Source organism: Cydia pomonella, chromosome 2, assembly GCF_033807575.1.
Source record: "Cydia pomonella isolate Wapato2018A chromosome 2, ilCydPomo1, whole genome shotgun sequence".
Taxonomy (NCBI): Eukaryota; Metazoa; Arthropoda; class Insecta; order Lepidoptera; family Tortricidae; genus Cydia; species Cydia pomonella.
Genome location: NC_084704.1, coordinates 11,572,128 through 11,815,920, shown reverse-complemented (window position 1 = coordinate 11,815,920; position 243,793 = coordinate 11,572,128). Strand labels below are relative to the sequence as shown.

General features: G+C 36.9%; 5 protein-coding genes, 1 long non-coding RNA gene, 1 other non-coding gene and 1 pseudogene across 16 annotated transcripts; 4 read left to right on the top strand and 4 right to left on the bottom strand.

The window, feature by feature from the left end:
- The first annotated feature begins 22,778 nt into the window (after window positions 1-22,778).
- LOC133534352 (3-oxoacyl-[acyl-carrier-protein] reductase FabG-like) lies at window positions 22,779-23,858 on the top strand (annotated as a pseudogene).
- A 1,076-nt stretch (window positions 23,859-24,934) lies between these two features.
- On the top strand, window positions 24,935-25,438 carry LOC133515598 (uncharacterized). Its single transcript, XR_009799047.1, has 2 exons — window positions 24,935-25,181; window positions 25,402-25,438. It is a non-coding gene; the product is annotated as an uncharacterized LOC133515598 (long non-coding RNA).
- Window positions 25,439-27,788: 2,350 nt separating this feature from the next.
- On the top strand, window positions 27,789-27,860 carry Trnaa-ugc (transfer RNA alanine (anticodon UGC)). Its single transcript has one exon. It is a non-coding gene; the product is annotated as a tRNA-Ala (tRNA).
- An 866-nt stretch (window positions 27,861-28,726) lies between these two features.
- LOC133534312 (tubulin monoglutamylase TTLL4-like) lies at window positions 28,727-59,467 on the bottom strand. Of its 7 annotated transcripts, none has more exons than XM_061873438.1 (18): window positions 58,426-59,463; window positions 57,998-58,206; window positions 57,323-57,470; window positions 54,483-54,696; window positions 46,186-46,373; window positions 45,027-45,214; window positions 44,230-44,319; window positions 42,737-42,985; window positions 42,197-42,471; window positions 41,786-41,993; window positions 41,263-41,389; window positions 40,368-40,587; window positions 39,592-39,741; window positions 39,224-39,322; window positions 38,163-38,370; window positions 37,401-37,468; window positions 34,665-34,685; window positions 29,910-30,196 (listed from the first exon to the last, which is right to left on the bottom strand). In XM_061873438.1, exons 1-18 carry the CDS (start codon window positions 58,797-58,799, stop codon window positions 30,038-30,040), a joined length of 3,195 nt encoding a protein of 1,064 aa, XP_061729422.1. In that variant the 5' UTR covers window positions 58,800-59,463; the 3' UTR covers window positions 29,910-30,037. The 7 variants fall into 7 exon arrangements, with proteins under 7 accessions (XP_061729407.1, XP_061729414.1, XP_061729446.1 ...); XM_061873460.1 differs by lacking the exon at window positions 34,665-34,685 and adding an exon at window positions 33,345-33,402 and having other exon boundaries at window positions 30,074-30,196; window positions 58,426-59,461; XM_061873423.1 differs by lacking the exon at window positions 34,665-34,685 and having other exon boundaries at window positions 28,727-30,234; window positions 58,426-59,467.
- A 7,424-nt stretch (window positions 59,468-66,891) lies between these two features.
- On the bottom strand, window positions 66,892-96,686 carry LOC133534288 (zinc finger MYM-type protein 4). Of its 4 annotated transcripts, XM_061873412.1 has the most exons (21): window positions 96,467-96,681; window positions 95,610-95,932; window positions 94,423-94,706; window positions 92,514-92,664; window positions 92,081-92,242; window positions 91,033-91,167; window positions 89,045-90,331; window positions 88,651-88,927; window positions 88,358-88,466; window positions 88,128-88,245; window positions 87,335-88,000; window positions 86,073-86,240; window positions 72,263-72,372; window positions 71,781-71,924; window positions 70,237-70,447; window positions 69,904-70,029; window positions 69,662-69,783; window positions 69,314-69,452; window positions 69,103-69,202; window positions 68,204-68,379; window positions 66,892-67,566 (listed from the first exon to the last, which is right to left on the bottom strand). In XM_061873412.1, exons 2-20 carry the CDS (start codon window positions 95,881-95,883, stop codon window positions 68,205-68,207), a joined length of 4,758 nt encoding a protein of 1,585 aa, XP_061729396.1. In that variant the 5' UTR covers window positions 95,884-95,932; window positions 96,467-96,681; the 3' UTR covers window positions 66,892-67,566; window position 68,204. The 4 variants fall into 4 exon arrangements, with proteins under 4 accessions (XP_061729396.1, XP_061729383.1, XP_061729377.1 ...); XM_061873399.1 differs by lacking the exons at window positions 66,892-67,566; window positions 68,204-68,379; window positions 69,103-69,202; ... (2 more) ...; window positions 69,904-70,029; window positions 70,237-70,447 and having other exon boundaries at window positions 71,919-72,372; window positions 88,122-88,245; window positions 96,467-96,686; XM_061873393.1 differs by lacking the exons at window positions 66,892-67,566; window positions 68,204-68,379; window positions 69,103-69,202; ... (2 more) ...; window positions 69,904-70,029; window positions 70,237-70,447 and having other exon boundaries at window positions 71,919-72,372; window positions 86,073-86,243; window positions 88,122-88,245; window positions 96,467-96,685.
- A 4,204-nt stretch (window positions 96,687-100,890) lies between these two features.
- Window positions 100,891-122,028, top strand: LOC133534278 (chromatin-remodeling ATPase INO80). The gene is made up of 29 exons (XM_061873381.1): window positions 100,891-101,127; window positions 101,320-101,568; window positions 102,487-102,692; window positions 104,358-104,549; window positions 105,298-105,386; window positions 105,683-105,878; window positions 106,362-106,499; window positions 108,163-108,359; window positions 108,746-108,968; window positions 109,407-109,586; window positions 111,368-111,623; window positions 112,031-112,177; window positions 112,346-112,486; window positions 112,665-112,786; window positions 112,971-113,254; window positions 113,739-113,995; window positions 114,348-114,451; window positions 114,580-114,735; window positions 115,433-115,592; window positions 116,379-116,506; window positions 116,821-116,910; window positions 117,202-117,279; window positions 117,577-117,735; window positions 118,363-118,465; window positions 118,676-118,746; window positions 118,886-118,997; window positions 119,199-119,351; window positions 119,573-119,769; window positions 121,642-122,028. Exons 2-28 carry the CDS (start codon window positions 101,331-101,333, stop codon window positions 119,755-119,757), a joined length of 4,365 nt encoding a protein of 1,454 aa, XP_061729365.1. The 5' UTR covers window positions 100,891-101,127; window positions 101,320-101,330; the 3' UTR covers window positions 119,758-119,769; window positions 121,642-122,028.
- Window positions 122,029-139,135: 17,107 nt separating this feature from the next.
- On the bottom strand, window positions 139,136-149,371 carry LOC133534231 (uncharacterized). The gene is made up of 5 exons (XM_061873329.1): window positions 149,126-149,371; window positions 144,987-145,212; window positions 142,048-142,178; window positions 140,353-140,511; window positions 139,136-140,056 (listed from the first exon to the last, which is right to left on the bottom strand). Exons 1-5 carry the CDS (start codon window positions 149,199-149,201, stop codon window positions 139,869-139,871), a joined length of 780 nt encoding a protein of 259 aa, XP_061729313.1. The 5' UTR covers window positions 149,202-149,371; the 3' UTR covers window positions 139,136-139,868.
- Window positions 149,372-156,336: 6,965 nt separating this feature from the next.
- On the bottom strand, window positions 156,337-158,493 carry LOC133530250 (uncharacterized). Its single transcript, XM_061868132.1, has 2 exons — window positions 157,631-158,493; window positions 156,337-157,233 (listed from the first exon to the last, which is right to left on the bottom strand). The coding sequence occupies exons 1-2, from the start codon at window positions 157,705-157,707 to the stop codon at window positions 157,110-157,112; spliced, it is 201 nt and encodes a 66-aa protein (XP_061724116.1). The 5' UTR covers window positions 157,708-158,493; the 3' UTR covers window positions 156,337-157,109.
- Window positions 158,494-243,793: the final 85,300 nt, after the last annotated feature.

The window sequence follows — 243,793 nt, the reverse complement described above, 5'->3', positions numbered from 1 at the left end:
TTTCACACGATATATATAAGAGTTTCTTACATATATAAATTACGTGTAAATCAGAATAAACCCAACACGGCCTAGTATCTCAAATTTTAAATAAAGCACAGACCACAGTTTTAATGGTCAATCCAAAATTTTAAAAAACAAAATGGAAATCTCCCTGAAGGAGCTTTTAGGATGCAACTGGGACAGAGCTTTGATAATAAAATCAAGTCAGTATTAACCGTCATAAGTACTCATACGTAGCTATATGTATATATCTTGCTTTTTATAGTCGGCTGTATTAAGAAAAGAAGCTAACCCTCAGCGCGACGCGACCCGCCGACGTGACCGGCATCCCGCCATCATTAGTAATGGAAAAGTTACGCATTAGGAAGTTCAAGTTTGCCATTTTATCCAGGCTACATAAACCTAATTAGTTATTTTGGGTAGAATAGAAATTGTGCAAATCGTATGTGGGTGAATTAGGTTCTACTAACATACTTAGTAGATGACCCATCATGGAAATGTATTTTATAGTTATAAGACAAAAATGCATGTTTGGTAAATTAAAATTCCATAAAATCAGGATGTTTAAGAGTTGTTTTTCTGGTGGACATCTAACCGTAACCATGGCGACGGGTGGCACTAAATGTTCGATTTAAACAAGATTCATACAAGGGTATGTGTAAGTAGCGTAGCCTTACCACGAGTTTGACACTGACATATTCAGTAACGTCTGCGTAAGTTACTTTCTATACATATTACTCGCACTAATATGCCAGTACCAGAGAGATGCATAGAAAGTAAGTTACGCACGCACTAATGAATAAATATGTCAGTATCAAGTCTGTGTCAAGCTCGTGGTAAGGCTACTTATAGTAACATTTTATACAGTTAGTACAGACTATCTAATTTTACTGTCTAATTCATATCCCTTGTCACAGATATTAAATAAATAAATATTATAAGACAATTTTATACTGATCGACTTATACTACTAATTACAACTAATTTTATACTGATAGTCCCACAGTAAGCTCAGTAAGGCTTGTGTAGTGCGGACCAGACGACGAAGAATATAAGTATATATAAATACTTATATACATATGAAACAATCAATCAATGAAGCCAATCGCCGATCAGTTTTTTTTTTTTTATATATAAAAAAGCCTAAACTCGGGAACAAATAATTGTGATAAACATACAAACACATGCCCCTGCCAGGATTCGTATCCGGGACTTCTCTCCTGCTTCGTAGGCAATGTCACTACCGACTGAGCTGGGAGGCCGTCATTATAATGCATGATTACAAAGATCCAAATTGTACAAAAAGTCGGTTGTGGTGTCCACATCTATAATATACTTCTAATTTTGCTACCGGAACGCACAATGCCCAAGGCCGCGGCTACAAAGATCGCGCGGCACGCTCCCGCATCGATCCGGCGACGTGACGTGTCGTGGACACGTCCGTTTATCTACTCACTAACATTTTCTGTGTCCATTGATTTTACCTAGTACAACATGAATCAGAGATACGGAAAAAACTGTCTAAATGGACGCCAACTCTATACTGATTCAGCTCTACTAGAGTGTGTCGTCATCAAGTGCACGTCAACCATGCTGGTGCACCACCACGTGACAGTTAATTTCAAAGGTTAAGTTTTGAGTATATATTATTACGCTTGTTCTGTTAACTTGTGATTTTCAACCTCTGAAAAGCTATCACTATAAAGGTAGGCTATTTGGATCACTTTTATTTCAGATTATTATTTCTCATCATCATCAGAAACACAAGGCAATGTTGATAATTAAATGAGATTTAAACTTAAATACTTGCATTTTAAACTCGAACAATTTCTAATAAGTCTGCCCCCGTTGAAGGCGTGCAAGTATTTTTATGGGCGCGCCCGGATGCCGGCACGGCGCCCCTGACAATATCATGATTTAAGACCTCATTTGATGGTTTACTCTATTATTTATGGGTTTAAAAGTACGCTAAAGCAGCGATAATTATTGAATTAAAAAGATCAACGATTTTTTAATATGGATATAAACAACACATGAAGATGTGATAAAATAAATAAATAAATAAAATAAATAAATAAAAATAGTTTATTTACCAAAAAATTTTACAAGATTTCCTTAACCTATGATTGCCACACTAGGCTAAGCCTGTGTTGTGGAGTCAGATTGGAAACAATACTAATTTGAATTACATCCTACGCTGAAGTTTTGGTTTCATAATAGGTTACTAATAGTAAAACATTTTTGATACTAACAACAGGCTTAAACTAAATAGGAACGATCACAATTTAGGTAGAGTAAAATTATTACACGACGATTTTTTGTATAAATATACTATTAACCGTTGTAGACAGCAATTGTGTGTGTGGTGTGTTTGTGGTGTGTGTGTGTGTGTTTAAGTGTGTAATATTACTAAGCGAAATTGAAGGCAAACTTTACCGCTAACAAAGCCTACCGAGAAGTTAAACCATTGATTTTACCAATCATTAACCTTCATTAGTTGTTCTGTTTCATTATAACTAAGATGTTTTAACCAAGACATAACTGTTGTTTTAGCTTCACCTGCATTATAGTTCTTAATATCGCAGTATTTATTTACTTTATTATATATATGAGGCAAAAGGAAATTTTGAAATCTTTTTGCAAAAGCAGTGTTTGTCCTCGGAACAGGCAACTTAAAAACGCGCTTACTATGAGAAGTTCCATTTACTGACTTTACTAATTCACGGTGCATTATCATTGTCAACCTAATGATAGCAAGTTTACGGACACTAAGCACGTTCATATCTTTATATACGTCTATTGTAGGGTAAATCCTGGGTTTTTTAAGGATTACCTTAAGTAAAAACTTCTGTGCTCTTTCTAAGGTAATCATTGCCGAGCTAGTTGCCCCTCCCCATACGGTGATGCAGTAAGTTAAAATCGGCTGACAAAGTACAGTATATATCATTTGAAGTAGTTGTTTTTCAGTTGCATCTCTTAGTCTCTTCATCACATAAATTAACTTTCTTACTCTAGCAGATACCGATTCAATATGGTTAGAAAAATTAAGTTTTTCATCTAGTGTCACGCCTAAGTATTTAATAGATGGGACCCGTTCAATTGAACAACAGTTGCAAGAGGATGTCCCTTGATTGCAGACTATTTCATGTATCTTTATTTCAGGGTGGATTGTCGGCTTTGAGGCCGCAGTTTTGTGAAAACAAAGAAATTTAGTTTTTGCGGTGTTGAAAGTTAGTAGATTACTTTTTAGCCAACTGTAAACTGATTTCATACCGCTCTGAGCTATCTCCAGGCATTGCGGCCATGATTTACCGTGAAATAATATTACAGTGTCATCTGCGTAGCAAATAATATCAGCGTTATTTATGGGAATATGTTTTAAATCATTTAAATATACTATAAAAAGGGTTGGGCCAAGGATACTCCCTTGTGGGACCCCAAACGCGACTGGTTTTTCCTCGCTTAACGTGTTACCAAGCTTTGTACATTGACGTCTGCCATTCAGGTAACTACTGAACCAGGTTAAGGCCACTCCTCTGATTCCAAGGTGTTCAAGTTTCTGTAGTAGTATAGGAACCGAAACTGTGTCGAATGCCTTAGACAGGTCTAGGAATACTCCAGTACATGGATTACCCTTATCCAAGTATGTACTGACCAGTTTGGTAAAAAGACAGACCGCGTCTTCTGTAGATTTTCCTTGTCGGAAACCAAATTGCCTTTCCGACAACAAGCATTCTGAATTTAGGAAATTAATAAGTCGTTTGTTGACTAGCTTTTCCAGTACCTTTGAGCAGCTTGATAATAATGATATCGGCCTGTAGTTACTTGCATTATCCTTGGCGCGTACTTGGTAATGACCGTAAAATTATGGCAATAATGTTTATGGGAATTAACTTTAGAATAGGTACTCGCTATTATTCGACATATTCCACAAATATCAAATTGGAAAGTTTCTGTCAGCACATTAGTATTTCCACTTCCACACACAGAACACAAAAGTACAACTTTGAATAGACATTTCCCACCTGCCCACTTCCTTCCCACAAATAAAGATACGAGTAGATATAACTCTGCAGTATCCGGTATGGCAGATAGGTATTTCAAAATTATCTGCCACACTGATTATTATAGTTCGTGTCATCCACGATGACGCGCAGATTTGTCTAATCTAACCTTTAATAACGTGATATTACAAGTCAACGCACGCGTCTTCGTGAATGACACGATCTAGGTATATACATAAGAGTCATATGATTTGCGTAATACTATTAGATAATGGATCATATTTTTGAAGCGTAATCACATGCAGTAGGTACTATTGGTGCTAACTGTACATATACCTAAAAGAAATTAAACGCGGCATAAACAAATTCGTTCCGAATTAATGTAAATGTCGTGTAGTAATTAAAAGCGCGCGAATTTTTCTCAATTTCACCGGATCCAATAAAGAAATGCAAATGAGAGGGCGAGAATTATGGCCGGGCGCTAGAGACGCGACGGGTCATGTTTACTTTTGTCGATATCGATCAATGCTCTTAGTTAGACACTAGTGAGTCTTCGATGTTTGAAATGGTACCACACGTACAGCGAATTATCACTTTAATATAAATGCTACTCTAACAACCCGTTTAAAGTGAAAAAGAGTTTCGTCTAGTGAAACCGTGTTTTCACTGAGACGATACGGAAAACTAGTTATAACTAGAGGAAACGCGTTTTCACTTATAACACTTTAAATTAATGTTGTCAATGACGAAAAACAACTTAAATAAATATACAAAATGTACTTGTAATGATTGTTGCCTACATTATTTTAGAAATGCCTGCTTAAGTAAATACCTAGTAGCGAGTTAAAACCAAATGATCGAATTTTGAAATTGTAAAATCACACACACAATTCTCAACTCTAACCTTACTCTAGTAGTCTATCAAAACATTTTTATTTTTATAAAAGACACAAATCAATTTTCATCATGCCTATCGATAAAAGCCTTCCCCTATTTTTGTCGACTGTAAAAAAGTTTTTATTGCTAATTCCCGACTGGCCATTTCCCGCGCTTCTTGCCTTTACAGCTATTGTCAATCTGCCTGTAAATGAACTTGAGTTTGTTTTATCTGTGCTGTTTACGTTCTCTGTGGTTACTTTTTGATTACAAATTGGGGTAGGTGCTGTTAACGGAGGACGTGTCCGGAGTGGTTGTTTTATATGCAATTGCTTTTATATTAACGGTGGATAGTAGGTACTACAATGAAACAAATTGAAGATTAGACTTTTTTTACAAAACTACTGTTAAAAAAATTAGGGTGGGGCTGTGGGGAGTAGAGCACCTAGGTTATACCTATCACATACAATGTCTCCCGTTCCCAAAAGTTGAGAAAACTAGTATCTCATTTCTAGATTTTCAAATTTATTAGTTTCATTGCTTTACTCAGCAGAAGAACTAGCATTACGTTCTACTTGTAGAGATTTTTACATTTTTAACAGAATTTCAAATTTTATGATTTAGACTAGTGCTGTTTTTATTTTCATATTGTTTACATTAACGACTTAAAAAAAATTATGACTCTATATTTAATTATATTTGAATGTTTATAGTATATAGTATATAGTGTATAGTATGATTTATTGTGATGTTAATGATTTCTTTTTATTTGTCACCTATTAGGGAAGCGACTTGGATATAATATAATCTATAATGCGTATGTATATTTGATAAATAAATAAATGATATGAAATCTTGATCTCATTAGGTAACTATTTATCCATAAATCTTTAGTCTAATCCAAAGCAATGGTTATTAACCAGCCATCCATTTACTTACCAATCGCAATATGGCCGATAGATCAGGCCCCGCTTGCCATACATTCGCGTAATAGCACCATGCTTCGCCTGGCAACATTATGCTGAATGTTTAATGCCAACACTGCGGCAGAAAAATGGCGTTTCACCAAAAATCTACCGCCGGAATGGCGAGAATAGTTGTTCGAATTTAAATAAACAATATTGGTCCTCAGCCAGGGTAAAGCCAGCAAATTAGAAGGAAACCAAATATTGTATATATCGCGTACTTTTTTGTAGACCAATGAAAGAGAGACATACATTGTGTTGTTATATCTCAAACGGATTAGGCAGAGATTGAGATGAAAGCTGCTAGACAGAATAATTTTTTTCAACATCATTAAAAAACGTCGTCATATTTTAACCAATTTACAAAAAACCTGAATAAATTATACACTTGAACTTTCCTCAAGAATCACTCCATTGATAGGTGAAATCCGCATCAGAATCCGTTCACTAGTTTTTGAGTTTATCGGGAACATAGTAACTGAGAAGTATGGCAATAGGCAGAAACACCGCATAGGTTTCCGCCATTTTTGGCCACATCAAGCGCTGCGATCGTTTTCGTTTGCCCGTCTAGTCCTCTGCACCTGGCCAATACATAAGTAAGTAAAATGCAAAATAATGCATAGGTGTCTAAGACTTTCTTGTCGCATCTATAAGGTTTCGTTATCCCAGTGTGTGTTATATGTAAAAGAACAAAGTTTCCATTTCTAGTAGCCAAACGATATATTGAAACGGAAAAGCCGCCGCAAGAACAGAAAAATAAAATGGTTACATTTTTCAAACTGACAAAATGTATGGTTCCGCAATTGAATTTCACACTTGATTTAAGCGGCCGCGCCGCTTGAAAAACTCTTCCGGTTTTCGAGTTCCAAACGCATCTGTCAAATAACGGCGGGAAAGCGCGGACCACGGCGCTGCCCGCTTTAGCTCGGGTCGCCATGTGTCAAACGGGAAATTGTTATTTATGGCCACTCACAAATTGCATTCGTGGCCGAATTGATATATCGGCATGTTTTATATGTAAATCTGGCCCTAAGACGTATGGCTTGGCCCAGAAATGGATAAGGAATGATTTAGATGAAGTGCTTCCTATTTATTACCATTTTCTTTCGCATTACGTATGTATTAGATCTCTACCAGTCTGGCCGTCGTTGTTGTTACAAGAAAAGGCGGTACGAAGGAATAGTAAATAAAAATAAATAAATAATAAACATAAGTAAAGCAATTTATGTTTAATTATATAATTGTTTCATTTACTAGCAACGGCGCGCGGCGGCATATGACCTAACTTAACTAATTTCGTCACGAACGTATGTGTCACTTTATCGAAAAACAAAACCTACGAGTATTCTACCGATATCGTATTCAATACTATCACAAATAAAGACCGCAAGTACCTAGTTTTACAGTCTACATTCACTCAGAATGGTCAGTATCTCAACGCAAGATCTCAATCAGTTTTTACTGAAGTCATGCAATATGTAACAAGTTTAAGATCAAGAACCAGCATGATTCCCTGTGATGTGTTGTTGTTGTACTCGTATGTACTAGATGACCCGCTGTGCCGACATCTGTAGTTTATTCAGAACAAGAGATGAGCGCCGACCCCTAAAATCGCGGCGGCGGCGTGCCGGCGAATAGAGGCCGGCGGCGTACTTTGATCACCGGGGATGGTTCCTTAAAATCTTATTGTATTTCTTTTTATGATAAAAGTGTCGAAGAACAATGTCTGTACATCCCTTTACTAATATGCTTTTTTAATAGTCTATGGTTAACTCTAGCTGTTGATCTATGGCCGTTGCGATGGTTCATGTAAGAACATAGTTTTTGTTTCTCGGAGATAAAAAAATGTAAAACTATTGATGTGTAAGAAGATTAAATAAAACAAAGTTAAAGATAATGGTGTATATTTCAATTAAATAATTAACAGTGGTAGCAGAGGTCCGTGGTTTTAACGTGGGTTCGACGTAGTCCGAAAACGATTTGGGTCGTCGAGAAAATGGCGTCGTCAGAAGCGAGTTTTAATTCGATTAAAATAAAACAATTTGCCGGAGAAGATTTTGCAATATGGAAGTTTAGAATATGCAGCATTTTACGAGCATATGACTGCATAAAAGCAATTGAGACAGCGGGTTTCGCGAGCGTGACGGAAAACAAGAGTGCAGAGGCGAAAGCACAAAGTATCATTATAAATGGCGTGGCTGACAGTCACATTGATTATATACAGGAGGAAGAGACGGCGTACAATATGATGCAGAAACTAGAGCAACAATTTATGAAGAAAAGTACACGTAGTAAACTGTTTTTAAGGCGGCAACTTAACGACATAAAATACAAAGAAGGTACACCATTGTCAGAACATTTTGTGACATTGTCGAAAATATTTGGACAATTAAAGGATGCCGGGAGTGCGCTATCAGATGAGGAGAAGATAAACTTTATTTTGTTATCTATGCCAGAAACCTATGAAATGATAGTAACAGCAATTGAGTCACTACCTAACCTTACAGTTGAGATTGTTAAAGATAGATTGCTGGGTGAAGAAGAGAAAAGAAACAAGTGTGTGCCACGCGCGCCTGAGTACAATAAATCGGCTTTTTTATGTTATAACTGTGGCAAAGAAGGACACAAAAAATACGAATGCACAAAAAGACAAAATTACCATAGTGCCCGACCTGCACACCAGATGCAGCACAGATCATCAAATGGACGAGGTATCCCATCTCGAGGACGGGGCTTTTCAAACCGAGGACGAGGATCTCATAGGACCTTTGAATATGGACGTGGACATTCATATGTAGCATCAAATGTTAATGAACTTGATCATGCTTTTCTTGCAGAGAATGAAACCCATGGATATGACAAAGAAGATAAGTGCGACTTAATGTGGTATATAGACTCAGGGTGTTCGGACCATTATGTTAATGATAAAAGTTATTATTCAGAATATATTGAACTCAGCCAACCAAAGTCTATCTCAGTAGCGAAGAAGGAAGTGAATTTAATGGCCATTGGTGTTGGCAACATTCGGGCAAAGGCATTCATAGGTAAGAGGCCAGTTATATTAACTATTAAAAATGTATTCTATGTGCCTGATTTAAAGAAAAATTTAATGTCAGTTTCAAAGATTGAAGATAATGGTTACAAAATTGAATTTAATTCAGGAAAAGTCAGAATTTACAAACACAATTGTTTGAGCATGATAGGCAATCGAGTAGGTTCTTTGTATACAATTAGAATGGAAACAATAATGGAAAATGAATGTAATTACAGTAATAACAGTGACAAAAATGTGAGACAGCTGTGGCACCGTCGGTATGCTCATCTAGGTATAAAAAATTTAACCTTATTGTCATCACAACAAATGGTTAATGGTATGGATGACTTGACTAAATTTAAAAATATTTTTTCTGTTTGTGAGCCATGCTTGTTAGGTAAGATGACAAGACAACCTTTTAACAGACTTGGACGTAGAGCAACTAGACCACTTGAATTAGTACACACTGACGTCTGCGGACCAATTACCCCACTGACTGAAGAAGGATATAAGTATTTTGTGACATTTATTGATGACTATACTCATTTTGTATGGGTATACCTACTTTCTAATAAGAGTGAAGTTTTTGACAAATTTAAACAGTACTATTTCTATGCGACAAACCATTTTAATGCAAATATATTGAAGTTAAGATCAGATAACGGGGGAGAGTATATTTCTAAAGAATTTCAAAACTTTTGTTATAGTAAAGGGATACAGATGCAGTATACAGTGCCATATAATCCGGAAATGAATGGAGTTTCAGAACGTATGAATCGCACCTTAATAGAAAAGGCTAAAACAGTTTTAATTGATTCACAGCTTAAGAAAGAGTTTTGGGGACATGCAGTGTTATTTTCAGCGTATGTGACTAATAGAAGCCCAACTGAAGGAAAAAGTCAGACACCATCAGAGCTATGGGAAGGTAGGAAACCTAACGTCTCAAATATGCGAGTGTTTGGATGCACGGCATATAACCATGTACCCAAAGAGTTAAGACAAAAACTGGACAACTCTGGTAAAAAACTGATTTTCATTGGATATTATACAACAGGATATAAACTTTATGATCCCGACACAAAGAAAATTATAGTGGCACGGAATGTGATTTTTGATGAGACAAAACCAGAAAAACCAGATTGTGACAAATATACAAAATATGTACTGGACAAGACAGATAAGACAGAAAAGGAAATGAGTAAAGATGAACAAGAAATTGAAAAGGAAATTGAAGAAGAAAATGTATCAATGTATGAGGAAGAAAAAATAGAGAAGATACAGAACAAAGAAAACGAAGAAAGTAAAAATAAAGATGGCAAACACCAGATAAAAACTGTAACAGAGAAGATGGAAAGCTTGGAAAGAGGGAGAGCAAAGAGAGAAGTAAGAAAACCAGTATGGCAACGGGACTATGAAATGGACCTTGACAAGGATGATTCAGCATTATATGCCTTACTAACAGGTTATCAGGATGTTCCTACAAATTATGATGACATTAAAGGAAGAAGAGATGAAAACGGGTGGAAGAAGGCAATCAATGAAGAACTAAAAACTTTAAAAGAAAATGAAACATGGAAACTTGTACCTGTACCAAAGAATGAAAAATTACTGGATAGCAGATGGGTCTTTACAAAGAAGAATGTAGGAGAAGAAGCAATATGTAAAGCAAGATTAGTTGTGAAGGGTTACCAACAAAAAGAAAACTTAGAAAATACATACTCACCGGTTTTGAAGTTACAAACATTAAGAGTTCTTTTATAAGTTGCAGCTCAGAAAGATTATGAAATACACCAAATGGATGTCAAAGGTACTTTCTTATATGGAAGAATTGATGAAGCAGTATACTTAAAATCCCCACAAGGTCTAACGGTTCCCGAAGGTCATGTTTTAAAACTACAAAAATCTTTATATGGTTTAAAAAAGAGTCCTAAGTATTGGTATGAGAAATTCACAGAAGTTATCACTGAATATGGATTTACCCGTTCGCAAAATGACTACTGTCTTTATAGTAAAGGGGAATTATACTTGATTTTGTATGTTGATGACATGTTGATTGTAGGGCCTAGTGTGACTGAAATAGAGAGTGTTAAGGAATTTCTAAATTCAAAATTTCATATGAAAGACTTAGGAGATGAAAAACTAATGTATTTAGGCATTGATATTCAAAGAAAACATGACGGTATTTATCTTAACCATACAAAGTATTTGCAGAAGGTAGTTCAATCTTATAATATGGAAAATTGTAGAGGTGCCAATTCACCTATGGATCCAAATTTTAAACTGGACTTTGACTTGAGTGAAATTGACTTGACATTGGAACACAAGTGTAGATCACTTATTGGCTCTTTAATGTATGCTATGGTAAGCACAAGACCAGACTTAGCAACAGCTGTGTCATATTTGAGTAGATTTCAAACACAACCAACTTTAAAGTTATGGCAAGCCTTAAAGCGTGTATTGAGATATGTAAAACAAACTGTTGATTATAGTCTAATATATTGTAAATGTAAAAATGAAAGCCTAATAGGTTTTGCAGATGCAGATTTTGCACGTGATAGTGACAGAAAATCCACAAGTGGATATTTGTTTCAATTGTTTGGTAATACTGTGACATGGAAGTCAAAGAAGCAGAGTACAGTCGCTTTGAGTACTACGGAGGCTGAACTTGTTGCCTTATGTGAAGCATCTGTAGAAGCTTGTTGGCTAATTAAGTTAATGTCAGATTTTAACATTAAAATTAATAATGTTGTTATTTTTGAAGATAATCAGAGTACTATAAAAGTTGTTCAAAATCCTGATCAAAAACGCTTGAAACATGTAGATGTAAAATGTAATTTTATAAGAGAAAAGGTTGAGGAAGGCTTAATTACCGTTGAATATGTAACTACAACAGACCAGATAGCTGATATACTAACTAAGCCTTTATCAGGTGAAAAATTTGTAACAATGTGTAACTTACTTAATTTGTTCAAATGTTAAAATAATGTACAAACATTGAGGGAGAGTGTCGAAGAACAATGTCTGTACATCCCTTTACTAATATGCTTTTTTAATAGTCTATGGTTAACTCTAGCTGTTGATCTATGGCCGTTGCGATGGTTCATGTAAGAACATAGTTTTTGTTTCTCGGAGATAAAAAAATTTAAAACTATTGATGTGTAAGAAGATTAAATAAAACAAAGTTAAAGGTAATGGTGTATATTTCAATTAAATAATTAACAAAAAGGAGGCAAACGGGCAAACGTTTCACCTAATGGTAAGCGATTACCGTCGCGCGTAAGTGCGTTGCCTTTCTTGAAGGCACTAATGTTATAGCTCAAGAAAATGAATAAAATCAGGAGTTGGTACCCTTTTTTTTTCAGATTTTTCTGATATCTCGAATATCTTTAAGAATAGCAGTAAATGAAGAATGAAGACCCGTATTCGTTTTAAAAGACCTATCCAACGACACCCCACACTATAGGGTTGAACCGAAAAAAAATCAGTCAAATCATCCATTAGCATAAGCCAAAACCGCCGCCACTCTCCATCGTGCACCCGACTTTGTCCACTTTCCCATCTCCTACATTAAGCACCTCTGTAAAACTGAAACACAAAAAGCGCACTGCAATGACTACCTCACCTCTACCACCGGAATGCACCTAAAGAACTGGCTACCAACTCTTAACCATATCAAAGAGCTCCGGAACATGATCACCATTTCCTTCCATCTAACCCAAATTCTCACCGGACACAGCTACCACAAGAAATACCTAAAAAGAATGAAAATTATCACCGACGATCTCTGCCCCTGTGACAGAAACACCCCACAAACAATAGACCACCTTCTACGATCATGCCCAAAATTCAGCATAGCAAGATTCAACCATGAAATCATCTGTCATAATCTCCAAATTCAACCTTTCAGCCTCCCAGACCTCATTAGCAGAGAAAGTACATTGACCTCATTTTGCAAACTATCCAGGACCATAATAAACAGTCTAAAAAAGTTCAACAACACATAACAACTCATCTACACCATCCATCTTCATATCTTAACATTCATTACCACCATCACCTTTCATAACAACACAACATCACCCCAGTGTCACATAATTAATTCATTAGAGATATAAAACATCCCACAGACCTTACGGATCCAGCCGCCCGTACACTTCGCGGGGACTGGACCCAAAATTTTAAACGCATAATAAAAAAATAAAATAAAAACCGTTAGCATACACACCCACCCTCGAGGACTTTTAATATCTGGACACCACAAAGTATAATTTTTTTTTTATCAATTTACAAAACTACACGAATTATTTCCCCTGATTGCCCATATTTAGGTTAATTACGCTAAACTGAAAATTCCAGTCGCTCTTCATTGGATGCGGTCCAAAGGGAGAAGCTCGTACCTACTGGTATAAATGAGAACAGGATTGTGTGGGTGAACCTGCGCCTTATGAAGCTGGAGGCGGTGGTGGTGTGAAATACTGTCTAGATCTGTTGAGCACACCGAGTTTTGTTCAGGCTAATTGGGCCTTACCCTCTAAATGGCCGCAAAACTGGACTTCACTCGACATGTCGACGCCAAGAATTCTGGTCATTTCTGGCTATGGCAGTCCGGGGAATGCTCTCAAAACGATGTGACACTACAAAAAAGACGCTTTAAGACCAACTCCGGAGCACACATCTTCAGGACAATCGCAGGGATTCTATTGGGCTCACTCGACTTATGAGTGTCGAAGTAAAGAAGTGCTTTACGCACTTAGCTTTGGTTGAACCGGATATCCGCCATACAGTTTTCGCACTGCGGTGTGGTCAGCGGCGCGTATCCAAAGTAGAGTTGGACGCAAAGAGCTTACCCAGAATATCGGCTTTGTCTTTTCGTTATGGGCCAATGAATCATTTCTCATGTGCAATTACCCTTTTAATACATGGAAATCGTACCCAAAAAGAGGTGTTGCCTTACATCAAATGAGGTAGTTCTGTTTTTTATATATGTTGGTAGTGATGAAATGGTAATGACAAATCCAAGTTTTCGATTTCAGCAATTTCGTTAAAAACAAAGTTATTATATCTATAGATATGGCATATATATTCTAACATAACAAGCCAAAAAAAATGCTTCCAACGTCACGGCATCGGCTGGGCTGCACACACTCACAATAACATGTTTATTGTTTACCTACATACGCTAAACGCATAAAAAGGACGGCATAATTAAAATTATACCCATGTTTTGGTGGTGGTAGTAGTTATAATATCATTGGCGTCCACAAGTACTAAATTTTATAGTGGGATCGGTGAGCCAATGCATTTTTTAAGATACGTTGGCAAGAAAAGGGATAGGTACCGTAACATGTGACTACTTTGCTCCAAAATTCGAAATTTAAAATACATTCGATTATATTCTGTTAGGTATATTGATATTTGATAGATGCCGATTTAAAGTGACGTTCTACGCAGTTCCGCCAATGCGTCATAGAGTGCGCTGTTAAAACAATTGAAATCGAGAACAATTTAAGTCATGCTGTCTATCATTCTACAGACGAGAACGGGAAAAGATGACGCCGGTGGCGGTTCCTGGGTCAAACCCACTGGCTTGCTTAAGATAAGAAATGTAACGTGTGCTATGATTATGATTGTAATCAGTCTTGTCCAGTAAAGACAGTGAGTTGAACACCGTACTTAATTGACAGCGCTCGTCATCCACTATTGAAGGTTCTGATATGTTGTCTCTAGTATGATACGACCTCGATTCCCGACATCTATATAACAACTGCCCAGAGAGGAGCATTGAGAGAGGAGCAAGTAGGGACATTGTACGGTACCTACGTAAGTGTGTGATCTCCAAACAGAAGAACACGTTCACAGTAATTGTTTTAAGTGTTATGTTTTAAGTGAATTAAGTTATAAGTATTAAGTTATCAGTTAGTGAATGGTAATCCTGATTCATCAACACTCCCAAAAAGGCGTGTGGTCATTGCAAGTCAACACAATATAATAATTATGTTGTTATATTAAGTATTGTGTGTTAATCCGACACTAAAGGTGCACTCAAATACTATCTTGATCTTAAAAGCAGCACCTTTGTATAGTAATCAAGGTTTTTATAATGCACATAATTTGGATCAACAGACAGACTAACGATTCACCTTGAGGAGACGGTTGTCTATTATGTTTCATCAACAGATATTTTAAGCATATTAAACTTTGCCTCCTTATTTGTATTTTACAATGGATAATTGTTTGACAAGATGCCTACGGTCGCTTTCTGCCGTCGGCAGGGCGTTCACTCTCACACCCTGGAGCCTAAAATGGTCGCATACTGTGCGATTTAAGAAGGGTTATGAGGTTCTTCAAAAAGGAGTATACCTACAGGTTTTTAATGGGTCGCAACGCGCATGTTGCACGTGTCCATAGCCGACGGTGATCGATTGCCATCAGGAGAGCCTATGTAGGCGAGCGTATGCTTGATTGCCACCGACGTGGTATTAAGAAATACGAATATCAATTAGACGGTTAGGTAATGAAAATGGATATTACAGCTTAAAATTTTAAATGGCCTCCTCTTCAGAGACGAGGCTGAAGGCAGAGCTGTAGCCTGCAAAGCAGAACTAGGGCACATTTGTCCACAGTTAAATGTGTTAAAGGTAAATATTAGTAATTAATTAGAGGCGATAATATCCCAATTATTTAGATTTACACATTAACAATAATGTTATGAACTTTCATTAAAACACTAGATGTAGATGTACTCCTCAATTTAGCTCTTCTGATGAAGAATGAAGAAACTCCAGGATAATACTATCTTATTTTTATTAACTTAATAACTAGATACAGTAATACACGTTTAGGCATTTGGAAAATCTATACAAACTATGTGTAGCCGCTTCGGCTGTATGGTGCAGTGCAGTCTATATAAGTACGCGGAGCAGGGAGCCATGGCCATGACGGACCTATGTGTGTGACGTCATTTGTCGTCAACCGGTCTTTGTATGAGTAGGTTAATTAAATATTATTTTGAAAATATTTTTATTTGCGTTGTTTTAAGTAGAAACACTACTATATAATATAGGGTTACTGTGCTAGTTACCGTCCAGCTCTAGGTTCCGTCCACGTGACGGAGTTACTATTACTACAAAGAATTACGTTATCTTAGAGAAATTTAGGGGACAAGAACTAACATACCAATTTTGTGAAATATTAAATTTCCGTCCACGAACGGACGGAAACCCAAATAACTAGGCGAATATTTAGTATGGTGATTTTATTTAAATATATCACTAAAGACAAATGTTTTTCCTCTCAATATAATCTGTATCGCCCTATTAAAGCATAAAAGCGGGTATTTAGTTTACGTCCACTTTTTGTCATTGGTGTATGTGAATAAAATGGTATTTTTTACAATTGGTCCTGGATCGAATAAAATTAAGGATTGTTTAATTTGGTATGAAAATTGCTTGAGTCCCAAAAAAGGACATAGGTTAGGTTAGTTATGAAAATAATCATAATACGCGGTCGAAGTCGCGGGCAGAAGTTATATACCATTTAAAAATATAGAACATAAGAACTAAAAACGAAATATATAATCGATTTTCAACTTAATGATGCAGTGGTCGAAAACTAGGTCATACGCCGTGGACGAAAACTAGTTTATAGGCGGACGGAAACTAAAATATCACTACTTAAAAAAACCTGAAATATTATTTACAGTACATATGGGGCTACTTTATAGCACTAGTGCGAGAAGTAGCATATTACGTTACTGTGTCGAACATTTAAAGGGCCATATGTACTGTAAAACGTTGTACGATACATGTGCGAATAGGTAATTCGCAACTCGTGTCGATTTAAAACACTCCCTTCGGTCGTGTTTTAATTTATCGCCACTCGTTTCGAATTTCCTATTTTTCGCACTTGTATCGTAATGTACTATTATAGTCAAGTAATATTAACGATACGATACATTGACGTAAGTGTACTTAAGAGTTTTTTTAAGCATCTCAAAGTTGGCTACTCCTATAATTGAACGATATCTAACGCACCAGTGCTTAGAGCTGGAATCGAACCCGTCCTCTAACTAAGCTGGTATCGCGGCAGGTGCGTAACCCCTCGGACACCAAGGCCATTTTTCCAAGTACATTCAATTCCTGGAGCCCTGCTTGCCGGGCACTGGAGACTCAGCCTCCAGGCCTTGGTCACTTTTTCTTCATATATGACATTTATTTCGGTTTATATTTTTCATTATAGATGAAGATGCTAGCTTGAGACCGCACTTGACTCGTTGGGCATTAGGTTCGATCATCACGAACATTCAAGTAGAATCAATAAAGGCTACATATAAATTGATACTCTAATACATTTCCCGTGACAGTTCAGTCACGTTGGACCGATAAATCGGCTGGTTTCGGTAAATCGTGTCACTCCTAGCCACGACTCCTTTCCTATACAATAAATAATAGTCTCGTAGGTAAGTAATACTACGGTTAACTAATATTGCGATATATAGAAAATGGTTGTAGTATTTGTATGTCACGACAATTGACTATAACGTATAAACCTGGGTTTTAGTTTTTCAAGGCTTCGTCCTACGTACCACTGCAGCACTGGGTTCTGAGTCCCGACTAGGGTTCCCAACCGTACTATATTATATAGTATTGTACTATATTTTGGCTCTCTGTACTATATACTGTTGAAAAAATATATAGTACGCTAAAATACTATATTTCCGACATCCTTCTAATTTGTTCAAGATCGATTTAATATATAATAAAAATAATAATATCAATTTAATTCTAATCAAATAAAACTATTTCAAGTATGAAGACAAAATGGCGTGAGGAATGCAACAGGGCTGACATAAATTTAATAAAAAGTGAGCTATTAAATTTCATAAATATTCAGTATGAATGTAGGTACTGAATCGTTGTCTCATTTTATTAAAAATTTGACATTACTAAAAAGTGCACAAAGCTCAATAAAAAATATAAATTTAAATAAATATTGTTATTAAAAAGATTTTTTTATTACTCTTTATTATTACTAGGCGTATGAGATGACGAGTGAGCAGTTTTACTTATATATGACTAACTGATGGCATGATAGCTGGAGTCTAGGAATAGGATGATTTTGACAACGGAGAGTGGTCTACACAAAAGGAATAGTTAAGAGGCCGTTATCGATTTTAGTCGCAACAAAATTCATAGATTTAATTGATGAAATTGTACAACTTCTGTTAACTATTAGAAATAACAAGTACTGGTTTCTATTAGCGCGTCTTGTTATCTTTCTTTTTTTTAACAGACTCATTTAATTAGTAATGATTGTTTTTCTGATGGACGTTTAGGTAAACGCGCGTAAAGCACTGATTTTGTTGTCCTTATTTGTAAATTTCATAAAGTTTGGACTGCTAAAAATGGTAATTTTGTATTACACATATCCTGTACTTCAACTTTAATAAACTACATTTTTGTTATTAATTATTATAAATTTGAATTTAGTTATTTGAATGAAAGTTAGACGTAATCAATTTTCTCCAGAACTAACTTCAAAACAAGTGACAATTTCTCTGAAAATCGACTTAATTTCAACGTAATTTTGATACTTAAACAATCTACAACATTTGCTAAAACCGTTCTTATACATCATTTTGTATAATTCACTACCATAGTTTTTTGATGAATTTTTAAAAACTTCTCGTCACATATTACCGGGGACGCAAGCTTGCGACCTCATTATTAAAATGCAAGATGAGAAGACGTGCTAATAGAAACCAATACTTGTTATTTAGATATTACGTAACAAAACGAGTATGTAACTAAATATATCAATTTTACATTTTTGCTCTAAAATCGTTACCATAACTAATCTTAACACAGTGCTAGTAAGTATGATTAAACGTATATTACACTGATGTTAAGCATTTTATCTTAAAGTACTATATTTTTTGAAATGTACTATATTTTTAATGCCTTATTCTGGAAAATACTATATTCCACCAAAAAATAGTTGGCAACCCTAGTCCCGACGCAGGTCGTTTCAAGATAGGACGGCTGAAAGGAGGAAATTATGTCTTGAGTAATTTGAAAATATAAGTAACGTATAATAAGCACTCCTATTAATTGACGTGGCACCAGACGTTAACCACAATTTTTGTTAAATAAGTTTTTAAAGATTGGAAAGAGTCATAGAGCTGCATACGTTTGACGTTTAATTACTTTCGGCCTGTTTTAAAAGAAATAGCGCCATACTGTCAAATAATTACAATTTGCACCGATTGGTCATAAAACTCGACACGTAAATCATATTTACTGTGAAATTGACGTTTCCTTACATAAATCTTCCCTCTCTCTCTCTCTCTCTCTCTTATATCCAGATTGTATAAAATACTATTACAGTACATATGGCTTATGGTGCTACTTTTCCGCACTAGTGCGTAAATTAGCACATTATGTAACTATGTCAAAAATTTAAAGGGTCATACATATAATACTGTAAAACGTTGTACGATAAATGCGCGAATAGGTACCTAATTTGCAAATCGTGTCGTTTTAAAACACTCCCTTCGGTCGTGTTTTAATTTATCACCACTCGTTACGAATTTCCTATTTTTCGCACTTGTATCGTAAATAACTATTACAGTACATATGGTACTACTTTCCCGCACATGTGCGGGAATGAGCACTTTCCGTGCATATGTCGAAACTTTAAAGAGCCATATGTACTGTAAAACGTTGTACAATCCACGTGCGAATTTTCTATTTTCTGCACTTATATCGTAAATAACGATTAGGTACATAATTTTCAATCGTGGCTGAATACCGAATAGGCCTTCGATGTCTAACCTATCAAAAAATGACAATATAGTGTATGAGTTATACACTTCGATTTTCCCGGTAGGAGCCCAGGTCACGTGTGGTTTAACGATGTTGCCAGTGGAAGCATACAATTTGACTTTTTTTAATAATTATAATATTTTTTTGGAAGGTATTTTTGGTATGATTTAAATGTTAATGAATCGTTCACCGTCATATTTAAGTAAAACAATCACGCTTTTTTCTGTTATCTAACTTTTTTTAAGGACAAATTTGATTATCTACAATCATGGACACTTAATTAACAAAGATAAAAACTTATGTAGGTACGTTATGACAGCAGTTTGATTATGAAGAAAATAAAATGCCACACTTGAGTGAGATACGATTTATCAAAAGTAACCAGACTCCGATGACATTCAATTTGTCACTTGTTATGGATGAAACAAAGAGGGTGACCATAAAAGTCGTAAATAAAATAAAAATAAAAACTTTTTGAACATAAAAACAATATTTTACGTTAATCTCACAAATACTGGTACGAAACAATTACTGATAACTTACTCAATACGCAGGCTTGATCCTGCTCACGTCTCCTGATTCATTCTGTATATATTATTAGGGAGGATAATTAGCTTTAGGTGCCTATGTCGAAATTTAAAGGGCCATAATGTACTGTAAAACGTTATAAGTACGATACTCGCGCGAATAGGTATGTAGGTATTCATTTGTCTCGTAGTTCTTCTACTATTTGTAATTTATCGCCACTCGTTGCGAATTTCCTACTTTTCGCACTTATATCGTAATGTACAAAGTACAAACAATACAATATAATTTAGAATTCTAATCAAAGAGAAGAGTAATTCATGGCTAAATTTATATTAAATGCCTGGCAACATTATTTCCAGTTCAGTAAGTTGCAGTGTTGCCAGATCGTCCTAAAAGGGACGGTTTTCCGTCCCTTTTAATGCCACACCGTCCCTTTCCCGCCCCTTCCAAGCTACCGTCCCTTTTGGGCATCAAGTGCCTAGAATAATTATTAATTTCAAAGTGACGAATGACAATGTACTTTGCTACATGGTCGATAAATATCGTCCATCCACGGCGAATATCGAATGTGTAGCATTCGCTTATATATAGTTTTATAAAGCTTCATATCTCACTTTGTAGTAACCTATAGTGTTTGACAGGTGTACCAATATCAGAAATGTAACTTAAGTCTCCGCATTTGTATCTAATCTACATCTCGCCTTAGTTTAGTTTTAGTTTGTTTTGTTGTAGCCATTATCTGTGGTAACGTCGAGGACTGAAAACTAGAAAAGCGAGAGTCAAAGAGAAACACTGTGATCAAGGTAAAGTTTAAAGTTTCCAAAATTATTTTGTTTTAAAGCGTTCATTCAGTTGAAAGTATAGAAACACTCCTACAACTATTTGATCGGACAAAGAAACGGCAAATTTCGGTAACGGCTTTTGGTGAATCCTATTGTATTTGTGTAAGTATTCTATTAAATAATTGTCTATTTCTTCGTAATTATTTGGGTACAACTGCTATAATTTCATTATGTAGTTTGCATAGGGAATATAAACTTTTGAGAGATGATAATCTCTGACATTATCTCAGAGGAACATATCTAGATTATTTTGCGAGAGAAAACAAAGTTAACTAATAGTATCTGAATCAAATACATAGCCCAAATAGTGCCGCCGAACCTAGGTACGTTTATAAAATGAATAAGTAAATGTGCCAGTTTTTATTTTTTTCTCAGATTTCGATTGATATGAAAATTGGTAGGTTTAGGCTTCCCATTCTGATCAGAATAAACACGAAATCTCAATTAAGGACAAAAAATATGTATGTATTTTCCCTTTATTTACAGAAATTCTATACGTTTTCGTAACTCGCTAGAATATTTTTGAGGACACGGTGGCGCTCGAGTTGTACAAATAACGGAACTATATACAAGGTGCCCGTGAGCATTGCGAGACATTTTAACTAAGTATTCCTGGTAATATTTAGAAACTAAAATGTCATATAAAATTTTCTGGATTAGGCCTAGTTTCAGAGATAATTAAATGTTTTTCGAAATCATTCTTTCACCATTAGTCGGTACAAAACCAATTTTGACTGCGGTATTGCCACTTTGAGGTCTAGTCTGGACATACCTATTGATTGACATCGAAAAATTAAAAAAATGTATTCGAGAGGCTACCCTCAAATAAAAATAAAACTTTTTAGTTAATTTTAGGTTATATGTTTATCAATAAAAATTACGTTTTATGTACAGGAGTGTTCAAAAAAGGGGAAAAAAAAAACAAAAACTTTTTTTGTCGAATTTCACAAAAAGTCATATAACATTTTTTGCTTCTGTTGCCATCAGGAAAGCACCATTAAAATCTCTCGCAATGCTCACGGGCACCTTGTATAAGTATCCAAAAACTTAAATCAAAATCTGAGAAAAATCAGAAAAAAAAAACGAAAACAACATTAAATATTTAATGCCATATTTAATGTAGTTTTCGTTTTTTATTTGTATGAAGAAATAGATAGGTAATATGAAATAGTTTGTTTTGCTCTGTCCATAAATCTAGTATTAAGTATGGATTGGGCATGAGTGGTGGGAAGAACTGACAGAACGTCTTATGTATCTGTCAGTAGGATTAGCGAAAAAGCGATATTATTGTTTGTCCTTGTCACAGTCTCACTTTTTTTTTTAATTCCCCAGTTAAATTGAGCAAGATGATTGGTCGGATTATTTGTTGCCCACCATATCCGAATAATCATCTTACTGTGTTGCGTATGTTCTGTCCGTCACGGACGCACGCGTATAGCACATCTATAGGATCCTACCATCTATGCCTCTGCACATCTACAAATGCATAACATCATAACTATCATAAATATCACACGTATCACACATTAACACACATACACATACATATTCAGTAATACACATTTGTTTTAAACATATATTGAGATACACTAACTATGATAAAATATTCAAAGTTCGTTTTCGTCCCATTGTCATAAAAACCGTCCCTTTTCAGATTACACACCGTCCGAAATTGGAGATATGCGCTGGCAACACTGGTAAGTTGTCGACTCGACGCGCCAGCGCGCTCGTATCGGGCAGTCAGCTGTTCGACCTTGTGTGCAATAACAAAATAACCTAACCCAACTCTCAACATGGATTTCAACGACAAAGTTGTGTTAATAACCGGTGGCAGTTCAGGAATTGGAGCGGCTACCGCTATTTACTTTGCCAACCTGTCAGCAAAGCTGGTATTAGTTGGCCGTAAAGAAAATAACTTGCGAAGAATCGCCGCATATTGTGAGAAAGTAAAAGGAGTAAAACCTCTCACTATAACCGCGGATGTAACTGAGGACGCAAACGTAGAGAGGATCATCGACGAAGCCGTGGGACATTTCGGGAAGCTGGACGTGTTGGTCAACAATGCGGGCGTTTTTAAAGCCGGGTGGAATGAAAAATTCCAATATGGATAACTATGACACGATAATGTCTACGAATATGCGCGCCGTTTACCACCTAACAATGCGGGCTACGCCTCATCTCATTGAAAGCAAAGGCTGTGTCGTCAACGTGTCGAGCATATCAAGTACGAAGCCCAACGCTTTAACCATAGCTTACAATGTTTCGAAGGCCGCATTAGACCAGTTTACAAATGTGTAGCTCTGGAATTGGCGGCAGATGGTGTTCGCGTTAACTCGGTGAACCCTGGATTTGTAAAAACGAATATCCTGAGTGATACGGGATTATCGGAAGACCAATTGGAGCTGGTTGTGCAGAACATTGTCAACAACATGCCGCTGAAGAAGCCACTGCAGGCCGATGAGGTCGCTGGCGTCATTGCGTTTTTTAGCGAGCAACAAAGCTAAAAGCATTACTGGATCTTGTTTCGTAATAGATGGGGGCAGCTTATTAAAGTGAAAGAATTTTAAGAAATAATATGAAATCTCATAATACATACCTTCTTACCCTTCTTAGGTTCCTATCTTAATTAGATTTCATTCGTACGATTCGGAACCTAAAAGTAGGTACTTGAAAAGTCTACTTCATACAGTAATTTATTATTATCTAAGTATAATGTATTATTAATTATTAGTGCCATTGATTAATCATGTATTCCTTTATAAATAAAGAATTCTACGTTATAAGTACTGTTTTGATTTTCACAGTTATAGCCGTTTTGGCTAAAGTAATGTGGTCCTTGAAGGTAAATTCTATATTATACTTACTTATAGTTTGGTCATAAGTTCTGTCACAAAGGTTTTGACTGATAAAATGTAATACATACAAAACTTTTAATGAAAGTTTGCCATGATTTGAAAGCTTGTTTTATACTGATCAAAACGTAATATAATTAGTTTAAAATTTAGATCGCGTCTTGATTTACTAGGTACTTGTTTACTTTGGGATTATCGTTAGACGCGAATACGCGGCTGGATTGTGAAAAATTATACTTTACAGAAGGGAGTAAATATCAGTGTCACATTCATAAAATAGGTACAATTGTTTATTTGTATAAACCTACTTTATCAAAACGTTATTTTAGCACCAGGATTTAGTTCTCCAACTAGTCTGTACTTCAGCTACCTATTACCCTTCAAACTTAGAATAGGTTTGACTGCCATCCAACGAGTAGGTTTGGTAAAACACGTACAGTTGCAATTTGAGCAATCCAATACATATGAATTAGATATTTTAAGAAAGATAAAAGATCCAGCTTTTCTTTTATGTTCAACCATGTAAAAAAAAAAAAAAAAAAAAATAGTATGGAAGGTAGAGGCAAGGAACAGAATCTCCTTAGGCAGAACTGTTGCAAATGTGTCCAGCTGTCAGCTATAAATAATAGTTCCAAGTCTCTCCAGAGTAGCGCTAGAGTAGCTAAGAACCTAGGCGTTATTGACGGAGTGAAGTGCGCTGTCTATGATTAGATTTTTTTCTCAAATATTCTAGGTATTGTAGCGCCACCTATTTATGGTTTTTTGTCGGACACTTTTTAGTATATGAAGATTCTGTTCCTTGCCTCTACCTTCCATAATAAATAGGGATCAAAATCACCTCGAATAGGTCGCGTATTTTTTGCATTTCTTATTATAACATTTTTCCGAATATTATATAGAATTATGCAAAACTGAGACAGTAAATTGCGTTACTTTGTAAGTAATTCAGCATTAAATAAGCTTTTAACCTATATATATATTATATATATATATATAAAGGGATCTGTAGGGGGAGTCCGGGAGATATGACCAGGTGGGAGAGTTGAACCACGACAAATATTTCAATTCAAATTTCGCGCCACCGACGCCGTTGACAGCTCATGTCGTACTTTAACAGAAGGCGCAACTTTTGGCGACGCCATATTGGCCGCTATTAGTCTGGTTTGGAAATGACTGGAGTAAACGTGGTTTCGCTGTCGCGAAGTGAAAAAAATTACAATTTTATATTTTTACACTATTTTGAAAATTAAACAGGTGAGTAGTATTATTTTATCTTATTGTACTTGTTGGTTAATGTAGTTTTACTAACAGTGATCATTTGTAATGTTTATTGTAAGAGTATAAAGAAAACATAATCTATATAAAGTAAAGCGGGGTGCGGGAGAGTTGAGCCGCATGGTGGTAGGGAGACATGATCAGTGGTTCAATTCTCCCACACTGTGCTTAAATAAGGGTTTCCTTTATTTTTATGCAGGCCAAACGTCAAAGGAGGTAAGAGGAAGGTGTTGCAAGATAGCGACAAGAGAAAAAAATCCAAAAATAAAATAAAAAAACAAGTGTTGTGTTCCTACCGGTGAGTAAGGTCGCCAGAGCTCAACGAGGGTACGGAGTGCGGAGTGTTGTACGGAGAGGGTCGGCAACGCGCTTAAAACACCTCTAGAGTTGCAGGCGTCCATAGGCTACGGTCACTGCTTACTATCAGACGGGCCGTATGCTTGTTTGCCACCGACGTAAGTTGCATAAAAAATGTTCGACTGTGTGGTTCCTGCAAAGGATAGGTATATTCACGAAGTTTGCGATGGGTTAACTGGCAAAGATGTGGACAAATTTATTTGACATGAAGAATTAGGTATGTTATGTAAAATGAAAAGGACCTTGCATGTGCCTTTGATAATTTGTTGACTGAATTGATCTCATAGAAATAATTAATAATAATAATAATTTAAAGATAATTGATCTCTTGAATTTCATTTAATGTTGCCGATTTAAAATTTTATAAAGTTTATTAAATTTTTATATTTTGTTTTATGGGTAAAAATACTTTATTACAACTACTTTCCTTTTTTAATAAATATATTGGATTAAACAGCAGTTTTTTCACTGTTTTTCCTACCTAACATATGTATAGTCATATCTCCCACACCCCCTGGTCAACTCTCCCATAGGTTGGGGAGACTTGAGCCAATACCCCGTTTATGAAAAATAGTTTTGCAGAACTTAAATTTTGTACTTTATCAGCACTTTGCTATGCTCTAAAGATACCTATTTAGATATGTCATCTATACACGAAATATCGAGTTGCTAACACTTACGGATAAACCTCTAGTGGCTTCTGAGTAAAAAGAGGTTCAAGTCTCCCGGACTCCCCCTACTTATAGCTTTTTTATCAGTCAAAACCTTTGTGACAGAACTTATGACCTGGGCAATGACAATGTAAGTACTAATTATCATTATCACACATTGCCAGCATTGCCTAAAGCGCACGTCAGGGTCGAGCCGCACCACGCCGAAGTTGCATACCTATTGGCTATAAGGTCGTAGGTATTTCTGCGCATTTTTGTAGGAAAACCATACATACTTACCTTGTCGAGAAAAGGGGATTGCCAGCAAAGAGTAAAGTATGTTTTTTTTTGAACCCCTAATGCAGATGTTTCATTAAGAAGACTGTAGAGAAGAGGTACAGACGCTGCATTTGACTAGGTATCGGTTTCCCTTCTTAGCGACCTACGTAGACCTATATTATGATTTGAAAATTATACCACCAATAATTTTATTTCAAAGTATTAAACATTAAAGTAAATTATTAACATTCCTGACAACATACCAAAAACAACCTACGTAATTTGGTCGGGTTATTTATTGCCTACCATAAACCATACTATATAAAAAAAAAATGGGACTCTGTGACAAGGACAAACAATAATAGCGCTTTCTCTGCTACTCCTATTGAAAGATACATACGACATGCCTGAGACACCGCTCATGCCCAATCCAGTTATGCAGGCTGAGCAAATACATTTTGTTTTTTAATTTTATTAAGTGCAAAATTTATTCAATATTTTGTCATAAATATATTATTCAGGGTTGGCAATTGTATACGAAAGATAATTTCTGCCAAATGTCTACCTCTAGCAGCAAACAATTTTTTCTCAAATGTTTGTGTTATTTAAAACACGTTGTTTGCTCGATTAATTTCGAGTAAAATGAGTGATTGGCACCCAAATTCCCAAAATTTTTACCTTATTTCTGTGGGGCTATCTAAAATAACGTGTCTATGCTAACTAGCTGATGAAATTTAAACAGTTAAAACCGACTATTCAACACGAATTGACTAAGGTAACGCCGAAAATGTGCGAAAATATGCTGAAAATTGCGAAGATAAGGACTTACATTTGCCTGCTGTTCTCTTTGAACTTAATATAGTTAAAATTTAAAAACAAAATGTTTACTTGTTATTCGCCCACCCTGCACTACATGGGTGTTTTCAGAAATAGTGTACGGAATTAGCGTAAGTTGTTAAGAAAAGTTAATCGCTGTCAGTTTTGAACGACAAGCATGAAATCTTTATTGGATCAACTTTTTGCCTTTTTTACACTGGAATACCCCTTATAGTTTATGAAATGAACACCAAAACCAATTTTTTATCGAACATTAATGCTTAATTGTCATTACAAAACTAACAGTGATTAACTTTTCTTGACAACTCTCGCTAATTGGGTACACTATTTTCTGAAAACTCCCAGATTCATGGTTGAAGTTGAAACAGACTTACTTATAGCAAATTAAAACAAATGCGTAACAACGAATAAGAGTATGTATAGGTACGGTAGGTGATACGGTATTACGTGTTACCTACGGACAGGGGATGTAGCTCAGTGGTAGAGCGTTCGCTTTGCATGTGAAAGGCCCCGGGTTCGATCCCCGGCATCTCCAATTGACAACATTACAATTTTCTGACCCTATAATTTTATTGGTTCTCTACATTTTAATTGAAACGAGGAATACACTAATAGTTTATTTTTTTCACTAGGAGTTGTATTGTATTAAATTTATAATCATTTTTTTTTTTAAATGGAAGGTAGTATCTACACCTTCCGTACGTCGTATTTAATTGACATCGTCAAATCCAATTTATCCAATATTATGACAGCTAATTTTTTTTCGTATTGAATGGCAATGGCATTTCACCTGTTGTGCCATAGAATTGGTAAAATCACAACATTTTTTAAATTCTTTTGTATTTTTTTAATAAACCATATAAAATTTTAATATATTGCAGTGTTCAGTAAGCAAACTACTTCTAAATCATATGTAAAATTTCAGGTTTTATAAAAATGAAATGTTGTCAATTTTTGCAGTCTGGAAATCGTGACATTCATATATATAATATACCACAATTTTGGAGCCTTAGGACATGTTAGCTCTATGATATGACCGCTAAAGACGGCAACTGTCGCGCGCGGCTACAACTCAATACTTCATACATAGTCTGTCAAGCCATTTCCGTCAGTAAATAAACGCGGCACATTTAAAAAATGTAGGCTTGAAGGGTTATCATCCCATAGAACATTGGAATTTTGCGCCTTATTCTACTGACAAACTTGTTTGACCGGCTATTTTCATTTCATTTAATTTTTAAAATATTCACATATACTTATATCCACCTTCCTGCATTCCAACATGCTACACGATGACACGCCATACACGATAGGCGTTCAGAGGGTTAAATATTCAGTAACAACACATTAAACGTGTTAAAATACCGAACCCATTTTTTTTTTGTAAATAAAAACCATAGGTGACAATTTCATCTTCAATTCAATTTATTGGGTCAGGACTTATTTTGCCGTAAGGCCATTAGGGTATCTGGAGGCTAAAAATAGGCGACTTAATGGATTATATTGTAACTGGGAATAAAACGTTAATGCAAATGTAGATTTCGACGATTCTTTGGTCATCTGTTTTAAAACATCTTAAATTACAAACCGAACATTTATTACAAAAAATAAATTACATCGCTCGTAATAAGATTAAGCATAAAAAAATTGTCAAAACAACATCAAAAATGTCGTAAATGAATGAAAACAAACTGGGAATTACAATCATCGAGAATAATTTAAATTTCATTAACAGTTATATCATTGGATCATATTACATACGAACTACATACCTTATGCTCATTTCGTTATTTGATTTACATTTTTTTTAATAAATTAACAGCAACCAATCAAGTAAAAGGAATGAAGATTATAATTAATTTGTATCCGTAATTTTTTCTCTTTTTACTCTACGTTTCCGATCTATCGCATATTTTGAACACGATTCGATTAAGTCCGGGCTCATCCCGACAAGCTAGAGCTAGCAACACTAGGTATACAGTGAACACATCGTAATTTAGAAAATACCTACTATAATTTTCTCATTATTCTTCACATTAAAATCACGAAGTTCTTCTAAATTCACATCCACTATAGACATTTTGTAATAGAAAATAACTTCAGTACAAGGCTACGGGTATCAATTTCATAGAAATTTATTTAGACGTAGGGTTCGTATGGGTACTTTACTGAGCTCGGACCTCGCTCTACTAAAAATGAGCAAGCCAGTACGAGCATACGCGCCCTCATACTTACACCTATATTTTCTTCTCAATTACATTCTAAACAGACAACCTATTATGCTATGTCTTTTCATACAGGATACAGGCATTAAGGTACTTTACGATTTTTTTATTCTTAACTTTATAATTTTTACACCATAAATAGAGGGATGAGAGATTTCAAGACAGGAATGTAAACCGGAGCTCTATCGATAATACGACACATCGAAAAGGAAATCTTACACGGCTAATTTAAGTCTAACGACGAATTTAAGCTCTCTCATCGAAGACTCAGAGTCCACACTCCGTTGGCGCCCTACGCGCGGGCGAAATTGAAGAAGATGAGTATGAGGTCGGCGCCGGGGCGCCGGACGCCTTCGGACTTGGCGACGGCGCTCCGGTAGAGCGCACATTCCTGTTCAGATCGACAGCCGGGCTCGCAGGCGGGCTGGCGGCAGGCGGCGAGGCGGCGGTAGCGGCCGCGCGGGCACTGCGCGAACACGGCGGGGCGCTAGGCCCGCGGCTCCGGCACCGCGCGCTCGCTGCGGACCAGCAGCGCGTCCCCGCAGCGGGGCACCGAGCCCGCGGAGCCGCTCTCGGCCGCGGGGCTCGCGACGGACGGCACGGACGGCCGCTCGGAGGGCGGCGGCGACGGAGCGTCGACATCATTCTGCAACGATCCAACGCGCTCAGCACCGCGGCCGCTCGCTACAACACAGGCGGGGCGCGGGCGGGACCGGACGGGCGGGAGGGGAGGGGACGGGACGCACCGTTACTCACTCGCTCACAACGCCGCTTTACGCCTCGAGACCACTGTCCCCGACGTTCTACGTTCGCTTTCCGAATCAGGTACGAGATCAATTTTCAAAATGATACGTTCGAGAGACAGTAATCTGAAGTTCGTAAAGCTACGCGTCGTATCTAAATATTTGTGCTGATGACAATACTCATGGGCGTGGCCTAATTCTATGAAAACAAACATTGGAGAACAAAACAATATATTTGGACTAGAAAGAACAACTGACACTACATTTACTACAACTAATCTTAATTATCGGATTAGTAGCTTTAGCTGAAACTACGAAGTTGTTAATGATGGCTTACAAATGGATCCCGATATCAGTTATGATTTTTTTTTATTAAGTAGTGCCAAATACTAAATAAGTACTACTAAATACGTATGAGGCCTAGAACACATTAAATGCATGTTCAAAACTTTAACCATTGATGTTACTTCGTAACAGAAAAAAGGAAATGTGTCACATATTGAAATACTTATTGCGCAGATAAGCTTTGGTGAAATAACAAGGATTTGAACATGAATTTAATGTCTATTCAAAGAGCGTTGGACGATCAGCACATACCGCGAGCGAATGGTGCCAGGTTAGTTGTCCCTTTCCTACACGCCTTGATAGACAAGGCATACAGCAATTCGCCACGACTTTCTTTTAGGTAGTAGTCAACGGTAACTGTCAGTGTGTTAGTTTAGAAAGAGACGAGTGGCTTAAAAAAGGATCAAAAGAAGGCCGCAGCCATCCACGGCCAAGAATCGGACACACACACGACAGTTATAGGTTGAGTATAAAGCACTCAAATACGTAAGTATTTTTAAGTAGAAGCACTTCTTTCTAGTAAGGCATATAAGGTCAAAGATGGTTATGGTCAAAATTCTTTACAAATGTCATCATGCAAACGAACCATATTTATATTGATAGATATTGTATCTATGGCTCAATTTATAGCTAGACATCAGAATTTTACTACCATGATGTACCATGACGATAGTGTATCAAATTCTTGGATGTGGCATTAAACACACCCTTTAACACATAAGTAAGATAAACTGAAATGATAGCGGTATGGACGTGCCATATTATATTCCAAACAAATAAATTCAATTGTTATTTTGACGTTAAAGATTGTGTTCAATTTCTTCAAGTTTACAAACTAGAAAACATATCCAAACCCATGCAAAAACGTAAATGAATGTTAGTGCTTAAAAATGAGTCAATAGCAAAAGCATATTAGAATATAGCGTAAATAAATGCTAAATACATACATATCTTAATTATAAATGATAATAAAATAATAATGTACTAAACAATAGTTATCTAAGTATTATGACCTATAATTATTTCCAATGTTTATAATGAGAGAACAACAATAAAGTACAATAAGTACATACATTATTGATACAATCTGTTTTCCTATTTTCTAGCGACTAGAAAAAATGATATGTAAATCTATTCATAATAATCAATTTATTTTACCTGGTAAAAGTGACACGTTGAGTCTTATCTTAAATTCTATTTCCGAAATAGTAGCTTACTAAAACCAACATACAGTTTTACATAAATATCTACACGTACTAGATAATAATTTCACCTACCTAAATACTGTAACATGGGTAAAGTTTTATAAAAGGATAAGGCACCAATTATTGTACAATTATCTATATATAAAATTCTGTATAACATTCATTCGGTCCATGCGTAACCAAGTACGGTATAATATATTTGTTGGTAACGATACTTTTGACAGCTATTTCTTTTTCTATTTTCGAGTAACAACTACCAATATAAAATTTTGAAACTTTGATGAAGTACTGACACAGGTTTCTAAATTTAAGCAAATACATTTGTAAACGAACAACGTATAGCTGTCCTGGTATACATTTCAGTGTCAAAACACTGGGCTATTTAATCGCAACTCGCAAGTATACGGTTGGTCTAAGTTGATGCAGGAAAACGAACTTCATCGAGTACGCGAATCATATTGAACCACCAAAAATTTAAAGACTGATGGTCCATACAAACAGCTGTATTTTTTTGGGCCAACAAGTACAATCGCGCTTTTCGCGTCGATAGCGGCAAGTTAAATAATGCGTCACTTCACGACATGTGTCATTATTAACGCAATAAATACGACCGTAGTACGCCTGCTGCTCAAACCTGTTCTTACTATGCGGTGTGAAGCCAATTTGATTTACGTACTGCAATATTTCGAAATATTGGAACGTTCCAATGAACTAAAACATTTACAAAATGTACCTACAATGGACAAGGTTTTGATCGAAAATACTATTTAGCTCTAAACCGAACACAACCTCGTTACAACGTTCTAGCATAGTAAAATAAACAGAGAAAAACAACGTCGCCACTTCGAAAAGATCTTGCATCTCATACTTCACCTCAAAGTTGCAGTGCAGAAACTCCGTATGCAATTCATACACAGTTACCGCAATTATCTTTGACAGTACAAGATAGGATTTTTTCAAATTAGTAACGTCAATCAACTTCATAAAAGAACAATAGCGAACACACACATTTTCACAAAGTTTAATACCACGTTGCATTGGTTTTGCTTTTAACAAATGGCAACTAGAACCGGAATTGTATCTCTGTAGTGTTAAAATAACTACTCATTTTACAAGCATTATCTTATTTTTAATATGTAACAAGAAAAATAATTCAAGTGTGTAGGTGTCTAATAATTTAACACATTGTTCGATTTACTGCGATAATTAGTTAGAGATTCTTTTTTGAAAATATACGTAGACTCTTGTTTGAAAATTTATTAACAATAATTGTTACTTGTGAACTTGTGTGCGGGGGCCCACGTCGCATTTTACTCAGTCTATACACTTTCCCCTTTCAACTATGCGTCTAGCTTACCAACATTTCCACTGCTATCGTCAGTCTTACGTCTATTTTTCTATAGCATCCCTATTGGGTACACCGACACGTTTACGTTTAAAAAAACATCTATTTCGGATTCACTCTTGGCGTTCCACTGTACTCGTTTCTCTACGCACTTACTGTGGGCGATGTGCTTACAACCCAAGTAGGCGCGCCTAAGCGCACTTGTCACTTTGCCCTGATGACCAGTCAATAAACAGTTTAAACAAAACAATCAATAAATGAATATTGATGTGAAATTAGTGTAAAAATATACTTCAAAATGCTTTCGCTATTTTTAATTGACGCAATGCTGATTGAAAAATCTTGTAAGAAAGGTAATTTGAGAGTTTTGGTGACAAAGTAATTTGAGAGAGAGAAATAACAACTGACCATTCAACAACCAGCGGATCCTATTTTTTTAATAGATGAGTTTTTCTACTTAAAGTTGACTTGCATTTTAGATTTTGGAACTTTTATATTATTTCCAATCAGAATCTCGTGATTCTCCTTCGATTCTAATAGGAGAAAAGACGAGTTCCAAAATTTTATACATTTTTCATTTTCCGTCTTGTTACGGGCATAGAAGGTTGTATTAAAACGTAACCAAATAGACCAAAAATATTGGGGGTATCAGGAAAAATAAAAAAAGCCTGGTGATTCTGAGTAGAATTAATATAAAAATTCCCAATTCTAATACAATAATTGGAGGTACAACTTTAAATAGAAATCCCCAGCTACCAGCTGTCAAAGAACCCTCCAAACAACATTGAAGTGAAACTGAAAATGTATTGTGCAGTTTAACTTCTAATCCTAATTTTAATGAAAAGAATTTCCAAGCTTATCCAAAGCTTTGTTCTCGCAAGGAGCTCCCTCTTCAGCTTCGCATGGAAAATCTTTTCGAGATTTGACTATCCTTAAAAACCTATATTATTTCGCACGCAAAATCTTTCAAACTTGAAAAAATGTCTATCGAATTGTGTTGTTTTCAAGGCTTTCGATATATTTTTCCCATTGTACTAGTTTTTATTTCATGCCACACTTACCAAAGTCATCAAATTCTGATCTTGACTTATTATAATTTTTTTTTTAAACTTTGTAACTAGCCTAATTCATATTCTCCCTTAGAAATATAATATTTTTATGTTTTTGAACAACACTTGTCTATTTTTTTTTGTAAACGAGCCAAAATATACGTGATTCTGATTATTAAAAATTAAGCGTGTAACATAAAACAAGAATTCGTCAGTAAAACCAATTTCAATAGACATTTTTATTAAAAACACGTTATCTAAAACCTAAATCACACTTTCAGACGCCAAATGAAAAACCAATGAAAAACAATGCCGCTTTGCGCCGTGACTCGTGATTCAGTTACAACTGACTTAGTATATCAAAGCATATGATCGATATAAGAAATATAATAAAAACATGCTCGATTATCGTAAAAACTTTTCTCACCACACTAACTCCGGATTTGCCCTGTAATGCACAGCATTTTAGTTCTGAAATATCTAAAACTTCTACTCTATCCTCAAAAACACTTTACTCTTCAGATAAGAGTCAGTCTATACAGCTAATCATCCGCTTGGATGGTGTAAATCTACAGTAGACATCAACAGTATAATAATGTCTTTAGCCAGTAAACTACTGCCATCGTCCTTAGGCTTGTTTCGTAAAAAAATATTCTTCAGGGGCATTGTCCAAGTGTCAGAAAGGCTAGGTGTCATAATGTCCATTGTCAACAGGGGGTAATACTGCAATGTTCTGCCGCCAGAGTGTAGCACTATAGTTCGTTTTATTAGCATTAGAAAAATGGTAAATAATCTTGACATCTCCTTTTAATGGAAAAACGCTTTTACAAAAATAGTTAATATTACTTATTAAAGCAAAATAATGTAAATAATCGTATATGATTTATATGTGTAACAATTTTCTGTAACTTATTTTTCAAACATGTTTTCTATTAAAAATACACGTCAAGATAGCTTACCTTCTTTCTAATGCTAAAAAACGAACTATAGTGCTACACTCTGGCGGCAGAACATTGCAGTATTACCCCCTGTTATATTTTTGACAAGTTTTCACAGATAATTTGTTACGAATAAATATGACATTGATTCATCAAGGCCGTTTATTTCCAGAGGGCTTACCACGAAACACGAAAATCTATCTCTCTATCGTTCGTATTATACGCAAGAGTGATAGAGGCAAATAACGAACTTTCTATTTTCGTGTTTCGCGGTTTCCTGTGTTTGTACTAGTGGCGCCCCCTACGCAGAGTTTTGCGCAATATTTCCTATTACTCTGAATATAATAATGCCTAGATCTCGGGAAGTCCAGATGTAACAATAGCCAATGTTCACAAATCCGCATGTTAAGATGTCCTAATGTCAGAATAAATAGGTGTCACAACGTCCAAAATGTGAATTATTACAGTGGGCATTATAACAGTTTGACTTAATGAATGACCAAAGGACATAACAATACCAGACATTCTCGTATTAGGACAATATTACATTTGGACTTATCGCCAGTAGAACATTGTGACTCTGGACGTTTTAACACTTCGACGTATATGCCCCTAAAGGAAAAATATAACTTGTATTACAAGCAGATAACTCTATTTTAAAAGTATTTAAAGGAGAGGTCTCTGCTGCGTATTACAAGTTTTTAAGGACCTGAAGTTAATACTTATTTCATTAACATTTATTGTCTAACATTTGGCTACTTCTTGTTGTACACAAACTGGTATACTTCTACAATTAGGGTCAAGGCGGAAACAGCGGCTCAGCTCGAACAGCTCAGTCGCCCCAATATCGCTTCTCTCGTGTTGAAATTAGGTTGAATGAGCCACTGTACTCGGCTTTTTTCTATAGAGCCACTATTCCCTCCTTGGTCCTACCTATAATCCTGACCTACCATATTTTTAACATTATAAATGCAGACTCCGCGGTATGCAACGGAGTTGAAGCTATCTCTTTCATTTCCTAAATTTCTTGCCTAATAAAATTAAATAATCACCCTTAGCGGGTATCTCTCATTATAAATGTGATACATATATTAAATACACTCTTAAATATAAATATATAATATTATCGTAACAAATGTAAATAATAAGAAGGTAACGCAATGAAGAAACCCAAACCAACATATAAATAATGAATATTTGCAATCTTTACACAGCATGACATTGACATAACATGAAGATTGGATGACAAAATATCTGTTGGCCTCGTAAAGATTGCAAAAGAAAATACTAAGTGACGCCACCTTAAGTACCATTCCAATCGGATCCAGACATAATGCCGTCAAATAGTAATAAGTACAGAGAATGAATTAACCTTGGAATTGACTAGATGTCAGATATTTTCAATATCTCTTGGTAAGCCGTATAGTTCTGTAACCTTACGAGTCACACATTGACATATACGCTAACATCTACGTAACTTACTCTCTATGCATGTCGCTCGTACTCACATATTAGTAGTGCTAGCAAGATGTATAGAAAGTAAGTTACGTAGACGATAGCTTATTATGTCAGTGTGGACTGAGGACACCGTCAGTGACTCGTGGTACGGGTACAGATTGAATTTTAGTAAACAGTTAATTGCAAAACAGGAGACACTGTCGACTTATAATCTCATTTTTTTAAACTTAATATACTCGTTATATTTCTATTAACTTAATATATAATTCATTCTCCATTCCGTAGTTATCAAACATAAATATATAAAACGATTTCCCAAGTCATTACTACCACGAGGGAGTTGAGGGATTGCAACACAACTGGAATCTGATTCACGACAAATTGCAAAACATAAACCGAATAAACGCGTAATAAGCACTTCCTTCGAAATAAGGAGTTCAAATCGCGGTTAGGTGAATGGGTCAAGAAGTGCTGGCACTTACCTATGCCTAATTAACTTTGCGCAGTATTCCAGTAATATAACAGATCCCTATAGACACAATTCCGTGTGCCATAGAATTCCTTTTCTAGCAAAGTCTTACTGGATAACATGAACTAATATTTATATAATTCACATATAACAAACGTCCATGGAAATGAGTTTAATTGAACTCTACGGCAAAAAGAATGGCGTCCAAAGGTCACCACGCCACAAACGAGCAGAGATAGAGCAGCAGTCTGTGTGCGTGGTGCTGCAAGGTGCGCGCGGCGTGCGCCAGCATAGTTACCTTCAGCGGCACGGGCGGCACCTCCAGGTGGTAGCCGATGTCGCACAGGTTGCGGAGCAGCAGCAGCCCTGCAACCGGAAGTGTGCCATGTCCAGTTAACGTTGACGATTGACTCGATTGTCACACAGAAGCCTCTCAATGGCCAAAGAAGTTCGCCGAGGTTATGTCGCATTTTAGTGAGGAATATCCGCCTCACGTTTATTAATGGATGGGCTCGCTCACAGTCAATCACAATTCTTATTGCTATGTAGCTTACATGTTTCAAAATTTATGCCAAATCGTCTCTCAATCGCCAAAGGAACTTCATTGCATGGCCCGCTAAAATGGTTAAAAAAGTTTTGCATGCGATTTGTAAGGGATACGCAGTTCATTTCTTAAGAGTAAATTAACTCATCCACAGACAATCTCGAAGCTTGTCTTGTCCCCATACAAACAAGACTTAAATCTCCCACGCGCTGAGGCAGTTGAGGTAATATTGAGTGTTATTCGTGGGGATATCAACTCCATGTCAGACTTTGTGAGCTCGTCCTCTGCCCGGATGACTCGTCACCAAACTCATAAAAGAGAAAAATCTTATCCGCTTCCCTGTTGATGCCGTACCGCCCGCCTCTCCCGCGCCTCAAAGAGCCGGTTGTAGTAGCGCGGCCCGCTGAGGTAGTGATGAATGTTATTCGTGGGGATATCCGCTCCATGTCAGACTCCGTGAGCTCGTCCTCTGCCTGAATGACTCGTCGTCAAACTCATAGAAGAGAAAAATCTTACCTGCTTCCCTGTTGGTGCCGTACCGCGTCTCCCACGCGTCAAAGAGCCGGTTGTAGTAGCGCGGGCCGCTGAGGTAGTTGAGGTAGTGGTGAGTGGTCTTCGTGGGGAATATCCGCTCCATGTCCTCGGACTGCGTGAGCTCGTCCTCCGCCTGGATGAGGTGTCGCACGTCGTCGGGCGTCAGCGTCGACAGGATGTCGCGTAAGTACTGAAATATCATCGTTAACGCAGTTGAGGGACCGTTCGCAATCTTTATTGCAACGAAATAAGATCTGAAATAAATGTCATATACTAAGAAAAAGTGACCAAAGCCTCTAGTGCCCCAGGCTGTAATCGAAACAGCGTCCTCTGCTATCGCGGCAGGTGCCTAAACCACTCGGCCACCGGGGTCACGGCAGCATTGGTCGAATTTTTCCAAGTATATGCATTTCTTAATGAAGGCTTACGGCGCCCCCTAGCCATCTGTAAGGTAGAACAGTATGGTTCATACCTTCTAACTGGATCAACTCAGGTGATACCGAGCTAGCGAGAGAGATGGCGCTGCCAATCAATACTATTAAAAGTATTAGAACAAATTATGTATGTATGTATGTCACTTTATTGCACATAAACAGGTCACTTTATTGCAATTAAATTATTTTTAGAAAATACTTTAATTTGTTTTTATTTCAAGTAGAAACACTACTATATAAATTATAAACTGAAATAAATGTCATATACTAAGAAAAAATGACCAAGGCCTCCAGTGCCCCAGGCTGGAATCAAACCAGCGTCCTCTGCTATCGCGGCAGGTGCAGGTGGTGAAATAAGATCTATTCAAAGTCAGGTAACCCTTTGACTCTACGTCTATCGTGCGCGTCGCGTCATCGAGAACATTATCCGAATACACGAAGGTTAATAGCCGCGCGCGTCAGTCGACGTCTCTGGTGGTCAAAGGGTTAAGCGGGTTGCTGTTAGCATGATATTTAATAACGGAAAACTCAACATGAAGACCCATTTTATCATATAAATCGTTTCTTTATAACAAATGTGTGTTTAAGTAAAATGAAATAAAATCTTACCAAATCTCTTTCTTCCATATTAGTGTAAATAATATGCTTGTCTCTCTCTTCTTTAGACAAATACACTGTATATAATCTGCTGTCGTAAGGTAATCCACCCTAAAGAAAAAAACATTATTAGTAAATACCGTACCTAAAAATAATTAACTAATCACGCATCAAGGCAAGCCTTTCCGTAAACCTTTCCGTTCCGGACATTCCGTTGCCGTCATATAAAGTCAATAAAATTAGCCCGGAATCGATATTAGAGTCGAAAGAGCTCGCATTTCGAAGTAGAAATAACAACAATTTTCCAATGAAAGTAAAGTGGTGTGTAGAACGTTAAATAAAAAGAGGCAGGGCCGTAGCGAGTAGGGTCGAATACTGACCAGCTTGTGCGGGCGCTCCTTGACGAGCATGTCGAGGTTGACCTTGAGCGGCACCTGGAACTGCGCGATGTTGAGCACGGCGCGCACCAGCGGGCCCTTCACGTGCGTGTCCAGCGGCGACGCGCTGTGCAGGCTCGGCGAGATGTTCACCTGCACACACACGTGCACGCGTTACCCTCTCGCGGCCAGCTTTAACGAACACCTACACGTACGATGCTGATGAATGCTGCTTACCGCTCCCCTCGTACGAGCATTATTCAATATTACCTCCATGACATAATGAAGGACGACATCTGCCAACAAGCTGGAGGCGTTGGGAGATAAAAATGCCCGTGTGAAAAAGCGGACACTATAAAGGCTACCAAAGCAGTCAGATTAAGAATTGCGAATATCGCCGCTGCAAGTTAATAGAGTAATTCCTAAAATATCTAATTACATTGGCAAAAAACTGCAACATTACGATCTTTTTGAATCGAGAGTGACTAGACATCTTGTAGGTAAGCATGCTCCATCGTAGACTGCATCGGCAGTTACCATCAGGTGAGATTGTGGTCAAATGCTTACCTTACCAACAATTAAAAAAAGCAAGGAATTTATAAAGTCACTTTATTTTATATAACAGATTATATATTATTCTCTCGTTACGTTATGGCTTACTCCCTTGTCAATAATTAAAATTATTTTAACTTCAAGGTAATTTTTATTCCTGGTATGTTTAGACCCCTCAGAATCAAGGTTGTATTTCAAACGGTCGGGCAGTCTATCACTGAACTTACCTCCAACAACCACGGTTTCAGATCCTCGTCCAGCAGTACATCGATGCCGAAGAGCTCGTAGCAGTTGTACCGCGAAGTGATGTTAGCTTTCGTCAGCGAACTGATGCTAGCTTCGCCAGAGATCACAGTCTTGATAACGAGGTCCTTCATTGAGTTCCATAGTGCGTCCGTATCCACGTTCTTCTCTGATTTTAAGTATTGGAACAAGCTTTGAAGCGTCCTGAAATGTTATTACTTGAATCAATCACCTTCATCTTTTTCGTGATAAGTACAATAAGGTGAAAGAAAAATAACACCTGTAATGACTTTTGAACACTTTGTTATAAGCGTAATTCACGGTGCCCTATTGATTCCCCGAGAAAAAAAACGCCGATTTTCGTTTCGCAGATAACGTGTCGCCGATCATCATTTCACAGAGTAATTAATTCGTAGATGTAACTTTTGGTAGATTCTTAATTCGCCTACGCTTCAGTTCGCTTCTGTGTAATTAGGTAGAATATTTATTGGGCGAATTTCATTTGGCAGAGTAAGTGGTCGTTTCGTTTATGCAATCTTTAGTAGAGTATATCTGCTAAAAATTGTCCGGGGAATCATTAGGTACCCGTAATTCACACATGATACGCTCATGTATCTGTCATAATCATCATTATCAGCCAAAGCAGCATAATAACACATGCCATAGTGACAAAAAGTGAGTAAGAGTACATTTCATTTGGAAACGCCTAAAATAATAATCCTATGCTATACCATATACAATTTGTCAATTTGTTGATGGCTGTGGATTATGTGGATTAATATTTTCTTTAACAGAACAGTATTTTGACTTTATTTTACACATTCCTAACGTATGTTTATTTTAATCAAACCTTATTCTTAGTTATAACTATATTCTCACCATTTGTGGCCCTCGCAGGCCGCGAAATCTTCGTTGGGCGTGTAGTTCTTGGACAGTCTGTTGATGGAGTAGTTGGTTAGGTGCATGTACCTATCGTTGAGTGACGTCAGCTCATCGTTGTATTTCACTGAAATTGTGATTTTCTTTATATCAAATGTAATAATGGATCTCAGCAGGTCTTAAAAATTCGGTTTTAAATCTCTTGTTTCAAAAGTAATCCTCTTTTGCTTTATGTTTTTACCCCCAGGACCACATGTTTCTCAGAGATGCTAAAAGTGCGTTTTTCATAAATCGAACAAGAGAAATGCCTAATTTTTTTTTTATGATAGAGGAGGCAAGCGATCAGACGGATCACTTGATGGTAAGCGATTACCGCTCATAGACACCTGCAACACCAGAGGGGTTGTAAGTGCGTTGGCGGCATTTAAGTTAGGAGGACGCTCTTTTCTTGAAGCTTTGAAGGTCGTATAATAACATGTTACTTAATGAGGTATATTTTGGACACAGATCTGCACATGTTTACCTGATGCAAATCTGGCGAGTCCGTCCTTGAACAAGTATATCCTGAGCGGGTGCACGGACGTGACGAGCACGTAGAGGCGCATGTCGAACTTGTTGCCGTTGATGAGGTACGGTTTGGACACGTAGCGCTGCACGACCACGGGCCGTTTCTTAGGGATCTGCGTCCAGCGGGAGACCACCTTGATGCCGGTGCCGCGGGCGGATGCCGGCTGGCGAAGGACGAAAGGAACTATTCAAGCTGTGCACACTTGATATCTAACTTCATTTTATAACCTTTTAAATCATACAAGAAACAAACCGAATAGGTTCACCATACAATTTTATTTTGCAGAAATCTTCGAAAGAATAGCGAGTGAAGTTCTTACGATCAAGTAAGTAAAAAAATGACAAAATGAAATTATTTTATTCTTACCGGTTTGATGATCCACCTCTCATTATTAGCTGCATACTTTTCCCAGTCATACTTCAATAACTTCAAGTCGTGCGGCAGGACATACGATTTGGGCATGATACCAAACTCTTTGTCCCCAAACTTGGCCACCAGCTTCTGCAGGTTTCTCCATAAGCGGTCTTTGCGGCCGATTTGGAAGGTGCCCGGGAAGTGGTTCATTTTCTGGCCGTCTTTGATCGCCCTAAACATTAGGGACTTCATGTGTTTGCCCCATATACCGATCCATTCTACCGTTTCTGTAAAAATAAAAGGCAAAATAAGCATAACACTTTATTGCATGTACTCATTATTCTAAATGACATGACCAGATGCAGTTATTTGCATCAATTTGTCGGACGAACCGAAAGCGAGGACGAAGAACACGCAATCTTAGTCGCCCGTTGTCTATACTTACAACAATATGTAACTATATATTCAACTTTTTCTTTCTTACGCTCATAATGCACTTAACCCCTTTCGCAATGAGAAATTGTATAGGTATATCACATAATTAAATAATACCTTCTTGAGGACATTCGGCAGTGTCACACTCGCTCTTAACAAGCCGGAAGCCCGAATTGGTGAGTGTTTTTTTGACGACTATAGGTGTAATGCTGGTGAGCTTCCACTTGAGGTGCTTCTGTATGGGCGCGGGGATCTTCTGCGCCGTCGCCTCGTCGTAGCTCACGAACTTCAGGTACGGCGGCACGCGCGGGAACAGGGACTGGCGCAGGCAGTTGGTTGCGGTGTCGGGTATGCACAGAGGTGATTCTGGAATTCAGAAAGGTTAACATCCTTACTTAGTTTTCATGTTGATAATTGCCAAAAATAGAATAGTCTTATTGCTGGGCTGTATAAAAATAACAATTTCGGTAGACTACACGGTTCAGGAAGGATATCTATCCTGATTTATTTCTACCTTAATAATCATTCCTAATCACTTTTAAGTAACAAGACGCAATTAATTATACAGTCAGCTGCAAAGAAATTCCCTGAAAAAAATAGAAAGTAAATAGAATTTCGTCTAGATATAAAAATAAACTTCGCATTTACTGTGAATGTTCATTACTTCTCAATAAATATTCGCAGTATATTCAAAGTTTCGGTAGGAATGTTGTATTAGGTCAGTTCCGACCTAATTTATAACTTTGTTGACAACTGCTTGGCTCTCAACACCTCCCACTTCGCCGAACGACTTTACGTGATTTGACAAGTTTATGGGATCTTTTACTACTATTACCAACATTACCAGAAATTAAAATACTAAATGAACGAATAACGAAGATTTAAAAATCTAGCATTATACTACCTATAATAAGGATACACACAACTAAATCTAAAATAGTGAAGCACATAACTTTTCAATAGGCGGGTCCACACAGAGCGAGCATACGCGCGAGGCAATGTTCACGCGCACAAATGTTAGTGTAGACGTGCCTCGGCCGAGGCAGCGCGCTCAGGCGAGGAAAACGCGCGCGCCGCCTCGGCCGAGGCACGTCTATACTGGCAGTTTTGTGTGCGAGGAAATTGCCTCGCACATACGTACTCACTCGCTCGCTCTGTGTGGACCCGCCTATTCATTTTCCTTTTGTTATCTGGGCATTTCTATTTAAAGTTGTACCAATTTTTTCGTTTTAGCGTTGGGATTTTTTATATTATTTCTACTCAGAATCAAGAGCTTTTGGTCCGTTACGGTTACGGTTTCCAATAGAACCTTTTATGCTATGACCGTAAAAAACGAAGAAATATTGTTTTTTGAATGTCGGGGTCACTTTTTTTTTCTCGTATTAGGATCGAAATAGCTCATGACTCTGAATAGAAATAATATAAAAAATCTAAAAGCTAGTTGGGGGTAAAACTTTTAATAGATGGGCTATTCAATTTTTTATACATTATATGACAAAATCTATTACACATTAAAACAGTAATAATAAATAGCAGTATATGAACTAGACTTGATGAAAGAACTTGCGTAAATGTATAAAAATTTGATACTGAAGAAAAGTGACGCGAACCTTTACGAGTTGGAGTGTATTTGAAAGGATTTGTCGTATGCAAAGCTGTGAAGAACATTTCTTCTTTGATGTGAGATTTTTTTTCTGGAACTGAAAATTGGTCAATGTAATATTTTATTCGTTTATTATAGTATAGAGAGAGACACAACGGTTTACTAAAATCCTACTGTATTAAGCTTGAGCTTTTAGAAGGAATACAGATTGAAGTACTACGTATCAACCTGCCTACCTTGCCTAACTCTGACTTATGAAGAATAACCAGAGAACAGGAACACCTATACATAAAGAAAGGGGTATCTCGCCCTCGCCTTTTTCTAATTGTATTAATTAAAGAGGGACGGGTAGTCTATCTCGCGGGCGAGATACTGTCGCGCCACTCCTGTGCTAGCCACGCAGACGCGGAAAAAGCATTGGATTGGGTATACCCTGGGAAGGAAACCTGACACCCACCTATCCAAAGTGGCCCTGACCTGGAAGATGCCCGGCAAACGGAAACAATCGTCTTTAATGACTACTCGCCGTTCCGAGCAAGAGTTGGGTGCATTGGGGTTGGGGTGGGAGGAGGTTATCCTAACTGCCCAGGACCAAAGTCAGTGGAAGAATATATTTGAAGCCCTACAAGCAAAGAAGAAAGAAAGATTCTACCAACCAACCAACTCGCCGATGATGAAGTTGATGCTATCCAGACTAACTACTAGTCATTTTCTTTGTCGTTGTCTGACCTAACCTGACGAATCCGACCAATAAAGGTAGTGCGAATATCTACAGTACAAAGTAAATATTCATGTAATCTTTACCTTTCGCTTCTAGAACTTTCTTCGGCGCGCTAACCCCGTTGGTCTTCGGAGTAAGTTTCGCGGAGGGCGGGCTTTCGACGGAGTCGAGCTTGGGTGGAGGTTTCTCTTTCAGCACGTCGATAATGTCCGTCTCCATCTGCCAGGCTCCGTCGGTGTGGCCGTCGGGGGAGGGGGAGCGGCTGAGCGCGCTGCGAAAATTGGGATCAATTAGTAGACGCAAGTTTCCTTAAAACTATAAAGTTTTTGCAGACGGTATGTGACGTTAAGCTAAGGCTTATGTTATGATAACGAGTAAAGTAAGACGGCCGAGTAGTTAAACATGGTCTAAGTATTTAGCTACATAAATTCGCGCCTGATAATTTTATTCTGTTTATAACAGGTGTTCCCACCTGGTTTGTTAATAGCCGGGTCCACACAGAGCGAGCATACCCGCGAGGCAACTTCCTCACGCACAAAACTGCTAGTGTAGACGTGCTTCGGCCGAGGAAAACGCACGCGCCGCCTCGGCTGAGGGACATCTAAACTGGCCGGTGTGTGCGTTAGGAAATTGCCTCGCGCGTATGCTCTCTCTGTGTGGACCCGGCTAATAACGTAACTTCGGCCTTGTTTACTGTAAGCATATTCGGTTTATGCTTCCTCTTAATAATTTTTTTCATCACTACTTTTCTATAGCTCCCTTGGGGAGCTTAACTAATTTTCGTTCCGCTACTTAGACAGCGGGCACAACGAAGGGCTCTATGTATAATTACATACAATTATGTAAGGAAACCTTAGGAACTTTGTTCTTCTTCAACTTGACCTTTTTGCCGATACTGACGATCTTCAAAAAAAAGTATCAAAAGTGTATGAAGAGCTTTTTATGGAAAAGTATTATTTTATTCTATTTTACACAATCAACACCGTGTTCCTAACTTTGGTTTCTTTTAATCAACCCTTATTTTATTCCTCTTTTGGAACTTTATTCTCACCATTTGTGGCTCTGGCAGGCCGCGAAACCTTCGTAGACGTTTTTGCCGGTATTGGCGACCTTCTCAGGTAACGAGTAACGGATAAGGAATGCTTCCGCTACTAATTTTGTAAGGCGAGGCACCGACTTTATAAGGACACGAGTAAGTATAGGCTCATGTTCGGGACGGAGCTCACGGTAATAAGTACTCACTCTTCCGCCTCATCTTCCCCATGGTTGCACACGGTATGAGAGACTTTGGGGACTTTGATCTTCTTTGACTTGACCTTCTTCTTGCCGGTCTTGACGACCTTCTTCGGCACCGGCATTGAGGTCACTGAGCTCACCGGCAGGGCTGGGCTGATGGCCGGGCAAGTGGGGGTCGGCGATTGCTGTAGGTTCTGAAAAAAATCGGCGTATAAATTAAACTCATTTGTAATACGAGTGCTGGTTCAACAGATTTTGTAAAACAAAAACAATAAATTACATTAAATAAAACTCATTATTTGACCTTTTATTATAGTACCTTTTGCCCGTTAATAACATTAAATATGTGTACAAAACGCAAGAGTTAAAAGTGTTATACATTAAATAAGTCAAGTAAGAGTGACCATAATTCGGACTTTAAATATATCCAGACTAACTAGTTACTGTTGCTAGTAGGGTAGGTCAAAAAGTGATTCATAGAATACCTTAATAATATCAACTTGCTATCATAATTTGATTTAGTTAGACTTCAGTAATCTAGTGCAGACAATAAAGTTCTTATGTTTTCTGGGCGACTTCCCATCCATGTTCACAATTAATTATCTATAACAAATCAATTAGTTACGGTAAGCCCTGGCTTGAAGAATCATTACTTAGACTATGCTTAAATGCTAAATTCCAGTTTGATTCTGATTAATTAATTGTGAAAAGTAAGTATATGCTTTATAAATTCGAATGTTTAGTAATAAATAATACTAATAATTGATATAAAGGGAATATTTTACCTATATAAATAAGATGCTTATATTATTATTATTTTTTATCTTTCATTCAAAATATAACCACGCACACGGTAAAGTACAATCACATATTTCTCATTACGAGTTTAAATTCAGCTTTCAAAGATCACGCAAACATATAATAAAACGAACAAATTTACATATGCAATTTTATTACAATTTACACACACAAAGTTCTGGGTTCAAGTAGCTATAAAAAGCAGCCGACAGGCTATGTCTGTCAATTTACAACTTATATGGCGTTTTGCTGTAGTCAATAACCTCAAATAACACGCGATTGTAACTACTTAACGATAGAAGATATACATGTATCTATCTATGCACGAAATGATGAGATCGCACGGTGTGAAATGTAACTAATAACTTTGTTAATTCAACAGTGACCACGATATTCCGGTTATTCTATGTTTATATGTTATACAAACATTTAAAATATTGTTAAGCGATCCTACCTTAAACAGAAACGAGCATTAACAGACTGACCTTGATTTTATCGCGGAGTTTATCGTAGTAAAATCAACGAATCGCGTAAAATAAACGCACGTGTTCCCACTCACAAACAGCTGAAAACCACGAGGTTTTGGCAACAACATAATAAAAAAAACTCACTTTTTCAACTATCAACGAAATGACCGCCATGTCACTCAGGTGTTTAGGGCTATAATTGCGAAACGAAAACTGTTTAACGGCGTTAACAGTGTTGCAAGAGTTTGTTATTCCGAACGTGAGTTTTATAAGCCGCTCTAGGACTCAGCTCCTCGGTACCTGAGGTAAGTGTGGACTTACGCCTGGATGGAAGCATCGGCGTTCAGAAATAAACCAGGTGTTGTGACTCAAGAGCACCACGCTGGAAGATTTCACTAACGAATTTGGCAAGCATTGCCGGTAAATTTAAAAGAAAAACTCATTGTATTACACCTTGCACACTGGATGCCGCTTCAAATATAACAGCACAAACATGTCAAGGTTGATGAACGGGTTAACATTTCGAACGCGAGTGACAAAACCCACTTTTCAGCACTTCTTTGATTTTTATAGTTTAATGGACCGTTAACATGAGTTTTTACAAGGATTTTTTCTTATTCAAAGGCACGTCAACTTGGATGGTTTATAGGCCGGTAAGAGACAGTTATCGCCATCACGCAAGTAACAGTGATAATGCATCGTATTGACATTTTGCTTATTTGGCACAGCGCCCAAACGAATTGATGCCACAATAATCTAAGGGGGACCGAATTAACTAAGACAATAGGAGGGGGTTAAACCACACTACACCAACTAATTCGGGACTATGATTCGCGGATAGTTTATAATAGGAAGTAGTTTCACGTAAACAGCATGAGTTGGAATGGGTGGGTGTTCAGAAGAATCGAACAAATGTTAGCTTGGCAAGTGTTGCTAGGAATGAGGTCAGAGGCCGTTGACCAAGATTGTGGGTTATGTATTTATAAAGGCATATTTTTAAAGCAGGTCACACGCTTTTTTCACAGGTAGGAAATTAGCCGTTCAACTGAAAACTGTACGTGTCATTGCTCATGCATTATCTTTAACTATTTGTTTATTTACGTTATTATGAGAAGCGTAATGCGTAAGTATATAATTTAGGAAAACAGCTAAACAAGTACCTTACGAGTATGGCTAGACGATTCATATACAATACTTATTTATTATTTTACAATAGTACGAATCATTTTAAGTATAATTCCACCGTATTTAACATGCTATTAAGTATGCCAAAATGTAAGCTAAATTAAACTATAGAAAAGTAAGATTTTTACAAAAGATTAGAATGAATACAACGATAAAATAAATGTAGATTACAGATAACTATACACCACAGTCCCGGCGGAAATGAATCGAAACTAATGCTCCGTACATTCAAAAATATACGCAATGCGCTATTGCGCTACTTCGCAATATTCTACATTCGATCCTTATCTTCCAGCAAGTTGTTGACCCGACTAATATGGTTCCGAAAATGTTAAACAACGTGAATTTACATATCACTGTTTATCGACAAAGAAAAACACACAATGCACTTACTTTGCGACAATTCGAAACTGAAAGTTTTTTAAACATCTTTTTGATCGAGCACATCTTTGATACCCACGACCGCTTAAATCAAAAGTTCAGTCAAGTGGTTTTAATCACCTGAACTATTAATCTAATAATAAACAGAGACTATCCACTTTACGTCGGTGAAGTTTGGTCACCTGCTATTAGGGCATGGTCACCTCTTGCACAAGTCAATCGGGCACGTCACGCGCTATAAAAACATTAGAACGTCGTCACCGAAAATAAACACAAATTCCTAAACTTCCGCGATTTATGTAAACAATTTACTTTGAGTAATTTAGCACCAATAAATCTCTGTAAGGACTCGCTTCGATAAACGTTGGATAGAACACTGTCGGAGAGATTATGAACGATGATACGTGTTTTATATGATAATATGAGACAGTTAATGCGTGCTTAGCTAGCTGATAACGTTAAATTAACTAGACTATACCGTGTTTGTATAAGGACGTTTTAATTATGCCATGGGGCGCGGTAAATGTCACGGACAGATCACACCCTGGTGTAGAGGCAATCTGATATACACGGTAACACTTCATTTTTGCAATTTAATTACGGTGCTAATTGCCATTATTTCTCTCCCTTTCTAGTTTATTGGCACATTCTTTGAGAGTGATACGTCAATTCTATTATTTATTCGGAGAGTCCACACCAACCACCAACAGACTTGGCTCGGTTGCCGTGTGAGTCATGGTATTGGTGAGATAGGACCCGTCTAATCAACGAGTGGTGACCGCTTACCAGATCTGATACGTATTAAGATACGTCTACTCTATAAAAGTGCGCTGTAAATTAAAAAAAAATGAAGCTATTAATCAAGACATATTTCCTGAAGACAATAATCACCCCAAGACGACCTAATTTTCGTCAGATATGTAGGTAGGTAGGTCATACCCACTTTTGCTATGGGGCGATGCACGAAATCGCAAAAAAAATACTTTTCCATACAAAACATCCGACGTCTTAAGAAGTCGAAAGAAGCCTTATTTGCGCCATTGCGTTATATAATACTTCTTAAAGACGGGGCTTTGGCTTTGCTTTGCGGGGCCAGCACACTGGTGAGCAGTGTTGGTCGAACGTTAATTAGAATTGACCATTAGCCATTACAAATTGAACCATAAATTGTAACCGTCCGTTACGCTTTGCGGTTCAATTTGTAATGGTTAATGGTCAATTCTAATTAACGTTCGGCCAACACTGCTGGTGAACACACGAATGCAAGCCAAACGTGCAGTCCAACGCAACTAGTTGCGACACTTGCGACCAATCGCGCGCGTGATGCGAACTCATCAACCAATCGCGTTGTGTCATTCCACTGGTGCGCACCAAACGAGAATGTTCGGTCGGAATTACATATATGAACAGGCCTATCTTTACTTTTGAAATCGTTGATTTGCGCCGACTTTGCGTCGGATTATGTCACACCAGATTAAAGGTTATTGGTTATATTACGTTTATACGGCACCCTACAGACTACAGTGCCGGTTCAAGTAGCGTATTTACAGGCCCCCATCATGGGTAAACATTGAAGCCTCATGTAACCTCTGTACACACAACCCAGTTATCTTTATAAGATAGGCTCACTAAAACAACACGATAACAGAGATGTAGTCAGTAGTCACAAAACGTTTGGCACTTTTTGAAGTTTTCCCCTAGTTAAATTCTCCCTGAAATTTGTAACAACTGTGGATGGACTAGCTAGGTTAGACCTATTATTAAGCTTAGTTAATTGCCACTTTAGGGAGAAATCTACATGGGTTTCCTCATTACATCGCAAATCTTGTATACATCGCTGCAATCTGAAGATATTTGCCATATTTATAGTTTGAAATTCTAATATTTATCAATTATGAATAAATGTTATACAAAGTGTTTGTCCACGTATAGTGGAGCCGTTAACCACGTATAGTAGGTACGATGAATTTTATCGACAAATCACCCCCCATGTCTATGTTTTTTCGCTGCTGACTTAGCTTGGCCCGACTCTAATTTCGTTTTATTTGTAGTTTAAATAGTTAGGGTCTCTAATGAATTATTGCCATATTCCTTGACAGGTTGGAACAGTTTGTATGGGAAAAGAATATCGTTGTTTTACTATTTCCCTCGCAATATATCCATATTTTCTCATCGTCTAAACCTTCTCTGGACTTCCACGAATATATCAATACCAAAATTAGCCAAATCAGTCTAGTCTTTCGGAATATTATTTATATATATATAATATAGTTTGCAGGGGTCACTATACGTGGTTAACGGCTCCACTATACGTGCATAAACACATTGTATATGTAACATTTGACCATTCATGCTGAATAGGTACCTAGCCAAATTCGCGATATATTACCTATACCTATACGCGTGATAACCATTTTGTTACCAATATACAGTGAATAATGTATATTAAAAAGTATTGAAGAGATAAATATGTGAAGTAGTATTTACCCAAGCTAGTAAAAGAATATACTTTCATATTTATCAATGTTTTATGTAGTAGGTAATAATCGAGTCGTCTACATGCTCGGTTTTATGACGTACTAAATTCCTCAAATGCAATTCCAGAGTCCAGTGTTCAAAGTGAGCCATTTCTTGTTTCATTTTTTTTTTAATTTAAAACTCCTTTGTTAAGAATTTTCAGAATAAGGCAATATATATATATAAATACGAAATAATTAACAAGGACCAAAATGGTTTTCAGAAAGGGAAAAGTACTGTACTCGCTGCATTTACTTTACTCAAAAAAATAACTGAAGAAGTCGATAAAAGACAACCAGTTTGTGCCATTTTCTTTGACATGAGCAAGGCTTTTGACTTTGTCTCACACCAGCGTCTTCTTGATAAATGTTATAAATATGGCATTCGGGGTAAGGCACTGGACTGGATCAGAAGTTACCTACATAACCGAAAACAATGTGTACAAATTGAAAATATTAATGATAATAATACCATAGGCTACGTTAGATCAGATATTGCAGTGAATAGAGTTGGTGTTCCACAAGGAAGTGTGTTAGGCCCTTTATTGTTTTTACTATATATTAATGATTTACCAAACATTACAGATTATCAATGTACTTTATTTGCTGATGATATTTCCCTAGTAATTACATCTAATAATACAGCTACCTATAACGACGACATCAATAGCGAAGTTACCAAAGTAATTAAATGGCTAGAAGCAAATAATTTGAATGTGAACCTTAATAAAACTAATGTCATGCAATTCTGTAATAGAAAAGAAGGAACTGAATTGAATGTCATATATAATGACCAAACTATACAGGAAACTGATGTAGTGACGTTTCTGGGTATAATTATGGATAAACATTGTTCATGGAAACCACAAATTGAAAAGAAATGCAAAAGTTTAAACAGTTTTGCTTATCCACTCCGAAGACTTTCAACTCGTGTCAACAAGGAAACTGCTCTACTTGCGTACCATGGCTATGTGGCGTCCTTGCTAAGATATGGAGTGGTACTCTGGGGAAACTGTTGCGAAATAAAACGACTTTTTATCAGTCAAAAAAAATGCATTAAAGCCATTTGTAAGAAACCTACAAGAACATCTTGCAAGGATCTTTTCTATGAGCTGAAGTTACTTACATTACCATCTTTATACATTTTGGAAGTTACTAAATTTGTAAAGTCTAATCCATCATTGTTTATAAAATTAAAAGATATATGTAATTTTAATACAAGATATCCATTAAGACTCGTAAAACCTAAGACGACCACGAAACTGTGTGACAAGAACAGTTACTGCATGGCTATCAAAATTTACAATCATGTCCCAGAAGATATAAAATCCTTGCCATATAAAGCCTGTATATCAAAATTGCATAATTGGCTACTAGAAAAAAGATTTTACAGTATTAATGAGTTCCTATCACAATAATGGACAGAGTAAAATGTATTATTTACACTATTTACTAGGTAATTCGGTTGATTCAATGTTTAATGTTCTTTATATGACATTTTAATTAATTGTGGTTCCTGTTCGTTATTGTGTAGTACTTTTATTATAATGTCTGTGTCGTAGTATTTTAATTCATCATGATGACTTATACCATAGTTAAGTTAATATTATGTAATAATTTGTGTAATTAAAATATTTGTTAATGAATGAATTAATGTACTATATGTATAATATTTAAATAGCTATTAATATTTGCACGCCTTCTTAAGGCAAAATAGTTGAACCAAATTGTACCTGCCTATTGACCATCTTACTGTACACTATTTTATGCAAATAAATTACTTACTTACTTACTTACTTTATATTAGTTAACATTGACGTATTCTAGTTAATAAACATTTAAGTAATTCATTTTATTGACAACTATTGCTTCGTGCTTTGAAGTTGCGTTGTATAACTGGTTTGTGATATTAAGCTATAGCTAAACGCACACACTAATCGTAGTTTTCCTAATTTAAACTAGATAGCTCAAAAGGAGATGACGACCGATCTGGCCTAGTGGGTAGTTACCCTACCAATGAAGCCGATGGTCCCAGGTTCAAATCCTGTTAAGCGCATTTATTCGTGTGATGAGCATGGATATTTATTTGTTCCGGAGTCATGGGTGTTTTCTATGTATTTAAGTATTTACATATTATATATATCGTTGTCTAAGTACCCTCAACACAAGCCTTATTGAGCTTACTGTGGAACTTAGTCAATTTGTGTCTTCTTCTTTTCGTGTCGAGGTTCCCTTTTTTTTTTTTTTTTTATACGATGGAAGCCCAATAGGCAGCGGTGTTGACAGCCCTGGCTGTCGCGTCCCTCAGATCCAGCTCCGAGCAGTGATGCGGGCATGTGGGGCACGCCAGTAGATGTGCCATGGTTTGCAAGACGCACTCGAAGCCTCTACGATTGTAACACAGCGTCTGGCGTACCCCGGGCAACGTTCGGTATTCATTTATCGAGCGGCTAATCCTTTCGCCACGATGGTTCCACCAAATTATACATGCGATTTGTGTAATAATGTCCTATAATACTTATTTTATTTATTAGATATCTACTTTCACGGCAGCATAATCGACGCAAGTTGCCCTCGCTACTCGCTTACCTATCTTTCGTTCTATCTGTTAAAATACTTCCCGTGCAGGTTGATAACAACAGTAATCCTAAGCACGTAAATGGTCTCCTCCTTTGGCAGTGCGGCCGGTGCGTCTTTGCAGGCACATCTCCTGGGTAGGTGAGGCTATTGTAAGAAATTTAGAGTTTGAGTGAAGCAGAGAGACTCACCACATCATCATGCTCGTTGTTGATGGCAATGGTCCTAAGCAAGTGCATGGTCTCTTCCTTGGGCGGTCTTTGCAAACGCTTTTTTGGGGGAAAGGGGTTCTTAGTACGAGAAGTTGCGCTGAGCGACCTGAGCAGCCCTTGCTGTCTACCTATTGCGAGGTTAGTTAGAATGAAACAGGAATACTCACCACATCATCATGCTCGTTGTTGATGGCAGTGGTCCTGAGCACGTGCATGGTCTCCTCCTTGGGTGGTGCGTCTTTGCAGGCGCATCTCCTGGGGAAGGTGGGGCTTTTATTACGAGGGGTCGCGCTGAGCGACGCCAGGGCCGTGCCGTACGAGTAGCCACAGCCCGAGTTGTCCTTAAGACGTTTGTTGTTGCTCGAGAGGTAGGATAGGCGGCTGGAACAAACACGCTGAATTACCAACTAGATATAACCGGGTGACGATTTTTTAAATTAACAATAGCATCTGAACTATCATTTGACAAAGTATCAAACGGGAGGCGATGACAATATTTATTTTTTTGTCTTACGTGGGTCGGTGGCTGGCTCAACCCACCAACGGAGCGGCAGCTGACGTCTACGAGGGTTCATCATACCTAGCCGTTAACCACTACACGAGTTTTCCGCCGGGAGGCGATTGGTCATGGGAATCTGTTCCTGGCTCGCGGTTTATTAAGGAGATGATTATAGAGGTTGTTAGATAATAGACAAGGTTTAATTAATTGCTGATTAGAAAATTGTATGGAAGTTAAGCTGATGTATTTAATATCTATATAGAATATTTGTAGCTATAGATAATATTTGCAAGCAAAAAAATTACGAGGGTTTTTTTTTAATAAAAACATTAATGAAAGGGTTCTTTCTTATATCACCTGACAAAGCGAAGCCAACACATGTAAAAAAATGATTTCATAATTTTGATGTAATTCACTGTATAAATTTCCAAAACTCTAAGACACTATTAATATGATTACTTATCACGAATATTATATATATATATACATATATTAATACTTGTCACGAATAGTTTTTTTAATGAGTCTTTGAAAACCCTTACACACAATTACTTAAACATTACAAGAATGTGAAAGTTTATACCTTCAATAGATTGTTATAGTAGATTCTCATATCTAATCTTGTCTAATGTTTGATAGAATGATACAAATACTATTACTAGATATATGTACATCAACAATTTATCATACAAGATTTATTCTTAAATTAAATAACACACCTATATCGACGTAGTGACTTTACCTACCTTGCTTTTAAGTAATATTTTTTCAGGTAAGGTTCCATATTGGTGCTTAAATGTCATAGCCTTTATCATAGTGCAACTCTTCAACTCACTCGACTATCATAAATGTTTATATCTGGTCAATGTCATCCAAATTTCGAAAGTCTACTCATTTTATTAATAAAAGGCGCGCCGGCATAATGCACCGCGAATTACAATTGATCTGAAATTAGTGCACTTGGCTGTTGAAATATCAAATATTGTAAGTGTAGAGCTCTTCTACTTCTGTAGTTCTGGGCGGAATGGGAAACACCACTGTAGATGAGACTATAATCTATTTGATACTATTACGTTTCAATTGCCACGCTGCAAATGTAAATCGCGTTGCTTCGCTCAGTTTTAACTAATTTGATAAACTATTAACCCAAATTATTAAAAGAAATTCCGTCATTGTTCTTCTGATTGTTAGTTATTAAAGTTTCGATGTCAATGAGGCCAACTGGATTATGGCATTAATGGCATTGTAGGTGTACTAAGTAGGTTTATTCTGTTAACTATAACAGTCTTAAATATTGTGTTTTTGCTTTGGTTACTTTCAATATATGAAACACCAATACTCACATAATATATGATGTAAAAAACTTAATTGTGACATTATCTATGAAAAGGGACCTTATTGTCGATGGCGCTTACGCCGCACTGCGTAGCGCGGCGTTGTTTATAATATGGGAGCATCGTTGATAATGGCGTAAGCGCCACTGACAATAAGGTCCCTTTTAATAGATAATAATATTAATAATTCAGCCTATATACGTCCCACTGCTGGGCACAGGCCTCCTCTCATGCGCGAGAGGGCTCGGGCTATAGTCCCCACGCTAGTCCAATGCGGATTGGGAACTTCACATACACCTTTGAATTTCTTTGCAGATGTATGCAGGTTTCCTCACAATGTTTTCCTTCACCGAAAAGCTAGTGGTAAATATCAAATGATATTTCATACATAAATTCCGAAAAACTCATTGGTACGAGCCAGGATTTGAATCCGCGACCTCCGGATTGAAAGTCATATCCACTCTGCCACCACTGCTTTTTTCATAGATAATGTCACAATTACTTTTAAAAAAGTAGCATAATGCAAACAACCTTCAAACTGATTTATAAATAAATATAACAATCTTACACAGAACAAATCAACCTAGCCCCAAACTAAGCCAAGATTGCACTAAGGGTAGCCTAGTAAGGCTACGATATACATAACATATGTATATAGATAAATACATACTTATTTAAACAGAAAACATCAATGATTCAGGAAAAAAATATGATATGCTAATTCAAAATAGATTTCATAATGAGAAAATGTTCCCCATAATATACTAAAAGCAAAGAAGTTGAACCTTAATTTATATTGATATCAGTGAAATAATATTCACTGGCTTTTACTGTCTCTCAATAAAAGTTTTGACCAATTCAAATGTCAAAAGTGTGGATTTAAAACATCTTAAATTACTCTTTACAACAAATAACAGAAGAGACAAAACATATAAAACTATCTACTGATTTATTTTTAGCTCAGTTGATCCAGGGCTTGTTAAGTTGACCTTTAGTAGGTATATTTTTAAAATATTAATACCAAACAGGCCTAAACATTCTAAATTTATCAAAATGTTTCTTGCATAAAAAATAGTCCCTTGGTTTTCTTTTTTTGCAACTAGTTGGGACGGTTTAAAAATGGAATCCTAAAAATGATATTTATCATCCCATAAATATTAAAATGCTTTCTTACCTATCATACCCAGATATGGGAGAGCCAAGATTATTAAAGTTGGTAAACATATTGTCAGATTCACTGGCCGCTCTCTGTCGTCTGCGGCCCTCTACAGTACTCCTAGGCTCCTGGTATGAACGCCCCTTTGGTTTCTTGAGTATGCCAACTAAAACAAATCATGAAATACTTTTAAACAGAAACAATATACTTATTTAAAATAAATAAAGATTCCCTTGTAATATTGGGATTTACTTCCTGGATTTTATATGAGCAATCATGATTGCTTTAGTTTCCGTCCAGCTCTAGTTTTCATCCACTTGATGGAGTACACTCCACTAGTAGGGGGGATAATAATATATTTTATTTTTACTTCCATACTAGCGAAATATCATTTTTATGTACATGGATCTATCGTTTAGGCATTAAGTATTGCAATAAGTCCCAATATGTACATCCAGGTAGGTTTATATTCAAATTCATCAAATGGACGAAAACTAAAGCTGGACGGAAACTAGCACAATGACACAATTTTGACAATTAATCATAATAATAAATAATTTGGTACAGGTATTGACAACGCAAATTATGGTCTTTACCTAGGAAGAAGATTAAATTATGATAAACAAAACAGTAACAGATGTTAAATAAAGATTTACAGTTTAGTGTAATACTTTAAAATTAAGAGAACTGTACCTGGTGGCGAAGACTTTGGTAAAGGGTTATTGAGTATTGATTTCAAAGGTTGTTTTACAGTGTATTCAACCATGTCATGGTCTAATTTTTCTATGAGTTCTTCTACTTTTGGCAACCTGGTTTCTTCTAATTTAGAATTTGATAATGTTGTCACCATTAAAGGTCTGATGGGGCTTGTTCGATTGAACATTGCTCTACCTGGCTGGTAACTGGAACAAAAACCAAAAATATAATTTAACCATTCCATTATAATATTATTAGATATTATTTTGATAAACTGAAAGCATTGTCCATAAACACTGTCTATAAAACTGATTCTGTGCTATGTCATATTTAAAATAAGCTGTACATCAGAATAAACACAAAAGAAGAAATATGCTTATTGTGATTGAATCAAAACAAGCTAGGTTATGTTGTGCGTCACTCACCCATGGTGTCTATTTTGTTCGTGAGCCATGAGGTAGTCGCCGTTGTGCGCTCTTGGTAGTGTGCACTCGTGGTTGTACCTATCGGGCGAGTTGTTCAACGTGAAGAAACTCTTGTTGGGCTGCACCCGGTGCCGCGGAATCCCGTCTGCCGATCTCAGGGGCTCCCGCGACGCATCCTCGTACGGTGACCGATCCACGCCCTCGCTGCGACAACGACGGCGCAGAACTCGACCCGCCGAGCGCCCCGACCCTCCTGACCACAACACAGACCCTAACGGATCACACGAATCGAATCCTGCCTCGTAATGTGGACTCACGCGTCTCCCATCCATAGCCGACGCGCCTACTCCTGACGCATCATCCAACGTCCACATCGAACGACCCCTACAATAATTTTCACAAAGGCACTGCTAATTTAAAGATACGAGATTGCAAGACATGAACTTAGTTTCGGTGTTCAGGGCCTCAACTTGAGGCCACCGAGTCCACCGACGACAGATGACAGACCGCCATTCAACGTTACCGAAACGTGCCAGCAATCCCGCCAAAATTGAAAGAAAACCGCGTTCTATTTACAAAATAATGAATATCCACTATCTTGAGAAACCAATTCACTTATTACGCACTTCTTAACACGTTATGCCATCTTACTAACGACAATAAAGAGCGATAGTAATGGCGATTGCGACTGAGAGATTCACACATAGCACCCATTCATTAAAATCTATCTATTCACGTGTAAGTAAATTAGATTACGTTTAATATTTTATTCAAGGCCAACTTGAGGAATATCGATTTTGCACAAATGGTAAATAATCTTTAGATTTATTGATCGGGATCTTCATTGCAAACTGTATTTACTAATTTTAAAAGAAATAAAGAAATTGTATATCAAACTTCTTCATTTCCATTTAAGCCGAATAGCATAAAGAGCCGTTTGACATGATGTGCTGTTCTTCTTTAGCGCATTCTGTTTATTCGAGCGCGAGTGAGATAAAAACTACTTTGTCTTTTTTTCACATTGACATTTAAATTTTCACCTTTGCTAGCCATCACGACCAATCATAAAACGAGCCTTGAATTCTCATTTCACTACCACTATAATCACTCTGTGCTACCTAAATTAAACCTTTTAATCAAAGCTACAGAGTCGAATATCTATCGTGCAACAACACAAAAGAGTCGTTGACAAACGGTTGGAATGGTGGTATGGTGGGAAACCATGGGAAGATTTCGAACAAAAAAACAGTTTCGACGATGCGTTTCGTTCATATTATTTTTATTTTGAAAATTTCCTTTAATTTACATTTTACAGCAATTTAGACATGACATGACTATGAGCGCTCTGCGAATTGCGCATGTCACGGCGAAAGTTTATTTACAGTACTTACTTACGTACGCAACGCAACCAGTGGGTGGATGAGGGATCGCACTTGAGAGCCCATTCCATTCCTATGGGGTCACGGGAGGGAAGTGATGTACAGGGTTCACCTACGTCATCCAATTTGACCTCCTGACCTATAATCGCTCGGGTATGCCTTTTTGGGGTGTCTTACCTTAAAGCGAAAAAACGGAACCCGCATAGGTAGAATCACTTATTGTCTGTCCGTCCCAAACAGCATATAATCACTTCGTTTTAGTCCGTCCATCTAAAATAACTGAAACAAGGTCTACAACTACAATTACAGGAAAAGAAAACTTATAAGCAGTTCGATAGTGACGCGACGTGACGAAAAAATTTAAACTTTATAAACTATTGTCATCTACAAATTTGAATGATTCACCGATAATCGGAATATAGGGAGCTATATAATAAAATAGATAAATAATAAATATTATAGGACATTATAACACAAGTAGACTAAGTCCCACAGTAAGCTCAATAAGGCTTGTGTTGAGGGTACTTAGACAACGATATATATAATATATAAATATTAAAAAAAAAAAAAAATTATAAATACTTAAATACATAGATAACACCCATGACTCAGGAACAAATATCCATGCTCATCACACGAATAAATGCTCTTACCAGGATTTGAACCCGGGACCATCAGCTTCGTAGGCAGGGTCACTACCCACTAGGCCAAACCGGTCGTAGAAAATAATACAAAAGGTAATCACGATCAATACCCCGATCGATAAAAGTCTATTAATTATCATCTACAGAACCCTTGGGGTACTAAACTTAACTCTCCTGTTTTTCACAACTTATTAATGTTCCATTACCAGCATATTTAATACAGCCTACAAATTGCATAGACAGGTAGCCCTGAAGAACAAGTATCTCAATAAGCCAGTTCCCACCTACGATGGACATAAGGCTGTAGCGGCGTCACGCACCCCACAGGGCGCCAATATTTTGATAAAATGTACAATACAAAGCAAGATTTAAGAGCAATTCCTAGCTGAGCAACTTTTCAAATCTCGAATTTTTGAAGCTATGTTTCTGTCGCGCTGCGGTGTGCGGGAGCGGGAGCTATCTAAGTGTGAGTGCGCGCACACAGATGCGAGACGCGAGCGCCCGCTCATTGCGCGCCGTTCCGTTGACATTGTCGGCGAGCCGGCCGGAATTCATCCTGCGCTGCCCGACACAAGTTGTTTTTGATGTTATCACATAATATTGTTTTTAATTATTATTTTAACGACCAGTTTGGCCTAGTGGGTAGTGACCCTGCCTACTAAGCTGATGGTCCCGGGTTCAAATCCTGGTAAGGGCATATATTCGTGTGATGAGCATGGATATTTGTTCCCGAGTCATGGGTGTTTTCTGTGTATTTAAGTATTTATAAATATTTATATATTATATATATCGTTGTCTAAGTACCCTCAACACAAGCCTTATTGAGCTTACTGTGGTACTTGTCAATTTGAGTAATAATGTCCTATAATATTTATTTATATTGATTATTTATTTATTATATTAAACTGTATCTAGTAATTCATTCAGATAAAGACTACAAAAAAGAATGAGGTCCTTGCTTCGGTCGTCGTACCTATCCGTGACAATAAGTTGGTTGTGATCATGGTACGAGTATGTTGTGAAATTTTGTAAGTAGGTATGGTTAACCTACAATCTAAATAGTAGTAGTAGTACGATGGGGCTAAACTTGTGCCGTCTTATTGAAGAACGTATCGCAATGACAATCTGGGTAAGGTATGTTGGGGTTATGCCGGACAATTTTGGGACCAATTGAGAGAACTCGCGATTTTTTTTTCTAGATCGTGTCAGTTTCTTGAAGTACGGAGCAAATCGTTAAATAATAACCGTAGATTCAGCCTGAATTTTGGTAATCTTCAATATATAAAGGTTTTAGTTTTGTACACGTGTAAAGATGAAACATACTTTTTTTAGGGTAACGACCCAAGTAGCACGGAACTGCTGTATAATGTGTGTGTTTTGCCATCAAGGGATAACATCGGATGGTGAATAAAAGTTGGTTTAAATGGAAAGAGAATAAGGTATCACAAAGAAATAGGTCCGGAGTTTAGCCTTCTCCTGCGTATATAAATTGCAGCCAACAATACAAATTTAAAAGTTGTCAGCGAATGTTCTATCTTTCGTATTATTGTATCCGATCTTAACCCTGATACAAACATTTGGTAAAATTGTGGCTCTCAAACTTTGATACTTATGTCATAAGGCAATTTGATAAGTAAACAATGTACTAACAATTGCGATTTTGACGGTAAAATATTGCAATTATATATATAGTTGATATACAATCTTTTTTTGGATAAAATGTAAGGATCGTATGCAAAGAGTTAAGTAATAGAATAAAATATATAGGAAAAGAGAACCCTCTTGAACCATTTTAAGGAAACTAATTTCGAAGTGCTATCTCTATTTTGTATCCGAAACTAACTATATATGTGTGCGTTCACATCTACATATGCATCCGTATGTGTAGGTACTTTTGTACTACATAATATTAGGTCTACTTCGGCGGTATACATGTTAGTTTTTTGTTTGATTTCTTGTAAGTTTCATAGTTTTTCTATTTACAAGATATTAAACAAAATACTAACTTGTAAGCCACCCAAGTAGACCTAATGGTATGTAGAAAGGTTTTAAAAAGAATGGAATACAAAATGGAATAAAGAAAACAATACAAAAGAAAACAGAAACATAAGCACAGGTAAACAACATGCGGTCTAATCGCTAAAACGCAATCTCCAGGCAACCTTTGGGCAGCGGAAATTAAAAGAAATGACATTGTCAGTAAGTAGGTGTACATTCACATACATACAAAATAGACTACCTAAATCTTTTCCTTTTGATTTACCGTCGCGTTGGTACTGGATAATAATAAGGGTACGAAAGTGTGATCAAGAAAACAATAAATGTGATAATTAAGTAGGTAAATTGAAGAAAATTTAAAATTTGACCTACACTGCTGTTTTTTAAATGGGTAAAGATTGTATTGTTTCTTTCCGACCTTTACCTGGAAGGGTCAAAATTGGATATTGGTCTACAGCAATCCTAGGTGTGTTTTTGATTGGATTGTTTTATAAATAAACATCTAAAACGAAATTATACATTAACACAATTTCAAAAACAAACACATTTTCATCACAATACACAAAATAAATTACAGGGCCTGGACCCGGGTATGTTCTTAAACTACGTCAAAAAGAGAGGTATGGGCACTGTGAATGTCATCTCGCCTTGTGTGGTAGGGCACAGCACAGCGGATGTCATTCCAGATCTAGAGCAGAGCCCAAATGGGGAAGTACCTCCACCTTACAGAAAACCGCAGCCAAATAACACTAGACCCTACTCATAGTGTTGTGTTCCTGCCGGTGAGTAAGGTTGCCAGAGCTCAACGAGGGGCGGGGGGTTAGGGTCGGCAACGCGCATGTAACTTCTCTGGAGTTGCAGGCGTACATAGGCTACGGATACTGCTTACCATCAGGTGGGCCGTATGCTTGTTTGCCACCGACGTAGTATAAAATAAAAGGGCGAAGATCGGATACACGAAATTTACCTTGCTCTATGTGATTGCGCATAGCACAAGCCCGATATCCCTGAGTGGCGCTGGGACACTGGCAGTCGAGGCAATGAAATGGCATCTTACACAATGTTGCCAACATTGAAAAGAAAGCCAAATTAGGAAGAAATGAATTTGCTACGTTCTTCACCCACATCCGGTATTAACCCAACATACCTTAATCGTTGAACTGCCGCATTTCAAAATGGCCCTTATTTTGATATCGGCTAAATTTGCTATCTAGTGGTTTACTTGTGACGCACAAGTGTGAGCAATGCAAGACAATCAAATTGTTAATGGGTATTTATTATTTTATGTTTTAATCAAAATAAGCAGGTTGTACCTATTATCCTACTTAGCTTTGTTTACAGGCCTTTAATAGTAAACATAACTAAACATAAGCACTACATGACCTGCAATGTAAAAAAATACAAAAAAACGGTTTGAAGTGACAGGCCATTACAGGTACATTTTAGAATAGAATAGAATATAAATCTTTATTACAAAACCATGGTACATAATAGTTGTTACATTAAAGAGTGTGGAAACACATGGCACCCTTTTCTTAGAACTACGTGGTATTTTGGTTATATTACGGCGATCGACTGTTGGTTGTTGGTGTATTTTTTCTCATTTTAACCATTAACATGTTATGCCCATCACTATTCCTTCTGTGTACGTATATTTAGAAACTGTCTCCGCCTCTAATTCGTACGATAAGGACAACTGCGGCTCGGACTAAAATTCACACGCAAAAAACTCAAAAATCGAGGTTTCGCTCTCGACTGTTTCCTCCTCCAAAACGCAATCAATCTTTATGAAATTTTGGAAACTGCAAGAGGAAGAAATAATCTATGCCGCTATGTTTTGATTTTTTGGATATTTTTTGTCATATTTGTATACTGTGCCTTTTTTTACAGCCAAGTCAATTGAGCCGTTTTTGCGATTTTCGAGGCGCTGTATCTTTCTTCAAAATAAAATAATCCAAAAAAGCAAAACATAGCGGCACAGATATTGATGATATTAATCTTATTTGAAAAAATCACTGCTCTAGCTTGAAAATCCAGGGAGGAATCAGTCGAGAGCGTTTGTATGGAAAAATCGCAACTAGGAATTCCTCTTAACTTAGGCCCTCAGCACACGCGCGCGCGTAAGCGCAAGAGGCGCCTAAGCGTATCGTAATACGCACGTAGAACGAGAGCGCTACGAGCACGTACAAGTTCAAATAAGTCCGCACACGAAGCGTGGTCGTAGCGTAGCGTATGAGATTTCTCTCATCATTACGACGGGCGTCGAGTTATACAGGCGTAAAAAACAAAACTTCTGTCATAATCAAACAATAAAAATTCTTCATCTGAAAAAAAAATTCGTCGACGCCAGTGACGCCATGATTTCAACGAATAGTTCACTTATAATACGATTACGCTTACGCGACGCTGGGTACCCAGAACTCTGTGTCTCGTATTCGTAACGTTTTTACGATACCCTTACGCTTACGCTCCGTGTGCTGAGGGCCTTAGATCTGGTCTGTAAGTAGTAACATCACCTGCAGTGTCTCAGCATTCCATAGCCGTGAAAAGTCTTGATAACGCGATTCAGAATTTTAAATACACGAAATAGCGCCATTTAGCTTGATGGTAACTCAATAAAAACGATATCATCTCAGGATATTTATTGGTATGTGCGAGTTGGTGGTGGGCGAATTTACAAGCGACGCCAACGCACGACGTGGTGTAAATATGAACTTTCATGGGACTACATCTTTCTACTATTTGTAGCAGATTCCTGGGATCCTCTACAATTGGTTTACTAATAAGTAATAACGCTTATGATGAGTCCTGTCTGCGCTTCGGCCTTAAAAGTAGTGTCAAGAAAACCACTTTGTTGTTGTTGGAGACACTAGCGCCCGTTGACATCTGGCTCGGTGACGACTCTGTCCACTCTCTAAAGCTAGAAGATAGATTCAGTTTGGGGTTACTATACATGTTATTTATATACGACGGAGTGTTCTAGTATTATATTATTTGATCTGACTACTAATCAAAATTATACGAGATCGGTTATTTTCGGTCATAACTTCATACACTATTTATTTTTTAATTCTTTGGAGAGCCTTTACACCTCCAAATCTTATTAATGGTATTATTATCTTTCTCAGACCGTGGGGACCTTATAAATCTCCAAACTTATGTATTAACCGTGGAATTGTTGGATACATACTAGTTATGTATCGCGTAGCATTTGTTGTGAGACTGCTAGCTTAACAGTCTACGCGCGATTTATTTATTTAGTATAAATCGTCAGGTGACAAGCAACTCACTAATTACCACCACATGTTCATAGCCATAATGAACCATATTACTACCATAATAAGGTTGATTTTTATTTAATTATTTTTTAGTAATTAGTGAGTTTTGCCTTTCCGGCCGTTTTCACAACTGCGGTTCGCAACCAGGTGCGATTGAAGAATGTACATATATTCTTTGTATACAACCAGTAGCGAATCAAGAGAACTTGTTCTTTCACCGAAACTTACTTCTCTCTCCGCAGTTGTGAAAACGGCCGGAAGGAATTTTGCTTGTCACCTGACGAAATTTCATTTTGACAATTGGAGAGACTTTACGCCTCCAAATCTTATTAGTATTAGTACTTTGACATTGGGGACCTTTTACATCTCCAGATTTAATGTATTTTTAACCATAGTACATCCCTTTTCTATTGTAGTAATTATATATTTTAAGATTATTATAATGTAATGTTTACCCAGGTATTGGCTGTTGTATTTATAAAAGTTGTTATGTATTTTTCATGTCACTATATGATGTTACTACAAATGTATTGGCTTGTAAAAGAGCCCTTGAGGCCTAAACGCAGAATATTTTTTTGAATTTTGATCGGTTATTGCATTCCCTACAAAGAACAACGATCTGGCGTGCGATTAATAAACTAGTTTTTTTTTTGTATTAGAAAGAACTCCGTAAAAGTAAGCATAAGGACTTCTATCGAGGCATTATCGAGCATTAGAGCATCGCATAGTAATAAAATCATAGTCTGTGCGGAAAGAGAAGAGTCGTGGAATGTATGGGGCCCAATAATATATTCCAGGACTCTTCTCTTTCCGAACAGACTGTAACTAGAACTACAATTACCCAGACTACAAAATTTTACCGCATAAAGAACATGATCGTGTCTAGATACTTATTTTTGAACTACCTCGCAAAAGAACGAAGTATAAAAAATCCTGAATCTGGGCAATGCGGTCATTATAATTACTTAAAAAAACCTGCGCGATTCTGGATTTCTACTACACAGAACAGCGCCACATATCTGTGCGCGAATCTATACAAACAGACCTTGTAAAATATCTACAATGATAAAAGTAAAAAACAAGTTTTTTAGGAGAATCTGTATTCTTTTTTACACAGCTGTAACCTAAACTTAGGGTTAACGCTATTATATTTAATACGAATCTGACTTTTTCACAAGCTATATTACTATAATAAAAAATTATATCTGTGACAATATTACATATCAACCGTTAAAAAAAATAATGCTAGTCAAATAAGATTTCCTGCCACAATAATTGGAATTTCACCTTAAGTCTACAGTCTAATTTAATATTAAATATCTCATAATAATATTACACATGGGTAAGTATAAAGAAATTTATTCCTGGCACCGAAGTGTTTCGCCATTCACGAAAATGTAAATCGAAGCTCTTACATTTCTCGGGTGTCTGAAAACATGATGATTCGCTTGGCGTACTTATATACAAATTTAAAATTATTTTAAAGAGTCCATTCTGATATTCTAATTATAACTGCCAACTAAAATACCGTTCGATTTTTCGTAATTATCCTAGTACCAATAGAAACTGTACAGACCGCACAGAACTTACAGCTACATTGCAACATTGTAAAAAAAGGTTTCTATTAATAAATCTTTTTTGTTTAAAATTAATCATCCTTTCGGCAGGCTGATATACAAAGTAGAAAAAATATACATTGTGCTTAAAATTACCATCTTTACAACATTTGGGAAACTGTTTTGTAGGCTTGACTTGGTACGTAGTACATAAAAGGATCGAAACCAAACGCGAGGGAGTTGCATTGCGAATCTAGAAGCCGGCGAGAACACTGGTTTGAGAAATCTGTAACAATTAAAATATTATATAAGTCCAGATTTGGGAAATTTCATGGCTTTTATCAATAAGGTTAAAAAACTGCCACTCAGTACATACCGCGCTTTAGGAATATCTACCGAACCTATGGTGGAGGGACCAAGCTAACTCTGTGTGGAATTTTCAATGACAAAGTGTGGCCATGTCATCTTTAGATAAACATATGACGTTTATAATGGCACATTCCCACACTTCATAGTGTTTGAGTCGCTGCAAAGTTACTTAGACGGATTTTTATCTTTTCCGCTATCTGTTAACATGTTTGTAGTTTCTTTTATATTATTTTTATTAGTTAAATTCGCAAATATGACACAAAATTTGCAACCTTGTTGTTTTTGACTCCATAAATATCATTCATTCATTTTTGTATGACCGTTTGTTTCATATTTAAATAAATAAACGAGACATTAGGCGGGTCCACACACAGCGAATTGCCTCGCATAGCCGCGAGGAAATTGCCTCGCACCTATGCTCGCTCTGTGTTGCCCCGCCTATCGAATATGAAAGATAGAACCTAAACAATTGCAACGCTATCTGCGTTGAGCTTTGCGCGTGTAAGTGCTACATACATTCACATTTGACCATAATATAGTTAAGATATACCTACTTTAGCTAGTGAGCAGCGCGATGTTGATCTCCTTGACCATCTTGACGCGGTGCAGCATCTTGGCGAGCGCGGCGCGGCTGAGCGGCTGCGTGGAGTACCACACGGGCGAGTCGGGCACGCACGAGCGCTCCGGCTGCAGGTAGAACACGTCGTTGCGGGTGCGCACCGACTCCGGGCTGGGGATACGTCTTTATGTTACTTTTGACGATAAGGACCTTTAATCCAAATGGTGAGGGAAAATAACAAACTGAGCAGGAAGTGGTTCCTAAGGCCGATTGCTTAGATAAAAAAAACTACATTACAGATTCTACCTGGTTTGATTCCAGGCTACAATATTTACTACTTAGAAATATCTCTCCATATACATATATACATATTTCTAAATTCTCTAAAATAGGGCTTGTGGGATACACGCCTAAGAGAAAATAGCTACTTTTTGTATAGTTTCTGTTTTCTCTCGCTACCCTATTTGCATTAAACATTACATCATTAATAATGAGAAATACTAATCAAGAGACGCTTTCTCGCCTATTGCTATCTCTATTGCACGCGCATAATTTATTAGTGAATTGTTACTAGACTGTCCTGTGATACATATTTATTTACCTACACTACATGTGGTGCTAGTTTCCCACACGCGTGCGGGAATGAGAACTTTCCGTGCATATGTCGAAACTTTAAGGAGCCATATGTACTGTAAAACGTTGTACGATACACGTGCGAATAGATGATAAGCAACTCGTGTCGATTTAAAACACTACCTTCGGTCGTGTTTTAATGTATTGCCACTCGTTGCGAAGTTCCTATTTTCTGCACTTGTATCGTAAATAACTAATTACATCATTCAAAGTTTGAGTATCAAAGAATAAACTATAAGAAAATTTAAACTAAGAACATACCACTTGGAAATGTAAAATTCGTAAAGTTTGACAGGACAACGAAGAGGATTTTCTTCATTCTCTTGCTGCTCATATACTTTCTTTTTCCTGGAATTCGCTTCTGTAAAAAAACAATCATTACATTTATTACAGTTAATTTTAATTGTTTTTGAGATTTTTTTAAACTTATACATTGAATATAATGCCAATTTATTTTAGCTTTTATACTTACCAAGCGCCGATTGAGGAGGATAAAACCGCAGTAAAACATTCCTAGAGCCAGGTATTTTGGCCTGTCCTGGCTGGTTGGGGTTCCGTTTCCAATGCTTCATTATGTGTGAAAATGACAGCTGCATATGCTCTTCAACCGTCTGAAAAAAAAAAGTAATTTGTAAGAATGCTAAATATACAGTATCTTACAAACAGTAAACAAGGGAAATAGAATTCCATAAACCCCAAGGGTAGAATGTTATTCTAGATAATCAAAGCATGTCAGAATGTCGTAATTCGACTTGAAATGTATAATTTGAAAACAGAACAGTAAAGATTGACGCTTTACTCGTGGTTGTATGATACTCACAACTAGGTTGAAATGTTTAGTGTTAAAGAACATTAATGTGGAAAGTAAGACATGCGGAGAATGTGCTCCCAACTGCTTGCTTTCCCATAGGTGCTCCTCCTCCACTCGCGTTACTATGTACTCTGTCAAAGAAAGAGAACCGGTCAAGAGTGTCCCATTGTGCAAGGATTACTTTTTATAATACAAAAAGTATACAAGTTTGTCTAATTAAATGCAGTAAATAAAATATCGTTTAAACTTACGCGAGTCATTATATAAGACTGAGAATTTCTTGGCAACTTCGTCCAAACAGTCCGTGAACTTTTCATAGTATGGGTCCGTAAATATGTTGTCTATCCTACCATTTTCAAATAGATATTGTTGTATACCTGAAAATCAAATAAATTATTAGCATTCCATATTTAAGTAGAAAGCATTGCTGGGAAAAGGATTCCTCGCCTCTTGACTTCTTTGCCATTAGTCTCCATTCTTATAAATCTATCTACAAGATATATGTAACTGCGTCAGTTTTAACGTTACGCATCACCACTAGACCACTCAAAAAGTACACACATTACCGTTAAAATCTTACTCACCTAGAACCAAATAATAAATAGTGTCTGGGGCGTACTCGCTGCCGTTCGGTTTCCGCACCTCCTTGACGAACAGACAAAGCGAGTAGTTGAGCTCGTCGGCGGTCAGCTGGAGGATCTCCGACTTGAACGGCTTCCGTCGTATCGAGCTCTTCTCGATCTCGGCGTTCTTTGTCATGACCCATTGTTTCCACGCGTTTACGCCGAATGTGTACTGAAATAAGAAGATTGGTTTAGTAATAGTTATAAATTGATATTGCAGCCTGTATATCATCATATATGTCTATTTTTGAAGAAATATAAACAGAAATAGAGAGATAACACGAAATTTTAAGTAAATTTTAGTGTAAATTTATATCCTAAAATTAAATACAAATCTGTAAGTTCAAGTTGTATCTAATAGAGCAAAAAATATACAAAGAGGGTGTAAAATTATGTATCTGGTTGCCAAGAAAAAGGGATTATCAACCGGAGTATAATAAAATCTTCTTTTGATAGTTAGAGGATTCTTATGATAGAGGAGGAGGAGGTGCGAGCATCGATAATCTTTATCTTCATCGCTCTCCGTTATTAGAGTGATAGGGTTAATCGGAGGAACGAAAGAACGTTCGTGGTTCGCGGGCATAGGTAAACCGATCTGAGGGAGAAGAGGATCGGAGAGGTGAGAGGTACCTTGAGACACATGTTGGCGTCGGGCTTCTCGGCGGGCTCGCGCGGCGGGTCGGGCGGCGGCGGCTGCGGCTCGGCGCGGCGGCGCTTGCTGGCGCGCGTGGGCGGGCGCGCGGCGGCGGGCGCGGCGGGCGGCGCGCGCTGCTGCTCCAGCACCATCACGACTGGTGAGAGGTACCTTGAGACACATGTTGGCGTCGGGCTTCTCGGCGGGCTCGCGCGGCGGGTCGGGCGGCGGCGGCTGCGGCTCGGCGCGGCGGCGCTTGCTGGCGCGCGTGGGCGGGCGCGCGGCGGCGGGCGCGGCGGGCGGCGCGCGCTGCTGCTCCAGCACCATCACGACTGGTGAGAGGTACCTTGAGACACATGTTGGCGTCGGGCTTCTCGGCGGGCTCGCGCGGCGGGTCGGGCGGCGGCGGCTGCGGCTCGGCGCGGCGGCGCTTGCTGGCGCGCGTGGGCGGGCGCGCGGCGGCGGGCGCGGCGGGCGGCGCGCGCTGCTGCTCCAGCACCATCACGACTGGTGAGAGGTACCTTGAGACACATGTTGGCGTCGGGCTTCTCGGCGGGCTCGCGCGGCGGGTCGGGCGGCGGCGGCTGCGGCTCGGCGCGGCGGCGCTTGCTGGCGCGCGTGGGCGGGCGCGCGGCGGCGGGCGCGGCGGGCGGCGCGCGCTGCTGCTCCAGCACCATCACGACTGGTGAGAGGTACCTTGAGACACATGTTGGCGTCGGGCTTCTCGGCGGGCTCGCGCGGCGGGTCGGGCGGCGGCGGCTGCGGCTCGGCGCGGCGGCGCTTGCTGGCGCGCGTGGGCGGGCGCGCGGCGGCGGGCGCGGCGGGCGGCGCGCGCTGCTGCTCCAGCACCATCACGACTGGTGAGAGGTACCTTGAGACACATGTTGGCGTCGGGCTTCTCGGCGGGCTCGCGCGGCGGGTCGGGCGGCGGCGGCGGCGGCTGCGGCTCGGCGCGGCGGCGCTTGCTGGCGCGCGTGGGCGGGCGCGCGCCGGCGGGCGCGGCGGGCGGCGCGCGCTGCTGCTCCAGCACCATCACGACTGGTGAGAGGTACCTTGAGACACATGTTGGCGTCGGGCTTCTCGGCGGGCTCGCGCGGCGGGTCGGGCGGCGGCGGCTGCGGCTCGGCGCGGCGGCGCTTGCTGGCGCGCGTGGGCGGGCGCGCGGCGGCGGGCGCGGCGGGCGGCGCGCGCTGCTGCTCCAGCACCATCACGACTGGTGAGAGGTCCCTTGAGACACATGTTGGCGTCGGGCTTCTCGGCGGGCTCGCGCGGCGGGTCGGGCGGCGGCGGCTGCGGCTCGGCGCGGCGGCGCTTGCTGGCGCGCGTGGGCGGGCGCGCGGCGGCGGGCGCGGCGGGCGGCGCGCGCTTGCGGGGCGCCGCCGCAGACGCGCGCAGCGCCGCCACCGCGCGTTGCTGCTCCAGCACCATCATGTGGTGGTGGTGCATCGGCTCGCCCTCCAGACCTGCCACACACCACTCTATTTACTTATCCTTATTTCCTACAATAAACTTGTTCGTTCGACTGCTCTTTGAGCAAGAATGAAGTCGACTCGTCGGCGCCATGTGCCAGGAAAGGACAACTGGATTCGTGACCTTTCACTGTGAAACATCCATTTTGTTAGACAGTGAGAACTCTACCTGTTCCTACACTTCCTACTAAGCCGACGACTATAATAGTTGAAGTCATCATGGCCGACGGTCAACAAACCTTACTCACCTGACCGTCTAAGGGCCAGTTACACCAACCTAACCACAATATTAGCGGATTGATCAACGGCAGTCAGTAGTGAACTATGAAAGGACAATGGGCACTTTTGTATGGGGAGTGTCCCATGGATGTATACTGTTGAGACATATGTCGTTTTAAAGCTCTTAATCGTAGTATTATTTTATTGTATGGCACCAACCTTGGACCACTTGCAGGGACCGAGCTATATAAAAAAATAAGTTGCGCATATAAGCAGTTATATTTCCTTATACGCGGGATATAAAAAGATTTAGCGTATTTTATTCGAAAGAATATAAAAAATGCTTTATGTTTTTTGTATCAACACCAATGATAAAGTATTTAAAGGGACACAATGTACAGTTTAAAAAAATCGTCATTCTAAAAATTACTTGATACACAGCGAAATAAGAGTGTATACAAATGCCATGTATATCATGTGAAAAGTATTTTTATAAGCTACTTTTCGTATAATATAACTGGGGTCAAATCGTTGCAGGGACCAAAATAAAACCATTTAATGAATTAATTAATTGTAGTTAATTACGCCTTAACTTTTCTACTCAACGCCAGATGTCGCTCTAAAGCAAAATTCTACTTGACGTAAAACATTTATACATAGCGGTAATCTCGTCAGTCTTACTCCATCATTTTAAAAAGTATAGACTAGTTTATGGATTTCTAAAGTTATGTCAAGATGACTCTGAATGTAATATTGTCAACAATAATTGTCAAAACACGCAATTTAAAATATTCAACATTGTAATTACAAAATAGTATATTTCTAATACGCTATAATTTTCTCCAATCGAAAGGATTGAGCATTCCATTGATCTCAGAGAGTATGCTCCTTGATGATCTTCACTATTCATGGGGTAGGTAAGATAAAAGTATTATTTTTTCTCGTATAGCTGCTATATAGCGTTCGACTCCATGGAAAATAAAGGCTCCAAATTATATAAAAAATGTAGCATATATACAAAGTGCAATTTAGATAGTATTCCAGAAAAAAATGCGCCAATGTAAATGCTGAAAAGTTTCCTATCGTATTGTCGAACAAATTCATATCTACTTCTGATCTACGCGACCTTAGAAGTTTGGATTGTCCTACCTAATCATTTTACATTTTATTGTTTTCAGAACAAGAATTATTTTAATTCCCACTGTCTATGTAAGGGGACTTAGAGCGGATTCATACTTTACTATAGGTGTCGTGTGGAATGATAGTCCCTATGTCAGTTTCTCCAATTCTATTTTGCGTAGGATAAGTTAAAAAAATAATTAAAAATATGTGTTACCGTATTTTTATTCGTGAAATGTTACCTATATATCTAAGTTAATGATTGTACTATACTTACAAAAATATTTCTGACAAACATTTTACATGAAAGCCATTTTTCCACGTAAAAATGAACTGTTATAGGGACCATCTTTTGAATTTATGATAATTTATTCATATTTTAATGTACTCGGGTAATATTGCAGGCATTATATCAGCACCAAATAAATGCTGTGAACCAGATATATAAAGTGTTTTAAGTGGCGAATAACGTTTCCAAATCGCATTTTCTTTTGACATATCTTTCTTTTTTCTTTTTTTTTGCTCTTTTTTTCACGACCGGTTTGGCCTAGTAAGTCGATGATCCTGGGTTTGAATCCCGGTAAGGGCATTATTTGTGTGATGAGCACAGATATTTGTTCCTGAGTCATGGATGTTTTCTATGTATTTAAGTATTTGTATATTATATATTATTATGTCGTTGTATGATTACCCACAAAACAAGCCTTCTCGGCTTGCCGTGGGACTCAGTCAATTTGTGTAAGAATGTCCCTATAATATTTATTTATTGTTATTATTATTGTATGTCCGGTAACAGAACTCCCCAGGAGCACTCGGGTGTGTAAGGTCGCTACTCCCCAACTTATTATAATTGTTATTACTTTCAGCATTTTTAAGTTATTCATCGGACACTGAGGCCATCAAAATGGAGTACCTAGGTACTGTTTCAAATAAATGGGTGGTAAGTAAGTACATTTGGTGAAGTGGAACTGCTGATGTTGATCAGAAACGGAACTCTTCCTCGCGCGTGATTTGTCTTCTTTGTTAAGTTTGTAGCGAGTAAGTTTCAAGTACCAAGGTTTTTAGGAACCTTTGTGTCAAGGTAAAGGTCTGACGATGGGTTCCATGAGGAAGCGAGGGAACACCTCAAATCTTATAGGCATATAGTCATTTTGTATTTTCATCAATACCTTAAGCTTTTTAATTCCCACTAGTGGCATTTAATGAAGTGGAACTACTGATGTTGACCAAAACGGAACTCTTGGACATGCGAGATTTTTCTTCTTTGTTTTTTTTTTATGATATAAGAGGCAAACGAGCAGACGTCACACCTGATGGTAAGCGATTACCGCCGCCCATGGACACCTGCTAAACCATAGGGGTTGTAAGTTCGGTGCTGGCCTTTAAGATTGGAATACGCTGTTTTCTTAAAGTTTTAAATGTCGTATTGGTCCGGAAATACCGCAGGCGACAGATCATTTCATAGTTTAGTTGTATGAGGCAGGAAGTTTCTAGAGAAATGCACAGTTGAGGACTGCCAACCATCTAAGTGGTGAAAATAAAGAATCGAGAATATGAAGAATCGAGGGAATTTCTTAAATGCTATAGGCATATATGTAATACTTATTGGATTTTCATCAACATATTATCAACTTTTATTCACAAAAGTGACATTTGATGATGTGGAACTACTGATGTTGACCAGAACGGAACTCCAACGCGTGCAATTTTTCTTCGTTAAGTTTGTAGCAAGTAAGGTTCTTAAGAAACATTTTTGACAAAGTACAGTTCTGATGATGGGTTTCATGAAGAATCGAGGGAATTCCTAAAATCTTATAGGCATACATGTAATAATTTCTGGGATTTTATTTACATATCAAGCATTTTTATTAAAAAATTGTCATTTGACTAAGTGTAACAGCTGATGTTGACCAGAATGGAACTCGCCAACTCGCGCGCGATTTGTTTTATTAGTTAAGTTTGTAGCAAGTAAGTTTTAAGTACTAAGGTTTTTAGGAACATTTGTGTCAAGGTAAAGGTCTGATGATGGGTCCCATGAAGAATCGAGGGAATTTCTTAAATGTTATAGGTATATATATAGTACTTATTGGATTTTCATCAACATATTATCAAGTTTTATTCACAAAAGTGACATTTGATGATGTGGAACTACTGATGTTGACCAAAACGGAACTCCAACGCGCGCAATTTTTCTTCGTTGTTGAGTTTGTAGCGAGTAAGGTTCCCAAGAAACATTTTTGTCGAAGTACAGTTCTGATGATGTGTTTCATGAGAACATTGTGTGAACAATGTGTCACATTAGTGGCATTTGATGAAGTGGAACTAGTGATGTTGACTAAAACGGAACTCTTCAACGCGCGAGATTTTTTCTTTTTTTGTTTGTTGTGATATAGGAGGCAAACTAGCAGACGAATCAACTGATGGTAAGCAATTACCGCTGGCCATGGACATCTGTTACACCATAGGGATTGTAAGTGCGGTGCCGGCATTTAAGATAGGAATACGCTCTTTCCTTAAAGTTTTAAAGATCGTATTGGGCCGGAAATACCGCATGCAACAGATCATTTCATAGTTTAGCTGTATGAGGCAGGAAGTTTCTAGAGAAATGCACAGTTGAGGATTGCCAACCATCTAAGTGGTGAAGATGTGAGTGATGATAAATGATGTAGCGTAAAGCGGTGACGGAAAGAGGCGGCAGAGATTAATCCGAACAATTCCTCGGAACTTTTAAGTTTGTAGAAAGTAAGGTTCTTAAGAAATATCTGTGCTAGACACCAGTGTCTAGTGTCTAGGTCTGATGATGGACAGCTCAAACCTTATAGAAATACATATAGTTTTTTTTTTTCATCAATATCTCTAGGTGTTTTATTTAAAAAAAGTTATATTTGATCAAGTGGAACTGCTGATGTTGTCCAGAACGGAACTTTTCAACGCAACGCGTTTTGTATTCTTTATTAAGCTTGTAGCGAGTAACGTTCTTAAGGTGTATTTATATCAATGTTCAGTTCTGATGATGGGTTTCATAAATAATCGAGGGAATTCCTGACATCTTATAATTTCTGGATTTTTATTTACATATCAAGCATTTTTATTAAAAAGTGACATTTGACGAAATGCAACAGCTGATGCTGGCCAAAATGGAACTCGCCAATTCGCGCGCGATATGTTTTATTTGTTTATTTTGTAGCAAGTAAAGTTCTTGAAGACATTTGTATCATAAGGTCTAGTTCTGAGGATGGGTTCCATGAGAAATCGAAGAAATTTCTCAAATCTTATAGGCATACAATACATACAGTAATGTTTGGATTCTCGTCAACATATCAAGCATTTTTATTTAAACAAGTTAGTGATATTGACCAGAACGGAACTCTTCAACGCGCGCGATTCTTATTCTTTGTTAAGTTTGTAGCAAGCTAGGTTCTTAGGAAACATTTGTGTCAAGGTCCAGTTATGATGATGGATTCAATGATGAATTGAGGATTTTAAATCGATTTGAATTCTCAATTGGGAGGAATTGAGGAGTTTCGTCAACATATCAAGTTTTTTTTATTTGAAGAAGTGACATTTGATGAAGTGAAACTGCTGATATTGAGCAAAATGGAACTCTTCAACGACAAGTATGTTACCTTAGGCGTTTTTTATTTATTTCGTTTATAGCATGTAAGGCTTTTAAGGAACATTTGTGTCAAGGTCCAGTTCTGATGATAGGTTTTACGAGAAACCGAAGGAGCTTCTCATATTGTATGGGATAGGCATACATATAGTCATTTTAGGATTTTCATCAATATTACGAGCATTTTTACTCAATAAAGTGACATTTGATGAAGTAGAATTGCTGATGAAGAACGGAACACCTCAACGACTTCCAGATTCATTATTTTTATTACTCTTCTTTCTTTTTCATTATTCTTAGAACAGGTATTTCTACTAAGTGAACCGAACTGCTACTATTAAAAGTAGGTAGGTAGGTTAAATAGGTTACAACTGTAAGGATTATTATGTATAAGTAGTCTTTCTTTTAATTAAACATAGGTAAGTAATTCTATTTAAGTATAAGTATCTTTAAAAAAAACATCAATCGACTCTTATCTGTCACTAGTTCCAGTTTCAGAGTATAAAATCCAGGTACACAGCCACGGCTAGCCGGGTAGCCAGACAGTTCGAATACGGACTCAAAAAGTACGACTACTTTATATATGTAGTTTGGTAGAACAGTAAGAACTCACTATATGTGTCTCTTTTTCATGCGGTGAAATCTCCTCCACCCGGAAAGGGTAGCGACGCCCATTTTATCGACTCTCGAGCCGACTCCAATCTGATACTAATAGTAAGTAAGTACTTAGTAAAAGGACGGAAGTATTGTAAAGATACTACTTTTTAACCGACTACAAAAACTTTTTTTTTGTATATATGTTAAGTAAGATCTTCGTCATTTCTGAACCAATGTTGAAAATTAGTTATCGTTTGAAAGTGGGTATATAGTTCCAAGATGGTCCTATTTTTGACAAAACCACGAGGAATTAAGGGAACTCCCCAAATCTTATAGGCGTTTTTTAGTTTCATCAACAGACCAGGCATTGCCATTCAAAAAAGTGCTATTTGAAGAAGTGGAACTTCTGAACAGGACCAGAAAAGAACTCTTTAACGATGCGTATTTCACGCTAGACGATTTGTCTTCTTTGTTATGTTTGTAAAGAAGCTACTTGCTTAACGAGGTTTAAGGAATATTTGTGTAAAGGTCTAGCTTACATCATGGGTTCCATGAGGAATTGAGGCAACCTCTCAATTCTTGATGGAACGTAAAACTGTTTATTGACATAATTGTCGATAGGTATCCCAACTGCTCTAATTTACCCCACTTGACGGTACTTACATGAAAAAAAACTTCTCTTAAAAATAGGAAACCGACTTCAAACATAGGTATTAGAAAACAATACAAAAACTGTTATTGTATTTTCAGAAACCATACGGCAATAATGAGGATGCATCGACATAAGAAGAATCGAACATGGGCAAGATAAAGTTTAAGAAAAAAGCAAATATAATGTGTACTTGTGTGTAATCAAAGAAAGTTGAAAAATAAAGCATAATTAATGGCCATAGAATACAGAACCGATACACGAACATTAAGACTATTAAAAATAGACATATAGGTTGATCGTACTACTCGTACTAATGTATTTCTTTTGTTCAATTATATTATTGCATTAAAGTTAGATTCTCTAGGTATATATTATTCATAGGTTCTGTATTCTATACGAATTGTTTTAGTGTAATTATTGTACTAAATACCGTTGACCGCCTGTCAACAGTATTTATTTCTACATTACTATCACAGAAGATTTTAGGCCCTACAGTAGTTTTTGAATTAGTATTTACTAAGGACAAATATAGCGAAATGTGAGTTTTTACCTAAAATATCAATCTTTTGTGAACGTGGTGTAGAGTATATACCGCCTAAGACTGAAGTAGCTACGCGGGCAACGGGTTCAAAATAGAATCGTGTTCATGGTCGGCCCATGGTATTAATAATTAGGTACCCGTAGACCCGCTGGTGAACACTGTTTATGATAACACTTAAAATAAACCCCGTGGACCCACCAGGAGAACATATTGGAGAGACTAGAGATAATACACCGCTTTAAGGGCGGTCGCACTCGGCATTGACATCTGGCGTCTAGATGGCGGGTGGACCTCAGCGAATTTCAAAGAAATATTTATAAACATCCAATGACGTTCGGCTCGGACACCAGATCTTCAATCTCCTGATTCCTGTGGAGTCTCCAGGTTCCATCCTCTCCACGTGTGGGTCCTAGGATTTTTCGCGCTGCCAGACTCCGATGACTCAGACACGTAGTCCAGATGGGTGAGGATCGTGCAGCCTGGAGGGCGTACTCTGAAGTTCCAAATGGCCAAAGACCGTCTAGACTTCCTAGGTAGGTCCCGCTGGAGAGAAGAAATGCAAAAAGACCTTAATCTCGGCGCCGTCGACTAGATGGAAACGGTTTTGGACAGAGAAGCATGGCGGTCTTTGGTGTCGGAGGCCAAGATCCACTTCGGGTCGCTGCGCCACAGCAGTAAGTAAGTATTTATAAATATACTGTACCTTCTGTGTACCTAACCCAAAACGAGATATTTAAGAAAAAGTCCACCCGCCATTCTGACGTCAGGATTGCGGTTGGACCTATGAAATCTTGCATTATACCGCACTAAAAGTATGCAGTTATATGGTACAGTCGCCATCAGATATATCGGAGTGGCCGAGGTGCTCAAAGATATCTAAACACGCACTCTAACCTCTTGACAGTAGAGGCATGTTCAGATATTCGTGGGTACCTTGGCCGCTCCGATATATATGATGGTGACTGTACCTTCATTGTACCTCTGTAAATAGAAATACCTACTAAGCTCATGCACAATATAACTGCATACTCTTAGTGTGGTATAATGCAAGATTTACGACTTGATTGACTCGATTGACTGACGTCAGGTTGGCGGGTGAAACGTTTTGTAAAATATCTCGTTTTGGGGAAAGGTACACTGGTTTCTATTAAAGGTACACTGAGGTACACAGAAGGTACAATATGTTTATAAATATTTCTTTGAAATTCGCTGAGGTCCACCGCCATCCTGACGCTTACCATATATCTAAGGACCGACCTTAGGGGCAATAACCATAGAAATAGGATAGTATAGAACGACTGTCAAACTTCAAAAGTGTGACCAAAAATGAAATGCAAGTGTGTGCGTAAATTGTCTATGTGCGGACAAAAATAGTGATGTCATGTTACAACATATTAATAATCTATCGATGTTTAACTGCTTTATCGACTACTTTTTCAAATGTGTTTGTTTGTATAAAAAATGTAATAGGTATGAGTATTATTACTACTATTAGACCTTATTAGCGCCTTTAGTACCTTTAATTTTCTTTTACAGCGGACGCATAGTAAATAACAATACTGATAGTGATAACCGAGGCTACAGATACAGTCGTTACAGTCAGCATCAAAATGGTCAAATATATAGGTACACATGTGTCACAATGGTCAAATATATATTGTTACTTATTTTACAGTACATATGGAGCTACTTTACCGCACTAGTGCGATAATTAGCACATTACGTAACTATATCGAACATTTTAAGGGCCATATGTATTGTAATACATTTGCGAATAGTTAATTCGAAACTCGTGTCGACTTAAAATCGTATCGCCACTCATTGCGATTTTTTATTTTTCTCACCTGGTTTGGTGTTCTGGGACGTTTACTTACTTACTACTTACTCCGTTGGCTCAGCGACCCAAAATGAGACTTGGCCTCCGACACAAGACAGCGCCACTTTTCTCACAAGACAGCGCCAATTGTCGACTCGAAGCTCGCGCAGATCCGCCTCCACCATGTCGCTCCAGCGATACCTAGGGCGTCCGACAGGACGTCCTCCTGCTAGGCGACCCAGGTACGCTCTTTTTACGTTTTTTTCGTTTTTACTTGACTAAATTACTAACGTAGTCCGATCAAGCATTATGGAACGCGCCGCTGTCGGTAAAGCAGGTGACTCGCGTTGATAAAGCAGGTTTCTGTCGTATGCGGGTGTGAGTGGTGTAACATGTGCAATGTCGTTAACACAAACATGCTAAGTGTTAACAGTAGGCGCAAATAGTTGACTTACCAAAGAAAATTTGTATTTCGCGCCTTTTCCGCCTGACAAGTTGGGTTGGGTGTGTATACGCTGTCTTGTGTTTCCTTCTGTTGGCGGCAAAGCCGTGGAAAAGTGGTTAAAATGTAAGTAATGTGTTGGAAAGTGAAGTTTAAATTTATCACTGAACATGTGCACCTTCAAAAAAGGTATTATAACAATCGTTATTATTTTAAGTCGGTTATAAAGGTTATAATATCTTAATGATGTCTTGTGAACAACTAATTCCATACCTACTAATATACCGACAAGTTATCGATACAGTCATATGAACATTTTTTCAAGCCCTAGCGTAAAGTAACAGTTTAGGTTTTTACACAAAATATTCTAAATTATTGACTAATATCATGAAATATTAACACACAATTGAAGAAAAACTTATAATGAACTGTATAAATCACACTTACGCTTTTTACACGTTTTTATGCTGTTAATTTGATAAAATATCGTTACGAAAATTTCGCTACGATTATCATAATTACCTGTGAAATGAGTATATCCCTGGGTTTTTGGGCCCTGAAACACAACAATCCGGCACACAACATGACACCATCTTCACTAAATTACTTAATATTTATTTTTGATTTTGATTCTCGTATATTTTTAACGTTAAAAAATACGGCAATATGATTTTGGCCGCCTCGGCCGCCTTCGAATTCAAAAAATGGTTACGTTTTCTCATATGTAGTCTGCCTCTTTCACACTCGTGGCTTGTTCATATACGTGATGGCTTCCCTTTCGCACACTTCATCTGTCTGTCAAGCGAAGCGTATGACAAGTCTCTGGCAATAACGATAGTGCTAGTTCAGCTGTGTCATTCACAAATTCGAGCCAATCGTGCTGTCTTTTTTTTTTTTTTTTCTAGGGGGGAAAATGCATTCCGCATACCACCCGGGTGCGGGGGGCGACCCGAGTGGTTATGTGGGACTCCCGTCCAGGCTAATGAGGCCGACGGTATACCCACTAAAAACCCCCCATATGTCACCTCGCCGCCTTATTGGTGGGGTTACGGGAACGCTTGCGCACTCATCCGCGACCCCACCGGCGGCAGCCGCCCGCGAGCGGCTCCCTCGCAAATGCCCGAAGGCCCTTCACGCTAGGCGCGCCAGATGGTTCGACGCGCCTTCCTCCTCGGCCTCCGTCCTGCAGTGTAGCGGACCCCCCCGAGCCCGCCACAAGGAGGCCACGGGCGCCAGAAAAACTCCCAGCGCCCGGCGGCAGATGAGGTCCATGGTTCTGCCGTAAACCACAACTCGGCTGCAGAGGACAGGGAGAACGGCACACCGTAATACCGACACTCCTCTTCCTCTGCAGCCCCACCAACGCCGCTACTGCGGAACGGCCCCGCCAAGGTCGCAGGGGATAGGGAGAGTGGCGCATCGTGATACCATCACGCCTCTTCCCCTGCGATCCCACCTCGGCCGTCGAGGATAGGGAGAACGGCTCACCGCAATACCGACACTCCTCTTCCTCGACGGTCCACCTCCAGCGCGTCACAAGCGGGCTCACCAAGCCCACTTGGAGCGTCCTCCTCGGGCCAATCGTGCTGTCTAACGCAACTAGATGCGATCAATCGCGTGCATAATGCGAACTCATCAACCAATCACGTTGTGGTACTTGTGGCGTTAGACTGCACGATTGGCTCAAACTCGTGTGCGTAACACCGCTGTACTGGCCCCATTCTTATTGCCCGTAAGGCCCGTCCTCAGATATATTATGTCAATGACACAGTCGTGATTTTAAAAAATCACATCGCTTCTGCTACCAAATTGTTGAGCATAACGTTTTCCTATCCATAGGTTCCATCTGTCCAGTAGGATCCACCATCTCGATCCACAGATTGAAGAGATTGTTACTTAACTGATGGATCGAGATAATGAAACCTACTGAATAGAGCGGGTCGATTGGATATAACAAAGTACGCTTATATGAAACGCGGCTCCGGTGTGCGAGTGAGACAGTCAGGCCAATTTGAACTTGCATTTGACAGAAAACTGATTGTCTCCATCAAACGCTACCAGTTCCATTGCCGGCCTCTTCGCTGCCTTCTATAGTGGTTCAATCTTACCTTGCCTTGACTTTGACAGCGATTATAACAGCTATAATCATTAATGTGTTCATGGCCCTTAAGTCATGTCTAGTGACGGCGCCTTTAGGTGTTCTTGACGTTCAAAAGGTTAAGGGCGTTTGCTAGCTGGCGCTAGTGCACGGAGCGGGCAAGCACGCGCAGGTGCCTTTGTAAGTAAAAGCAGTCGCGCCAGTTAGCGTTGCTCATACTGTAAGCCGCACGCTCGCTCCATGCACACGCGCGACGTTGCGGACGCCCTATGCCCTAAACCTTACTTGAAAGTGTGAAGGTTACTCTGACAGCGGCTATATCAGCTATAATGTATTTATGACGCTTTGAGCATAGCTAGTTACGACGCCTTAAGGTATTCTTGGCGTTCAAAAGGTTAAGGGCGTTTGCTAGCTGGCGCGAGTGCACGGAGCGGGTGCACGCGCGCGGGTGCCTTTGTAGGTAAAATTCATCGCACGCGTCCGCGCCAGTTAGCGTCGCCAGTTACTGTTTTTCGTTAACCCGCTCCAGCTAGAAAACTAATCGCAAATGGTCCGAGATTGGCGCAATAACCATGCATTCCCTTATCTGGATCTGGATGCACCTATTCACCAATGCTTGCTTTAAAGTAACTTGTCGACTCGTCCTGATAATATTTGTGCGACCGTGAAGAAAATGTATGCCGTCAGTTATTTTTCAATTTATATGAAATAAAGGTGTTAAATGTATTCAAAAGTTTTTATTTCATATGTATATATAATGGAACGCTACTATCTTAGCTTGGCAAGCAGTTAAGAGTCGCTGATACTTGTAATGTATTCACTGCGTTAATTTTAGGTTTAAGATTCTTTATTCTCACTAAGAATTTGACAATTCACTTACATGAGAACTTAAAACTACACAATTTAATCCTGCTTCATATGGCAAACGAAGGGAACGTTGCTTTGAACCGCGACGCAATCTCAAATGTTTCACTTTTACACAATTTTCCTGCAGAGAGACAAAACAAAGTATGTACATAGTACCTTTTTACGATTTATTTTATCGTAACATATAAACTTAGATTTATTTTCTTGCTGCTAATTATGGTACTCCAACTACTCCATAAGTACATTTACTTACCTACTTATTGCTTAGGAATCTTATTTCATGTTTAATAATAAGTTTATATAACGTTTCTAGCGGGACTTAACGCGAACTTTAAAAAATATAATGCTTTTTCTACCTTTATCACTCGAATATGTAAGAGCAAGAGAGATAAATAGACGAAACTTACTAGTTCAAGGTAACCACTCGTTTTATTGTCAAAGTTCCGAATTAAACAAACTTATTCTTCGGTGACATTTTTTAGCGTTTATAAGCGACTATACGGATCCAGCATTTGCCGCTCATTCGGTTCTCCTATTGCACGCAAGATGTCAGTACTAGAGAGGATTTGAAAATTCATAATTAAGTAGTTGAGTGCCATTTATTGAGCGGTAATAATTTAAAAAAATATATAAATTACTTTTTCATTATATTTCAGGCATGCAAAGTGATGTAAATGGTTACAAAAGTAACTCTATATAAATGACATTTTTTAGTTCCAGTTTACGCCGCAGCGCATGATCAAAATTATTAATATCATCTTCCCTGGACACTTTCGGTCTTTGGTGTCATATAAGTAATTAATGCTTAATTGAATACCTTCCAAATAGGATATGACTCAAATGTATATACCAATAGTAAAAATTACCCAAACTGCTACCAAGGCTCCATCTAGTGCCAGGTAGAACAAACAAAGCGGCATTTACCACAATTAATTAACGAAAAAACTCGTTTTATTACCGCCCCTGCAAGCATTTGAGTGCAAGTATATATATATTAAAATACCTTATAAAAATGTATTTTAAATAATATATATGGCTTGAGTATACAAGCAAGTTTCAGTGTTTAATAGCAGTATTTTTACTTCAAGCATATGTTATATCAACTAATTCCAGCCCTGTACGTACTTAAACGTAAGTAGTGGTAAACAGAAATCTAGAATTTCTCATATTCTTTCATACAAAACACCTAACAACCGGCTACATAACTAGTACTTTGTAAAACAACAGTTTATATTGGCCACTCTTTTTTTTAAATTGCTCAGTCCCTGCATGTTATCCAAAGTTGGTGTCATACAATAAAATAACGCTAAGAGTAAACCCTTTCAAACGAGATATGTCTCAACAGTATACATCCATGGGACAAATTGCCCATTCTCCTTTATCAAACAATAACATTTAGCGAACGCTTTACCAGTGACAGACGGTTTGGTCCAACCGACCCTTAGCGCTCATTTAGACGGCGCGCGAACTCGCATGCGTAGTTAAATTGCTGACTATTGAAGCTTCATTCAATACAGCCCGCCGATCAAATACCGCAATGTAATGAAACTCGCTTGAGAGTTCTCGCACCGTCTAAATGAGCCCATCATGACTTACCAGACAAGCCAGATTGCCAGCTCTGCGTGACTGTATTTGGCCGTCATGGCGGACTCGAAGTCGCTGATCCTCGTACTCGTTGACCGCCATTAGCAAATCCTCGCTACGCGTTGTTACAAAACTTCGTAACTTACCAGGCATGCCAGGATGCGAGCTCGGCGTGATTGTGTTGGCCGTCATGGCAGACTCGAGGTCGACAGGCTGATCTTCATACTCGGTGGCCATTTTTAGAGCCATCTGCAGCATGTCCTCGCCGAATGCGTTGTTGCCGTCCATTCCGGCCACTGGGCTGAAGCCTTCCTCTGCTGAAAAAGACATTTGAGTTAAACATAAACTTCCACGCGATTAAGTCCCGGTTTAGTTAATTATAATGGGTAAATATTGCGCAACTTTCAATTAATATTAAGCGTAAGATGGTATATATATATAAAGGTCATTTCATGTATATAAGTTTCAATTATTCATAATATATGGAGTAGCATCAAGTGTTTGTGCTTTTTAGGGTTCCGTAGTAAACTAGGAACTCTTATAGTTTCGCCATGTCCGTCTGTCTGTCCGAGGCTTTGCTCCGTGGTCGTTAGTGCTAGAAAGCTGAAATTCGGCATGGATATATAAATCAATAAAGCCGACAAAGTCGTAGAATAAAATCTAAAATTTTTATTTTTTTAGGTTACCCCTACACGTAAAGTGGGGTTGAATTTATTTTTTTTGCTTCAACCCTACAGTGTGGGATATCTATTAATTACTTATTTATTATTTATACTTTTACTTTAGACCTCATTATGTTACTAAGTTAATTAATTTTGAACTCCCACATTATCCTTATTAAGTATCATTTGTATTCGCTTTGCTCACATATGTGGTTGCAATAGTGCGTAATCTTAGTTTAGTATTATGTTTATGTCACTACCTGTGAGTTCCTATAATTGGCTTCCTGTATCTACTATATTTTTCTCTGTTAATGTCACAGCTGTTGGATCTCCAAATAAATAAATAAATAAATTAAAATAAAACTAATAGGGGTCTTCAACAAACAGAATTCCCCTTCATAGTAAAAAACGTACAGTTCATCCCTTGGTTAATAATCTACTATACTTTAAACTCTAGTTTAGCTTATTGTGACTGAAGAGTAACTACGGAACCCTACTCTGAGCATGGCAGGACATGCTCTTGGCAGATTTTTAATTTTTGAACTAAAATTGTAGTGCTTAAAAAATAAATGCTACTTACTCTTTGAAGGCACTGAAAGGTTATCATTATACATTAACCAGTACATAGGTATATGTTAGCTTACAGTTCAAACTTTCATTTATTATGTAAACAACAATTCAAAGCTGACCAGGGTTAGGGAGATACCATCATAAATATACGCATACAGATAGGAAAACTTTCTCACCATTATCATCATCAGTATCAGAGTCGCTTTGGTCCTTCTTCTTGTCCCCCGCGACCATCTCCGCCATCATCAGCAGCTCCGCCTCGAACGGATCCGTCGGCATCTTATCATGGATCTTGTTGATCTCCTTCATGATCCCCTTCGCAGAGTTCCGGGTCGTCGGTATGAACACCGGGGTCGGGATCGGTATCGGAATCGGTACCGGGACAGGGAACGGTAGCGACCACATGGCGCAAGGAACGGGGACGTATATTGGCACCGGGACCGGTATCAGAACGCGCCGCTCCAAGCTCGGGTCGGTCTGGCATTCTTTAGTGCACGGATGCGGACGGCAAGAGACTCCCTTCGAGATCATCATGGGTTTCGACATAGTCGCCTTATTGGCTACTTCTCTGGGGGGCAAAGTTTTGACTATGACGTGATTGTATATTTTAGGGGGCGGGGGCGGCGGCGGTGTGGGGGGCTTGGGAGGGGGCGGCGGGGTCTTGGGGGCGGCCGGGGGCTCGGGCTCGGGCGGCGGCGGGGCCGGCGCCTGCACCTGCAGCCGCTTGGCCTTGGCGCGCGTCATGGAGGTCATGGCCGGCAGCAGCGGCGGCGGCGCGGCCAGCGACTGCACGTTGGAGATCACCGGCAGGCCGGACGACCGCGTCTGCGTCTTTGCTGCGGCTGGACAGAAAAATTATAATTGAACGTCAGAGCGCGTTGCGAGATTGCAGTAAGAACCCAATTAGAAATGTGAATGTGTTGAACCCAATTAGTGTAGAAATGCGGGTGAAAAATAACCTACTTTTACCGTTGTTTTTATGGCCTGTGCCGGAGTACGTCCGCCTGGGGACGCCCGTGGGCACCGCCTTTTGTTGGTCCATCGATTCTCCCGACATTAGGGGCGGCGTATGTTTTGAGTATTGACCCTAGAAAAAATAAGATAATATGACATGGGAATTAGGTTTTAGTTGCAAGATTTTTTAATTGATTAGGTATTTAAGAAGATACGCGACATCAAAATCTAATTACGTGTTTTACCTGGAATGCCATGACGCATTGATACGTGCAGAAGTTCCTAACTGTTGCATCCGACATCGTCAAGTGGTACTGTGCCAGAGACGTTCGCTTGCACATATCACATTTTATTCTGAAAAGAAAATGTCTCTTTACCGAGTCCTACTTCATAATACGAAACATATTTTAGGAATTTTCTCATATACCTTGTTGTGTTGGTACAGCCAAGGTATTGAGTATCTTTGCCCATGCCAATATTTAATACCTTGACTGTACCAGTGTGATAGGGCCAGAAAACTTAAATTTCTAGTGCTCACCTCCTTGACGACACTGCGTTTACGGAGACCTGGTAGAGATTCAAGCAGTTGAGCGAGCACATCATAACGACCTGCCCCGAGCTCTGCACTCGCCGTATCATGTCGAAGTTGTACTTCTTCACTTTGCACCAGTTGCACGGCACGATGTGTCGGGAGTTGCTGATGTACACGTTCATGCACGACTTGGAGCAGAAGCAGTCGGGGGATTGTGTTTCGTAGATGGTGAAGCAGTTTGAGGATTTGCGCTCGAAGTATTTCTTGCACCATCGGCATTGGTCTGAGGAATACATGATCAATTTTATGTAACAAATTCAACTACACTCATACACACACTTAGTTCAAATCAAAAGCTTATTTGTACAAAACTGTTTTATCAAGACTAAATGCAAATTACCTGGAAATATGTTATTGACGAATTTGAAAGCAGCAAAACATGGATCGGAGCAAAGCCTTTGTACGATATTCTCACTCACTTCGACCTCTATTGTCGTCCCTTTCTCCAGAGAGCAGACGGCGCACTTCGCCCACACGGGCTGCGGTAGCGGGCTCTTGCTCATCTGATCGAACTTCTCCATACAGATCTGAGTACAAAAGTCTTTGAACTGGCCCTTATCTCCTACTGGCGCTAGGAAGCCTTGGTGACCGACTGATATATCTCTTTGACAATAACAACATATCTTCAGGCCCTTTTTAAACTCTTCCAAGCACCCAGAGTTACAGAACTGTCGGATATCATACCCGAATCTTACACAGTATTTTCCTAAACTAGTGTGCGTGACGGTGTTTTTGCAGTTAGCGCAACGAGCCCCTATCTTGTTCTGATACCTTCCCAGACACACCTCATTGCAGAAGTCCATGGTTTCCCACGTCAGAGTTTTATCACTTTCTAAGTCTAGTTGTAGATTGCACTGAAAGCATTTCCTGATGAATGTCCTTTCTCTCTCTTCCCTGGCCGCCTGTACCATGGCCGGCGTCTTGGGCTGTAGTTTGTACGCCTCGTCCAAATATTTGTCTGTTGCATTGCTTATCACTTTTAATTTGAGGAGAGGAGGATTTGATACACTTGCCGCTTGCGCAGCCGCTTTGCGAGTGACTCGTTTCTTTTTTATGTGGAACCTGCCATTTTCTCTACTATTCAATTCCTTGATGCATGTTTGTTCGCACACAGCAACGGGCTCGCCGTATAGTTTGAATGCATACGAGCATGGTTTAGTTTCTTTACAGACTAGACACTCGGCTTCCGATGGAGTTACTTCATCAATGGCCATCCGCCGGCGTTTGAAAACATATTTTTCCTTTTCATCTGCCATCATACTGTGTAAACAGGTAAGAGAGCAGTAATTCGTGTGTTCGCCATCATAGTTGTAATAGAAGTAGCAGAGTTTACTTTCCTCGCATTCTGAGCAGGTGAGTGTTTTGGGCGTTATTTCCTCCACGGTGTATTTCTTAGAACAGACATTGTACTGGCCGGGGTGGACCTCCTGGAAGGCGGTGAGACAGGCCTCGGTGCAGATGTACTTGTAGTCGCCGTCCTTGTCGACGTACCGGTAGGTGCAGGCCTTACTTTGGGCGCACTGCACGCAAGTGCCGTCAAATTGACTAATTTCCTGAATGTTGTTGGGAACCAAGTTCTCGTCATCAGCTTCGGGCGCCTCGTCATGTTCGTTTTCAGTCTCTTTATCTGTAATATTATAATAAAAAGGAAGATGATTACCTAGTTTTCACTGGAGATTAATGCTGGGTAATGGTGAGCTAGTTTACAGGTAACCCTAACCCACTAGCTTCAAAATTACTGGATAAGACTAAAACTGTACATAGACTTAAAAGGAAGCACATTGTGCAAAATTAATGTTTGGTTAAATGAGACGATGGTCTCCAAAACCCCAATGTCAATTCCTACATACATCAAAACTGATTATAGTCGTTACCGACTGACGGCAGTTCCAAACAGAAAAAAAAAAAAGTTTACAGGTAAAAATTACATAGATATAGTGCATCCGTTTTCGTGTTAATCGACCATGATGTAGTATAAATTTATATTTATTATACACCAATATTAATAAATACACATAGTTGTCATCAGTTGGATACCTCTCCAAATTAGCAAAAATTGCTAAGTTGGAGAGGTCCAAATAAACTTAACACAACTTTATTTAAAGACATTGGAAGATCAATTGGAGAGCGGTTTACGTGCAGAGGGCCTAGTCAAGATGACAATCGTACATCGACAAACGAAAAGAAAAAAGGAATCAGTATGACAGATGCTACAAAAAGTCATGTGACTATTTCCATACATTATTTAAGTTCCGATTGGCGTTTTCTAACTCCGATTGTCATCTTGGCTAGGCCCCCAGATGTTATGAAATAACAGGGAATGTTTACCGCCGACATGGTCGTCCGTCGGAGCATCCGCACGAGTGGGTGCGTCGCCCACGGACTCCGAAGGCGCCTCTGCATCTTCGTCCGCATCGTTTTCCGCGTCATGCTCCGTCTTGGGCACTGTCTCTGCTTCAGCAGCTGTTCAGACAATATTACATTATTGCAGAGGCCGGGAAAGCGCAATTCGTGGATGAGTTTCGATTTTGTCAAAGAAGACGAATCCACGAATTGCTGTTCCTGCCGAGGCATTATATAGTGCTTTTCTCCAAATATGTCAGGAAATCAGGTAAAATAATCATAATTTAAGCTTCAACCAGCACTCAAATCGAACCTTCACATCGAAAACGTCAAAAACAAATTCCCTCTTTAATTATTTTTTAAAAGTTAAAGGCACAACTATTCAGCCATTCATTACCATTCAATATTCGCTCATTCAATATAATTGTGCAATATAAGCTGTACTTGCACGCATGAGATCCTTAAAAAAAATATTAAAGTTATAAGTCTTTGATTTTATTAAGCAGTATACGACGGTCTTACACCATTCTATCCTATAGCTTGAAATGATGCTGACCGCGTCGTGTAGACGCAGCCCGCGGCTATATTCATTGGCTTTATGCGTTTTTCTTAGTGGATACATGTTTTTAAAAAGTAAAAAACAATACAGTAATAATTTCCCGTCCGCTAAAACACGACAATAATGGTTTGAATTTTTTTAATTTGAGTTTGACCATAACGAAGAACTTCCCGTACTATTTTTGCTACAATAAGGTGAATTTCCGAGCATATTGGAGAAAAAGTTTATAATAATTGTGAGTACTCAATGAAAGCTAAGAAACATTGACATGAGGATATCAATGCTCCTTTCTGTATAATGTCATCATTCTTTGTCGTGCGCCCTATATGCAAATCTTCATGGCTTACGAGTTGCCAAAGTTGCTTGTTGTCTTTCAGTCATCAAATCTACATTAGCTATAATTTCCAACTAGTGTAACATATTTATTTAATAAAATAAATGTATGATGTAAAATTGTATAATCAAGACACAAACCTTCAGCTTGTTTTTTCTTCTCAGCCAACACTTTTTCTGCTTCTGCCTTGTCAGCTTCTGAGATCTCCCGCTCAGTGTCAGGTAACAGCATAATTTCCTCGTCAGCTCCAGGTTCCTCTGCTAATTCGGAAACACTTCCACTATCATCTAAGGGGGTTTCTTCTGTGAAATTTTAGAAAAAAGGTATGTGACAGTAGTTATCTTTAGACATACTCCTGTTTTACTTATTTAAATTAAATTTAAAGAGATAAAGTGAAATACTGTAGCAAGTGAGACCAGATACTTAACAGAAAGAAGTATTAAGGCAGTAAGTAGCCTACTCCTAATTATTGATTGTTACCAATTGACAGTTATTGCATTCCCTATAGCTATACATTTATCAAGTTGAGTTATAAATATTACATTTTTTTTTAATGATAAGTGTTCAGTTTACCAGTGTGATCATCATCATGTGCTGGAACACTGTCTGCATTGTGGTCATCGTCATCATCATCCAAGTTGACTTCCCCGCTTGGTTTAGCTGTGGATGTTTCTGTAGTGCTGTCACTTTTGTCCTTCAGTAGGGCATCAAAGGGGTCCAATGCCTGGAGAAAAAATTAGAAGTGACCAATATATTCTATAAATGATAGATTCTTTTAATGAAAATGTCCTTACAGTTCTAGTTTAATCTAGTGTCATTTTATGGCAACACAACTACAAAAAGGTTTTTTTTAATCGAGTTTACCCCAGAATGATCCAGAATCAATACTATTGAAGGACTTAAGCCCGTCAGAGATGGAGCGATAATATACATTTGTGTGCAATACATATAATAGCATGACATAAGAAAATGAAAATTAGCGAAAACTATACCTTTTTTAGGGTTCCGTAGCCAAATGGCAAAAAACGGAACCCTTATAGATTTGTCATGTTCGTCTGTCTGTCCGATTATTTTATTAAATAGTCCTAAGAGAGCTACGAGCGGTCGGGTTGAGCTGGAGCGAGGCCAGAAGGCGAGCTGAAGATAGGAAGGGGTGGCGCGAGCTTGTGAAGGCCCTTTGCACCTCTGGGGTGCTTTAGGACGACAACAACAACATACCTTTTTTTTATAATTATTCTGTATTACTTTACCTCTCCTCCTTGTTTTAAAAATAACTGTAACCTTTACTCAAATAATATTGGAAGTTAAAAAAATATACCATGAAAACCCTACGAAAAAAATACAATTGTGTACTATAATTGTATGTAGGTATGACACTTTATTGCACAAAACACTTTATTAACATAAAACGACAAAACAAAAAAAATAAATGTTCAGTTCAGTTCCAATGGGGTCACCACTCTGACTTCTTCGCTCTAGGGTTGTCAAACCAAGACTGGCAAGTCTTCTTCGCTCTAGGGTTGTCAAACCAAGACTGGCAAGCCTATGGTTGTATGGTTTGTTACATTAGTTATATAGTCCATATACCAACTTGGTTGCCCTGCGTTGCACCTTTTCAAGTAAAGTAATATCCTTCTGAAAGTATGGACTCCAAATTTGGCAAGCATATTCAAGAGGAAACCTTATGTACATCTTATATTGTTTTAGGAACAGTTCTTTATCAATTGTCTTAAAGGTCTTTCGTATAAGGTATACTAGTGAGTTGGCTCTTTTTGTTATTAATATAATATGTATACCAAATTGCTATGGCAGTGTAGCAAAACAAATTTTAACTTGTTGTTGTTAAATTTTAATTTTAAGTTGTTCTTGCAATTAACTCCTCTTACGTCTTTTTACAAACATTAAAGAGCCCGTCTTAGCTAACTCTGCATCGACTTAGCTACTTCACGTTAAGATTAACTGCCCAACCTGATGCGCGACGCGGGCCACTCCCAAAAGCTGCCCCTGCTATGTCATCCAGAAAGAAAAAACTTCTCTACATATAAGATGGTCAAGTAATGCAGATAAATTATAAAAAAAAGATTCAATACATATAATTTATTTAAAGTTATGGTTTTCCCCTAATTTTCTTATTGACTGCTATTATATTGCACACAACTGTACCAAAAGATATACAGAGTCAACACACAAAGCTATAATATATATTTTGGTATCTTACAATATCTTATAGCAAGGCATCTTAATAATACCTAGGATATATAGATCGGTATAAGACAATATATTTTGTCTCTCGCACAAAGTAGGTGCTTAGCTATACTATTAGATATCTGCCCATATATTACAGTATATTAATATATATTATAACTGTCTGTGACCAGTTTCATAATTTCCTATAAGTTTAATGCCTTTTCATTCAAGAATATTTAATCTCACCTTAGATTTCATCTTAGTATGTCTGAATTTAGATTAATTAGGTATTTACCTTTGTATGATCTTCCTGAGGCTCATCCTGAACATTAGGTGCTGTCTCAAACTCAGGTTTACCCACATCATCATCCTTTTTCTCCACATGGGTTGTCTCCTGAGTCTGGCTAGTGGCTTCTGAATCTTGGCTAGTTTCTCGTAGCTCAGAGCTGGTTTCCTGGACTGATTCATGTGCAGAGTCTTGACTAGCAGATTCTTGGCTGTTTGATTCTTCTGGAGCTTCTATTTTCTGCGGTGGATCATCTACCGTTTCTGCACCCTCTGCATCTTCTAATTTAATTGCTGGAATAGTAAGATATTCTATGAGAAACAAGTAACCTTGTTTCTGAGTGTTGAGAAAATTATTATGGCTTATGCAACTTCATAAAAGTATGGTTGAGCTAGTTGCCGCAGCAAAGAAGAATGCTGGAAATAATGTGTAAATAGACGGGTCCACACAGAGCGCGCATAAGCGCGAGGCAAAAACCTCGCGCACAAAACAGCCAGTGTAAACGTGCCTCGGCTGAGGCAGCGCGCACGTTTGGCTCGCCCGAGCTCCCTGCCTAATGAAATATTGAACACCTATGTATATATATTATATGCTTGTTTAATGGAAATAAACAATTATTCATTTATTTTAGTATTTGTCCCTGACCCTGAGTGCATCTTTCTAATTACAACCCCAATAAAATATTTATATAACAGCTGTGTGGCTGCTATTGTACCAAATAAAATTAATATTAAATAATTTAATTTCCCAGATATTAAAATGACAGTTTCTTTTTTGTATGTCAAAGAAGAAACTTCTTTGTTTCCTCATGACAGGGTCACAACCATATTAGGTAATTTTTTATGCACTAATAATAGAGTTGTGTACAAAGAATTTTAGTAATTTAGACCCTTCCTTTAACAATATCTGTGCTAAAAAATATCTGAACACACACTCTAGCATGTACAATAAAGGCGTATTCAGATATTAGTCAGCACCTTGGCCACCCCAATGTATCTGATGGCAACTGTACAATATCAACAAATCATTGTTACTTTGTTACATTGATTTTCAACTACTAGATCTTATAAGACTAACCATTACTAACAAGCATACAATAGGTAAGCATAAGCATAACAAGCAAGAATAGATTAAAGTTTTAAGAACGGGATATGATATTATAAACTACATAAATAGTGATAATTTTGATTACATACCATTTTGATCACTAACACTTTCATGTTCCACATGGTTCTGGAGCCCACTATCACCATCTTTATCACTCACAGAATCACCATTACTATCAGTTGCTTTGCCTACATCACTAACTTTTGCTTTATCACTATTATTGGTATCAGTGTTTTTGTTATCACTTTCTTGGGGTTCTCCAGACTTTTTGGGAAGTGTTTCATCTTCTGCAGAGATCTTGTCCCCAGATGCTTCACTCACAGCCTCCATAGAGTTTTCAGGAATGCTTTCTTTCTCTTCCATATTACCAACAATCTAGTTGGATTTGGGTCAATTAGAGGGTCGAATACATCTGAAAATGAACAAAATGCATCTTTTAAAATGCCTTAGTAAGACGCCGCACCCGGCGGAAAGTTTCGAGGTTAGAATGAAATTGGGCTGGCGGTAAAGATAATTAAATAAGAAGGAATACACCTTACATCAGCTTATTGCTTTGTAAATTGGCAAGTTTGCTCAATAGAACAAGATTTTTGGGCACGGTCATTTCAATTACAGCGGTAATTACAAGTCAAATGACGCCAATCCCAACCAATGCCATATTAGCCCGCGCTTATTCCCTTTTTGACTTTTTAAACTAACAGTGGAGACTGTAGGCCTAAAAATACAATAATCTTCTTATCAACTATAACTAAACGTGAATTCTGAAGTATTTGTCTAATATCTACTAGGATGTCGCGACAAGTTTCTTTGTAACAAGTGGAAAAAAACGGCAGAACAGGTAAATTCTTTTGACGAGACATTAAGCGACAGTGTCAACTATTGAGGTTTTAGAATATAACGCATATTTTTCTTCATGCAACCATTTCAATATGTGAATACAACTTGCCTGTATTGTTGTTTCACACAAAATTCCTTGAAAGCACAACAAACGACACCATTTTGGAATCGACTTGCATGCGATTTGTTGCGGATGTGTACACCGCACTAACAATTTCTTATTTCCTCAAAGATTCCTGTTAAGGTGAAACGTGATAAATGGATGAATTAAATAAATTTAAAAACTATTATTATAAATTATACATTTGCAACATTATCCTGCAAAGAGCAGATTAAATAAAAAGTAATCAATGCAGAACCTAAATATTATCTTTATGTTGGTAGTAAGTGACGCTTCATGCAACTGAATCAGTTTTAGTTAAAGGTAATAACGCCTGAATGTTTTAATGCAACAAAATATATAAAGCTGTGACACACAAGGCCCAACGTTATCTGGGCTATAACCACGAGAATCGAAGTTCGCAAATTCGGGCATTTTTCTGTCACTCTAAATCTCTAAATTCGCCTTCATTGGGGTAAAAAAGAAAGATCCCCGCAATATGCGAATTTCGGTATTCTTTCGCGCTAGGCTCCTTGTTTTCTTTGACGGCGCAGTCAACCAGTATTACTTCTCTATCCTCGGTTTAGTAAAAATGCCATTTTTCTAAATAGGACAACCATTCTGTTGACAAGATCAACTTCAAATCAAGTCTTATCCATTTTGATGGTTCATTTGCTGTGTATATGTCTGTTAAAATGCGCAAGGTGAATTTTTAGGGATATGGACTACATGTTATTGTCGATAAGCGCTACATAGCGGAACGGAATAGCGATTAATTGAAGTTTCGATAACTCTTCAAGTGGCGTATGTCGTTTTTGAGTTATTGGAACTTTGATTTAATTAAATAAATCAAGTTTGAAATTTAAATGACATAATCTGTCGGGAATCGACGGCCTACCAGCCTACCACTCCAAGGGTCAAGTGGCATATGTCGTTTTCGAGTTATTGGAATTATGATTTATTTAAATTAATCAAATTTGTAATTTAAATGGCATAATCGGTCGGAAGTCGACGGCCTACCAGGGATAATATATCTTCGCTAGTCTGTTAAAAAAAACTACTAAAATATGTTTTGCGCAAGTAGCCATTAGCATATCTATGATGTTTTTTTAGTGAAGATATCAAAGCTTCAATTAATCACTATTCCATTCCGCTGTGTAGCTCTTATCGATATATAATATGAGTAAAATCGACAAGTCCACATCCCTAAAAACCCACGCATACTTACACATTTTTACACACATATACAAAGCAGTTTAACCACCAAAATGGCTACGGATTGAATATTCAAAATTGTATTGAGAACAGTCAACGTGGAGTCCTTGATTCATTCAACCATGTATATAATATTCTTAAAGATGGAGCTTATGAAATGAAATGAAAATCTTTATTTCAAGCAAATAGTTGCTCATAAATAAATACCTTAAAACTAATATGCATATTATAACAATAAATCTTAAAACTAAACACTTATGGTTGCGATGCATTACGCAATCCCGCAACGCAATGTCAGGGAGCCGGCCGGCCTGTCGCCGTAGCCGTGTGGTTACAGTATAAAAGTGTGAGTGTGCGTGTGTACACACACGCACTTTTTATATACGATTAACAATGAGTGACTCAAAGTTGTGGCTATATCGCTAGTCATATCGATGAACTATCAGCATTTTTTACAATTTTAATTTTACTTGAAAGGATTTCAACTACCGAAAATGAACAGATAACCATTATAACCCAACTTTATATATTATTATCAATTATCAACCAGTATGATTTTGTGAGTTCGATATTACAATAATCAACGGCGGAAATCCATGGGACACCGGCCAAAACCAACTAAAATGAATGTCTTCCGCAATAATTTAGTTATTCTATTATATGATAAAGTATTCATCATCCCTTAGCATTTCTATGATGTAAATATTGATTAAAGATATCGAAGCTCGCAAATTGCGGAGATCTTTCTCTTTTACTCTCACTAAGACGTATTTAGAGTCAAAGAGTATAATGCTTGTAATTGACGAACTTCTATTTTGGCGGTAGGCCCCCAGACAACGTTGAAGTGCCAATTAATCCACACTTTATCAGGCCTGATATCAGACCCGATTTCGGGCCCGAGAAAGATTATTTTTCCGTTTCACCAAATATCAGCACATAGTTTACGTTTACGTTTGGAATGTAAAAAAACGGTTCATATGCAATAATATCAAACATTAAACATTTTTGGCAATCACCACCATTTTCTTACCATCAGTAGGGCCGTATACTTGTTTCCCACAGTATATATAAAAAAATTAGAGACAAAGTATTTTTTACATTTCAAATATTGTTAACGATGTGCTGATATTCCGTGAAACGAAAACGATTATCAGGCCCGATATCGGGAAGTGTGGATGTCATTGGCGCTTACAGCCTCGCGATGAGCGAAACGAGAAAACAAAAAGCCGTGCACAAGCCGATCGAGCACGGCTTTGGTAGGGCCATTTTTTTCGGCTAAAGCGCCAATTACATCCACCCTTCCCGATTTCAGACCCGAAGTCAGTCTCGATTTCAGGACGAATATCAGCACATCGTTAACAATATTTGAAATGTAAAAAATACTTTGACTCTAAACTTCTAATTAACATGCCAATCGTTTACGATACGACAACGAAACACTATCTGTCTCTCTATCGCACTAATATGCGCAAACGACTGGCATCGTGGCTAGGCAACATGGGTGCGTAGCCAACATGCCAATCTTATCGATACGACAACGAAACACTATCTCTCTCTCTATCGTGCTAATATGTGCAGACGATTGGCTTCTTGGCTAGGCAGCATGGGTGCGTAGCCAATATGCAAATCGTTTACGCTACGAAAACGAAACGCTATCTGTCTCTCTATAGCACTAATATGCGCAAACGATTGGCATGTTGGCTTGGCACCCTCGGTGCGTAGCCAACATGGCAATCGTTTACGCTACGACAACGAAACGCTCTCACGAAAGATACAGATCATCACATCACATACACTATCTGTCTCTCTATAGCACTAATATGCGTAAACGATTGGCATGTTGGCTATGCACCCATGCTGCCTAGCTAAGTTGTCAATCGTTTGCGCATATGAGTGCGATAAAGAGACAGACAGTGTTTCGTTGTCGTATCATAAATTATTGGCATGTTGGCTACGCACCTATGGCGCCTAGCCAAGGTGCCAATCGTTTGTGCATATTAGTGCGATAGAGAGCACGTTTCGTTATCGTAGCGTAAATGATTGGCATGTTGGCTTACGTACCCAGGATGTTAAGCCAACATGTCAATCGTTTGCGCATATTAGTGCTATAGAGAGACAGATAGCGTTTCGTTGTCGTAGAATAAAGTACCCCTAACGGAGTTATAATGAGTAGAATTGCCGTTCTGATGACCAACTCCCGACTCAATCATGAGACCCTGGACCTCATCTAGATCGATGGTGCTCGTCAGGGCAAATCTATTGAGCCAAAACACGATGTAGTTATGATGAGTAGATTAGGAGTTCTGGTGACCATCTCCTGACTTCATCATGAGAACCTGGACTTCATCCGGGTCAAAAATAATAATGCAAACCCTAACGTAATTTCAAGTAACACTGAAAATCTATCAATACGCGAGAGTCGGTTGTTAAACATAGTGTAAAAATTGTACTTGTATTAAGATTTTCTAATCGCAGTATAAGCACTTCTATAATCGCAGTATAAGGAATTCCGTAGCTGGTTACGAACGCAACGAACGCCTGACAATCGAGCACTGGATGTAGGTACGTCTTTTTACTATGAAGGGGAAACTTTTTACGATAGTTCAAAAACAGCTAAACTGATCATATCCGCTATAGTTTTCATTTAATGTCTTTCTTAAGCTCTACTTCCACGATTTTTTTCTTTTTTTTTGACCTATGGTTCAAAAGTTAGAGGGACACACATTTTTTTTTTCTTTTGGAGCGATTATCTCCGAATATATTCACTTTAATCAAAAACCTTAGCAACGATTTCCCACACAGTAGGATTGTAGCAAAAAAAAAAAAATCACCCCCACTTTACGTGTAGGGGAGACCCTAAAAAAAATTAAATTTGTAGATTTTATTGTACGACTTTTTCGGCTTTATTGATTTATATATCCATGCCAAATTACAGCTTTCTAGCACTAACGACCACGTAGCAAAGCCTCAGAGACAGACGGACATGGCGAAATTATAAGGGTTCCTAGTTGACTAAAAAACGATTTTTTCTATTTGGTGCATTTTATTTTATGAGATCCTCATATGATCCCCATAATATGATCAAGTATGTAGTGATTATATGCTCTTTGTGATGAAGGTCCGCAAGTGTAATAATCCCCTTATGTCAGGGGCAAATGTGTTCTCTTTTACGAAACGATAGCTGAAGCTTATTCTGATTTTTTATTGGCTACTTTCAACTCTAACTTGTTTCTATTGGCCAGTACAATGTCAAGATGTTTTGTTGTCGATCTCTTCAACTATGGCGGGCTTGTGTTTTTTCAAGCTCAAATACGAAATGAGTAGTTATGTGCGCCGCTCGGGCGGCGACATTGACAGCGATTTGTCGAATATTCTCGTTCGCCATTTTGTGAATGCTATGGAATTTTGTGTTAAGTAATCAACGTGAAGTCATCTTGGGGGTATCCAAAATAGGTGTAAGTTCAACTTTTCTAAAGTGGCCGGGGTCTACTTGAAATTCAAAATAATCGCGATTCATGTGTGGGAGTCGTTGTGTGTCCGCGTTTATCGTTTAGTCGTTGCTTTATTGTTTCGTTTCGCAGCGGTTTAGCGAGCGTGTGACCTTCAGATTCTCTATAAATCACAGTTTCATTGAATTGTTTTTTCAGGTTTGGTAGGTATGACTGAAAATTGCGTTGTGGGGAAGCCGTCGCTAAAGCGGCATGAAGTCGCGAGGCCTGTTCACGTACAGAGGCTGGAAGCTGCCCTGGAAATCCGCCCTTTTGTAAACCAGGTGGAACAGATCCTCAACTCCGAAGGCGGAAGTGACAGTGACGATGACTCCGACGGCAAATCTATGGGCAATGAGATGTCTAAAGGGGACAGGGTTGTACACGGTGTTGTCACTACTAAGCAAGGCTAGTATATATCAATATAATGCTGCAAAGCTCCTAAGCCAAGATAATAACCACAAATTCAACAATAACAATAAGATATAGATAGTGTATGGCCAAGGAATTAGATTTCTGTGCCTTTTCATACCTTGTCACAGTAACAATAATATGAGATCCTTAGTGACATTTATTTTGATTGTCACTGGCTTTCTAGCAAAAATGCCCTTGCTAGCAAAAGAGGGATTGTCAAAATAAAACATGCTATCAATAGTCTGCTAGCAAAGCAAGTCAATGATAAATATATAACAGTAAATTATAATGAGTTATACTTCACCAAAATGTTACAAGAACAGACATGTTTCCCCTATTTATAGTACCTGAGTATATAACGAAAACTATTGTATATGGTAGGTACTCTATAGTACTAGTACTCAAACAACAATATATCTAATACACAAATACTTATATACATAGAAAATACCAATGACTCAGGAACAAATATCTGTGTGCATCACACAAATAAATGTCCTTGCTGGGATTCAAACCCAGGACCATCTGCTTCATAGGCAGGGTCACTACCCACTATTATATATTTATCATTAGGTGGGTCCACACAGAGTGAGCATATGCACGAGGCAATTCCTCACGCCTAAAACGGCCAGTGTACACATGCCTCGGCCGAGGTGGCATGTGCGTTTTCCTCACCTGAGCTCACTCTGTGTGGACCCGCTTATAGACATACACATCTATTTAACATTATATTCTGTTCATGGATGTCCATTATAAATGATTAAAGTGAACATAAGTAATAAATTAAAATTTTACATAAGGAATTTAATAAAAAAAAAAATTACTTTTTGGAATTAGCCATATCAAAATTTTCAAACACATTAACAGTATATTTCATTAAGAAGGTAGTAATTATGGTATTATTTTATACAGAACGCCACAGTGACCGCCTGCGCCTATACAACCTTACATCTGTGGGTGAAGAGAGAGAATGGCTCCGGAATGTCTTGTTGTCGTCCGAGTCTGACACCAGTAGTGGTGAGGACACTCCTGCAGGCAAAGACCAGAGGATAAAAAGATTGCTTAAAGAGAGACTGTATCATAACAAATATGCTAAGGATTATTATAAGGATCAAGGGGTAAATATGGCTTGTTTTTACAATACGGTCATTATGGGTAAGTGTGAAATAGGGACAGGACTGGCTTTTACATTGGGACTTATTTACACATTGATAAGTCGTACTTGTCATCAAATGCAAGTAGCTAGTAACTAATGTATGAAGTTGCAATATACACTAATCAATGTATTAAATGGGCCCCAATGTGAAGGCCAGCTACACTTAACCCAGTGCCACACTTACCCATATTGACCTCATATGATTTCAGTCATCAGATGTCATTCTTAGGTCTTAGTTATAATTGAAATTGTATAACTGCAATTAATCTAGTCTAGTAAGCTGTTATTCGGTAATTCTGAATAATAATAATTCTTTCTTAAAATCACCCATACTTCTATCATAATAGTAAATTTTTCTACTTGTTGACTGCAATGGTTCAATTAAGATTACGTATACCAAACTGTAATTGGGTACTTTTCATGTATGGGATCCCAACTCAACTATAATATTCATTTCGAAACAGTTTAGTTTAGAAATGGACCAATCACAGCTCGCCGTGGTCAAGAGGACAAAACAAAACGATAGCTCAAATTAATTATTTATTTTAGGTTGTATAGTAGAAACAATTGCTTGATAAGTCATAAACGCACATGTGACACCCTTAATATAGCAACATCCATAGACTACGAAAACCGCTTAGCTTGTTAGTCTCCTTAGGCTACGGTGGCCAAAATCGAGAAAAAACTGTCTAAAAATTGAATTTAGCAAGGAGCAAGTACCAGGGCCTCGTGAGTTTCGAGAAGGTGTCGTTGACCACCCAGCCTGGTCCCGGCGGCCGGGGCGCGTACGAGTATATATACGTATCGCGGTTGCTCGCGTATATTAAATAGCTGTATACTTTTGGCTTGTTTACCTGTATGATTTTATTAGTTTAAAGTGTTATTTTTATTGACTCGTAGAAAAACTATTGTATACAACAGTGATATAATCAAGCTTTTCAATCTCGTACCTCACTTTGGCAACTCAGCAAGCTTCGTTGCCAAAACACGGTACTCGACTGAAAAGCTCTCTATATTATATTACGATTGTATAAAATACTATTTCGACATTGCATACGCCATCATAAGTGAGTTGCTGACACGTTGTTTTATTGTCTAGTGTTTAGTTTAGTTTTAATTTTATACATTATTTTAGCTTACAAGGTACTTTAATATGGGCCTTATTGCTTAAATCAAAATTAAAATATATAAATTACCCAATGACACCTTACTTCTGTCTTGCTATTCTTGAATTATCTTGGTATTTGTTGATTTCCTCTACTCTCTCTTGCCACCCTTGTCCAGAGTGGTCCCACTGGAGAGAAAGAGGAGATACTGGAAGGAGTTGGAGCAGGCCTTTGCCGACAGGCACACTGAACTAAAAGAGACTTCATATGACTATTCAAGACTTACTACTATCAAAAAAAACAACAATCATATTCAGAACAAAGGGCTATATAATAATAATAATAATCTGTTGATACCAAGATGATATCGTCAGGTGACAAGCAAAACTCACTAATTACTAAAAAATAATAAAGACAGGTTCTAGTAAAACCATTTGAAATTTCAGCTTCATTATTACAACACAGAGATTAATGATAATGTGTAAGGTGTTTTAATTACAAACATTTCTTAATTCGTTCAGAACTCCCGCTACATGTATTATGGCGCGGGTCTGCTATCAACGGTGGACCGGTACCCGGAGCGGCGCGTGAGCCGGCCGCCGCCGCCGGCCGCGCGCGGGCGCCGCGGGCGGCCCGGCGAGCGCGGCCGCGGCACCAAGCAGAAGGGCAGGCGCGGCCGCGGCAGGGAGGGCCGGGGCGAACCAAGTGATATGGTATGTCTCATATTATTTATAGTAAATTCAAGAGCGTTTTCACATTGACCGATCCGATATCGGATGTCGGATACGACCACAAAGAAGCAAAATTTAAAAAAGTGCTTTTTATATTTATTTATCCATTTCATTAATAATCATTGTTCAAAGAAAATAAATCGTCTAGACAAAAATAAATGATATGGCGACGGAGCTTTCCTAAATTGGTCGAGTAGATTTTACAACAAGGACTGTAGGGCGCCGGCGGGGGCGGGACGGGCCGCCAGCGGCAGGGTCGAGGCTGGCAAGCAGTATGACATATTCTAGACTTTTACTCTTTTAACAATTAAAATTTTAATAATAAGAAGGTTTCGTTTTTTCCTCGCAAGTGTGTTTAAAATTCGTATGAAACACGTGTGCATTGGTCATTACTGATTCGGCTCTTTCGCGTTCGGTTTCAGCTCGTGCGCACTCATTATCGCATCGTGTGTAATGACCAACGTAGCACACTTGTATCACAGTGTAGTATTACGCCATAGGGCAATCTCTAGCGGCTGTTTTTTCCTCGGGTCATCTGACATCCGATAGGGTACAATTTTAAAAACTTGTCATAATGGTCTTAAAACATTGTCATTGTCCCTCTGCTACTACTTCCTCGCAGTAGTGAAAACACTGAGAGATGATAAGTCAAAGTCTTAACTGTGTATGGGTTTATAATTGCTTTTAGTATTTGTGAGAAAAATGTGTACATAATCTTCCTTTTTTGCAGCCTGATGATGCTGATTGGGAAGATCAACTAAGAAATATTAAGGAAGAGAAAGATGACGAATTTACCATTGTAGAAAAACCAGGTGTAAGGTTGGTCATTTATTTGCTTTTATTTCTATTAATTTAAATTAGATTAATAAAAAATCTTTCTCGTTTTCTCATCATGAAGAGTTTTTGCTTTATGCACCAAGCCAACCATCACGCCAATCCACACGTTTTTTCACAAGCTATATAAATAATACAAAATCATACTGTAGTTAGGTACTAAAACTCTATGCCTGAGAAGCATGTAACATCCAAATTGGTGTGATAATTAATAAAAAGCATTGTGAAGTTTGTTAATTTAAATATAGGCAACTGAGTATTATCCAAAACAATTTTTCCAGAGGTCGGAAAAAGCTTTCCACCCTGAAAACGCCAGAAGCGCTGACCGCGCGCCGCCGCCGCCACTGGCAGCTACTGGTCAAGAAAGAACTGGGGAAAGTACAAAGGGCTAGAACGGCAACGCACAGGGAGGTCATGTTGCAACGAAAGAGGCTAGCTACTCTATGCTGTAAACATTGGAGGCATGTTGCTATGCAGGTTGGTTAAAAAATGCAGGAATTACACAAGTCTCGCCCAAAAATCTCTTTAGAGTTTGATCAACCAAATATAGCAATTGTTTAGTTTGACAGCACTGAGCGTAATTTTAGATAAGGTTTACCGTTTAATTTCAAAGGAATTTTTTTTTGAGTAAAATGAAAACCTGTTGTCTCAGTTTCTTATTAATCATGCAAGGAAATTTCCCAGCGTCTAACAGACACCTCAGGTGACCGGAGGGCTGGCAGCTATCTCGGCCAGAGGATAAGCCTGGCCATCCAAAAAGGTAACGCTGCCAGCCTTCTGGGTACCATAATGCATGAAGGTGACCTGGGGAGCATTTTTTATTTATAAGTTTATTTTAAGTTCTATTATATTTTAGTTTTAATATCTTAGTATATAATTTATTATTATTATGTTTTTTTTAAGTTGTACCTAAAATTAATAATCATGCAAAGTATCTGTAGGTTGTTTTTATATGTACAGTCCCAGAAGAACATGAAAGAGACGGTGTGGCGGTGTAAGCGACTCAGCCGAGAAATGCAGGCGTACTGGAGGAGATATGACCGCGCCGAAAGAGAAACGAGACGACGAATGGAGAGAGAGGCAGAGGAACAGAGAAAGGTGATACAGCTTTTTGGATTTATTTGAAATTAGTTTGATGCGAACAAAAGTAACATTTTATATTTATATACAAGTAAAACATTTAACTAAATCTACGGATACCACTCACGTGTTTCTTGTAGTTGTACGTTGTTTCATATACTACATTTTCGTAGAATTTTGCTTCATAGGAAATGTTTCTCATATTATCATTTCATAGAATGATCAACTTCCAGTGCTCTCACATAGTAGAAGCTGTAGATTTTTTATAGTTCAGAAAATTTAATGTTTCGAAATTCATGTCATAAAATTTCAGGTCATATATTATATTATTTCTTATAATATTAAGTTTATATAAATCTTGTTTCAAACCCTGCATATTCATAGAATTTTGTTTCTCATTTTATTAATCTTAATATTTTCGTTTCATAGAAGGCTCAGTAACTCAATACTTACTTTGTCAAAAATTAAATCATAGATCTTTGTTGCAAAGAAAGTTAACACATTACAACATTCATGTCATATAATTTCAAATTATTTATTCTTTACCCATATATTATTAAGTAAATATAACAAACGTTAACCTAACCTACTTTTCTGGCAACAGTTTGTTTCTGCGGGAGGTCGCAGTTCTAACCTAACCGACTTTTCTGGCAACAGTTTGTTTCTGCAGCGGTCGCAGTTCTAACCTAACCTACTTTTCTGGCAATAGTTTGTTTCTACGGGGGTCGCTGTTCTAATATTACAATTCTTTGCATTGAGTTTCTTTTTAATAAATTTAAATGAAATGCATAAGTTCTGAAATAATAATATTTGAAAAGAAAACACTCGAACTAAATATTATATTAAACAGTTCCTATGAAACAACCATCTATGAAAGCTGTGTCCCCGAAACAAGAATACATTGATAAGTTTCTAAATTAAAAAAGTTTGATAGTAATTATTCATTCAATTGAATTTCTGTGAAATATTTTTCAACCAAGTAAATAGTCTATGAAACAATAATATTGAAACAGAAAGTATATGATGACCAAATAATATATGAAATAATTTTTTAGAAACGTAATTCTATGAAATTTCTGTCTGTGAAATTGGGTGGCACCGTTTTTTTGTCACTCGACCAACCCAACTAGAAAAAAGGAAACCTAGGCTCTCCGAAACAAGTCGCGCGAATGACTAAAAACACGTGAGTTGAGTTCGTAGAGTTACTTAAATGTTAGTATGTCTCACGACAGTTTAAATTCAATTAAAGCAAAAACCTTGCGCACACCTTGCCTGATAAAGCCTGACAAGAGTGTAACTGGCCCTGAGATAATGTTGCTGCAAATATTGTACATATCGCAATATAGCGGGTCGTTTACCTCGCCCGAGGCCTTATACCTATATTTTATTTTATTCCAAATATTGTTTCTTGTAACGTGTGTTTTTTTTGAGGTTTGATTATATATATGCCAGAAATCATTTTTAAGCACTAATCCGCAACATGGCCAAATGTAATCTTGTCAGGCTTATGAAATTATTAACTATTATAGTTTTATTCGCTTTTACATTCAAATTATGCTATACAGTCCAAATAAAATTCGTTCTTTCTTGAATGGGTTTGTGTTGTAGATCTAATTCAAAATGATCATGTGTTAGAAAACATGTATTGAATTTTAGCTTAGAACCCTTATTACTATGACAGATGGATGTGGAACTAATGGAAGCCAAGCGGCAACGTCGCAAGCTGAACTTCCTCATAACGCAGACGGAGTTGTATGCCCATTTCATGCAAAAGAAGTTGAACGCTCCCACGGACGATGGGGACGGGGCTGACAGGATACTGAGGCAGCTTGATGAGGACAGAGACCCCAGGCTTGCGGCTATTGATAGTTATGACAGGTAACTGATGAGATGAAATGATTTTTCTAAAGACATGACTGACTGCGCACTTCATACAACGGATGAATGACCCTTGTTGCGACGGAGATGGAGGATCGGATACTAAGGCAGCTAGACGAAGACAGCTACACTGAGCTTGCTTCTATTGATGATGGTGTATTCAATCACTGGTGTAGCTTTAGTTGCTTGCCATCACCCGAAATACTTTATACTACGTCGGTGGCAAACAAGCATACGGCCCGCCTGATGATAAGCAGTCTCCGTAGCCTATGTACGCCTGCAATTCCAGAGGAGTTACACTCCAGGGCTGGTGGTGCGAAAAAAGTTTCCTAATATTAGCTCAAATGTAGCTTGTATGACATATTAACACACCCTGTTAATTCCAGCGAAGCGATGAAAGCGCGCGCGTCGCGCAACGCGCGGGAAGCGTTCCGCACGGAGCGCGCGCGCACGCGTCAGTTCGACGCGGCCGCCGCGCCCGCGCCCGCGCCCGCGCCCGCGCCCGCGCCCGAGGCCCGCGGCGACCACGCGCAGCCCGACATCTTCCAGGGCACGCTCAAGGGCTACCAGCTCAAGGGGATGAATTGGCTGGCCAATCTTTACGATCAGGTGGGGTTCTGTTTTGTTAGGTGTATTCTCCGCCCAATATTGCCCTTTATACACAGCATTTTGTACGAAGAATCGACGTCCTTTAAATGCTGCTAGTTCAAGGGCGTGGTTGGTAAATCATTCATCGATCAGTTTGTCTTGACTTCTTTATGGGGCATTTTGGCTTCGCTTACTGCAACAGTTACTTATGAAATAAAACCATTGTAACGAATTTATGTACATGGAGTATAATTAATTAAAAATGTTGAATCCACACATGTATTTTCGTTCGTTCGTTAAAATAGGTGTATCTTGATTTATAATTTGTCTAAAGAAACATCAATTTTACGTCAATTGCTGGATTAAAGTTAACTGCCTACGTTTTCCTAACCTGTGCTATTTTGTTGCGTGGGCAATTTTCGTTACACAAAGTTCGTTATTATTTTTCGATTTGTTCAGGGTATCAGCGGCATCCTGGCTGACGAGATGGGTCTTGGAAAGACCGTACAGTGCATAGCGTTCCTCTGCCACGTTGCCGAACGCCTCGGCGTGTGGGGTCCGTTCCTTGTGGTCTCCCCAGCGTCAACATTGCACAATTGGCAACAGGAGTTGCAGAGATTTGTACCTGACTTTAAAGTTGTAAGTTGAAAATTGACTACCTTGGATAAAACACCATGAATGATAAAAAGATTGAAATCATCAAACAATACAAAAATGTTTTAGACACAGCACATTGAGAAGGAAATAGTACATTGTGCAACGAGGGGGGGTAAGTGAAATTTTGGACACGAAGGTGAATTAAAGACCCGAGTTTGCAATATTCTTACCCCCGGAGTTACACATAATGTTTTTCATTACACTTGCGAAGAAAAAACTAAATTTTAAACGAAATAATTCTTAAATATGGTGACATATCAAATATTCGTCCGTCATTTTGTAATTTATTGACAAGTTAGCATCGAGGGCACAGACCTATTCGGCATTAAGCCACGATTGAAAATTATGTAAAAATATTTTAAACGACTACTTTAAACATTAACAAAAATATTAAATTATAAACGTCAGTATTTTAAAAGTAAAAGTGAATAAGTGACATAATTAAAATATATAATATATATAACTAGGGAGTTATAGCGTTTTTTTTTCACAATCCGTAACTCCCGCGGGAACAAAATAGGCTCTTGTCCTTCAGTACACCTGCATGAAATGCAAGTGTGATGAAAAGTTTAATATGTGACGAAATCTATCCAAGCAACTGTAATATAAAAAAAAAAGCGGCCAAGTGCGAGTCGGACTCGCGCATGAAGGGTTCCGTACCATTTGAGACGTATTAAAAAAAATCTACTTGCTAGATCTTGTTCAACATTTTACCACTTTGGACACACATTTTACCACTTTGGAAGTGTCTCTCGCGCAAACTATTCAGTTTAGAAAAAAATGATATTAGGAACCTAAATATCATTTTTGAAGACCTATCCATAAATACCCCATACGTATGGGTTTGATGAAAAAATTTTTTTTTTAATTTTATGACGTATTAAAAAAAAAAACTACTCACTAGATCTCGTTCAAACCAATTTTCGGTGGAAGTTTGCATGGTAATGTATATCATATATTTTTTTTAGATTTTTCATTCTGTTATTTTAGAAGTTACAGGGGGGGGGGGACACACATTTTTTCACTTTAGAAGTGTCTCTCGCGCAAACTATTCAGTTTAGAAAAAAATGATATTAGGAACCTAAATATCATTTTTGAAGACCTATCCATAGATACCACACACGTATGGGTTTGATGAAAAAAAAATTTTTTTTAAATTTTGTGACGTATTAAAAAAAAAACTACTTACTAGATCTCGTTCAAACCAATTTTCGGTGGAAGTTTGCATGACAATGTATATCATATATTTTTTTTAGCTTTTTCATTCTGTTATTTTAGAAATTACGGGGGGGGGGGGACCCACATTTTACCACTTTGGAAGTGTCTCTCGCGCAAACTATTCACTTTAGAAAAAAATGATATTAGAAACCTCAATATCATTTTTGAAGACCTATCCATAGATACCCCACACGTATAGGTTTGATGAAAAAAGATTTATTGAATTTCAGTTCTAAGTATGGGGAACCCCCAAAATTTATTGTTTTTTTTCTATTTTTGTGTGAACATCTTAATGCGGTTCATAGAATACATCCACTTACTAAGTTTGAACAGTATAGCTCTTATAGTTTCGGAAAAAAGTGGCTGTGACAGAATCGGACAGACAGACGGACATGACGAATCTATAAGGGTTCCGTTTTTTGCCATTTGGCTACGGAACCCTAAAAAACCAATGCCTTCTCTTGTCGTAATTAAAAAACGGTTAAACCCCGTTCGTTGGGTCTAACTGTATGATAGAAGAGGTAAATTCAACAGTAAATTTCCAGGTACCATATTGGGGCAGTCCAAACGAACGCAAGATTCTCCGACAATTCTGGGAGCGCAAAGACCTTCACACGCGCCAGGCCGCGTTTCACGTGGTCGTGACGTCGTACCAGATAGTTGTCAGCGACCTCAAGTACCTGAATAGAGTCTCGTGGCAGTATATGATATTGGACGAGGCTCAAGCTATAAAGAGCTCTGCTAGTATGCGGTGGAAGCTACTGCTTGGGTTTAGCTGTAGAAACAGATTGTTGCTATCAGGTTAGTATCTGTTTTGTTGGTTCAATTATGTTGTGGAACGTTATGGCATGTTCTCTTGATCAGTACCAGTCAAAATCCTGTTACAAATGACAAGTCTTATAGATTAAGAGCAAAGAGGTTACTAACCCCCCATGGACCAGTAGAAGAATGGCTTTATTTCTTCCCTCAACTTACCCGCATCGACTCGCAACTTTAACTGGATGGTCTGTCTGTGACCTTATGTGATCATTCTCAGTTGGTATGCAATAGTTGTGCTTTTAAAATGCAATATGATCACTATCCAGATGATTAATGCTGGTCACGGAAACAAAATGTATTGTATGGATGCAGTTTCTTTTCTGGATTAGCTTGTTTTTTCTTATATACCAGATGCCAGTTCGGTACTATTCAGTATTTGTGACTTGCAGGAACGCCAATCCAAAACAGTATGGCGGAGCTATGGGCGCTCTTGCACTTCATCATGCCCACGTTGTTCGACTCGCACGAAGAGTTCAACGAGTGGTTCTCGAAAGACATCGAAAGCCACGCCGAGAATAAGAGCACTATTGATGAAAGTAAGTAAATTATTTAACAGATATTAACGCAATACTTCAAGAAGTTTGCCACTACCGACCTTATGCCTCGCCAGCAACTCGGGAATTTTATTTTCATAACAGAACTAGCTAAAGAAGAACTCATTAGGTTCGAAGTGTCGTTTTCACATCGGATTTTTGTTGTTCCAGAACACTTATCTCGGCTTCACATGATCCTGAAGCCCTTCATGTTGCGGAGAATCAAGAAGGACGTGGAGAACGAGCTTTCAGACAAGATCGAGATTATGGTGCACTGTCCACTGACCATTAGACAAAAACTCTTGTACATAGGTTAGTCTGGTACGATTTCGGTGTCGGAAACACCCTGTATATAAGTAGATACTTAGATAGTCGCATTAGGCCATTACGTCGTAGCTATTTTTCTCAATTGGATACACTTGATGTATCCAAGAATTAACTGATGAGTAGCGTAAATAAAAAAGTAACGTCACAAAACCGTATTTTTTAGCACTGAAAAAGAAGATCAAGATTGAAGAGTTGCTGCATTTCACCGTCGGGGCAGAGTCGGGCCACAACGTTGACAAGAACTTTACTTCCAATCTGATGAACCTGGTCATGCAGTTCAGAAAGGTTAGCCAGCCACTTTAAATCTTTTTTTATATATTGCAAGCTTTATTGGGTGATCCAATTAGATTTTCGTAGCAGTTTTTGTCGCTGGTTGTGTTTTTTGTTAAACAGTTCCTCCTTATAGAAACTTATTTCACATAGATCATTTCTTGTTTGATATCATGAAATAATGACTTTTTTATTATAGGTATGTAACCACCCCGAGCTCTTCGAACGCCGTGACGTCCGCTCTCCCTTCGCAATGCAAGTCGACGACTACCACCTACCCAAGCTAGTCGCAGAAGAAGCTATTCTGCTTAGAAGCATACCATCCAAACGGCATTTGCTGTATAACACGCTGAATATATTGACGCCTGAGTATGTACACAGAAGTCTGAGTGAAGAGGAGAATGGAATGTTTAAGTTTATGAGGTTTATTGACCTTTCGCCGATGGAGTTGTATAAAGTGACGCTGTGTGGATGGTTTTACGCGTAAGTATATATAAGTAGTAGCAAAGAGAATTTTAAATAGAGGTGGATTGTCAAAGTAAATTTTGTAGTCACAGTAAATTTACTGCCATCTTTAGAAACATGATTAAAACTTCTAGAACGCCATTTGACTTTGATCCTTATTCTTTCACTGATATGTGTTAAAGTTAAATATCAAAAAGTGGCGCCATCTTACCGGGAATAGGCCAAAGCTTGTGGCGCCATCGTTTGAAATGATGCCGCCATACCTTTGGCCTATAATCTGTTAGATGGCGCCACTTTTACTGTACTGTGGCTGCAAAATGTTCTTTGACAATCCACCTCCATTTCAAATTCTCGTTGGTATTAGTATTAATATTAGAATTTTCTTTCAACTAAAATGAGATTTATCGCGTACACTTACTTTTAATATTTAGCCTGACATTTCGAGCGTGACACTAGTAGTTGAAATTGTATGTTTAAATATAGAAACCAAGTATTTTTTTAGCATGGAACATATAAAACAATGTCTAAAAAAATACGAAAGGCTTCGGCATCGGCACTTCTGGTGGCAACAGCACACGAATTCGGAAGTAAAAGACGAGGTTGTCGAAGAGACGGAAGAGTCAGAGCCGGATAACTATGACAACGTCAGTAGTAAGGATAGACTGCTGATATGTCCGGACGGCGATGTGATGAGGCAAAGGAAAACGGATAGTTTGATGTGGAGGGACCTGCTGTTTACTGACCCGCTGTGGACTCAAGGTAAATAAATAAAATATTCTCATGTCTTCTTAAGTTGTTTTCTTTGGCAGTTTCGCGAAATGTAGCATTCTATAAGTAAAATTGCACTTGGTGCTATTTGTAAACTTTCATAATGCGGTGACTTGTATAGACAAGTGTGACCAACATACATAGGTATGTTGGTCACAGTCTTAACGTATATATTTGAAGTTATGGCGAAAAAATAAGAGAAAACAACAGCGCATCTGGATTAACTTAAAGGCTAAACATACAGAAACTTTACCTGATTGTAATTTGAAAAGCAGCCTGTTGAATATGTCTTTGCTCAATGCACATGTGTTATTGTGTATAATTTGCGATATTTTATGTTTAGGCGGTCCATTCTACACACACGCGGAACACAGTATTCACTATATGGCGGAGACTATAGAACACAGAAACATGAGGACTAGAAATCTCAAAAGTCAAGATGATCAGGTAATTCATTTAACTTATCTTTATAAGTGACTAAGCTATTTATTTTGTCGATAATTAATGTAATTTTAAACTTAGCATTCTTATCCCAGTTTATACAATCGGGCTTTACCAATTGGTTTTTTTTTCAGTCTGATATGTTGCGAGAGATAAAGACGGAAGAGGGAGGTGTGATGTCGGTGCCAAGTTCAGAAGTCACGGAATTCGCCCACGTGGAGAAACCGCCTAAAGTGTATCAAGATGTGCCAACGAGCTTACCAGCTTTCTTATGTACTGCCCAACCCAAGGTAAAGTCCAATAGAAATTGTACTTGGTTCCTTATAAAGAAACGTCACAATGTAGTCCTTTATACATCCTACTCCTTTTGATAGTTGTATGTACTTCAGTAGGGCTAAGATGGTCGGCTCTTTATCATTCGTCATCATGCCTGTCACGTTCTAACAAGCATGTAAGTGCGAAAGTGACGGGCATAGTGAGATGTGATAAAAATGAAACCATGCTGCCACCGCAGGGATGGCCAAACAAGGCAAGACTCCCGCTACCTGTTCGTGGACCGGATCTGGGACGTAGTTTGGTGTCCACTGTTGTCAAGGTGCTAGGGGCTGGTGGGAGGAACGGCGCCACTTTACAGCCCAACAACATCGGATTATTGAATTCTGGGAATACTACACATCTCAGAAATGCGCGGTCTATTAATTTGTATACAACTCATTTTAGGACGCGGTGGTCCGATAGAACTGCAAAAGTACGAGTAATAATATTATTACCCACTAGACCCTACTCATAGTGTTGTGTTCCTGCCGGTGAGCAAGGTTGCTAGAGCTCAACGAGGGGGGGCGGGGTTAGGGTCGGCAACGCGCATGTAACTCCTCTGGAGTTGCAGGCGTACATAGGCTACGGAGACTGCTTACCATCAGGCGGGCAGTATGCTTGTTTGCCACCGACGTAGTATAAAAAAATAAAAAAAATAAAAATTGTGCGCAGGTATGCGTGTGCCCGCTGCAGCCGTTCGCGTCGTCGCGGCAGTTCGCGTACCACCTGACGCGGCACGCGCACGCGGAGAGCGGCGCCGGCGCCGCCGCCTTCGCGCGCCTCGTGGCCGCCGCGCGCCCGCCCGCCGGCTGGGCGCCGCTACAAGTGCCAGGTACACTCTCCGTCATAACTCGTACGGCATACAGTTCGCGCACCACCTGACGCGGCACGCGCACGCGGAGAGCGGCGCCGGCGCCGCCGCCCTCGCGCGCCTCGTGGCCGCCGCGCGCCCGCCCGCCGGCTGGGCGCCGCTACAAGTGCCAGGTACACTCTCCGTCATAACTCGTACGGCATACAGTTCGCGCACCACCTGACGCGGCACGCGCACGCGGAGAGCGGCGCCGGCGCCGCCGCCCTCGCGCGCCTCGTGGCCGCCGCGCGCCCGCCCGCCGGCTGGGCGCCGCTACAAGTGCCAGGTACACTCTCCGTCATAACTCGTACGGCATACAGTTCGCGCACCACCTGACGCGGCACGCGCACGCGGAGAGCGGCGCCGGCGCCGCCGCCCTCGCGCGCCTCGTGGCCGCCGCGCGCCCGCCCGCCGGCTGGGCGCCGCTACAAGTGCCAGGTACCTTTTCATCATACCGCTCTGTCAAGCCCATGGGCCATCACTGTGGTTCAAATGGATACGATGACTCGATCATAAAAGCTTAGTAGATAGTACAACTTTCTCACGTTCATTTACTTATTTCACGATACCAGCGATTTTTGAAACGCATGCGCTTTCGTGTATTGAATGTTTTAGTGCTGTCTTACCACACTGAGCAGTTATACAACTGCGCTTACAAATGTACCAGTGATGATTTGTAAATTTTTATTGTTCTGCGTGCGCGTTACGTTATGTTATGTTATATTTTTTCCAGTTATGTATTTGAAAATGTGATATGCTTTGTTTTAGATAAAAACCAGTTAGTGAGCGACGCTGGTAAGCTCACAGTATTGGACTCATTGTTAAAGCGGCTTAAAGAGAGAGGGCACCGTGTTCTCATATACAGCCAAATGACCAAAATGATTGATCTCTTAGAGGTATGTATAGTTTTCAATTTATTTTCATTTATTGTTGCGTTCCTTCATTGCAGTCACGCGTGTTCAGTCAGGATGCGTTTTTACAGACGAGCTCGTGCGCATTGTAATGTATGAATCACTACGAACAAAGTCACAGTGCATCGCACGCATATGCCAAGCAAGTTGTCCGACGTCTCTTATGAAAATTCATACATTACAATACGCACACGTTTACGCATACGTATTTGGTGTGACTCAGTTTTTATTACTATATGAACAATTCAACATAGGCGAAGTTATAGTGGAAAAATACATTTGTAATTGTTATTTGGCAGGAATACATGTGGCACAGAAAGCACAAATACATGCGGTTAGACGGTTCCAGCAAGATATCGGCGCGGCGCGACATGGTTGCTGACTTCCAGGTATGAAATCATCACAAACATGTTATAATAGCGATGATCAATTAATAGGTCAGTTAAATAACATGGTGATTTTTATGGGTTCCGTAGCCAAAATGGCAAAAACGGAACCCTTATAGTTTCATCATGGCCGCCCGTTTGTCTGAGGACCGTATTTCACAGCCATTTTACTTGGAAACTATAAGATATATTTTTATTTTGAAATACAAAATGGTGCTGGCAGTACCATAACTATACATTTCTATGAAGTGAGTCGTCTGATGGTTGTAAACTCAAAATCAATATATCTTACAGGCACGAACCGATATATTCGTGTTCCTTCTGTCCACGAGAGCCGGCGGCCTGGGTATCAACCTCACCGCTGCAGATACTGTAAGTAAATTATGATACCTGACACTTAAATATGTCGCTGCATTTGTAACGTGATTTTATCATCTGGGGTGGGAACGAGAAGATTGTGATCCAATGCGACATGAGGTCGCTTGAGCCGCCCTATGCATATTTCCTGCGTCCCGTTCAGCCTTAAACGAACTTTACATTTTGGGATCCGTTGGTTATCTGAGCAGATGGTGTTAATTCTAATAACATTATGATATTTTAACACCGTCTACTATACACAAAGCTTGAATAATATGTGACTAAAAATAATATCCTGGTTTTCTATGACAGGTGATATTCTATGATTCCGATTGGAATCCAACCGTGGACCAGCAGGCTATGGACCGCGCCCACCGACTCGGGCAGACCAAGCAAGTCACCGTCTACCGGCTTATCTGTAAGGGCACCATCGAGGAGAGGATTATGCAGAGGGCCAGGGAAAAGAGTGAGGTAAGTCCCCTGCCCACAGATGATTCAGATTGAAATATTTGAAAACCGACTGTGAACCAATGCCTGTTGTACTGATATGAAGAAGTTTACAGAATTGCTGAAGCTACCCAAAATGTGTCAAAGTTTCTCTGATTAAAAAAAACCGCCAACTCTAATATACATTACTTATTGATGAAAATGTATAATATGATGAAATATTTTCGAAACTCCAGGGACCGAGGAAAGTGCGACTTTCGCCACTCCAGGGAGTGAGGAAAGTAGCTTTTTAATTTAGTGAAGGCCATGAATACAGGAATATTTCTAGAAGCTTTCGTCATAATGATGATGCCTTTCATTCATGAATGTAAATAAATGTGGTTAACTTTACTTGATGCAGATTTTTTTTAACCTTTAATATGTTTTCACTACTGAGGTGAAAAGTTGTATGTGTCACACGAGAGCAAAGTTATTTTACATCTCGTGTTTTTGAGTCCGTCGCTACGCTCAGGCTTCTAACTTAGACTCGCTTCGCTCGTGATTCAATTATAGAATCTTTCGCTTACTCGGGACTCAAAATCAACACTCGCAAGAAAAACCAACTTTCCTCTCTTGTACAAATAACTAATTTATGAGGCATTAACTCTACAGATTCAAAGGATGGTGATAAGTGGGGGAAACTTTAAGCCCGACACACTGAAGCCAAAGGAAGTCGTCTCGTTATTGCTGGACGACGAAGAAATAGAACTAAAATGTAAGTTTGCTATTGAAGTATAATGTTTGTTTACGCTTATTTCATACTAGCGTCAAACACATTCAAACTCATTATTACCCCCTATGGGATGAATCTAAAAAAAATTGAATTGACGACTAGTGAAAAATATGTCTGTCAATTTATAAGTAACGAAACTTTATATGCTTATATGTATGTGTTCTAACATCCCTAATTTGTTTTTGTTCTTAGACCGACAAAAATCAGAAGAAAAGAAACAAGAGGAAAGGGAAAGAAAAAGAAAGTCAGCGGCGCTGCCACCCGTAAGTAACGAGTTACTTATTTAAATTTATTTGATTTTTTAGCGTCAAATTAGTATTGAGTTACTTGATTTAAAATTAAAACAAAAGTATTTCAGTACCTATTAAAGTAACAGATATAGTAACACAATATGTGTTGCAGCAACCAACGCCTGTAGATGCGAAGCGTGGACGTGATTCTTGTTCGGAGCCCGGCAGCCCGCTTTTGGTGGACGACGAACCGCGCGACGCACATCTCACCCCACCGCACACGCGTGAGTATATCCATCGATCAAATTTCAAGAGCCGTATGCAGTTTGAGGTTTTAAATTTTGAATTGAATTTTGATAGTCATTTCAGACATCAGTGGGTCTTAGGGGGTTAGACAAATCAGTGGGAATGGAGTTCAATATTGGAGTTTGTACTGTTTAGGTGTTTATATGTAATGCATTTGATAGAGTAATTTCCATTCACAGCTTTCTCCCCCGTGGGTCGAGCGTCATCGTGGTCGGCGACGCGATCGACGCGCGGCGCGAGAAGGGGCCGGCCGCGCGGCGCGAGGCACGCCTCACGCCGCGAGCGTCCCGTGCAGGCCGACACCGCGGGCACTTCGGCGGACGCTGTTGCCGGTAAAAAAAGCTACTGTGTTAACTACAGTCTGCCATACCAATTTTCATTAATATATAAATAAATTAATCAAAATTTGTATAACAAATCGAACTTGCGCGCCTACATTTTTCAAATTTGTCCCTTTTTCTAGTGACAAATTGGTTTGCCGGACTATATGTATTATGGAACAAGTCAAGATCGAGAAGTTTGGGTGTAGTAATAATGTAGACACTGGTCGCAGGCGCCGCAATGCTGGAGTCGGAGGCGCCGCTGGAGGCGGGCGGCGCGGCGGTGCGCGCGCGGCGCGGGCCGGGGCGGCCGCGGCTGCGCGGCAGCGCGCCCCGCGGCCCGCCGCGCCGCCCCCGCCGCGCCCCCGAGCCGCTGCTCGTGCCGCTCGCGCCGCCGCCGCCGCCCTACCACTCCTAGCGGGGACGAGAGGTACCACTACTTACTTCTTTGTCAGCGGATTTACACTTCGGCGGAATAGATAGATGAAGTGATTTAGTAGAAAACGTCGCTTAGTCGCTTTAACCCCTTACTGCATGCGATAAAAATATTTGTTGAAATTTGAACATTAATAGCTGTCGATAGAGTTTAATATCATATCCGCCATATATGGCTTACCAAAATACTTTTGAATGCCTAAGAACTTGTCCCTTTTCAAATGGAACTCAATTTGTAACGCAAAAATTTCTGGTACTAACTTAAGAGAAAATTACACTTATTTTCAAACTTAATGCAATAAACTAGCAATGTAAGACATAAAATTTAATAATAGTATATTATTGCAGAGGCCGGGAAAAATATTATAATAGTATATTATTGCAGAGGCCGGGTTCGCGTCGTCCGACAAAATCGAAACTCATCCACGACATCCCTTTCCCGGCCTCTGCAATAATATACTATTATTTTTCCAATTCAACTATTTTACTGTAGGTATCTCTGTTATTATTAACACTGCGTTACCATTTTGCCACTAAGATTTATTAGCATAATTAATAAACTGAAATAATTTACAGTAATATTTATTTTAAATACTTGGTCTCCAAAGATTTCTTGTTGTTTACCACTAACATTTGTTCTTCCAGCATTTGCCTTTTCTAATAAAAATAAGCTTTTTAGTAAAGTAACGCAGTTGTTGTAGGGACATCCCATATTTTTTAAATATCGGCATAAATAATACAGTTATCGTGAAAACTTCGCTCTAGCGATGATAAACTATTATAGAAAACTTTATAAATATTCTGAATGAATATAAAAAAAGTAATGAAATGTTATCTTTAACTAACGAATTTGTCTCTCGAAACAAAATTTGTACACAATTTCTATTAGGCATTACAAAACCATCTTTGCCCAAAGTTTAACAAAAATAAACTATATGATTTTACACTTACACTTTATCTCCTGAATGAAACAAAAAAAAGACTATATATTTTGGATTTCACACAAATGCGTAAATTAACCTTACCCAAGAAAGCTCCTTCAAAAAAGCGGGAGGTGCTTCATGAAGGGTTCCGTACCATTTATGACGTATTAAAAAAAACTACTTACTAGATCCGGTTCAAACCAATTTTCGTTGGAAGTTTGCATGGTTTTTCATTCAGTACCCCTAGTGTAAATATTTTCGACAGCGAAACGTTACGTACGCGTTTGCGTTAAGTGTCATTTTGTATGAGATTTTTGACTTTCCAAAACGTCCCGCTTGGCGCGCTGTTCAAAAACCCATACAAAATGAGACTAAACGCAAACGCGTATGTCACGTTTCGAAATCGAATTTATTTACACTAGAGGTACTGTTATTTTAGAAGTTACAGGGGGGGGGGGACACACATTTTTTCACTTTGGAAGTGTCTCTCGCGCAAACTATACAGTTTAGAAAAAAATGATATTAGAAACCTCAGTATCATTTTTAAAGACCTATCCATAGATACCCCACACGTATGGGTTTGATGAAAAAAGATTTTTTGAGTTTCAGTTCTAAGTATGGGGAACCCCCAAAATTTATTGTTTTTTTTTTCTATTTTTGTGTAAACATCATAATGCGGTTCATAGAATACATCTACTTACCAAGTTTGAACAGTATAGCTTTTATAGTTTCGGAAAAAAGTGGCTGTGACAGAATCGGACAGACAGACGGACATGACGAATCTATAAGGGTTCCGTTTTTTGCCATTTGGCTACGGAACCCTAAAAACGTGTTTTGTATTTATGTGACTAGTTAGAGTACTTTAACCTTTATAAATACCGCAACGTCACACAGCAGTGGACCATCAAACATGCCAGCTTTAATAGCCACTTTTATTGTTACAGATGCCATACACCCCCAATTGTGTTCGACGCTGAGCCCCACCTAGTGCAATTTAATTATATTAATGATATAACCCTAAACCCCGTCAACTGCTCATTAAATTTAAATATTATAAGTCTTTGTACAAAACGCTTTTATTTGTTCTCCGTTATTGTTGTTTTATTTAAAAGCATGTTTTACTTTAATTTTACACAGATAAAATCATTTTTATTTAAAAAAAAACATGATTGATTTAAATGTTATTTTATGAAATATGGACAATCATCTTATTTATGTGTATTAAATTGTTGTGGTTTTAAATTTAATTTAAATAGTTTGAAGTCGCGTTTGGCGTGATGCCGTTGTATTATAGAAGGAAGTGGCTGTTTTGTAATAAATGTGAAACTAAATGTTTGTTTTATTACCTTCCTAAGAGTATAGTATAGTAAAACCCTTTAAAAACTAATGAATCTACTTAAAATAGTATATTACACAGTTTACACCACGTGATTGCAATACAAAAAAATTGCCGAACCACTAAGAGTGTATCGTAAGCATCAATAGTAGCAGATGAAACAACGCCCCAAAAGTTTTAAAATATTGACAAATCTCTAAAATTCACATCCAAAAGTATCTGGGGGCACGGCAGTGCCCCCGCCAAGTCGAGCGCGAAGCAAACACTGCCGTACCATCCTTTACTGGAACCATTTCGCCGCATTTTCAGGCCTCTATTTGAGAACCTCTGGATTAGACCATTTGATTTGTCGATAAAATTAATCGTACTATACGTGATTAACGGCTCCACTATACGTGTACAAACACATTGTATACGATTTAAAAATTACACATAGTAATCATCAAAGAGTAAAGTAAGCATACATAAGAAAAATACATGACAAATATTAAAATACATAAAAAGCTAAACAAATACACTCAAACGAACTCTAGAAATTAACTAGATTACCTGCTATCAACCCCACTGACCTGGCTAAACGTGCCAAAAATACTTGCGGCATTGCTGCGCTGGATGGCAAGGGATATTTGTTGGACTAAGTAGGAGCCTGAACGGGGATCACGTAAATGCCGCCCCAAGTCCCTTACCGACTTTTTCGCTTCCAAACACCACGGCCCAGCCTTTTCCACCGCGGCCGGAACAAAGTCGGACGCTGGTTCCATGTTCCACTTAACGGATGTACTATTAGGTGGTTTGTTATTTATAAACTCATCTGTCTACATCTCTACTTTATGAGTCTGACAGTGTGACATGTAGAGACATTGTTCCCGGCAAATAAATGCACGACGTTAAAATTCGTGAAGCAAAATCATTATGGGAAAACATTGCCCAATAAAACCGCAATCAGGTAGTCGTGCGAATTCGTCACTAACGACCTCTGGCAACGTGATCCAGCATCAATTAATGCACCACCGCTGCATACAAATGCATTCGTGACAGGCATGTGTGACGAGATATACGCTATCTCTGTACGTCTGTCTGTATACCCAGCCGCAAAATTTAATGGCCACATTATGAATGAATGGATTCATGTTTTCCTTCTGCAGTTCGCTGTATATTCGGATTGATATTGATACTGTGGAAAGTAAGTATGAATAATGTACCACTGCTTACCATCAGGCAGGCCGTATGCTTGATTGCCACCGACGTAGTATAAAAAAATTTACGAAGCCCTACAGCACCATCTACCGTCAGCCGTCAAAACTACGACTACAATATTTTACACTACACTTTACCCTTAACTTTTATTAAGTTGGTGCATTCGGGCTGGTCAGAATAAGTATCTTACTGCATGCGACATTCAATTTTCCTATTAACAGTTAAAAACCAATTAAAGAGATCATGCAAACCCACAATATTCTCTTGTAATCCATTATGAGCGTAATAAAAACTCTTAACATGTTTTTTACGGATTTATGACCGAATCGAACCTTTAATCTGTACGTGAGGTGGATTTACCTCATGAGTGATTCAGTGTTCGAAATAGAGGAAAAGGTTATAATAAGAAAGAGTGCAGTGACTATAAACAACATCGTGTGTTTTCACGGTGTGTTATAGGTATTCTGATATAATTAGGGCATTGCAATGAAGTCAAAACCTAAACGTGTATCGAAATACAATTGTTAATTCGGCACTGCACCCAAAACCTCTCGGCCCTTGTTTAGTTTGCAGTTAATAGAAATGGAAAAAGGTTAGATAGGGTAAGTGTAACATTGGGACAAGAGAAACACATGTAGGGATTGCTTATACTGTTCCATTTGCACGGAGCACAATAATTAAACTATGTTCTTTTTACCCAACATGACCTTGTACAAATAAGTATTTGGTATGAAATTAAATGACAATATCGAACCTACCTATGGTCTAAATCTCTTTTATATCTAAGGATAAGTTCGCGTTTGTATTATCTCAATTCTGTAAATTTTATGTGAACCTGTGTTGTGTAGGTACCTACAACAAAGTGATTACTACTACTAATACTACACTACTATTTTTTTGTAAAAAGCTTTTATAGCGACAGTTTTTTTTCTTTTGAGATAAAAAGATATTTAACCAGAAATTCATGTGTTATTTGTACAAATTTTCAAATGAGCAAAAAAAAAATCTTAGAAAAAATTACAAAAAGAGGGTTTAAAATTATGTCTTTTGTATCTTACATTGCCAAGAAAAGGGTATACCTACCTTATTATCTAATTACCTAATATTTCAATTTCAGTAATAACATGAAATCGGCAAGGCATATTGGGCGCGTAACGTTCAGAAATAGTTTTACATAATAGATGTTAGTCAGTTCAAGACAAGACTGCAACGATTTTGATACCATCACGCGGTGCACGTGTTATTTTAAACGTTTAACTTCTTTTGAAATTATGACGTATAAATAACACTTGCTTTCAAAATGGTTGCAGACTTGTCTTGGTCTAACTCTATCCGTGCGTCGCTTTAGTTTTAAAGCGCAGTAAAATTGGTTGTTCGCTCTATCAGGTAGGGTAGGTACCGTTGTGTTTTACAATTTTTTGCTAGCAACAAGAGTAATGCAACGTGCAGCTTACAAAAAGAATGTCTGACACGCTAAATAAACTGTAAAAAGATACGCCAAGCACGAATATCTGGCGGTCTGTTTGCGGGCGGTCTCGCGGGTCACTAAACATGTCAATTAGTATTCCTCGCACTGACGAGACCCGAGAGGGTCTGATTTGATCTTGCACTAGCTCTTGTATGTGGCGTTTGACAATGACATATTTAGTTATGCTTTGTTGAAATTATACATACGTAGACTTTCGGAACTCCTACTGAATACATGACTACTTTTGTAGTAGGTACTTACAGCGTCCAATAATTGTTACGCTGGCTATAAATAGAGTGCAATCTGCATACTATGTTAGAAACCAACAATTTCACAAGTCTAAATCGTCATAATGCCTGAGGGTTACTGGTCAAGTATGTGTCAGTAACATCACATTTGCTGTTTAGACGTGTACAATTTAAATTGAGTCTTAGCATATGGGCGAGATACTGTCGCGGCACCGCGACGCCCAACCTAACAGTATTACAGATAAAGAGACATACAAAGTAAATTAACCCAAAATCGTTCTGGTATGCGCCATGCCCAGACCAATCTCCCCTTACACCGGTCAGAAAGTAGATATTATGCACAAATGAAGTCAGCGCACCATCAGCTCTAGTGTTTTACGACTCACGGCGACAGCTAAACGCAGTAGTTAGAGTCATTTAGCCCACTCTTACCATTTCTCCCGTCTCACACGACACGAGCAGCCATGAGTCACGTGGGAACCATATCTTACCTCAAACGACGGACGTGGAACAATTTTTGCAAGAAATCTTAGCACTATGTGGTGCCAAACAGAAGCGACTATCTACTTTGAAGATGCCTGGTGAGAAAGTGTCGTCATATAGGTATACACCAGGGATAAATGGGTTACTTTGAGAATATTAGTAGTGTGATTTATGTGTTAGATATATGGCACGGCTTACAGATTTTTACTTTGACTTTTCATGTTTGATCGTTTAGTATTCAAATTCAACATCATGCACTGTTTAGCGCTATGTATCATATGCTTGGTTGTCCACTAACCTAACCAAGAACCAAACCCATTTTAAGTTTGCCATCTTACTTAAATCATTTGTACAGTTCTAAGACTATAGTCATAGTAATAGTCACGAGACAAACCGTCACGGGTGCAAGCTTGTGACTCGCACCACTCCGGTCTATTTATTCACAAAAAATGCCGCGATTGCGAGCTCATCTCTTGTATAAACTGACACCAAAATTCTTCACAACCACACGTAATCGTAGGTCAGACTTACACTGGTCTTCTGAAGTTGTGTGTGAACAATTTACAACATTTAGCATGCCGCGCGCTTGCGCGGGGGCGCCTGCGCAACCGTCACACGCTTCCGCATCTAATTGTCCACATAACACCGCTGCATTAACCATGAGCTCAATGGCTTATCTATTACAACGCTCAATGGACTCAACTTCATTGAAGAGGTCTTAAGTATTCATTACATCTAGGTACTCGTAGTAGAAAGACCTGAGAATTATCCAATGCAAATTCAGAAACGAACTTGAATAGCGAGAATAATGAGCGTAAATCAGCTGATTTACAATTATTCTTCAATGGATGAATAAATTCAATTACATATTTGAGAACCCTACCTGGGGACTTTGCATAGGACTGAATGCTTTGACTTTAATACTAGTATCTAATTTGGGTATGATTGTATCGTGCATTAAATAATTAAGTAAATCATTGTAGGTTAATGAACGGGCAAAATTTTCGCTGGTAGGTACATAAGCTCTCCTTTATCGGTATAAATACCAACAGAAATAAAAGCTTACTTAACCTCAATGTCAGGTCAACGATTGATCAGTCCGTTGACCCGGCACGACATCTTGTAGACTAATATTTCAGTGAGCTGAAACACGCGCTCGGGCGGGCTAATTCGATGCTCCGGTTAACAACGGGTGTTGATTGATCTCAATGAGAATCTCAATGAAGAGATATGTTGTTGTATGTAATTAAGTAGCTACGAGTAAACTGGGGACCTAGCCAAAATTGATTGATATAATGTATGGAAATAGTCACGTGACCTTTCTTATGAATTGATTTGGAAGAATTGGAGAACGGTAGACATCAAAACTGTACTAAACGGCATAAAAGAAAATATTTAATTTCCTAAAACATAGGTAGACCTATGTATGTGCTAATGGGATATGAAATAAAACAAATATGTAAATAGTTTTTGACACTTGGAGAGACTTTACACCTCCAAATTTTATTAGTATTAGTACTCTGACATTAGGGACCTTTTACATCTCCAGATTTAATGTGTTTTTAACCATAGAGACTATACATCTCTATTGTATTGTAGTTATTTATTTTAAGATTATTATAATGTAATGTTTACCCAGGTATTGGCTGTTGTATTTATAAATGTTGTTATGATTTTTTCATGTCACTATATGATGTTACTATAAATGTTGTATTGACTTGTAAAAGAGCCCTTGAGGCCTACTTGCAGAATAAATTTTTGAATTTTGAATTTTGAGTCATATATAGTTATAATATATAATACATTCTATACTATATAAAACACATATACAAAAAACTACCTAACCGCTAGAAAATTATAGGACTACGTAGGTTTGAGAGAAACAATTACTTAACCTACGGTTAAATGTTGTCATAAAATGGTCCTGAGAAACCATTCTGCTTTAATAACCTTAAGCAAGCTCGGTTCTCCATACAAACAGTTACACTCTCATTTGAAATTGAAACGACTAGCTAGATTGCTCTGAAACTTTGTACTTACAATAGGATAACGTATAGTCCTTTAATTAGTTTATGTAGCTTCAGATACCAGAGTTAAAAAAATACAGCGAATTTATGTTTTTCATACAAAACAGGTTTTTGGTCTATTTCGTTTGTTTTATAAACTGGAGCTATATAGATTTACCTCATGTCGTTATGTGTGAAAAGTTTCATTACAACACGTAATTTTATAATGAGAACGAAACATCGTTTGTATGGGAAGGTGAAATTCGACCAAGCTTGCCGCTTACTATTAAGAATTAAATTTATATGAGTTGATTTACGTATAAGGGGTCACAAAGTTGAAACAGGTACAAACATACGAAGTATTGAAATGTCTGAACGCCAATCTATATTTATCAAGTTTACAACCCCGTGTCAATAAATCACACCCCATGATTTCCCTTGCTTCCATTCATCAAGTGAAGACAGATACAAAGTAGCGAGATGTTTTTTCTGACCATACATCATCACAAACCGCCTCGTCGGCACTTCCGATGTTTTTGCAGACGGTTGTAGCATTCCTGGTACAGCTAACTAGGCGGGAATGCATTCTTGGATCATGCTAACTGGTAATTAGGATAAGATGGTATCTTCAGTTTTTCTGAGGAACGGAAAGCATGTGGCGTTTTTCAATTAAATAGGTAATATAAAAATCGGAAAGCTAGTGAATGAGATGTTACTGCGTTTTTGCTAGCAAGGAAATACTCACAGTATATTGTAGAGACAAAAACCCTGAAACGAAAACGAACAGTAGTACAGTATGTAGATACTGTACATTCACAGATAGCTTAACAAGAAGAGATATTTTTGTATATGTATACGAAACAATTAAACTGACGCAGCTACTTTGAACGCGAACTGTCCATGTATATCTCTATTTGGAAAATTAACCGAGATGGCACTGTGGCAGGCACCTTGAACTAAGCTACCTTCTATCACCATAAATCTAGGAAAACAAAACAACGCAATTACCAACTACTACCGGGGTCGGCAAAATGCACTCGCGAGCCGCATACGGCTTTTTGGAGGTAGGTGCAATGCAACTCCTCAAGGCACTAAAATATTTTTCATATCTTATGCTCTGAAAGTGCGCAGAAAGTGATACGTATCTGCCCTAGTGCAGAAAAAAGGTCTAATCCTCTGTGTTCCTGTCCCATGAGCAACTACGTAGGTGAAAACAAATGGAAAAATATTGTCTATTTCCCCGCCTGGAACAATATTATAACAAAATTTTGCAAAATGGGTAGAAAATGACCCATCCATTATAAAAAAGGAATTAATAATAAAAAATATATTGAGATTTTATAAAAATACAAGACTCCGCAGTCGATTTTTTTATTTTATTTAATTTAATAATAGTATAACAACTATAGTATAAAATTGTTTAACAACTATATACATAAACGCAATATTTCAGGGTCAAAGTAGCAATTTTCTTGATCTTCCATACATTTAGGACAGACTAATGTAATGTGACGTCACATTAGAATATCATTTTGTTAGAGGCGTTTCAATCGTCAAGTGCAAGCGTCAGACTTTAGCTCTCATTTCTGACCTTTGATGAGTCCTATACTGTCTATATGGGACTCATGGTATTTAAGCAACACAAAAGATCAGAAATGACAGTTAAAGTCTGACGCTCGCACTCGACGATTGAAACGCCTCTAACAAAATGATAAGGTGATGTGACGTCACATCATATAAGTCTGTCGTAAAGTTCTAATTTTGCATAAAAAATAAATATAAGTGTCACTCTAAAAACAAATTAAATTACCTACTTATGAACATATTTTAATTTCTATTTATTTAGTTTAAAGAAGGATCAATAAAAATACATGCAGTACATAAGCGAAAATCTGTCGTAAATGTATGGCAGATCAAGGAAATTGCCATTTTGACCCTGAAATATTGCGTTTATGCGTATAGTTGTAGTACAATTTATTTTTCAATAAAATGTAAGGAATCGAATGGTACCATTTTCTTTTCTGTTTATGAAAGACAAAAAAAAATTCTTAGAACCTTGTATTTTTTTATAATCTCAATATAATTTTTTAAATTCCTCTTTTTTATAATGGATGGCTCATTTTCTATCCATTTAACTAAATTTTGTTATACTCGTAATATTCAACATGTGTCAAGTACCCAATTGGTAAATTGTTCTAATTTTACTGATCCCGCGTTGTATCGTTTTTATCAAAAATGATATAAGTAAAATTTTCGAATACTTATTTTTTTAATATTTACATTCTTTAAAATAGGAAGTTTTATCATGTTGGCACTATGTGTAATGTCGTTGACTATTGGTAGTTTTAGAACGAAAAGTAAAAAAATAAAAAGTAAGAGGCAATCCCACACATTTTCATACTTTTTCCTACTCCTCTACTGTTATCTGTCATTTATGCATTCATTAACACGAATATAAGAACATACATAAAAGATTTCAAGAAAAGTCTATATTGTCTATTCCTCATAAAAGCTCTTGTGCTTTTATACGCTATAACGTTACTGCGACTAATGGCTACCAACCTAACAAAACCAAAACGAACGATACGATACGGTTTTAAACTAAGTGCATTGATGCCAACTTACAAAATATTCATTTGGTTGCATAGTAAAAATAATTACTTCATAAGTCAGAAACACGCATGTGACCCCCTTAATATAGCAACACCCATAGACTACGAAGACCGTTTAGCGTTGCTTGTTAGTCTCCGTAGGCTACGGTGGCCAAAATTGAGAAAAAACTGTCCAAAAAATTAATTTAGCAAGTAGCAAGTACCAGGGCCTCATGAGTTACGAGGAGGTGTCGCCGACCGGCCGGCCGCGGCCCGGGGCGGGCCGGGCGCGTAACAAGGTATGCTCGCGCGTCTTGGCTATATACTTTTGCTGTAATTTGTTTACCTAAATTAAGATTTATTTTTGTTGACTCGTAGGAAAAATATTGTATGCAACGTTGTATAAGTAGGTCAAAAAATTCTCGTGGCGTATTCCTTTACAATGTTCGCCTACGCCTTCGGCTCCGGCTCACATTGTAACTCACGCCACTCGCCTTTTTTGACCCTTCTTATACAACTGTTGCATAAAATACTATAAGGAACAAATCATTTTAAAATTATTGCAGTTTGATAAAATATGTGTGCTGTCATAAATATTGCAATCTAGTAAATGTTTTCCGTTGGGGATTATTTAAATATCATCAGACATACGTAGTCTCCGATTGCAAGTACCTGAGTCCTAAGGATAACATGGCCTTAGGTCCCGTAGGTCTATAACTTTAATTACTTATTTTGCCAATATTCATATCGAATGCGAGGAAACCAGAGGCAAGACAAGGCAATCTTGCCTCTGGTTTCCTCGCATTCGATATGAAAAGTAGTGTTTAACTCGGGTAAAGCGCACCATTTCCGTATCGGACTATTGTGCTCTCACTGGGTTCGAGCCTTTCCGGTGCATGCGACACTAAACTCAAAATACACCAATCCTCAATTAATACCAATATTATAAAAAACTATTCTCATAGCGAATGAAACTCAAATGAGCTTGTTACCAAAATGAACCGTTCTCGATTTGCACTTTCCTCAATATGAGTCAATTCCAAATGGGCTGAAGCTCATAAAAACCGATACACAAAAGGCTCTTTTCCCAAAATACTCTAAATTTCAATCACAGAACACCCATTTCCCATAATGATTAATTCACAAAACGGCCTTTTCCCAAAATACACTAAAGCCTCCTAAGGACGCCTTTGTTTTTCACTTTAGAAGCAATTATTGCCGACGATTTTTACTTTATGAAAAAATATTTACTTTAACAGATCCCTATTCATTTTGAAAGACCTTTCCAACGATATCCTACACGATTGGATTGAAGCGAAAAAAAAATGTAATTCCCACTTAACGTGTATGGGAGGCCGAAGATATTAATTTGTATATCTATGTCAACTTTTAGCTTACTAGCACTAACCATCACGGAGCAAAGCTGCGGACGGACAGACAGAAAGACAGACAGACGGAAAAGGCGAAATTATGAGGGTTCCTAGTTGACTACGGAACCCTAAAAATAATAAGGATAGGGAGGATACAAATAAAGTTTTTTGATTCAGTGTATATGTTTGGAGGAAATCGCCTTCCTCGAAAATTTTTGAGCTGTACTTAGTAGTATGTTTATAAGTCGTCTGAATTGCCCTATATAGTTCTATAAGGCAATTCTGAAATCTTAGAAAAATATTACTATACCGAGCTTACCAAAAATATAAAAAATCAAGGGAATAGTGCATTACAAGTACTTTAAACAAAAATAGTTTTCGCTGAAAAACTCACTTTCCTAAACATAAGTGCTGTGAGTTTTATACGAATTAAAGGGCCCGGTAACGTTTTTTTAGATTTAACTCAATTTATCGATACTATTGTGCAGCAAATTGTAATAAATATATTAGTATGATAGTATGTATACATATTTCATATGGAGCCTTAAAAAACACCGTACCCGTATAAAGTATGACAATCGTGAATTTGGTGTATTTTGGGAACATGACGTTTTGTGAATCATTATGAAAATCGGGTGTTCTGATAATTTTAGGGTATTTTGGGAAATTTTACGGATTCCACTCACGTGTATTTAGTCACTCGCGCGACATGTTTTGGAGAGCCTAGGTCTCCTTTCTGAAGCACTAACAGTGCGAGCAACGTTCCTATTATTTCTGTAACTAGCTTAATCAAATTTCAAACTGCATCACCGCGCTTGCCGTGGCCGGGAACAAACTTCTCGATTTCATTCTATTTCCGTAAAAAAAATAAAAAAACAAAATTCATAAATAATTTCAGTCATAACAAAATCGTCACGTAAATGAGTTACACGTTGTCGTGTTATTTCGGATACCGCCAAAGCGCCCGCACGTGGGGGTATCGGATACGCGTTTTTTTACAGCGTTTTTATATAGTTTTTTGACAGTAACGTTTTAATTCGAGGTGTAAGAACCGGGGGTGAAATAGACACTTATCTTTTAGCGAACGATATGTTATCGAGTGCACTTAGTGATTCTCAAAGTTTACATATTTATTTAGTTACGTTCTCGTTATATGTTTGGTTTTCTGTAGAAATACCTATTTAGGTACCTATACCTATAGTATCTCTATACATGTCTAAATACATGTTGTTCCTAAATCGTCCTCAAACTTCAAGAGGGAATTCGAAACATGTCTGTTTACTCAGTAGTCTTTAGGTTGATTAATAATAATGATGGATAAGTTCAAAATGTGCATCTCGAAAATTTGTATTTGAATTGAAATTATGAGATTATTTTTACTCCAGTTGAGGCCACAAATGAATAGGTACGTGTACTAGGATTTAATTAATGTCAATTTAGCTGTGCTATAGAAAGGTATGGAAAATTAGAGCGCTTAGTGACTGTCATGACTTTCGCAAAACAATTTTGAATAGCGTCAAGCACCTAATGTAAAACTGTCATTTGTTTAACAACAACCAATATGTTACTTGTATTCTTTAGATTTTCCCGCTCTTAAATCCTATTTAGTAGTAGTAATTACAGGTCATTTATTTTGGTACTTAATGTTTAATCGAACCCTCGTATCAGATTTAGGTTATCTAGTTTCACTAGTTTGAACATCTCAGACCACCATAAGTTCCGCTGACATCTCTACCTTGTAAAGACATCCGTCATTCCTCGCTGGAAGACGATTTATCCACCCTCATGTCTCTATCCTATACTTAACTCACCAAGATAACTTGACCTGTGCCTTTCAATTTCTTCCACGATACCACACTGCAGAATAAGCCCTCGTATAGAAGTCAGAGGTCATTTGTAAATGGTTTGCTAATGTAGAGGGCGTAAAACGTGTAATGTGCCATTTCCGATGAACTTTTTCAGTCTCAGTTTTTATATTGAATTGTTTATATTGAAAATTCTTGTTCGTTGTCTACTTTAATAAGTAGCTCATGAAGACATGATAATCTTTTTTTTCAAGTACTAAAAGTACTGAGAATATCTACCTAGTAATTAGCTACTTGACTGTTTTTTGTGTGTAAAATCTACGCCGACTCACTGGTTACCAGTGCTTAGCCACATAGCTCCGCCTCAGTTACGCAGGAAACACGCGCTCTTGAGAGAAGTAAAAATATATATATATATATATATATATCCGAGCCGATCTACCTGTCCACAAAGAGTTCACTAACCCACCACCGCATCGACTCAAATCGCGCCGACCTACGAGCGAGGCAGGGAGAAAACTGAGGAGTGGCGGTTTTCAGGTGGAGCAGGCGTGGAAGGAAGAATGGGCGAAGGCTGCGACTGGTCACCACAAAAGTACCCAAAACCCTACTCGGAAGCCGAAGGGCTTCTCGCTGCAGAGGAAATACTGGTGCCGCCTCAACATAATCCGCACAGGTGCAGGTGCAATTATATGCGTCACAAATGGGGATGGAACGAGAGTCCGTTGTGTGATTGTGGTTATAATAATAATAATAAGTTTGAGTTTTTTAGAATTGTCTTAATGTCCTCAGTAGTATTAGTTGCCTGTTGAAACATTAGTACAGTCAGTAATGAAAGCTTGTATCAAAAATGTTTTTTTTTTCAAAAAAACATATTCACCATAAATTTTCAACTATTCAATCATGATATGTTTTTAAAGGGTTGCATGATGGCCAAGGAAACTCCTGAAATGAAAAATAAAACCCGTGAGTAAGTAAAACTTTCAACTTGTAGCCTAGTTACAAGCAGATGGAGATTCATATGACTTCAGTAATTCATCAAGCAAGTCTCCATCACTGACCTACGAGTACATTACAATCAGAGAGCTTGCAGTATGGCTTCCATGTAAATTACACTATCAGGAACTTTCTTTTTAACACATACTGTATGTACCTAGGATTTCATAATAATAAAAAAACTTAAAATTGCATTTAAAATAGACTTCTAATTTCGAAGAAATCAAGCTTTGTATAAGGTGTAAAAGGTTAGGTATAGGTGTCTAATAAATAGTATAAATATTACAGTGCTATGAATAGGGTCAAGACACGTAGGGTGTGATCATTAGGGCCGACTATTTTATCTTTAGAATATTATTTTAGGAGTCACAAAAACTTTGAAAAATGTAACCTTTTCTCCTTTATTCGTCTTCGCTTGAGTTTCGCACCTCGTTCCGACGTTAAAAACTGGTCGCTAAAAATGTCTGATGAGGGTTGTCATGGGGCGAGACTGTGTAGTAAACGGATGTTTACTTTACCTAATACATTCTATACCACTTAGCTTAAAAAAATCGAAAATTATATCGGTTTGGAAAATCTTAAGTAAAGATTCATGTGCCTGCACGTGCACAGAGGCGGTTCCGTAATAATTAATTAACTTACTGAATTTTGAACTATATTCGCATAGTAGTTAATTAAATTAGCATTGATTAAGGCTCGTCGTCCAGCCAGTTGGCGAGTCCATTATGGCGTTAAATATAGCGCGATCAATAGCAGGAGTCTGCAGCCGTAATGCTAGTACGGTCGGCAATAGGTAAGGCATGTCTATGGGATATTTTAAAGTGGGTAATAAATAAGCGTTTCAACATAGTTACTTTCGTGCACATATTTTTTACGAATTAGCTGTGGAATTTGATGAGATTTTCGTGTATCACGTAGAAGTGTACCTACTTAATTAGAAACACCATTAACTTCTACTGCCACATGTACAAAATTGTGCGCACGGAATACGAAATTGTAAACTAAAAAATAATGTTTGAAATGTATTGAAAATTGTATCAGTGCGTACCACGGGGCTTACTGATTGATTACATTTAATTTGAGTTTGTAAAAATCCATTTCACATTAACTAAGTTTATTTTTAGGAAATACTATAAAAAATAAAATTACAAAATGATTGTGTCTGGCGTAAAAGTTTTATTAATATTAGTATTCTGGATAGTTTTTGGGTTCATTATTAGCCTTTGACGCTGAGTATACTTTGAAGTTAGTTATAACTTATAAGTAATGAGGAAAATGGAAGCCTAGGTAGTTTAAATACTTATTCTTTAAAAAGGTTACAATGCTTACCTATTTTTATGATCAGGCTGAAATACCAATTACGAAATTGATGAGTTTACTGACAATACATTGCTTAAATAAAATCTTTTCGTTTTTTATTTGCTACCTAAATCGAGTTATATGTTTGCTTTATTGCTTATAGTACGTTCAAATCTTCCCAACGACTTCAATCAACAAGGCTGATCGGCAAGCGGGGCTATACAATACAACATTAAGGCATATGTATATATTAGTACTCTTTTCTTTGGTATTGGTATGGAAATAACGATAAACATACGACTTCAGGTAAAATCTTAAGACCAACGGCTCCGTTAATGCAGTTACAGAAGCGTTCCCAATTCCGGTGGATATTTCAATAATTATGATTCATTGTTTCTACACATGAAAACGTCTATAGTACTTCTATTTTTCTAAGAATTTAAAAGCTTAATTTATTATTTAACTTACAAAACTAATCTTATTTGACTGGAGTTAGCTACTTCGCGTGACTTCACGATGACAGGCAAACGAATTGCTTTTCAAATCCTTTTCTGTTTGTTAATATTCGGAAAATAACGATGAGAAAAACGACTGGAAAATACTATGAATAAAATAAAAAATACAAAATTGTTTTTTTGTGTCTGGTGTAGAAGTTGTATTAAACTGGATGGGTTATGTTTTACTATTGCTGACATTTTGGGGGCTAATTACTCACAGGTACCTAAATTGTCTGGCTATCTTTTAATTAAATACTTCACTATCATGAGCCGACAAAAACAGGCCAAAATAAACAAGACTCAAATCTGTTTTATATAAATTGATACTGGTCTCGCCTAATATATTTAACATATTTTTAAATAGCGTTTTTATGCGAATTTGTACACAACAAAGCAATATTACAAAACAAAAGCATCCCATAAACAATCACATTGCGAATAGCCAATTACCAGAACAACGAGCGGATCGGTCCGAATTCGACGCTGCGCGGGCGTCGCCGATTAGGCGCGATTAGGCTTTCATAATCCTAGGCGCACCATGCCACCTCGCGGATAAATAAACAGAAGTGGAAAGTGGAAACTTATAACGTTGTTATATTTGTACAGTCACGGATATGTCTACGTAAAATAGTAGGATTAATTACAGGACATAACACACTAAACAAACACCTACATATAGGTAAAATAGACAGTCCTATGTGCAGAGCGCACATGAAAGAAGAAGAAACAACAAAACACATTCTTCTAAACTGCAAACAGGTAGAAGTATACAGGAGCAAATACATAGGGTCTCCGTGCACACTAAAAGAGGCAGTTAGCAACCTGAAAACATTGCTAGGCTTCGTGGAGGAGCTGGGGTGGTTAGAGTAGCGCTACCTCGTTTCACGCAAAATAGGCATTATGGTTTACTACTTTGCGGAAAATGCCCAGAAGCACTAACAGTCACGGACTTTAATTGTTGATCCATTTAGGGTTCGCTTTTACATGTCAAAGGCCGGCAACGCACTTACAACACCTCTGGTGATGCCGCTGTCCATGGGCATCTTAATCGCTTACCATCAGGCCATTTGTCTACTCGTTTCCCTAACTAACACGTAAAACTTAACAGCAGGTACATTACAACCATCTGATGATGAAAAGGCTCCCTTAGCAGCTGCTTGATGGCTACAATAGTGCAGCAGTGAAGTGCAGTGAAAGCAGAGCGTGGGTGGACACGGATCATACCCGGTATGCAGTCGATGTAAACGAGGATATCATCTAATTGTACCTTGTCGATATTGGCGGAGTGGAAACTGCGATAAAGTGTAGGTAGGTCCTTGTCGCCAGTCGACGAAATTTTGTACACAAGTGATTACTTAAACGTAAGTTAACAGACTGATGATTAACACCACTCAACAGAGATCTATGAAAATTCCCATACAATAAATTCTAGCGAACGCTCCGACTTTAACACAAAGAAAACTGTCTGATTTTAAGAAAAACATGACAACACTGAACCTTCTGGGAAATAGGTAAGCTACCTACCTATTTAATGGCGTCGTTAAAAAGAACAATAAAAAACCGGCCAAGAGCATGTCGGGCCACGCTCAATGTAGGGTTCCGTAGTTACTCTTCCGTCACAATAAGCTAAACTGGAGCTTAAAGTATAGTAAATTGTTAACCAAGGGATGAAACGGTACCTTTCACCCGAGTTAAACAAATAGGCAAATTTGAAATGAAGGGAAAACTTTTTGCGTTAACTCAAAAACAGCTAAACTGATCATGTCCGCTATAGTTTTCATTTAATGTCTTTCTTAAGCTCTACTTCCACGATTTTTTTCATATTTTTTGGACCTATGGTTCAAAAGTTAGAGGGGGGACACATTTTTTTTTTCTTTCGGAGCGATTATCTCAGAATATATTCACTTTATCAAAAAATGTTTCTTGAAAACCCCTATTAGTTTTGAAAGACCTTTCTAACGATACCCCACACTCTAGGGTTGAAGCGAAAAAAAAAATTCACCCCCACTTTACGTATAGGGGAGGTACCCTAAAAAAAATTAAATTTTTAGATTTTATTGTACGACTTTGTCGGCTTTATTGATTTATATATCCATGCCAAATTTCAGCTTTCTAGCACTAACGACCACGGAGCATAGCCTCGGACAGACAGACAGACAGACAGACAGACAGACAGACAGACAGACAGACAGACGGACATGGCGAAACTATAAGGGTTCCGTTTTATGCCATTTGGCTACGGAACCCTAAAAAGCCTGTACGACATTCCAGCATGGTTGTTAGGTACCATCAGAAACCTAAAAAATTACATTTATATCATTCGTTTTAGTAAATCCAAGATTAAAATTACTTAGATAACTTTATAAGTACTATTCTGTGATGCCATATTCGACCGCACTTAACTTTTGCACACAGCGTTCCAGTATTTTAACCTATAAACCAGTCGTTACATAACGCAGGTGACACGGCATTTGAGCATGATTACGGCTTGCGTGTACGAACGGGAAAATGCTGTGACAGTATCTCGTATGATACGCACATACTGTGTTCTTCTCTTGAGCGTTCAGTAGCGCACCGTTGCATCTGCACTTCTGCAGTTTTGCCGTTGCCTAATGTATTGTTGCTTGGGTACCAGGCGTAAAAGTCCATCAACTTAACGGCGTCGTGTCGGAGATTAGATCTACAACACACAACACTTGCCGATCATCAAGTCTATGGAAAATATGTTTCGGTCTTGTTTATCATTCCGTGATATAGGTACACACGAAAGTATAAGTTGGTATGAGTGAGTGTCAAAATTTGTATTTTTCAAAATCAGATTATATTGGATTGGATTATATTATATTGGAGCGGGGAAGGTGCTTACTATATACACTACTAATCTTAACACACCTATACTGTTGACAGCATAGGCGTGTTAAGGCGTGTGTGGGTAGAGTGAGGGGTTAGAGTGCATTGAAGTAGTTATGAGTCAATAATTTTTATTAGGTATGTACAGACATCTGAACACGCCTCTATTGTCAAGGCGCTGCGAGTGCGTGTTCAGGTATTTTTGACCTCGCCCGCTCCGATATGTCTGATGGCGACTGTACTTAAGTAAGAAAGGCAAAGCGGGTAATTCGTTAAAATAAAAAAGGTAACCTATACTAAAATATGTAATCAAAATGTAAGCAGGTACACCAGTTTATAAACAATCGTATCAAAAGAAGCAGTCGGTTGTTTCCGAACCACTGCATTGTACCCCAAAGTATAAAAATAAAATAAAAATAAATTATATTAGCAAACTTAAATATCACACAAACACTGTAGAAACCTAGGTTAGACATACGCAACTAGTAAGATCATCGTTTAAGTAAAACAAATTGAGCAAATTTCTTTATATGCCATGTACAAAAGCAATCGCTGTTTGTTAAATGGTATGGAAACACCTGATAAGTGGTTAAAAGACAAGAGAATTAAGCACAAAAGGTATATACGTATATCTTAGAAATAAATTCTTTCCGATTTAGTAATCAAAAAATTTTCGCGTGCATGTTTCTAGACAGTTCGAAAAAATAACCAATAGAAAGTCAATCAATCAATTAAGAAATCGTCAGAGATTTCTTAATTGACTCCAAGCATCAGCGAAAATAGTGTAGAAGGAATCAGGAAGGAATGAAGGAAGGAATTGTGCATATCAAAATCATAAGATTTAAATTCTTACTACCCCAAAGTATTACACAGAACCTTTTAATGCTTACTTACGCTCAGCATTTACGAATACGAATCGGTTCGACTAATTTGTCTGCAGCAGACTGCCTCGTGGTATTTGCGCCAAATATTTTGTACACTTCTCGGCTCGTGTAAAAGGTAGGTATTCTAGGCTTTATATTACTTTATTTCTTTTCGTTCTCGAAGAATTCAGGCGTGATGGGCACGTGTGAGATCTGTTGGTAAGTGTAGGCGCTGAAGAAGCGCTGCGTCACGTTCATGGCGTAGTCGATGGCGTACTCGAGGATCGGAGCGCCGAACTCCTGCGCCACCAGCTGCGAGTTCTGGTTCAGGACTTGCAGGATGTTCGCACCTGTAAGTGAAAGGGTCATATTTTTAACGTGCTGTAATATATATTGTAAGGCCTTACAGGAAGTAATACCGTAGCTGTTATCTATTTTATTATTATCTGTTGTTATTTATATTAGTGCAAATACACGTAGTATGTACAAAATACATACAACAATAGAAATATACAATTATGCACGTTGTGTTAGTTTTTTTTATTACTACATACTTTAGTTGCTCACTATTAAGCGGGTAGTCTCGCCGCATAAATGCGATCTTATTAGAAATCATTATAAGTATGAAATAATAAAGAATACGTACTGATTTCAGCGCTTCCTCGGAATAAATTTGTGAGGTTGAGCTTGAGGTCCGTGCCGTAGTCGGCTTTGTACTTGTACGAATTGATCTTGTAATGCCCCTCGCCCGTAGTTTTGTCCATCACAACCTTCTCCAAAACCTCTAGGCGGATTCGCTGGTTCCCTGAATAAAAGATACTAAAAGATAGGTACACATAGGTAGATAGGGTCGCATAGGTACTAAAAGTTTATATACCTATTGTAACTAAAAAATAATTACTAAAAGTATCAGACGATCTGAGAAATTAATGATTAGTTTAGGTTCCCTTTGTACTGGCATATTTTTTCTATTAATCATTCTTTATGGCATTATCCACAGTAGCGGCAAAAAATCTATCATATCGTAATTTTTCTATAAAATATTTCAAAATAAATGAAATCAAGAACTGAATTTGTTGAAAATTGGACAAAAAAGTTTGTATTGACTTGTTATAAACACATTTTATGATAATACAGGCAGTTACATATTGAACAGAAAAATCTAACTAAAAAAACTAGTTTTTCTGTATCAAATCATAACTAACCTTGTGCATACACTGTTATGGCATTAAGGCATAGTCTTGTTTAGCATATTTGGCTTACGCAGATTTTTGTTACTTCGAATATTTATAAAGTAAATAAGTTTTTAGGCATAACGCATTTGTGCATACAATTGGTAATTTAAAAATGAATTGGCAGAATTTTTTTGGTTACTTATAAGAGTATTATTATAGTCTCTGTTAAGCGAAAATGTTACTAACAAAAAAAGCTATGCAAAATTAACGGAACACAGTTCTTATCTCAACTAACCAACTTTTTCTCAGTACTCTTTTACTCATTACAGTAAGTAAGTTTCTGGGCGATCAAAGTTGCCAGCTTGGCTTGGTCTAACTCAATTGAGGTTGCAGTTCTAACCTTGCCTAACTTACTTTTCTCGCAGCATTTTCTTTTTGCTGAGATCTAACATAACCTACTTTTTTGGCAATAATGGCAACAACTATTTTTATTAGGGTTGCAGTTCTATCCTTATCTAACTTACTATTCTGGCTGCATTTTGTGTTTATTAAGGTCGCAGCCAAACCTAACCTAAAGTAGGTTAGGTTAGTTAGGTAGTAGCAGCATATTGTTTGTATTGAGTTCGCAGTTCTAACCTAACCTACTATCCTGGCAGTATTTTCTTTATGCGGAGGTTGCAGTTCTAACCTAACTTAACCTACTGGTGACGTCGTTTAGTTAAGGTCGTAGTTCTAGTCTAACCTAACCTACTTTGCTGGTAGCTTTTCTTTACAGCTGAGTTCGCAGTACCCTAAGTAGTTAACCTAACAACATACTTATTTGTTTATTTTTGACATGAGAAAATTCTGCTTTTTTTCTCAATCTCAAAAAAAGGATTCAGTTGGGCAGTCACCTCATTCTTATTGAGTTTCTGGCAAGTGATCACTCGACAAAACCTAGTCTAAGCGTAATTGTTACAGATATCGAGTCTCAGTTACAATGATCCTCTTGTGTCGAGCGATTATGACAACGAAAAACAGTAGACTTTCGAAGTATATTGTCATTATGTAGGTAGATCAGAAAAATCAGAACGGTCTGTAGACCGGTAGAGAAACTAATGTTACTTAAACCTATATATATAGGTAACTATCATCAGTCTCAAGGATCGAGGAGATAAATAACTTACATATTTTGATCTTGGCGTTGCCGTCGGTGTCGAGGTTGAATAGCAGGATCCTGCCCTGCAGACTGTAGTGGCCCTTGATGGTGAAGTTGCAGCGAATGTCGAAGATGAACTTGCGGGTCTCCCGGCGAGACCTGCCAATAAAGGACAAATGAGCATAGAGTGCTCAGTCCACACATCAGTTTTCATACCAAAACGCTTATAATTTTCGTATTCGACATCTAGCGTCAAGTCTAGAGAATTTATCAGTACCGCCACTTGACTCTAGATGTCACGAGAGTCGCGACTGACAAAAAGTGTATTGCTCAACATGTACAACTGATATTACAAGCAGAAAGAGTTGTGTAGGGACTGCGTCCTACATTCGCCCAAGCTTTAGATGATAAATCAGGTTAATTCGATTATAATATTAGCTGAACATTTTTAAGCATTCGATTTTTTGTTCGTCGCGACATCTATTGTCAAGTAGCAGTGCTGATAAATTATATACTTGGTTATAGATGTCGACTACAGAAATAATAAGCGTTTTGGTAAGAAAACTTATATATGGTGTGAGCACTCTTTGCTTCCTTATTAGGGTTCCGTAGCCAAATGTCAAAAAACGGAACCCTTATAGATTCATCATGTCCGTCTGTCTGTCCGATTTTTTTCTATGACACGGGTAAGGATTGACACATGACCTACCGTTTGTTCACTTAACACACCTGACTGGCTCAGGTATTTCAATGTACGAAAAGGCGCATTTCCAACGATTTATCAACTCTATAAAATAGGAACACAGACTATCAGATTTCAAAGACTGAGTTTGGCTACCGAAATAAGAAAAGGCCAAGTCATTATAATTATTAGGCAGGTAATGCGTTTCGACATACCGACGATAGCCTCTTCTACAATGAATAATGCATAGAGTTTTTCCGAGGTAATTAACTAGGTACAAGATGCGTGAACACACGTTACTTTGTTACTTATTAACTACGATGCAGTGGGAAATCCTCTGGAAATGATGTCACAATTGTTTGACGGACACACGGGTTTCTCGACAAACATTCAACTTATTCTTAAACACTAGCCTTGGCCCGCCACTTCGTCTACGTGGAATGAGGAAGATAAAAAGCATAAAACCATCATCCACGTCCTTCCCGGGTCTGAAATTATATATAACAAATTTCTATTATATCTAAATCGGTTCAGCGGTTTAAGCGTAATAGGTAACAGACAGACAGAGTTACTTTCGCTTTATGATATGATATAAAATAATTATACATATATATTATGTAGCGATAATTGCACCAACATCGAGGCTAGGCACATCAGGAAATTTTATACTACCTATCGAGAGTGTTTTGGATATTTTCCTATGTATTTTCACGTTAATCGGTAAAAAGTAAGAACCTTATTATAGTAATCAGCAATGGATAATGGATAATACGACTCTTCTTTCGACGGGATGTATAAAAATACTGTCACCTATTCTACTATAATTATAATTGGTTGACTTTCATTTCATCATCATACATTTTTGTGCCCTAGGTCAACAGCGATCAAGGTCAAAATGACTCGTACCAAAGAGTCAAGGTACATAATACATAAAAAAACTCTATGTAAATACTGTATACTCTTTTATGAGGCAATACAGCAAATATTGTCCATGTAAATATTGCATGATCAATGTCAGCGGCTTTTTAGCAAGTGAAGTGTAGGTAATGGGTTTGAAGATGTGAATATTCATGGGTAATGGTTCTATTTTGAGACAGGTAATTATACCTAAGCTTAGTTATGGATATAGTTATTTCTAAAAAAAATGTGCTTTGCCTCCTGAAAATTTCGTAAACTTTTCTGGGTTTCTAAGAAGGTTTTGCGTCTTATACCTTGTTAATCTTGACGCTATTATTTTAATTACCAGTTGACATTCCTTGACATAAAATGGCGACATAACTGTACCTTCTATCTTTGCAAGAAATAAATGATAATTAACTAGATTGACTATAAAACTACCGACTGCATAGACCGATGCTCTTGACCTACCGTGTCAGTTATTATGCATCATGTAATGCTAATGTCGTTAATCGGTTGGTCAAGAATAAATCATTTAGCGTGTCATTTTGAAAGCATAATACTTTACTTGAAACAAGCTTTGCTTTATGGCAACGAGGTAAAAAGATTAAAAACAAAAATTAAATAGCCTGATAGATTACATACATATAACAAACTACTACCCGCAACTTCGTCTTCGTAGAATATTGATGATGATTGATAAAAAGTCTTCTCTCCACCTATAGTTTTAATATGGATAAGTCCAGTGTCATCACTACTAATATAATAAATGCGAAAGTAACTCTGTCTGTTAGTCTGTCTGTCTGTTTGTCTATTACCTCTTCATGTTTAAACCGCTGAACCGATTAAGATGAAATTTGGTGTGGAGATAGTTTGGGGCCCGGAAAAGGGTATAGGATAGTTTTAATAAAAAAAGGTGAATAGAAGGGAGCATCGTTCTCTATCGGTTTATCACAAAACCGAGTAATCACATAGGTATATTCTGCGTAAAACACTTGTCTGATGGCTCTGAACATGCCATGGTTGGATATGTAAGTCCATATATGTACTTGACAAGGTTTGATAAGGTTGTCTGGAAGAGATCGCTTTTTAGCGATAAGACCGCCTGTTGTCTGCCTCTAAATTTAATCAATTGTTTATTTTTCTTGTATATTTTTACTGAGGTGTGCCAAGAGTATTCTATCTATCTATCTATCTACTTGACAAATTACACAATATATACAGTATAGTACGGTTTCATAGCAATTTCCTCTTGATAACACTTCCGCTGGGGATTGAGATATTCTCGAGGATCTGCATTATATTTTTCTATAAACACAATAGTTTTATTTACATGGATTGCACATCTATCGTGTATATAATAATAATAGTTTGTATCGAATACTCACGAAACTTTGAGCGGCACGCAAGTGCTGAGTCCGATCAGCCTGCCATTATGGAAGGTCATTTTGACGTTACCGGGCAGGTTCATGCTGATGTTCTTGTCCAGGTACAGCGGGTCCAGGGATGGGATGTTGGCCTCCGGGATGCCCTTCACCAGCCCAGGGATGGCGTCCAGTGTGGCCTGGGTGAAGCATTCGTCCGACAGTTCGGAGCATGGGTGGATGAAGTCCGCTGGAATTTAAGACAAAATCATTGTTGTAGAACTGTTTGTTTTTAAGCATTTGACTAGATGATTTTCTAATTTCTTTCCTCTCTGTCTCACACTTTCTCTCTGTTTCTCTTTCCTAAATACCGTTTACTTTAAGATTAAATAATGTAATCATTATTTTAATACTGGATATTCGACATTTGGACTACACACATTGCTTTCTTCTGTCCTCCGCATATTTTCCTCGGTACTAAATACACATTAAGGAAGAATATTACGTAGAATCCTTCGATTGATCTGTCCATATGCCATTGTCGAAAACCGGCAGCGAGTTCCTGTGATCTTACTATTTTAATTTTACGAATTACTCTTAATAAAGAAGATAATTAGCGCAAAACATGCGGTTTTTTATACTTAGGTACATGCTTAAGTACATTAATTTGGCGTTTGGTGATTTACACCAAGCACGGCCCACGTTTGTAACCAAGATAAATACGCAATTGACGCAAGCGTGGCCGCGGCCGCGTTAGTAGGTAGGTAAATGAGCCCTAACTTCTGTCGCAAACGTATGCGCATGCCTAACAGCTGGCTAATTCACGAAACGATCCTGCGCAGCGCTGTCAGACTAGCTACTTTGATGTCCGAATACTCGTATAGAAGTTATTTTGCACCAAGGCGCTGGAACGCTGGATATATGCTACGCCGACGGGCAAATGTAGCTCTATGAATAATTTGCATGTACTTACAACAGTTTAATTCACACTTCTAAGTTACTTACCAAGCGAAAGGGAGCGTAATTATGACAAATAATTTATGATCAAAATTTGCTATCGCTCTGCAACACAGGTCTGGTTAGAGACATTTTGGCATACGGAAAAGGGTAAGGTGATGGACCCCTAACTTACATAATAACCTATCATTTACTAGATGTAGCTTTAAAAATATCTTTTGTATTCTAAAAACTAATGTAACAGAAACAGATAATAACACGAACTCCATAATCCCAACACGAAGGGTATCTTAAGCGCATACTACATGAGCGCACGGCGTGAGAGGAAGTCCGTTGTTGCATCGATTGCAAACAATCTGAACGGAATTTGTTCCGGTTTTCACTGTGACCTTAGCTTTATATCCTCGAGAGTTTAATGCGTTTATAATGTATACGAGCGAAACCAAGGTGACCTAAAACTATTGCATATACTTATACAAGTCCTAGTTGCGTTGCGTATTAGGTACTCTTTACGCAAATTAATTTAGTAGCCAAATTAGTCCTCGCTCAATCACGGCATATACCCTAAAAGTTCAACTGGTATATATTTCAATTAATTATTACTATCCTATTATTGTCCTAGAGAATAAAGCTTACTTAAAGAAAACCGCGTAAATATTGGTCCAGTCAGAAGATTCTGAGACAAAACGATAGAGGGCGGCGAGCGGCGATTCCATGGACCGATTAGTCAGATGTTGAGATATAAATAATAACGACAAATATTTTCCAACAGTTTTATAAATTGGTATGGATATTGGTTTTGATCTACTAGATTATCGCATATTATCTACCTAACTTAATAACTTTGCTTAATCATAACGTCACCCGAATTAAGAATAGGTAAAACAATTATTACTTTTTCTGGCCTATAGTATCAAACAAATATTGCTAAAATACACTTTATATTTATGACTGCAGGAGTATAAATTGATGAAACAGCAAGCAGATATAGGTATAAGTAAAACATTTTAAGTAACAAGGTTTTTTTAGCAAATTATTTACTTCGTCGACTTAGGTTTAGGTTTATATTTATTCTCATAAAAGACATACAAGTCACTTACACGAGAACAGAATTATAAAGTAAAAAATAATCTTAATTACGGTAGCATACAAAGTCGCTCGAGAGGTAGACGCTCATGCTACTAATTTTTTTTAAAGGTGGGTAGTGGTTTAAAATGCATTGCTATAATTTAATTTTAAATGCTATGAATGAGCCTATACTCTAAGGAGAGAACAAAATTCTAAGGAGAGAAAATAATTTTCTTTTATATTACCTATATTAATATGGTAAGTAGATACCTATTTATTATCAACTTTATTGTTAACATATAAAACTTTCGCGTTTTGTACACATATTCAATCATAATGAAAGCCGCTTGCTGATTGCTTATCTATGATAGCGGGTTTAATTTAAAGTGATATGTTTCGAACCTAGGGAGTTTTACTTTCAAGTATATGTGGTTTTCCATGAGAGAAGGGTTCTTATGCTTCACGTGCATAAGGAGCCTTTTCTGATAAAAAGCACATATTTGTTTTTATTTTTTACGATAAGTAATGAACAATCGGCTTAAAATAGATTCGTCGTATAATTTCCATTCTGATATTTCTCCCGATTCCTTAAATAATGATCCTTTAGTAAAGTAAAGTAAAGTAAATCATTTATTTTGCCAAACATTATGTGTAGTTGATGGATTACAAAGTTATTCAGTATCAATAATGTTTGTACCTTAATTTAGGCATGCAAAAGTTTAATTACATATTTACCTAAAACTAAACTATTATAACATTATTATACATTATCTATTTACAATACAAACGCAATACTTATTATTTACTTTTATAACATTGCCTAGTACTACTAATAGGTACTGGTATTTATTTACTGTACACACTGTTTTGTCCATGTCCAGTTAACACTCATTGGCTTCACATGTAAGAAATTCGGATACTGAGTAAAATTTTTTTTTGCCTAGCCATTTATGGAGTGCTTTTTGGAACTGATTTATTGGAAGACCAGCTATACAAGACGGTAACTTATTATACAGTGTGATTGCCATTCCCATTACATTATTACGATAAAAAGCAGTTTGGCTTTTACATCCAATTAATTTGTGTAATCTATTGCTTCGGGCAGATGGATTACTCTCAGCCACCGTTTTAAATAGTTCTGGGTGTTTTTTGACAAATATGCACATTTCCGAAATATACATAGAGGGCAAAGGAAGAATGTTAAGCTTTTCAAATATTGGCTTGCATGAATGTCTTCTTTTTAGGTTGCCTAATGCTCGTATACATTTCTTTTGAGCCTTAAAAGCTCTGTCTATCGATACCGAGTTTCCCCATATAATTATTCCATATCGTAGCACAGATGACACATATCCATGGTACGCTTTAAGAGCTGTCTCTAAGGACGCAATTTTCTTAATTTTATTTAGTGCGAATACAAATCTGTTTATCTTCTTACATACTAGTTCTATATGATATTTCCAATTACAGTTTTCATCTAGTGTTACACCCAAGAATGTGGTTGAGTCTAATAATTCTATTGGTGCACCATTATAATTGATATTTAGGTTTAATTTTTGACTTTGATACGTTTTAAATTGGATTGCTTTCGTTTTATTTACATTAATTTTTAATTGATTTATGTCCATCCATTTAATTACATTATTTAAAGTATTATTTATGTCACTTTCAAAATTATTAGGATAATTAACCGTATTTGTTTTTTAACCGTAATTGTTAGGAGCGCTTTACTTAGCCATGTGTCGTATAATACACATGTATTCGTATTTCACTTTCCTCGTATTAGAAATGAAAAGTAGAGTTTAACTAGGGTGAAAGCACCATTTCCGACTTTATAGTTCGAGAGACTCAATATCTGAACAAAAACGGGTGCCTTTCACCCCCTTAATTTGGCGTGAAACAAAACAAAAATTAAATGCACACAGCTATTCAACAATCAGAATGTGTCATGCTTGGGATTGCATGCATGCCATTTCTAAATTAATAAGTAGGTGGTACGTTTTAGTATAATGGTGCGGTTTATTATAAATGGTAAGGGCAGATAACCATCAATTATTTTAAAATGAAATGAAATTATTAAAACACTCAAATAGCGCACAAAAGTTTCCCAGTTTACTTCAAAATATACTGTAGGTACTCACGTAACGGTATCAACTGCAAACTGCACTGAAGGCACACAAACACGTATACCACCAACACTGGCCAGCCGCTCCTCATTTTAAACCCCTAAAAACGCCTTACAATAAAAGAAATACAAATAAAATTTCAAAGTTAGAACGCGAACGTTCGAAATTTGATTTGTATTCTCTATTAGCTATGGTGCGTGTTTTTCTCGTTTGACGCGGACGCCGAATGGCTCCTTAGAGAAACCGCGCGCAACTGATGTTTAAAACTTTGGAGTTGTAATTAAATGCCTCAAGGACTTAAGACTAGGTTTCTTGTTCGCGATTACATTAGTTAGTATATTAACTGACTGGGAAGGAATTTTTGGTTATTACTGACCGATACTCATGTTTTTAACATTCATCGTTGACTTGACCTATACCAACATGTTTAAAATTTCAGGAGTATTATACTGGCACGGTGAGATTCACATCATTTCGAACTTCCGTTTTCAAAAATACGTAAACATTTATAGTACGAATATAATAGTTTTTAAATTTAAAGGGTAATGATGATTTCTAAGTAAAAAAATGCACAAGCATCGTTTATGGCTATTCGCAAACCGTTCATTTTGGAGCGCCTAAAATGTATGCCTTACACGTCTCTTAACAGATTGCATCTGTCATACACGCGTCTAATAAATCATACGAATGAAATCCCAGCCTAAGGCTGTGGGAACAGTCGTGCAAAGCGTTTAGAGTGCAGCTCTGTTGAAACTGCGGTGTCGCAAGCCCAGCTAGAGACGAGCCCTATCCTAGCCTAGCTTAGGCTTAGCCTTAGATTTTTAAGGTAAAGCATTTGTAGGAGTGCGTTAATAACTCATGCTTTATGTATGTACGTATGTTATATAATACATAGTACCTGGGATTTATTGTAATATGGTGGTGTATAGGTGATAATCTTAACTAAATTTTTTCACTAAAATAACTTGTCTAAAACAATAAAAATTAAAAAAAATAAATAAACTTGAACATATAAAAAAAAAAAACAAAGGTTAGTCACTGGGCGAGATTCGAACCCGTAACACTCGTTTCTAGCCGTCCGCGTCTTAATCCGCTGGACCAGATGGACAGTGGCCGGCAACACGAAATTAGCGACCATATTCTGCGTCGAAAGAAAAACGCATGAAAACTCGAAAACACGCGTTTTCCCAAACATAAGACTAATCTAGATCGATTGTATACCCCCAAAAACCCCCATATACCAAATTTCAGCGAAATCGTTAGAGCCGTTTCCGAGATCACTGAAATATATGTATATATTTATATACAAGAATTGCTCGTTTAAAGGTATAAGATAGAATAACTTGTCTAAAACAATAAAAATTAAAAAATTATAAATAAACTTGAACATATAAAAAAAAACAAAGGTTAGTCACTGGGCGAGATTCGAACCCGTAACACTCGTTTCTAGCCGTCCGCGTCTTAATCCGCTGGACCAGATGGACTGTGGCCGGCAACACGAAATTAGCGACCATATTCTGCGTCGAAAGAAAAACGCATGAAAACTCGAAAACACGCGTTTTCCCAAACATAAGACTAGATCGATTGTATACCCCCAAAAACCCCCATATACCAAATTTCAGCGAAATCGTTATAGCCGTTTCCGAGATCACTGAAATATATATATATTTATATACAAGAATTGGTCGTTTAAAGGTATAAGATAATTTAATTAATTAAGGTACAAATTTTCGCATTATAAATTTACTAACACTATAACTCTCTTATCAATCTATTGACAATAGTCATTTGTACAAAAAAAGAGAAAAGTTTGATATTTCTTCGAGTGCTTATTTTGAATCCCGTGCAAGCGAAAGATTCTATAATATCTAATTTATATCTTGAGCGAAGTAAGGGACTCAAAAGCGCACGAGATGTAAATAACTTTGATCTCGTGTAGTACACAAAAATGTTTACGTCAGCAGTGAGAACATATTTGGAAGGTAAAAATATAACCTGAAAAAGTGTAATCTTTCTTCACCACTATTTCACTCATATTTAATTACATTTAATAACCGCAATAAAACAAAACGAATGCAATATCAATAAAATAATATATTAACGAACATGTTTTTTTTTTTAATTTATTTGGAGCATTGGCAACAGGCCATCATCTCAAACATAAATACCTACATCAATACACGAACATCAATTGACAGTTCAATCGCCAACTTTTATTGTAAAAGATTTATTTGTAAGATACGGTCCGAATTGCGGATACTACTATTTGTCAACTATAGTAAAGATCGTGAAAAGTAGAATTATTTTCCTTGCGTAATAATATTTGTATTTTTTAAGTTCATTGTTTTGATTGGACAATAAAATACGTAAAATATAGAATTTCTTATTGAATTGTAATTACCTAGGGGTCTATATGGATCCAAACGCTTGCACCCTTTATGTAGGGACAGAACCACGAGTCATTAAAAGTTATATAAGTGGTTATGGTGTATGTATTACTATATACATTCTTATATTCTATTGCTACAAAGTTTGAGATTTATTAAACAATACCTGTGTATTTTGGTTTACTTTCGCAATTTTTACTAATGTTTTAAAATAAAGTATTAAATTATTTACCATTGCTTCACGTTCACGTCCTTCGAGAGGGACTATGTCTTTGTTTTAAACGAACAAGGCGTATCTGGCCTTGACAAGGAAAAGGTTCACAGCAGTTACTTAAGTTAAAGTGAACATATCCCGACTACTTAAAACAACTCTCATGTTGGACAATCTTAACAAATTTTGCGTTGTGTCTAGTGTGCATAGCGAAGTGATGTATAGTATAGTTTGTCTTCAGGCTTTTATTTCGGCAAACTTTATTTATGTGTTTAACTTATAGGTACTTTGTGATTTATAAATCAGGCACTTGGGCGTCACTCTTTTAACTTCTCCTTTCGGCGTGTATCACAAAATAGAGAATGTAAAGCTAGCCGGCATAGTCTGATCTGAAGAAATGTCACTTTTGACCCTGACAGATCATATCCATAACAAATCCAATTCATAACCTATTATTACAATCAAAATAATCCTCCAGCACTCATTCGTCTCTTGGACATTACCACGGTTTTTAAGTTACATAAAACAGGATAAATATGTCAGTTGCATATTTTTTAATTTAGTATGTCTCGCACGTGCGTTCCTTCCTCATAAATAATTGTCATTTAAAAATAATTGCTATTTAATTTAAGTATTCAAATAACATTTAATTTAGTTCTGGCGTGTGTCTTAAAGGTTAGTTAAAGTATAATGCTCAATAAAAACTCAATTTTCAAATATGCAACTATTAATCTAAGTAATTTTTGATCAAATTAAGAATAATAAAAGTCTTTAATTTAGTTTTGACTGTTTCATACTCTTTGTATTTGAATGCTTGATTGAGCATCCATGTCGTTAAGCATGCAGCACGAGGTTCGCAGTAATACATGACATAACACAACGTGCAATTAAAACGACCATATTGATGGGTTTCATCATAACTTTTCCTGCAATCAGAACCTAATCTAGCCGTGGTAGAGGGACTTCACTTGGTTATGTTGATTGATTGCTCCTTTTTTGCGTAGTTTAAAAGAACTATTCTATAATCTGTGGTTTAATTTGGTGCATAGCAAATTTATATACATACAATAATGGCGAAAAGTAGGAAATGTACTGTTCCAAGCCAAAGGAACTTTAGATACAGAATCTATAAGGATCTTGGGGATAAATTGTTTAGTTACGCCGAAATAACGTTATGTCAGCTGAGCTCAGATCGATATCGTGCTCTTGATGCCTTATTTGATGCTTGAACTGAATACATTATCTGCATGTCAACTATAGGGAAAAACGGATGTCTTTATACTCGTACATCCGTCTAGGGTGGCTACTCTGGCTAGCCATGAGCCTGCGTGATCACTTGCAAAGGAAAATCTCAAAACTTGTTGACTGGAAATTATCGCAGCGAGAACAAACATCTAATATTAGTTTGTCTTTGTATGTGTGTAAAGAATGAAGTCAGCATTTCAAGTGGCCAATATTTATGAGCAAAACGTTGGCGAGTATGTGTTGTGAGTATGAGACAATTTCTTAATAGAGGCCTGATCGTGAAAATAAAAGCAGTCAAAAGCGAGATGGTATGATATATACGTAATAATAATGATTGGCGTCACTAGGAGACTTGATCCACCCTATTGCAAAAGTGCCAATATCAAAATAGGTAAGTAGATACCAGCAATAACCACCGAACATTTATCAGCACTCTAATAACTAACGATACCTATTGGGGCATTCCAAAATAGAGATATATTTCAAATTGATATTCAATAATAGTCTGTTAAAACTGTACCTACTATCTAAGAGTAAAAATCAAGCGGATAGAAGAAAAGGAAACTAATAAAATATTTATTTATCCTCAGCCAGTGAGGGCCTACATCCTAAGTCTGATCGGTTAATTAGAACCCTAATTACATCCTTTGCCTTATTAGAAATATCCTTTTGTAGTGTGGCACAGCTCGTCTTTGCTCGCTTGCTCAACAACTTATGTCAGTTTACTAATTTACTGTGTCAGTACGTAATTACTATGCACATCTAGTATATTTTTAAAAGTTGCACTTGACATATGGAGTCGCGGTATAACGTGTTAGAGTCGCGGTGCTAGAAACGTAGCATAACTAACTGCGACAGGCGCGAGAAGAGACAGATCAACGCGACTTGCCTCGCCTTGTCGTGAGTTGGCAGAACAACTCACGCGCGGGAGAAGCGACAGATAGTTTCGTGATAAAATGTCACTGCCAGATAATGGCAGCTGATCGCGACTTTGAAGTAAAACCTGTATCACAGGTGCCTATTTCGAGACAAAATATTACCTATCTTCTCTTGACTTCAAACCGCGAGTTGAAGACTAGGCAATATTGAGAACGCGATTTGCTCTCGCGGGCGGTTGTATTCTTTTTTGCAAATTTATAAAAATAATAAAAAAATAAAGAACCCTAAGGGACATGGAAGTACGCACCTATATCGATTATGCACGATGTAGGTATTCAACACGCTAGGAGTACCTAGTAAGTATATCCAAGATTTATCCACAACACAAAATAAAACCTTATTGAGCTTACTGTGGGGCTAGGTTGATTAGTGTAAGATTGTCCCATAATAATTAAAAACAATTGTAATATTTAGGCTGCAGACGGATAGACGGAAACCAGAGCCTAAGCATAACGATTTCGGTGTAGGTTATTTAAGCTTGGGAACATAATAATTACAATTTTATTTGACAGATCATCGAGCACCGACAAAGCACAAAGGATTTGTAAACCAATTTGTAAACCCTTTGTAGCCCGTAAATCGCCAGGAGAGCACAAAAGTGCAGCGATTGTGGAGTTTTCGCGCTGTTGAACGCCGTGCGAAAACGATTTTTCGCATTGTTAAACTGAATTTATTGAGTCGATAACTTTAGTTGCCTATTCTGTTGGTAATACTCAGACTATATTGAATATAAATTACTCACTTTGCTGCAATGTAGCTCCTCTTAAATCCGATTTAATCTATTAATGTGTTTGTTTTGTGGATTATTATATTATACCTATATACAATTGGTATTTGTAACATCCCTGGAGTTGCCGGCGTCCACGATGACTTCTTAATTATTAACAAGCATACGGCGCTTGTTTTCCACCATTATGGCCATATGTCTACATATAATAATGTTAGATATTGTGTATGTGTGTTACATATTATATGTTCTAATCTAAAACATTTTTATCAATTACATGTGAAAGTCTAATCAAACGACACTGTATTAGCACCTACATTATAAAATCGTAGATAGGTACAGTAAAGTTCATAAATATGTATACATTTCTTCACCTTAATCCTTTGCAATAAGGTTAAAAAAAATACATATTTATGAACTCGACTCTACGTAGAATTGTAGTACTACAGAAATATTTCCATACGACACACGAAAGACATTAACTTTTCTTCTTTTTTAGGCGGGTAAAATTAAGAATGGTATCTTTCTATTTTCTACGTTCTACGTATCTATCTTTCCTAGACGTTTTCGCATATGTACAAACATGGTAGTCGTGCGTATGATGTGCGTCATCGCTTGAAACGCCTAGTAAAATGATAGGCGCACGATGCTATGAAACTTTTTGCTGCTTAGCCTACGTAGGTGGAGTAATTTATTCCAGTACTTATAGGAATACTTCAGAAGAACGGTCAGTGAGAAAATCCGGGCAATTGAAATGCGTAAACAGTTCAATGTGGCATTTTCCCAGGACGAATTAAACGGTTACTCGGAACTGCTTAGCATTCAATAATTTCTTAAGTAGAATAATAGGTTTCATTGATGTCATTTAATTATTTATTACTTAATATGCATATAGATCTCTGTTGTTAGAAACTTATTCTTGAGTTTATAAATTCTTGAATATTTATAGATGTTGAGATTACTATCTACAGACCTATTTTCTGAAGCTAGTATTTCGATCTAAGAAGAAATGGCGAGGATTCATTAAGTGATTCAGATTCAGATTCAGATTTTTTATTGGTAAAAAAAAATACAGATTTTTACACGTCAAATAAAAATACCATATTCATAATTTAAGATAAACTTAGCTATAATTAAATTACAATTTCAAAATGTCAGTTTTTTTTTGAAGTGAAAACTCCTTTAGCGGCGCTGTCAACTTTTTGGGACGGGGAAATTTTTTAAACTCGCGACAGATCACGTGACCGACAGATTAGACAGATTGAAAATTCGTAAGACGGACACGTGACGTAGTCGTTGAAATTATGGATCAATGCGGTCAAGGAAAAATAATGTGTCAAAAAGAGATGTTTATATGTTTGTTATTCCTCATTTTTGTAGGGTGTCACAAGTTGAGTTAATTACTAGGGATGTACCTGTGTCGATATTTATATCGAAAAATTGTGCACTTATGTTTTGTCAGGTAAAAGAAAATACGAATTGTGCACACGTCGAATAATTCATATACCTTCCTCTTTTCTTTTCGTCCTTTTGTGCATATGAGTAACACCTCCCTCAGCTCGATATAAGCGCACGAGCAAAGAGGACACTGAAGCGAAAGAAGACTAGTGTCTAGTAAGTAAAAACAGTCCACTTGCTCTACGGCTCGCCACTCTGACATGTGCACGTAACTAAATACAGATTTTGCATCGTACGAGTAGATAAGCCACATATACGATAACAATCTTGTATTTACAGTGGCTTACTGGTTGAGAAAGTGGGCTATCACTTTTAGACTCTAGATGCACAATGCAAATAAGGACGACTTTCTTGGCTGACTGTACATGAAACTGTCAGCGTCATATATCTAATTGTTATAATATAAGTATGATTCCCTTTTAGATCATTCCCCTCTCTCTAAAATTCAAATAGTCTGTGCGGAAAGAGAAGAGTCATGAAATATATTGGTTTGGTTCCCATATATTCCACGATTGTTATCTTTCCGCACAGACCCTAATATGAGAATTTATGTAGCATCGATCTCATTTAGAGTCCACGACTCAAAATCTACTTATTTTATGTACCAAATGGGAAATAAAAGAAAACGTTTGTGTAATATGATTTTTTATTACAATAATTTCAATAACATTTTTTGATAATCATATTTTCATATTTTTCATTAGGCCTCCTAGCCTAGTCGCGATAATATATACACATTTGACGTGGCAGCTGTTCCATATAAAAATGAACTGTCATACGGATCATCATTGGTCGCGCGAGATATATTTTATATTATTTACCAATTTTGAGGGGCCATCTATGTTACTTCATGACTCCGATAATATATGACTGGAAACTTTTATGTGTTCTGCATCACAAACATCCATAGGCACTGGAGTACTAACCTTAAAGTAAAATATGAATATATTATTTGTTAGGAAATTCACCCAGCGTTTTTTACAGATGATGATGCTTTGATAGGTAATGCAATAATAAATATTTGTTCAAATATTAGCAAAGTGTGTCTGTCAAATGTAATGTTAGTAAAACTCCAGCTTTCAGCCGCCTCCACTTAATATTTTCATTTGCTAGAAAAGAATCCGATGTAAAGAGTTTTGAGCATATCTGGCTATGACTTTTTCAATACTAGTACCAATTTCGCCTGACCAATTACACGCAGATTTTTTTAATTCCTCATCCTTTTGAAACCTGAAAAAATAAAAAGTTAATTTTACGAGATACAGAACCAAGAGGGTAAATAACTAAGAAAAGTTCACCAAAGATCATTCATGTCTTTTTTAGTATTATACTAAATAAAGCTATGAATATCGATAGGACATTATTCTGAAGTCGATAAAAATGCAACATCACTATGCTAAAAAATATAACTTTTCATAGTTCGCAGAAAATATCGAAAATACATGAAAAATCCAGAATTGACTACGGTGATAGTTAAATAAACTACTAATATTGATTTTTATATTAAGGTTAGGTCCTATAAATGAATATCAACAAAATTGAATGAAACTCACCGATGAAAGGTTACTGGTTCTTGCGTATTTTCATTTCTTCCCGCATGTGATTTACAGCCCTTGATCACACAAGTCATTATTACACAAGGAACTTCGAACCATTATAAATAAAAACTCAGCACGTTTTTTAACAATCTTTCAGGAATATTAACAATATTATTAAAAATCGGCACGATGACCGCTGAAATCCTGCCAAATATTTCAACTAATATGATACGACTATGTAAAGTTGTTACGAATTGACACCTACTCTGAAATAACAATTATATATTTAATTTGCACGTTTGCACAATGTTAGACTTTATTGTCGTTAACCGTGTACAAATGTACTAGACAAATGTAGAAGAGCGGGGCTTCCTGTCACAGGTATTATACATACTTACTAGGAAGTCCCAACCATGAATGTGTTATGTTGTATACTATTTAACGAAATAAATGCTTTTTGATTTTGATTTGATTTTGATTTTGAATTTGGCTGGATCCAATTACATCCATTTGACAATTTCCTCAGTTCATTTTAGTGACAAGCCACAGACATAATACACAAAGACCGATAGTCGCCATGCGGCTAATCAGGCAAAAGTGAAGCCGAAACACGATCAACGTGTGCGTGCGACGCTCGTGTCTTACGCTCAGGAACGCAAACAACTATACAAAAATATGTTGCCAGTATTTATTTATTCCCGTCAGAGTAGGGGTATTTTAACAACATTTTTATACTTGGTTATCAATAATTTGGAAGTGTCTAGATTTTTAATTTTGTAACAAAAAGCTTTTTAGGGTTCCATTATTACATTGAACCCTCAAAATTTGAGTGTGATTGCAATACTGCTGCGGTCTACTGCATTACTGCAGGAAGTGTCAAATACATAGGTCATTTACCTAATACAGAATCTATCAAATTTGTCTATATAAAAATGTACATCTGTTCCGTAGCGGTGCTCGGCAACCACTGCTAGACACCAAAATTGGTCCGGACGCGGACCGCATGTACTTGTCAGATTCAAAGATTTTATTTGTACAACATAGGTAGATTACAAGATGTTACATAAATATTTTGGCATCACTATGTCGTGCCTATTGGCATACAAATTCAATAAAAATAGCAACGCGACTAAATCGCGGGGAGAACCACTCCTGTTTTTTGGCAATAAGGTTTAAATAAATAAGCTTTTACTATTTTATTTTATTTTACAAATATGCAAAAAATACTATGTTTGAATACAATATTATACTTATTTACAAACAATGAGGTACCTCACAAGTCGACCCTGTTCAGTATTGGCGCTATAGTGTCGGAAATCTAAAACGAACATGACATGAAATCAAAATGAAATATTATATAAAAAATATACTTTGACATAAAATAATGAAAAATATAATTTTCTTCAATAATACAAGGACCTTAAAGTAAGCGTGCTTATTTTAGAATGTAAACGTCATGCCTCATTTGGAGGAAAATGATTCATTTAACTGGCAACATTTATAAGCAATGGCAGCTGACGAAGGTTTGGATTTTTGTATTCACAATTACGTAAAAATATCATATTAAACTCGATACTTACGCATGGAATGTAACACAGGAGTTTTGTTTTTATTAAGTGATTAATTGTGACACCCATTCACCGCACAAACAGCCATCTTTCCTGTATTTTCTAATTTACTACCGGGAGGTTAAACCGACTCGACCTTGAGTACTGCCAGGGCCGTACGAACGAGTGCGACATTATGTCGCAGCTGAAGTGGCTTCACTAAGGATGTGCGGACCAAAGAGCATATAATCACTACGTGTGCGGACTAGTAACCTATTATGCTTTTTAAATCTATGTGACAAGCCTGAAAAAAACGAAAGTAATTGCGAATTGAATTTATGTGTATTAGGACTCTAATTCTTTCAATAACAATTTCTTTTAGTTTTAAACGCGCCGCCTACAATCTTTTCTGCTTTGCCCTAAGGTTGACTGGTAGAGAATGCCTCATGGCATTAAGTTCGCCTTTTGTACATTAAGTTTGTCTTTTGTGCAATAAAGTTTTAAATAAATAAATAAATTGTTGTCTCATTCACTCATAGACAAAAAGTAATAGCGTGTTGTAATTAAGATACTTTCTTTGCTTGTCTTGCCCGGCTTCTTTGCTTGTCTTTTTTCTATGTTATGGATGGAAGTTGATTTTTCTGAGACTTTTTAATGTTAAATAATTGTAATAGTTCAGAAGTGTTAAATGTTTAATGTAATATAAATTGTCATGTTTGTATACGATAGCGCAATAAATGAATATTGTATTTTACCACATAAATTATAGTACTTTTATACTGATAATTAAAGCAATTCGTGCAAAATTATTCCCTAACCATTCCAAAATATCAATAATACACGTTAATATTCAAGTTTTCACTTCTGCCGGCACTCCCGGAGTGCAACCCGTTGTTTTTTTTATACCATGACGGTGGCAAAAAAGCATACTGCCCGCCTGATGATAAGTAGTCAACGCAGCCTATGGACGCCTGCAATTCCAGGTGTATTTAGTACAAGTAAATAATCGTAGAATAATGTTATAAATTGATTTAAAATTAATAACAAAATGACAAAATATATAATATATAAAATTACAAAAAAGGATGCATACAACATGTTCACCATTAACTACTACAAATTATCCCAAATAATCCCTAAAATTATTTCGAGTTCGTTTATATCGTAACAGGCTAATTTAATAAGTAAATCCTTTAATTTATTTTTTAAAATTGTATCACTGTTTACATTTCTAATATCAATAGGAATTTTATTATATATTTTGGGCCCGAAGAAGCTGAGAGATGCTTGGGCTTTGGCCATCCGTCGACGCGGGGGCGCGAATAGATTTCGGGCGCGACATCTATCGCTTCTAATACCGTACGCTGAGTAGTTGTGCTTATTAGCTCTGACTCTGAATTTGAATTCTCGTGAAACATTTTGAGCACTAGTGAGCAGCATGTTCGATGATTACTGTAAAAGAGATACGGTCTATCTGAGGTGGGGAATGTAAACGCTCGAGGTAGATTTCTTATTTTATATATATTATATTTTTTTTATACATTTAGCTATATTACAATTTCACTAGGCACCCCGTAATGGCTGCCACCCCCCGAATGAATCGCCTGCAGATACTTTTTCCTTTAGCAGCGGTGGCATCATGGTTCCATTTATATCACTTGTCACTATGTCCGTCACTTTCGCACTTACATACTTGTTAGAACGTGACAGGCATGGTGACAAATGATAAAGAGCCGACCATCATATCCCTACAGGGCGATATTTCTAAATTCAAATACATAATCGTTGCCAGCTAACTACCAAAAGACTGTGAAGGTTTCCAACTTTCACATGACATAGTTTATATTTGTCCATTCCGTTTTTTTTTTAATTGTTCAAAATGGCGAAGCCATACATTTATTGATTTTTAAACTATGCTAGCGAGGTTTACAGCTCACAGAGCCACTAGTATAATATAGTAAGTATGAAAGTTAAGGTATGATGTAAAAAAAAAAACTAAATAGCTCGACACAACTCAAAAATGGGTTAGTCTGTGCGATCAACCGTCTTCAGTTTAAAAGTAGGTTTTATATTTTACACAGCGGAAAACTTATTTAGGTGTTCATTAATAGGTACCTATCGACAGTGTTCGGTAAACTCTTTTCTAGCAAGCTTATGGTTTATCTTTTAATTTTCAAACCAACAATAGTATTAGTAATATTAGTAATATAGAATATGTTTCGTTACGATTTTTTTTGTACTCGAAAATATTTTAATCAGACTTTTGACATGTGCCACTGGGATAAAGGACTACTTACTTTTAAATCAAGGTTTAGTAAAAAAGACAAAATAAATACCTAACGTATTTACTTTAAATACGTTTTTATTGCTCTTGCATGGACAGTTAATTTTGAATAGCCTGAATTTCATTCAAAGTTGGTAACAAAAACAATCGCATACTACATACATAGGTCGAGAGCCAAAACTCTATCCTAATAACGCGTTAGGTACGGCTACCTACATACTAGTAAGAGGCATTTCAAAAACAGTTTTCATTTATCTTGCTCTAGTTCTATAAAGTGTGCAGAAAATGATACGTTTCTGCTCTAGAACAGTTTACTTTGGGAAGTACGTTTGTTTTTTTTTTCATAATTAAAATTTGCTTGTAAATGGATTTGTTGTACAATGTCCATTCTGATATCCAACTCCCCATTCCATAAACAACGATACTTTTACCCCTAAATTGTTGATTGAAAGTACCCTCAAGAAATACTATGAAAGTGTGTACTTAGTAATTTTTTTAAGAGTTTAACTCGTTAACATTCCTTGTTTAACAATCTACTATTGTCTGGTAGCGGTCTCTGGTTCCAATAACCGCAATCTAAGATCTAAACTATGTACTAACTTTCCTCCGTTCAAAAACTGATACTTATAAGGAATTTGTTTTGGAAGTAATTTTGCCCGAATGAAAACTGTAGGTAATAATCTGAAACTTTTCGAAACAGAAAAGATAGACTACCATAGCACGTAGTTATTTGAAATCAATTAGGAAAGTAGTTTTCATCGTATAATTTATGGCTGTGTTGGTCAGATAGGCTGGTAGCTCTTAGTACAATTGCCAAACGTCCGATATTTGGTGATGTCCATCAATGGTGCGTGAAATTGAGCGTGTCACGATAATGAGCAAGTGACCGATTGAGTCATTCGTCGCAGTGGGAAGTGCGCGGTTCACACGATGATTCACCTGACATGCTGATTGGGGCTTTGGAAGTGATTTCTTTAGCGACAAAGTGACTTAACCATGCTAAATCAATAGTAATCCACAATTCTAATCGCTAAGCTATTGAATTAATAAAAACGTTTTATCTAGAAAAAATATCTTCAGGTCATCACCTAGCTAATTTAAAATTAATAAAGTTTTGACTTTATTCAGTTATGCTAAAACAGTGACACTTAGAAGTTGACAAGGCAACGTTCATTTTACGGTTTACAATTTTATATATAGATGCCTGTAAAAAGATTGAAAAGTGTCTTAAAATAAAAGTTAAGTACAACTTTAAATAACTGATAACGATGTGAATGCTATTGTTTCTAGCTCCCGGAGATATAATGCTAACGACGTTTTTCTGTTAGAAAAATTCGCAGGGTACTTGACAGATAACAATAATACTCATTAGTGAACATTATAGACGCATATAAGCAGCTTTGTGAGAAAGTGATTTCACGGTCGATTACCTGCCCGATATGACCCGCTCACTCACTACACCCACTCGTGGTATTCTGAGTATATTCTCCTTGATTAGGCATTTCTTAGATACAGCCATATTATCCTCTATTTCTATTATAAAATTCTAGGTGGAAGATGGTTGGACCGATTTGGAAAATTCCTGAATTGTTTAAAAGGGTGTATCATAGTTATTTGATAATTTTATTGGATCTTGGAATAATTGAGAGTACTAACAAAATGTTTTTATATATATTTTTAATACTACGTCGGTGGCAAACAAGCATACGGCCCGCCTGATGGTAAACAGTCTCCGTAGCCTATGTACGCCTGCAAGTTGCAACTCCAGAGGAGTTACATGCGCGTTGCAGACCCTAACCCCCCCCCCCCCCTGTACGTACAGCTAAGCTTAGAAAAGCCAAGTGATTTATTTATTTTTTGGGCATAGCATCTCGTGAACTTGCTCCCGGAAAGCGACATTTAGTAAACATTGGATGGTAGTTGGAGTGTTGAAAGAAGGTCATATAATGTTGGCATGGCAAATGTTCGATCTAGGGAATTTAAATGATTTCCGAGGTCGATTATTTTTTTTGTAAAACTTGTTGGCCAGAGTTTCCACTCTACATATTCCTCTATTGTGTAGTCGCGTAGATATATCTGCGAAAGCATACGGGTTGCGTCGCGTTCAGATCTTAGCTAGGACAACGTGTAACGCCTGTTGCCTGTTCCCGGCAGATGCGCTAACAGTAAATCCGCGTCGTGCGCCTGCGCTGGTAGCGCAGCATACTAATGCGGGGAGCGCATATCCACTCACACACGGCTGCAGGAGCAAACGGAACCTGGTGTATAATTAATATTCAGACATATCATGTCTGCTAGCCTGTTTTGACTGCATGTGTTTTTAATGAAGTTACGTCGGAACTTTGTCATGAATTCATCGATATTCAAAAATGTTTTATTTTTATTTATTTGACATTAAGAGAGGTTTGAGGTTTAATTAAGGATTCGGCAAAACTCCTAAAAATTTAGTAGCACGAAATTTATGGTTTTCTGGTATCTCAGGCTCATTAGTTTCGGATAACACAATTAGGATCGAATCTGTTCCGAGGATTAGTCCTGTAATGTACCTACACATAGGTATATAAAGCAGAGCGAATAGCATTTTGAAGTAATAACTTGAGGGACATTGAGATTATGACTGCTATGTTAATTATTAGTGTTGCAATGTTTGTCTATAAACCAGTATCTAGTTAGGATATGGGCGTGTGGTACTTAATGAAACCTCGAATATTTTTTTGGAGACTGCGCATACAAATTGGTAAATTGGCAGAACAATTATTGGCAGAATTTCATTTGACAGAGACGACAGATTAATGTTTTCGATTAAGTTACAGTCGAGTAAAGTTTCGTTAATTTAGTAAAAAAACAACCGAAAGTTTGTACACCTATGTGCACGTCCACTTTATTAATGAAATTTATTCAGTATGTGTATACAATTTTGCAGCTCGCTAAACATTTAGCAATTGCAGCACTACTTAGATTGATTGTTTGAAATATATGTATAATATTGCACCTAGTGAAGTGAAAACATCGTAGTATTTGTGAATCTAGTATTCATAATTATGTGTTTTCACTAGTTAAAACTATTTAGTTTTCAAGGCTTCGGTAAAAACTAGTTTAGACTGGGATTTTTTAGTCAGAACTAGTTTTCGCAAAGTGGCTTGGTGAAAACTAGTTTTACTAAGGCACTTTGCGAGTAGCTCTACCTACTGACTACTTACTCGTGAAGGCTACAACCCTTTGCAATGAAATTCTGCCAAACGATACTCTGCCAAAGGACCCGAAAGGAAACCGAATCGTTGTCTGTAAAACGAAAATCGGCGTAATTTTACACGGAGAATTAATACGGTACCACGGGGTGTGCTATGGAAACCGAGCCACCTCTATCTTCAGTTGGGTCACAAATGCACGTATATTATAAAAATGATCGTAACGATGAGAGCACAATGCTGTTGCGAAATGCCGTGGCTCTTACGTGAGTCAACAATGAGCTATGCTCGGAGATCCGTGGGCAAGTGAACCTTTAAGCCAGGTATGTCAACAATATGATCTACGAGTCAATACTAGGAGGAATAAATAATAAAGTCTGCAAATATTTGTACTAAGTAACAGTTTTCTTCAAAGATTCTCGTCGGGACAAAATAAAAGAGATACGGCTCGCGAGTAATTTGTACTTATGTGACAGATCCGTACAGTTGAATTTTTTGAAATATGTGTTGCCTCAAATCTCTAATCCGCATTGGGCTAGCCTAATGTGAAGACCTAGTTAAATCATTGTGTGCAATAATTGGGGTTATTTTCAGCAGAGGGGATCAAATGTCTTAAGTTAGAGGATTGTGGGTTTTCTTATGAGATTTTATTACTTATTATTTTAGAACTAAACATTAACACGAAGACAAAAAATTCAAAAAGACCTCAAACCAAATAATTATTTAATAACTTTTTAAAAAACATGCCTACTTATATAGGTAAACGGAACCCACATACATAAACAAGTTTTTATAATAACTCAACTTTTTCGTATAATTTTGCATGACTTGATAGTTTTAACGGATGTCATATATACCACGCTCTATTGTAATATCATGTATGAAGTAATTTTGTACGAGTGTATGAGTATGACACGCGAAAGTGGCAGTCGTTGTTTGTATTCACCTTGCATTTTGTTGGGAAATATCAAGATACCTATATTGTTTGGGAAAACATTCGTTGGAACGCGGATCAGCAAGGCTGCTAGGCTCTTTCTAGTTTTAGTATCTTATTGTAGTTGTTAAGTACCTATATGTTGTTGTGTATTATCGTCAATTGTGGGCTACTCAAAAAAGGAACTCCGAAGTTGACAGCAGCTTTTTGTATTGCATTCGTCATGGTGAATACATGGTGGTCAAATGCGTTCCATGCGAGTATGCCTTGTAATGTATGCTGTAGTATATACGCGTGTATAACAAAAAATCCCCTTCATTTGATCAGCAGGGTTGCCAACGAGTAAAAAGCGATAATAACTTGATTTTATGAAATAAAATGGGAACGCATCTGTGTGGCGCCAAACAAAGAGTGCGGCGCGGAATTTAAACTTGTACATGAAGAGACGGCCATTACAGACGGCTTACACTGCATCCGTTTTAGTTATTTATGATATAGTAATAAAATGTACGCACTCAAAAGTATATTTTAAAAACTTGATGTCGATCTACGTCATATCGAATCGATATCGAACATAACGATAACAAACTTTAGAGGGGGTTCTCAGTAAAATTGCTTATATTGGTTATGAATAATGAACTTTGTCCAGCAGCATTACCTAATAAAAGCATGTATACCGCTCAGCAATTGCAGCATGGTTCCATTTTTATCACTTGTCGCTATGCCCGTCACTTTCGCACTTACATACTCGTTAGAACGTGACAGGTATGGTGACAAATGATAAAGAGCCGACCATCTTAGCCCTACAGCTCATTAGTTAGTGTTTGGATTTTTCAATGTTTATTCAATGACGCTGCCGAAGACCATTGGGTGGGTCATTGTACATTATTTTAATTTATTAGGCAGTACAGTTAAAAAAAGGTGCATTTTCTAATTAAATATTGAAAAAAAATTTTTTTTTGAGTACTTTTTTTTAATTTATTGGCTCTGAACTTTTACCATGCTATTTCGAACCAATAATAGGATATCTTTTTAGCTAAAGTTTGAATATTACAAAGACAATTCATAGATATACTCCACAGAGCATACAAAATGTCATAATATTTATATGAAAACTTTGAAACAGATCCGCAGAAAATGAATTCCATTTGCAAAATAATTAGTATTAGAAAATATTTTGTTTGCATTATTATATAAGTTTTCATACCTATTACTTAAAGACAACTAATAGTTTTTGTCCATATACGAGTGAGTCATATTATATAACACAATTACTATCAAAATTGTGTACTTTATTATTAGGTTTTTAATATTTGTTACTAGTAAAAGTGATTAAATATGATAAAATCATAATTCAGATGCAACGTAAGCCCTCCCCTGCAGTACAGATACAGTGCTGGAGAGCTATTTCGATCCCGCGCTATTTTTATACTTAAGCACACTCATCAGGACATTTTAATGTAGCCGATACAGCTCACCGATTGGTACTATTACCACGAAAACGGTACATATGGGAGAGCTCTTACAGATAATTATAAAAAAATGCCTTTGCTTGACTTTGCTTAGATATTAAATTATCTATGCGTGGTCATAAGTAGGCATCGGAGTTTCTAGCATGGTAAGACTAATAGCGAGCTATGGAGTCGACATTAGCAATAAAATTCAACTCATATTCATACTCATACTCATTCATCTATTTAATTACTGACTTTAATTTTATAGTCCAGTACAAGAATGTTAACGAGTTTGTAAACGATCCCTTAATTTTGTCTTTCAGTACACAAATATAACAAATAAGAATAATGACCTTTTTTTTGTATTGATTAATTTGTATTCATATTATTTTACCTCTTTTAATAATGTGTACGCTTGCTTTTTAGATTTATCGAGGGCATTTAATCTGGTCTTATACAACATTCTATGGGATAAGCTGGAAACAGAAACAACCCTTCCACCTGAACTGCTAGCGGTGTTCAAATATTGGTACGAGAACCAGATCAACAGTGTTCGATGGGCGGGCGTGCACTCGAGTGACTACAGACTGCAGTGTGGTGTACGGCAGGGCGGGCTCTCCTCACCCCGGTTATTTAATATTTATGTTAACGCACTGATTAGTGAGCTCAGCAACACCATGGTCGGATGCTCTATAAATGGTAATTGTGTCAATAACATAAGTTATGCTGATGACATGGTGTTGTTGAGTCCTTCGGTCAGTGCGTTAAGGAAGCTCTTGCATATCTGTGAGAGCTACGCAGAGTCGCATGGTTTAAAATATAATGCTAGAAAAAGTGAAATATTACTTTTTAAAGCGTGTATATCCGATACCGCAGTTTCAAGTTTCTGGTGTTGTTTTGAACCATGTGAAATCCTTTAAATATCTTGGGCACTGGGTGACGGAGGACCTTACTGACGATGTAGACATGGAGAGAGAGCGTAGGGCATTGGCTGTCAGGTGTAATATGCTGGCTAGGCGATTTGCTAAATGCACTAGGGAGGTTAAAATAACCCTTTTTAAAGCATTCTGCCAGTCATTTTACACCTGTAGCCTATGGACGAATTATACACAGCGGTCATATATTATAATGTCCTGCGCATACAATATAATATTGCATTCAGGACCCTGCTGCGGCTGCCCCGGCATTGCAGCGCATCGGGTATGTTTGCCGACGGGTTCCACGCCATCATTCGCAAGAGAGTGGCGTCTCTCATGCGCAGGTTGTCAGGCGGCCCCGGCGCGCTCCTGAATGCATTATCATCCAAATTTGACTGTCCTTTTGGGCAGAAATGGAATGACATGGGTTTATGATATGCTGCTGCTGACATGTTATTTTTATACTCTATTTAATCTGATTTTAATTATGAATTGAACTTGATTTTAATTGTGATATTAATTTAATTGATATATTATACTAGTTCATTATTTAATAACAATTTTAATTTATTTATTTATTTGTGACTGTGATTATTTATTTAAAATTAATGTAATAATAAAATTATACTGTGGATACTAAGTTACTAACATAGTCTTAAAGACAATTTGTAACTAATCTTACATATATGGGTATAATAACTGAAATGAATAGATCAATTTCAATTTCAATATACAAATTAGTTTTTTATGATTTTTTTTAATATAATTAATACAAAAATGATCATTATTCTTATTTGTCATATTTAATTTATACAATTAAAGGATCGTTTACAAACTCGTCAACGTTCCTATCCATGATTATAAAATTAAAATCAGTAATTAAATAAATGAATGAGTATGAGTATGAATTTGAGTTGAATTTTATTGCTAATGTCGACTCCATAGCTCGCTATTAGTCTTACCATGCGATAAAAACTCCGATGCCTAGTCATAAGTCATAAATTTCATGATACTATACAGCGAACATTCCTTTTTGAATACATATTTTTCAAGCAGGTTTTTTAAATAAAATTAATAAATTAGTAATTATAAACAAATACTACATCGATTAAAAGAATTCAAAATTGCCACTATAATGAAATCCTTAAAAAATCTGAACACTTTAATACTTTTAAATATATACCTAGTTAGTTATACCTACTCGTATTCGATTAATATTAAGTCGTAAAATAAGAAGACAAATAAATATCTCGCAATAAATGTAAAAATAGGCGTAAGCAGTAAAGTTCGACTGACGGCCCGATTCGAAGAATGATTAAGACACCTTTAAGATCTTGGAAATATCGATAACTAAACGACATGTCAAAATTGACATGCACATTCCGCTGTGATCCCAATAAGATCTACGAGTATCTACGATATTTCTAACGTCAAAGTGACATTGGTTGCCCGAATCGAGCTGCTTCTGTCAATTATACGACATACAAACGATATCTAAAAGAGAACTTATCTAAACAGAACTTATCGTTATCGTATTTCATTCTTCGAATAGGGCCGTAATTGTGGGTAGTTCGAAAAACTCGCGCAGCTACAAAATGCTGATGTCTATTATATGCTTTGTCTTTCCGGAACCGTGAGGATAATATAGCTCGAAACGTCGGTTATTTCAAGTTTATTTAAACCAAATTAGTTGAGAAATCTTGTGCCAAAGTGTTTTATCAAACAATCATACTTTAATTGCCTATTCGTTCATTGGTATTGATTAATGGATCAATATTGATCACTGGAAGTAGGTATGAAAATAACAATTAAGGCGTATCAATAAGATTTGGCACGAGTACACATCGTAAATTTGGCAATTGCCTGTCTTTGAAGACGGCACTAAAATCGCATCGAGACTGAATTTCAGGTCAATCTGAGATGAGGGATTAAACCCAGATCTGAAACACATGTGTGATTTTGAATCGACTGGATTTAAACTATTGCATATCTATCATCAAAGTATCCTAAAATATCTGTCTGTTTACTACAGACTAATTAGCAAATATATTTGTTGTTAGGTATCTACTTGCGTTATACGTATTTATATAATGTGGCTAAGTACATGATTCAGTATGATTAAAGTAAATTTTCTCTAGCTTGTTTTATTGTCCTACTGCCTCTACGGCCTCTGCCCTTGATCTCCACGACTCCCGATTAAAGTAAATAAATCGGGAAATATATTTTGTACTAAAAGCTAAAAGAAAAAAAAAAATAGAAAAATGCCTTGATGTAGAAATTGGACATAACTACATATTAAAAGTAAGTAAACAAAAATAAAAACCAGCGTGAATTGTTGTGATTAGTATAGAAATGACCTGTGTACCTACCTATTATTAATTTTATTTTACTCGATTACAAGACGGGTCACGATTATAACAGTCTAGTTATTAATATTATAGGCATTAGTCTGAAATATTTTTTTTATATATTTTTTTATATTGAATTAATGTACTGTATGATATGCATAGATGTCTGCGGTTCTGTGTATCCTATTTATAAATCCAAGTTATTAATAACGCACACTTCACTGTAATAGCAGAACTAGTGTAACTATGTACCTAGGCCCAGGTGATTTAGGCTACATTTTTAATAGACTACTAAAAAGGAGTTTATATCCGAAAAGACGCTATCGGAAAGTCATGATTTTTTTTTGTTTACATAAACGCACATGTGACACGTATAATTATCATACGGTGTAAATAGTGTCATTACTGTTTATTCAAAACAAATAGGTTAATTAGCAAAGGGCTAAAAGCACCGAGGAGGTGCTCCAATTCCAATATTCAAGGATGGGGTTTGGAGAAATAGTAGGTACAGCAGTTTGGGGTTACAGTAAAAATGTAGCCAGCATTAAATTCATCTCCTCTCCTTCTTCTTCCTCGCGTTAAACCCGCATTAAATTCATATGGTTAGAAAATTAGCGATGGCTGCATTTGCGTCAGAGCTAAGCTGCGCTATAGTTCGTGTCATTCACGAAGACACATGCCTTGAGTCGTATTGTCATGTTATTAAAGGTTAGATTTGACAAATCTGCGCCTCATCGTGAATAGCACGAACTATACTTTAAAATACAAGCTGAATATAAATATGACTTAGCTTGTGTGAAAATGTTTGTCAAATGTTTAAGAATCGATTTTAAAAACTAAACCGCCATGCACAAACCTACAAAGGCATATTATTAGACATCTGTGCGACTAAAACTCAATAATGGTCCAGCATTAAAAGGCTCATAATTTTAACTTAGATATATCCTGATGCTTTTTGTTCCGTTTATTTACATTTATTATTTGTGCTGCATTGCAACAAAGTGTTGTCTAGTCATTCCTGAAAGGTAATTGTTTGACAGTAATGGGGATGTTTTTAAGAACGAAGTGAAACAGTTAGTTTAAGGGGGGTTAACGCAAATTTGTAGCCTTTAATATTGAATTGTTATATAAGTTTTTACAAAACCAAATACCATGAAAAATATCACATATACTCCAGGAAGGGCAGACTCTAGCCAAAACCTTAAAAGTTTAAAGTTCACTCGATAGATAAAAAAAAAACCTAAAAACACGTCTAATTTTTATTTATTTGCAATTGTATGTCGTAATATAATTTTAGTATAAAATAGTTAGTGATATAGCCGAGGGATGTAACTAGCAAATTTTTAATCAGAACCATACTTAAGAGTTATTGAGGTAGAACGTTATTAACCCGCGCGGTCGATTGCCAAATTTTCCGTCGCAAGTTTCGTGCAGCGCGGCGTATCTTGTGTTCCTTTCAGATTTCCTGGCTTTACGGTATGACTTACGCAATTTAAAATTAGAAAGAAATCAGTTTTAAAAGGTAGAAAACGTTTTAGTGGTAATTTAGAGTGCAGTGGCTTACAGGCGCACTGCCTGCGCTTGTTTGTTGCTGTTGTGGTTTAAAAAAGTTTGCGAGTGAAGTCAACATACTAGATAGTTAAAATTAAAAATTGTAGGTACGTGCGGTGCCTCCCGCGGGGCGTGGGAATCGCGCCACGTGCGACCTCCGCGGACGCGGGATAGGACATCACACACCATGCTTGTTTTGATTACAATGAACTTCTTAATTTGATACCTATTTTTTGGAGCACATTTGTTTTTAATGTGATGTTCCATTGTGTATCACAACCAGAAATAGGTTGGATTATTTGATATTATCAACAATAGATATTAGGTACCTATATGCTTATTTATTAGTATTTGCTTTCTCTATCTTTGAAACTGATGAACCGTACAGTATTGTCAAGCCCTTTATTCTATTAGTTTGTTTTGGGACCAAGCTTACTTGGTTAAAATATTTGGTGGTTTACCTGTCGAGCAGGGATCGGAACCGGTTTTTTGCAAAAACATAGAAATAACCATATATTTCGGTTTATTTTATACTCTAAATGTAGGACTCAGTTGTGTTTTCAGATAACGACTTCGTATTATTAGATTGCCTAATTAGAAATGAAGTAATTAACAAAGAACGAAAAAATACCGTTTACGTTCCCATACAAAAAATACCGGTTTCCGATCCCTGCTGTCGAGTTTTCCGCTCCAGGTTGTGAACTGCGCCACGACATTCATCCTGTGTTAGAACATTTTTATTATTATTATTATAAATATGAAATAGTTACAACAATCAAAGCGACACATCTGCTATTACGTCCTAATCTATAAAATCTCACATTAAAAGCCCTCGACGTGAAGCGGAGGGTAGCTGTCATCACTTATCATTATCACTTTATTCATAGAGTTGTGCAACTAAGGCGCCTCTGGCCATTGTTTGTCACGTGCGGAAAGCACTATTAGCGATTTAACGAAATGGCATGTTTCAAGTGATTGACGCAGACCTAAGAACGCTTAGATAGGAACTTATTTTAATAATTTACCTTTAAAATGTATTAAAATTATAAGCCTGTTTTATAAACATTACTACTACCAAAGAGAATTTGAAATAGAGGTGGATTGTCAAAGTAAAGAGTGTAGCCACAGTAAATTTACTGCCATCTTTCGACACATGATTATAACTTTTAGAAACGCCATTTGACTTTGATCCTTATTCTTTAACTGATGCCAGTTTCTAAAAGTTTTAATCATGTGTCGAAAGATGACAGTAAATTTACTGTGGCTACCAATTTTTCTTTGACAATGCACCTCAATTTCAAATTCTTTTTGCTACTACCTATTTTTATAAACAAGAACAACAAAAAATTGGACACTTTTGCAACAGTTCTACCATAAGAGATGTCACTCCTCTTAATTCCACACTCCATACAAATAATTTTAACTGAATATTCTTGCTAGTGCTAGTGGTTTGTTACTTTTTTAATGCCTCCTTGCCTTTGACTTTCTTTTAAGTTGTAGGTTAGTTAGTTTTTGTTGTATAAAATTTGGAATGAAGGATTATTTAATTTAATTTTAGCTTAGATAAACTAACACAGATTTTGTTCTATAAAATCTGAAATTAATGATTATTTCATTTAATTTAATTTTAGCTTAGATATACTAACATAGATTTTGTTCTATAAAATATGAAATAAATGATTATTTGATTTATTTTAATTTTGATTTAACAACCTCAAATGTAACGGATGTCTGGTTTTTAGTGCTGACATTGTGCTGACAGACACAAGAAATGTAACTGTCATGTCATGTCAATGTGCAAATTATTAATGTAGTTTTAATAATGCATTTTTAATAGGTAACAACTTGAAAATGAGATTTCAATTTTTTATTTCGGGACTACCGCGTCGCGCCGCGAGTGTAAGTATAGGTACGAGTAAAATATAAGACATAACGGGTTGGCTTAAAGTAATGAGAAATTTTATTTTCGAAAAGCAGAGAATAAAGACAATAGCTATAGTTTTATGGATTTTATAATGACAAACTAGAACATATCCAGCATTAAAAGCAAATGCTATAGGTAGTATAACAAAATGCTCCCTTTCTTTAACTTCGCGTAACTTGCTTCTGACCGTTTGCATTACACTTTGGACAACTTTCAAGTCGATTCTCTATTATTGGATTTTCATTGTTAATTTTACATATTTTATTATCGAAATAACTTGCCACCCATCGCTATACACATATAAATGTACTTAAAATTTCCCAAAAACCTTCGAGTAGGAGTAGTCGAGCCTTAAGGACATTCGGAAGTACGAGTATGGAATCATTTAGTACTTGCCACAAGCGCCTAAAATTAGTCAAAATAAATAAATAAATATTATAGGACATTATTACAGTCAAAAACACCATCACATACAGTTCTACCAAAACATGCAACTCTCCGAACGTCCTTAAAGCGCCATCAATTGCAGATCTGTGGGCATATTTCAGTGGAATAATATTGTGAAGGATGGCCTTTAATGGACGAGAAGCTAATAGGTATGCCGAAATAATTAAAATTAATGGTAAAAAGACAGTTGTGAACATTGACCAAAACGTTGTCCAAAGCATTATAATTATGCGGACAATCAGAAAACACTACAAAAAATCTAAGGTGGACTTTATGTTATAGGTATTATTGTGTTTGCTTATAATGTCGAATATGCTCCCGTTCGTCATTATCATTATATAATCCAAAAACTAATAGCTTATGGTCTTTTTTTGTGTATTCTAAAATAAAACTTCTCAATACTTTAAGCCAACCCGTTATTATGTGTTGTCTGTATTTATTTATTCATTATGATGAATCATAATTACTACAAATTACTTATTATTATTTAAGTATGTATATCGTCGTCTAGTACCCCTGTTTGCTTAGTTTGGGGCTAGGTCGATCTGTGTAAGATTGTCCCCAAATATTTATTATTTATTTATTACTATAATAATAGTAATAAATAAGATAAGGCATAAAAGGCGGAGTTGATGCCATATGGCATTCCCCTGCAGCCGTTTTTCTCATAGGCGCATTCCGTCGTTCGGATATCGGAAAGACGCTTTTGATAATTTCAGACATGTCGGAGCCCCCCGTCAGCAGTCGGTCCGATTATATTTGCTTGTTTGCGTATGTGTAAGCATAATTTTTGTTGTAGTGCGTAACCGTTAAAGACCCCCGCGGCCTGACTACGCGGATGTTGGATCCTACATCCGATATCGGATCGGACAATGTGAAAATGTTCTAAAACTGAAACAAATTATGTGGACAAGGCTAACCTTATCGAGGAACCAACAACAGAATACTACTACGAATTAAAGGTTAGTGGATGTCCTTTGAAGCCAGTTCATTTGTTTTGAAAATAATTATATATTTTAGGTATCACGGTTTAATAATACCCAAAAATTTTCTAATTTTTTTTTCAAACGAAACAAACCAAAAATATTTTTAGAACTTTTTAATGCTTTTTGCAACATTATTATGTCCAATCCTTATGTGGCTAATACATTACTGCTATTATTAACAGATATGTCTAGTCCTACAAACTATATGAATGTCCTTTACTTACCTACGTATATCATACAATAGTCCTAAATCCTTACCTCGTAAAACTATCGTACCCGTATAAACCATAAAGTTTTTCAAAATTCTAATATAGATCAAGCTATTCTACCACTTTAATGTCCTAAATATCGTTAACATCTAAATTCCGGCTGTCAACAGCTCCGTTCGTGAGCAGAAGGAGGGCGTATGTTGGTAGATGTTAGTAATTAGTTACGCCGGTGTGTCGGGAGGGCAGGATGCGTGCGCGCACGCGGGACATGCGCGGTAATCCGCGAGGCGCGCTGCACGGCACGTCGCCGTGGGCCACTTCCCATTACTTCTATAGGAGATATATTTTCGTACGATTTTGAACTTTATTTCTTCAGACTATCATTCTGATTGTCAATTGCATTCATGGCTAATCAAACAAATGAATGATTACATGTTTCTTGAACAGCTTCGCTCAAGTGCTGTCACTTAAGCAAAGCTGCTCTGGAGTCATCAATCCCATTTTCTTCATTACTTGAAGCATTTTTATCTCATTAATATTTCCAGTATTTATACGTTTTCATGATGTATTTTCGTATGTGTTTTTAAATTGGAGGCAAACTTCCATTAAAAAAATATGTGACTAAACGTACAATTAAGGCAACCTACACAAAATCAAAAAACAAAAATTAATTAAGTTTAATTACACAAAATCAAACATATTGCACAACATAATGTATTAAAGTTTAATTAACCAGTAATAACTGTCACATATGGATACAATATTTTACAGTCACGGTTAAAATAAAGTCGTAAGTATGTTACGTAAATGTAATTGCTTCCTATTAAGAAGTCTGAATGAAGTTTGGTTAATGGAATACAAATAATGACGCTTAATATGCATTTGGTGGAGAATGGTGGACACGAGCCCGTTAAGGCTCCGTCTACATTTGGAATATGAATAAGGCTTGATACGATTTCAATTTAAATATGTCGTACACTTTATGGATTTGAATAAAATTCATGTTAGGGATACTTATTGAGCAGGTACGCTTGTAAATAACGTGGAAGTTGGATAGGCTTCACATTACACTATCCTAAGTTATGTTATTTACTTATAATCCGTAGGTATGTGATGCAAGTCCTCATTTCTACTCAATAAATATCTTTGATTTAGATTGTATAGAGCGATAGGAAGTATTTAAAAAAAATACAGTGACCCATTTTAATTCCTGTCTCGTTGATTTTGATATTCCGCTAATATTTTAACCAATGTACAGTCGCCATCAGCAATACGAACTCTAACGCCTTGACAATAGAGGCGTGTTCAGATATTTGTGAGCACCTTAGCCGCTCCGATTCCGATATATCTGATGGTGACTGTACCAACAGTATTAGTATAGTAAACATAATCAATTGTAATCAGTAGTATAAACCATTATGAAAGAGCCCTTAGAAAGCAAGAGCCAACCGGGGCTTTATTAATTCATTTGTCATCACGTTCTCAGCAACTGCCCGCGGCCAGCTATACACAAATAAACGAGCAATACGAGCACACAGCGCTTCACTTTAAGCTAACTGAATACTTTGAATATCTTCACATAAATAACTTAGTGGGCTTCTTTTATTTGTATAGTATATTTATAAGAGACGTAAGTATTAGATATGCCTATATAACTCACTTAGCGTTGATTCGACTAATTGTTCCAAGATAAGAAATGTATACAATTTTGAATTCGCTGAAAGTATATATTTTTCATTGGATTTATCGAAATGTATTTTTTCCTGTTCCTTCACAACAACCATGGCCAGTGGTCTAGTCACGTACGCTAGAAAAATAATAATATTGATCAGGGTCGATTAGGCACTCCTACTAGGTATTAGGTACTAATAAGTAATTGGTACGTCAAGAATCCAATTCTTTTGTTCATGCACGAGTCAACGTTTGCACGAGTCAATTGTCAATTTTATCAATAGTAAGTTCATTTTTTGTTCAAATTATTACCTAGTTGAATATTTAACTAAAATAACACCAATACGTCGTTTTCAGACCTCAGGCGAGATAGTAATTAGTCTATCAATAATTAAGCGTTGACAATGTTGGTCAAACAAATATGGACTGGAAATATTCATGTCACCATTAATATCACCATACAAATCTAATAGATTTACACTTAATTAGTTATATGATTTAATTAATCAGTTTGTTAGTATGTAAATGAGGCTTTAGTGTGCTTTTATAAGCAAGATAATTTCCATTTCCATGATTTGTGTTCGGTTGTATCGGTTCATGATTATGAATAAATTATAATGATATCGTACAATAGGTTTGTACGATTGTTGTTCCATACATTTTTTTTGAAAAAAAATCATAACTCAACCTTTTTCAACTAAATTCGTGTGAAACTTATAACTTAGCATAAACACACTGAGCAAAACCCATTTCAATCATAAAAATCTTAAAATGTTGAATTTGGTTTTTGTGCTTTTTCCATAGAAACAATTAATGATTTAAAAAAAAACCGCACCCGTGGCGGATATATGTAGTATGCCAAAAAATCACAAATAATGCGTAGTATAACCACCTGCGAGGATATTACGGTTTGTTTTGCGGTTTATGAGTAATGATGATTTCTTGTTCCTGCTCCATACATTTATTTTGAAAAAAAATCGTAACTCCACAATTTTCATTCTAAATCGTCTAAAATTCATAGGTTACCATAACAATACTGGGCAAAACCTATTTTAATCAAAAAAACATAAAAATAACAATTTCGTTTCTATGTCAATGAAAGCCGAATTTCAGCCCACAGTGGAGCGCTAGGAATAGTCGAAGTGAGTGTAACAAATATAAATATCAAACATTTTTAAATTATACCGAATACTATTTGAATGTCAATCTGATTTGTTGCATACTAATTGAATTTGCTAAATGCGCTGTGTTGGGTATTTAGTATGTGGATACTCGAATAAAAACTTGATTGACTTGTTCGCTACTTGCCACTAGATGTCACTACCTACAGTTCGTACCTATTAATATACTGAATGTAATTTGCACTTTTTAGGGTTCCGTAGTCAACTAGGAATAGGAACCCTTATAGTTTCGCCATGTCTGTCCGTCCGTAGTCTAGTTATTTGACTTTTGCTTGAACTAGCTTTATTGATAGATTACTGGTTCCTTGTATTAATAATGATGTATTGCTAAACTATGTTATTTTGCGCTTATTATTACAAAATGAAATGAAACCGAAATAGTTATTTACGCTAAATTAATCGTGTGTTATTTCTAAATTATTAAATGTTTTACGAGTTTAAGGGATTCAGAGAACTAATAGCAGTTTCGCTATTGAAAATGAAATAAAGCTTCCGTATAATTGCATGACGCTATATACTTTAAAGTGAAAGTTCGTGAAAACCATAATAGGGAAAATGTCGTGACGCCTAAAAAATTAGGAACGTTTCCTAGGCATGCACATGCTCCACAAAGCCCTTTAAAGGCATAAGTAGGTATAGCAATTACTAGGCGGTACGGTTGGCAACGGCTCGTGTCCCGTCGATGCTATCGGTACCGGCGGATTCCACTGCAGTCGGGTCGGCGGAGATTGGTTCCTTGCGAATAATTTTACATGTTACCATAGCCCCAACATCTTAGGGTAGGTACTAACATAGTCATTTAAGTATATTTGTAACTAACAAAATATGGTTTGTATCGTCCGAAATAAATGATTAAAAAAAAAAAAAATTATACTAAGAAGCCTTAATAAGGTCCGATTATAATGCGATCACAGTACTTTACGTGCAGTCTCGGGCAGCGGAGACCTAACATAGAGTTGTCATTGTAATTTTTATCTACACACGTATCATGAACCCTCTACGATGCTTTCATAATCCCCAAAACAATGGCCAGCATTAAGATATACTGTTTTATAACAACTAATTTCTTATCTGTGACTATGTTATTATTGCGCAATAATAATATCGAAATCGATTATATAATTACATTCTAGAACATCTCTAAGAAAAACTGCAATTCGATTTGAGCTCTATTCTCATATCAGTTGAGAGGACGATTTATTCGAAATGAAATTTCAATTGCAAACGATTTTGACAATTCTAGCATGTTAGTTGGTATCAAACGACATGGCAGTCGGTGCCAGACTCTAGTTTGTCTATGAATTAAAAAAAATCGGATGCGTGACATGCGTAAAAAAGTTTTCATTTACCTCAATTTGACGTACAGTTTATGTTTTAATTAATTTGTAAGTATAAAATTTGTTTTGCAAATAATATCTTTTGTTGTTTTTAAACTATCTATAGCAAAACTTTCGTGTAAAATGAGCTATAAAGATATTTCGGAGAAGGCACATCATATTCGCGAGTTCTGCCAAAGAGCAACGATGTCCCAATGCCGGCTCTAATATGCGGTAGTGAATCTATTATCATATAGAGTTTTTAATATGTGTGTAGATAAAATAGTGTATGTAACTGTACATAATTAGGAATATAAACACTCGTGTGGTCCTTTTAAAAACCGACAATCGTTTTTTAAAGCCTTTTATTATGTAGCAGTCACATAAACTACTATAATGCTTCGTAAGTTTGTTCACGAAGCACATATGGAATCACTTCAGTATACTTATGAACTATTTTTATTGTATACATATTTTAATCTTTATATATTTAAGCGTAGGAGAAGCAACGAGAAAAGGTAACATTATTCAAGTGTAAATGATATTTATTGTAGTTCTCTACACCCTGAACTCTGAAACCTCACCTAAATTAAACATTTGTTACCAATAAAAATTAGTAACCAATTGAAGCTGATCGGACTGCAAATCGCACGCGGCTCTAGGATTTATTTCGCGAAATTGTTTATAGGGAGTTGCGCGGGCGCAGTATAGCGAGGCACTTAACATTATTCAGGGCCACAATAGTCCCTGCGCGCAGTCACCGCTTAAAAACAGCATGTTAATCACAGCCAGCTTGTAGGTATTTTGGTTTCGCGCTTATTCGTGTCATTTCTTTGAAACAGTAGGTTAGACGTAGCTAGATTGTTATTTTACTCTCACGAACTAGGGTTACACGTATTCTAGTTTATGTGATTTCCAGAATGGATCTAAATGGGTATTTGGAGAGAATGCATAAAATAGATAGGTACTTACTTATAATCTAAATTATAGAGCTTTTAATTCCTTATTTTAGTCAGAAGGGTTCCAATATTACTAATTGAAGAATAGATGTAAGAACAATCGCAATCTTTCGGAACACCGGTCCTATTGCTTTAACACACTGAGTTTTCGAAGCTTTTTTCCGTTCCTTCCTTTTTGTTTAGCTGCCATGTTTTCTTTTTATTAAATAATTAATAAGAAAATGTTATCCCGTGGGTCCCATATATTGTGCGACGCCATTTTCGTCGTGTCCTGATATATTGGACTCCCATTACATTTTATAAAAACCTCGATAAATCTAAAGCGAACTCGCCGCCGGAGCTTTTAACCAATGGTTAACATGAAAGGACGTCAATAATTTAATAGGTAAATTATTGACATCCTTTATTAACTAATCATCTTGGTCGTACTGTACTGCACCTGGTTACCGTGTTTAACCTCTCTCAGGCCAACAGTCACGCTTTTCGGCTCCCCGGCGGAAAATCAGCATAATACCGAAGATAGATGCATATAATAGATCGTTTTAATTTATTTCCACTATGGTTTATAGCCAGGTTTGTTTGTCAGGTCGTCCTCATGGTACCGTTCAGTTATGTTAGGTATGTGATAAGCATGCCATCTGATGTTGTTTAGTTAAGGATTCATAACTCTGAATTGAATCTAGATTTAAAATAATTATACTTGATAAGATTATTCTAATAAGTCAGTCAACAATAAAATAAAAATTTAGCTCTTTTACTGAAACACGGGAAAAGTTTGTAAATTAACTATACGATTGAAAATTAACACCAATTAGCAATTTCGAAGCGAGTTCCAATTTCAAAGAACTCCTGCATTCACCACCTATCACGTTTCCTGTTCCTTTTAAGAACATTCCATATTTTGAATCCAAAAATAAAACACTAATATGAATTAATAGTTGCTACGCCGCATTTACAAATAAAAACGTTGGGGGAAAAGGCACATTGTCTATGCTCCAAATATTTGTTTTTAGAGTGTGAAAAATCGCGTTTTTCGACGGTTTGCGGTAAGTTTAAGTAATACGAATGTTGGCATTAAGTCTGACTAATTCTTTTTGGCCGCAGCTGCGGCCACACGTGATTTTATTTAGTTTCGTAACGTGAAACAAGTTTTAAAAAGTTCATAGACAAATTACGTGTTGTGAGAAAAAAACATGAGGGCATTATTTCTGGGCGTGCCTCGAATACGATTTGATTTACATGGTGACATGAGAGTACGACGGAATGCTTAATTCGTTAATTTCAATCAATTCGTTTAAAGATACAGAATAATCTACAAAGGCACTGAATCTGCTATAAAGTAAATAATTTAACTGTACAAGTGTACACTGTATACGTATACAGTAAATACATTAGATTATTAAATTTGATAAACAGCCAAATGAGTCATACTACACAAGCAAGCAGTGGTACAATTGGTACATACTAGAAAGACATGCCAATATTTTAGATTTTTTAAGTTATTGTTTTTTTACGGGTCATGAAATACATCGCACAATTTTATCAGTTTGAGATAATTCACATGGATTGTCCGTGTAAAACTGCCGTAGGATTATGCAGGGCGGGGCAGAATAATGCACCAATTTTTTCTTTTATTTGCAAGGGTCAAATGAAGTCACCTAGGACTCCTAGAATGGTACCTTAAATCTAAAGTTTCTGGTTCAATAAACAAACGTGAAAGTTTTTCTTGGCAGCCTCTCCGTGTCATAAACGCGGTCGGACACTCCTAAATCGTAAACTATGATTGGCTGTTAACGAGCGAGAATATTTCGTTGAGTTGAGGCTGAGAGTGGCTGGGAGCTATGTTTGCACTGCATAAATTACCTACATAATGTTTTTTGACATCTACTAATAAAATATCATCGTCGATTTACCATCCTTCGCTTAATTACGTGTAATTAATCAAAGACATAACAGGTAGACAATAGGGGATCGAACTGTAATCAAAATAAATTATTACACATGATACAATATAATAACAGGATAAAATATTTTTACTTCAATAGTTCCAAAAATTATAGGTACCTAACTACATCGGAGACAGTCCGACCAATGATATTTACCTATAGGTATAAACTTTACACTTACTGATTGATCGTTTGACCATAATAATATTATGTAGGCCTATGTGATGTCTGTGTGAACCGTGGTGCTAAAACTAATGGGCGTTGTTTTGGAGTGCTTTATTGCAGACATACAATTATTATAAGAACTGTACGATATATTGGTAAATCCCTAGCTGAATATAGTATTTTATGCAACAGTTGTATAAGAAGGGTCAAAAAAGGCGAGTGGCGTGAGTTACAATGTGAGCCGGAGCCGAAGGCGTAGGCGAACATTGTAAAGGAATACGCCACGAGAATTTTTTGACCTACTTATACAACGTTGCATACAATATTTTTCCTACGAGTCAACAAAAATAAATCTTAATTTAGGTAAACAAATTACAGCAAAAGTATATAGCCAGGACGCGCGAGCATACCTTGTTCCGCGCCCGGCCCGCGCCGGGCCGCGGCCGGCCGGTCCGCGACACCTCCTCGTAACTCATGAGGCCCTGGTACTTGCTACTTGCTAAATTAATTTTTTTGACAGTTTTTTCTCAATTTTGGCCACCGTAGCCTACGGAGACTAACAAGCAACGCTAAGCGGTCTTCGTAGTCTATGGGTGTTGCTATATTACGGGTGTCACATGCGTGTTTCTGACTTATGAAGTAATTATTTTTACTATGCAACCAAATGAATATTTTGTACGTTGGCAGCAATGCACTTAGTTTAAAACTGTATTCGTTTTGGTTTTGTTAGGTTGGTAGCCATTAATCGCAGTAACATTATAGCTTATAAAAGCACAAGAGCTTTTATGAGGAATAGACAATATAGACTTTTCTTGAAATCTTTTATGTATGTTCTTATATTCGTGTTAATGAATGCATAAATGACAGATAACAGTAGAGGAGTAGGAAAAATTAATATTATCTCTGTATAATGAGAGACGACGAAAACCTACAAAATGTCATGCAGCATGTATATAGGTAGGTACTTTTAGTGACGTTTATGTAAAAGCACTTAAAGTGCAAGCTAAAAAAGCGATCCGTGCGGTTGGCAATTTTGGCATTTAATTAAATAAGTAAAGGTAATCAGCATGGGTGGGTGGCTTCTTAGAAAAGGTAGATAATCTGACAAGCTTTTAAGTATTAACAATTATAATATATTCAGATTGGAAAGAAAATTAATAACTATTGTAATGTCAACGGTGAATATGTATATCTATTTTAATACTGCTGGTAAATCTATCCTAACAGTTTTCCAATGCGATAGTCTAGCAAATATTAACCTAATAATAATAGGAAAGATCAATGAGTGACAGAATCATTGAAGCCAGGACCTAAGCTCTGCCGGGACAAATGCAAGATGTTAATAACAATTTTGGTGTTTTATTGGCGTGTGCGCGATGTGAGCGAAAACACGTTAAATATTCTAAGCTAAGTATATCGATGTAATATTTATCGTTTAATGGTGCAGAACAAGACAAATGTACTTGACGTATTCTATAGAATACCCAAGCGTTGTGGAACGTTGGGCGTCTAGCCAAACGTGGAAGTGATAACGCGCAGCCTGCCCGTGTCCCGCCAGCAATAAATACGGGGTGCGAACAGTTATTGCCCATAAACGGGATCGAGATCCGCCAGGTAATGAGCTTGTCACAATATTTGGTGACTTAGTACCTAATTGGGTTACGTATTCCAAAAATAGATATTTTTAGTCTTAAATTACTGCACACTGGCTTCTCGTCTTCCTTTGGCATATGGTTAAAAATCTTGTTTAATTTTGTTTTGTATCTACATTTTGAATAATTACCAATACCTAATTGAAGTATCGTAGGTTACTTGGCTAACGACCATCCAAAAAGACCTGAAACAAGCAAATATAAACCCAGATATCGCCCAAGAGTTCCTATGGCCACCACCTGGACATAATAAATTGCACTGTCACCCGACTTACATATGTATGTAATTTTTCAGCTCTATCGGGACTCGGGAAGTGGGTCAAATTTAGCTTCCAAGATTTGACCCACACTAACTAACAAGGCAAGTTAAATAAAAACTTGTAAAAAATAAATAAATACAACTGCCATCGACACCTACATAGTTCTACAACTTCTTAAGGACTTCAGAAACTAAATGAAACACTTTAGAGTGACTGTGTCACAATTAAATAGCGACAAAGTTATTAAAATATTTCAAATTTGTTATTGATTTGGTTTTTAAGTAATTTTTAGCTGTATACTTAGCCGATAAAAATGAACAAAGATTACTTAATTGAATTGAACTGATTAGATTAAAGCTGCGTTTTATGACATGAATGCAACTGTAATTAATCTTTTATTTTAAATGTACCTATGGGTCCCATATTTCTTAAAGTCACCCTATTCTGTTGGATGTACCTTACATGTGCCTAAAACATGAACAGTTCTGGTAGCAAAATGGAACTTTCCGTAAAATATATGACATATACAGAAAAGCTTAATTCTAAAATACTATGATGGATGACTGCCTCCCCAATCTGCTAATATCACTTCATTAGTACACCCTCCGCAGCGGAACGCACGGCAGTTCCACTGATTCTGCCCCATAATCTCATAACTAAACGCTTGTCTACACGTGGGCCCCGTGATAAATGCTAAACTTAATTACCTCTTAAATTAGGACCTTTAAAATTTGCTCCTAATAAGTTCTAGCCCCTATTGCAAGGGGTTTAGTATCAGATTTGATTGGTGTTGTATTTGCTGCTGAATGCGACATTGCATTGCTTTTGTTTTATTATTTGAGAGGTTTTATTTATTTTAGATTTACAGTTTATTTCTTACATCTTAAGGGGCCCACGGCCTGTCAGTTATTCGCGATCGTCAGCTTTTGCGAATAACTGACAGTCCGATGTCGTCCAGCGAACTGGTAATTAGTGGGCCCCTTAAGATATGAGAAAAGAACTGTAATCCGGGGGCCCCTTTACTTACAAAAGGGAAGTCATAGCTTTATTCAATAAGTAAGTTAAACATGTCTGAAATATGTTGTTTCCAAATGCCTGTAAATTATAAAACATCTCCAGGTTGTGTTATTACGTTATGTAGTTAACATAATAACAAGTATATTCGTTGCAAGTTGCAACGTGCAAAGCCCGGCGATTTACGCTGCAATGTACGACACGTCGGTACCTAATAATGAAACTTCAATTAAGCGTCTGCCGTACTACACACCAACAAATGAAACAATTAATAACCAGCAACTGCCACGAACATGAACTTGTCACAATCAACGCATAATTATTACGATTTACATTATCAATGGAATATTAATAACAAACAGCAGCACGACGACGCACGCGCGTCGTGAGCACGCGACGCGGCGCGTGCGCGCAGGGTCGTGATATTTGGGGCTATTTATTAATTAGTTAATAAACGAGCCGATTTCTTTGACGGTACACACGTAAACAGTTTTTTTGGACATCAGTCGATGATTTTGTCACGCGTGCATTTTAAGTTTAAAAATTCTGTTTTTATCCTGTCACTCGTGCACTCGTGCACCATCTATACATACATATATAGCAACGCGATCGCAAGTAGCTAAAATAGAGAACATATAAAACAAATAGGTACATATAAATTAAATAAAATTTTAATACATAAATTAATATACAATAAATGTTTCGGTACATACACTTACATACCTACATACATACAGTCAGCGTCAAATACTTCGTAGCAGTCAAAGTGGCCAAATAGTTCGGTACACCATACTAAATATATGGTGTACCGAACTATTTGGCTACTTTGACTGCTACGAAGTATTTGACGCTGACTGTACATACAATATGTATATACATATACGGCACCAGCAGGGACATATAATAAAATAGCGCTTATCTCTGTTAATACCATTTTTTTAATATTCCGAATCACTATCCAATACCGGGATCCCGGGATTGATGAATAGAGTTTCGGTATCCGAAAGTTCCGGTATTTGGAAGCTCTTAGTTGCGACTTTTTTAGCATGTCATTATATCTGTGCATGTTTTTGACCATTAGCCCCAGAAAAGGATATTCTTGTACCTGAAAATCTTTAGAAAATTCCCGTCTGCACGGGACAGCAGTAGACAATTTCATGGAATGCTCCAGTTCGTGAATGACGTAAGCGGGGTTATTTAGGTATCGATAAAATCCAAAGTATAAGAGCTATGCAATTGAAACTTTATGTTTAATACGTCCACTAGTGGCAGTACTCATTTTCCTAGAATGTTGTTTATCTGATTGAATCCGAACGAAGCGCGTCGTGAACAGGTAGGTAGTGCCGTTGCGCTGCGCTTGGCTCTTCTTGGCGGGGGCACTACCGTGCCCACAGGTAAAAACAGTTATACAGCACAAACATGCGAACGAGTAATTCCGAAATACCGTCAGAAAAGGTTTATTTACAATGGTTATAAATGAATCTATTACGAAATGCTTACACCGCTTTGTCTAAATAAATATATTCCTACAATAGGAATTCTCATGACATTTGTCGTCAAACAGCCAAATCAATCAGTCAGTCAACCCGATCATAGCACCAATAAATCTTAGCTCACCTGACCACACGCAGCATTACGACGCGAGTTTGACCACAAATTAGTTGCTTTACGATGTATATGGCCATTAGTAGTATTTCACACTAAATGCACAGTTCTGTGGCGAAAAGGGCAGTAAATTCTTGTGTGCAATTTCCTTGGGTTGTAGTAACAGTGATGAGCGGAGAGGTAGCGATTTAACTGGACTGTAGTAAGTTAAAATTTAGAAATAATAATAATAATTCATTATTATAGTGACATTCTTATACAAATTGACTAATTCCCACGGTAAGCTCAAGAAGAAGGTTTGTGTTGTACTCAGATAATGAGATATATATTTATAATTTAAATACATGAAAACATCCATGACTCAGGAACAAATATTTGTGCTTATCTCATAAATAAATGCATGCCCTAACCTGGATTCGAACCCAGGACCACCGGCTTCATAGGCAGGGTCACAGGCTCACAGGTTCACAGGCCAGATTCGTCCGGTCGTCTAAATTGGCACAAAGTACTAATAATTGAAAACCCTTTTTCTTAATTAATAACCAGATATATACGCCACATGCCACATACATACATTTACTGTATAATCTCAATTATATTGGACACATGGACAGAGTACTTTTATAAGTATCCCCTTTAAGTAAGTACTTATATGGTAAGTAAATATAATATTTGAGCTACTGGTATAGTATAAACTTCTCTGTAATAAATAAGTCTTGTAATCGATTGTAATAAGTCTTATAAATTTGCTATTCGACCATTGGGTTACTTCTACATATATGGCATTATCTGAAAAACTTTCTCAATAAGTAAAAAGCTTAAAACAATAACTCGAATGGTAGCTAATACTTCTTTCTTATTTTGCTGTTTTCTTCTTTTCATCCTATTACCTTCTGTTGGGAGGTAGCTGTAATGAATTCTTACTTCGTGGAATGGCACAAAGTGAATTTAGGGCGATCATGTTTCCGTCTGCCGGGCATTGCTACTTTAAATTGGGAGTCAGGTATCCTGAGGATACGCCCCATTGTGATTTCCACGTTGCTGCTCTAGTTGGGTTTAAAATAAACATTAAAATAGAAAAAAAACGACTTCACAAAACAGTTTGAAATGCCATTCAAATTAGTTTAATTCAAATTAGCAAATTAGTAGTTGGTCTTGCAGCATTCGAACACACAAAATAACACTGTTTAAATGCAATACAAAAGCTAAAAGTATCCATATATGAGTTGAGGAGTTCCTTTAATTCCTTATGGAATCCAACATCAGAATTCGACCTTGAGAAAAAAGTTGCTTTAAATTGCTGAACAAACTTAACGAAGAAAACATCGCCAAGCATAAAATACATTGAGCAGTTCCACTTCATCAAATGTCATTTTTTAATGTATATTATGCTTGATTAGTTGATGAAAAAATCACGATAAGTATGTATCACTATAAGATTTCAGGAGTTCATTCGATTCCTCATGGATTCCATTATCAGAACTGAATTTAGACAAAATGGGCAGAATGTCTTACTTTCAATCAAAAAACAAATTTTCTAAATCAGTTGAAAAATGACGGAGTTTTGAGGTAACGAACATTAAAAAAACACAATCATAAGAACCTCCTATTTTGAAGTCGGTTGAAAACAAAACATAATTTCGCGTCATTAACAGCGCGGGCTGTTCTCGGCGCCGTTTAGTAGACTCCAACCAACTGGGCATGTCTCCGATGATAAACGAGGCGTGGGCGCGTGAGAAGCTCACACGAAAGTGAAACTGATCTACCAACTTATTGCTTAAAATGTTATGCAAGTTTTGCGATTTAAACAAATCGCGACAAACACAATTAAACTCCAAAAATTAAAACGTGTAAAAAGTGCAGCCAAGTGAGTATTTGGACACACAATATGGAATGTACAAACTCTAAAAAGTGTCGGATGGCTTCTGCTTTTCATGGTCTCAGTATCATGCCTAAAACGTACTAAAATTTGACCATTACTGCTTATAAGGGAGACTATGTGTATCAGGACTTGTTTTACTGTAACGATTATATTTTAATTTTTGTGTTTTTTTAGGATGCTACAATAAGTTGAATAATTCTATGGGGCTCATACCTAAGTAACCTAAAAGGTATTGCTGAGCTATAGATATTTCGGACAATATAATAATTATGAATACACAAAGACCTGATGGTCGTTACGCGTCAGTTGTGTAGGTACTGGGGCAGTCACACACTGGGTAGATAATGGTCGATCGTTAGGCTGAATTATAGGCCAAGGTCTCACTAATGACCCCACATGGTAACAGTGTGATCGGTGTCCGATCATCAGAAAGTGTTAAATTATGTTATTGTGTAGTTTTTACTATTTCTTAACAACACACCTTCTGCTACCTGACCTGCGGTCGTAGCATGGTCGTGTTTTTATCGCCTATCGTGTCATGTGTCTCTTTCACACTTATATACTTGTTAAAACGTGACAGGCATGGTGATAAGCGATAAAGCACCCACATCCTTCTGCATTACATTCGGTTTTGAGGTCAATGTTAATCCTTAGAATAAATTTAAAAGTGGAAAAATTACTGCCTTGGGTGAGACTTGAACTCACGGCCTCTGGATAGACACTCCAGCGCTCTGCCATCTGAGCACCAGATCCAGATCCAGAGGCCGTGAGTTCAAGTCTCACCCAAGGCAGTATTTTTTCCACTTTTAAATTTATTCTAAGCTTAATAGCATCGTTCGCAGACGAATCTGCTTGTTAAAAATTAATTTAATGTTAATCCTTTTAGAAAAATAGGTCAAACACAGTCATATATCCAAATAAAACAATAATATGGGAAAATACATTTATATTGATTGATAATGAGAATTCGTGCAATTTAAATGCAATGTGTTCCTGTTGCTCTTTCCACCGTGACGTGCCACATGTAATATCCGGAAACAATATGCAACTCATAAAACTATCAATCACTTACACATTTCCAAGTAAAATCACGTAAATTCTCCATTCAAAGTACTTTCAATAACTTCCAAAAGCTGTGTCCAAATCTGTTCAGACTAACTCGTAAACACTGGTAGCAAAATGGAACTTACGACATTAAGTTTATGTGCTCTTACACCGTAGCACGTTCGCAGTCTCCGCAAATGTAGTCAACAATGCGAACAATTGGTATGAAAATGTGCAACCACAGATTGCATATTTAGTGCAATATGTTGTTTGGAGCGCGGAAATGCCACCTTTGCATTTAGTTTGGTTTATCAATGACATGCACCGTTGCACAAAAGGACAGTTTGTGAGCTTTTTTGTTGAATGGGTTGAGCGTTCAAAAGAAGGTATGTGTTAAGTGGTTATTTTTGGGTAACATTACCAATATGATTGTAATTTAAGTAGGTACGTACATGGTTATACTTTGTTCTTGCTAGATGATAATACATATAGTTAAAATAGGTTTCTTTACAACTACTCATACTCAGATACATTTTTCATGTTTGTTATCCTGAGAAAATTTTATGCATATTTTGTGCCACTCCTAGGGAAACTTTTCTGTGGCTAATACAAATCCAGCCAATTTCATTTAAATTAAATGTGAATTTGTGCGTCACGCGCTCACACATTTAGCTATGCGGTGAAACGTGTGAAGGACTTAGAGAAAATGGTTTGAACAAATAAAAAACTTACAGGATTACGCAACGCAAAGCAAAACAACGAAACATATGTCCCTTTAACAATCCAAATGAGGTAAAGTTACACATTCGCGCTGGTCGGTCCCAATCGGAAAAGAACAGCGCAGGGAGGTATTAGGTGGATATCCTTGTTGTCAACATTAAATAGATTGGAAATGCCGTAAATGTCGATGGCTGGTAAGCGGTTGAGATTGATACTACTGCTGTCTTTGTCGCAGGTCTAACATTCACATAGATGTTGTCATTTCTTGGAGGAACTACCTACTTAGAACAGCATAAATAAGTATGTCGGCGATGGGTAGGTGAAGAATTTTAACATGTTTTTTCCGTACTGCCAGTAGTGCAAAAAGTTGACAGATTTTATCATACACATGAATGATACGAATGTGTCAGTAGGAGAGAAACCTTAGCCAGACTTTTTTGATAATGATGATTTAATAACAGCAGGATCAGCTGATGGAAAAGGGGTCATATACTAGTATAGCCATTAATTAGGTTCACGGTTCTTGTGTAAACATACCAAAGCTAAGGGTTATAAAGCAACGTTGGATTGTTATATGTGTATGATAAATTGATCGAGCTACCTAAAGCGGTATACTCACATGCAAGCTATAGAATATCGTACAGAAGTGACAACTTTGATTTTAAAATCTATTACCCATAAAGTTATATGGACGGCTCACTGATCCTTTTTCCAAATTCGTCCCTGCGCTGGGCAGCGCGGGCGCATCGTTACATTATTATATGATCCTCCGTCACGCACACGCGCGCCGGTTGCTCACGATTTCATTGTTATGTGTATGCTAAATTGATCTAGCCACCTGCCGTGGTTCGACGAAACGGTGTGCTGTTCAATGCGACAAATAACAATCATAGAGCATGAAAAATATTATAGGAAATCAAAGTTCAGCGGGCTTGAACTTTTCTTGTTACTATTCCTTACCTTACCTTCACTGAAAATTAGCTAACGAACAAAGTACAGAGCACCAGGGTCAACGCAGATTTTAAAACAAAAATTCACTCGTGTGGTCAAAGGTGAACATCACATGTGCATATAAGTGACGATTTTATCACACAGTACTCTGGTGCTGTAACTTGTTTTCCGGAGAATGAAATTTTAGATATAGTACTTAACTTTTGGTTTATCCATACCTAATTGAACCTAATTACTGTGCCTCACCAGTCTATATGAACCGATCTAGTTGCACTTGGAATAGATGATTTACACCCAGGAATCTCCTGAACCTAGTTAGGTGACGGTGTTCGTTTATAACATAACTAGCGACCCACCCCGGCTTCGCACGAGTTGCACAAAACCATAACAAATTATACGCCTAAACCTTCCTCAAGAATCACTCTATTGATAGGTTAAAACCGTATGAAAATATCCCTTTAGTAGTTTTTGAGTTTATCGCGAACAGATCTGGGTGATGACTAAAGCAATCCAGGGTTCTACCTACCCTAATTCCTAATGTTTAGACTTATTTGTATACTAGGCAAATATTTTGATATTAGCACGACCGATCTTACATGGTCAAATAATACCAACTAGGCATGAATTAATCTATTCAATTTGGTATGGATAACTGGATTTTTCCTTGAATCCGTCGGTTATTTCCGAGCTAAGTGGAGTAGTTTGAAATCCTAAGTTTGAAATCTAGATATTCTGGCGCTCTAGTCAAATTCCAGTATCTATCGCTCAAATATCTATTGTTGTTACGCATGCTAAAAATTGAAAAATCTTTTCTCAACGAAAATTTCCAACTACATTCTTAAAGAAAGTTAATGAGCCAGTGGTATATAAGTACCCCACTAACTCAAAGTTTTAGTGCTTATTTCCTTAATTTAAATCTTGCCCGTGTGCATCAGCCATGACGCGGCTCCGGCGTGCGTCTCGGCCACAGATCACTTCACTAGACGAGCAATGGCTAGCTTACTATGCCGCGACTCGCGCTAATAGGACAGCTAGCTCAGCGCCCCATGATATACTCGCGGCAAGATGACTGTAAGACTATTTGGCTAGCCGCTCATAGACACTGCTAAATAATTTAACTTCTTTGTGCGCTTAAAAATATTGTTTAAGTATATTATGAAAAGTTGATTTGCTCGCGAGTCACGACATATAGGCGAATTCGAGTTTTAGTTATTCGATCAGTTTCCGATATGATACTGATCTGTCAGTGTCAAAGGTGTCGTTTTTGGTTGAAGAAATGTCACTTATGCTATGGCACTTACCGATCAGTATCATATCGGACACAGATTGAATAACTAAAACTCCAATTAGCCTGTCTGTTGTTCAGAAGTATAAGAGTCGTAAACACCCCTATAATGGAACAGGTACCAGTAATGGAATGGTATAGACACATCTTGTAAAACAAGTATTTACAATCAGTTTTTAATCGCTGGCAACATTTTACCATAAACAAGAGCCAAAGAGCTGCTTAAGTTTAATTTTTGATTGATATTTGTTATTTTGAAAATGAATGGCCCCATACATTCCATGACTGGAGCAAAACAACACAGTTTTAATTGGTTAATAATATTGAAACCAATAGCAGCAGCTTTCATTAAATACATAGAAAACATAAAGGACGAATTGGACATGCAACTTTTAAAGCGTAAAGAGGTAGAAATTTTACAGCTGTCTGTGAAATATCATTAACACTCCAAATTTTCTCTTAAATATTCCATGATTGGTGCCGTTAACGGGTCTCTATTGGTTCCCATAAATTTTTAGTTCCGATTTTCTCAGTCCATAACGTTTTCTACCATAATTTCATCATTATTGTTAGTCATAATATTTGTCGGTCATAATATTCAAAGCTCAGATTCTATATCATTACATAATGTAGAAGGTAATAAACTTGTTTATAATAATTGTCGTAAGGTCTATTTTCGCATGGTATAATGATCGATATTCACTTGATTAGTTACTAATACAATTCAATGTTCTGGTGTTGCCAGACTTCATAATGTCGCATTCAATAAAAAACACTCGTAATAATTATAATTTATAAGATTAAGATTAAGATTTATAAGATTTTCGCTCTGAGGGACACAAGGTAACTAACGAACCTACCTGGGGAAACATCATTTTTTGTTTGGCTTACTGACTTTACCTCCGTTACCCATATTTCATGTAACTTATTAATCCATTTCGTGTCGCCAACGAGTCGACGGAGCCCCGCTTCGCAGGACTCCTATTTTCGCTCTGAGGGACACAAGGTAACTAACGAACCTACCTGGGGAAACATGATTTTTTGTTTGGCTTACTGACTTTACGTCCGTTACCCATATTTCATGTAACTTATTAATCCATTTCGTGTCGCCAACGAGTCGACGGAGCCCCGCTTCGCGGGACTCCTATTTTCGCTTTGAGGGACACAAGGTAACTAACGAACCTATCTGGATACATAAGTTTCTTTTATTCTTATTTTACAGCATATTTTTAACAAGACATTATCGAAAGGCATAATTATAAAAAGAAGCACCTTCAAAAGTATGTCTTTAAACTTTTCTGAGTAAATTCACTTTAGTAATTAAAACTATATGAATAATAACCATTAGTCCGTTAAAATGTTTGCCTTAAAATATTTCTGAATAATAATGCATAGGCCTTAGAATGTTATACTAATCAATTTTATAACTTTTGCGATTATAGTATTTAATATTATAGAATGATAATGTTCGAACTATTAAACGTTATGCTTAGCAAAAATTATGACTATTGATGTTTATGTTCTTTAATTATATGGATATCAATTTCTGACTATCGAAATTCGGAACAATAAGAATATGGGAAAGAAAGGGATCCCGCCGTTAACATATTATGTTAATTATAACCCGCCCCGCGTCTCCGTATATGCTTCTTTATCTATAGGACGTAGTCTATGGCCTCGACTTTGGGGTCATCAAATAACAATAGGGATCGTAAAGTCTTCCGTTACAACCCCTTAAGTATAGGGGTAGTATAATTTGAGCTACCGTTGTCCGATCAACCCTTCTGATACCTGCCGTTGTAGGTGTTAAAAAAATTTGACCGTTAAATGGTCACGAAAATTTACGAATAGCTTAATATGAGAGTATGTATTTACCTATAAAAAAAAAGAAACATTATGATCCCTTCCACTGATTCGTTTCACGTTTCGGGATTCTCGCTCACGACCTCAGGCTTGGAAGCAGCATACCTATGCGCTAAAGAAGAAAATTGCTAAATAAGCTGCCAGCAGAAGTTTTATCGGATGGATTATTCCATACATATAGAAAACATTTAATGCTTCCTATTTTATTTATTCCGTCACTTGTTACCGGTAAAGAAAAAAATTAAAAGCATATTTTTAATTAGTTCAGCTAGTCATCGAGAGATGGCGCTATGTGTCTGACTCGTGGTTGACGTAAACATAAAACACATTGCAATGGAATCCAACGCGGTTTAAAAAAAATTTTTCGGGATTTCAATTATTATGTTATCTTACAAAAGAAAAGTACATATTACAAAAATTCCAACTTTTAAATAAATAAAGCTTCGTCTATAACATGCTATTATGTTGTGTTTGAACCCTAAATTCGCTAATTCACAGTCACCGCAGTTAATTCATAGGTTACGACTCATTTCATCATAGTAGGGACTTGTGGAATAAAATAAGTTTTTGGCAAAAAGTTCATTTTTGGTACAAACTTAATTCATCGAGCCAATTCTAAAAACTCCATACACAATTAGGTTGCGTTGTTTTATCACAGAGTTTCTATGGCCACCTCCTGTCTCCATCATTAGATCAGCTCGATGGTACCATAATATTGCATTGTCATCCGACTTACTTATACATATGTATGTACATTTTCAGCTTCATCGGAAAGTGGGTTAAAGTCTTGCAAGATTTGACCCGTACCAACATACATAGTTACATTGCAAGTTAAATAAAAGCTGACAATAAATTGACTACACCCGTCTTTTACAAACATTATTATGTAGTAGTGAAATTGGTAGGTACTTCTTTTTCAATGTATGATTGTGGGTGATTAACAAAGTGGCACCCTGTCAACTCTAAAAACGTACAATAAAACCTAAAATCCGTACAAACTTACTAAAATGTTACACAAAATACACATTTCCAAATTAAACCTTAAGCCACGTATTCACTAACTTGGTTAATTAATTACGGATATTGAATAAAAAAAATTTAGTGGATACCAAAGAGTATTTTAGCATAAAATATGTTAAATATATAAAAATGCATATGAATAAAGGTGGTGTAAGAAATTAGTTTCACAGGCACGGCACCAAATATTTCATCATACCATCCCGAGTCTGGGACTTCCCCTTACCTACTTCTCCTCCAAAATCTAAGAAGTATTTCTGATACTTATCTATATTTTTTAAATTTTACAGCCTAAAACTTTGAAAATAATAGTACATTACGATACAAGTGCGAAAAATAGGAAATTCGAAACGAGTGGCGATAAATTAAAACACGACCGAAGGGAGTGTTTTAAATCGACACGAGTTGCGAATTACCTATTCGCACATGTATCGTACAACGTTTTACAGTACATATGGCCCTTTAAATGTTCGACACAGTAACGTAATATGCTACTTCTCGCACTAGTGCTATAAAGTAGCCCCATATGTACTGTAAATATCATTTACTTTACATGTCTAGTATAAGTCTCTTAAGAAATTCGTGTGTCTGTGTTCGGATTCATCAGCCCGTGAACTCTCGGCAAATGAAGCAATTTTTACAAAAAATAGCAGGTGAAATATAACGTCCCTTAATTGACCACTGTTTAACGGCCCTAAGCTTATCTTTTTGATTATTATAAAATCCTGTTCTAAAATCAACCTAAACAACCTGGATTAAAGTATTTTTTTGTTTATCATTTCGATTAAAGTGTGAATCTTACTGCTGAATCTTAAAATTTTGCTTTATACTTTAAGTTACAAGGTTGAAATTAAAGAAATGAATAATTAACTATCATGTGACAAATATCTAAGTCATACGAGTTCAGGTGCGCGTGAGTAAAGTTAGTTTGTTGTTGGATTAGAGGAAAACGCTTTGTGGCAAATCACTTTTTTATGAAGACTAGTCTAAGACTGATGAAATCACGCCAGTTCTCTATACCTATTTACTATAACGATTTACTTTTTACGGCTAGCTTTTTTTAATATTGAAAAATAATATTTGAACTTGAAGTTATTTAACAAATAGCAATTTTAGATCAAACTTAAGGTTAAGGCAGTGAACATAGTTTACTAAAAGAATAAACATTTTAAATCAAATTTGAATCTCTTGTTATCATTGTAGGTAAGATGTTCATTAAACAGTGGCGACCGGAAGTGATAAGATATATACCGGATATGCTGCCACGCCCCCTTGCGTGTCGAATTAAACTTAGGGGGAGTTTAATTTGAGGATAGCCGAGATTAACATCAGTCTTATTATCCCAAGAATGCTTCATAATATCTGCATAATTTTATTGCATACTGCATTTGACTGCGGAGAATGTTAATTGTTATATTAACCTTTCTCGGCTTTCCTGCCAGCCCTAAAATAACTCGTGTTTGACGGAATTATTTATTTTAAATTTGATTGCACATAAAACAGGTACAAATGGCGCACTTAATGCTTCATGCCATTCTGTCCCAGTCAACCATAGGGCCAAACAGATAAATGTCAAGGTGGGTGCAGTGATGAGAGTTTAGAAAGATAAGAAAATAAATATTTTATAATACACAACTACACCTAATCAATATCGTAATATACAAAAATAAAATTAATACATATATATAAATACACAAACGTGTGCACGTGCTTAATTGTTACTACGAGTAATATACTAATTCCTATTAGGCTTATTCTAGCAGGTGCTTATAAAGTAAGCGTTTGAAAGCTATCCATAAGCTAATTATTTGCGTATTATAAAGATGTACATTCCTAATAAGAATTGTATCAATCAATTAAATTGTTCTCAAAATTGATACCTATTTACCTCGATTTAAACCACAAGCGACCAATATAATTTACCGAATCGGTCTTTTAATCTAGTTAGGTACTAACTAATTACATAAAAAGAATAGATACATATAATATATCCAAGCCCTTGCGTTTTCAGAATTGCTTGCACGATTTAATTTGGTGCACTTAGTTTTATAGCACTTAATTAAGAACTTCTGGGTAAATCTTTCTGAAATTTCGTTATCAACCGGTGCAATCACTTTTTATGCTTGTTTGATGCTATCGTGTGAATGTGAAATAATTATCACTCGCATTCAAAAGTTACGTTATGTGCCCTTTACGACTACAATTCTAGTAGGTACATGAGGTAAAAATATTTGACGGTAAGTAATGAATTAATTTTAATTAACTTTTTTATTGTGCGTAATATATTCCGAGCAATTGACCAAGAGAAGGTGCATTGAAACAGTATCCCTAGTTTAAATTTGATCGACATCATAACGTGACGAACGCGTTTGCGTTAAGTCTCATTTTGTATAGGATTTTGAGTTTCCAAAACGTCCCGCTTGGCGCGCTCTTTCTAAATCTAATACAAAATGAGACTAAACGCAAACGCATACGTCACGTTTCGAAATCGAATTTATTTACACTAGGGGTACTGAACAAAGTAAGTATAATTCGTATAATCGTTAAAATATGTTTCTTTGTTTTGTAAAATTGGTAGATAATATGAAAGATAATATACATATATCTAATAAATATGTAATATGAAAGATAATATACATATATCTATTGCGACCGTCTTTCTTTTCGTGAGTCAGTAAAAAAGATCTTTTGTGGCAATCCTTAATAAATTTGTTGAATATATTTCGACAAAATTTGATATGAGATACAAAGCCATTAATATAATGGAAGCAAAAAGCATCGAATAGGAAGGAGTAAATAGAGGTATCAGGGGTTTCTTTTAAATCTGTGTTCTGTTCAAGGATATGGCCTTGGGCCTGACGATATTCCCGTGAAATTATAATTATCAGTTCTGCTTTTTTGCGATATTATTTGCATTCAGATGATCTAGAAACACTAAGTAACTTAATACATATTATGATGCAGTTATACTTTAGAAAGTATCGTGAGCAAGTATGTAAAGGTATGTCAGTCTTAGAGAATAGTACGTAACCCACTTGGAGTAACGGTGAGGTCATGGGTTCACATACTGACGGAGGTAAGGTATGCATAATTTGGATGCATTTTACTCGGCACACGTGTTACCTCCTACTCAAAATATGCTACAAAAGCATATTTTAAGTTAAAAAAGAAATGCCAATATTTGTTAAACAGTCTCTTATCCAGATGATGGCAATAAGGTTTTATTACCGTCTCCATCGCCTATCTGTCCTGTCATGAGAAACGTAGGTATTTTTTAACGTATTTTATGAAGGCAGTATAGGGTTCAGTTGATCGGTTTTTTAACAACAAGTAGCCACGCTGAATGTCAAAGCCACAGCTTTAACTACACTACACTGCACTGCAAATACACGTTCAATATAACTAAAAGTAGCTAAATCCCGTTTCAAACGGTTCCGCCACGAACCAACACATGCGATACCAATTGTAAACAAACATTGCTTATCGATCCCTACCTGTTTCCTACGACTATTTTCGCGACTGATATCACCTAATCTCTATTTACTTGCACTACAAGTACTTTTCCCCCAAAATTTAGATATAGGAATCAATCGCTCCACCAAGACGCAGGCGCTACCATAACTAAGATTTTGCACATCACGTATAATTACCTAAGGTACCTATAATTAGGTGTTTTTGTTTTTGTTGTCAATACCTACTGAACTTAATTATGGTAATCCTATAATTGAGTTCATAACTACATATTATGTAAATATGTCAAAATTTATACAATTATCACCAATTTGTTCACCGGCACTATACTTCCACTGAAATCTACTGTACCAGAGATATACAGAATGTTTATTTAGTTACCAGCAATAAAAAAAATACTGTCCCATAGAAAATGTCAAGGTCAGACAGGCAAAATATATGAAACAGCCAATTTTATTTTCGCGATTTCGGGGTTGGTCCCATAGCAAAAGATGCTCAGTATGACCCAGGTATATAGGTATTCACCACGTAAATTATTGCAGGTGACTAAATAAACATCCTGTATATACTAGAAGTAGGTACAAACAAGTTTTGGAGTTAGAGAAAAGATGTATCATGTTACCTGCATATTTATATAAACAATAGTGCTAAAAATACCTTTACCTAAGTACGTAGACATCTTGGAACACAAATAGGCACCGTTCTCAAACGTTTTAATTAAGCGTTCTATATTTCGAATTAATAGCTGAACCGCCGAACGCCGAATAGAGATAGAGATGTCATTCTATTTGAACAGCTGTATAATTAAGTATACTTTACGTATGTATGCTATGCCTATTAGGTGATAAAAGGTAACAAGAGGCAAAATCGGCGGAACGGTGTAATTTACTTTGTTCTTTGTTTTTCAAAACAGTCGTTAGCACTTAAGTTACATATAAATATATATATCCGGGCTGAGCAAAATAACATTTTTGTTGATTTTGTTCGTCTATCTATACTTTCATAGGGTTATATGCCAAAACTTCAACATTCTAAATCGACATGTTCATTGGCGCATTGAGTTTGAAATTTTGGAAAACGAAAACAATACTGAAAAGTCAAATTCCATATTTACTTATAAAAATAAAAAATATTTCAACTTGTATAATTTTATTTTATTTTACTATAATAATCATATAAAAAATACATGAAATTCACCAAATATATCCTGAATCAATTATGGAAATGTTGCACTTTTACGAATATTTTTTTTTAATATTATAGATTACGTCGTACTTTATTCATAAATAAAAAAAAAATAAGTTTCGGAACTGCATTGCAGCGACAATCAAGGCGGTTAGGCTCTTTTAGTTGATGTCCAGGGATATTTGCCAGTGCCAGTTCCGGCAGAAATGTGTGGATGTGTGTGTGTCAACAGTCGTTATGCACACCGATATCATTAACGACTTTATTGTTTCTTGTTTGGTTAACTTTTTATATTAATTTGGGAACGTGGTCCTAGCGGTGTTTTAGAGCTTATTGTTTGTATGAGATGTAGCGAGGATAGCTTGTGATTTCTATTATAACACGAGCTCACTTGATGTCTGTTATGCAAAATAATCATGACTAGGTGAAACCCGCGTTAAAAAGTCGGAATTGAAAATTAATAAAATCTGTTTTAAACGTGGAAGTTACATGTTAACATAAAGTGACAAAATAAATCATAATATCTCGGTGACCGAGTAAACTCTAAAAAACAATTTTCAAATATCGGTTTTTATCCTTTAGTATTAGGGATTACCGGATTGTATGGCTTACGCTCCGTAGCGATCGAAACGCAACTGTCACTGTCGCACTAATATGGAGTGATAGAGAGTCACAGAGCGTTTTCGTTTTGTTGTCGAAGTGATAGCGATTGTCACCTTGGCTAGGCGGGCAGGGTCATACTACTGAGTGTGCTTCCTACATTAGTTCAATTAGTTATTAGTTCAATTGATGCCCTGTCCATAGCATGGCCTATCAACCAAATGTTTAATTACAAAATCTTTCCATAATAATAAGACGAAAGTTTTTGCGAATTTTATTGTTCTCTTATCATCTGGCGATTATCGCCGAGTAGTTATCACATTGAACGCAAACACACGTGTTTGCTCACGTAACATAATCGTCACTTAATATAATAATACAGGATATCCGACGACAGGTTTATTGGTTGGTATTTATAATAATACATAAATAAATAAATATTATAGGACATTATTAGTATTATTACACAAATTGACCAAATCCCACAGTAAGCTCAATAAGGCTTGTGTTGAGGGTACTTAGACAACGATATATATAATATATAAATAATTAAATACATAGAAAACACCCATGACTCAGGAACAAATATCCATGCTCATCACACAAATACATGCCCTTACCAGGATTTGAACCCGGGACCATCGGCTTCGTAGGCAGGGTCACTATCCACTAGGCCAAACCGGTCGTCGAATAAATTTAAGGATTTAATTGATTTGGTAGCTTTTAAAAAAGTATTTTATTTTCCTATCTACTTATTATAAGATATTATAGATAGAGTAAAACAATCATATAATGTATAACTTTAGTGTATTTGTATGCAATCTGGATCCAAATTGTACGGAAGATCCGTCGGATCCGGATAATTCTATCCTAATTGGAACCGGCGTCTATACAATTTAATACCCAAATTAAATTGTCGGAGTAGCGTTTATTTTAAGTCTTTTTTTTCAATCGTGGTTTAATAGGCAAATGAGATAGGTAAATTAAATTTAATACGCAGTTGAAAAAGTAGGTGCAATAAAAAAAGGATATATTAAGGGAATAACGGATATGACAAAACAATAATAAGATTTTGATAGTATTAACTTCAGATCCCTAAAAAATTAATACAACACTAATTTCATAGTCGTACTGACCTATACAGGGTCCGTAGCTGTCATAATAAGCTAGGGGTTCAGTAGGAGGCAAAATATATAGGTTTTTTTTACCCATTTAACTGCTATGCATACACAATTCGATTCAAATAAAATGACAAGATTAATCATCATAACCAGTCAAGAGCATGTCTGGCCAAGCTGAATGTAGGGTTCCGTGGTTACCTGCCTGTCACAATAATGAATAAGCTGCCTTGAACGGGGGCTATTAGGTGGTATCCTGTGTGTAACAAACAAAAACTTTTTTTTTCAATGATTCAAAAACGGTTTAATCGATCATGTTCGCTATAATTTCCATTGAAAGTATTTACTAATCTTTACTTGCAAGTTTTTTCCATAATTTTGGGCCTCATGGATCAAAAGTTAGAGTTATTTTTTATTTTAGCGCTCCGAAATTATTCTCATAAAAAATGTTTTTAAAGACCCATATGTCCCCTATTCATTTTGAAATACTTATCTAACGACACCCTACATTATTAGATTAAAGCGCAAAATTGTTGAAAAAGTGTTGTAGGTGAGGGTACATATTATGTAATTTTGTGTACTTACCTAATATGATTGCAATAAATGCTTTGTCTTGTCTAATCTAATTGACAACGGAACCCTAAAAATTGTTGGTTAAAACCGCCAGCTGGACCACCAAACACAAATCGTTGTAGGCGTGTTATCATTATTTTAAAATACGAATTCATCACGACGTCATTTTTATTCTTTATTTTTCCTTGCATTGAGCCATTAAGGCTGTATTAAGTTAATACGGTTAATGTAGGCTGGCGAATGGGTCACTATTAAAGAAAATTGCGAGACATATTAAGCTGTACACTTTGTCATTTTGTTGGGGCGAGATTAAAATCTTTTATTAATTTGAATGCTTTTTAAAACACGTAATTTAAACGTAGTTAATATATATTTGTTACTTTGTTCGTGTATGACTTGATAAATTTATAACGGGTTGTACCGTAACGTAAGTATCTACCTACAACGTACTTGCTCTTTTAGATAAAGGCATAGGAGTTTTAAATTACATTTTAAACATCACGTTGTTAAATTGCCTCACACTGTAATGCTTCATCGTCATCATTTGCTTGTAACAGCAATAAAATGATGGTTTAAACAACGTCCATAAGGTTGCGACACTTCCGCAAATGACTAGTAAGTCCAATGCGAGAGCGGGATCGGCAGCCGCGACCGCATAGCTGGCAGGAGAGTGCCATGCCGAGCCCGTTGACGAAGGTGGGAGAACGGCCCACACAATGGTGTCTCAGTTCTCCCCTATTGTGAAGAAGGTTAAACCACGCTTCATCGTGTGCACCCCTTCACCCAGGGTCTTCCTCCAGTAGTCGCGATCTTCAGCCTCCTTTTCCCTGTCAGTGGGATCGATCCGGAAGAACAACATGTCTCGCTTTGTGCTATACTTAAAACGAAGCATTGGTCGCCCCACCGGTCGTTTAGCGGTGTAATGCTTAAAACATTAAATATTCTTAAAACGTTCACCATAAAAAGCTCAATCTCGGAATGTTCCCACAAGAAATTGACTACTGTTTAACTACAGTTTGCATGAAAAGGCCACAACAGCGTTTATTCATGATGGATGGATTCGGAAATTTACTTTGTCTTTTTATATAATAAACTAGTAAGTAATAAGATTCAAAAATAGGCAGTGGATTGAGATTGAGACTCGTCCAGCTTTTTTTTCTGTGGAACTAATCGATTTGCCATGATTAATAACTTGTAGAGAAGCGAATTAAGTTTTTGTTAAGTTTTCATGTATTTTAGTAGGACGGGGGCTAATTATTTTTGGAAGGGGTTATGCAATTTTATTCAAGACATGCGATGTTAGGATAGGTACAAGACGAGGCGATTCATCTGCAGAATCAGAAGATAAAGTAGATCTGTCATAAACTTAAAAACATGTCGGGTCATTTAACGTAACATTTGTAGAGGAACGTGATACTCGTACTGTAGCTAACTAGGATTGAATCTTTGTCCATGGGCTCTAGCTCGGTATTAAAAGCTTCCAACGCTCTATAGTGGCGAGATCGTGCTAGCAGCTACTGAATAATTCCTTGATATGGATCTCCCACCTTCGCCGATTCTGAGAGGTGAAGTTATTTTAATTGTAAGCACATACGCTTGCGCATATGTATAATAGCGATGCGTGTAGACTGTTAATAGCCTATCTTTATTGCGGCAAAAACAGACAAACAGACACAAAATTATTATTAATAGACATTAATATTGTGGCTTCAAAAAAGTAGTAAACAACATTATTAATTGCTTGCGGAATCGCGTTTTAAACATTTGCCATTTACTTTTTGCTAGGGTGCAGGCTGAGCTATAGATATAAGAGCTTTGAGACGAAAGAATAGCAGTATTAAGTATAAGTATTACAAAACAGTTTTCAATATTATTCAATAGACTTAAATCGACTGGGATATGACCATGGTTACCCGGGAACAAGATGCATGTAACACTAACTGCGTAGAAATATCGGGAGCTCGACATCAATACAAAAGGTAATCGCGGTCCATCTTTCCCTGTGCGTATACATCACCAGTACATCTAATTTGACAAAAAAAATACTGCTGACAAATTGTATTATAAATTGTTATATTATAATATTGTTAATTTTTAGAAATAGTTTTTATACTTTTAGTTCTTGTCCAATATTTATAAAAAAAAATTTAAGTGCATTTTAGACCTACGTTCGTGATTTTTTCTATCGAGCGAAAGTCAAAAACTCAGAATTCGAATCGCAGAAGCCTCAAGGCCTCAAGATTGCTAATAACATTTCTTGGGAACCATATTGTAATCTAAAAAAGCGCCACGACTTTTCAATAACTCCGTACTCTGAGCCTACTGCACATTAAAAAATACGTACACATCCGACCTTAAGAAACTCGAGATGAGGATTATATACCGTACGACTCGTGTTTTAGGTTTCCGTACCAAAAAGGTACAAAAGTTACGTAAGGGCTTATATGGTGCGACTCTGTCCGTCCGTTTGTCTGTCACATTGCTAAATATCTCAAGAAGTACTTAAACTATAGATTTGAAATTTGGAATGGTATCTAATGAACAATGCTAACCCAAACATATTGGAAGGGTAATTTTTTATTTTATTTAAGTATATTAAATATGGAAAATGCCCAATATAAAGAGGGGGCAAAATTTCAAAGTTTAGTTACCAGGTTAAGTGGTGTATCGTTTGAAAGAACTCAAATTGAACTTACCAAACAATATTTTTTTTCAAAGTGAAAAACATCCCTTTTCCCCCCTTATCTCCGAAGTTTACGAATGAAAAATTATGAAATTTTTACATAATAATAATATTATCATAAAGATTACAGGAAAAATAAAATCAGACCTTTATCTTGATAACTTTTTTTTATTAACAAAAAACATTTTACAATTTAATTAAATAAAAATTATTGAAAGCAACATACATACAGATTACAAATTAGTTAGCCAATTTGCCCATAGATGGCGATGTACACAAATAGGCTAATAGTATATACTTCTGATCAAAAGTCTTTCGGTGAAAATTTAAAGTTTGTACGGAACCCTCGGTGCGCGAGGTAAACGAACTCTCACTTGATCGGTTTTTTTAACAACAAATGACTGTAAATAAGTTGTGGAATTACTTTCAGTCTTCTCAAAAATGTAAAACCGGCTTCAGTTCAAATTGAGTAAATTTTGACGACCAATTTGGCCTAGTGGGTAGTGACCGTGCCTACGAAGCCGATGGTCCCGGGTTTAAATCCTGGTAAGGGAATTTATTCGTGTGATGAGCATGGATATTTGTTCCTGAGTCATGGGTGTTTTCTATGTATTTCAGTATTTATAAATATTTATATATTATATATATCGTTGTCTAAGTACCCTCAACACAAGCCTTATTGAGCTTACTGTGGGACTTAGTCAATTTGTGTAATAATGTCCTATAATATTTATTTAATCTTCTTCTTCTTCCTCGCGTTGTCCCGGCATTTTGCCACGGCTCATGGGAGCCTGGGGTCCGCTTGACAACTAATCCCAAGATTTGGCGTAGGCACTAGTTTTTACGAAAGCGACTGCCATCTGCCCTTCCAACCCAGAGGGTAAACTAGGCCTTGTTGGGATTAGTCCGGTTTCCTCACGATGTTTTCCTTCACCGAAAAGCGACTGGTAAATATCAAATTATATTTCGTACATAAGTTCCGAAAAACTCATTGGTACGAGCCGGGGTTTGAACCCGCGACCTCCGGATTGCAAGTCGCACGCTCTTACCGCTAGGCCACCAGCGCTTTTTTTTACAACAAGACATAATATTTATTTAATAATTTATTAAATGAATGTTTTTGTTACGAATGATGTGATTTCTCAGAACATAAGACAAAGAAATACTAGAAGAAGAATAAGAGACAACCACATATCCTGAATAATTTCAAACCAAGCGATTTTAATTACCTCCCCACGTATTTATTAATTATTGTCTTTTTAGTTCTGCTTTTAATTTTTTGTAATGACTACAGATTTAAAACATAATATTATTATATTTCAAAACTACTTATGTGATCCTAAGAGTGTTTGTTTCTAAGGTTGTAATTGAATAAGACTCCAGATTTGTCTAGATGATGATATCGATACGGACCAAGCGTTATGTTTAGCAAAATAAGCTTATTTGTGTTAAAATTACATCGTAAAGTCCTTTGATTAAATTGACCACGTAAAACTAAAAATAATTATCCAGATGTCGTATACGAGTAGTTGAAGCGAGTGAGTATACATACAAGATAGCTTTGTGTAATCCAGAAGGTCGAATGACCATGTGCCCCAAATGGCCCCAATGGCGCGGCAGTTTCATGAACGTCGTTTATAAACATAGTTGCATTAAACTTCAAGATAAAAGTAATGCGTCTACGCAGGTCAGCGCTTCCATGTTATACAAAATTACCCTCATATAGATAAACATAGAGCAAGCAATATTGAACCATATTGTGGTTGACGTGAGGTTTCCATGAATGTATTGTATACGTGGTCTTAGTAGACTGGTGAATTAATTAGAGCACTTTGCGGTCCGTAAAGCGCATTCATCATTCGCTTCGAGATGTGTGAAACACCTAAGTAGAGGCGAAACGATGTCGATAACCTCAGTATCGATATCATCATCATATTTAAAGCGGATATTATTTATAAGACTACAGGAGGCATATAATTTATATACATATAAGATTTACGTAAATAATGTTATAATGTGATATGATATACCGGGTGTTTTCTGTAACACGAGCAATAAATTAAACTGTAGGTAGTACTCCTCAAACTGACCAACATTTGTTCAACAACTTTGAAAATTACTTATGTTTTGATTTTTATTACACATTGAAGTTAATTCTAAGACGCAATGTATTGCGAATTTTGTTATGTTTAAAGCGTGACAAGCAACGTCAAACACACTGATGTCAGCGTGCATTGAAAATAATATTAAATTTGTATGAAAAAGTTAAAATCTAAATATTTCATAATTTTTAAAAGTTGTTATTCAAAAGTTATATCGTTTTAGGAGTACAATATATGGTTTAATTATTTGCTCGTGTTATAGGAAACACCCGGTATAATTTAATTCTTTGTTAGGTAAATATTAGAGCATTTAGATAGAGGTAAATATTAGAGCATTTAGTTAGATAGCATAGCTATGCTAGTTTAAAACAATAACAAGAAATTATAGATTATAACTTAAAACCAGATTATTTAATGGGCGATGCCATGCCATGTGTCATGCATAATTATTACTAACTTTTTCACATCTTATTCATCTAGGCTAATAGGATTATTATACAAGTGAAAATGCAAAATACTCAAAAGCAATTCAAATTAGCACCTCGATTTCATAGTACTGTCACGTCTGAAAATATCGATACGAAAAAGTGACAAAAATATGTATACACGACTTTATTGCCCATACATTAAGGTAATGTATACATATTTTTGGCACTTTTTTCGTATCGATATTTTCAGACGTGACTGTACAATATTGCAGAGGCCGGGAAATGGCAATTTGTGGATGAGATTCGATTCCTCGACAAATAAGACGAATCCACGAATTGCTATTCCTGCCGGGGCATACACATAAAATTATTATGTATAATTAGTATAATTACTTAAGCATTAAGCGTCACTCAAATCGAACCTTGACATCAAAAACGTCAAAAGCAATATCCCTCCTTAATTATTTTTTTAAAGTTTAAGGCACAAATTAAATTACCATGTTTATTCAATATAACTGCAATCGAAAATAATAATTATGAAGTATAATAAGCTACGCGTACGCCCGAAATTCTTAAAAAAAAGTTTCGTAGTCCTCGATTTTATTAAGTACTTGTTATTCGCACGATCATACAGGATGCTCTTGTAAGAACGAGACATGTAAGGTCGTGTATCTTCCTCTCTCACTCTATCCTATAGCTTGAAATGTTAGCTGACCGGGAAGTGAAGACGCATCTATAATAATTGGCTGTATGCATTGATTTCTCTTAGTGGATAATTTTTGTTAAAAGGTAAATACAATACAGTAATGAACTCCAAGCCCGCTACGACTAATGATGCTACATTAATGATTTAATTTTTTTTATTTCAGTTTGGGTATAATGAAGAATTTTCCGTACTATTTTCCGAGCATGTCGGAGAAAAGTTTTCTTATTCTTAATAATGATTTATCGATACCCTTCTCACGGCAGCAGCACTAATCCACATCTGTGTCAGATGCGCGGCAGGTGCCGCGTGCGCATGTGAATGTGAACGCCATACTAGGCGCGCGCGCAGCCTGGCCGCCGAAATCTAGCACGGTGCACGGTCATTGTTTCTGCTCACTAACCTCAAGGAGAGCGATCTAGATCCAGAACTCATTTCGATTTGATATATGATGAGAAAAGAAAAGTAAGTATCGGTAAAAGAAAGTACCTATATTATTATGATTATTCTGTGGTCTTAACTGCTAAATAAAATTTGTCTACTTGGCATTGCTTTTATCTGCTAGGTAGAAATCTTATAAGTGATACGTACCTGTAAACTCAATGCTGCGTATAAGTACACCTCTGGAGCTTCTGATGCTTCAAAATCTGAAGGAGCCCGACTAGCAGGAGGTATGCTAATAAGAGAAATGATTTAAAATGATATATAGATTCGTTCATGTAAAATATCGCTTATAGGGTTAAGTAGGCATTATTTATAGTTGTTTACAGGCTAATTCGGACGTGTATTGATATCAAACCGATATTTTAATGATATTGGAATTCATATCAAAATATTCAGTATTCAGTATGAAGAAGATACTTAACGTGATAAAGTGTTACTAGAGCTTAGCTACTGATATAGATTCAATATTCATTTTGCAATTATTTAGATCAATTTACAACCTGGGGCCAAGTGAGCCCCTAAGAGAGTTCTTTAAGGAAATATTTATTCTAACTCTGCCGTCGCTATATATACTTGAAATAATAATGTTTGTAAGGAAAAACTTAGACAATTTCCCAACGAATGTTGATAAGCCAAAGGCTACAAAAATACACGAAAGTTTAAAGTAACATCTTATAGACTGGCTAGACAAGAAAGTTATTCTTGGGAAATTGTATACAATTCTATAACGAAATACCAAAAAATGTCAGATTCTAAATTCAAAACTATTGTTAAGCAAAAACTCATTTTGCGAGTATACTACAAAATAAGCGATTATATCATGGATCAATTTAATCTCTAATGCATCCAATTTCTATAACTAAGTACCTACTGTATGTTATTATATACGATATTTTAATAAAAAATCATTATTTACTGTATGATTTTTGATTACAATTTACATTGTATTTTTTAATTTAATGCATGTTACTTATAAGATTGTTTTGAAAAGATGTGTCCCGCCGAGTTTTTTGCCGGTACCATATTGGGATACCATCCTATAATTTAAGAGGGATTTCAATCTTCTCGCGTCAGGTGTGTAGGGTTAGAGCTGGAGTAACTTTATTTGACGTCCATAAGCGCATTGTAATATGCCTCCTTGAAAAAAAAAAAAACATTCTTTATCTTAACTCCCACCAGGAGCCTGTTTCTCCCCGCTGACTATTGATACCTGGCAGTGACGATTTCCTGTCCATTTCTGGTTCGATAAGTAACGAAAGTCTAGCGTCAATATTATTTTACCTGTTGTACCAGCAATGTACGGCGAATTGTCACTGTCAGGCCAGGTGACATGACAATTGTCAACGTGGTGAAACAGAGACCAGCTATTTGCTTATTTTGTAACAACAGAAAAGTGTGCCCGACAACCTTTCCTACATGTCTCTTCTCTTTGAAACTATCTGAACTCTATGCCCTGTTTCCATGAGTTTGGACATTTGTATCAAAAATCATAGTTACGGGATCTTGTTTGCCTTGTCAAATTTCTTTTGTGTGAACCTATCATCCATTAGGACAGTGTGAGGAATCTATTCAGACGACATCATCTATTATGTCGATAACAATGTCTCTTTTTTACTCCGTTTTGATACTGTCAAATAAAAGACAACATAGTTTTGTCAAAGGTAGCATCAGAAGCCTTATTCAAATAAGTCATTATCGATATGGCCTTTTAGAAAAAATACTCAGGTAACTAGACATGTATAGATATTTAAGATATTTTATTTCAAAAGTATTACTCAGATAGCTAACTTATTACTACTCTTTTCAAGATAGTTTGTGTCACTAGTGAGCAAATTGACATACTCGTATTTACATTGAATTCTAAACGAAGCGCAGAATTCTAAAATAGAACCCTGATTGGAGTGAGGGATTCAAGTGTGTTCCGCCCAAATAAGCCTAAGATGCAAATGATTTAGCTACCATGTGACACATACAGCGTTTCACATCGCCTATGAAGAAATTATGATGTTTAAAAATATTATTTAGGCTAAAAAAATGTATTTCATTAAAATAGTGTACTAGAACAGAAAAGTGCTACTTCGATCCCTCCTAACAGGGAAGAAAAAGCCCTTTCCGAATAGGTGATGTGAAAAGGTAATATGAGAGACCTGAAGTTAATTCTATTACAAATACTTCATATTAGAAAGAAATATTATTTTTATGCCAATATGCATATTGGTATTGCTTTTTCAAAAATCGGGTTAAATTATTAAAACATTCTAATAGGAAAAATGATCTCAATATTATGCTCGCTGCTTCAAATCCTTAAAGCTGTGACTCGCTTATTAATCGGCGCGCAAGCCAAGCCACGATAAATGCACTAAACAGGGACATCCAGGAGACTATTAACGCCAGGTGGGGCCTTCCTTTTGATGTAAAAACAGGTCTAGGGCTTTGCCGGTTTAATATGTTATAAGTAATGTTTTTGCTGTCAATAGCTTGAATATTGTTAGACACATTAAATAAACTCGCTCGATTATATGAGAGTCGGAAGAACTTCAGTACGGCGTAATTGCATATAACGATAACAGGTGGCGCTAGAAACCACAGTTGTTTGATAGTTGCGTAGTTACGTATTTACAAGCAAAGGAAGGACTATGGTCTCTATGTAATGTTATTGTGGTTAAACGCCTAAGTGGGTTAAACGGCGAATGTTGATGAATGAGGTGTAATTTTTTGTGATCCGGGTTATCTTGGCTATATATTTTTGAAAATTCCATGAAAAAGGAGGTTCTACTGTAAAACCTACTGTTTTTTTAGTATTTCACTTGTGGTGGTATTCGGTTTCTAAGCAAGACGTTCTGAGCCCCTAGTGTATATTTATTCGATTTCGTGACGTGACGTATGGGATTTGGAAACAGCGCGCCAAGCGGAACGTTTTGGAAACTCAAAATCCCATACAAAATTAGACTTAACGCATACGCGTACGTCGCGATACGCCATCGAATAAATTTACACTAGGAGTACAGATGTTTTATATTATTTACAGACATTTATAAAGTTTTTAGCTTATTAAGTTTAGTGATTATGATAACATTGATAACTATTTTATTTCTTCGAATAAAAGACATGTTTTAACACGAAAATATTTCAAAAGATAGTTTTTTCTATAAAGTGAAAAGACACTGGCGTTATCAGCAGTTTGTTGTGATTTATGTAATTTCTACGTTATCTGATTAACTGAGTATGTTTTGGTTTTGGATTCGGCAGGTTATAGGTATCAAAATAATATTTCGGCTAAAAGTTCGGTTTCGGTCAGAACGGCCGCGCCGAAACATACAACAATGAACATTGGGATCGCGCTTGGCTAGTTTCCTATAGTGATACCGTGAATTCTAATTATTATTTCGAGGCTGGCTGACTGTGATCTGTACAAGCCATATTGAGCTTACTGCGGGACTAGGTAGACGTGTGTATAATTGTCCTATATTTAATATTTATTTATACAAGAAACAGAATACATCTTATTTTATATCTTGATACGTTACTACGGGGTAAGACCCCATATGAATCACTTTTGGGCAGGAGAACCTGGACCGCGCTGTACCTCACCTGCAATTACACAGCGAAGGCCGCAAAAATATCTGACACGATCTTATTTTTGCGGCCTTCGAAGAGTAACATATTATGCAGGTGACTGTACGAGTTATCGACGCTCAAAAACAATATTGGACCATTTAGAACCAAACCGTAACATCCCTGGAGTTGCAAGCGTCCATAGGTAAAGGTGACAGCTTATCGTTCGGCGGGCCGTATGCTTGTTTGCCACTGAAATGGGGTAAAAAATAACTTGTTTTACTGTATACTACCTGCACGATTTATAGGTGTGGGTGTGTGTGTGTGTCGTTATTTCTATCCTCCAAAGGCCTACCATACAAAAACAAGTATTGAACCGATTTGCAAGACCGAACTGATTCCACAAGAGCTCCGAGCCCAAAGTTTTGTACGGAGCTTTAAAAATGCCATTTGAATTTCAAATCAACATTGAATGAAATAAGGTTATTTTTCTTTTGTTTAGGAATCAAACGACAATAAAAATATTTTAACTATAAATTGTTTAAATTACATTGAATTTCTAGTGCCACGGAAGGCCCACTGCCATAATATTTGAATACCTACGTCTATAAAACTTACGGTGTCGGCCTAAACAAGAGCAAAATCGACCAGCGAACCATCAAAACCTTCAGTTACGGTTTCAGAATTGGCAAAAAATCCGGTTTCAGTCGGACACTACTTATTTGGCTCCCTTATGCTTGGACATAGTATAGTAGTAAGTATAATTAAATAATAATCATAAATAAATGAATATTATAGGACATTATTACACAAATTGACTAAGTCCCACAGTAAGCTCAATAAGGCTATGTTGAGGGTACTTAGACAACGATATATATAATATATAAATATTTATAAATAAAATAAATAAAAATCATTTATTTCAGATTTGTTTAAAAATCCATAGAATGTTAGTTTTAAATTATATCATTATGTTAGTATTAGATTAGATTACATTAAATTAAATTAAATTACCTTATAAATTATTACAGATAAGTTACAAATTATTAAATTAAATTATTTATAAATACTTAAATACATAGAAAACACCCATGACTCAGGAACCCATGCTCATCACACGAATAAATGCCCTTACCAGGATTTGAACCCGGGACCTTCGGCATCATAGGCAGGGTCACTACCCACTAGGCCAGACAGGTCGTCAAAATAATGATATTCCTTAATTTCTTATAAGAGAGAAGATATAACTTATAAGTCAGAAGAATGTTATTACGTATTAGACTTTACACGATTAAGCCTTGTACCACTGATGCACACAGTATACTCGTAGTTATAGGACAAACCTTATTTCCTTAAATCCTACAGTTTAAGTAGTAGTCGAGAACGGTAGTTATTCTTGATATCTCAGTTAAGAGGGGGCGTAAAGTTGGAAATTAGGAAGGAACAAACGATAAAGCGCGTCAAGCGAATCATGCAACGCAAAATGTAACGAACGAGCGGGTTTTACACATGTGACCTCGATAACTTGGTTTAAAATGTTCAATATCACTAGGCATTTTATACCAAACTACTACATCTATACAGAATAACTACTAGATCTGAAAGGATAACGATGTACAATTGAAATGAAATGAAAATAAGATATGTTTTCGTGACTTTTTCTATCAAGTCAAGTTTAACCCAGTAGTAAAGATGTGCATAGAGTTTGCCCCTGAAACTTTTATCTATTTAGTTTCCATGAGATTTTTTTCACGGCATTTGCCTTTGCTAAAACCTGTAACTGTAACAATTTAATGCATAAAAATACATAATTAATACAAAATACATTTTGCGATAGCACCCTCTTAAGGAAATTGATCGTCTCGCACGCATGTTTTCTAATATGAATACCTACATAATACATATAAAAAATCTAAATGCCTACATAATACATATTTTCTTTCTAATGATTCATTGAATGGTGTTTGAATGAAACAGATTCTAATAAGGATTGTAATAATAGCATTTCAGCTAGGTACCTTGTTCAATGTTTGAGGCAACATTGATAATGAGTGGATATGGCTACATGTCGGCTGATCGTAAGATCAGGCAGATCGTGAAATCCCTAGGCATATCGTGAAAATCTTTGTCTCGTTCCGTGAGTCGACGGAGGCCCGCTACGCGGGGCTTCTATTTAAGGACAGTTTGTCCTTCGGGCATCTGAAGCAACCTATCCTACCTACCTTTTGGTTTAATGTAACTACCGTCAAAATATTACACAGGCACATCACGATCTGCCTGATCTTGCGATCGGCCTTCGACATACATACCTACGAAAGATTGGCTTACAACCTGCCTAAATTTGTTTTTTATTACTTACTGCAGTTATCTATCAGGGAATACAGAACACGAGATCTAACCATTTGATAAGTTAAAGCATAATCTTATTAAAAATGGCGTTAGGATATAATCAACTTGGGATGATGGAATTACTTAAGAGTCCGCAGCAAGCTCGGTTCTCCACACAAACGTAGTTACTATCCCATTTTTAAACGACTAGCTAGATTGCTCTGAAACTTTGTTACAATAGGAAAAGTAATATCTATGCCTGTAATTAGTTTATGTAGCTTCAGATACCACAGTTAAACAAAACTTGTTTTGGCTCTATTTCGTTTGTTTTACAAGCTGTAGCTATATAAACTACATAATTGCAGGCATAGATATACTTCATGTCATTGTGTATGCCAAGTTTCATTACAATCCAACAGTACAACACGTTAAAATGAGAATGAAACTCCGTTTGTATTTGTATGGGAAGGTAGATTCGGCCGAGCTTGCTGCGGACTCTTAAATAACAGTCAGTTTTCAAATAAATACATATTCTTCTTTTTATTAAATTCGTTGGGGAAATTTAATTTCCGTCCGAAAATTCAATTTAAATGCAGTTGTCAAGTCTCCGGATATAAAGCTAAAATAGAATGCTCGGATACCTATTTTTGCACACTGGGGTGAGATATCGTTCATCGAGGAGGGCTAGGGTAAATTCGGAAATAGGTAAAAAAAGTTATAATAAAAACAACCCGTACTGTAATATTGCAGGTATTCGCTACATTTTAAGTAAGCTAAGCTAAGGCATGCTAAGGAAAACCGCTAAGTATTTATGTTGTATAAACATAAAAAAGTAAAATACAGCGTTCTCTGAACAAAATATTTCCTTTGGCAGTACTTACCAAATTTCAGCTTCATAGGACTTCAGGAACTACCCTAAGGGGTTTGATGATCATCAGTGAGTGAGGTTTTTTAAATATGAATAAAATCCAAAGTAGGAGAACTAGGCAATTGAAATTTTGTAGACTTAATAAGTCCACTATTAACATTATATATACCGAGAAATTTGTTTATCTGGTATAATCGAAACCCAAATTATAAGAGTTCAAAAAACGATGAAGCGCTTCGAGAAAATGTAGGTAGTGTCCTTGCGCTTCGCTTTGCTCGTCTTGGCAGATACACAACACGCACGTTTATGTTACTTATTTATGTTTATGTCTGCGTTCCATATGCACGTTTTAATAGTTTCGCATGTAAAGTTGTAATATAATTTCATATCTTGGTCATGCATTGAAGCCTACAGAAATTCGCTCCACAGAACAGTTATTTTAATATAAAAATATTTCTGAACAGAAATAAAGAAGCTGCTAGCAAGACAAATACGAGACAAAATGCTCTATAAGTTAATTGAATTTACGCACGCTAGGGTTGAACGCTCGTGAGGGTTGTCGAAAGTATCGGAAAGGGCGGCCCTGAGGTAACGGGATGGGGCAGATGCAGCGGTGTCGCGAACTGACCGCCGTACGCGCAGCCAATTATATTCTACACAACTATAGGTATTTATACAACTTACTTTATCTCAAGTCCGGTCCAGTTACCACTGGCCAACATACCGTACTCAATAATTTCAGTAACCGTAACCACTGGCCCACACAATGACTGGCCAACATACCGTACTCAATAATTTCAGTAACCGTAATTTTTATAAATTTGATAAGAGTAAAATTTTGTACCCACCAATAACAGTTGAATAAAAATAAAAATTAATGTCAAAACTTGGGTCTCTTCTTCTTCCTCGCGTTGTCCCGGCATTTTGCCACGGCTCATGGGAGCCTGGGGTCCGCTTGACAACTAATCCCAAGATTTGGCGTAGGCACTAGTTTTTCGAAAGCGACTGCCATCTGACCTTCCAACCCAGAGAGTAAACTAGGCCTTGTTAGGAATAGTCCGGTTTCCTCACGATGTTTTCCTTCACCGAAAAGCGACTGGTAAATATGAAATGATATTTCCTACATAAGTTCCGAAAAACCCATTGTTACGAGCCGGGGTTTGAACCCGCGACCTCCGGATTGCAAGTCGCACGCTCTTACCGCTAGGCCACCAGCGCTTCGTGAAAGCTACTTGCACTGTTAGTGCTTAAAGAGGAGACCTAGGCTCTGCGAAACATGTAGCGCGAGTGACTAAAAATACGTGAGTTAAGCTTAAGATTTCATTACTGTCCAGAAAGGAACTAAGAAAGTATGTGGGACTCCGATTAGTATGATTTTTATTATTTTCTAGTTTATGGTACACTTTCTAATAAAAATAAAACCGTTTAAACTAAAACTTTTATCTTAATCTTATTTATTATTCTGCTCAAGAGGTAACATGCATTATGTATAATGTCCGGGCAATATAATTATTTGAATAGTAAAGTAGTAGTAGTAGTAGTAGTAGTTTGTAGTTTTTCATAATGCCTGGGCACTATGGAATTTATCACATGGTCCATAACATCTAATATATTAATAAATAAATTACTATACTACATAAAATATTTCATTCAAAAAGACCTCCGCGAGCTACATCGGTTGCAAAGGTGCCCATCACACTTGCCACGTTACCACGTTGAATGGCGATGACCAGCCTTTGTACCAAGCACGAACAAGCGCGAGCATCGCAGGACTTCTCCCTAATTCTATGCCCCACCTCCCTTATAAACGCTATTAGTTTTTCCAATTTCCTTGCCCTTGTAATAAATTTTTTGACTTGAGCCAAATAGTAGTTTTCCTTCCAAAAGTAGGCATGCAAACTCGTTTACAGTAATATAATTACAATTCCATAAGAATAAAAACTCTTTTAGTAAATGAAAAGAACAATATTTTTTGGTAAATAACCGCAACATACATAATAAATGTTTATTCTTTTTGAATATAAAATGTAGGTAAGTAGTAACCTTGGGACCAGCATCTGCAGCGTTCTTACTTTTTACTGTAAAAGCATTTAGATGAATGTCAAATACATTCCGTGAATACATCCGACCCTTTGCTTCTAAACACCGGACACCGTTCTTCCACAAAGTAGTTGAATTAAACAATAACATAACTGTACAAGTGTTCGCGAATAGAGCACCTTGTTATCCCGCCTTTTTACAGCCTGTCAAATGTCACGGCCGAGGCTTCTTTCTCTACGGTGGTGTGACAGGTTTTTAGCTTTAACGTATTTTGACGGCTACGAGTTAAGTTACATACACCGTTGGAGACATTTAAGAGGAAAGGACATGTACGCTCCTCCATACAAACGTAATCCTCATTTTCCTCTTTGGATATTAACATTAGGTATAGAAAGTGTGCTTACACCCCTTTGTGTATGCCCTTTCGTTTGACTTTTTCCCATTTTTTGATTATTATAAAGACTTAGGAGCGAAAAAGAATTCCACACAATTTTTCAAATGCTCCTAACTCTTGTAATAATAAATTCAAAAAAAAATCTAACGAAGGGGCAAAGCTGTTCTGTTGTTAATGTTTTCAATAATGTTAATATCCAGAGAGGAAAATGGGGACTACGTTGGTATGAAAAGGTGGTTTTGGGGCGGTCGTCCACTTTCGTCTTAAAAGATTATTTTTAATGTATGTGCAAAATAGACCAATAAAAATGATGTAAACAGTATTGTGCCAGACAGAGAGTATGAAAGGTCTCTACTTTATTTATGTCTTGGTTCGTTAATGTTAATGCTTTGCATCAGGCCGGCCTTATGCTTGTTTGCCGCCGTTGTGGTTTAAAAACATGTAATAGTACATTACGATACAAGTGCGAAAAATAGGAAATTCGAAACGAATGGCGATAAATTAAAACACGACCGAAGGGAGTGTTTTAAATCGACACGAGTTGCGAATTACCTATTCGCACATGTATCGTACAACGTTTTACAGTACATATGGCCCTTTAAATGTTCGACACAGTAACGTAATATGCTAATTTTCGCACTAGTGCGGTAAAGTAGCACCATATGTACTGTAAATACATTTATCTACACACATATCATAAACCCTCTATGATGCCTTTAAAATCCGTAAATAATGGCCAACATTACAAGAAACTGTTTTATTACAACAAATTTCTTATCTGTGATAATGTTGTAATTGCTTCATAACTATATGAAAATTGATTTGGTTATGTCATTCAAACTTGGTAAATCTCTGAAAAAAAAATGTATTCGATTTGACCTCTATTCTAATTTCAGTCGAGATGCCTTTTTGTTCGAAATGAAATGTCAATTGTATACAATTTTGACATGTCTCGCATGTTAGTTTGTATGGAATGATACGGAAATAGGCACCCGACTCTAGTTTGTCTATGAATTTAAAAAAAACGACGAATGCGTAACATGCGTGATAAAGTTTTCATTTACCGCGATTTGACGAACAGTTTATCTTTTAATTAGTTTTAGTATAAAATGAATATGTTTTGTTGTTTTAAAAGTAACTATAGCAAAAGTTTCGTGTAAAATGAGCGATAAAAATATTTCGGTGACACCAGCAGATATCCGCGAGTCCCGCCAAGAGGGTAACGATGCCCCAACGTTGGCTGTAATTTGGGTTTTTGAATATATCATAGAAAGTTTATAATATGTGTGTAGATAAAATAGTGTATGTAACTGTACATAATTAGGCATGAAAACACTCTTATGATCCTTTTAAGAAACTCACTTCGTTCGTTTCTTAAACCCACACTCGTGTGTTTTAATGCCTTTTATTATGTAGCAGTCACATAGACTACTATTATATACATTGTAGTTTTTACCTTTATAATTATGTAGCTCTAATAAGACTATAAAATATAAAAACTAAACGACTACAGCTACGGACGTGTGAATATAGTAATCAAGTCGTTAGTAACCAACCTCGAAGAGCATTTGTTACACTTCATTACGGTTACTATCAAATGGATACCAATAGGATTACAAATGGATTCACATTCTACAATCTACATGTATGGGAAAGCTCTCATTTTGTACATGTTTCTGATAAGCTTTGATAAGAAGAAATACCAGCTGAGCCCCTTTTCAGAGATTCGGGCTCATAAACTGCAGCTTACGTGAAAAATCGTGTGTAAAAATCTCGGATATCGTGGTTTCGTCCTCGACATTTTCCTCCTCCAAAACTTGACCAATCGTAACGAAATTTTGGCAACGGAATGAGAAAGAAATTAACTGTGTCTAAACGTTTTGAGCTTTGCGTTTATTGTTGCCGATTTTGTATGCTAGGCGTCTGCTTATGACTAATTTATTTAAGTAACCTAGTTATTTTAAACACAAGAATATCAAAAAAAAAAACGTACAGGTACTTGTAATATTGAACTAATAGAAAAAAAAATTCGTCTAGAGCCCAAATCCAGAGAATACACTAAGAAGGACCACTAATGTTTCCTCTTAATGCAATCTGAACTAAGCAAACGAATTTTAGCTCTTGGCGTCACATCGTTTTTGACAATCGCGATTGATTGATGAATTCGAAATTTGTATTGTATTTATTTAGTAGTTTGCTACCGTGTCTTATAAGGATTTTCAGTCCTTATGGCGTTATTCATAAACGCGCTACAAGGCATTTTTCTTTATCTGTCATATTGACTTATCTACTCGTATATGCAACAAGGGGATAAAACATAAATTAACTAATTGAGGCTTTTAATTTAAAGTTTTATGAATAACGGGAATGTTTATGACTATTGCGAAGTCACTTTGCAAGTAACATAACAGTATATTTACATAGTTATTGAGCATCCCGTCGGTCATCGTTTATTGTGTTATATATATTATAACGTAAGAAAATAGTTTATAACTGTATTTATTTTGTCATGAAATGCTACATCAAAAATAATTTGATTTCTATGATCAGAACACTTAAAAATATAAATCACGATCAGTATAAGGTTATGTATGACGCTTAGATTATTAAGTTGATTGACTAAGAAGCATAGCAACATCTTAACCATGTGAAATTTGGATATCGTATTCAAAACTTAAAAACCATCGACAGGGGCGTGGGAAAAAGGCCTCCTGTTCGACTTCTTTTTTTCAAAGCCTCATTGTAGATTACACCTGCTGGCCGTTCGCAGCTTTCGATAAAAAATCAGTGCGTTCCTTTTTTGAATGAGCTATCGTTCGCCTCGATGTGGGCATTTTATTTTTAAGTAGTCGTGAGATACCGAGTAGGTTTACTACGATTATTAAGTGGTAGAATCACGACGAATCATTATTTTTTCGGCATCACGAACGAAGGGCTATTGATCATTATACAAATCATAACGCGGGTCGGTTTTTTAGGAATGACCACAGCATAATTATTTTTGAATAAAATTGGTGCTTTGATTTACGTACGATCGTTCTTAATGAAGCTGCATAAGAGTGTAAAAAAGTAGATTAGTATGTTAAATGTAGTGTAACGATCTACCGCAAGCATAAATGATTAGATTATCCGTATTATATAGCAAAAACTTGAACCTCTAAAGTAGGAATCACATCTCACGTAATTCAGTGAAATGAACCGTAGCGGTGTCACGTCTGAGATGCAGTGAGCCCCTGTTAGCCGGCCGGTGCGTGCAGACACAACCTGCTTCTCACTCAGCGTTTATGGAAATCTGAAACACTTAGTTTGGTCGAGTTGCAACGGTTTGACCACCGATGAAATATCGTAATGACTAAATAAAAATAAAGCAAGTCGCGTCCGTTATAAATAAAGTACCTCTAACCAATCGTCTTAGTAGGTATGAACATTTAAGTTATTCAATAACATATAAGTACTTCTTTTTATAGCCTTTATAGGTCTAAAATAGTGTCTGGTGTTTTTGTTAACCATAGCCATCAAATTGATTATGTAAATGTGGCAAGTTAAGACTAGGCTTTGCACATTTTTTAAAAATAATTATCCCATACAGGTACACATAACTGTTATCTACAATACAAGATCTACACATAAATTCTAACATATGTCTAGTAGGGTAGGTTATATACATAACGCATATACGGTGCATTTGAGAAGCTATACTTACTATACAAGTATACAATCAATATAATACACGACTGTCTACTTAAACAAGATTCAAAATCATAAGATCATAATCATATTCATATTATTTTTTTTATTCTCGTATACTCAATGCTGGATTCGTTTTTTTTATATAAATGTAAAAATATCTCTGTTTTTATAAAATTTTATAGGTATCAATGTATGGTAGTTTCCAACACGAATTAGGTGTCGAATATTTACGACAGTTCGTATGTCCATATACGGTAGGCGCGTGCGCGCCGCACCGGCCGCCATTAAATGGAGACGATAACATGCCATTTTTAAAATTGGAATTTAATGTAAACGACTACTTGCGTCTACGCAGTCATATTCTTTATCAATACGTCATTCGTTTTTTGAGAGTTACTTAAGCTGTAACTTACTTTGTTGCGCTTATTGTAATTCATGCTTATGTATTTAGGGTGGAATCACATCTGCCAGCATCAAGGCGCATTTTATAACGCATCTTTATACTAACGAGCGATTCCTCATATAAAAAAAAATACGGATCGATGCTGATAGATGTGATCCCACCCTTAAAGTTATATCTAGCAATGTAAGAATTAATTTAAGGTTATTTCACCAGGCTGAAAGAAAAATAAATATTATGGGACAATCTTACAGAAATCGACCTAGTCTCACAGTAAGCGCAAAAAGGCTTCTGTTATACATTATAACATAGTTCGGTTTAAAACTGACCCAATAGTCCATTGAAGAAAAGTGCCGGTTCTGGTGTTGAAGTTTGGCTGGTCAAAAGAAACAATTTTTCCTACAGTTATCGAGGCAGGCGTTGACTCGCCACTAACTAGATGTTCCCGCGAAACTGCCATCGTGAAGACGACTAGGAGCAACACCGGTGTGGAGAAGTGTGCGCCGCTTTCTACCCAGTGGCTGTTAACAGCCACTGGCCGTAGCGTAATTTAACCGACTTACGTATATCCAATAGCGGTGCAGTTGACAGAAACAGGTGGTAACAGTGACGATTCGGATTCGATCCCTGGACGTGTACGCCGATGAGACGCACATAGAATCAGACCAAGCCAAGTCTGCAACGATTTTGATAGCGCACGCAGTGCTAGTGTTATTTATAAGTCGTAATTCCGTAGAAGTTTGACGTTTAAAATACTTGAATTTCATATTTTTGATTTACTAAGAAGAGTGTGAAGCTCGAGCTAAGCGTATCAGTTTCGGGTTGTAAACAGATATTTTCTTATGTTTCGTTGTTCTCCCTGCCTGTAAGTCGTATTTCTGAACTGATTTGTGAAATTTTGTAATCAGTTTTAATAAAAATGATTTTATCGATTAAGTTTTTTTTTTGTATTTGGTAATCAATATTATCAATAATATAATACGTATATCAATAATAATATACTTCGTTCGAACCGAGTGTTCCACGATACGCACACGCTTTTTTTCAGAACAATATTATACTGCTATTTCATATTCATACTAACCCCTTTGCAGATTTTTTGAATCTCGCAAACATGTTCTTCATCCAGAATCCCAAGGTCAGAGTGAACCGGAAGCGGCACAATGCGCGGGCGCAGTATCCGGCGGATACGGAACCGCCTGTGCGACGGGAAGCGCAAAAACGCACAGGTTGCGCTTGCTCGAGACCTTTCTGTGGGTATGATTAAGAACGTTTCGACTATATTTTATTATTATTTAAGTAGCTTGTTAATACGAAGAATTGTATCTCACATAACGTCCTTCTGATTGAAGACAAAACTTATCTATGATATATTCAAATGAGTGTAGGTTAGTAAATTAAGTTTTTCTGTGGCGCTGGACCCAAAATATAATTATGTATTGACCACTTTTTTATTAACCATCAATACTTGGCTTTTAAGTATGTGTCACTCTATCATTTGTCGAGATCGAAACAATTGCAGAAGATAAATTGCAGTAGAATTTTGAAAATCAAGGTTGAATTATGAAATTTTGGTAAGTATTCGATATGTCGGCGGCCAATCGTAAAGCTCCTGTGTAATGTTTTGACGGTAGGCAGACTGATATAGTTATTGGCCCCTCGATAGTAAGGCAAAAATAAACTAGGCAATAGAAGTCTTATTGTTAAGAGTGGCTCATTACAATGATCCAATACAAGGGGCCAATAACTATAGCAGTCACCCTAGTCACATTAACCAATAGATAATTTCAGAATTTCAAAAATTAAAATATGCTATGCGATATTTACTTTCAGCACTCTCATTTAATACGTCTCCTCGTGTATTCTAAGTATTTAACCCGATCATCGGCTCAATGCCTCGGACTCATCATGGCAATGTTTACCGCACATCAACAATACGGCGCCAACAGATGGCAAATGACTACAAAGCACTTGTGCCGAACGATTTCTTTTTTCCAACACAAAACCATATGCACTGCGATTCAGAAATTAAGTCTACCTACCTTCATATTTGCATCCCAGTGACATATGTCTGGAAATCACAAAAACTAGAGATTTTAGAAAAAAATCGGAGAAAAAAGGCTCAAGGAGCGACAGATGTACGAAAAGAAACATAGCACGTGCCATCTGCCAAATCTTAACGCACACACTGACGTCGCATAGAAAAAAGTCTAAGGAACGCACACAGGGGCAGGTATCAAGCACGCGCGATGCGGCAGATGTTGCCATCTTTGATTGGTTCTGCTGTTTGCCTTTGAAACTTCCGTACAGTCAGCACTATTATGTCAACGTTCTGGCGAAAACCTACCTTATGCCACAGAAAATACAGTGCCTACATTTTTGATACCTTTGATACCTGTCGTTGACTGTACGTTTTGTAAGGAATATGAGTTACTGGCTGGACACTCGATACAAATGATTTATTCTTCAGTAGCCATTTGCTCACTCGAGAAACGTCAATGTATTAAATCGACTTCGCCTAGAAAGCACCAGGTGTAACATCTTTAATGATATCTACTTTCTCATTATCAATCATCAGAATTGTATTTTGTTTTGGTATTCGTTATCATCTTAATGTGTTGTTCGTGCTTAACTTGATGTTTAAAAAAATAGTGAAAACGTGTATGAAACTTGCCCACGCTTCTCAGGTTGTTGATGGTTGAGATGTAAATTTCAAATAAGCAACCCCGTTTTGGATATTCTTTCAATGGTATTAGACAAAGCACATTCGATATTTCCCTTTGTGTTAGGGCTTCTTAGGTTTTATATATGTTATGGAGATCCAACAGCGATCAATATAAAGTAGCGCCAATGAATAAGAGACGGATAGCCAATTACAGGATCACACTTATAGCTATAGATCATTACATTCAAGTTTTACTTAGGGAAATGAAAAGTGTCGACGCTCGGACCCAGCAACACACAACATAAGAATTTGTACAGTACCTACCTACATATTAAGTAGAAACCTGAAATGACAAATTTTGAAAAACACCTCAGCAAGACAAACACCCAAAGTTATCTAACAAATATTCTTAAACAAGCGCAATCAAAATATTTCAGCGTCAAATAATGTTTAACCAAGGGAACATATAGTTAACTACATCAATATCTAATTCTTTTGTCAGGTTATATAAAGCTCTGCTCGCAAGCGACAAGAAACTGTTCTGTATGTATCTGGACGATGAAAATTTAACGGAAATGGGAGGATAGTACCTTTTAAAACGACTGGGAGTATTATAAGACAGGTTGAAAAGTAATTCAGGGCTATCTACCAAACCAGTAGTGATACTGAGTAAATATATAAATGAAGTCGGCTGTTTCCCGCCGTTATTTAACAATTTTAGTTATAAAGTTACAGTAATTATAAGAAGATTTGGTTTTGAAACACATTTTATAAATTTTCGTTGAATACGTTTCTTTTTTCTTCAATATAATTAGAATAGCAAAGGAAATTACCTAGGTATATGAAGCGTTCCACTCTGATCTTACTACACAACTCAGAGCTTACTTCTATGTCAAAATAATTGCTTCTTCATGCAAAATAGTGGAAGTAATGAGTAGTTATTGTTATTAACAGGTAATGGTTATTGTTAAAAAAGAACATAAAATAACTAAGAGGTACCTACGTATGGCTATGGCTACGATTGGCGCATTAAATGATAATAATAAATGAAAACAATAACATTAAGCAGTGTTAAGTTCTAGTTCTAGTAGAAAACACAATTAAAATAAAAGACAAGGTGGAAGTCCGAGTGCTCGGCACTGGCCTAGTACATGTCATTTGTATAGGTAGGTTACATCATTAATTTAAGAGGTGATTACGAGTATGTATGATGTGTAGGTGTGTGTGTGTGTACAATGACTATTAGGTATTAGTGTCGAGCACCCTTACCAGTAGTAAATAAGTAGGTAAAAATATGCGTTCGATTATTCTATGTGCAAGTCTTTGTAGGTATATTGCGCACGATTGTCATAAATTAATTATTCAGGCTTTATTACTAATTTACTATTTATTACCTATCCTTCGCAATTCACAAGCTACCTATCTAATATTAATAAAAAACCTTTTTTATGAAGCCACCGTTTTTGTGCTCTTCACTACTATTAATCTTTTTTTTTCCTTTAAAAAACGATTAGAACTCCGAATAGGTTCATCCGAAATCTTAAGACAGCCTTGCTACCTGAACGGCAGCTGGTTTAAATCGATATATCTTGCGTCTCCCTCGAGTATACTCATAATCATATGTGCATCTCTCTCCTGATAAGGTTGTATGGAGCATTGTCTGAGATTGTCTGAAGCGTTTGCGCACTTATCTAAATACAGCTTTGTATGGAGTACTGTCTTTGTATGTTGTTAAAGTCGCTCAACTGCCGGGTTCTATGTAATAAAATACGTATTTGTATTTCAACGCATGCTTTACTTACTTACATAGGCGAGTAAAAAGGGTTTTTAAAGTTTTTTAGAATCTTTATTTATGTTGCATGTTTTACAAACAAAATCTATATTTCAGGGTGGATGTTTTTTAGACAAAAAAAATGTTGTCTCATTTGAACATTGACATATATCTAAGGACGGGCCTTACGGGCACTAAGAATGGTGGTGGTAAGAACTAACAAGTTCAGTGGTGTCACTCACGAATTCGAGCCAATCATGCAGTCTAACGCAACTAGTTGCGTTGCGACCAATCGCGCGCGTTATGGGAACTCATCAACCAATCGCGTTGTGACGTTAGAGTGCACGATTGCCTCGAATTCGTGCGCTTGACACCGCTGTACTGGCCCCAATCTTATTGCCCATAAGGCCTGTCCTTAGATATATGTCAATGTATTTGAAAGTTTATATTAATTTGGTTGGACCGGCTGTTGATCGTTGCATTAAAATAACAAAAAAAACTTGAAGGTAGTAATCCGCGATTCGATTTCCGACTTGCTCACATTTTGAATTCGCGTCCTCATGACGATGGACCGATATTCCACGTTATGACGTTATTGCCAATCTTGATTGAAGAACGATGAATGCAACTTCAATAAATGCGTCAATGTTTTGGTTGCTTAATGTTTCAATCCTACCAAATTAAGTCGACAAAAATTAAATTATGTAGAAACTGCGAGCGTCAATGAAAATTTCAATTGAAAATCGCTTCAATCGGGCGTAAAAGGTCAATCGCGACATTGGCAATTATTAATCATATTAAATTTTCAATCATATCTGATACTCTTGAAGCCTCTTCTTTGAAGCATTCGCATTTTTGTATGGGTAGGTAAGTACTACTACCAGATGGCTTCCGTTTAAAATTCTACGTATGTAAGAAAATGTATTTTAAACTATCAGTGCCATGTATCTAACCTAATGTTGAATATGTCAATTTCAATGCACAATCATTGATTCATAAAAGGCATTCATTAAAGAATACGTTAAATAAAAAAAACTTGGCTTTTCTTAAACTACACGTGCAAATCCTCGCATTTACTTAATCTCTACAACTTTCAAAAACTAAATACGCAATCAAAAAACGACCTTTAATGCTTAGCATACATTTTATTATTGCAAATCGTGATACCGATCAGCTGATTCCCATGGCAGAACGCACGTGTTCGGGTCAAATTTGCAAGTTTTTTCTTAAATTTGACTTAAAAGAAACTTTTTTCTTTATTTGTGCAAGAGCCGTGGGAACGAGTTCGCCAGCCCACGTGCTTTACCTGACTAGAAAAAACGAAAAATGTCTTGCGACGTTTATGGTATCTACATAATAGATGTGTAGCATAGGCCACTACAAACATAAGTTTGCGGATAGACTTGGCGCAAGGCCGAAAGTAATATGTGAAATTTATACGAAGTTATATGGATTCTACTTTTAAACATTTGTCACCGATAACTTTGTGTTTATAAGAAATAGCGCAATTTATGGATTTTGTAAGGTTCTGGAAAGTAAGAGTATGATTGATAGCTCTGGATATTCTTCATAGTAATGTGAGATTATGCTTTTATGTGTAAACCAAAATGTATTAAATCTTTATTTACCGTGCTAACTAAAACAGACCTTGAATACAACTACATTTTTAGGGTTCCGTACCCCGAAAGGAAAAAACGGAACCCTTAGATATAGGATCACTTTGTTGTCCGTCCATCTGTCTGTCTGTCTGTCTGTCTGTCAAGACCCTTTTTCTCAGGAACGCGTGGAGGTATCAAGCTGGATCATATCAAATACTCAGGTCTATCGTCCCTTAGAGCTGTGAAAAAATCAAATATCTAAGCAAACGCAATCAAAAGATACAGCCGTTTATGCCGCATAATTTCCGCAAATTTTCGACAGGAAACTATGAACTTACAACATTGAAACGGGTTGTGCCGATATACATATAATTCAACAAAATGAAGACGCAAACAATATAATACATACCTACATACTAATAAAATAAATACATACATATATTAGACAATCATAAATAAAGGCAAGTTAAGTCAGCGAAAGGTAATGAGTTTTCAAAAGATTTTTGAAAACGGGAAGGGATTTAGCACGTCTAATGTCTAATGGCAAAGCATTCCATAACCGAACAGCACGAAAAGTAAAAGAGTTGCTATAAAATTTAGATGATGAAGGTGGTGGAGCAAGATGTTTCTCCTCACAGCGGACCGAGGAAAGATAGTTGAAACGCTCTTTAAGATATAGAGGGGTAGTGGGGTTGAAAAGAATATTATAAAGAAGTAGAAGAATATGAGAGATACGGCGATGACGAATAGGGCGAGCTTACTTGAGCTGGGTATGAAATTCAGAGACGTGGTCATATTTGCGTAATCCTAATATGAATCTTATACAGACGTTTAGAAGGCGCTCAAGTTTATTTAGCTGGTCCTCTGTAAGATCAAGATAGCAAATATCGGCAGAATCCATAATCCAATATAGGGAGAAGAAGAGATTGAGCAAGCGCAATTCTGGTAGCGAGCGGCAAGGAGCTCGAAGCCTGCGAAGTGACCCCAGGAAAGCAAACATCTTCCTACTGATATCACTTATCTGTGGTACCCAAGACAGTGTGCGATCAAATATGACTCCAAGATGTTTTACCTGGCTTGATAATGGAACCGGGACACCATCAAACACTAATGAAAGGTAAGTTAGGAAAGTCAATCCGAGAAATGAGTTGAGTGCTGCCTAAAATTATACCTTGCGACTTACACGGATTAACTTTCAGCCCATAGCGTTTGCTCCAACTGGAAATGTGTTCCAAGTCCCGATTGATGGAGCCGACACTCTGAGGGAGATCGTTTATTACGCATTGAGAGTAAATAAACGTACGCATTGGAGGTCGTCGGCATAGAGGTGGTAAGAAGAAGAAATATTAGTAGTAATAGAGTTGATGAAGACGGAAAATAATAGAGGAGACAGCACAGGGTGCTGCTCCAAGAAGAAATGGAAGAAATATGGAGTAAATGTACATAAGTAAATGTAGCTACATTAATGACTTTAAATGATTTATAATCAGGCTTTGGGTTGCGGTACCGTATTTCACTAGCCTCAACTATTTTAACTCCAAAATTAATGTTATCAAGTAATAAAATGATAAAAAGAATACAACTTATATTTTGAGGAATTGAATATAAGTAAATATGCAGAGAGCCATTTAAAAGAACTACATCGAATCTATTGTGCAAGCTATAAAATGCCTTGATATGTTCCTAATTAAAAGATGCCGCAGTCTGGGTCATTTCAATGTAACTTTTTGTGTTTACTATACAGCTGGTAAGTACGTAGATATTATCATTAAGAATGAACGAAGAACAAGTCAGAAATATGTACATTTTAGGTATATACTCGTATATTAATATTATTATCACCTACATTTATGCTGCAGGTCAGTAAAAATCCTTCACGACTACAGAGATCGATTACCCGTCTTTTTCTAACTTATTTAATTAAAAAGGGTTGGGTAGCGGAAGATACCACACGCGAGATACTGTCGCGGCGCACTCGTGCTTAGCTGACCAACCTTACTGGAGCTTACTTCGATGGCAGTTAAAATTTGGTCACTTCGTTTATATTTGAATTTCGAATTTTATGGCAAAAGAATAAAGTGACAACTGACTTAATTAACATTACCATTACATTAACAACACTCTTATACAAATGTCATATCTGCGCGAAGAAATAGATAATCAGTTAATTATTTTTTGGGTTCCGTAGTCAACTATAGTTTCCTTTATAGTTTCACCATGTCCGTCCGTCTGTCTATCCTTTGGAGGCCTTGCTCCGTGATCGTTAGTGATAGAAAGCTGCAATTTAGCATGGATATATAAATGAAAATGGTCGAGAGTAAAAATCTGCCCTTTAGTGGGAGGCTTAATCAAAAAAAATATTGAGTTACCGATAGAAGTGTATGATAAGAGTTTATATGTGTATGTATAAGTATGCAAGCATATTTTTTTGTATATATGACAGGTGGAAATCAAAATATTAAACAAAATATTTCCAATGTACACACAAAGGTGAACTTATCCTTATAAGGAGGTTTCTTCTAGTTAACCTTTAAGTTTTTGGAATAAATGAAATTGTAGGTGTACTTTAATTTATAAGTTTATAGCTATTTTCTAGTTTATTGGAAAAGAATAAGGTTCCACTTAATATTGGCATTTTATTGTTGCAATATAACGTAATTGAAATTAAATATAATCAACTAAATAAATGGCTGTGTTAAAAGTGCTCAATATCACGGAATGGTACGCAATAATTATGGCTCGTGGTATTGAGAAATGAAGTGACTACTTCCATTCTAATGAACTATTCTAAGCAAGAAAGAATTTAATTGACCAACGATTTTTGTAATATCATATTTACAATGTTTTATGCTTCTAACAAATTGATACTTAAAAAACGGGTAGTGCTTATCTCTATACTTTTTCTTGACAGGCTTAGTATTTATAAACATATTTTATAATTAGTTGCGCTATCACAAGAACTTGTACCTAACTCATGTAGGTATGGAATTTGATTTCATGCGTAAAAATAGACGAGTTCAATATTTTTCTTCCATATGTATTTTATTGTCATCGACAATGACTCCAGGTGACGTCGATTCTATAAGAAAAGCATTACGGCCAAGAATAAGACCCAAACGGTATTTTAACTGGCAAAACCATAGAGAATAGATCACTATACAATGGGACAATGCAAGGACGAATTTCGTTCACTCTATTAAAATGCTATTACAAACACTCGTACCTTTGAAATCTACAGTCCAAGTGATTTCAAGTCCTTATGTATAAGAATTTAAAGATCATAATTCTATAACATAAGATGTTACCAAGACCAAAGTAATATGGAATTTGCGTTTTGTGGGATATTTGAAATGGATATGTATGTATGTATAATGACTAACGGCTGTATTTATTTGCATTATAATTGATTACAATGCATTAAGATAACGGTGGTATTGAAGAAAAAATAATTGTAAAAAATACTTCTTTATGCGAGTTATATTTACTTAGGCACTTGCTGCTCTTTCTACTTGATACATACCTAATAGATAACATGTAGGTATAGAAACGTTGATGTAAATAATAATGAATTAAAAATATTACTTTAACGTAAGAATAGGAACTCTGGGTTTATAACATAAACATTTTTACTATAAATAAAAAGAATGCCCCTTGATTTTATAAACACATTTACAAAATAGCGCTTATAAAGATAAATTATAATAATAAATGTTATCGCTTTTCAGTATCTGATTATGTACTCTATTGAATTATTTCTCGATCGATACACAAAACCAAAGGGTCCGAAACCACAACTATCTATTGTTGACCCAAGATCATATCGATTTCTTGCGATCTATTGCGTTGCAGGATGCGTCTTAAAAAATAATGGGGGAATAAGCAAGGGTGGTTGTCCGTGGTATTAAATAGACTTGTTGGCTTTATATATAAATATAGAATAGGTACAATCGGCAGCATTGCATGAATAATAAAAGCTATTATTTTATTTAGTACCTAATGCAATTGTTCTATTCAATTTAAACAAACCTTTCAATATTAAGTCTGTCAATAACTTTTAAGTTGTACACTTAAATATCAATAATAAACAAGCATTTCATGTAAAACTTTATTTTTCTTTAAATAAACTAATTCTAACGGAAAAACGATGTGAAAGGCATAGTTATCTACTTAACTGCGGTACGTATCTAAGATACTATTAGAAGTATTAGAACAGATTAAATTATTTTCAGAAAATATTTTAATTTGTTTTTATTTCAAGTAGAATTAGATTTTCTTAGTATATGACATTTATTTCAGTTTATAATTCGTATCTAATATGTCGCTAAATTTAAAGCTTCCAAAATTACATGCATCTTAACAACCTCGTCCGCTTAGCACACTGGCCGCAATTTCGAGAATTCCTCAAAGACATCTGCAAGCAGTCATCCTGGAACACTAACATTCTATTTTTACATGTTCGAAACACAAGGAAAGCACCAGATGCACGCGGCAGGTACCAAAACAGCCAGCATCATGTTGCAAATTATATACTTCGACCAAATAAAAAAGTTACCAGTTTGCAGGTACCTTTGGAGAGAAATGGGCGTATTTAAACTGTATGGATTGCGCTGAAAACCACAGCTTGCCGCGACAGATGTATTACACCGGCACAAGGAAGCCGTACAAAAAGAAGCACGTGCTGGTTCGAAAAAAATCGCATACGGGCACAAGTTGGCCGTCATATTGCACCTTTTGAAAAAAATGCAGTTAGTCGCGCGTGATTTTCGGAATATTTTTGGCGCTACGCAGCTGCTGTAGGATTTGCCTTCCGCGTTTGTGATTTGTCATGATTAGAATTGTTGTACGAGTAATTGTGATATTGTTCAATGCTTTTAGTACGTGCCTGCAATGATTTAGTGCGCACCTTTCTTAATGGAATGTGGATGTAACAATAACAACAAGAAACTCATTATTTTTAGTACGGAAATGAAAAATTTTCAAATTTATTTACAGCCTTAGAAAAACTTAAGGATAGTGTTAATAAGATAAAGCGTGAATATCATTAGGTACTATAAAACGTGAAAACCTTGTATGTTACAGTTTATACACTTGCAGTAGGTACTTAACAATACCTATCTACCCTTCGATTAACGTGAGGGATCACAAATATTGTCCCGGAAGCGTCACAACGAGCCACTATATGCGCGAGCGCACGTGAGGACCACCCCCGCGATCGAGGAGGTAAACATGTCATACGGGCGTCATGTGACACATCACACATCTCATCTCATCATTGGATTGCAGAAAGATATAGGTAATTGAGATTGTATTGTTTTGTTAAGAGCTGGCTCAACACAATAATGTGTTATATGATTGGGGGAAAAGTCATGCGAACACATGCCCCCAGGGATGTTTAAGGTGGTAAACCTTTCAATCAAAGTATACGCTAGCGTGTTGTCACAATTACAGTGATAAAATTCGCTGTGAATAACGGACGGTCAATGCTGTCGCAAAGTTAATCACAGTTCTTTTTTTCATTGTTATAGACATCTGTATATACTATTTACAAATTGCAGAAATATGTTTCAATGGCAGCTTGTGATACGTGATGTGACGTTTAACCCCTTTGTAGTCATAAATTGGCTGTGTTGCCGCGGAACTGTAAAGTTGTTATTTGGAATGAAATCATTCATAGAAAGTTACTAAACAAACGCGAAGCTAAATGACACCATGAGATGCATTACTGGGACAGTCAAATCTACACCTTGCCACTGGCTTCCTACGCTCAGTCGAATCCCACCTCCATATTTGAGAAGGGAACAGGCGCTGCTAAGGGAGAGTAACAAAATTAGAGCATGTCCTTCTCTCCCAATGTATCAGGAATTTACCAACCCGCCTATGGTGAGACTTAAGTCCCGTCGCCCGGCATACGCAGCCGCTGCAACACTCACACAAAATTCCTTCGATGTACAGCAGCTCTGGAAACAAGAATAGATGAAGCAAGCTGACGGCACCCCGGCCGGGAATATCGACCCCACTATCATGAACAAGGGGACCGACCTTCCTAGGAAACTATGGTGTCGCTTAAACCGCTTAAAAACCGGGCACGGACGATGCAACTCCTTCCGGCATAAGTGGGGTTGGAGAGACTCCGCGCTATGCGACTGCGGCATCGAGGACCAGACTATGGAGCACATCATCCAGCGGTGCCCACTCCGCGCATACTCGGGTAGCCCGGATGATCTATTAGACTTGACGCCCGATGCTGTACAATGGTTGCAAAACTTGGATGTTGCCTTATAAATCTTATTTGTTGTTTGTGATGTTGTACTGCAGTTTGGCAGATTAGTAGTTTAAGGCTTTTTGTAATCTTCTTTTGATTCAAATAAATAAAAAAATAATAATAATAATAATACTGTATGTGTATAATTTTGCATATGTGACTATATCGCCATACGATTAAATAAATAAACTAAACGAACAACCTAAAACAAAACGCAATTCCGCCATCGTAGCGAGAATGTTATGTATTCAGCTAGGAAAACATACCAATTTGATATCAATATCAGTTTATGAATGCGCCCCATTGTCATTTCATACAGAGCGGTTGAATTTTTACACCTTTTGTCATTGGAATTAAGTAAATAAATTTTATGGAATTTATTAAAAAAAGCGGCCAAGTGCGAGTCGGACTCGCCCATGAAGGGTTCCGTACCATTTATGACGTATTAAAAAAACTACTTACTAGATCTGGTTCAAACCAATTTTCGTTGGAAGTTTGCATGGTAATGTATATCATATATTTTTTTTAGATTTTTCATTTCGTTATTTTAGAAGTTACAGGGGGGGGGGACACACTTTTTTTCACTTTGGAAGTGTCTCTCGCGCAAACTATTCAGTTTAGAAAAAAATGATATTAGAAACCTAAATATCATTTTTGAAGACCTATCCCTAGATACCCCACACGTATGGGTCTGATGAAAAAAAATTTTTTTTTTTAATTTTATGACGTTTTAAAAAAAAACTACTTACTAGATCTCGTTCAAACCAATTTTCGGTGGAAGTTTGCAAGGCAATGTATATCATATATTTTTTTTAGATTTTTCATTCTGTTATTTTAGAAGTTACGGGGGGGGGGGGGGGGACACACATTTTTCCACTTTGGAAGTGTCTCTCGCGCAAACTATTCAGTTTAGAAAAAAATGATATTAGAAACCTCAATATCATTTTTAAAGACCTATCCATAGATACCCCACAAAATTTATTGTTTTTTTTCTATTTTTGTGTAAACATCTTAATGCGGTTCATAGAATACATCTACTTACCAAGTTTGAACAGTATCGCTCTTATAGTTTCGGAAAAAAGTGGCTGTGACATAATCGGACAGACAGACGGACATGACCAATCTATAAGGGTTCCGTTTTTTGCCATTTGGCTACGGAACCCTAAAAATTAAGGCCCTACAGATGAGCTTACTTTGTTTTTATAATTTTACCCCTAGAGAGGAATATACTCGTACATAGGCGGAATCCAATGTGGTTGGTTGGAGCCGCAGACAAAACAAAGATGCATTTTAACAAGGGATAGATTTTATATAAAGACCTATACCTTAGCGTACGGAGTAAGCGGTGGATATTTGAATAATTATGTTATTATTGTAGGTAATGATGAATACAATTGAATGCAATAGTTACTGTCATCGTTATTTATTATTGCCAGGACAAAACCAGACGTTGTTAATTATTAATTTATGAGATAATAGGAATGTCTACAGTTACAATAACAGCAGGTGAATTCAGACAAACAATTATGATACATTTTACGTACAATAAAAATGCTAATTAAATTATATAATATTTGTATTTGTATAACATCGCATGGAAAAAGTAAATTACGGAATCATAAAGAGCATAAAGGAACATTTAACGTATGAAAATAATTCTGCTGTTCCAATACCTTATGCACATGGATCATAATCTAATATGAATATCGTACCTACCTATTATGATGTTTAAATATGTACATCACATATATAAAGAAGTTATATGTACAGTCACGTCTGAAAATATTGTTACGAAAAATGTGCCAAAAATATGTATACTACCTTAATATATGGGCAATAAAGTCGTGTATACATATTTTTGGCACTTTTTTGCGCATCGATATTTTCAGACGTGACCTGTCTACCTGCTTGCGGTCTTATTGTTTGCTAGTAATAGAAAAGACAGTAGCATAAGTTATCGCTAACAAATGAAATAAATCTAATTATTATTTCCATCTGTATAGCCACATTATAACACAATCGAAAATGCCAATTGGAGGTACTATGCTATATAAGGAAGCTGGCAGGGACCTTTTCAGATCTTTGCTATTTCCATTAGTGTATGGCGATAGACTTATATAAATAGTTATTGTTTATAAAGTTTCATGACACAACAAAATAAATAATAATCCGACAATCAGCTGCGAAATACTTACTAAAGTATCCATTAATAATTTATTTATCATTCGAAAACTTGGCAACTATGTTTATTAATATTTCATGCTACTACTTTTTGTAGTACTCGCTTTATCATTAAAAAAAAAAGATTTAAATACAATGTACTTCTTATTTATTTAACGCATAATTACTGCACTCGTGTAATATAATATGCAAAATATGACTGCATAAAAACTGCAAAACTGGGAGAAGTTAACATGTATAGTAAGGCCTATCATAAAAATAAAAGCATATGATTCTGGTAATAGTCGTGCAGTGTATCTCTTTAAGTGCAGTTGCGGTATATATTTTAGCTCGTGTAAGTAATTTAGCGGACACCTGAACAGCAATTTGACTTCATCTGAAAGTCCCGCGGTGACAAGGTGCGACGAGAGGCTGCGCCGGCGATGGTCACATTAACTACATAGTAAATTTATTGATAAACAGGCCTTGAATTCACCCAGAGGGTGTGAGTACACCCAGTAGTACTTTTCGAGAAACATCTCTGAATAGGCATAGTTAACAATAACATTCGATCAGAGATCATAGTTTTACTGGACGGTTCTCTTGATCATTTGTGGATGGTCACGTATGGTGTGGAATAAGCTTTAGCTCGTGTCCACATTTGTGGTCAATACAGTACTTTCAAATGTAACGTTTTATGTTAAACGTTTACGTTTAAAATATGTAGCGCAATTTAAATGCAAGGGACTATTTTTTTATGGCGAACTTAATGCCTAGAGGCATTCTCTACCAGTGAACCATCGGGCTAAACAGAAACAGTACTATCAATTTTAGGTAAATTTATTTTACTGGAATCTTTAATTTTTGATTGTTTCTTTAGCTTCCCCTGCTGCTCCCCCTTCGTAAAAATTACGATACTTATCTATTTAATAATCACACTAGATTACAAAATATATTCATCTTCATTAAAGGGCCTTGGTCGCTGCTCAAATTATTCACGCCAACAATTCCAAGTATATAATATATGTTGTGGGTTAATTATGGACGGTCCCGTTACCGGACAGGTGTTGCGCGCGCACGCGTCTGCGCGCGCGCCTCCATGTTACAGTGTTACCGCAGTGTATCTTGCTGTTACCATGAGACGAGTACACAATAAGGACCGCTAATTATTTTTTGCACTGATATAGTCTGGAAGAAATTTATTTTTACAACTTAGACCTCCTGTTGTCGCCTTAATGGATGGTTATACCTAAGTATTTCTGTGTTTTCTCTTTTCAAATATGCATATAATATATTTTTTTATAAAAATAAGAATCAAGTTTTTTTTGGAGGAACGCATTCTCGCAAGCATATTTATTTGCAGTATTTATCGCAAACTCGTCACTGATCAGTGTTGCCACGCTGTAACTTAGTACCACCACTAATTGATATTCGGCAATGCATATTGCACTTATGTTTATTGGCTTGCGGATCTTCTGCACAACCACTAAGTGACTTTAAATGCATGTTTTTACAATGCAACTTATTATCTTACATTGAATCAATAGACATCGACGTCGGTGTATTGTTAATACCTTTGTTGAAAGTATTAAGTATGTTTTTAGGTAAACGACTTAGTCAACAGCTTAAAAACTTATGGATTTCAATTGTCTATCTAAGTACGTAGTTCTGTAATGTGTAACTTATAGAATATATAATACATATCTAAATAATATTGATATTATGTAAAAGTTATGCTAAATTAAAATATGAGACGTTAACGTATGTAGATGTACAGTAATTATTAATTGTAGCGTATGAAACACCTCGCCAAAAGTATCTGCCACCCTAGCATACTTTTTCAAATATTATCTGCAACAGTTTCATTTTTGATATGACTACCTAATAAAAGGGTAGTTAGTTTAAGCTTTAATGAACTCACTTTCATAGGTTTTATAAAAAATGGACGACTTTTATTTTTCTATATACAATAATAGCAAGCAATGTATGACTACTTTGTTTTAAATCAAGACGTCGCATTAATGACGCGTCGTCACCACTTCACAAGTGATCACGGCTTACGAAAAACATTGCAGCACGAAAACGTTTCAAAAAATAATTATGCTGTGTGATTAAGAGTAAATTACAAATTTCTTTTAGAATCATTTCATACCATTAAAACCTACGTCTATCAAAAATACACGCAGTCTCTTTAATCTATCAGAAATCGGTAATAATTAATAATTGATGTAAGTACTTTTGACGCAATAGTCTGATATGCTACTTTTTATATTGACTGAACTTCTACATTGACATAGGACGCGCGTGGCTTGTAAATATAGTTCCTCCTTATTACCTACCCCGATTTATTTCGTGAGCACAAAACTTTGCATTACTCTCCCAATGTTTTTAATCCTTTATACATATACGAAAAATCTATTGTAGTTTTATAACAAAATTTAACTGAAGAATTGTAAGACAAACATTGGGCATTACGTGCTTTTCAATTGCACTACCGTATTATAAACTACAAAGATATATGTACCTAGCACAACAAGAAAAGGGTAAATCAGATCATTAATCCAGCCATCTGCAACGTCTTGACATCTGCCTTTTATCCAACCCTTTAAAGGCAAAAAAACTAAGGGTAGTTTTCTCATGAGGTAAGACGGGTTGAAAAATGGTTTGGGTTGAATGCCAATGAAATGCTACTAAAATGTAGTATTTATGGACTGATGTCATTTAATGTATTAATTTTCATCGGTCTCACATTAACATTAACAGGTGCAAGTCTTTATCGAGATTGCCTAAATATTTTAAATATTATGGGTTCAAGGATTAAAATATAGATAGATATTTAACTTAAATACGCTTTAATTGGAAAATAAATAAAACTGACTACCTAGTTTAGTTTACAATTTTAAACATATTGTTATAGAAAAGACGTAGGTATTCCTGAAGTACAAATCTCTTGATAACACGCCACAAGCAAGTTTTGCTTTTAGTACAGTGGAACTTCGATAGCACGAATCTGAAGGGAAACGTCAAAAATGTGCAAACATTTCGTATTAATGAAGATTTCGTCTTATCGAGGTTCGAGTTAGTGAGGTTCCACTGTGTAAATACAGTATACCTTACCAGAATGGTTATATTCCATTCTAATAAATTGTATAAGATAGGTATGTTTAAGTTTAGCGTAGATGTCCATAAGTCATTGTGAAGTCATGTCCTGAATTGGTATACCTACAGTAAATTCAGTGTCAATTACGACACAAATTTGTCAAGGTCCCGGACTAAATTACTAGTTCACGTAGTGGTCTAATTTCACCCATGACTCAGCTATAAATACATTTTCCTGTTTGTAATTTTACCATTGGCCGGATATACCGGAGATTCCGGGCTAAAATAGATGTTCCTATAAACTGTAGTTATCTATTCGATTTTCCGAAAAACATGAATATTTTGGCAGCCATGCAAGGATGGTAAGATATTTGTTACGAGTGGAATTTTGATATGAAAAAGAGTTGATATTCAGAGCTTTCATTTTGTTAGTTTAATGGCGTTATTCTTAAACGCGTTACTGGCTGAATTAGCTATTTCGTTTGTTTTATCTGTCATTTTGACTTGTGTACTCGTATTTGTAAGAAAGGATTAAACATAATTTAAGTAAATCAGGCTCGTAAAGTTTTATGAATAAGGGGGTAATTATTTAAAACACTTCGCTTAAAGCATGCACTCGGCTCCATTCAGCGTTGTCAGTTGTCAGTTTGAAAAAATACAAGCTGCAAATAGGATTTCTATCTAAATTGCTCATATAGGTATGCAGGTTAGTGGTTGCAACTTAAAATATTTCAGCAGAAACTAATTTCCTCCACTTTAAGATAAGGAAGTCCAAAGATCCCTTAATGTAGCGCTCCACCTGCCTTCTGCGTTAGCCTCTTTTTTGCCGGCAAGGTGTTTCTGTGCGTTTGGATTTTGGCTTGCTCCCGGTTCAAAATTGAAACACCTTAATATTTTATTTATGACAGAAGTTTTGGTTAGGGTCCAATGAAAAAAATGTGCAGCAGGTTGAACTTGTAATCGAAATATGACCATGGAAAAGGTGTATAGTATGTGTACAGTCGGCTGCAGAGAGAGTTGATCCCCTCAAACAAATGTCTATGCAGACGAGGTCAGTATCTCTGCAGCGGATTGTACATTATACTCCTTTCTTTCAAGGATAACAGTCGCGGAGAATATCCCCAGAAATAAGATCGCAACGCACGTGCGTACCTAATGATAATTTGTATTGGCTACCCTTCAAGAGACCACATATCCATATCCTAATTATAGAACATAATAAGCAGTTAGTTTACTTTTTATTGCCGTCAATACCTTTTTCAATACTTTATTAGTAATAGATAGTAATAAAATACATACTTGCAACTGCGCAAAACTTTACGGTATGTATGCGTCCATATTAATGTGGTGCAAATGCCTACTGACTAATAAACACGCGTTTACATAAAAAAAAAAACGCTCCATTGGATCACTCGAGTAAGTTGCTGCATAGTTCTGAATTATAGACTCTACTTTTTACATATTAAAGTTTCAAGTTCATTGCACGTAAAAGTGTCTCACGAGCTCCTAAAGTGTATTCGGTCTGACCTTTGAGTTTATAATTTAAAAAGAAAATAAACATCCGCTTTATTCTCCGCCAAAATCGAAAGTGTAATTGCCCGATTGAATTTCAAAATACGAACGCTGTCAAGATTTAAATGGAACGATCAATTTAAAAACTTTCCCGCCTTTTGTGAGTGCACTGAACTTCCATTGATTTGTTAATGGCCAGTAATAAGTTTATTAATGCATCCGAGAAGATGTTTTGTCTATTCTTGATTATTGATTGATACCGATTCGCGCCTCATAGTTGACACGTGGTTTCTTCTTTTTATTTTCAGATGAGTTTTAGGTATACCTAATGTACTTATGTATGTTTTTGTATGTTCTTCAATTCTTCGTTACCTCAAAACTACATATTTTCATCATTATAGTCTATATATTGGTTAAAAAGGTAAGCAAAGTTCATTATCTTTAATCTTGGGGAATTTAACAAATCAAGACGCCTTGGTTGTAATTTGTGGTACAAAACAGTCTGCCGATTTTTGCGGGGAGGCACAACAAAAGTATGGCTATTTGTACGTTACGTACATGTCAGATAAACGTCAGTCCATACGATACATATGACCATTGATTGGCCGAGCTGTTTATGAGCCACAGACGGGTAAGTTCTTAAAGGCGACTCCAGTTGTTGAATCCTCCAAGTCTTAAATAGTAGTCTGATCATAAAAAAAGTACATACCAACATAAGGATGTACATAGACGTAGGTAGATATGGATTTCTAAAATAGATAGATGCTACCTGTTCCGTTTTGGTCGATTTGTCCAGTCGGGATGCTCATGCGTTTAACAAATAGGTGTTCCGTACTCTGGAGGAAAGTTGAAAGCAATTTACATTACAAGATATTGACAGAGTAAATGCCAACAACATTTTTGACGCCGAAATCGTTAATAAGAATAGTTCGCGTTGCAATATGGCCGCGAGCAGGTGACCAGCGGGCAGCTGCGCGCGCGCCGCATCAAGGTTGCCCCTCCCCTCCCTGCGTGTTTACTTACCCCCTTGATAAGTGTTAGTGATGTTAGTATGAGGGTACTTTTTATAAGCAAGCACGGGTAATAAGATGGGTTTATGTAAATACTTGTCGCTGTCTATTTAACAAGAATATCCTTGTACATACCTATCTCGTATTCCGAAACAAACAACGCAAACACCTAGATAGAATAATAAATACGTTCATTATTTTTAAAACTACAACCATCATAGAAAATTAATCTTTCTGCTTTTTTGTTAGAATTTTTTTGTTTACAAATAAATGGTGTTAAATTACAAAACAGATGCACATTTTTGAGAAATGAAATTTTTACCACATTTTGTGCTCTATTTTTTATAATGACCTGATGTTTGTGTGTTGCCTAAAGCCATTTAGACGAATCAAGAACTTGCATGCGATTTTCGTTACATTGCGGTATTTAGTCGATCAACTGAATTTATTCTACTCTCTAATAAGAAATGTAACGAATATTGCATGTAAGTTCTCGCGCCGTGTAAATGGGGCTTAAGAACATATTTGTTCTCAGTCGTCCTATTGACCTCGAGTACTGTCAAGGACTCGAATTGCCGCAATGTACCTAAATATATAAAATAGTTCGTATGGATCTCAAGACGAGAGAGCATCATATGTCAGGTGAAGTCCTACTTTTATTTTATTTCTTGTCACTTAGAAACTATCCTTACAGGTTAACCCTAATACAATAGTGCCTTATTAACTATATAATTCATATTAACTTATATTATTTATAATAACAACATAATTTATCTTCTCTTGAAAGCCTTAAGTGTTCGTGAAAGGAATGCGCCGGCCACGCGCCACATAGCTGACATAGGACATATTCGTTCTAATTTGGGTTCAAGATGACTAGTTTTCCATGTGTTGAACAGGATCACTATATTGTATGAGTCGAGTGGCTTCAAAATTCTAATTAAACGCGTTTTACGTGATATCAATGATAAGTTTTCTCATGTAGAATTCAACACATTTTTTATATACATTGGGAGCAATCGTTTCCTTTACCTAAATGGCCCATGCTTACTGCTACTGGACGTTATGATGCACGCCGGCCACGTGGCACATAGTCAAGAGCTCTGAAATGCTAAGTTCGTATAGAGTTTGAAATTTATTATTATTTCTATATGTTGGGTGCAATCCTCACCATTGCCTACCTCCCTACTAACTAACCTCTT

What these genes read in the sequence shown, in the direction of transcription:
- LOC133534288 (XM_061873412.1), bottom strand. Translation starts at nt 95,883, where the DNA reads ATGGAAGAGAAAGAAAGCATTCCTGAAAACTCTATGGAGGCTGTGAGT. An exon ending in ACATGATGATGATCACACTG is followed by an intron (nt 92,243 to 92,513) that starts GTAAACTGAACA and finishes AAAATTTCACAG; the next exon opens with AAGAAACCCCCTTAGATGAT. An exon ending in CTCGCATCCTGGCATGCCTG is followed by an intron (nt 72,373 to 86,072) that starts GTAAGTTACGAA and finishes GGTGTGTGGCAG; the next exon opens with GTCTGGAGGGCGAGCCGATG.
- LOC133530250 (XM_061868132.1), bottom strand. Translation starts at nt 157,707, where the DNA reads ATGACTTGTGTGATCAAGGGCTGTAAATCACATGCGGGAAGAAATGAA. An exon ending in GAACCAGTAACCTTTCATCG is followed by an intron (nt 157,234 to 157,630) that starts GTGAGTTTCATT and finishes GTATTGAAAAAG; the next exon opens with TCATAGCCAGATATGCTCAA.
- LOC133534278 (XM_061873381.1), top strand. Translation starts at nt 101,331, where the DNA reads ATGACTGAAAATTGCGTTGTGGGGAAGCCGTCGCTAAAGCGGCATGAA. An exon ending in AAACAGATTGTTGCTATCAG is followed by an intron (nt 111,624 to 112,030) that starts GTTAGTATCTGT and finishes TGTGACTTGCAG; the next exon opens with GAACGCCAATCCAAAACAGT. An exon ending in GGCGCCGCTACAAGTGCCAG is followed by an intron (nt 115,593 to 116,378) that starts GTACACTCTCCG and finishes GCTTTGTTTTAG; the next exon opens with ATAAAAACCAGTTAGTGAGC.
- LOC133534231 (XM_061873329.1), bottom strand. Translation starts at nt 149,201, where the DNA reads ATGAGGAGCGGCTGGCCAGTGTTGGTGGTATACGTGTTTGTGTGCCTT. An exon ending in TTTGCAGTTGATACCGTTAC is followed by an intron (nt 145,213 to 149,125) that starts GTGAGTACCTAC and finishes CTTAAATTCCAG; the next exon opens with CGGACTTCATCCACCCATGC. An exon ending in TGCGTGCCGCTCAAAGTTTC is followed by an intron (nt 142,179 to 144,986) that starts GTGAGTATTCGA and finishes CTTTATTGGCAG; the next exon opens with GTCTCGCCGGGAGACCCGCA.
- LOC133534312 (XM_061873423.1), bottom strand. Translation starts at nt 58,799, where the DNA reads ATGTGGACGTTGGATGATGCGTCAGGAGTAGGCGCGTCGGCTATGGAT. An exon ending in CCCATATCTGGGTATGATAG is followed by an intron (nt 54,697 to 57,322) that starts GTAAGAAAGCAT and finishes TGTTTGTTCCAG; the next exon opens with CCGCCTATCCTACCTCTCGA. An exon ending in AGGAGCGCCCGCACAAGCTG is followed by an intron (nt 39,323 to 39,591) that starts GTCAGTATTCGA and finishes TTTTTTCTTTAG; the next exon opens with GGTGGATTACCTTACGACAG.